This window comes from Falco peregrinus, chromosome 7 (genome assembly GCF_023634155.1).
Source record: "Falco peregrinus isolate bFalPer1 chromosome 7, bFalPer1.pri, whole genome shotgun sequence".
NCBI classification, from domain to species: Eukaryota; Metazoa; Chordata; class Aves; order Falconiformes; family Falconidae; genus Falco; species Falco peregrinus.
In genome coordinates, this window is record NC_073727.1 from 36,143,662 (window position 1) to 36,364,470 (window position 220,809).

The window sequence follows — 220,809 nt, forward strand, 5'->3', positions numbered from 1 at the left end:
GGTTGTCAGCCATAAACTGGTATAAGCAGGAAATAAACAATGAGAGACTCCACAGTACCAGTCCAGAGGCATTTGTGGGCAGCACTCAGAAATCCCAAGCACTTGCAAGGCTTAAGGGTTGAAGTGTGAGTTATGGGAACTGTGTGCCTATATGTTGGACTCCAGCCTCCACCTACCTGTAGCACTTGTATCCAAATTGGTCCCTAAAATTGAAGAATGAGTCCCAGTTTCAAAGAACAGGGATTTTACATGTTTCATGCTATTCTTCCTCTCTGTGGGCTGTGTTTGATACGTATAATTGTTCTTTAGTGAGGCTGCTACAAATCACAAAAGGCAGAAAGCTGTGTCTAAGCCTGACCATTAATGAAACCAGTTCATTGATTTCTGGTGGTACACAGTGTTCCTGAATGCAATTAATTTATATGAACAGTACAATGGATTTTGTTCTCTAATCTTATTCTGTTGTTTCATGAAAGGCTAATGTGATAGAATAGATGAGACCAGTGTTAGCTCAAGGAAGAATACTTCAATTTCTGAGTATTTTAGGTCATCATCAGACTTGATGTAGGTTTTAATAAATGGAAGAAGTTAGGATCCATTTAAAATGCTTCTTCAGTTCCTGCATCTAAAACAGTTGCTCAACTAACAGATAGCTGTTGTTTCTGCTAGTAATACTCACCAAGGTTCCTGTTCCAGCCGTACTGAACTGGAAAGGTTGTTCTTTTAACTTAGCTCACATACTCAACTGGGGCAGCTCCTGGGAACTGCTTTGCATCTAATGGCAGTGATGTGACAGTGATGGAGGCTTAATTAAGACATAGGATGGATTCCACTTAAACAGTATCTCTTCAGATGCTGTTACCACCATAACTGATGCTTCAGCAGGTTTGAACACTAAGCTTCAGTCTACACTGCCAAATAAAGTTTTAGACCTGCCTAGACTAAGAAGATTGCTAAACAAATGATGATTGTAATTAATGCTTTTTTTCCTGCTTTTTTATTTCTTTAATCCTCATTTTTGGCATATTAAGACTTTTCATGTTCTGTTTAAACAATCTCCTTCTTAGGAGATTTGGCACAATAGAAGGCTTTAGAACAACTAACCATTGGCTAAGGTGACAACAAAATGCTCATGTTGCTGTAGTAAACTGAGACACCTGAGTTCATCATTAAGGGCAGGATTTCACTGTGATTGACTATGAAGGAAACTCACTTGTGCGAGTTTTGGTTTTATTTTGTTAAGGTTCTACATAGCAATGTGTCTAAAGAAACTGCAGCTAATCCCGTTGTAAGATGTTACACATTTCCACTGTACAGGGAACCCCTCTCAAATATGAGTACTCCAGCATGCATGCACAAACAGGCACATTCCCAAATCTGTAGCTTACTTTTTCATTCTTGCTATCAGTATAAGAATGGGCTGCATGAAAAAAATGTGTGCCTGGCATGATGTTTGTTGCCACTGCAGAAAATTGCTTCTACCCTATGATCCTAATTGGTCTGCAGTACTCCCTCCAACCATGCACTGCCTGATATCACATTGAAGTGGGAGGGTTTTTTCTGCCTCTGCATTTGGGGATGCACTCACAACCTCTGCAGGCTCTGCGGACTAGATGGATGCCTTTTTTCCAACCACTCAGCTAGCAGCCTCCTTGCATTGGGCTGCATGGGGATCTTTCTGCTGCGAGTCCTGCTCCAGCCTGTATGAGCCCACCTGCAGACACAGTCCTCCTGTGGGAGCAGATCCTGCATGAAACATACTGCACCAAAAGCAACACCTCTCTGGAAATCTCCCTGGGCCATATCAAAAGGGATGAATTAAATTCCCTGTGCCTATTCCCCATGGAGCTCTCTCCTCTAGCATGATCGCAGGCTAAAAAGATCTCAGAAAGACGTTGCAACTAGCACCTCCCTTCCTTTTTCACACAACAGACATAAATACCGTGTGAAAAGGGAACCAAAGACGCATATAATGATCAAGAGTTTGCAGTCCTCATCCAAATGTAGGATGGGATCATTTGTTTTCTGATTCATCTCCCTTCCTGAGTGCAAGCTGTCACACCCAAATCATTTTGACAATTGATCATCCAATCTATTTTTTTTCTAACCACCATTACTGGAGACTTTATAATTTCATTCAGTAAATTTCAGGGCTTCATTCTCCTAAAATGCAATTTAAGTTATAGATAATTACAGCTTTCTCATCATGCAATAAATTTTCTAATAACTGATCCCAGGCTGCAAACCCACCTGGAGAGCTTTCAGTGCAATGGGAATTTTACTTGGACAGCTCATGTAGAGTTTTCTTCTTTTATTGAGGTATTTTGCAATAGACTAATCTAAAATAATCCTCAGGAAAACTTTAATTTTTCTCTTTCCTCAGACATTACTCCAGAGATCTGAAATCTCACAAGCTTCATTCTATTGAGCAATTTTGCAGCCTAGGTGGGCAAAAGGATGGAAGGGAAAGAAAAGAAAAACTATGCTGACTTATAATGTACCTACCAAATAACTTCAAATGGAATTTAGAAGATAACACTAATTATTAAATTTTCTGACAGAAAAAAAATGAGAGAATTAATGAAAGAGGCATAGAAAAAGAAATGTATATCAAAAGGAAAGGAAAAAGGAGCATAAGGCTCCCTTATGAGACATAAAAAAGGAAAGAAGGGAGAAACAGAACATTGCCCCCCCCCAAAAATGAGAAAACAAGGGAGGAAAATCAGACTTTTCATGAAAAAATGAACATGGTCTCCACAATGAAGAGGAAAGGCAAGCACTGAAGGAAGATGGCAGGTTCATAAAACAGATGGAATTAACTTCTGTGCTGGTGGTATTCAAAAGTTTCTCTTACTACTCATGGAATACAAAATTCTTTAGAAAACAATTTAAGAACTAAGGATGGAAAAATATTCTAAAAATAGCACCTATGTGTTTTATATCTAAAATCTATATATTTTTATTATTGCTATAGAACGCAATGAAATTGAGGCAAAAAGGGATTTAATGGCTTCTCAGGAAATGCGTTGTAGAATTGTAAGCTTCTCAGTTCCCAATATTATGTTCCTTCTAAAAGACCAGAATGCTGTTCCTATTTAATCAGTAGGCATTCATCCATGAGCTTCAACATGAAAAGATGAGATCCTAGGAATAACACATGAAAACACAGGGTGTATCCCATGCACAGGTATTCCACCAGGTTAGACATTCAGTTAAATTACTATTAAATGGGAGCAAAACGCCATTGGCAATAGGACATTGCAGTGATCTTTGCAAGCATTACATGCATCTTTGTTGTGGTTTAACCCCAGCTGGCAACTAAGCACCACACAGCCACTTGCTCATCCCCTCACAGTGGGATCGGGGAGAGGATCAGAAGAGTAAAATTGAGAAAACTCATGGGTTGAGATAAAGACAGTTTAATAGGGAAAGCCAAAGGCGCATGCACAAGCAAAGCAAAACAAGGAATTCATTCACCACTTCCCATTGGCGGGCAGGTGTTCAGCCATCCCCAGGAAAGCAGGGCTCCATCATGCATAAGAGTTACTTAGTAAGACAAATGCCATCACTCTAAATGTCTCCCCCCCTCCTTCTTCCCTCAGCTTTGTGTACTTAGCATGACGTTATATGGTGTGGAATATCCCTTTGGCTAGTTCAGGTCAGCTGTCCTGGCTGTGTCCCCTCCCAGTTTCCTGTGCCCCTCCAGCCCTCTTGCTGGCAGGGCCTGAGAAACTGAAGAGTCCTTGAGTTTATATAAACATCACGCAGCAACAACCAAAAGCATCAGTGTGCTATCAACATTGTTCTTACACAAAATGCAAAACACAGCACTGCACCAGCTACTAAGAAGAAAATTACCTTTACCCCAGCTGAAACCAGGACAATCTTCTACCTCCTGATTTTCTCAGGCTGATTATAGGACTTGCATGCCAAACACTCAAGAGTCCTTTAATTCTCAGTGGGAGACTGTCATCTAAAAAATCAAATCATGAGCACCACATATTCTAATATAAAGTGCTGAAGGAAAATGTCGGCAGTGTCATCTTCTCAAAATGAATCACTTAAAGACATTTAAGAGTGTCCATATCTGGGATTAACTTTGGCTTCTAGTACTTATCAGTGATGAAATAAATGACAATTTGAAAATGAAAGAGGGAGAGAAACACAGGCAGAAGAAAGGAGTTACAGCACTACCATATGCAGCTCAGACACAAAAAGCAGTGATGGTGCCACACAGGGCAGTATGAAGAGGGTAGACAGATCAGATGTAAAACCAGATATGAAGAACTTTATATATTATTAAAACTTGGATGGTAAAAGCTTCTGCTTAGATTAATATGCCTTTGAAAGGGGGGTTATTAGTCACAGGAAATAGTTACTGAAGCAACTCCTGTTAGAGAAAAAAAAATACTAGGAGAGAAAGAGCATCCCTCCTGTCATTCTGCTCAACCCCAATGTTTCCCTGGGCACAAAGGCCCCATGGGGGCCAGGTCCCCTCTGATCCCTGTAGGATTTTTTAACTTATATTTTTAGCACTGAGGGTATGGCTCACAGTTTTTGCAGTTACCATCTGGTAATTTTTTCTTGTTTCCAGTGATGACATAGTCCCACCTTTCATTGAGCCCTCAGAAAAATGAGAAATAAAGATTCCAGTAGTGCAGTTCCAGTTATTACCTGTTAGTTGTTTCTGCGTTTCTTAATTTATAGTAGTTACCATTAAAGACTTTTTAATAGCCACCATTATCTTTATGTACACAATTAACTTTATTAGTTACAGAGAATCACTGTGCAGAATATAATAATGTAATGGACAGATGTTGTCACTTTCATAGCAACCACTGTATTGTTTTGGAGATTATAATGTGTGGATCCCAACAGAATTTTGTTCTAAAATATTTCACTATTTTTCCCCTCTTTTCTCATTCCTGGAGACACTCCTGTCTGTGTAGGTTATCTAACAACCAGAGGCATCCTGTTAAATACATTGTTTTCCTTACTGAGGAAACCAGGCTTTCTCCTGTTTTGATTTTCTTTAGGGTTTTTTGTGTGTGAGATAAATTGAGAGGAGTTCACATGGGAGCCAGAAGGTGTGATAGGCAAAGTCAAGGTGGGTAGGCAGTTGTCTGATTCCACCAAAAATGCCTTCAAGCTACTCCAACCATCACCTATTGGCAGAACTCCCATTCATCTCAAATTCAAAGTGTCTTGAAAAGCTATCATCGCTGGATGTTATTGGAGGCAGAACGTCTAGTACGTAAAACAAATCTCCAGAGCCAAAAAAGCTATTAACTTTTTAATTTTTAAGGGATTTTCACTGTGTCAGAATTGATGTAGTTTTGTTCGGTAGTTTTATAAACCAGCTGTAAAAAGAAAAACCAGAAAATCCTCCCCACTATAATGTGTCTACAATAAAATTTTCATGCTTTTGCCAGACATAGGGATTTGCTACAAAAGCAGTTTGGTGACTTCCTGCAGGTATCCTGCTCTGCCACAGTTCTGTGGCATGTACCCCACACCAAAGGGAATGGTGCAGAGGGATTCTCCACCTCCCTCTGCCATGTGCACACACTCACTGGTGGGATGGGCGAGCATGCCATAAGGGAGCACCAGTGAGGGGCCCAGGAATGGTGCCACTGGCACATGGTGAGGTCCTGACAGTCAGTATCTGGTCTCACATTAGGGTTGGTTGTTTTTTTTTATTTTTCTTTGTTGAATGTTATATATAAAATTAGACCCAGACGTCCACTAAAACCTGAGTCAACAAATAACTGAAGAAAATGCTTTCGTAATAAATGCTGAGACTAAATTTCTGGCATGGCTCTAAAGAGCTTAGCTTGAGTCTGCACCATCGTCAGTGACACAGGTCACTAGAAGCAAAGAGAATTGCTGAAATGGATCACTTGAGGTAGTCAAGGGAATAGGCTGCACAGAGTATATATATTACCCTCCTCCCAATCCTCGGCTCAGTCTTTGTCAGAATAGCTGATGCCTAGTTTGGAGAGGCTTGACTAAGTATTATGAAGAATGAAAAATCAATATTAGAATAGCAGATACTATTTATTTCCCAGGAAGTGGTGAACATAAGGCTCTCAGAGAACATTACCATTCTGCTGGAGACTGCTCAAGCATACTTTTTCTTTTATTTTGTAATATTTGCAAGCTTAAAAAATGTTTGATATCTTTGTCTCCTGGCATATATATGAGAAACAGATAATTTACCTGAATTAGGTCACTTCATTCTTCCACCCAAATATGTAAAATATAGAACTGCAGATGTAGGCCAGACAGAACAGTCATAAATCAGTATGATCTCACTAATATGAAGAACAATGCCCTTACATCAACTGATATAAATTATCTTGACTCAGCAGACGTCACTCCTTGGCCCTATTTCATATTTTCCCAGTATGCCAATACTTCAGCTTCCATGTTGGGGAATGCTCTGCTGGTTGCTATTTTTCCGTGCTAGCTGTTTTAGGCTGATGAATTTAGATCTAGGTCTCTGCAAGCCCACTGTATGCATTACTACGCACATTTGCTCTATTAAATGGATTTCTTTAATGGCTACAGTCACTGACTGTTTGTGCTTGTTTAGAATGGACGAATTTCATTTGCCTTTGCCTTTGCATAGAGGAGGCCTACCACCTGCCTGGCCGCAGGAGCTGTGCTGAAGCGTGGCTCAGAGAAGGTGCTAGTCTCCCTGGAGCACTGGTCCCAGTGCATCGGTCCCATGGAAGCTCTGCCAACTTGTTGACCCAGTTGTGCAGTTTTGTCAGAGTCATAAGCAAGGAAGACTGGAGCAGGCACAATGTGATCCAGATAAGGCTGGAATAAGAGAATTGAGGACAGTATAGCCTGTAAACAACAGTTCAGATGGAATGTAATATTCTGTGTTGTTTGATCCTACTGTAAAAGAGGACCAAGATGTGGCAGTGACCGCAGTGGGTTAAGGGAACACCGTTAGATGTTATGCAAACCATGCTGTCACAGGAACAGGGGCTTATTTCTTGACCTGATAATTATTAGGCTAAACATACTGATCTGGGTCTGATGACGTAATCCTGGTTAAAACTTTGCCACAGAACAAAGCCTGAGGCCATTTAGAGCAATCTAAATGTTGAGATCTCTTCATGTACATTTTCTAACACTATTCTTGATACCTCTACACTGAAGCCTGAGTGGCACCTGACAGGGACAACACCAAGAGTGATGTGGACCATAGTGATCTCTGTCCTTGGTGACCACTGATTGCCTATTACAGGTGAGTGTTCTCTTCTATGTAAATTGCACAGTAACACGATGGATATAGCTGTGGATGTATTTGAAGGAAATAATGAACTTGTCAGTAATATTCCAGTAGAAGACAAGAAGAACAAACTTGCAGATTATTTGTCCAGCTCTATTGTACAGCCATGAAAACAGCAATAAAATATTTGCTGACATAAACAAACTACTTTGCCTCAGCAGTACTCACAGTATTATTAAAGGCAAGAAGACATTTCCTTTATATCAGATATATTATATGGGGGTCATATTTTCATTTTTTAAGTACCTCTGAGACAAACATTTCCTTGTGCTGTCCCCTAAGAAAAAATATTGATTAGATATCCCATAAGCCTCACTTAGCCTAGCACTGTTCACGGCATTTAGCTGCTCATCTGTCCTGGGCTAACTGTGTGTGTTGTCAGCTGAATTGAATGCCATGGCAGCTTGCCCACTCAAGTCATGAAGGCCAGTCCTATACAGAAAAATATGTGCAACTCAAAAGGAACCCAAAGTATAGGTGAGGAAATACCTGAACCTGTTTCTTCCAAAACATTTTAAAGTATAAGCATACTCAGAGACACGGCAACGTTAAAATCAGCAGTGCTATAAAAGGAACATACATGCTAAGTGCTACTATTTTGATGTGTCTCCCCCAAAAACTGCAGACCAAAATAGCTTCTCATAGGTATGCTCATTTTGTGCTCTGTTACATTTTCCTCTTCACTGATTTGTTTTAATAATTATGTTTTGTTTTGACATTTTGAATCATTTCCATGACATTCAGCTTATCATCTGAATTAAAAACGCGTTAAAAGCTGTCACTGAAAATGTGCTCTGCAGTTAAAGTTAGATCTGAGGTGACAAGAACTGAGGGGTTTTTTTACCTATAAACTTCAGCTTTATGAAAACCTCATTTCTCACTGCGTAAAGCTCTTGACAACAGATTGCTGTTGTGAATGTATGGCAAACCTTTGAGTTTTCCCATGGCCTTAACGGTTATATAAAAAAAGCATTAGTCAGAGCCAGCTTTTACTTTCCACTAAACATCCAAGATCACCACTGGGTTTCCCTATCAGTTTTCAATTTGAAAATGTAAAGTGCAGAACTGTTAGCCCATTGTTTTGGTATGTAATGAACACTTAAATGCCTTGTTTTTTAGCGTTAACAGTGTACAAACTTTTTCTTGAGACACAAGGCTTGATTGAAAGCTCATTCAAATGGATGAAAAGCCTCATTACTTTCAGAGGGCTTTGGATTAGACTGTGGGATAACATTTGGGCAGCTGTGAGGCAGCTGTCAGTCTTTGATCATAAATCCAGCAATCAAGGTTTTATTTTCATATTTGACTATCAGGTGCCTTTCCTCTAAATAACATACATAATTGCCACAAGATAGTCTATCCACTTTTACTGCTCCTTTTGGGTTTCTTGGAGGGAAATGTCCATAATATGTTGTGTGGATTTTGTACAGACACAAGCCACCAGCATGTGGGTTCTATTCCATGCCCCTCACCACTCTTACCTCAGTTACCTTCTTGAAAGATCAGTTTAAATTTGCAAAGGGGAGGTTTAATACAATAAGAATATAGGTGGACAGGAGTTTTCACAGCTGTAAATTTTGCATTTGCAGTTTGTCAATTTGATTATTCTTATCTCATTTTTATAATCCTCATTTTTTCTGTTAACAATATACTGTATCTCTCTCAGAAAGTTTTGCACCTTGCTTGAAATACACTTTTTCACTTACAAAAAATTAACCCAAGCTTTCCTTCAATCATTTATTGAAATTTATTCGTTTACCTTTATTGTCTAGCACACTGAGCTCAATTTTCTATGTAATTACTTTCTGTGATTTAAACCTATCCCCTTGCACTTTTCCTATCTCTATTCCAAGGCGAGACTTTCCCAGTACAGTTATCTTTCCTTCAGACCAACAGACCTGACTACCCAAATCTTTTAACACATTTGTCTTTCCCCTGTCAGCCTGTGAACTTGTCATTCGTCAATCTACATGTCATTTAATAAAGCAGACACTTGGTTTTGGGCAGCTCATAATGAAAGAGCTGATTAAAGAATATAACTACATCAGACAGGAAACTTTTTCTGATGTTTTTGAGCTTAAAGGAAAAGAAGAAAAACCTGTTGTGAATCCAAAGGAAACCAAGGCCAACTAAAAAGCTAGGAAAAAGAGGTTACTTGATGTTCAAAGGACTTTGGAGGCATGTCTGTCTCACAGGAAGACTTTCCAAGGTAATTTCCTGAAACTTAGACTACCAGTCTTTGATCAGAATTTTACCAATTTTCCAAATAAAATAATCCAATACATTTTTGCAAAAACATCTTGACACTTTAGTATTAAAATAAGAACACAGCAACTGAGCTAGACTGCCTATAATGCTATTTTTCAGGTTATTTCTGTGAAATACCTACAGTTCTAATTCAAATAAAGATTATACGAAGAAAAAATATGATAACTTGTAAGGAAATTCCCTTTCATAGAGATGCCTTCCAAAACACAACTTTTGCCCTTATTTTCCATCTTGCAAGAGATTTAAGATGCTAGAAAAAGAGCTAGCTTGGCCTGTCTTGTTGCATTGCTGCAGGCAAGATGAAATGCAGCTGTTGAAGAAGCAGATTTGCCTAAAAAATTTGAAGTACCATATTTTGGCAGCTAGAGCTCAACAGCTGGCTGCAGCTGGCACAAGTAAGCTGGAGGGTTACAGAGGGGACAGTCCTCCCTCCTCCTTTCCCCTGTTCCTGCTACAAGCAGCAGCAGCAACTCTGCAGTCTGTGGTAGAAGGGCACATTCAAAGGCTGCTCTTAGTGAGGTTTCTACTGCCACAGGGATGATCATGTGTCCCTAGATCCTGCTGTTGTTGATGCTGAGCACAGCAGTGGTACCCTATAAATCTGTGTGCAGGTTTCTGCAACGAGGTGAACGTCATCCTTTATAGATCCTGTAGAGATTTTTCTTTTCAGTGTCCGGATGCCTGGATCTGTTTCTTCTTTATCTGTTCTGTACAGGATAAGATGAATTCTTAGTGGAAGAGTTTGTGCTCCAATTACTGTCCTACTGAAGAAATAAAATCTTATATTGATTTGATGAAAAAACTTAAGATCTTGTGTTAAGAAAAGTCTATTAACTGAGTCTTTCATTTCATGACAGTTAAGTTAAAGCATCAACAGGGCAGGGAAAAAAAGAGGAGAAAACATGAGAGAGAATCATCAAGAGACTGTGGAGCATCGCACTGCCCTGCAGAGCTAACTCATGAAATACAAGTAGCATACTTATCCAAGCAATGGCATTCTTCTGGTCTTTCCTAAATGGCAAAGAAGTTTGCCCTTTGTTCATCAGGCAATCTCCCAGAAAGAAAAAACAGCCAGGCTCCTCACAAGCAATGCTTATTTGAAATGGAACTGGTAGGTGGCAAAGTAGACCACAGCCATCACCCACAGAACGCCTGGGAGCGGGAGTGACTTCTATGTTCATTTAAACCCCAATTGCCCTCATTTCCCCCTCCTCCATGTCAATTGCTGCCACTACTGGCCTTTAACTCCAAATGTGAAACACCTGTCATAAGAAGAGTTTTTTGGAAAATAACAATAACACCTTAGCCTGATACTTGGATAAATGTGGCACATGAATGTCACCAATGTGAATATAATTGATGCATAAAAAGAAAAAAGAACAGTCATTACGCATTAAAAATATACCCTAAAGATTATCATGGAAAGTGATTTTATTTTAAGAACAGAATTTGCTTGTGATCTTCCTGAGTTATTATTAGGTTTAGCCCCAGAAAGAAAGTGTGGTTCAGAAGTGGTGTAATTTGGTACATATGCATAGCTACACAGTCAATAGCTGCAAAACTAAATCAGTCTTCTTAGTAACCCGAAGTAAATAGGGTAATTAGTACGTAATTGATTTATGAAAAAGGGATCCAAGATGGTTGTTCCTAGTAGGTTTTGAAGGAGAGATTGTAAATGAGAAGGAAATATCCCAGCTTAGACTCATAGCTAAATGTAATGCACTATATTAATTTTTATTTTTATTTGATTTCTTAAATCTGAGAAAAGATACTCTTGGAAAGAATGACAGAGGTAATATTTTCTGTAATCAAGAGAAATGCGATTGTTCTCATTAAGGTATCAATTATCCAGAAGAAATAAAAAAAATTGCTCCTGTTCTTTCACATGGTCTATCTTGTGATTGTATAATAGCCAAGATTATGTCAAGGCTGGACAAAAGCTGTACACTAGAAAGTTTTCCGTAAGGAAACTTGCATTGCTATTTTAATTAGCACAACATATGACACAGCTCTTTCTGGTGTAGAGTACTGACTTATCACAACTTTGCCTCTTTTTTTCCAGTTGCCAAAGAGCTTTATTTTCAGTTCAATAATAACTTTTATAATTGGCAACATCAGTGATTTCCACAGATTTCCCCCTCAGTAGAAACACAGAATCATTTAGGTTGGAAAAGACCTTTAAGATCACCAAGTCCAACTGTTAACCCAGGACTGTCAAATCCACCACTAAACCATGTCACTAAGCACCACATCTACACATTTTTTGAACACTTCCAGGGATGGTAATTCCACCAAGTCCCTGGGCAGCCTGTTCCAATGCTTGACCACCACTTCAGTGAAGAAATTTTTCCTAACATCCCATCTAAACTCCCTCTGATGCAGCTTGGTGCCATTTCCTCTTGTCCTATATTGCTTGTTACCTGGGAAAAAAGAGCTACCCCCCTCCCTGTGTCTACAAGCTCCTTTCAGGTACTCGCAGAGAGATATGAGGAGTCCCTCAGCCTCCTTTTCTCCAGACTAAACCACCCCAGTTCCCTCAGCTGCTACTCTTAAGACTTGTTCTCTAAACCCTTCACCAGCCAGTACATCCAGTTGCCCCACACAAAGGGATCAAACATGATTAAGAGAACAAGTTTCCAAGAAAAAACATTCCTATGAGCACATGGGGGTCAAACTAAAAATAAAATTAAGCATCCCTGTTTTAACACATTATAGGGATCAGATTGCATTGATTAAATTTTCAGAAATCCATATATATGGTTGACACATCAGTCCCTGGGGCTCTGACAAACTCCCTTGCTCTAGAAAGCAAAAATAATTAAATAATAGAAAATCTAAACAGCTTTTGTTTATTTATTTATCTTAGCAATGTTATGCAACTTCAGCAGAATTCACAGTTGGCTGGTGGAGAAGCACTGATTATCCTAGGTCACTGGGGATAATTTTTACTCCTAGTGAAACACCCCCTGATGAATCATCCTTCAGTTTATCACCTTTTTCAGACCAGGGTTTCCCTGAGCTTTTTGTGATTGTCTCTTTGGTTGCCTGCAATCCAGTCTGTCTGAGAAAGCCTGTAACCTTCTTGCCTATGCGTCCATTGGCAGGGCTGCAACCCCTTGAATGAAAAAGCTTGTATTCTTTTGGTTTTGAATCTGCTCCTGGCTGGAGTCATGTGATGGCCCCCAATTCTACTAGAAAAGACAGGAAACAATTGACCCCTATCTTTCTTCTCCATGGCACTCATAATTCTGCAGACCTCTCTCATTTCCTCCTGAAATTTGTTCTCCTTTTCTTCCTAAATGACTCAATCATTTCTCATGTGGAAAATGTTTAGTTCTTCTGATCATGCCTGTGGACTTTCTCTAAAATTTGTCTAGTTCTTTTTTATCTTTTCAGAGACAAGGTGACCAGAGCTGCCTACTTTATTCATGGTGTGAGGAAAACATTAATTTATGCAGTGGCAGAATGACACTTTGTTCTCTATTTCTTTCCCAATAATTCCTAATAATTGAGTAAATTTTCAGACTGCTGTTGAGCACTGACTCCATGTTGTCATTGATCAGTTGACCCTAAATACCGAAGTTTTCAACACAGAGCCCTTTTGATACCCCATGAAGTTATGCCCAAGGCCCTGCAAGGCTATACTAACTGTTTCTGGACAAATGCTAACCCTTTCCTTTCTGGCAGATATTGTCTGAGGTCTATTGCATTGGAGCGAAAGAGACTGAGAGTTTGCAATCATGTGAATATGAGTGGAAGTTTTTTGTATGGAATGGATTGTTCTGTCAGAAACTTGCATGTTCATGCTAAAACAGAAAACTGAATTCCATATTTTTCTCACTGTTCTTTGTGAATTGTTTCTTTTTCATCAGCTATAAAATCAGTTATAATTATATGACTTCTATTCTTATTCCACTTTTACCTGCAATTTGAGGAAATGCCAAAGGAGCTAAGGAAATATCCTATCATTTGTCTTGTATTACTCAGCCATCAGGACATGAAGATCTAAGTTCCTCACAAAAGGAAAATTTTCCCTCTAAAACACACAGGTTAAATCCTTATGAATACATCCTAGAGCACTATCAGCTGAAAGTATCTATATTGCCAAGAGTAGAAAGGGAAGGTACTGCTGTACTTGGCAGTCAGTTTTAGTTTCATCCTCCAAGCTGCTTTAAGGCATCCCTCTATCTTCTCCCTAGAGAAATTTCATAGTGGTTAATGCAGGTTAAAACCACTACTCCTCATTCGCAATCATTAATAAATATATTGAAGCTAAGTCAGTAATGGCATTTCGAGTTCATAATTTTTGTAAATTTCACTTACTTCACACTTCATGAGAATAGTTCCCTTTTAGAAAGATACAACGATTATTTATAGTCCTTAAAGAATTAAGGCAAGATTAACCCCCTTCAGCTTAAATATATATTTATACTAAACTATTGTCCCGTCGCGCTTCTCAGAAAAAGAATGGCAGCGGCATCACTAATCTATGTGGATAGTGTCTTCTAAACAGAATGCAATTTATGCTGTGCTCATCAACTCAATCGATAAACTAGTTAAAAACAAAGACATGCAATGTTTCCAACATCATCTATCAGCTGTGGCTACCTCAGATGTCCACTTTCAGCTGAAACACAGAGTAGACTCTGTGCTTGTTTTTGTACCTGTGATGAGATCTCCCACCCAAAATAAGTATATGTTGCTGGATCTGTTCATATCAATAAATTACAGCTATTTGTCAAAAAAATAAAGCTCTAAGAAGCTTTAGACATCAGCAGAAATGCCCTGAAACCTGAATTCCTGCTTTCAAATGAAACCCAGAACACTGTTGTGGGCAAACTGTGTCATTTATTACCACAGCATTCAGTTTGATCTTCCCAGCCTCTTTGAAGCCCTGAAGAGATGAACTGCCAAAATACCAGTTTTGGTATTTTCACTGCCAATGGAGATCCACAACTTCATTGTATCAAAAATAAACAGCATCATCTTTCAGATTACTCAAAATTTAGCAATGATTCATATGAAGGAACAGTACATCTAAGCTGGGCTTTTAACAGGCAAAATAGGAGAAATTCTGATAGGAAGGAAAACCTGTGGAATAATTTTTCTCTTTTATGATATCCCTTGTTATCAAAACTCTCTGTCTGCATGAATACAGGAGTTTCAAAGTTATCAAAATTTATAGCTTAGACCAATTTCTATGAGTCATGTAATTAATAATTTAAATCAAAATCTCCCTGATTTCACCAGAAATTTTAGATTTAGTCTTCTCAGAAATGAACAACTGCTTATCTCAGTTGTGTAATTATCTTCCCAAGATAACAGAAACAAACTGCATTTCTCAACAGGACATAAAAATTTTCAGCTACCGTATGCTGACACCCTGCTACAAGCGACCAAAGCAACAGTCCATATATTTTCACAGCACCTAAGAAACCAGAAGAAACCATTGTGTCATCTACTCTGGCCACCTCAGCATTAAATCTCATTACATTTGTGGTAGATTGACCCTGTCTGAATGTCAGGTGCCCACCAAAACAGCTCTATCACTCCCCTTCTCAGATGGACATGGGAGAGAAAATACAACAAAAAGCTCATGGGGCGAGCTAAGGGCAGCGCTGATCACTCAGAAATTACTGTCACGGGCAAAACAGAATCAAATTGGGAAAATTAGTTTAATTTATTACCATTCAAATCACAGTAGGATGATGAGAAATAAAACCAAACCTTAAAAACACCTTTGCCCCATACCTCCCCTCTTCCTGGGATCAACTTCACTCCCAATTTTCTCTCTGTCCTCCCCCCAAGCAGCACAGGGGGATGGGGAATGGGGGTTCTGGTCAGTTCATCACATGTTGTCTCTGCCGCTCCTTCCTCCTCACAGGGAGGACTCCTCACATTCTTCCCCTGCTCCAGCGTGGGGTCCTTCCCACTGGAGTCAGCTCTCCATGAACTTCTCCAACGTGAGACCTTCCCATGGGCTGCAATTCTTCATGAACTGGTTCAGTGTGCGTCCCTTCCATGGGGTACGGTCCTTCAGGACCAGACTGCTTCCAGCATGGGTCTCCTGCGGAGTCACAAATCCTGCCAGCAAACCCACTCCAGTATGGGATCCTCTCTCTACATGTCCACAGGTCCTGCCAGGAGCCTGCTCCAGCACGTGCTTCCCACGGGGTCACAGTGTCCTTTGGGCATTCACCTGCTCTGATGTGGGATCCTCCACAGGCTGCAGGTGGCTATCTGCTCCACCATGGACCTCCATGGGCTGAGGGGCACAGCCTGCCTCACCATGGCCTTCACCACAGGCTGCAGGGGCATCTCTGCTCTGGCACCTCGAGCACCTCCTGTCCCTCCTTCTTTACTGGCCTGGGTGCCTGCAGGGCTGTTGGGCTCACGTAGCCTCACTCCTCTTTGCTGCTGCAATTTCTTGAACAGGTTTTCCCCCCTCTCAAATACGTTATCCCAGAGGTGCTACCACCATTGCTGATGGGCTCAGCCTTGGCCAGTGGTGGGTCTGTCTTGGAGCCGTCTGGTATTGGTTTCATCAGACATGGGGGAAGCTTTTGGCATCTTCTCACAGAAGCCACCCCTGTAGCCCTCTGCTACCAAAATCTTGCTACACAAACCCAACACAGCACTTCACTTGGTCACCATTTTGCCAGACCTCATAATCAGTGTTTGTCTTAACGTCTCTACCCTGAGAGGCACTGAAACATCAATATAACTTCAGCTTCTGTCAAGTGGTTCTTATTAAGCTTTTTCTCAATGAATAACATAAACTTCTGGCACCTGCAATTTTCTCGCGAGACTAAGCTTCACTCTATTTAAATTAGGGGAGTTCTATGTATTTTATATTCAAATTCTTTTTCTCATAGCAGCCTTGATTGTCATTACAGGCTCTTGTAGCATGTTTTCTAGCTGCACAACAGCAAGTTGTCCTTAAATTTCCTGTCCTAAACCTCATACAAAACCAAAAGCTAAAAATATGTACTGCGGGGAAGGAACAGCAAGCCATACACTGCTTATCATGATTCTTTTCCCACGTAGTACGTAACTTTGCCATCCCAGCCACTGGAGGCATCTGAGGGACTGATGCATTGGGATGCATCCAGAGAGTCAACAGAGCCACTGGTGAAGCTCAGTGGAAGAAACCCCACAGTGTTTTATACAGAAGCTTGTGAATCACATAAAGTCATATTTTTCCACTGCAGCTCAATCATTATAAAACAGAATGGCACCTTTTCCTTGCAGTGAGGCTCCCTATCTGCCCATGTCACTGCCAATGTCACCTTCTGGCAAGATAACTGTCTGTAACAATAAGATTCAGAGAAAAACCTAGCTTTTAAGCACACTTCAGAATTAATGTGAGGCAAAATTGTCTCCTTCCACGTGGGTTTTCAGAGTGATATGCCGATTAGCATGAGCATGGCTTTCTTTTTAATGGGAAGCCTGATGTTTCCCTCATTCACAGAATTTGCATTAAATAGATGTGTCCAACAGGAGATAAAAAGGAGGGAGAACAGTCAGCTTAAGACATGTGCAAAATGTGGAACAAATACTTGGGAGATCCATTTGAAGGCATGGAAAGGCAGCTTTATAGATAAATTTATTTATGTGTTTAATTTTTGAAACAGGTTAGTGGGAAATATCATCATCTATAATTTATAATATTTCATTATGAAATATTTCTGAGTGCATAATGAGTATTTGCCATACCTAAATATCCTCAGAGTGTCACTCCACATTCCTCCCACACATACCATTTCAATTCAGGGCAATAACTTGGCAAAATTCCTGTCAGCTACAGAGGAAAAGTGACTTGCATAAGAATACAGGATTTGACCATTGGAGTGTGAGTACTGTAGAGACCCAAATGCACTCTCTCATATTCCTGGTGCAAGTAGTCTGTAAGGACAAATTCCCATTATTTGCACCAAGTCCGTTACCAAAGAGAGCAAAGTAAATGCTAGAGGTTATGTTCTGCCATGGTTTTCATCTTTTCTTTAGACACAATGAAGTGAATTTTGGTACAGGACTCCAGTTTTGAACTTTTTCCTCCATTTTGCAAAAGAGCCTCATGTTTTAATGGGATTCAGGATTTTTCTTTTTGGTCTCCTCCTGTCAACACACGTGCAAATTACTGCAGGCAAAATGCCTCTTTAGGCACCACTAGAGGTGGTAAAGGAAACAGGGATGAAGAAAAACAGGAGATGGGGAGATAGGAGTAAAAATGAGACTTTTTTTCTGAAGTGGGGTTGAGAGAAAGTCAGTGTTGTGACTCAGAATTTTTTCTTGTTTCTTCATCTGCGAAGATTGGGGAGATGAATCACATTTGCCTTGTACCTGAAGATAAAACATGTATGGTGGCGCATCCTGGGGAAACACATGACATTCAGATAAAAGAAGAAAAGGAAGATCCCAGGCTTCAAATCCCTTTGCCTACTTCTGCCTAGTTTTAGGGTATTCGGATTCAACAATTTTATCTGTTTTGCCGCAAGGTAAATTGAAAGTAGCCAGAAGGTCAGCACTCTTTGAACCTCCTGGTTTGGTTCTTGTTCCTTCCAGCACAGACACGCTGAAGACAAAAAAGCAAAGAACTTAAATATTGTTTTTGATAATACCCAGAAATAAAGGCTCACGTGTCAGCTGTAATGATCCATCAGTATGATACACACATGCACACAGATAACTGAAGGTGTCTTAGGCTAACAATTGCACTCTAACAGGGGATTTAGCATAATACAAGGCACAAAGACACAGATTGATTTAACCTGTTTGGAATATAACATACAAATCATGGGACGTGAATGTTATCTCCAGTCAGAGGGAAAACCCTTCCATAAATGGGGGGTGAATGCTAAATTTTCCAGTTGTCTAAAATGCAGGTTCCTCAAAGTATTTTAAATTCATAGCTGAAATCTACAGTGCCCTGTACCTTTAGTAACAGATATGCTAGTAACGTTATAAGCTACAAAAAGTTACAAAGAATAAAAATTGAACAGGTTTAGGCCCATCCTAGAACAACAGCAAGATTGTCTTGGGCACTATAAAAGAGATATAAAACTGTCAACTAGAATTTCAAGGGTTTAGCAGCAAAAAACATTGAAAACCACAGTCCTGGAAATGGCAGATACCTGAGCAGTAAGGCAGTAATTACAGAATAGTGTAACTCCCATTCCTGAAAATCCTTGGTGTGTGGTATCCTATTTAATGCAGCCTGAGATTATGAAAGATAAAAACAAATACAGGTTTCATTTCTTTCTAGCAAGGTTGCTTCTCTTACCACCTAGATGCATAACATTACTTAGAAAAACCCAACCAACCAAAAACAACCCCACCAAAACACCAAGAAATACCAATATGAAGTTTGATACGTCTGCTCACCCTGCAGTGAGCGGAAATGACCACAGGGTAAATGCAACCTGAAGATTTCCAAGATGAATAAACAGAAGTCAGGATTCTTGACTACCCTTAGTTTTGCAAAAAACTGTCATGTTCTTGGCTAAAATGTAGATTCAGGACCCTGTGAGTGTCCATACTGTTTCAGTTAAAGGTCTGCCTGTAGCCTGTTGTCAAAGGGAAGGTACTGAGGGAAGCAGCATATGGTTAGACCCTTAGAGAAAGACTACAATAGGCAGGATACATAGTAATGTATCCACCACTTCTAGACCCTTGCTAGCCCCTGTTCGGAGGCTTCCAGAGTTGGAGCATGTATCATGGTTATGAACAGCCTCTGATAAACTTCCTTCTGTGAATTTGACTAATCAGTTTTCTGAGTCCATTTAATCTTTCAGCCTCCAAAACCTCCTGTGCCAATGAGTTCAGCAATGGACTAATATTGGATGAAAAACATTTCCTTCTCCTTCTTTTAAATTTGCTTCCAAACTATTTAATTTAGTGTCTTTCTAACTTTGTGCTGTGGGGAAAGGTGTATGGTTTCCTGCTCACATTCTTTATACCAGTCTTGTTCTAATAAATATCTGACCTATTCTGTCTGAGAGAGAATCTTTCTAAGATGAAAGGATTTAAGTTCAGCATCCACAGAAGAAATTCCTTACCTCTAAACACTATTACGTTTTTTCTCTGTCTTAGAAGTGACAGTAACTAGAATTGTGTACAACACCCAAGGCATAAGAAATACATGGGATTTCTATACTGGCATAAAGGTAATTTCTATTTCTGCTTCTCATCTTTTCCTACCAATTAATCAGTCTGTGTTTGTCCTTTTGGCTACTGCTGAGTGATGAGCTGATGTTTTCAGAAGCTTTCACAACGATGACAAGATCTCTTTTCTGACTGGTAATAGCTAACAAAGTCTGTCATCACAAATGCATCATTTCTCCCTCCATCTGTATCACTTTATGTTTCATCTGGCATTTCTTTTTACCCAGTCATTCAGTATTGAGTGAATTTTCTGTAGCAGTTTACAATCAGTTTTAGTTTAGATTACTCTAATTTTTCCAGAGTAAAAAATGTCAGAATGTCTATCTCTATTCACTCCCTCTTCAAGAACATTTACAACATACGTTGCAGCATATACACATGGCAAACTCTTGAAGCAATTCTATTGTTCTTCTATGCCCCTGCAAAAATCTATTCTTTATATTATTATGGTTTCATCTAGCTTTGCTGGTATGTAAGTCAGACTTAGTGACCTTGGATTTGTTGTTGTTTTAAAGTATTGTCATACTTCTCACCTTCCATTCCTTTCATATTGAAGCTTCTGGTACCTTGGAACCAGTGGCATTGTGACACAGTTTTGGGTATGAGCAGGATCAGGATGTTAAGTTATTAATTTTTCATCTATTAATTGGATGCTCTGTAGAGAATGATGTGACGTATAATTGGCGTTTGTAAGTTCACAACAATTACCTATAGCATTTTCTGAGAGTTGATTTTAGCATTAACCTTTACATGACTGTCAATTAACTGGAAAAAAAATATATCTTTGTTAATGCATTTCCTATAGTACTTCTGTCTGGAGACTGCTCCATCTTTTCTGGTGGCCATTATAAAGAAGGGCTGTGCCTGTTCCCACATTTTGTTTGAGCAACTGTGATGGAGCAAGGGTGACTGTCCTTAGTTTCTGATGATGATACACTGGTGCCGAGATCTGTTGAGGATAATAATGGATTTTGGTTACAGCGGAGTGGATGTAATCTTGTAGTTTATCTTGTAATTCTTGAAATTTCCGTCATCAGTAACAAAAAGGAGGAAGGGAGTTTGCACAGCAAGCATCTTCTCTTTGGTGGTCTGCTTGCTATTTTTGTGTGGTCACGCAGTGACGTGAACCCCTCCAACATATAAAACTGTCTGTTTTGAAGTTTACACAAAGGCATGGTACACATTTGATTTCCGACGTAAATGAGACATAAATCAAATGTAAACGAGAAGCAAGTCACTGGAGAAAGTCACAGCCCAAGTATACAAGATGAAATTTCATGCTTAGTGAACATCAAATGTTAGAAAGTTTCAATTATTTTTTTTTTCCCCGTGGAAGATACTGCCAAATAACCATTGATTTGAATGGCTGTCTGCTTTAAAGAGGAATGTGTTGTTTTAATGAGACCCCTCCTGCTGTTTCACTGCTTTTGACTACTAAAGATAGTTTGTGCTACTAACATGGTGCTTGGCAAAGTGATTGCCTCAGCTTTTGTTTATGACCAAGTAAACCTGCTACTGCATGAGCATGGCAGAGGAATAACTTACAGCAATTCTGCTTTTGCTGCATGAATAATTCTAATGGATATTTTTCTCTGGCTTTTATTTCTAAAGTGTGATTTTTACAATGTGTTGGTTATTTTTCGTAGTGTCAGCAGTACATAGTAAATTTAACCTCTTAAAGGACCTTTTTTAAACGTCATTTTTCTTTTAGCTAATATTTGGTGCCAACAGTGATATAGCCTATTGTGGTAAAACTCAAAAAATGAGTTTTTAATAGTACTTAGCAGCCAGACACTGACACTCCAGAAACGTACCCAGGAGTCATAACTTCCTGTCTATATTTCATTTATATCACCATCTTTCTGACAAGATATTTGTTATTGGTATAGTCTGTTGTGGTGGGCTATGTAAAAGCCACTAATGAACAAATGAATGAAGTGACTAACCACTAAATCTCCCCAAGACTGCAGATCTTTTGCAAGAATGCTTTCACTCAGTTATTGCTTGTTAGAAGAATAACATGGATCTGATTGTTTTTATTTAGCCTCAAATGTCTATATCGTAAAAACTTTGAGCTGCCATGGGTGAGGTTCCAGCTTGCCAGGTGCTCTAAAAACCAAATGATGATGGCTGTTTCTGCAGAGACTCACTGGGGTCTCAGAGAGATTATTCTCATTACCTTTGAGTCATCCCTATTTTCAACTTCAGTGGTTCTGTACAGATACAGCTTTTCCTAGCCCGGCATTTACCTGTCAGGGTAAAGGTTCCCCCAACTTTCAAGCCAAGGGTGGCAAAAACTGATTTTTCTGGTTTAACATGCCATCCACCTTCTCAATCCCTACTTAACTGTGTTCACCTATCACCATGACTCCTGTCCCTGTCCTTCCTTGAGTCTGACAACTCTACAGTCTCATCTCTGGCTCTTCCAATTTCCAAATATTTTTCCAGGACATCCAAAACACAGAAATCTGCTTCCTAGCATGGGCTGGAGCACTGCCAGCAGCACTTGCTATGTATTACATGGGCACCATCCTCCCGGACCAGTTGTATTAACTCAGCCAGACACTCACTTATGTGCTGGCCTTAACTTCCAGTCACCACAGATAGGTTTAAATCATTGATGAAGAATAATTTCTGTCAGTAATAAACTCCCAGGCCAGCCTAGTTCATTATCCTCACTAATGTATTTTGCCAGCAGCAATTTGCCATTCCATTGCATCGCCCACAACCTGAGAGGCACGACAGGGAATTTGGCACTTGTCTCAGAGAACAGAAGCAGTTTTGTTTGGCTTGGGAGGCCACATCTGTGGCAAATGTCCCAGGGACCTTCACTTGCTGGCCTCCCATTCACGCCACTGAGCAGCACGGGAGGGCAGGGATTGGACTCCTCCTGAACCAAATCCACCTGAGAGGTGTGTTCCTTCCACAGGGCAGACCTGAGCTGCAGCTCACAGCCTCTGAAAGGTATGAGGGGTGCACACCAAGTCCTCAGCACCAACTCCTTTGCTCTATAAACATGCTCTGATTTGACCGTACTATTTAATAACATAGGCATAGCGTTAATTTTGGAAATAAAGGGAAATTAAATAAGGACAATGCTTTTCAGATGCCTGTTCCCTTTTTATTGCAAGAGTCTTTTCCACCCTGAAAACTTCTCCCTGTTTAAAAGGCTGGGACTAATTATTATTTTATTTTATTTTTAATAGGAACTTTAATAGGACTCAAAGACACACTACAAGGAGAACTGACAGAAGAAAAAAGAAATCAGCCAGAAAAACAGCTCTCAGTTCAGAGAATCACAGACTCGTAGGTGGTTTGGGTTGGAAGGGACCTTAACGATCATCTAGTTCCAACTCCCTGCCATGGGCAGGGACACCTTCCACCAGACCAGGTTGCCCGGAGCCCCATCCAGCCTGGCCTGGAACACTGCCAGGGATGGGTCATCCACAGCTCCTCTGGGCAGCCTGTGCCAGTGTCTCACCAAACTCATTGTGAAGAATTTCTTCCTAATGTCTAATCTAAATCTACCCTCTTTTATTTTAAAACCATTCCCTGCTGTTCTATCACTACATGCCCTTGTAAAAAGCTCTGAATAACTAACCACAGCAAGAAAAACCTTGGGCATGGGGAAAGAGAAAAACAATATTTCAGTTCAGATCTGAAAGAAGAGCTGCACCAAGCAGAGGGAATGTAACCACAAATGAAATCAGTTCCTAGGACACTTGACCTTTACTGGGTATTATCGACCAAGATGCAAAATAACATGGATAAATGCTGGGTCCAGTTTTTTTCATTTTCTGTACTAGCAGTGCTTCCAAGTCAGTCAAATCATACACAAACACACACACACACACACACACACAGAGATACACATACATCCTGGAGCAAGTTTATTCCTTACATGGCTTTGCTGTGCCTCCTCTAACCAAGCAGGCAATAATATTTACACTGGAAGGCTCCCTAGGGAGATTCATGCAAATCTCATTGTCCAAGAGGAACTCTCCAGCAATGCCTGAATTAAAGCACTGGAAACGAAGGCTTTGTGACTTCCTCCTCCTCAATATGCAGCAAACCCCCTCCTATTTAGGTAGAGCTACCTGAACTAGCAAATGGGAGAGGAGTACAGAACACCTGCCATCAGAGCCAAGAGCGAGGGAAGGGACTTGCTGTGCGCATCTAAGTGCAGAAGTAGCATCCCAGCGGGCATGCTCTGTGCTGAAAACCTACTAACATCTGCAGCAACCAAAACAGCTATAGGATTTCTGTTTACTTGATGTCTTCCCTTCCGAGGGCCACTGGGCTCCTTCATCATCAGCCACTTGGCCATGTTTGACAGCAGCGTTCTCAAGGACAGTTGTCTTATTTTTTAGTGCCACCAAGTGGCAAAATTTAATAGTACTGTCTTCGGTGGTCACTTCCAACCAATGAAGAAACGAGTAAACATTAGTGCCAGCAGGACAGCAAAAAAGCTTTCAAACAGGCTAAGGCGCCAAGATTTTGCAAATTAGAGTAAGAATGAGTGTTATCTGTTTCAAATGCTAAATGATCCAAGTAAGGGACGAGTTCACAACAGAGCAAAACTTTAAATGCATGTAAATCTGTAAGAGTCTATTCAGTGTAACATCATCAAGTGCATGCTAAAAACTACTGAATGGAGCAAGAGGACTTAAGCATATGTTTAATTTTAAGATCAATTATCTTCAATGCCTTGCTCAACAGGTGCTGCTTGCTGAGCTGGAGCCAACTATAATTAACTCCGAGAATCAATGTGGGGAAGCTGAAATTTCCCATAGGCTGATGGTAATTTCTGTTATATTTTAATGGGAGGAAAAAGATTCACCTCTTCCTGGTACAATGTAATTATGAAATAGTCTTAAACCATGGATGCAGTTTAATAAAGTACTGAATTCTTTTTTGTAAGCATATGAACTACACCAGTCCCCAAGAGGTCACCATGGGAGATATTGAAAAGCAACAGTACAATGTATCCATCTGAAACAAGCATTTTCCGAACTTTTAAAGGTTTCTTTTAGATTTGCCTGTAAATAAAGGGACAGTGGTACAGATCTTAGTGCTACATCAGCTTTCTCCTGGGCTGATTCTCCTTCAGTTTTCCTCTAGATATATGGAGAAATAAACACAGATACATTTCTGGAACATGAATTTATATTTGGAGTATTCTCCAGATGGAATTAGCTGGAGTATAAAACAATGACTTGCATTCTTAAAACAAACAAACAAACAAAAATGTTAGTGTTTTAGTGCAACACACTACATCCATCAAGCTAACTGAAAATGTTAGTATCAGAGGAGGAATCTCCTAGTATAAAAATTGAAGTGAAGTCTTATTGGAAGCGCCTAAGCAACCTTTAGGAACAGGAGGGCTTCTGTATAAAATGTTTTGAGAAAGAAAGAGCAATGCAGTCAGGCTGGCTGGAGCTGCAGTAAGGGCTGGGAACATGGGTGCAAACAGGTAGCCTTTTCTCAGTGGGAAAAAAGCTTTTGCTCATTTCAGAGGAATCTGGGTAACACAGTTTCCTTTCAAAGCCATTCTTCATGTAAAGCATTGGAAAATGGCACACTCAGTCCAACTGTTCATTCGGAGAGCTTGGGGGCAGCACACTCTTTGTAAATAGTGGTATAAAATGAAAGCTGAAAATAGGTTAAAAATCTTCCTGTTTACTAATATGACAATAAAATGTATCACTATATAAAACCAGCCCATAAGCACCATTTAAGGATAGGTCACGGGGCTGAGAGCAGCTTGAGCACTTATCCATCACTCCTGATGCATCTCAGGCTCCAAGTGTGATGCCTGTGGCTAACAGGTCCAGCGAGAGGGCACATTCATCCTGTCCACTTCAAAGGTCAGCAGCAAGTACTTCTGGCTCCCCTTGCTTCTCTGGGCCATTTTTCTTCTCCCATTCCTACAACACTATGCAAGATTTGTTCCCAAGGGATACCATAGCTCCACTGCCAAGCTAGATCACTGCGAAGGCATCAGCACTAAGAGACTCTTGTGCTAGGTATGGCCTTTTGAGCAGCCAGTTGTACTGGAGACCAGTGAACAGCTGAGACCTCTCAAACTGAAGGTCTGCATCAATGCTACCATTTTTATAAGGCTAGGTTTGCAGAGTGTTTAGATACCCACTACTAAATGATTAGACTATACAGTTATTACGATAACATGTTAAAGACGTGTCTGAGGGAGAAAAAAAATGTTTACTTTTAATTTAAATCAGGGCATATTAACATTAGGAGCAGTTCATTATCTTTTCTAGGAATTTAGTCAAGAATTGCAAGACTAACACTGTGTTTATACACTCAGTTTAGCATCAAATATTTTTTCAGTAAGTTGATCATAGAAACAAGCCTTCCCAGAACTGCAGCCATAACAGTGAGACATAACAGATGGAGAATGTATCTTCTTTTGCCCGTTATACCTCTGTTACTTCAGTGGTGACACAAGAAACCAATCAACTCCCCTGTCTAGAGTGCAGAAGGGCTAAAGAGGAGCTGAAACGTAAGATGAAAAAGAAACCACGAAAGCCACAATAATCTTCAGGGAATTAATCTATTTTGTATTTCATCCATTCTAGATTAAAAGATCCATTGTAGTTACATGGCAGCCTTACACATTTCCCACACAGGTATCTTCCTACCCTTTTCCTCATGCATTTATCATACGCCTTCATAAACTGTGCAAGTTTATCCTGAGGAAATTTTTCTACTGAAGTGCAATCTATTCAGCTAAATCTCCGTTAACCTGACAGCATCTTCCAATTAGTCCTTCCTATTCAAGCACATGCCCTGTGTGCTACTTCAGGCACATTCAATTAAGAGGAAGAAAAAAGTTCAGTAGACAAGCTTGACATTAATATAAACAAATTAGTGTAATTTCTTCATGCACAAAGATACCACAGTTCAGCTTTCAATATAGCTTTCAGTTCAAAGGGATTTAAATACAGATAAACTTGCATAGGTACAAGTTCAGGAAGTAGAAGAAAGGTGACGTTAACAAAAAAGTAAAAATGTCTCTGAAAATCATGGACCTTTATCTGGATCACTAGGATAATAAAATTAAGAGTGATTTCAGCGTCTTCTAATGACACTGAATTTTTTATACTGACAACACTGTAAAAAGAGACAACCAATTTAATAGCAAGTATGGATTGCATACTTGCTCAGAGAAACACAAAGCTATAGTGAGCTTGGTCTTCTGCAAGATCAGAGAGCTGTAGTCTGCTCTCCTCCCTGCCCAGAGAGCACTGCACACCATCAATCTGGCTCTGTGTAAAACAACAAAACCAGTTTTATACATAAAATTCTATTAGGACAGATTCTTCTTAGCCATCTACCATGAGTGCTTCTGCCATTTATTTCTCTCCATGCCAGTCTCTCACTCTGTTCCATTGCCTCAACTAGTTTCTCTCTCAAGCGGTCCAAGAGACAACATACTCAAGCTGAAGCTGCAGCAATTTGTCCTCAAAGAGTATTTAAACAATGATCACCTGTTTCCGTTCTGGGAAAGAGTTTCTCTTACTAGCAGCTTTTCTGGTCTTTAGTTTGATGAAATGATACAGCTGAGAAAAAAAAAAACAAACCAAAACAAAACAACAAACCAAAACGATTTTTCTTTCAAGCTTCAGCTGGGATGTCTTAAACACAAAAGACTATACCAAAGCACACAGAAATGTTAAAACCCATACTTTGTTATAGAGTAGATTATCTCTAATTGCATTTATTTGTCTGTTTAAAAAAGCACGGGTTTCCTCAGCTGAAGTAGTGCTTTCCAGTGCAAAGCATTTGCTTCATGTCAAAAACCTTGGTTGACTAGCACAGAGTTCAGCTGAGGGACCAATCCCTTCTGCAACAGTAATTATAACTATTTCCGAGAAGGCTAATTATGCTCCCTGTTAATTAGGATCTAGTCAGTGAGACACGCTTATAGGTGTTCCTCAAGGATAAGACACATAATACGAAACATTATTGCAATGATACTAATGGGCAACTACTAGACTATTAGGCTGTTCAGACCTCAGTTGAGAAAACTGTATTTCTACCTTAAGATCATCAGGAACTTTCAAGTTATTAGAAGCTGGCCATTCACTTCCACAGTTCACCATATATGATCAAGACAGGAAAATATTGGCTTTACATAAGCAAGAAAGAACATCCAACCCTCTTTACATGTCACTGTATCATAACCTAATGTATCAAAACCTGGAAAAATTGAAGATACATGTAACAAGCATTATGAATCTTGTAAACATAGAAGCCAAAAATTGTAAGTTGAAAGAGTCCCAGAAAAGGCATTTTAATAGTTTCAGAGCAAATCACGTGTGTCCTGATTTAAATCAAGCATTGACCTACTTTTTATAAACATACACATTAGTTATGCTTTTTGCCATATGCTTACTTAGCTAACTATATCAAAATCTAGTTATTTATAAAGAAATAGACTGTGGACTGTTGAGCGTCATGATAAAACAAAAAGCAAGAGTTTACCCACACAAGTAACAGAAAACATCTTGTAAATGGCAAAACCAGAATAAAATTTAATTTGAGCAAGAAAAAAATCCAGAAAACCAAGGACACAGAGAGGCTCACAAACTCTTCATGACTTGAAATACGCTAACATGGGGTTTGGAAGAATTTCCACCACACTGAAAAAGTAAAAAATTATGAGAAACAACTGCCCTTGAGCATTGGGAGCAGAAAGGGAAGACCTGTATTCATGGATGTAATTCATATTTTGAGTAATTTGCCTTGCTTTCAGCAAAAAAGGGAATTCAGCCAACGACATATGTTTGATCTCACTGCTAAGCACGTAGATAATCTGATTTTCATGCGGGTTGTGTTTTAAAAGGTCTCATGCGCCCATTGAGCGTTGGTAATGCCTGAAACACTGCTCCCTGTAAGAACAGTGGTGGTCACTGCAACAACCAGGTCAGGAGGTGGATAGCTAGAGCAAAGCACACTTCCCAGCTTTATCAAGCTTTCATTTTCTGGTGTCTTTCTTCACTCTGAGATGCCTCTGAATGTCAGAGATAAAATTCCCACTTTGAAAGCTGTCTCAAAACCCACAAAGTTAAACACTGCAAAACCAACCACAACCACCATCCCATCTCTTGACATTTTGGTATCTAGCACCTTAGTAGTGTTCAGGAGTTTAATACAGATGAAGTGTATTTGGACTTTGTCAAATTAGAGGTCATGCAAAAAAACCCCAAGAAAATGTGCGTGATTGTCATCTCAACTTTTTTGCTTTGCTGGCTAGGTAAACATGGACTGGAGTGCGCTAAAGGGAGGTGTGATTTAAAAATAGAATTAATATGTTAAGAATATGAATACTTTTCTTGGGAGAAAACTTGAGTATCACTTAGTTTGTGCAATGTTTGCTTTAAAACTTAAGGCTTATTCAAAACCAGCACACTGTGAGTGTAATTCACCTCTTGACAGTAAAGCCACTGCCTTGGGTGATTTCAGCTAGCCCATTTTACTTCCCAGCTGAGGCATACACAGCCTGATATCACAGTTCAGCTGATATTGGGGAGGCAATTCTAACTCAGTCATTTATGACCCCGAGAAAGCACTTGCCTCCTGCACTGGCTTAGACACACTGACGTCTGGGAAGATGGACTGGAGTGCAATCTGTGCTGCCCAGTCTGAGCAGCGCTGCAGGTCATTTGGGGGCAGAAGGCTGCAAATCACTGCAGATCTACTTCAAAGCATAATGCAAATCTGTTTAAAGCAAAATAACCAGGTTAGCTTCTTGGACAGCTGCAAATTCTAGCAGAATTACACCCTGGACATTTTAACTAATGCAAATGTCTCCTTGAGGATTTGAGCTTAGGAGCGTTGGGCATGGGGGCACTTACAACCTGGAGTTGGTTTCATGCATGGATCAGAGCTGAAATTGAGGAGACACATCAGTCTGCTTTACCTCTCATGCAGGACTTTAACTAGGGTAATGACAGGAGGAGTGAAACTGTTTTGGATGGTTGTGCTTGCCCGAGCAGCCTTCCCACAGTGGCCACCATGTTCATCTGCGTATAGGCCCATAACTTGAAGTTGCATTGGGAGCATTTTAGGCGGTTTTAAAAACAACTCAGAAAATATAAACTGTCTTGTTTGTGTTTTTCTCTGGCTGAGCTCCTGTCCAGACACCTGCATACACAGAGGTGGCCTAAATTACATTTTTCCTTATATTTAAATAATTCAGAAACACTGAGCAGAGGGAGTGAATATTAAGTATTTTGAAGGTCTTTCAAGGGTCCCTGAGAGAGAATTAAAGGATACTGCTTTCAGTCAAAGTGGAGATGGCACTTTCTCAAAACTGAGAGGAGGTAGAGCTTGAGAACAAACGTTCCAGTAACAAAATATTTAAAATAACTGCACTCTTCACTGAAAATGTATATCCTGTTCTCCAGAAGTAAAAAAAGAAAGACCATGTTTTCTTGGTCTTGTATAATAAGATGGTTTTATGTATTTCTTCTTGTATATCATTCATATATAAGACACTCCATGCTGTAGAGGTTTCTATAGCAACGGAATAAAATCTTTTACCATAGTAGCTGTTCTTTTCCCAGGTATACTTATCAGCTGGTTATAGTTCAGCCTTTGAAATTAAATTTCTTGTCTTTATGGAGCTGTACATCTCATATTAGAAACTATTATCCACTTAGCTTACATGAGTAAATACTGATGCCTCAACTCCAATTAACAAAGGCAGAAATGAATGCAGGAATTTGAGTGGCAGAGAACACATTGCTGTGTCTGAGTGCTTGTTGTAAGGTGCTGGTTTTCCAGGGCCTGGAAGGCTGAGTACAGACAAGCCCCAAAATCTGGCACACAACAAGCAGAACTGTCCAGCAGGAGGAAGACCTCCCTCCAGGGAGCCATGGCACTACCATTCTTCAGGAGGCTATCCTAAAGAAAGCACGACTGATAGGACCTACCCAGCCTGGCCCAGAGGCTTTAAACCAACCTTAAGTTCCAATTTTAACTGGCTTCTCTGTTTAAAAGTACTTTTTCCAAAGCTGTGATGCAACCTTGAGTGGAGATTGTTTCAAAGCAACCCACTCTGTGCCATGAAACATATTTGGTCTCTTAGCTGTAAGTCTCCAGGTTAGAGCTTCCCAGCCCCAGCCCAGTGGCTGAGCTGCAACCTCATTCACTTCCCTGAAAACCACAGCAAAATCAACCACAGACCCAGGAGGGGCATGATGAATCTGAAAGTATATTGATTTTGCTTTATGGGCTATCACAGCAGATACTTTCACATTACCATTCTTACCACAAATATTCACTCTAATTTAACTCAGTTTCTCTTCTGTAATTCAATAGAAGATCAATCACTCAGCAGAACAAGGCACTGAAGCAGCAAGTAAATAAAGGAGACAGGTTCTGCTGCTGCCACATTACTTCTGTTTCGTCATGCTGCATGTGTCACCAGGGAACAAGGATTACTTTAATTACCAACTGCTTTAATGTCAAATAGTTATTAAGGAAAATTGTGAATCACATTAATTTACTTTGGCAGCATGACAATGGGATCACTTTTAGTCCTTGGCAGCGGCTTGGGGAGGCCGGTGGGGATGGAGGAAGGGATGGAAGGAAGGCACTTCACAGATTTCAGAGGGGGTGTTCTCATTCAAAAGAAAGTATGCGATGGCTTTCAAACTGATGTTAAGCTGAGAATGAGCTGGGGCCACAACACAGTCTATCAGAACTTCTACACTGACGATCAGCAGTCCAGAAATGTTCATTATCTTCCATTTCAGCAGTTCATCATTGACGCAGCTGGCAATAAAGGTTTGTTCCTTTGACTTCTGCTTTTCCAAACGCGCCTGTGAACTTTCAAAATCCCTGATAGGTTAACATGGAAAGTGTACCCTGCCCTAGCCCAGACACTTGGGAACACCATTGGAGAGGTATAACTAGATATACTTAACGATGAGAATCTTTTTGAGACTTCTGAGTTTGAGACCTCTTGGTGACAAGATAGTGAGCCTAGACAAGCTTAAAAGGTGTGACGCAGTACTGCAGTGCTATTTTGTGTTGCATGCCTCTTTTCCCCTCTACCCTGGTGTCTCTCTTTAAAGGTCAAAGGAAGATCTAAATTCAGGCAGTTTTATGTACCTTCTCCTTGGCTGCAAAACGTCCTGCCTCCTCTCTGCTCCCTGCTGCCCAAAGCTAAACACTAATTGTTCCATCTCCACTATACAGAAAAAACCAATAAAACTCAGTTTTGACTTATTTCTTGGTTGGTTGGTTGGGGTTATTTTTCGTTTTGTTTTGTTTGTTTTTAAACTCAGATGATCTCAGCGATCCACTTTCCCGTTCAGTCTCATGGAGAGCTGAATCAGCTCAAGCAAGGAAACTGTTAATAAATGATAGAGGTCAAAAATTTCTTAACTGCATTTCTGTGCCCAGATAATGTACATACAGAGAGCTGTATGATAGACCATAAATTGCAAATTAATATCTCCTGAGATTACAGAGCATGCAGTGACTTTCTGCACTGGTACAAGTAGCATTTTTCAGGCTAAAAAAACCTCAAACAAGAGAAGTCACTAATAAGGATTTTTCTTACCTTTCAGACCTTGAAGAAACAAAGCAAGTCCATATTTCATCCCCTATAACTCCTCTGAGTTAATGGCTATTTCCAACTAATTTAAACTTACGCTGAATCTGTTGGGGACTGAGGGAAGGTCAGCCTCCAGAAGCGCTCTCAAGCTTTCTTTTTTATTCCTGGCTAGAAGTGGGAATACATGAGGGTACATGCTAATAGCTGTTCCAGGAGACCGTTGTCACAGCCTCTGAGATAAGACCAGGACACTGACTGTCATGTCCTCTTTGCCTGTGGCACCAAAACCACCTTTCTGTTCATCCAGGGCTCTGACAAAACCCATATAAAGTCCTGGTGGCAGATGGTGTGGACTTTGGTTGTGTGTTCCCAGCAATTTTGTTAGGAAGAGGAATGGTGTGATGTGGTGTGAAACCCCCTGAGGGTAAGGGGTTGACCTGAGCCATGCAGAGGAAGACCTGACAGTCCTGTGGAGAGGGTAGTGGTCAGGCAGTGAGAGACACAGGTTTAGCAGGGAGGTTGCTGAGAGAGACAGAGATAAGATGCCACCTCACAGGTGACAGGAACAACTTCCCTAGGGGCCACAAAGGACTCACAGAGTTTGCTACAATCAGAAATCCACTGAGCTGGCTGAAATGAGAGCAGAAGGCATCAGCGCTGCAGAGGGCAGAGAGACAGTGGCATATAAACCCTTTATTTATGTTATTTCCTCCCTAGCCCCAGCGTTTTCTCTAAACTAAATGTTACTGACCATGGCTTGTTTTCTAATAGCACCCGGCTTGTTAAAGCTTGAAACCTTTTTGGTCTTTTAGGGACGCTCACAGCACAGGGAAGCCCTGGCAGGTCCAGTGCAAAGCACTGGCCCAAACCCTCCCAGATCTGCTAAAAATTCAACTCCTTCAAGGGAATTATACCAGCAATAAGTACTGAATGCTGCCTTCACAACACTCAGCAGGTATTTTCACTTAAGTACTTCAGTAAGGCAAAGCTTGTTATCCTCTCAGTCTTCTGTCTCCCTGGGTGGATGCTCCAGGCATTTCGGGGGATGGTAGCTCAGTAGCCAGTCTGCATGGCCAAGGCTGGGCAGGGCACACTGCCTTGCAGAGCTCCAGGCCCATTTGTGCTTGGTGTGCTCTTGAAAAGGTGGTGCAATGCCACTGCGCATTTGATAATCTGGTCCACAGATCCAGTCCCTATCAGCTGGCCCTATTTTGGTATGGGAACTGCTGGGGTTTTACAGCATAGTTTCAAAAAGGTCCATATCTCTTAAAGTCCTACGAAATCTGCCGTTTCTGAAGAGCTGCTATGACAATCACTTCAATTCCACTGTCATAAAAAGGTTTCCTGGTTGGCTGGTTTGTTTCTTTCTTAAACCGTTGCTGTAATGGCAATGAGCATGTTTGTTTTCTGTAGTTTGGGGTTTTTTTTTCTTTTTCAAAGGAGAAATAAAAAAAATACCAGAAGTATTTCAGAAATGATAACAAAATGCATTTCAGAAAACACATTTACATTTTAAGGCACCACTTTGCAGGGAAAATGTTCCCCTGAGATTTCAAAACCAGAGGCAATGTAAGTTATATGACAAATGACACAAATGCAAGCCACAGGTATGCTTAACATTTTCTGTGTCATTTTTGAGACAGTTTTGAAGGCTGGCTATTCTTTTATTTGGATTCCTCAAAATAGCTTCAGGCAATCATAAATGTAAATTGAACCCTGCCTTCCAAGAAAACGAGTTGGAATCAATAACTTAAAATATTACTCTCGTTTCAAGCAAGGGTAGATTGCAAGGAAATGATGTGCCAAATATGCTGTCTTCATTCTCTACATCTATTGTCTTCTGAAGATTTTTCAAGATTATATTAACCAGAAATACATCCCTGGAAAACATTTGTGTTTTAATAAGCACTGCAATGTCTTAGCAGTGTTCATTTTCCCTTTTTTTTCTCCCAAGTATCCAGACGCTTTTGTATATAAGAGTCCTAGAAATAATTTAATTTCAAGAATGCCTTTTTTTGCTCAAACTGCCAGATACCACAAGGAAAACTGGATTACAACAGACTAAGCAGCTGTGTGTATTTAATCCAAAAGCAGCTTTTTTTTAACTCTGAGATTTATGCTAATTTAATAAGTTATTTTAAAAACTTGTTTAGAAGGTTGACATCTTCAGTTTGTTGAATAGCTGTGGCTGCACTGTGATATCTTGAAAATAAGCCTTGAAAAGAAGAAAAGCGGTTTGAGACACAGCTTTGTACGATGACTACGCCTGACATCGTTCCACTAAGAGAGGCAGCGATGGTAAGGTTACTGGACAGGCCACTTTAGGATCTGGGAACAGGACCTTCTCTACCTCTGCACATGGTTGTGCCTTGACCCAAACTTAGGGACCATCATTAGGGAATGTACATTCAGTCCTTCTTGTTGAGTCAACACACAAGACTACAGACACCTGCCTGGTTCACAATGGTTTTTGTAAGGGAGAGTCCTCTGTGGAAATGCTCCCTTCCAGAAAGCAGTACTATCATCTCCTGATCCAAGAAAAGGTTTTGCATTAGTTTGGGACTGCATTTGATCACATACACATGGTAAATTGTCTGACTTACCCCAGCACTAGGATGTCAAAGTGTTAATACTTCTCTAAGAATTTATTTAAAGCATAAGAACAACCATTAAATTTTGCTAAATTGCTCTAGATTTTATGACCTGTTTGCCTAGAAGCACTAAAAGAAAATTTGCGATGTGGTCATTGCAAGGAAACTATAACAGTATCTAATCCTTTTAGTATTTCCTATGCTCCTTAATGTTGACAAATCACATAACCCCCTGAAGCCACCATACCCAACAGCATGCCTGGAAGACGTATTACATGCAGTCATGGAAAAACTTGGCAAGTCAGAGCACAAACACACTGGAAATGCATAGCAGCTTTTTAAAGACAGGGCCCTACATTCCCTCTGGAAAAAGTTAGAGTTATTCTCAGCAGTTCAAGTGTCTGTTGCTATTTTTAGCACTCACTAGTGACAGCAGCAGAATAAATTCCCCTTCCTCAATCTTCAGAGCACAGTGTGAGACTCATCTTTTTGCTAAGACAATATCCTGATGGATTTGAAAGGTCACTCGGACTCCTCTCAGGGTCTGAGCCTTCTGAGCAAGAGCTTCTGAAAGAGACCAAAGTTGTTGCTCACATACTGCCCCCACACACACATACCATGCCATGCAGCATCTCTGGTTCATAAAGAGACCACAGAGATGGCAGGGATGGGCTGTCCCATTTTTTTGTGGCAGTAAACCTGTTGAGATCTGCTATCATCATGCATACAGCACAACTATCTGCTGTATGGGCTACAATTTATCTAGGGCTGACAAGCTTCAACTTTCATTGCAGTCATGAAAAAAACAAACGGATTATTCACTAATTCAGGAAGCATCTGTTTAATAGCAACTTATCAAGCAAAATAAATCTCCTTTATAAGACAAACTCTAGTCCTTTACTTAATTGTCTGTGAATAACCTTGCTTGCTCTTCAGGAGATATACCAGAAGAATGAGGTAAGCTAATAGTGTAATGGCTAACACCTGTCTGAGGCAAAGAGTATTAATTAATCACTGAAAATACTGGGTTTTTTCTTTACATGTAAAAAATACAAAGGTGATAGAGGTAAGAAAGGTTCTGCAGCAGTTACATTATTGCTAAAGACAGTTGTATTTCCCTTTAAATAGTGAACTATAAATAATATTTATACAGTGTCAGTGGCATGAATTTATTGTTTTATTAATTTAAAAGTACTTGTATTGCAGTAATTCATGGGTTTTGGACCACAGACCAAAAGAATTTAGCACCCCACAGCTCTGCACCCAGAAATATGAGTGTGAAGTAAATAAGATATTTTAGAGGCAATGAAAGGAGATCTTGGCATTCAAAGGACAGAAAAGGTAAGGAAGTTGTAGAAGGCATGATAAGGACAAAGGCATGAAACACTTTTCATGCAAGTCTTGATGTTAGTGTTAAGGCCAATTCCCTGTATTGGTAGTAAAGACAAAGCAACCATTAGAGCACATCTCAATTCTAGATCCTCAAAGGCTTTGTGGAGGAAGGTTCTTGTTCTGCAAATTTAGAAACTGTACCTGACAAAGGCAATTTTCCTAAGACAAGCCTACAAACAAAAAAACCTTCAGGGTTTCATCCCTACCCAGGAAACCACATAGCTTTCCACTAGCCATCACTATGATGTGAAAGTCAAACAGTGGTTGAAGAGGAAAAGAACTACAAGAACTGGAAAAAAAAACAGAAAAAGAAAGGAAAGTTTCGGGGCTAATGTTACCCAACAAGCAGGGATATCCAGTTCTTCCTGAAGTCTGGCAGTGAGAGAAAGAATGCAATGCTGTCATGTTACATCCCTTAGGGAAGTCCTGCCAGGAGCAGCTCAGATGAAAAGGATCAATAGGAATGGCAAATGAGTGGCTAATATTATGCAGTAGCCTTTCACGCCAGATGCTGCTCTCAAACATAGCAACTCATCAGTACATCTCCCTCATAACTGGCTTCTTGCCCTTTATCCTGTCCCTCTGGAAAAGCAGTCTGCCTTGGAATTACATTCCAGAACTTGCTATGGCATTTCTGATGACTAACAACAGAAGTGACGGTGTTTTGAGATAAAGCAGGAAAACTGAGCTGGAAACCTACCAATGAGCCAGGAGCTTTTGCTTCGTCATGGAACAGCACAAGTCAGGCTCAGCACGTAGCAGTCTCTGGTTTCTACGTCCTGCAGCAGGATCTGATTGCTAGCTCACGCTGGCCTGAAACTGAGACTCATTGGGATGAAATAACCTCTCCTCCCTCAAACCATCAGGATGTCTTGGACAAGAGCAGTCAGTACTTCTTTCTAAGCCAAGGAAGGCGACAGCTCACCAAAGAGGTTCTGGGCTAGGGGAAGTGCTCAAGATTTTGGCTGGGATGTCATCTCCTTTAGGGGAAAGGATTGGATGCTACTTGAGGACTGAAAAAGTTTCAAGAGGCAGAGCAGAGTCTCAATTTCTCTGTGCAGAGCCCTTTTTCTCTGCTTTGCCACTGCCTTGTGCTTGTTGCCACAGCTCTAGCCCTTGGAGGCCAACCCAGGAAAGGGGGGAGCTGGTAGCACAGAAACTCAGAGGTGACTAACATTTTAGTCCTTTCAAAAATTTCAAAATTATTAAAAGAATTTTTAAAAGTTACATCATAGAGCTAATTTTCCACAGAGCTTCAACAAAATTCTCCCCCCTTTTTTTACAAGGTGTCTGATATTGCTCTCTGACGCTGAATTCAGAAATCTAAGTTGTGGACAAGTGTTTGTCACCAGTTAGAAATCAGCAATCACTAACCACATGGAAGCACCCAAGACCCCGCCCACCCCAGCAACAGCTTTTCATTACAATATGTAACGATTATTATAAATATTTGATGCCATTTGACAAATAATCTCAATACCTTTTTTCAGAGGCACCTTGAACAATTCATTGCCTCAGATAAGTATAATGGTAATTTTCCTCATTTTCAGTTAAGTTTATAAGTGCAAAGAACTTGCACTTGCAGACTTCCAACAAGAGATTGTTGCAAGTACAAATGAAGCTATAACTAGTATCAAACCAACATATATTTAAGTTGAACCACACTAGATGTCAGTACCCAACAACAGCCCTATGTATACACACATAATACACACACGCAACTGGAAGGTTGTCAAAAATGAAGAGAGAATCTGGCTCTGCTGAAATTATGGACCTATGTTCTGCTCAGAATTGCTCTTGAATAAGTCCACTTTTAATCCACCTAAATAAATGGAACTCCTTTGGATGCCTATGAACTTAGCTCAGGAGCCAAATGGCTTAGATTGTTTTATCTCTATTAACTTTCCAGGGGAAGAGAAACACTTAAGCTCTATTTTATTGCAGGAGATAGCAGTTTTGGTTAATGACAGCAGTATAACAAACAATTTTGGGGGAAGGAACGCAGAGAGGAAACAGAAGCAGACAACTTACTCTAAATGAAAAGCATTGAGGATGAAGTTCTTGGCATGGTCTGAATTGTGATTTGCAGCTCTACTAAGAAAGTACTGGGAAAAGCTCTTGTGAATATAATTCCCTTAATCTTAGTTTGACAGTAAAATATTCTGCAGAATTAAAAAAATACAGTTGCAAAATCTTTTGTATCAGTAAAAATACTGCTTGAAAGTATGACAGTTTCCCTAGTAAAGCTAGTAAGGTACATTTAAATATCACATGCACTACAAAAGAATTATTTTCTAGCATGCTTGGACAGAGTAAAACTATTATTATTAATGTGGAAAGAATGCCTGAACTGGTTCACAGTAATAGAAGGATGCCAGAAGCCTTGAAAGCACCTGAAAACCCTGGCTAGTTCCCCCGTAAATTCCATTTAGTTCGGAAATTAGATTGGTCTGCAATATGGTCTAATTTACCACGTAAATAACATTTTATCCCAAATTTCATTACGTTTCAGGGTTTTTTCCCCACAGCTTTAAAATAATTATAAAGGTGTCCTTACCCTTGGCTATGAAGCATTTTGCATTAACATATTATGTATATAGGCTTGGCACATGAACCTACATTAAAAAACCAATGCATGTATATCACTATTGAAGTTCTCAAGCACAGCATGTTTTCCCCAAGAGAAATGCTGAAATTAGGAAGTACCTTTGTACAGTTTTTACCAAGCTCAGAAAGATTCAGAACTGTAGTAATTAATTATTATAATGGACACACAGGGATTAATTAAAATTCCATGGACCTCCTCATTCTTGCACATTGGATTTTGTAACTTTTATATTCTGTGTATGGGTTGTACATTCATATGGGGCAGACAAACGTTATCCCCAGTTTTACAAAACCTGAGTTATGGAGCTGCAATCTAACTTTCAAGTGGTCATCGTGTGGACAGGTCACCATGCACAGAACTCTTTCTGCTACTTGAGCTAATGGAGAGACTAATGAGAATAGACACTTAGCCTCTCAGAGGTATGCTAAGCCAGGTCATGGCTCAAATAGCTGTGGACTGGGAATCTCAGGTTTCATTCCAGCTGTGAAATAGGACAGCTCAGGTGGGCAGAGATTCTTCCGCTTATTCTTCAGAAGTCCAGCTTTTGCTGCCTGACCCTTCTCAGAGCTCTTGAAGGTTTTTATTCTCTCCATATCCTATTTCATTCAGGACTGGTATCTATGGCCCAAACCATTTCATGTTTGTGAAGTTTAAGCAAGTGAGAACAGGGTCTGTGTAATGGGAAGTTCTTAGTGTTGTTAGCATTGAATAGTAGCACCAGCCTGTTACAACTTATCACGGAGACAGGCTGTGAATACCTGCAATGAACCTCTAAGCATATCCAGTATAAATAAATCTTCCCAGAAGACAGAGCCAAATCAAACCGAACAAAGCCTCTGTGTTGCTAATGAAAGTGCTGTCTTTTCTACTGCCAAATCCGACCTCACTACTTATTAAACATTACACATGATTTACTATATCTATTATCATAAACATACCATTTTTAAATGTTTTTAATAACACATTCACAAACAAGCACTTTAGTCGTTTCAGAGATTACAGGAACTGGAGCTCTTTGCCAGCAGTTTTTTAGGCACACAGTCCATGCAAAACATCTCTTTTCTGATTGTTTCAATTCTAATGCACATGGAAGTAATTGAATTTGGGTTTTTTCCAGTGCAAGGGGAAGTGAAAAAGAGGAACCAGAGTGACTTGCACCAAAACCAGCCAGATCAAATCATATTGGGATTTGCAAGTTAATTTATTCGCTTGAAGTTATCTTTCATTTTCATCCCTCTTAGTGCTTGCTTCCAACAGGAATTTAAAATACAGAAACATATTAAAAAAAAGTTCTTGTAAGACATCCATTTTGCAGGCTCAGAGGAGTCATAGAGTTTGTGTTAGGCTGAGATAAGCACTCAGAAGAATGAGTGCTTATCTGAACCAAACTTTCTGAGGTTTGTCATGTTCTAAACAAGCATCCTATAGCTGCAATCAGGGATATACGAGAGCAGGGCTCGTCTTGGGACCAGCCATCATGCTTCTTTTTCTGACTCTAACAAAGTCCATCCACCTGACCTTTGGCCAGTCATTTAGCCTCCCTCCTCCAGTGCACTGCACATAAAGTGGAGATAGCAATACTTCCTTTTCCTTCAAATATTGGTCTCTGCTGTCTGTTCATAATGCAACCAGAATGGGAACAGCAGTTAACTGCTTAATATGGAGCATTCCTTAACTCTGTTGGACCCCAAGACATTGTTGTAACATTAAAAACATAATTAGTTCTTAGTGTGGGATACTGCAAACCCATTCTCTTCCTTGAGAATTTCCTTCATTTCCTTCTCAAGTTTGTTTACAAAATGCTTTAAAGTGACAAACTATATGTAATATTTAGAAAGACATATTTAATTAGAAGGCTTTGGTGGAAATAAATTGTTGATAATGTTAAGCACTGATGTTTTGCAAAGGAAAATATTGAATATGCTAGTGCATATATCTAGTGGTACTAGATTGTGTAGTATCTTTTCAATTCATCTGATCATTTCATATATGCAAGCTCATGTCTCAGTCAAAGCAGTGTTTGGCAAAAATTGAGAGAAGTCCAAAGATTGGCCTGAATGCCCGACTTGTAAGAACATCAATTAGACAAGATGTGTGTTGAATTTCCTTGCCACTGAATTCCTACCAAGTTTTACTGAAAATTTTGTCGTTATATCTTTTAAGTGCTTTGGAAGCCAACACAAATAACTAGCAATTTAAGCCAAATGGAGCTTAACAGCAAGTTTTCACACTGCCTTTTGATTAGACAGATGTTATGATATCATTAGAAGAAAGATTCATATTAAGCCCTTTAAGACTGATGCAACAATGATGGGAGTAGTTGTTCAAATTCACATACTCAAGATTTTGGGGTAGGGATTTTGTACTGTATCCAGGTCAATAATCTGAGACAGTATATGTATTCATTCAAAAATGCATAGCTGGAATAATTGTCAATGTAGACCTTCAGAGAGGTGTTTGTTTTAAGGCCAAGGCCTTGGAAAAAAGAAAGAAATAATTGGGGGGGGGGGGGGGGGGCGGGGGGGAGCAGCCTTTGTTACCAATTACATGTATCAATATGAATTTTGGTGTTAACTGTGGTGCATTTTCCACTTAGAGGTAGTAAAGTAGGTTGATGCCACTGGAATAAAGAAAAAAGCACTTTCTCAGAGATCTATAATTTACTGTCAGCTTCTTTGCATGGCAATGGAAAGTTCTGCTGGTGGTTGAAAGCAATATGCACATCATGTGGGAGCTGACAAAATTACCCAAATAAAACCAAGATAACAAGAATTTAAATAGAAGTTCTATTTAACAACAAATTTCCTTTAATTCTCAGGTTTTCATTCCAAAGCATTTTAAAAAGAGGTTGTTTTCACAGACTGGGCAGCTTCAGTGAGCAGAGAGGGAGTGCTCTGTTACAGCACGGTAGTTGGTGAATTTTCATGGACAAGTGCAATGAGGAATTAACCCTTCTCATTCCAGGGGGTGCCAAAACCCATCTTATCAGTAGACTTCATCCAGAAAACTTTGTGAGTTCTGAACTGTAAGTATGTGTGCAGGACTGGAGTGAAAGGCTTTCATCTCCATGCACCTGTTTCTGCAGCCTCCTCCCTGGCTCAGACAGGCGCAACCATGCTGTCTTCCCCACCTGCTCTCATTCATTCAGAGCACATCTGCAAAGAGTACTTTTCTAAACCATCAATTTGCTATCTCGCCTTGCAATCTACCCATACTGCTTCTTCCATATGCTATAGAGCATCCAGTCTTGGCTACTCCTTTTCTCTTCCAAGTATCCCATATTCTGTCCCACCTCCTTGACCTATTTTTCTGGACAATACCAAAAGACTGATAGGCTCATCACAGAATCACAGAACAGTCAGGGTTGGAAGGCACCTCTGGAGACCTTTTAATCCAACCACCTGCCAAAGCAGGTTCACCTACAGCAGGTTGCACAGGAACATGTCCAGGTGGATTTTGAATATCTTCAGAGAAGGAGAAGGAGAGGCAGAGAAGGAGACTCCACGGCCTCTCCGGGCAGCCTGTGCCAGGGCTCTGTCACCCTCAAGGTAAAGAAGTTTTTCCTCCGATTCAGGTGGAACTTCCTGTGCTGCAGTTTGTGCCCATTGCCCCTTGTCCTGTCACTGGGCACCACTGAAAAGAGCCTGGCCCTGTCATCTTGATACTCACCCTTAAGATATTTGTAGGCATTGATAAGGTCCCGTCCCCTTTCCCACCAGCTAAAAAGGCCTGGCTCTCTCAGCCTTTCCTCATAAGGGAGCTGCTCTGTTTCCTCAATCATCTCTGTAGCCCTCCGCTGGACCCTCTCCAGTAGTTCCCTGTGTCTCTTGAACTGGGGAGCACAGAAAGGGACACAGCACTCCAGATGCAGCCTCAGCAGGGCAGACCAGTGGGGCAGGATAACCTCTCTTGACCTGCTGGCCACGATCCTCCTAACGCACCTGTATCCTGGGATCCCATTGGCCTTTGCCACCAGGACACACTGCTGGCTCATGGGCAACTTGCTGTGCCCACCAGGACTCCCAGCTCCTTCTCCACAGAGCTGCCTCCCAGCAGGTCGGCCCCCAGCCTGTACTGGTGCGTGGGGCTGTCCCTCCCCAGGTGCAGGACCCTGCACGTGCCTTTATGGAACTTCCTGAGGTTCCTCACCCCCAGCTCTCCAGCCTGTCCAGGTCTCGCTGAATGGCAGCACAGCCTTCTAGTGTTAACAGCTGATCCTCCCAGTTTTGTTTCATCAACAAACTTGCTGAGGGTACACTCTGTCCCTCATCCAGGTCATTGAAGAACAAGTTGAACAAGTGCCAGTTTGCATCACATACCCATAGAGTTTCAAGTTACTACATTTTTATGTATGGAAGATGACCAAGAAGACAGCACCTTATAAATGGCCTTAGTAACTCCATTCAGACTATTTAAAACTTGCTGTGGCATCTACCAAAAGTCATGATTACGGTGCTAATTCTGTTGCTTATTACATTGACTACTGTGGTCTTTTGTTTCTTTGATAGATCTAATTGTTGGTTGTCTTGCTGTGTACTTGGGTTATACAGTCTCTGAGGCAGGCTTTTCTGTTTAGCTCTGTTTAAAACTTCCAGGACAACGTATGTATACTCCATGATGGGCAGTAGATTAACGCAACACATCAAAATGTTTTCAAGTAACATTGCATGCTGTGTTATAGGTGTTGGTGTCAAAAAGCAGCACGACACACCTATGAAGTTTTTAAAAATAAAGCTTTGCTCTTTCTTGGTAATTCTTCTCTTTGCGATACTAGAAAGGAAAACAAACTACTCCATTTTTCACAGTAGGTATTTCAAGAAGAGAGGAAAACAAGAACTGAGAAGGGAATCACTCCATACACAGAAAACAACCCAATAAAGAAAAATAAACAATAAAAAAATACTACATTATTGCTTGGAGTTTTTCCAGATGTTGGATATCGTGGCCATGATTCAGCTCAAAATTGTCTCGTACTTGGTTTTTAATAGAAGGCAACCATTTGTCTATATAGTGGTACCCAGCTGATTTTTTTTATTTACAAGGAAAGGCAGGTTTCTACTCCAAGATTCAAATTTGCTGAACTTTGCAAGCTACATCACGTAGTTCCATTATTATGCTTTCAGGTTCTATTTTTTTGCACCTAGCGTATTAGGAAAAAAGCCTTCTGACTTCCTGATGATGCATTTAAATTAATAAAGGAAGACATGGAGGATAGCTGAGGCCTAAAAACTAGTGCACACTCCATGCTTTTGTGAATACTTTAATTAAAGAGCACCATATGCCATCAAAAGTATTGTTGGCTGGGTAATGTCCCTTCTAACAGATGTGATTACAGACAAAAGGTAAATATTTTGCAGGAAGACATACTAGTAGCTCAACCTATTGGGAAAGGAGAAACCCAGCAACAGGAAAGCTACTCCAAGGAGCAGTGTGCTATTTGGCAAGAGTATAGGCTTGCTCTGGAACATACCTATCTTTCAGCCTTGTGTAGAAAAGTTCATGAGCTATCCAAGCTTCATCCCTTAAGCTTATGTTGAAAATACACAGTGATCCCCTCCAAAGCACACAAACACACTGTGGGCCTTATATTTTACTTCAGAATGAGGTTGGGTAGAAGTACAATCGACTTTTAGTGCAAAATTACATGTATCAAATACTTCCAGTCCACTCACTCACCCTTGCAACACAGACCCCTGCCCAGCTGGCTCTCATGTCCACCAGGAATGAGAAAGCCCCTGCTAGGAACCAGTCTCTGCACCAGGAATAGGCAGAAAAAGTTTTACCAGGCAGTCACCAGCTTCTTCAGAGCTGTGTGCATCCCAACACCACGTAAAAGAGCATTTGGGCTCTTCCATACTCCGCTGGGTATAGTATAAAACTTGCTACCTTACTGTCTGGCTCCTGGTACTTCCTTCCTTTCACTGTGCCAGGCTGGCAATGGACCACAGCCAAACTATTTAACTGAAAAGCAAGAGGATGAGAAAATAGCAGAAGGGAAGCAAAACAAAACAAACAAAAATACCCACGGAGAGGGAAAAAAAAAAAAAGGTGAATGGAAGAGAAATGAGAAAGGAAGCATACTGGGAAATTATTTAACAGCTGACTGAGCTTTAATGTTACGTCTTGCCATGCAAACTGGACAGCAAGTGCTGTTTTTTGTATGTGCTAATTGAAAACAGGAAAGGTGTGTAAAGATGCTTCAATTCCTTGATTACTTGTTTTTATTGCTAGAATATCTATACTATAAAAAATAAAGTTTTGTCTCATTTGTATTATTTATGCAGTTTAATATCAAGGACAAAATAGCCTTATAACGACCTTAATTACTGCAATATAAAATAACTGCTAACTGGACCGGTATAGTCTAAAATAGACTTGAGCTACAGGGTTCAGACGCTGTCAGCTGCAACTGCCAGGATGTAATATTTGCTGCATGTAATTATTCTTTCCTGCTGGCACAGAAACATGCTTTCAACTGGTTTTGGCTGCAGTTCGTTAGGGCCCTGGCCAATTAAGGCAATAGAAAATCCCCCATTAACGTCAATGGGATAGCTAACATATTCAGAAGATGGATTTAGTTCAGCTAGTATACACATACGACAAGAAATTAAGCTGAAAAAGGATGTCAAAACCACATCTGTGCAAAGATATGGGTGGAAAAAAGCTACCGACTACCAAGAAAGCTGATGCTCCACCATTTTGACTGATGTCATTGCAGAGTTTCCAACCCTGAAAGCAGGTCCTTCCTCAACAACACTATACTTGTCAGGAACAAGCTGTAAGAAATCTTTTCATCTCTCTCTGAAAAGATGACTAGCGTCATGTAGGGGAAGAAACTACTGATGCAGCACATCTTGATGTTAGTAAGCCTTTGATACAGTCCCACTTCTGTTCTCAGAAAAGAGTTTGAAAGAAAGCCTAGAAGGTAAATGCACATTAATATGTCAGCCTACCTGCTTCAAATGAGAAAGTCATTCAAGTCAGGTCACGTAGTTTGTCCCAAGACTAATCTACTTCATCTCTTTATCAATGATGTAGATGATAGGTTAGCATGTAGGTCCTGCCAAGATGAAAAGATTAACATTTAAAATTAATTTGGACAACTGGAGGAATAGTCTGCAAATGATAAAATTCAAAGCACAAAGGGCAATGCTAGAAGCAAAAAAAGGCACACATACAGAATGGGGAAAAGTCAAGAGATGTCTCAGCATTGTGGGGGGTTGTAGCTTAAAAACTGAAAGCGAAGAGATAGTGTTGCACAGTGTTATCTACTGAAAGTCACCAGCACCACCTTTCCTTCTCTCAGATATGGGGGCAGTGACTGTGCTTGTCTGTTCTTCCACACTTTCCTGCCTGTTATTTCTTCTCCAACCCACTCTATAGCTACAACTTGTCAGTTTTGATCAGGAAAAAAAAACCCAACTGTTCCTCTCCATAGGAATTCTTCTAGAAGAGCTCCTTTTCCAAGAGTTGTAGGGAAACCCAGACCTACTACTAATCCCAGCAAGACTCCTCCCACAAATTTAAACAAGTCTGGCTTTCTGTAAAACTCGCACCACTTCCTTAGACTTTCTCCTACTTAACCTGTTCCTGAAAGTAATGTCTTTCTATTTGTTCTCTTTCCATTTTGCATGGAATGATCCCAGTTACTAAGACATTTTCCCTTTCTGAGCTTTCAAGATCTCCATTTCTGAAGACAGAGCCACCCCCTTTTGCCGCTCCATAACTTACTTCCCAGATAGTTTAAGGTCCCTTAGCACTTCCTTAATATCCAGGCCACTTCCCTCTTCTAGGGTCCTTGTTGATCTGCCTTGTGGAATCAACCTAAATGTTCTGCTCCTTAGCCTGTTTTCTGCTACCAGGCTCATTCTTTTTGATGGCCAACACTTGGCAGACGTGGCAGGCACACCTAAACAAACAGTTGTGGCCAGGCTAAGGCATATATGAGCGAAAAAAATTGCAATACAGAGAAAATTATTATACTCTAGAGTGTACTTGAAGCCTCCAGCTGGAGTTTGAGCAGTTCATTCTCAAAAAGTTATAGAAAGGCTGAATATAATTCAATGAATAGCCACAATTATAAAGTTTCCAAAAAGGAGGTATACAAACAGACAAAAGAATTCCTGGCTTATTCTAAAACTGGAATGAAAGGATGCATAAAGCAGACTGCAAAATCATGGAGTGTGTCAAACAAGGATGGCAATCGACTGTTGCTGATAGAACAATAATACAATTAATTTGCAACAAGAGACGTTTAGGTTAGATAGTAGGGAAGTCCCAGCATACTACTCATTACATGGTACCCAGGGAGGCACTACCTCAGGAGGTTACTGGAACCTGTCTCAGAGGGCATTAAGGATAGGTTATTTTGACATGTTCAAGAAACACAGATGCTCCCGACCCTGTCTCAGAGGAGAGATATTGGTTAGATAGTTTCTTCAAAACTTTTCCAGTGCCATTTCTTTGATTTCTTAATATAACTCTCAAAGACTGGCAACAATACTTAGGATGAGAGTTATAGCTGTCCAGAAATCATACCTATGTGATAATCAATGTACAATGACAGTGAGTGACATAGGCCATAAGGCCTTGGGGGGGCATAGGGGGAGGAGTTAAAGGAAGAAATTTTTTTAGGCAGAGAAAAAGAATAATTCACCAAATAAAAAGAGCAGACCTCCACCTGGTAACCAGAGAAACTGAATGTCCATCTCAGCCCCCCTTCAGCAGTTACTTGCATAAAATGGTTGATGCCATAGGGGAAGGAGTCCATCTTCTTCACTTCAGCACAAAAAATGAATTCATAAACAGAGAAGAGTATTTCATATTCACTGGGACAAGCCAGCAAGAAGGTCATAGTATCAACTTCTAAGAGTATTTTAAAATAAGCCTAACTTTTCTGAGTAAAATTTTCCTAGAAGGTATGCTTTTACCCTGAAAGCTTCTCAATACACTGTGAACTTTTATAAAGGCACAGAAAATTATTCAATTAAGTCTTTTTTTAGCCTCGCAATCCTAACTTGGTTTCATTAAACACAATCAACAGTGACAGAAGACTTGGTATGTAGGTAAATTCCCCTGAATTGTGCTGGAATACTGTTAATATCTGAGATAGAGTAGTCCACCTGCATTATTTTTAGTATCACTTCTCCCAGTCAGATATATCCGAAGCAGTAAGCTGAGTGTTTAAGATTTGCTTTCACAATTACCTCCTTGTAAATTTGACTAAAAGTGTTTAAACTTAGTTTTCTTACTCCCAGTAATCAGAGAGTTAGCTTAATGGAAGCAGCATATGCACTCCTCCCCCTCTTTTACCACAGTAGGCTCTAGGAGCCATTCTTTTCCTCCTTTTCCACTTCAGCTGGTAGTGAATCATCTAACCTACATTATTATTTAGAGAAGTGAAATAGGGAGAGGAGTGCCTGTTTGTTTCTGAGAAATATGACTTTATAGTAATCAAAAGATAGGACACTTCTTAGCTTTTCTGGCTTCTCAGTAGCCAGCTGTGCCATGAACACAATTTCTCTTAGGCCTGAGCCACCAAGACTTCTTCCACTCCATCTCCCTGACTGTCTTGTGTATTCCACTTTTGCTTCTTCCTTGCTCCGACACAGGCCCATTAAACTACAGCCATTGCCTTCCCTTGTGTTCAGAGTCCAGAGAAAGCCCCTCTAATCTTCTCTCAGTGTGTCATCCCACTCTTTCCACACCGATTTGTGACATGGGAGATGTTTCTTAGTTCTTCGGGTATGACCAAATAAAGATACACTGTTACTCTGCCACTCTGATTAAATGAGATTCATCTCTGCTTCCTACCAGCTCCAGGAAAATCTGCCAGATGCAGCCACCCTGTGTGCCCTCCATCAAGGGAACCTCAGGAAATGCTTAGAGTATAAAGAAGTTTTTTCTTACTATAAATTTGTTAAGACAAGGTAAAATCCTAGTTTTGTTGCTGTAAAATAGGAATTGCAAACCCCAGCGCTCTCAGGAGGTGCTGAAGTCCCCGGTACATCTGAGGGAGCAAATCCATCAGTGCTTTGCACAGTACTTGGGGACCTTTAAATAGAAAGCCCTATTACAACTTCAAATGTTGGTATTATGACTCTCTGCCAAATGCAGAAATAAGCACTACAGAAAGATAGGAGAACATGTCTCTGTAATGTCACTGACTGTAACCCATTAGCGCACCATGCTCCTGTGATGCACCGATTGAAGAAGAGTGCTAGATAACAAATGCTGTTGGAAGCCACTGAAAACTCAGCAGGTTGCTGTCACACGACTAACTATAAGTGAAAACAGATAACGTTACCAAGATAAAAACAGCACAAATGGAAGAAACAGTGTGGGGGAGAGAGATTTGTATAGGTGCTGGGGGAAGAAAATTAATGAGAAGACTTAAAAATGTGTATTTTCACTGATTTCTCCCCAGCCTTTTACTCTACCAGAGGAGAAGCATGCTGCAATAATAATTATAGATGATTGTAGCTCTGCAGATGCCATGTTGTTTCTGGTTTTGTTAAACAATAAAAATGCTCACACACTCAAGACTGAAAAATCAGTCTTCAGATCCATGCATGCATACACACATACACAGAAATAGGTCACCAGGTACAGCAGCCCACGAATTCACAGCTACTCCCCGATTACCACCCAGCCACACACTCACAAGAAGAGTGATTAATCACCACATATTGACAGGACAGGTAAAAATCTGCCTGGGGGCACATATCCACCGAGTAGCCAGAGTGTTGCTCTGCATTCATACCCTTTCCAATCCATATGAACTACATTTTGCTTGATAGCACATGGTGAGCTGGAGTCCTCGCTGTGTTTAGTACATTAAACATATCTGCAGCTCTTCCTTCTCATCCTTCTTGTTTGATTTTCTTGACATTTGTGACTTCTATTCCTCTGAGGAGTCAAAGTACTTAAGGTATTTTTTGAATAAAGATCAGACATCTCTACGAGGGCAGCCCCTGGACAAGTCACTGCAGGGAAGCTAAATGAATCACTTTTTAAGTACCCACTCTGGAAGAAACTGGAAAGACTCCTGTGCTGGAACTCCTTGGTGGAGAATAAGGGGGCAGCAAATATCTGAAATTGTAAGCGGCTGTAGAACAACTTCCTGACCAAACTGTGAAAATGAACACTAGTACATCCCCGTTATTCCCTGAGAAGTTCTAAGAGAAGTCAAGGATGAAATAGGTGAGGTACCAACAGTCGTGTGTAACTGACTAAAATTGCCTTGCTATCTCAGGGCTTGGTGGTGCAAAAAAGACATTTAGTTTTAAGAGAGACCTTGGGAACTCCAGGGTAAAGAACTGGTAAAGCTGATGTCTGTATTAGGAAAATTAGTAGAATCTAAGGAGTAAGGAATAAAAAGACAGGATTCTCAATTCTCAGGTAAATACAGCCTGATTTGGAAGAGCCTGCATGGCTTCTGCAAAGGCGCGTATTCTCTTACAGCCTTCTGAGGTGGCCAAACAAACATGGGAAGAGTTTTTGTGGTTTCTGCTTGACCTGCAAGTCAATGTCTCTGAACATCTGGCTTGGCAACAGTAAGAGATCATTAAGGGAATGAAGGACCGAAATAGGGGTGGACTGCATTTTTTTAGTCACAACCAAGCCAATTGCAATTCAATGTAAGGTTTTTACAGTAGGTTCGGAAGCCCCATAGGCTGAGTTTCTGGTGCGTCAAAATTCATCACTATTTTGTCACAAATTAATGCTCATATCATCACCAGGTTACTGCTAAGTTCTAGTCTAAAAGTAACATTAAAAAGAGTGGAAAAAAGTACATTCATGACCTTCAGATTTTACAAGATAAGAAAACTATGTCCTCACCATCCCCTAGTCCTGAGTCATTAAGTATTTTACTGCAATTTAAAGCAAAAGAGATCTCATTTCCCTTCACTGTCGTTGTTCAGAATCAACTATTCAATCAGTGTCTTGAAGCACCTGTACAAATCAGGTAAATAGTCTTGCCCCCTGTTACAGCTATATTTGCTGTTATATTGATCAGGTCTTACAGGGCCTATCAGCATTTTCCATATAAATTGGACCCACAATCTGGAAAGTCAGCAAGATAGGGCAATAGATCCTTAAAGCAGCGTACCTTTTACAAACAGAAAGCGTTTGTCTCAGTTATTTCCCCTTTCTATTTTATCAGTTCGCAGTTCCTGCGTCCTACTGCCACAGCTCTATGTGGTTTAATATTCATGCTAGAGAAGCGGCTGCCTATATCGCAGTTTTCTGATGAGGATGGAGTACATTTACCTTATCACTCTAATGAGTAAAAGACCTTAGAGTGCATTCATCATTCAAAGAAAAAATGCAGATGTAGCCCTCTTAAAACACCACATGAAACTTCCCCAAGGCAAACCATTCACAGTAACCATTTTAAATTATCGAACAATGTAGGGTTAAAAGCTCTTTCCTTGGTCTTACATAGTTGCATGTGTAAATTAGCATTTGTTGATGCCACTGTCAGGGTTAAGCATAAGGTTTTCTGGGTATGTTACAGTATAAGGAAAAACACGAAGGGCCATCTGCCTTTCTCCTTTCTGGGGAGAGGAGAAAAAAAAAAAAAAGATCAATTCATGCCAGCAGATGGCTACAACTCATTACTGTGTAAATGTACAGCATGGAAAGTGAAACGAGAAATTAATTAACATTCACCAGGAATACATAACATAGAATGATATGTGCTTATGCCATTTTATTTCATGTCACACTAATCGAGTACTAGATAACTGACAAAATACATTAAACTAACCATAGCTTTCCCTAGCAGTAGCAGATAAGCTGAAAATTTCTCTCACGCAGAGGTTTTGTTTCCTTGCAGACACTGTAACAGAGGAGGTAGCTGTGCACACACACGCACCTCTCCAGCATTACTTACTAACTTACTGTGCTGTTCATTTCACTGTAAATTATTTTCACCCAAGGTTACATTAGGCCTTCACTCAGTAAGTTTCTGATGCAAGTGCAGCTGAGCCCTGTGGCCCATCAGCTTGCTTCCCCGGGACCTGGCTGCAGCCGGAGTCTCCTCTTCCTCCAGGGAGACAGTCCGTGCAGCAGGAGGGGGCCACGGTTCGGCTAGCCATGTGGGAATCTCACAGGGAAAACCTACATAAAATGTCTGCTGCCCTTTTGATGAATAACTAAAAGACAAGTTACTGGCAACAGTGACACAGGCACTTTTAATGTGGATCTTGTGTTTTCTACAGCTCTATCACCTCTATGAAAACCTGGACTTCTTTTCAGGTATGTTTAAGGGTGTTGAAACTGAGACACTGCAAAATTCTCAGCCGCCCTGAAAAGCAGCTGAGGCATCATGGCTCAAGTCACTTTTATGGCACAGAAGTAAGCACAAGTAAGCTAACATGTCTCAAAAAGCGCTCTGATTTGCCACTTTTTTCCCTTTGCAGAGCTGTGCCTCAAACCTAATACAGCTGCATCACTGTGCATGTTTAGCCATTGCACAAAATGCAGCTTTTGCATTAGTGCCACCCAGCGTAGCTTTTTCACAGGGGTTAAAATCAAGCTGTGGCACTGGGCAGCCTTCCTCGCCACCCGTGCTGTGGCTGTCCCAGCCAGGTACCACTGCAGCAGCTCAGTCCTGTGCTGGATTAGCCAGGGCTGGGGCCAGGCTGCATGAGGAGAGGTGCAGGAGATGGCTGGGGCATATCCAGTTCAGCCTCTTGAGCCAGCAGGGCACAACTGTAAGTCTTGCCCCTGTAGCCCAGTCCCCATCCTCTTTTATTGGGGGAAGTGGGAAGAGAAAATGTGCATTGCACTACAGCTATATGGTGACTCAACACTGTCTGAGGTACGGTAGGGTAGCAACACTAGGGTAGCAGTGGTGTTGCACAGTAATGCCAAGAAGTATTAGCTAACCAAGAGGCAATAAATGGCATAACACATCTGAAAGCAGGCCAGCTAAAAAAAAAAAAAAAAAAAAAAAAAAATCAGCTTAGTTTTTATAATTGCTTAGAACACTCCTGTGAACCTTTACACAGCGGTTTCAGGATCAGTTACAAATTGGGGCACCAGATGAATGTTGAATCTGTCCCAGTTTCTAGAAGCACATCTTGTTGCTTTGCTGCTAGGTGAAAAATGACCTGTCAGTAAGCAAATGCTAATACAGCAAACTGCAATCGTAGCCCGAGCCGTGGGTTATGGGTGAGACAGAAAGACAGCACTGTGCTATCGCTGCACAGATATTCCCAGTTCAACTTTGCTCTGCCTTTCTGGGGTACCAGAGCATCAGTTTTTCACCACTCATCTACACTGTCTAAATGTTACATTGATTTCCTTTTTACTAATCAAGGAGTAAAGCACACAGAGGCAGCTGTGAGCCATCCAAGAGGTGGAATGAGATTTGGGTTGTTTTGCTGTGTTTAAAAAGATAAAGGTAACCTTCCATTTAGTACACTGCTGCTTCAAGTTTCACGCAGAGACCATTCGTCACGTGGATTCTAAAGGTCTACAATCTTCCAACAGAAATGGGATTCAGTTGTAGGGAAGGACCTTGCAGGACTGGGTTATGCTGAGGTACAGGTGAAATAACCCCTGCGCCGGGACTGGTGAAGAGCAGCTGTTTACAGAGCAGTCACTGGATTTCTAATCAGCAGTCTTACTCGATACAGGTCAACAGTGGGTAACTAACAAGAAACTACATACACACCCTAAAATGGGTATTAGAAATCAACATATTTCCTAAATTTTTAGCAAAATTCCTTGATGCAAAAGAATAAATATTTATTAACTTTAATAAAAAATCCATCATACTTAATAAATATGTCTTTAAAAGAAATACAAATAAGAACTCTTAAAGAAACATTTACTGACTCTTTGTGGGGTCATATTTCTAGCCAAGGACAAGCTTGACTTCGAATAAAATTCCCTATCGGTTAAACAGGAAAGGCAGGAGCTAGAAATGTTTTCCCCACGAGAAGCAGAAGTAGTAAAGCCTAGTTTCCTATGAGCTTGTACCTTCTGCTACTATTCCTTTTGTCATTGTAATAACTCTGCTGCTGGCCCCATGCCCCTTGTGATACCATTATGGGGGGAGTGGCCATGCATACTGGTGTGGTGTGGCCGATGGGTACAGAGGGTTGGTGTTCTGCTCCCAAACTGAAAACGAGGGAGCTGACCCTTCCATTTTGGCCCTAACAGCAAGTTTTATTGTTTTCTTCTACTGAGCCATTTATTTTCACAGTACTGATAAATAACTTGCTTTGAGTTTTCTATGCCTCAACTTATTTTTGGTGTTGGCTTAGAGTTATTAGGAAGGACAAACATTGTGATTCCATAAACTTATTTTCTTGGGGAAAAGAAAAAAAAAAAAAAAGGCAGGCAACGAACACATCTGAAGCTACGACTACAGAAAGTGGACACTATCAGCTCCTTCACCATGGAAAATGCTGTGGTCAAAGAACTAGGAACAATCAGATTTTATTTTTTCATTCTTTTAAAATAATACTCGCAGCAAAAGCGATGTTCGCGGCAGCCCATATCAAGATGGTTTAAAAAATAATGTGCAGGAAGTATTCCTGCTCAATAAATACTTTGGTTTGTATTTGAAAAGAAGGCTTATCCACTGGTACCACTGCCATGTGCTTCTGCACAAGTAGATTAATATTGACCTGTACAGGTGATTAATAACAAAGCTGAAATTTAAATAACCTGTACTTCTTGAAAATCAAGAAGACTGGAAGAGGGTTAGAAGTTGGCCAAGCACGTTTTTACTACATTTATGCTAATTTTTTATAAAACTTAAGCATGATATCAAGGAGATTAGAAACCCCTTATTTTCATGCCAACACTCAAATGATTTGGCCTAGTTATAGGTAAGAAAAATAAAAGTAAGGCAGGAAAAATGCAGATTGTTTAAACAGATAGAGAATTGGAAAATAAATAATCTACCTAGCATGGTTTATGCAAAATAGCTGTTACTTTTTTAAAGAGATTACAAGTCTGTTTGATAAAGGCAAGCACAGCTTCAATACACTTAGATGTCCTAAGGCACTTGAATTAGTAGAACACAATGTGTTCATTAAAAACATAATCACTTTTCTAGATCAATAAAACACATTGAGTAACGAATTAGGAGTTGCTGCAAGGATCTTAAAAGCCATATCCACGGGGGAGTGAACAGCAGAGTAGCAAGTGGGAATAAAACACAATTTTACCTTTAGGAGTGTCACAGGTGACACTGTTACGAGACTGCACCCTTTGGTATGCTCACGTTTCAAAAGGTATCTTTAAAAATTAGAGAACACAGAAAACCTGCAAGGATATTTCACAGATAGGGAAAAAAGATGTCCTGCTCCAAAGAATTAAAAGGCTGGTGTGTGTAGTTTAAAACAGGAAAGAGACTGAAAAGTGACATTGCAAAAGTAAGTACTTTCACATGGAAAAAATACTAGGTCCACAAATTCTTCCTGACCCACCAAGGAAGGGGCAAGCAGAACGAGCAGCAAGAAGCAGAAGCATGGCAAGCCCTAAACCAGACACGAGGTGAGTGGTTTACACCATGAACAAGCCATGGAAAGGGACAGATGATTCTCCATCTCCTCATGTTTTCAAATGAAGGCTAAATGTTTTTCAGGAAAACAAGCCCTAAACAATCAATTTATTGGATTCTACAAAGGACATGGAAGGAAATGAAATTCCCTGTAATAATAAAGATATTAAACTACCTGGTCTAATAGCCTTTATCGGATTTAGGGTAAACAGGAAAATAAAGGATTTTGGTGTTCTAGCAGAACATCCAGGAGAAAGACGAGACCTAAATACTCATTTAGCATTTAAAATCAACAAAATTGATACACTTTTCAGGAAGCCTTTTAGCTTGGTAGCCCAGGAAACTAAAGCCCTTTTTCCATTCAAAATGTGTCTCCTGAGCAGTGGACCCAGCCTACCATCACCCCTCCTGGGCCCGGGGAGACCTCTGGGAATACCCAGCCCCATGGGGCCAGTTTCAAGCCTGGCCCAGGGAGAAAAAGGGCTCTGCACCTGACCTGCTGGTCTGTGCTGGAAGGCTCCATCCTTACTGAGCCCAGACGAAACCACCACCTCCTCTTTCCACCATAATTACAGAAATACTGGGTTTTTTTAAAAAAAGTTTCAGTTTTGCAGCAACCTTTTCAGTGTTTTCCCTGAGGAAGAGCAACCTCAGCTCTGCCGGTTCAGCTGCCATGCACGTTGGCAATTTGCCTTTACGGAATATGTGCTTCTTGGGTACTGCCCGAAAGGCTCTCAAACAGCTGCAATAGCTAGGGGTTACTTGTATTTATTGTGGTTGAGCCTTCACAAGCAGATCTCACTCGTTCCTCTCAGCTCCAATAGGCATTTCTTTGCCTTTTTATATTCCCTAGTAAAAAAAAAAAAAAAAAAAATCTAGAAATTTTAAGAGAAAATTTTCCTTTAGAAACTGTGATTGAATCAAAATATTAAACAAGAATGTGTTGCTTAACACACATACACACACACCCCCCACAAAGATGAGAAGTTAAAGTAATTCCTTCCAACAAGGTAGGCGTGATGTGGGCCATTTCTAATGTCAGTTGGCAGGCTTTGAAAATAGAAGTATTTTAAAGTTTGAATCAATTCATTTGTATTCATTTTTTGTGTAAATAATCAAAATTCTACCGCTGAAATAAGAGTTCTATTGGCTCTAAAAGTAATGTTCCTTAAATTCCATTTCACAGGAAATCAGGTTTCTGATTCAAGCCAAAAGGAAAATTTTGAAATGGCTGAATTTGCTGTGAACCAGAAAGTGAGCTTTGGGCAGGTCCACCCTGTACCGCCGGGGGCTGATGTGCTAGCAGTTGCTTCTTTCCAACTGGTAAGAAGTCAGTGAATTTTCACAAAGCTCAGGAATCCATCTGTTTTCCCAAATACACCCAAGCTTCACAGATCATCCAGGAAACCATATGTTCCTGTGTTACTAATCCATGCCTGGCCCACATTTCCCAGTTTTCCTTTGGCTGTGGTAGCTGTGATCGCACTGCACAGACACGCAAGGCATTGCCACTGTGGGCTGGGGCTTGCCGGGGTGTGGATCCCTGCTCTGCCAGATGCTGCTGCCCGTGTGGCAGCAGAGCTCCCCTCAGCTTTCTGCACACCCGCCGCCATCCCAGTCAACTCAGGCAGAAAATGAAGTCCCTTCATGGTAAAAATATGTTTAACCTTGTTTCTACCTGCATTTGTCCTGCTTCAGTATGGAAACTTGCTTTACGTGTGGAAACTTGCTGCTGCGCTGAACAGCCAATAGCCAAGTTTTGTTCCTTGTGTAACTGCTGTGATCAGAGCTGACACCTGCCACCTCACAAGGAGGTTGTACAAATGTGGAGGGTTGAGAATTTTCTTATTTTTTCTGGGCAGAAACTAACTAACCACTTCCAAGCTGTCTGCTCTGCATCCATCAGCTGTCTGGCCCCACAACAGTCAGGTGTGACAAGCAAGGCAGCTACATACTCCATCATCTCCCCTGACTCACATTTGACAGAAAGAACTAATATCTCAGGCACAGAAGGAAAACCAATTAAAAAATCCAAATGACTGTTTTTCCCCTGTATGCAGGTAGCTAGTTCCCATTAGTGTCACCGTGAGCCGTGCACAGGTATCAAAGAGAAATGCCCCCTTGGCCCATTTTGTAACATCACAGAGTTTGGAATTGAGTCACAGACCATTTTCACAGATTGAGCTCTCCAATTGCTCAAGTTTGGTGGTTTTTTTTTTGAAAAAAAAAAACCAGTTAGAAAGGAATTTTTAAAAAGATCCAGAAAAGGGCTCATTAAAATACTGTGACTGTTTTGTAGACCTGAACACTAACATTCGTGATAGCCTAAAAAAAAATCGGAATTAAATATTTATGTGCAAAAAAAAGAAAAGCTTTAAGGAATTTATTGATCACAGCTGACAGGTATCCATGCAAGGAAGGAATTATCTGGCAACAGATGGGCCTATAATAATATTAATATCCTCACCACCTGGCTTTTAATCCATGCTTTTCATCAGCAGATCATAAAGCACATTACGAATGAGGTCAAACATCTAGTGGGAAAAGGCAGAATAAGACGTAATGGTTAGAAACTGAAGCCAAACAAATATAAGCAATAAATGAGGCATGCTCCATTTGTTCTTTTATTAACCACAACAGCAGGTGATTAACAAAACCGGGAATTTGTCTGCAAACCTGATATTCTCCATCATTTGTCACAAAGGGAGGTTCTCAAATATGTTACCGTTCCAAAAAAATTACAAACTTAAAATAATTGTTAGGTGAAGTTGTTTGCCTTTTGAATACAGTAGGTGAAGAAAACAAGGTGAACACAGAAATATCTCTTTGCCCTGAAAATCCTCAAATCTACTGTGTTTCCCATTAGCTCCAGCCTACCCACCTACCAATTAGTCAAACAAATCTTGTACATCCTTTCTAGATGCTCAGACAGAACTGCTCTCAAAATGGTTGTTTTCACCTTGAGGTGAAAGCTCAAGCTTTCAGATTTTTGTTCAGCTTGGTAGGTATTAAGAAAAAATCCTTACCATCTCTCAAATGCACATTAAATGAGCCAGATTTTCTTTTTCGTGTCATAACGAGCTGCTGGAGCCACAAAGCCACAATGCCTAATGTAACCTGAGGCCTTCATTAGGCATCAGATTTGATAAGCCAAAGACTGAACGTTCAGGTAGACTAACCTGATCTCCAACAACCTGAAGCATGTCCCTGCTGGAACACAAGTACACGGGCAGGTCAAACAGTGAGATTCTGCATTGCCCCCAAGTGAAGTCAATGCAGCCTGCATGCAATAGCACTTCGGAGGTGTCAGGTCTACTGACCAGATGTTTTTACAAACCTGAAGGTGGAGGGGAGGGCTATAAAATGACTAATCGTCTTTTCAAACCGTTCAGTGCTTCCTAGACTCAGTTCTGCCATAGGCTGGTGGCCAGGTGGGAAAAACTGAAAATACTGAACACCTCAAGCCCAGTTATTTGAATGTTTAAAGGGTTCTTGAATTCTTTGGCACATCTTGCCCCCCCCGCCCCCCCCCCCCCCCCCGACCACATATTTTCAACTTTGCTAAAAAAAGAAACCTTCCTGAATGTCACTGTTCCGCAGCTGCTCTTAGGAAAAACTGCTGTTGGTACAGCAGCCACTCGGTCACTTGCTGCTTGCCTCAATGGTCTGGTCTGAAAATTCTTCAGAGCAGAGACCACGTGTGCCTGTGTGGTATGTGTAACAGGGTCTTGACCCTCAGAGAGCATGTGAGGTCTACTGTAAAATTAATAATGTATCTAGGAGGAGGATGCTTATTGTTCAGAATGGCCTGTACAACATTAGCAGATGACAGAACCCATATTGCTCTTAAGGCAGCAGCCTTATGTGTATTGAGCCCTGCCCGGCCCAGCATACCCAAAGGTTTCAAAGTCCTACATTACTTCAATATACACTTTTAAACTTTGTGGTTGAGTAACTTTGCAAGTGAACTCCAGTCCTACTGGGAATCACAGGCCTACACAAACAAACCAAAGTCCAAAAAGAGATAACGGTCTGAGCAAAGGGCAGAACGTGGACACAGGGGGAAAAAGGAAGAAAGCAGGGTAAGTAAGATCCACACTTGGAGATCTTAAGGATCTTGCTTAGCACGGTTGTTGCTGAGGAAAATGAGCATGAGTTACATCTTTTCGGTGTTTGTGAGGGAGCTGCCTGGCTACATTATCTTTGCTTGGATCTTTATGCCCGTGACTTTACTCCTGCTGCTGCTAATTGCCTACTTCAGGATCAAACTATTAGAAGGTGAGTCAGGATGTGGGGGCAATGAGTGGGTAGGCAGGCAAAAATTCTCGTTCCACAGGCTACTGCTAGGCTTGTATCAGTAAGTACACTGAAGAGAACTATAACCATAAACAATTTTATGAAGTTGCACTACATTTTAGACCATTTTCAATTTGAAAAATGTTAGAGGAATTTGTTTAGAACTTGGATTGAACCCTCACTTAAAACTCCATAGTTTTACATACCACACTATGGAATATTTTACTATACTACATTATAGAAGGGGCAACTAAGATGGAGAAAAAGAATAGGGTAGTTAAAGTATGGATCATTTTCTTCTGTGCTTTTACTGTGCAAGTCTTCGGTGAGACAGGTAACAGCGGTTACACCCTATAAGCAGTTGCTTATTGAGTACATGTCTGTGTTCTTTCAAAGGTATGTGTTTGCTTTTACTTTGTACCTAAATGTACATTTGTCATGTTGCCTTTTCTACTTTAAAAGCAATTTATGCTCACTTCAAAAATCTGTCTTCAGAGTAATACCAAAACAAGCAACGCCTCCACCTAACTAAATGCACGGTGAGTGCAATGCACTGGGGTACTGCAAACTGAGGATGCTCGCAGACCCTGACTGGTCCTGCCCAGAGAAGACACTGGGATACAACTGTAACAAAAGGGAGTTTCCTTTAGAGGAGAAACCCCTGTATGTCAGACCATCCAGTTTTAATGGGATGATCTTCATGCCTTCCATGTTTGGGTGCCAGCTGCAGCAGGAGATTCACACGTGCTCTGCTGTTGTTTTAGGCTCCCAGCTGCCAAGGCCAGCCCTGGTGCACATTGAGAGTCCTTGGCCTGTCTTTTCCTCAGCCCTTCCAAAACACATTTTAAACAGATGCTGGGCTAAGCTTGTTCCTCAAATTAGCTGCCTTTTGAACCTCTTCTCCACAGGGAGTGTTGGGGGAGCTAAGATGACATCCTGGATTTCCTGTGTAAACTTCAGATGCTTCTCGGTACAGCTTGGTGAGGACCGTCTGGGACAATGGTCCACAATGCACACACTACAGGTTTCAGCTCCAGCAGCTCACCCATGATGTCAAAAGCAGACACTTGGCTGGGGCAGGCAGGACAGTCCTGACCACAGGGCTCAGCAGGTGGCAGAGCTCACCCCAAGCTGGCCCGAGGTGCACAGCCCAACAGCAGAAGGCTGGGTTTTCCCACCCCGGTGCGAGGCTAAGGAAGAACCCTTACCTGGATACCTAGATGCCAGATCAAGCACTGCAATGTGTACATTCGTTAGGTTTGCTGTATCCTGCAGTCTTCTGAAATCCTGAAAACTGGCCAACTTAACACAGTTCTAAAAGTAAGAAAAGCCACACATACCCAGAAACATAGAATGAGTTCACTTGCTATTTTGTATAACATCCAGACATTTAGACCCGAGGCTTTGACAGAGAGGGTGTTTGTTTCCTTACAAGTGTACACCACAAGTTACCTTCAGGCTGCTAAAACTCAAACATTTCCTGTTCAAGATGCTTCTAGATGCTGAATTAATCAGCGAGGGAAGCCTGTTCCGCATGCCTAACCCAGCTCTGCCTTCAGTTATAAATTATCCTTAAGGCAAGGTGTTGACAGTTTTTCACACACTAATAAACAACCACCAAAAAACAGTGTGGTGCCAAAGCATTGTACAATTCAGTATCTGTGAGAGGACAGGAAGGCTAGAGTACTGAGAGCGCTCTCTTGAAAACAGTTGAAATGGAAACTAATGAAATTATTGCACTAGACTTTGGATAGAAGCAGGGATTTTCCCTTTCAGGAAATAATCATGTGGTACTTAGACCATTAGTTTATTACAAAATAATACTGAGATGCTACTGAACTCATTCTTACCTGGCAATGCTCTTCCTTTCCTATTCCAGCTAGGATCAAGCAAAGCAGGAAAAGCAGGAGGGTTACAGATCCCATCAGATCAGGTATTTTGCTGGGGCTCAGACAGTAATTTCATTAAGCCAAAAGAGCCCACCTGAAAAAAACCACAGATGTTGGCATTCCTCCTGCAGGATCAACTGCTGAAACAAACTGGCCTGCTCCCTTCTGCAGTGCCCATCTCCTCCTTAGCTGCGCTTTTTGCAGGCCTGTAAATAATCTGCAGAACAAGATGCTAAATACTGCTTCTCTTAAAGCGTGGAATTTTTAGCTTTGATTTATAGTGAAGTGTAAGTAACGATTTCCTAAATTTTCTGAGATTAGCAATCAAGGCTCTAAGAGAGGTGAATGAAGTAGTTGGCAGACTAATTTGCAAAACAAATATTTCTTCTGTGCTTCTCATAACTAAGAAGGATGCTTGCAGGGACTCATCTGGCTGTTTAGTGCCTCAGGGAAGGAGATTCTCAGTCTGCAGATCACAGGTGTTTTGGCTGGAACTCTCAAGAGGATGTGAGATGAATTTCTGTCTGTTTAATACTTTGGGCATCACAGTCCCAGCTCTCCCTCCAAGCCCTTCTTTTGCTTGATCTGAAACTGCTACAGTCCAGCCTAGCACTTAGGCCTCCAGCCAACTAACACAAATCCTGAGCAGCTCTCCCTGTACAGGCAAGCAGAGACAGCTTCAGCTTGACCATCAGGTGAGCAAAGCAACTAAGAGAAAGGAGTCTGAGAACAGACTCCTTTAAACACCAACCTTCCCTCTGACAGAACTCAGCAATTCAGCAGGCTTTAGGTGCCTATTTCCTTAGATGTCTTTTAAAAAAATTTTTAAAAATAAATATCAAATTTGCATTACTAAAAGCAAGGCTGCTTTCTTTCATCGTCAAATAAGAATTTGATTTTCCTCTGTGCATCGAGACTCCATGTAAATATATCAAAACTCATTTTAGTATCAGCCCTTCAAGATTCCTTAAAAACAAAACTAAACCAAATAAACAAAACAGCACACATTTCTCCTGAACAGCTAATGATGACAAGGGAAGCTAATACCCTGTGACAAACTGTTTTATTCTAACTGGGCTTCTTTTTTATTTTTTATTATTATTTTCAAGTACAAGCTAACTGCTCTCCTTGCTTTTGTTTAAGGATTTTATTCTGATTGAAAGCTGGTGGAGGAAAATGAGAATAGAGTATTTCTGTTGACGTCAATAGTTTGTGTCAGTACTTCGCTGGGCACGGGCACAGTCCCCATCTCACACTCGGAAGACTTTCTCCTAGGAACGTGGGCAAACTGATACTAACGTGCTGTTGAGGCACCTTCAATTTAGTAAGATTAGTTCTTACTAATATATGCCAGCTCTTTTTCTTTGTGAAAATTCACCACAGGAAATTAGCATGTTCTTATGGATTTTTGTGTTGTTTGGTCTATTTTTCAGTTAATGAGGAACTGGCCAAGGCACAAGACCCTGGCAATGTCCTCCTGAATTACCATGGCCGGTGGCAGAAACCCAGGAGATCTGGACAAAAAGAGAACAAATGCAAGAACCAAAGGACATTTAAGGGAGTCTCGTGTCTCAGGAAGCAAACTTAAAGCCAGTACTCAGCTCTGCAGATTTAAAAATCACCACCTGTAGGTAAATACCACAGAGAAAAGCAAAACAAAGAGAAGAAATTAGTTCTGTGCCATACAAATGAAACAGCTGCTGCCTTCAAAAAGGTCTTGTAACAGTCTGACTTTCTCACATGAGGCCAAGTAAGCCGTACTTTATGCAACTCATCGGACACCAGAGACCTCCTGCAACATACTGGATTAGTTCCCTTACATGACACAGGATTTGTGGGGAGGGAAAGCACTTTGCTCACTAGCCCTCCCCTAGCCTAGAGAAGAAAGCTATACGACAAGCTCCTGAGAGAGATGAGCTGGTGTATACAAGGCAGGCAGTCTTACTAAATTGAAGATGCATAAACAGCAAATTCATATTGAGCACTGACATCTAGGAAATTGAGAAGGGCGGTGAAGGGAAACTGCCTTTTTTATTTGCTTGTACACTTTGGGAAATATTATAGGTTTTGTAAAGTATGCTTTCCACAGAATTTGGAAGCAAAATATAAGAGTGATGGGAAACAAAAGGACTTCTCTGCTGACTTGACCATGTCAAATTTTGAAACCATGAAAAGATTGTCAGTATTCTGTAAACCAGTTATTATTCTAGTTTATAGGACAAATGGATCATTTTTCAAATAAAAAAAAAAACCCATAAGTATGGAGTTTTCTTTTTTTTGTGTGTCATTTGTCACACATTAAAAAAATCTACACACACACACACCCGCCCCCATTAGCTGTAGATGTACAATTTTTAGTTCATCTCAGATTGGCTGTGGCAGATGGCCTACAAAAAAGCAACTCAAACTGTTTGAAAGTATTATTGCCTTTTGGCTTCTCTGTTTCTGGCTCTCAAGGTTAAACCCAAACTGAGGAAGAATGAGAAGTGACTATCATTGCTGTCCCCGATATTTACTGTCCCTAACTGCCAGCAATTGCTGTCTGCAATTACCTTTCATTATAGCTGTTTGTCATTACCCACCCTGCAAGAACAGAGTGGATAATGCCTTGTCTGAGATTATGTGTGGTTTTGCAAAATTTCAGTTCTCATAGACTTTTAAGAACTCTTTTGAATCATTTTATAAAACACAAATAAGGCCATGACCACAGGTTTAAGGAACACTGTAATTTATCAAAATCTATGAGAGGAAAACAGGAGTCAAACCAGCAAGTACCTTTACTATATGTAACAGTCCTCTCTCACATTTTAATACTATCCGATTTTTAAAAATAGGTGATTCATCACAGTGGTTTACATTTATGCAAATCACATAGAATAATACATTGTACTGAAGAGGTGAAGAGCCAGTTGTTTGTTACCTGGAAAGAGCTGCCTCTACACTTGTGTAATAAAAGTAAAGGTTAGGATGTTTAAATGCAAATACCTCTAATTAGATCTAGTAGTCTCTATTTAGGTTCCCAAAAGAATTACCTATGCCTGAAACTGCAAAGTACTTTGTAGTTCCATTTGAAATCAGCAGAAGGTGCTGAGTGGGAAAAGCCAGGGATTAGAAATCTCAGCACTAACATAAACAGCAAAAGCTAAATACAAGATATACATGCAGACTTTGACTTCAAAGGTTTGCTGTAAGAGAACCACAGCAAAACCCAGACGAGCAAAGATAGTAAAAACAAGTTTATCTCAGCCAGCTGGCAGGGCAATTTGCAGATCAATTGCAGGGCTCTCTGCCTCCAGCTGGCAATTCACTCCAGATGCCCATTAACGTGTTCTCTGTGTGTTTCAGGATGTCCCATCTGCAATGGTGCCAGAAGTGCTTTTCCAATATTTTGCAATCAAAAGGCTGAAAACACTTCTGATTTTACTTCATATAAACTTGTTCTTCCCAGTAAGAGAAAAGCGTGCAGTCCTTTAGCTCTTCAACTGCACACCAGAAATGTCATTTGACTAGCAACAAGCCTGATGTGTTTCAGACAGCAAAAGGAATGAAGCACTCCAGAGGCAGCTCTCAGGTCGGCACTCACCACAGCTCCCTGCCACCCGGCTGCTGAGTGGCTACTCGGGACACTGGGGAGCCCCTGCTCCCCGAGCTCCTCTCATACCTGGGCTTCTACATTGCCTGGCACGCCTAGTACAGCACAGTCCAAAGCAGTACACACTTTCTTTACATCTAGTACAGCCAGAGCTAACTGTAAAGTCTCAAAAGGTCTTAATATTGGCCTGCTCCTACCTCTACTCAACTCTGTTTTTCTACTCTAAGCGCTGGCACTAAGCAAACAAAATACAGCTGCTCTCATTGAAAGATCCATTATGATCCCATGAAAGCAGTGATGATGGGAAAGAATGTGATGCTTTGTTTCATTTTTAATGCTTCTAAGCTTAGATCTATGCCATTATATAAAGAATTCAAGGTTTACTGAAAAAATAATAAGACAGTTATTATGCAGTGTCAGAAGTGTATTTATGAATACTTACGTGACACAGCAACTGACACACCAAGATGTAACACATGAAGATTGTTAAGAAAAATGGTCTCATGTAGCTATTATTAACAGACATAAAGTTCTGTTCTTCTGGTTACACAGTTTCTTCAATGTCAATGTTCCTGTAGGCTGTGATGTTAAAGATCAAAACCACCGCAGACAGTAGAGATCCAAAAGTTAAAGCCAGGTATAACATGGTATCTAAGGAAAGAGATCTGAAAGTTTGATTTTAATGATCCAACCCTGCTTACAGCTGCCCAGCCTAGAAAAAACGTCGTACAGAATCAGTGAGCCTGACCTACTGGCTTCCTGCCACGACTCTGCTCCGTACCTCGCCAGAGGTAGGTTATTTCATCATTTGCTGTGTAAGTGTCCAACAGCTTCCTCAGAAGCAGCTGGTATAGAACCTTGCAACACACAGGACTGACTGCCAAATGATCTGGTATCCTGTGCTATGGAACAGTTCATGTTTTCCCACATATTTCTTAGAGAACAAATTTTTGCTTTCTAAACAGACCAGCAGCTTTGAAGAGAAAGTGTGTGTTCTTCAGCCACACCGTTGAAATTATTGTTTACCTGAGTACATGAACTTCTGTGATATTGATATCTTTTAAGAAAACTTTTAAATACTTTCTGTAATATATTCTTTCCTCTTCTTTTATTAACTACAATCTACACAATCCTTTGCAGGGAAGTTAGATAGCTGCTGCTGAGATTTGACTTTTTACATTTAAGGAAGTGCTGCCAACAGAAAAGTGGTGATCTTGGATACTGTCAGAATTGTAACACCTTCTGACATCCTCCCCCCTCAGTTCCAAACACCCATTGCACCACCACCCAAGAAAAGATTGGCCTGGGCCACATGTAAAGATAGAGAACTGAAGTTCAGCAAGGCTTACCACAGCATAAAACTGATTTTGTTGATTTCACAAAATGACTGAGAATAGAGAGATTTAAAATGTTGAAAGGTGATACCATTCTTTAACAGCACTTTACTGTAAAATGGTGGTATGGATTCCAAAGATGACACTATATAGATACTCTGGACGCCTTTCACACAACTACTTACTGAGCCGTACTTGCCAAGATGTAGGAGGATCTGATGTTCAAGACTCAGTAACAGGTAATGAAAACCCTCAGGCCTTGCTGTTTTCAGTTCTGTTAATGAATAATGTCAAGGAATACCTCTGTTTTCATGCCATTAGCATGAATTATACCATGGTATCTTGCATAATTCCTTCACAAAGCAAAAAATATATATTTAAATAACACCATAGAACTAAGCCTTTGTCTAGATAAATTTTAAAAACTCTTTCTAAATATATATGAAAACAGTGATTGCAAGGAAATAACTTGTCTTCAATTATTGTTATCACTAAGGAGTCATCTGTCTTCCTGTCACCAGCAATAAATAATACCAAGCCAGGGTTCCAATCCATCTACAACCAGGAAACCTGTTTAAAACCTTCCTGCCTATCTATGATTGCTTCCTTCTCACTTTCCAGAACAGAATATAAAGTCTCAACACTTAAGTAGGAAAGGTGCAGAGAAAGATGATAAGAATGATAAAGAATTGTGGAACAGCTTTTGGCTGGGGAATGACTTAAGAGAATTACTGTTAGGTCTCTTCTAATATCTGCACTGGTGCTATCAAATGAAGCTTGCAGACGCAGGTAAAAGAAAAGAAAGGTGTTTTTTCCTTAAGACACATGGAATAGTGAAAATGCCTGCCAGATGGATTTTTTAAAAAGGAGTTAGCCAAAAATCCATAGAGGCCAATAAATATGAAAGACTGATAGATCAGTACGTCTTTGAAAATTGCTGAAAACTGGAAGAATATTTGGGCAAGTACTACTTTCCAGACAGCACTTATTCTTGCACACCCCTCTAGGCAACTACCAGTGGCTTCAGAGGCATGAATCTGGGAGCGTTAGTCACTGAGCCTGGCCCACTATGGCCACTCATAGATACTTACCTCCAAAAACGCTTGTAGGATTTGCTTCATGCCAGAGTAATTTAACACTTACAGGTATCAGCAGTATTTCTAATGCTTGTAATTCATACTAATATCACTAACCCAAGTGCAGTATATAAAAACCCCAAACAACTGAGCAGCCTGAAAGTCAAAATAGTTTCAAACCTTCCAGAAGTATAGTCAGGTTAACCAGTGCAGGATACCAACTGCTCCAAGAGGCCCACTTCCATGGTTAACGTGCCTAAAAGCAAGAAAGCTTCCACTGCATCCTGGCCAAGGGTACAGTTAGTTGTTGTTCTGGTCACTATTAAATCTCTCAAACTCTGACCTCTGTCATAGTATTTCGTTTATTTTATTCCATCTATTTCAGTTCTACTGTGGCCAAACCAAAAGCTGCCACTTAGCCTGAGTCGTCAAATAGAATACTTCAAGAAACATTTTGCATTGTAGTTGCTCATTACTTTGAAAAAGAAATTATTTTTTTTTTTTAAGTCTGTCACCAGAGTTGCTTTTTTGTCCTTTATGAAACCTTAATCTAGGAAACAATCTGTAAAACAATTCCAACATTATTATGAATCCTTAGGTAATCATGATTAAAAAGAAAGACGTATTAAGTATTTTTGTGTAGGATCCACATCACTCACTTTTCTAATCATTTAAGCAGAATTAATTACTGGAATATCTTCTTATTAAATGAGATTGTAATTGTATTTGAAATTGCCTATTTATTATAAAGCCAGCTTGTGAAGTGCCTTGAGAACAACTGCTGCATGTTGCAGTTTTTGTTACAGATACATAATGTAAAAAAAAAAAAAGTAACAATGAAAACTCATCAGAATTGCACAATATTACAGAACGTTTGAATAATTACATACAACCAGAATCTGTAAAAACTTGCCTGGTTTTAGGACTGATCACACTTAGGGCTTATGTTTTTCTGCATGACAATGTTTGTTTAATTAGCACATGTGTAATCAATGGAAGTGATAGTTATGCACAAGCTATGCTAACCTGAAAGCACTATTTTTCCCTGACAAAAGGTTCTGACTAGTATTTGAAGAAATACAGCTCTCAGCAGAAGTAATATTATTTTCAAGAACATTATATTTGCAGTTTTTAGAATTAAATACAATTGCAATAAAACCCAATATTGATCTAGTGTCTAACATATCAGAAACATCCAAATCAGTAAGGAATTGAAGCAACACTCTTTCCCCCACCCCATCAAACAAGTTCTGCAACTAATACTACACCCATATCAGAAATACCTAAAAGATTTTATAGAGCTGCTTCTTACACACTTTTGCATGAAATACCTATTAAGACATCTCCCTAAATGCATGTACCTCTATTTTGACCTCCACTAACATATCCCAAACTTGCCACTTCCTTGACAACCTCCTTACTCATGCACAGTGTTGTGGCAGTGTTCTTAAGTTATTAAGCTGGGTGAGGTCCTCTATCCCCTTTTGAAAGGCAGAATGTCTCTGTTTTTGAAGATAAGCAAGTAAGATTTTTATCTGGTATCTTTCTGGGTAACACGGGATGGAGTTGAGAATGCCTATATGCACACAGAAATCAGTATCTTGGTTACTGTTGTCTTGTGTTACCCAAATTCTATGAAGCCGAAACTAATATGAATTTCTGTTAAGCAAGCATGCTGACAGATGGCAGCAATCTAAACTGAGAATAGCACCAAAAATATATCACTCAGAAGTGAAAAAGAACGTCGTGATTTGTTAAGTTACTTGAAGACCATAGCACATCCTAACTCCATGACTACTTCCAGACTGAGGGGCATTTTAACTTGCGCTGTGCTGTCCAAATCTTGTCTATTTTGGCATCTGAAGATTTGCTCTCTGAACCAGGATGCTTTGGAAGATGTCTAAAAAACACTGATACTTTAGTATCAGTATTAGGAGCCAGGCAATTGGGCCACCCTTCTGGTAACCCTGGAGACTACTTGTATTAATCCCTGCTTTTCAAGGTCCTGTGGCCTCTAGAACTGCACTTCTCATAAGTGATTTGCTCACTTTAAGTATCTTCCAAGTTCATGTCTGAGTGCCAAAAGTCATACAGAGAATAAACAACTTTATTTTATAACAGAATTACAGAAAGCAAAATATCACTTAATACAACTTCAAGCTGCTATAAATCTAATTTGGCTTTTTAACTATACACAGAGTTGACAGCAAAAAAAACCCCACAAACATACAACCCCCCCCGTGAGAACAAAATAAAAATAAAATCCAAAATAATTAACAGGTTTTTTCAATGGCAGTCTCAAATGATGGTACTGTCTTATTACTTCATGAATGGAGTCCATTGAACACTTTCACTCAGTATCCTAAAAACCTGCGATAACCATTAGATGAAGCATCTGAAACATATACCTTCTCAATAACAGAAAAGTCAGTTTTAACATGGAGACAGTGAGGTTTAATAGAAAGCAAGCATCCTACATGTGTTCAAATTATGGAAGTGTTGAAGTTGGGACACAGTAAGAAAAAAAGCACTAAGGTTTTAAGCTGCCTAGATCATCTCTTGTTGGAAGACGAGAAAGACATTTTGTTCTTCCTTCTTTCCTTATCTGGAATGCTGCAGACAGCAAAACGTCTGCAAAAAGTTGAGCATTGGCACCAAAGTGCATAAAGAACACAGTGCTCAGTCAGAAGAAATGTGTCTGCAACTCCTTCTCCTCTATAGACTGCTACACCATCTCTGCTCCACAGAGAGGAGACCCTTAGAACAGAAGGAGTTTCAGAGATATCAGTATAAAATGTATCCAAAGAAATATATTTTTTCAAATTTTAGGAAATGTTGTATATTTATAAAAATCTTTGTTATGTGATACCATATATTTACCTGAATAATCTGAAAAAAATAATCTGTAAATTACTCCTGTAAGAGATTTCACTTGAGATATTTTGAAAAAACTATATCTAAATTAGTAAAGATCTCCCTTTCTGCACAATTACCACCAGTTCCAGTGAACAATACTTTCCAGACTTTTTTTGTCCACTTTCATACAATTAAGAATCAGCTTCAGAAGTACAAGTATTTGTGCAAAAGAAGATCACACCCTCTAAAACTTCATGTAAAAAAAAAAATATCTAAGATTGTTAAGAAGTGGTTATAAAAATAAACAAGAAAGATTGTAAGGGAATATAGACCAAAGATGTTAAAATGGAGTTTGGTATTGGCATGTAAGTCTTGAACATCTGGTCATCATTGCTAGTCTTGGTGAATTCAGTAAAGTAGTGATGACTTGGAATGATTACAGTTCTTCATGGTCACGATCACGGTCAGTATCACTTTTACTTCTGGAAGAAAAAGGAGGGGGAAGATTACATAAGCTTTCATAATGGATACTATGTGACTGTCACATCAGAGTCAAGAAGTCTTTTTTTCCATATAGGTATTTTGGGGGAAGGTTATTTCCTAAAAACATGTTCCATTAACTGAAGCCCCCTTCGATCACGAGGTAAATAGTAATTCAGTGTCTGTCAGTGTTTTCCTTGTTTTAGTGTATTTATTCCCTCCCCAAAATTATCACTGTATTTTAAAAGTCAACTCTTGCACAGTTTACTGAAAATTTTAATCCACAATCTAGTGCATAAATAAAAAAATAAGTTCAATTGTTCAATTAATCCTTCAGAATCAGAGTGTAATGTGTCTCACTTTAATTTAGAGAAAAAAAGTCTGCAAAAACAATGCTACCATAGTCATCAGGGCAGAGCTTTCATCACCTTAGAAACAACTAATCAAAATCCATGGCATGAATCCATTGCCCAGACACAACTGCCTAGAGCTGTTTCTGCAGCCCCACCTGCCCCTCGCTGATACAGGAGGGCATAGGGCCCTAGATCAGGGGTCCTCAAACTTTTTAACCAGGGGCCGGCGTGCGGATGCAGTGGCAGGCAGCCATCTGCGGCTGCTTGGTTTCCCCCCCAACCCCCGGCGGGGGGGGGCAGGGGGGTCTGTAAATACCGGGGGCCGGACTGAGGACCCTGGGGGCCGTATCCAGCCTGTGGGCTGTAGTTTGAGGACCCCTGCCTTTGATGGTCCAAGCTGCAGACAGATATTCAAGGCACTTCAGGTGGCCCGTGTATAGACAGCTAAACTTTTTCCTTCACGTTTAACTATAAGGCATTATCAAAGTCACCAGATCTCAAATACAAGAGCAGCGTGGTGAAATGCCTTCATATTAGTCCTCTTTAACTCTCTCACAAGCATTTCAGACCAAGAGCTATAAAGCAATCGGCAAACTCACATAACATCTGACACTCCGATATATTGCAAACAACATTCCACAATGTACATATTTCTCAGAAAAAACACCCTCAGCAGAATTATTTGATTGTTTTTTCTGAATAAAATCTTTACATAGTTAAACATTTGATGAAGGAACAGAATCAACTTTACAGCTGGTCACTAATACAGAAATGTGGTGCAAACCTGCTAAGATTGTTTCTTCCTCCCATGACACAGTCCCTTTATGAAAGATGGAATTATATGTATGGGATAGATTATGTTGAAGATCAATTTGAAAGATATTTTTCTGGATTAAGGTAGCATGAAGAAACTGGCACACTCTGCACAAATATAACAGAAGAGGCAATCCCTGCTCCCAAGACCTTTAAATTCATACTGATTAATAATAAATGAAAAATGTGATGGTAGCGCATATTATAATAGCAAATCCTTGCAAATCAAAATGATCTGTTCTGCTGTCACAGTGTATCTTTCTGCCCTAGATTCTGCTATGTAAATGCTGAAAATACAAGAAGGATGGTTTGAGCGTACGTGTTTAACGTTGTTGTGTACCAAGGGACCAGAGAAATTACTGAAACCGCAGGCATTCTCCTTGCTACAAACTAAGAGCTCTCTCAAAAGAGATGTGGATCTTTCCAAGCCCTTCTGGAGCATTTATGCGATGTAAGGACTCATCCACGCTTCCCTACCTCACAATTCAGTAGAATTCCATGTCCTCTTTTGTGATTTAAAAACAAAGCTGAAGCATATATGCTATACCCATTTTCAGTGTCACTAAGCAACAAAGCTACAAAACAAATCCAATGGAACAGTGAAATAAAGGTACAGTGAAAAAACATACTGAGATTTGTGCAGAGTCCCTAATTTTCGTTACATTTCCTCAATCCACCCTCATAAACAATCTCCCCTTTGTTATTTCTACAGTTTATAACATTACATGTTAAATAAATTTAAAAAGTATTAGTTATTAATATCCAGGTGAGTGTTGACCTAGCACTTCCAAAATTGATCCATGTTGTTTTCCTGGTTTGTACAGTTGTAAGCAAAAGTTATTCATTCCACTTTCAAACATACAATAATCTGACCAAAACTGAAGACTTTTTCAGGGGGCAGCTCAAACTTAGCTCCACTGTGATGTAAGACTTCCAGCATTAGTTTCTCAGCAATCTCAGAGGAAACTGGCTAAAAGGTAATTTATAAACTTCCATAACTAGGAAGAAATTCTTCACTGTGAGGCTGGTGAGGCACTGGAAGGGGTTTCCCAGAGGAGCTGTGGGATGCCCCATCCCTGGCAGTGTTCCAGGCCAGGCTGGATGGGGCTGTGAGCAACCTGCTCTAGTGGAAGGTGTCCCTGCCCATGGCAGGTGGGTTGGAACTAGATGATCTTTAAGGTCCCTTCCAACCCAAACCATTCTGTGGTTGTATGATTCTATAATATCTAGAAGCCTCCTGAAGCTGCAGGATGAAGTTTATGACAGGTATCTTACCTTTGGTAAAAAACTTCATTGATACTAAGGGAATGCATGCCTGTACAGGACCTAGAAGTCTTTTTTACATGGGCTGCAACCACCGTTGTATAAATTACTGAACCAAGGAAATAAGAATCATGACAACTCTAATTTCTTTAAAAAATAGAAAATGTGTTTCTTTTACCTTTTCTCCCCCTACATTAACATTGATCAAAATGCATATTAAAAGCTTAAATTTGTAGTAAAACCAGTTCTCCCTCTCAAAATGCGCCAGTAGCACCTCTGCTCTTTAGCCAAATACACTCATCAGCAGAAACTAAGATGTCTCCCAACAAAGACTTGAAACATTGCTTTTTAAACTATTTATTTTTAATCTCTCCCATTGTTAATTAACCATTCCAAATGAAGCCTTTTCCTTCAATATGAATCTACAGTTAAAAAAACCATCAAGTTTGAAAAATCTGAAGTTTCAGTTTCATGACATCAATCAGTGTGACAAGCAAAAGAAATCTGAAGCTTTATACATCCGAATAGTTATTGAGCTTTAAGACATAAGCCTATAACCAGTGCAACAGCAAATTTATTCAGTGTTCATTCTGATCTATCTATTGAATACATCAAGTAAAGCGTGTGTGTGTGTGTTTGTTTTTAGTTTTTTTATTTCTAGAAATGAGGGCCTGAAACTGACATTCCTTCAAATACCGCTTTCAACTGCTAAGAGGCTTTAAAACTTGAGTTTGCAGTGCATTTACCTCCTTGCCTGGGAATATGATAAAAGGTTAATTATTTCATTGTGCTTAGGATCAAGAATTAGCTGACTAAGTTAAAATGCCCAAGTGTGCCCTTTTCGCTACTGAGAACTTCACATAGTCTTCCCACTAAACAAGCAAGATTTAAGGCAAGGACTGTAATTGTACATGTAAACACAAAAATGTGACACATTCTTCACATTTTGCAGAAAATGCCCAAACTCACATCAATATAAACAACTTGACCAAACATGGTAGGAAATGCCAAGAGAGCACTGTGACAAAACTGGGAGACATATACAGGAAAATTTGCAATTAAAATTAATGTCAGATTGGACTTAAGATAAGCATTCTTACACTAACAGCCTACTGTTAGCACCTCTTTCAACTCACCATTTTGTGACAGTACATATCAAAGACACTCCATATTTTTTCAAGCCTTTTATTACAGTATGCAACAGAAAACTGATGCTTCATTTTCCTACATTAATTATATACATAAGCTTACCTGAAGTATTTGCTTCAGGGCATTTTTGATTTTACTTTTCATCTTCCTCAGCAAGTTCAGTTTCTTTGTGCACCACCACTCTTGTGACAGACATGTCAGGGTGCTGTTCTTTGGCTTCTTTGATTGCCTGTGCCAGGGCCTGCAAATGTATTCGAAATATGTAACTCAACACCAGCAAAAGGACATTCATGTGGGGTCAAGAGAATGAGAGAGTAGTATTGGAAATTTTGGTTATAATTGTTCAGAACTTTAAAGTCTTGAACTTCAGAGGGCTCAGGGGTAAAAAACCCCACAACCAAACACCCAATAAAAACCCAAAACCAATCAACCCCCAAACCACAAAAAAACAACCAAAAAAGAAGAAAGAATCCACTATGCTAAAAATTAACCTAAATTTCCAGGAAGTAACAAATAACCATAAAGTTATTCTGTAACTTTTCTAGCTCATTCCAGGATACAGTAAGTTTTCTTACATCGCAGAAGTTTTTGAGCTTCTGCAACAGATCTAGCAAATAAAGACTTCACAAAAAAGACTTCAGAAAAATAACAGTTCCCTTCTGTTTCCAGAGTAAAATGGAAAGATAATTTGGAACATATAATTATGGTACTGAAACTCTGAAAGAAGGTCATAACAGAAATTTCTTCCTTAGCCCCAGAATCTCCATTTTCTCCTTTTACTAGTTTAAGAGAACCTTCTCTAGCTTAACTCAGGGAAGCGTAAATGCAAGTATTATTAAGTCTCTCATAATCGCTCTTCCACATTTTATGAAATTTTATCTTCTTAAGAGACGTACCAATATACACAGCTGGCAGTTGCACTAGATGATTGTTGTAACTCCCTTCCAACTTAAATGTTCTGTTCTATTCTGTTCTACACAAGGCTTTACAGTCAACCACAGAAGAGCACTCTCTGAGGCAGAACGGGAGAAAGAGCACCTGGGACCTTCTGTTCCTTCCCCTGATCTAAATCTTATTTCACAGAGCTATTTACTGTTGGAACCCAACACAAGAAAAAAATAGAAGAAACTGGAAGGCATTCTGAGACAACAGTAATCTCAGTGTTCACCTTAATATCAACCAGAACTGAAAACCCCTGAATATACTATAAGGAGCCAGAAAAATATAATGCAACAAAAAAGATTATCTTAATTTAGAAAACTGACAATTTCCCGAGCCACAGGTGGTAAGTGGGAGAAGAAATAACTAACTCTGAAGAGAGACTGGAAACACCAACATTAGCCACCTTATATATTACATGATAATGAGTTTGAAATCCTATTAAGAAAATAGGTGCAGAAGAACACACAGTGTGCATTGGTACAATACTGATGTTTGTTGATGTATTAATCCTGAAAATTCTTTATTAGTTTGTCTTTTACAATATGCCAAGTGCAATCTCTGTAGTAAAATGAGGATTTAAAAGAAAGTGGCTGTTGAGATTTAAGAATTAGCGTTTATAATCAAACCATAAACGATGAAAAACCTTAAGTCTCTAACTGTTAAATTACAAGTAATACAAGCATTTGTATTCTGAAACTCAAAAATAAAATACTATTTTCCTGTTCAAAACTGTTCTAGTGATGTAGAGAGCTAAAAGAATAAACATCCAGCATGTAGTTTGTGCATTTAAAGCGCTCCACACCCACTGAAGAAAAAGTGGTAGAGATTTCTTTAAATCTCTTAAAAGCTGCTCACTGCTGCTTTAAACGTCAGTGATTGAAATAATATTTTGTACTTCCTTTTTTATAATTTCATTTTTTTACTTCACTACCCACTTATAACAAAGAAGGGCTTAGAGAATTGTCTGGTATACTAAAAGTATCGTGTGACCTTTCCAGATGTCAGAAGTGCACTGAACGTGTGACAAGGCAAACAAGAGCCATTCCTGATGATGAACAGCCCTGTCATTTAATTATGAGTTTCGAGAAGAGATTCAAGTTGTCAAGAGCCACTTTCTGGAGGTAAATCAAAATGTGAGATTAAATTCCCCGAGAGCTCTCAGTATATTACAATTAAGAAGTTAAATTAAATCTTGTTATGTTGATTTGTCTAACTTTTATAAAGTTAGAATTAGATTCAATGCAACTTTATGTAGAAGGTAGGCTTTTCTATTTGAATTACCCAGTGACTGTTGATCAACTTTGTTACTGTAGTTTCTTAGATGAAAAACAAAAAAAATTGTGTAATCATCACTGCAAAAAATAGATAATTACAATTTCTCAATTATTTTCCCATGTACTGCTTAAATTCAGCCTTCTTAATTGGGCAAATAGAAGTGATTTTAACCTCAGTTTCTGAGACATCGTAAAATACTGCTTTGGTATTGATAGAGGTGAAAGGTACTTACATAAGATTCCACAGATCAGCAATTACTTCTGTTATACATAATTCAATAAATACAAGTAAAAAACTATTTTTTAAATTTAAGCAGCTGATGCTTTAATGTATTTCAAAGCTTTCAGTCAAAATGAGTGCTGTATTCGATGTTGCTGACACAACACAGTAGAGACTCCCATCTATCCAGATTAATGTATCAAAATAAGATTATTTTAGTAATGCTTTTCCTTCCAAATGGCAAAAGCGGCACTAAATAAACTGTGTCTTCCAAAAAAAGCAATCCCTTTAAAAATAATAAGAAATCCATTCACATGATCTATGCTGCAAAGTTACAAATGCTGGTTTTCTTTCAGTTATATTCTAAATGCTCCTTACTCACAAAACACAACTGCTTAACAATTTTGCCACAATTAACAGTCTCAGGGTCCTTCTATGTCCTCTTATTCGACTTCTCTATGTTTCTCTTATTTCAGGTTTCTGAAACACTGCCTAGATCTCACTGAACTACAAAAAGCACATGGTATTAACAGCTTACATACCTCATCATGGTCAATATCTGCATCTCCAGTAATGACAATGCGCTTCTCAATTCTTGTTTCTGATACTCCACCTTTTACCATCTAGAGATGGTACAAAAAAGGGAAGAAACATTCTTGTAATTAATCCATATAGCCAGAAAGCACTCATTTCTATTGCACTGAAGCACATAAATTTCTATGACTGAGTTGCAATTAGTAGTAAATATTCTCAGTGCTAAATCACCCTTGCATTTTTCAGTTATGCAGTTAGTCACATTCTAGAAATTGCTAAACTTGGTAAAACCAAGCAATAGAGAATTCATTCTGTTACTGGAGCCCAAGTTTGAACAGATCTAGATATGCAGACAAACTGGAATTCCAGCTTCTTCCGACATATAAATCTGACAACAAGGACATTCCAGGAAGCTTTTCTTTGATTTCAACCCATCCATCATGGGCCTCTTCTCAGTCTCTGAAGAATTATAAGCCATTAAATAAAAAGATGATCTGGTTTTCAGTTCCGTTGTTCATAGGCATTAGTGAGATATTTTCAACATATTTCAAACTGCTGATGGAAATAATTTTGTGCTTTGTTTCTTCGTTTCTTACTGTAATGATTAAAACAGTTTAGCTTACAGAAAAAGTCTCACAGAAATAACATTATATGCTTTTTTTTTTTTTAATCAGCCTGTAAAAGATAAAAGAACAAGCTTCTACTGAAGACACACTAACCATATTAGAAAAGATCCAAGATGACTCTGCTAAGAACACCACTAGAATATTCAAACTATCTTGGCAGGTCTCTTTATCAATAATGAACAGTTTGGGATGTAAAATAGAAAGTTTAGAAAATTCAGAGTCTTTTGAATTGACAATAAGCAGTCAGTAAGAAAATATAAGGATCTGCTGCATTATGGTAATTCCAGAATTTTCTAGTAGCAGACAAGACTGAAACCATTTTCTTTAATGGTTCCTTCTAAAAAGCAGCACTATTTGACATCTGAACTTGACAAGTAAATGTACACTATCCACCCCACCCCCCTGCCCAGCTGTGGTAGCACAATTTATTGAATAAAGACTTTTTTCTAAAATGGTGGTTGCTTAATGATTCCAAAAGGGAACAGGAAACTGAAAAGGACCTGTTGACTACTCTGTATAACAAAGCATGCAGACTTTAAATTCTGAACTTTATTTTGTGTGACTTTCATCTGACAACTTTCCAACATCATCCTTCCACTGTCATTCTGTGAAAACAACTTTCAATCATAAAAGTATTTTAATTTTTAGAATATATATATTGAATATATATCCAGTGAACAGTGAATTACTGTTCCATTCTGCAATGACGTGAAACTTCTTGGGGAGGAAAAAAAAAAATCTCAGACTCACACCTTACTCTTCGCTCTTCCCTTTTGCTTTACCCTAAATAATGCTTTCTGTAATTTTCTTGGAAACTATGTGAAGAGTTCAAAGACAAGAGTTCAAAACTGTGTTGTTAGGGCACATCTAAAATTTTATGAATATTTACATAAAGTAATAATAACAACAACCATCATCATCACACTTCGGCAGTTCTAACATACTCTGGCATGAAACATTACATGAGAGTGAAACAGGCGTGAGGTCCTGTTAACATCAACTTTTCCTTTTCTTTTCAAGCATGGAATGGAGAACAAATAATTCAGTTCCAAAATATGCTTGTAATCTAGTGGTATGATACGTTTTTCATATGCTCTAAACCTAGCAGCACAAGGTTCATCAACACAAAGGTTGAGTAAACATTGCTTCAGTTCACGCTTATAACTGATGCCATTAGCAGGGCTCCCGTGGACCTCAGACAAATCAGTTATATTAACTGTAATGTAATAACAGAAAAGATTCTCTAAGATATCACTGACTGAAGACAGGATGTAAACTGTAAAAATTTAGGTACATACTCATTTGTCAAACACAGAAATAAGACCTATATGAAGTACTAAAAAACCTAATCATATTTTTCTCCCTTTCCCTGTCCTGATCCCATACATTCCTGCTTATTCATTAGGACTTCTCTGTTCAGAATCTGTGTACAGAAAGATTAACTCTCACACATGCCCGAAATGAATCCAATCCATTTCAAGTCAAGTCTTCTTCAATAAATTAGCAGATATGTGAGAAACTTCATATCAGACTATTTTGAGGGCTTGTTTTGTTTTGTTTTTATTTGAGAGAGACATTATTATATTTCACCTTTGTGATGTGTGTAGTTGTGGTAGTAGAAATTGACTCTGATGTAATTGTCTGTGCACTCAGCAGCACACCAGCATTGCCACCAGCACTGCCATCAAACTGTAAGGAAAAAAAAAAATTAATATTTTTGTATTTTGGCATTTAAAAGCTTTGTTTTCACAGAAGAAAAGCATTTTTCTTTACTAAACACGTTATTGAGTTCAGTTAGAATTGAAATCTAAATAGAAACCATCAAAGTTTACCAAGTCATGTAAGACCATTGTTATGGCTCATTCTTGTGGAAAATTTATGATCAAAGTTACATGTTCCTTTCAGGAGCAATGAGATATTTTAATCAAGTTTCCAAAATAAAAAATGAGTTATACCTTTGCAGACAGCAACTAAGTCCTTATATAAAAAAACCAAACACTTAGAACTTCAGAAGTAATACTGCTTTGTCTACAAACATTTCACTTACCTAATTCATAGCCAAAGTATCATCTTAGATGCTAGAAAAACGTATAGGTTTTTGAAAAGCATTTTTTGGACATTATCTATTTTGATCTGCAAGTAAATGGAATAAAATCAACTTGCAAATAATGTAATAACCCAGCCACTGTACCTGTGGAGATTCATAGGTGATAGTTTTAGTTTCTGTTTGAACAATTGGAACTTCTTTAGTGGAGATTTCAGTTCTCTGTGTGGCATCTGAAATGGTTACCATCTCTGTTTTCACTACTGGAGGCTGTGGTGCAAGAAATAACCAATCAATTTGAAAGAAGAAGGTTTGTAAAGTGGACCAAGAAAATGCAACCAAAAGCTCAAGAAAACCATAACAGTAAGATATCCATTTGACTGTCTCTCCAATCAAAAAGCATGCAATAAATAAGCAGAGTAAAATAAAGACTAATACAGTAGTCCTCTAGTATCTACATAACATGGTACAAAAATTTAACCTCCTGATAACCTCGCCAAAGTTGTGTATTTCAGCCAACAGTACATACCACAGAAGGCAACTGCTAAAACCAAGCTGCAACACATCCATTGAAAATGTGTAAAAGAGAATTGATAGCAAGGAAAAAAACACAACAAAGTCTTAGTTTGCACAAAGCTGATAGCTAGTTCAGATGGATAAGCTTCATATTAGAATTAACCTGGGAAAATACTTATCATTGCTCAATTAAACTGCAAATATGGACTAGAAATTCCAAGGAAATGGCATAAAAGTTCAATGTCTTACTATGTAGTACTTCCGGAATGGAAAATCGACTTTGACAACTGGATGTTAAACAGTATATATTCAATGTAATATTTCTGGAAGTCAATGGATTCTTTTGACAACAATCCTCAAAAAAAACATTTAGAGTTAGCCAGTGGCATCCTCTCCAATATCACAAAGAAAATAATTAACCAGGGGCCTGTAAACCAGTGAACTTGTAACTTATCTTATTGGAGCAGATTTTCGATATATTTAAGCACTTCAAACCCAAAATCTAGTAAAGCCTTTTGACATTTTTCTAGATGCATCAGTTGCTATCTCCCACTGATTTTGGATGCACATGGAGGAAATCCAAGGAAAAAAAAAAAATCTTTTCTTTCCCTCACGCACACTTGCACACACAGCAGCCTTTCTTCCCTTCCTCCAAACCAGCTATGTTTTAAGGAAGTGTGGGTGTCTGCAACTTCTAAAGGTCTTATAAACTAATTCTTTCACATCATTAATCAGAACACCTGTGTATGCAAAAGACAACAAAAGAAAGAAGGTAATTTGTTTGGATTTAAGTGCAAATAATAATTAAAACCAAAATGCCACCATTACAAGAACAAACAGGTATATAACTAGGAAAAAAACCACCCAACCTTTGATAAACTGCAGATCATGCCAACTTTACAAAGAGATGCATCCCTGTGCTTCATTTTTGCCCCTTTCTGCTTCTTTATAAAGTTTGCCTAGTAATGAGCTCTTCAGTCTTGTTTGGCTTAAAACAACTGATTGTGACTGGAACCCAAGCATGCCCCCCTAAATAGCTTTTTCACTAAAAGACTTCATAGTAAGATTGTGATAAATGTCTTATCCCTTTACAATGCAGTGCTCTCACTGATGCAACTTCTAGCCATACTTACTCTAGTCTAGAAATCCATAAAATTTATATTAAAAAAAAATGGGGGGGGGGGGGCAAGAAAAGCAGTGAGTAATAAAGGGGGAAAAAGGAACAAAAATTTGTGATGGGTGTTTTCTAATTTAAATTGCCAATAGCTTTCCAATCACAATTACATGTCATGGACGTGTCAAAAACAATTGACAAATAGACAAGACAAGACTTAAAAACACCGGAAACATGTAAATAATATATATATATATATTATGTATATGCATATAAAATAAGGGGGAGACAAAAAGGCGATGTCAGTCTTCGGAAGGTTTGCCTTACTGGTGATTCTCACTCAGCTCTAGCAAAAAGTCAGAAACCATAACTGAAGGAGACAGAATTTCACTGCTCATCAATGGTTTCCCCTTCCAAATGATCTGAATCTTGTTGGTGCCTGAAGAGCTGGAGGAATAGGAGAAGAAGAAAGGCGGGTATATTTTCACCCCATGAAATATCTCTGCTTAATCTAGTTGTCAAACTGTTCTACCATTTACCTCAGAACAACAAATTATTTGTGGTGCAACATCAATGTCAACATGAGACACATCTCCATTGAGTTTGAGCTGTTCTTCCTCTTTTTCTTCACCTACATCTTGCTTAATTTCCTCTGACAAATTCTTCTCTTCTGTAGCTATGGTAACTGCATTTTCCTGGACCAAATTTTCAGCTGTAACTTGTGTGTGCTCAACTGGTACTTTTAGTTTACTGCCTTCTGGTATGGCTTCCACACGCTGTGTTTTTTCTTCATGTTCTTTCCTTTTCATGTCATCATCTTCTTCCTGTTCTTCCCTGATGACTTCCTCAATTGCCCTGTGATGTGGCTGGTATTCTCCCACCTCTTCATCCTCACTCTCACTACTACTGCTGCTGCTGCTACTATCTGGTGGCAATGATGAAGAGTCCTTTTTTGAGAGATGCTCCACCTTACATGTTTCCCCAGCATCAGTGGCAACTTGCATTTTCCCTTTGTTGGTTTCGTCTACGACTAGTGTGTCTTCTATCTCAACCTCTGCCTGCTTCTTCTCCTCCACTATGTTCAGAGTCTCATGTGAACTCTGCACAAAAACATGGATGAGGAAAAAAAAAGTAGAGTATATGAATAAATTAAAATGATGGAAACAAAATTAGCTGATGGCTGGCTCATGTCATGTAGAGACAAAAGATGGTTGTGATGGTTAACTGAAAAAGGAAGGAAAGAAGAATGAGGATGGATTGGAAGAGTTAGAGCCAAATTTAACTATGGAAAAAATCAGTAGAACCTTAGCAGCATCGCTGACTCCAGTACAAGGCCCTTCTGCTCTGGAAGCATGTCTCTGTGAAACAAAAAGCAATCAGAGGATACAAATCAATGCATAACCCTTTTCAACAGCGCAACACCCTCCAAACAAGCTTTTAAGAATCTATGTACATCACGCTAGACAGGTACTGTATATTCACTGCAAGATGCACAAAGAACTATGCTCATTTCCTTCTACTTCATTGAAAAATTCCATTCAAAAGTAAGTAAGAATTATGGACATTATTAATTGGGATAAGAATTTAATTATGAAAGACTGAAAATAAAAGTATGAATGCACTGGCCAGTGATGCTACTGCAGCAGTTATTTCTCTCAGTTAAATCAGGAATTAAGAATAAATATTAAGGGAAAAGCAAAAAAAAACCACAAACAAAAAAAAAAAAAAAACCCCACACCAACCTATTTAGCATTTTACTATCAGATTATCATAATACAAAAGAAAAAAAAAAAAGACTTTATTAGTTGTTTGTCTTTGGCCAGTTACTTCATGAAACTTAATAGATAACAAGACAACGACTGTTCAGGGTGGTATGTTGTCAGAACAGCAATACATGATTAGCCAGATGATCCCATTAGGATCCAGTCCGGAGCCCAAATGATGAGATTAAAGCAGTTATATTAGTATTTGTTCTGTAACAAAATGATCTGTGATGGATGTTCCAGAAAGCTCACAGTAAATTATGTATGGAGTAGTTTTCATTATCTAATGTAGGTTTAGTGAAGTTAGCAGCAAAATTTGAGTTTGAATGATACAAATACAAAAATTCACACATCATCTGTGACTTAATCCTAGCTTTTACTGCTGTTTACCGAGCAAAGCACTATAGAGTGTAAGGCTGCATTCCTGGTGATGCTTGAACAAGCACCAATTGGTATTTCTTTGGCGCTGCAAATACAGAACTGAGCTCTCTAGCCGGATTGCGCTCCCCTCTGATACAAGCAACCAGCTTACCGGCTCCGGTAGCAAGCCTCAGGCCACCTTTCAGGCATTTCTAAGGCCTCGGGGTCGGAGGGGATGGCAGCCTAAGCCCCGCGCCCACGCAGCCCGCCCGGCCCGTACCGTTGCGCGGCGGGGGCAGCACCTGGGGCGGCGGCGCGGCCGAGGCGGCGGTCTCTTCCCCCGCAGCGCCCTCTGCTGGCCACACGCTGGCGGCGGCGGCGAAGGGCCCTCTCGTGCCCGCGCAAAAGCCCTCCTTACTAAATAAAATGGACGTTATCTCCTCTTCTAGGCTCTAGACGAGTTAGAAAAGGGAAAGGAAAGAATTAAACAGTGACGGACGGAGAGGCAGCGGCCTACAAAGGAGAGGTCTGGCAGGAGAAAACGTGGCAAAGTGCAGGGCTCGGCACCGGCTGCCGCCGGGTGAAATGAGGACAGACAGGACAACATCTGCGGGCACCACACACAGTCGTACAATGCATACTGCATCTCCCCACCATGCATGTCACGTTATAAAAGTTTGAAACATTAACATTTCCGTGGATTTTCCAAACAGAACAGTTTACTTTGGCAGTAATTCCGCATTTACTATTGGGATCCTTGCCTTTTAAAAATCCATTTTTAACACCTTCTAATGCCTGATGAGCTCAGAGCTTCAGGGTACCGGTCAGATACATTTGCTTTGAACAATACATACCCACAACACTGAAACGAGGTTTTCTTTATATGTTATATATATGTTTTTCAAAGGCTTAAATAACCTAAGGAAATTAGTTTCTATTAAAGAACCTGTTTTTAAAAAGCCTTGACCATCTGACCGGGCAACTTGTTTTATTCAGACATACATAAAAGGGCACATTGCTTTAAAGCATAAATTACGTTCATAGTCTGGTCTATTTTCTGTATTACTGTATTATAAATCTGTATGGTAAAGCAAACTTTTAAAATTCATGTGCGTACAAGCCTCTGGAAAAGGCTAAAATTATTCCAGTTTTCCTTCCACGAGCACTGGTATTAAGTTAGAAGTAAAACCAGTTAACATAAAAAGCCAATAATGAAACAAATACGTAACACGGACATAACACACATTTTGACAACATTCAGTACATTTCTGTCTTAGAAAATGGTGCTACAGAGAATCATGGCAGAAGCACATGCCAGAGGAAAGCCAAGGTGCCATGCAGATGACTACAGTTTGTGTGGACTCACCGTGTAAGCAACAACGTAGAATCTGAACTGACTTAAAGTTATACCATGCTACTGTGCATATACTACAACACATATGGCATGCAGAAGAACACAGAAGGAAAAGGAAAAGAACCCCTATAGTTTTTTTTTCCCTACAATAAATCTAAAGTATATTTCAAAGGTGGCTAAGAAAGGTTAACATGGATGCAAGTTATTAAATCTGTCCTCATGCAGCATCCACCAGGGAAACGTGTTCCTCACCCCCACTCTCTTTCCCTAGTTTATTGCACCAAATAAATGTTCATCTATTAATAGATTACATCAAAAGGCAAAGATGTTCATGACACTCCTACTGTACTCTGGCACCACATGTTTTCTAACCACTCAAAGCAGTAAAAAAAGAAAAAAGTGGGTGAAAAACTATCTTTATGTAGTATGTGGTCAGACTGTGTGCACATCTCTCTCTCTCCTCACATATGTGTATAATTAAAGACTGGCACATCTTTTTGCCTTTTACCACCTTCAAATTTTTAGGTCTTCTGATCTTTTAAAAGGAAAACTCCAATCACACAATTTGTTTCATAATACAACCCCTGTTCCCTGAGGAGGCATTTAGTAAAAACGATTACATGTACAGAGAAAATTGGTGTTTTTCATCAAATTACTGTGGTTACAACAATGTATCAACCTGTGAAGGTGTTTAAATTCCTGGCAAATCCCTACTGGTACATAGTCCCATACATTAACATGAAATTGTATTTACAAGTAGAAAGGAGGTTGGGCTGTGGATTAAAAAAAACCAACAAAACCAAACAGTGGGTATCCATAACATAACAACATTTCATATAGTTATTTGTGACATACATATCAATGTGTCATAATTTCTATTATAATTAAGTCACAGATGCTGTGTATTTGTAGGAGTAGAGGGACACAGAAGTATAGTGGCACAAATGAGATGTACCCAAAATAACATTTTTCAAACACAGAAAATGACTTATTTGCAAATATTTTCACAGGAGCAAAGGAAGGAGGAAAAGAAAGAATATTAGCAGTGGTACCTTGCTTGTCCAACTGTCCTAAAAGACAGGCAAGGAAACATACAGTCCAGGAACAGGACTGAGCAATGTGTTAGTCTATTAATACCAGCAAGTATATAAATTGGCGGTAACAAAACACTTGAACACAAACTTCTCTACATCCATCAACAAATAATTCAGGATGGAAATACACTGTTTCCCAAATGTTGTATTTTTATCTGTTACTGAAATAGGACTGATAGCTTCACATTAACCTACTTATGCCCCAGTTCCTAGGTGGTAGAAAATAGTCCAAAAGTAACGTAAAAAAGCAACATCACAATTGCTACCCATTATCACTATCACGGTGCCAGCAGTCCCTCTAGTTATATAGTGCTTTTCACTGCACAGATGTTAAGCTAGCTTACTGGGGAGAAACCCCCTCTCTTTTGGTGGATAAAAATTGAGGAACAGAAGCATGGAGGTACTCAGAATCAGGCTGCCATTGAAATTATGCTGCTTCTTCACCATTACGGACTTGAATAATAATTACATACATGTAGAGCAAAAGTTCTTGTGTTAAGTGTCAAATAACTGCAGAAAATTATTTCCATATAGACTGGAAATAATATGTTTAGATGTCATCCTAGTCACATCAGATACAGTAATTTTCTGGTGAAAATCTGGTTTTCTTTTCAAATAATAGCCATTCAGAACTTCACAGCTAGTTTGGTGTTTAAGCAAAATGTTACTGGCATTCATATATGTGTGTGTATATATATATACACACACACAGATCCTGCTTTACAACTCAACCTTTTCACTTCAGTACTGCCTTAAAAGAAGTTATTTCCATCAGGGAAAAAAAAAAAAAAAAGAAAAAGAAAGAAGTCTCAAGCTAGCCCACAGCAGATACAGCAAAAAAGCAGTAGGTTTCAGGGCGGCCACCTTATTGGTTTCCTCTGGTTTTGCTCCAGCAATCCATGGCATTGTAGTCCATTGCTTCTCCTTCCCAGGCAGCGTTTTCACTTGGAAAATGTGGTCTCCTTTTTTCTATTTGGTTTTCATTTTATAAAACCAGTGTAAATCAACAAGCAATGAGACAGACACATACTATACATAAACATAAACCCAAACCATCTGAAAGTGACAGAACATACTAGATGAGGAAAAAAAAAAAAACAACCCAGAGATAAAATAACTTGGAGGGGCCTCAACTTCAATACAAAGAAATCAACACAGAAAATACACACAACCACATAATAAAAGGTAAGTTACACTTTTCCATAAATGTCTTTTTTGACCAAAAAGATATTTATAGCTATTAAATGAACCAATGGGTTGTCAACATTTGAAAATTTGACCAACATTTGCACCTACGCATATACCACCATGTGTAGAAATATACAGATACTACTCAGAAATTGGAGGAATAATTTCTTGGCAGTAACCATAAATTAACAAAATAGTCATTAAAGAAGCGATCCATACAGTCAGTGCCTAGATTACCTCTATGCACATATTCACAGTTCAGATTACTTAAGTATCTTGCTGAAATAATGTCCTATTAACAAAAATAATTTGGTAGCATCAAGCAAACTTAATTGAAAAGTTCACCTCTCTGGAGACTGAAGAGAACACTTAAGAATTTAATGGGATAGGATAAGAATACATTTAGGAGGGAAGGTTAGGAACAATGATGAAAGAAAAGGATAACAATAGGAGAGAAACTGATTGCTTTTGAAGACTGATTTGCTCTTCTACTCTATGAAAGAAGTAGCAAATACCTCCACATAAAACTAAAATTTTTACAACAGGAAGAGAAATTTATTTGGGTAGCTTTTTTGCTACAAGCATTCAGGATGATATTTGTAGAAAATCGCTTTCCAAACTGCTGTTTTAAGGTTCAGTCAGGAAGGAGGTATACAGAAAAAGTAGACAAATTCACATTACAGACTTTTGGAGATTGAGTAAATTGTAACTATATTAAATACATCCTGAAGAGGTCAACAGTGTAAATTAACTGATCACGTAAGGTCATTCTGAAACAGCGCACAGGCTGTGTGTGTATGCACAAGCTGTCCGTGAAGAGTTAAAGAGAGGGAAAAGGAGGGACATGTTCTGCTGTCACTGAAAAGCTATCTTCATCAATCTGTGTAAATCAAGAGTGAAATTTAAGCTGTCCTTAACACACAGGAAAATACTGCCATCACCTCCATTTTTTTCTAATGATTCTAATTCAGTTTTCTTGTTGAAGAATAAAATTCCACACATCATTTAAAGTCAGGTCTAATGTTAAAAGGTGAAAAGTTAATGTATACTTAGTATCAACGAATACTACATTAGCCAAAGAAAGTGTTAATCTAAAGGACAAACTGTATTTACTGTATTACATACAGGGCTGTATGGAAACGCATGCAGACAAGTGTCTGCAGTGACATACCCCTTGTGTCTGTAGGGACAGAGGTGTGATACGCCGCTTTTCCCACTCATTTGGGCGTGGTTCAGGTGTGGATTCCATGAAATTGCGCTTGAGCTCACTAATGCTAGCCTGGTGTTTCAGTAAGTCGTCCTGGGTCTTATCCAGGTCCTAGCAACCCACAACGTAAAACAAAGAGGACAAAACACGACAACAAAAGCAAACTTAACTAGAAAAAAAAAAAAAAAGAAAGAAAGAAAAAGGGAAAGAAAAGAAACCAAACCAAGGAAAGTGCCTTGTGTCTGAAGGGCTACTCTTCTTTGGGGTGCCTTGAAATAAAAGAGTTTAAGGCTATAAGAGAACCAAGAATTTTTGGGTTTTAATTTTGTAATGTAGGGCCACTCATATAGTGTTTCTTCCATATTTTAAGGCAAAGGAAAAATAATGCTGTGCAAAGTTATTTAAGAGAGAGCTATTTTTATCCAAACATGAAACTACTATCCCTACGAAACAGTAACAATTTCCAGTAGTTGCTTGCTTTCATCTAAAATTTGCTAGCATAAAAGCAAACATAACATTACTGAAGGCAATGAAAGAACAGTCTAACCCAAGAAGCATTATAAACCTGCATCTTTCTTGATACTACAAGCTTCATGAAAAATACTTATTTCTGTGAAGAAAATACTACAGGGCCAAATATGCAAGCAACTAACACCTGCTTAACTTCAGAGAGACTACTCATTGTGTCTGTCATGTAGGCTTAAACTTACTGGAAGAATCAAGACGTAAAGCCTTAAAGCCTGGTATCTATCAATTTTACATTTAAGAACCTGATAGCAGACAGCATGCAGCTAGGGATACTTTTTGTGCATGCCAATACTAAAGAGATGCTCTTTCTAAATTGCACCTACATAAGCAAGTGCCAACGAGGACACCTCAGAGTGAATATTGAATGAGGTCTTGTGATGACACATTGAGGCTAAGCTGCAGCACCTTGGATCAAATAACTAACTACATGCTAGTCTTTCACTTTATACTGGATACAGGAACAGGCATAAGGATCAGGAGTTATATTTCTGCATAACTGCTCTGGTAAGCAGGCAAAAATCTATCTGCTTAGATCTCTTGGAAATTCATTAACCTTTAAATACAATGCTGGCCTTTGGTGGGAAGAGCAGTTTTCACTCTGCTTTCATAATCTGTCCTCCTTCCAGTATGTCAGGTCTTGAGAAAAGCCTATGTTGGTTATGTACATTCTAACACAAGAATATTTTTTTCAGTATATTATGGTGAAATTCAAGTTTAAACTTCAGATCCATTTTTAGTACTGAATTAAAAGACTGAAGATTAAAATGGAACAGTATAAATTTAGACATTATTATTAACCAAGTTTTATCAAAAGAATGTAAATCAGATACAAGAATTCAGGTAAAGCATCTGAGTTTTGTACAAAGATTTTATGTACTTTGTAACAGAACATTTTTAAGTTGTACTTTAACATTTTGGTTAGGATTTTTACAGTCAGTGCTCACAATGCAAAGACTGTCAATGACAGTAATGAAAAATCTAAACCCAATACAAACTCATTAGTTTCTAATTTCTTTTCACTTGCATGTTCAGCCCCAGTAATAGTCCGGTGCTGTACATCTATTTCCTAATTCTGCAAATATTCACACATGCACTTTGACCACTAAGAACCTATCCCCTCTGCAACTCAGTAGGTTCATATTGTCACAGGACCAGTACTTCACTTTTAATCTAGGACTAACAAATGAGACATTAAATTTGTCCCCCTAAAGTATGTTTTTTCTAAGTGAAGGAAAACCTCATGCCAAAGGCATTCTATTACACAACTGAAGCTCGTAACAATCATGTTATTATTTTAAAACCTGTCTTGGCTTGACATAAGGCACGTTTCTTGGACTTGATCAAAGCACAGTTACGCAATGCACGCTTTCAGTGCTTTAGTAAGTTATACACAAGCAAAGTTTCAATAGTGGTCAAAAGCTGCAAAAAGCCAAAAAACATATTAGTTGGGTTAATGTGAGCCATACATCACCTTATTATTGAACAAAACCTATGATTTTTAGAAAGACAGTTTTTGTGACAAATGGAATTATTTATAGCCCCATCTGGATGAATAAAAAAATTTTAAAGATAGCAGTAGGGTTTTTAAAATTTCTTCAGTTACTAGCTTACGTTATTAACCACAAGTTAAATGATATTGATTATAAATACAGACAGTCTTTGATAAAACAATCCAGATTAACAGACTATATGGAAATTTTTACAATAAAAACCCCCTCTACTTCAGTGACAAAGCATTATGCATTAACATACTGTTCAAAGCTCGTTTCTGTTGCTCATCTTCAATGAAGACCAACCTTTAGGAAGCAAGAATTACTTCCATTTGAAAAGAAAAAAAATATCAAAGATTTCAGAAGCATTGTCTAAACATTCCCTTTAAAAACCCAATCCTCACATACATTTCTCAAAGCTCCCAAAATCAGCGAGCATCAGAACCAGAATTAGTTTTTCCTACCAACTTTTCTACCACTGCTTGTGCCTTACTAACTCCATTTTTTCAGATAATGTATTTAATAGAGATTGATTAAACTGCCTAAAACTAGAAACCCTACTCAACAGAAGATGCACATATTGATAAGCAAAATATAAAAATCCCATTTAGGATTATGAATTGGACCCATCTGTTTGCTTTATCTAAATAGGGCTATTATTCCCAATTGCCACCTTGAAAACATGTAGCAAAAATATACAAAATATACAGTCAACATTCAGGCTGAGGAGTTTTGGTTTTGTTTGTTTGGATCTTTTTTGTGGTTCTGTGGGTTTTTTTGTTTTGTTTTGGGTTTTGTTTTAATTTAAACAATGATAACATGCAACATTTTCAAGCTGTTTTTCCCCCATGCACTTCATGCACTGTGCCTGTAACAGCCTGCAAGTGACCTCCCATCCCATGCAGCCTGGCAGCCCGTGAGAAGAGAAAGTGTTTCTTATATTATATACAAACCTCCAACATTAAATTGCTATGTCTGACATAAATATTTTCCCCGTCTACTCTCAAGGAATTGGTCTGTGAAATTAAGCCACACACACACACACAAATTAAAAAAAAATAATAAAAATCAAAACGAACATAAAATGTACCAGCAAGTAAATAAAAAACCACCCTTACAATGAGGCAGTTAAATAAAGGAAATAAAATGGTAAGGTGAAAAGCCACTATTCAGACTAAATCCACTAAACTAAAGAAAGTTTAGGGTGCTAACAAGGCAGGCAGCTACATCCAGATTAAATTGTAAAAAAACAATCATGCACCTTCTGCTGTGCTTCCTCCTCTTCATATTCGACCTACGTAAGCACACGGCAAATTACCAAGAAAAGGCACTGTTGACATACACTTACATACTAAGAGAGGTTCATCTTTTTGTAAATGCTGCAAAGCTTGCTATATTTACAGACCTTTACTGTTTCGGCCCCAGATGTTGAAATTATTAAGCGACTTTGGTCTTCCTTCACCTACATTGTTGTAGAATGGCTGAAGTAATATTGGCATAAGTGGCATGAAAAATGGAAGTTTCACACTGTGTCCCTTTCTTGCTGTACATTTCAGTGTTTTCCCAGATGAAAATTTAAGAATGAGTAAAGAAAAAAAAATGATGTGAAATTTCTATGGTAAGCACCTTGAACTCTGCAACAAGTTGATGGGAAAATGGAATCTAATGCATGAGTTCTTCTGGTAGGAGAATCTAGGATTCAAGTCAAACACCTACATACTTTATTTACAAACTGTCTGAACTATTTTAAGAATAATGTTGCTGTCTTGGGATGAGTTATTTGCACCCTTTTTAGGTGAATATAATCTTCCTGAAACTGCAATGCACTCTGTTGGAAATGATAGCTAATCTTCCTATCTTACCTACAAGTGCACTGAATGCCTTTAAAGGAACAGCATTCTTTAAAAAGCTAACCACTTCCTAGTGTTTCCACAGGTACAAATATCAACTGCTAATCTCAGGAAAAGATGCATTTAGAAGTCCACACTGTGCAAGTACATAAATTTGAAGATGGGTTTACTTACTGCACATACTGTTGCATTTTGGATTCTGTGTGAATGCACACATAATGTGGTACACAACACATTTTTATTCATTTCTCGGTTATCTGGGGTTCTACTTTCTGCAACTTTATGTTACAAATGACGGACTGAATTAGGTTACAGAGAAATTGAGAAATTCTTTAAAGTCACGTTTTTCATTATTTTAAACTTAGATTGGTGTTTTTAATGACGTCATATTCAGCATGTTTTTAATATGTACGTTGTATTGATTTTATCAGTTTAACAATCTTTGTTAAATGTATTGAACAGGCCCTCCCCCTTTTTGAGTCTATAAAATTTGGTTTAGTATTTCCTTTGAAGATCAAAATAAACCACCTTTTTCTAGTGGTGTTGCTGTAATGTACACAGCAGACATAAGGAAAGAAGGCATTTTGTCAACCACTCCAAATGATCAGAGCAACGTATTAGCATGACTAAGGCTTCTGTACTGAATTTCAGCAGTGCATTTCAAAGAATGTTCAGACTTCAGTGATTAAAGTCTGATACAACCTGCGATCCCAGCTAATGAATGAAATCAGTCTCCACCTTAACTGTTGCTAGAGATTAATCAAAGTAGTTTACAAACGAAAAAAAGTGCCTTGGACAGACTCAGCTTTGCACACAGCCTTGTAGAGCAGAACCATCTGGAATAACAAAAAAGCTGATTTTAAAGCATTCACAGCTTTCTGAATTCAGCTTTTAGGAATTTTACTTCTCAGATCTAAATGGAACTTTGGAGATGTGCACTCCAGTCAATGCACACAAGAGACATGCATTTTAACAAAAACTGATAGTGCAAGTAGCACAATTTGTAAATAGTATCAAGTAATAATATATCTATTATTACACAGCACTTTCAGTATTCAGATTTATGTGCTCGTAAACATTTTGAACTACAAAAAACCTCTACCTGCAGCTCCGTATCTGTGGAATCTAATGAAATTATGCATGCTGTAGGAATTCAGGCAGAAAAACCACCAGCTATCTATTGACTAAAAATACTGCAATGGAAATTTTTCATAAATGAGAAAGGTTAGAAAGATACAGATATATATGTGTGTGTGTGTGTATTTATATATGTCTACAGGCACGTACATACACATTTTCCTATACTAGGAAGTGTGCAAAATTGAGCAAGCCTCTGGGAGAACAAGCATAGAAGCTATGTGCAAGTATCAACGTTTAAGCAACAAAATTACACACCTCCTCTTCCTCTGCTTTGTCATTCAGGTCATTGTCATTAGAAGCACTAAAGGAAGTCACCTTAGGCTCCAGGTAGCAGAGGGACAGAGCAAGAGGAAGGGAAAATGTGAGTGAAAAAGGAATAGACTGGAAAGCAGACAGAAGCAGCACAAAGATAAGGAGAAAAGAGGGGATGAAGGAAGGAGAGGTAATAGGAATATAGTGCTGAAGGCCAGGCGGCAGGAAAGAGATGCAAACATCAGGAAGGCTTGGAAAAGTAATATAACCATTGTAATCAAGCAGCGAACGGAAACTAAAAGAAAAGCATCTGATAAAGCCAAATGAGACACAAAACTCAGTGCTTTTGTAGTCATTTGTATGGACTTTTCCCTCCACAGCAGGGGAGCCTCGACTAGCTATGGGTCTCATAGATTCAAAGATACTATTCGGTGAAGCTATTTTATTATGATCTGGTGTTTCTTTCATGGAATTGCACTCTGAGATGTCTGAGATGGTAAGAAGGGGCTCCCCAAAGGGATCTTCCTCTGAAATATCTGAAAGCATGTCCATCTCAGGGATGGGTGACAGGCCTGTGAGATGGCATGACACAGAATGGATGGGTAGTGATGATGGGTGTATGTGAGTGAGCTGAAAAAAATTCTGTGCACAGTGGAAAATGAAAGCACAACAAAATGCAAGTTTGAAGGCACAAGAAGAGGGAAAAAAGAGAAATTATTAGTTAGTGAAATTTTTTTCTTAGAAGCAGGGATAGCTCTACTAACGCAATAGAAATGCCAAATAAAAATAGAAATCCCCTTGTGTTTTACAAGCAGCCAACTTGTTTAGTTTTGTGGATTATGAAAGGATCCCATTACGAATGTTTTGTTCTCAGGCTGTAAAGAACTGTGCACTTTTGAACCATAATAGTCACAACAGATGGAAGTAGACAGACATTCAAAGCTTTGGCAGAAAGGTCAGGGGACAGTGCAGTACACGAAAGACAGGCTGGCACTTTGATTCTTGGGTTTATAACCATTTCCTCTAAGGCTTAAAGACAGCCAGAAAGGAAAAGAAGTATCTGCGCTAGGGGGGATAGAAAGCTGTTCACACAATTGGCATGTATAACAAAACCTTACTGAACAGCTTCCTGGAACGACTTCCCACAATACTGCTTTTTTCCCCCCTTCTTTTGGTTAAAGCATTGAAAGAGACTGCCACTTTGAAAACAAAGGAATATCACCATTTTACCAAGCCCAAAGTAAAAACATAGTAATTTTACCATTTTTTCTCCCATAAAGAAACTCTGTATGTGCCTTTTTGCTAGGCTAATTCAAAATTATTTCAACTTGCCAGCAAACAAACAAACAAAAAAAGCAACCGTTGGTATTTCTTCCCTTCCTGCACTTGAATGTAGTCAGAACATGTGAACCACACAGAGAAACTCAGTGGTCCCCCTAGGAATCAAATGGATAGCTAACTTGCAAAAATGTTTGAAAACAAAATAACTCTTTAAATACAAAAGAAAGTTCTGGACAACTGCCCAAAAAAGAAATATCTCCAAGAGAGAAAAGCAGCAAATTTTAGCTGACACTTTGAAAGGAAATTTTAACATCAAATCACACAAGACCTAAATTTATTTTTTTGACCTATTGCTCCAGTAGCTCAAACAAACAAGACAAGTAAATGGTTGTTTGCAACAGAAACAGACTAAAGTACTCAAGTTTTCACAGAAATCTACACCTCAGTCAACATACAGATTTTTAAAGGATGAAATAATTCTGGAAATGCTACTAACACAATACTGTTAACTATGGTAATTAAACGCAGTCATAATAGACCCAGCTTTGTAGATTGTACACAAATGTGCATATACTAACAATTTTTTTAAAAGTCTACACAAACTAAGGAAATTAATGAAACATTATTTACCCTTTTAAGCTTTTTTTCCAAGAACTCATGCAAGCTTACTGAGAATTCAAATTAAATTTACATCAAAAGAAGAAACCCTAGGTCAAAGCCATTCAGTATTCTCCTTTGCTTACATACACTTACATTAATTTAAACCTACAGAAAACACTTGACAATTTTCCTTTAATATTTTACTATGGTGTTCTGTATGATGCTTAGAAGTGAGAAGAACTAAATAACTACACATGGACACACATCACATGAACAAATAATTGTGGTGTGAAAGTCAGCCATACCTTTCCATCCTGAGTCAATTCTAATTGTGGAGTTTTGACTGGGCTTCCGTCATCTTCTCTGCCACCTTCTTTTAACTTGGCCTGACCAGCAGCTTCAATGTCAATGATTTTATCTCCAGCAGTCTGCCCTCCAGTAGCAGGGAAGTCTCTTAGAAGACCTTGGTCTGAGATACCCATGGGAGCTATTCGAGAACAAAGTAATTTTGGTTAATTGGGGTAAGTCAGAACGTATTAATACTTTTTAACAGAATGAATTTATGTTGATGTCAGCAATGAGCAATACAGGCTAGTTACTGAGTGATACAATATTTTTCAGCTTCTTGGCTTTGCAAAAAGTCTATGGTTCTCATTGCATTGGTATGAACAGCTATGTACCCTTGCCATATAATATGCACTTACTATGCAAGGGAAGAAACCTCACAGTATCAGGTAGGTATGTAATTATTAACTTTCTAATTAGTCTTGGAAGACAAATTGAAGCTACTGTTCTTGTGACTGCGTAAGTCACCATAACAAAAGAGAGAAGTAGGCAACAGTGTTCTGTGGAAATTCAATGTTTTCAGAGGGCTGTTTTAATGCAATATAGAAATAGCTATGCATGTAACTGTCACAGTATTTTTATTCTGAAACCTTACCAAACTACAGAAACAACAGCTCACTGAAAGTAAGACTTTTCCTCCCTAAATGCTTGCAAAAAATGTAAGGGGGGAAAATACTGAATATGTATACTTGAATATAGTCAAAGCACAAGAGAGTGAAAGGCCTTAAATTAATGTTTTTTTTCAAATCAGGATGACTGGCTCAGTCAAAATAGTAGTAATGAAATATAGGAGAATTCATTAAATTAGCCAGCTTTAATAAACACAACTTTGATATAAACTTATATTCATTATAGTAGTCTTCTGTAGTACCTCCATATGACTTTGCTTTACAAAGCCAAGGTGCAGAAAGTTGACAGGAAGATGTTTCTTGGAGTACCTTTGAGGGATATCCTCTTCTGAAAACAGTCTCAGCTCCACATCAGAGACTCCCTTAAGCTGCCTCAGCAGCCAAGGCCAGCTAATGGCAAATGCCGGATTTGTGATGTTAGTCTTTCAGGGCCTCTCTAAGTAGTAAGTTTTTGCAACTTAAGCTTCTGATCCTTTCTTGGGTGACAAATAGAGCATTTCTTGGGTATACATCCCTCAAGTTCTACAAGTCACTTTTGAGAAATCACAGAACAATTTAGGTTGGAAGGATCATCTGGAGGTCAGCTAGTCCAGCCCCTTGCTCAGGCAGGTCCCATTACACCAGGCTGCTCAGGAACCCGTCTAGTTTAGTTTTGAACATATCCAAGGACACTTAAAACAAGCAAACAACAAGTTTTCTTATTTCTACTGAATTTTGCTGTGTCTCAACTTGCAGGCACTCCCCAATTGCCTTATCACTGGGCATCTCTGAGAAAAGTGTGGCTCTGTCTGTTCTGTCCCTCCTCTCTGGGTAGCTGTAGACAGCAATATCTCACTACAAGCCTTTTCTTCTTAAATAAAGCTGAAGGACCACAGTTCCCTCATCCTCTCCTCATATATTATATAGGCTCCCAGACCTCTGGTCAGCTTGGTGGCCCTTACGGGGCTCACTGCAATATATCAATGCCCATCTAATACTGGGGAGCCCAAAGACACAGTATTCCAGATATGGTCTTCACAGAGTACTGCATAGAGGGGAATAATAATTTCTCCTAATGTGCTGGTTATGCTCTTGCTCATACAGCCCAGGATACAGTTGGCCTTCTTAGCTGTAAGGGCACACTGTTGGCGCATGTTCAGCAGGAGTCCCCAGACCCTTTTCTGCAAGCCTGCTTTCACTGCAGGTGGTCCCCCAGCATGTACTGGTGTATGGTGTTACTCCTCCTCAGATGCAGGACTTTGCATTTATTTTTGTTGAATTTCATATGGTTCTTTTCAGCTCGTTCCTGCAGCATGCTGCAGTCCCTCTAGTAAGGGTGTGGTGGGAGTTGAGCAAGAGTACCTTTACGAAGATGAGAACACAACTCTAGGTATTTGGGAGGAGCAATGGCACTGGACACGCTGTTCACAAAGGAGATGCAGAGTGCAAGCGCACCCTCTACAGAATTTCTGGTTTCCAGTGTACACTCACAGTATGAACCTACATCGGGACTACTGCCTCAAGAAAGAACAATATTAAGTTTGACTTTCAATGAACACAGTTTAAAACTATTTCAGCCTGCAAGATGCCTTAAATGCTGCCAGGAATTGCTGGTTTCATTTGAGAGGAAACCAAAGATGTTTAAGGGAGAAAAACAAAACCCAAGAGCAATGTTTTATCATGCTCAAAATTTTGAATGTAATGGTTCTTTAAGAGTGAAAGTTTGGGCCTGAACACACATGCATACACACCTGTATTCTGCAGATGATGCACTAGAAGAAACAACTTGTTCTGCCTTTTCTGTTGTACAGAGACACAACCAGGCAAACCCAGAGCCCAACTTTTTTTTTTTTTTGGTTTGCTGACCAAACAATTCTAATCAACAGCATATAGCACATGCCTATACTGTAAAACAGGTATCACTAGTCAACGCAGATGCTACATGTTCAATACAGAAACCTCCATATAATCACAGCAGTGTCATACAATTTAGACAGTGACTTAACTTACTGTTTAGGTCACTTAAATTCGACAAGTAACTAAAGTGGCTACTCCTTACATTACACGTCAGAAACTGAAATTAAAAAAATTTGTCAGTTGACATTCTGCCATTCATAATGTCAACATTTTTGAATGTTTGTTGGATCAGAGTGACAACACATAATGTAATCATTACACTGAAGAAATAAGTTAAACTTCATACCTCCATCAAGGCTTCTGGAAACACGTTTGCTTGAAGTGCGTTCAAAGTACGGAGCTGGTCTGTCTATGAGGTTGCTAGCTTGTCGTGTCTGTGCTTGCGTACGTCCACTGTAGCGGAACTTGGAACCCAAGGTTAGAAACTTTGCTTTTGGAGGCTGTTCTGGTGATACAAGCCTAAAAAGTAAATATGAGGGAAGTCAGTTAAAAATAAATATTTTATATATTTAATGAGGTACTTTAAAGCTACTTATTATATTTCAACTTCAGTTCACCATGCGTGATTTGTGCACTCCAAAAAAGTATTCTACCATAAGCTCTCAGAACTTCTAAAACAATGCAAATTGTTTATTATTTGCAGTTGGAGTTGAAGCGATGCTGATAACCATCACATTTTCCACAGCATGATTAAGCATGTGTGATCCTTATATTGTGGTGCTACTTTGGTTAAATTTTATTTTTTGTAGAAAGCTGAGGCCGTTATAAGTCCAGGTAGAATACCTCCCACATCTCCCTCCTTAGAATGTTACTTGTAGTAGAAATTATATATCTCCCACTTCCACTGTTTCTCCTATATTCTGAGGTACCAATACAGCAGCTGCCATTCTTCAAAGTTAGGGAATGGCATCTCAAAACGGCGCAGAAGGATGTATGAAATGAAAAAAAGACAGAGATAGCTGGAGAGTTGTGACCCAACAGTGACAAGTTTAACAAGCTAGATTCAGACTCAAGTTTCTTTACAGTCATTTATAGATTTATATGAGTTTATGTTTGCTGGATATAAGGAGGAGAAAAAAACATATCATGACAAGGATAAAGAGATTCAGTTACGAGTACTATTAATGCTGGGTTCTGTGCTGGGTATGTACATTTGTACCTCAGTGTTGGCATCAATGTCAGAAAGTCTAAGGAACAATGTGGTAGAATTTGCTATGAGGGATTCTGCTTTGTTTCCCCAGTTTTTTGGTATCACATGAGTTTAAAGAGACAGATCTTCTATACCTCCCTGAATTTCCTTCAATGAGGACTTCTTGAGCCACCAGCTTAATTACTGAGGGTACTGTTTGTTCCAGTGCCATACTCGCTGATAGGATAAACAGTCATCACTGCAGGAACTCTTCCCAGTCTCTGCTTCTCTAGAAAGGTCTTTGATGTTACTTCCTGGATCAACGTAGCGCTGCAAATACACGCACATCCAGCATACCAGTCTCCATGGCCTACTCTCCCTCCACGTAAAACCCATCAGGCTATTCCAAACATAGCTTTTTGATTTGTAGATCTTCAAAGAGAAACCCACCGAACACCGGTTTCTTTCCCGCAGAAGCAGCAACTACTGTGCCCTTTGTACTTAGGATGGCACACATAGGCAAGCGAGACTTAAGAGTATGCTGACTTTGTTTTCCTCTTCTGAAGCATTTACACAGGGAATATCTGTGTCAGTGGAATCCAAACCAACATACATTAAGGCAGTACCCAGTGGTGGGTTCTGAAAACTGACAGTCATTCTAAAGATATTTCAGCAAAACTGAAGAATTTTCAGATACTTAGCAAAAAGAATGGTGAGCTAATGTGGTGGGTTGACCTTGGCTGGATGCCAGGTGCCCACCAAAGCTATTCTATCACTCCCCTCAGCTGGACAGGGCAGAGAAGAAAATATAATGAAAAGCTCGTGGGTTGAGGGACAGGGAGAGATCATTCACCAATTACCCATCACGGGCAAAACAGACTCAACGTGGGGAAAAAAATAATTTATTACCAGTCAAATCAGAGTAGGATAATGATACCTAAACCCAAAACTTAAAAACACATTCCCCCCCACCCCTCCCTTCTTCTTGAGCTCAACTTCTCTCTTGAATTCCCTACTGCCTCCCATGGAGCAGCAATGGGGGACATGGAATGGGGGTTTGTGGTCAGTTCATCACACATTTCTGCCACTCCTTTCTTCTCTGTGGGAGGCCTCCTCACACTCTTCCCCTGCTCCAGCATGGGGTCCCTCTCATGTGAGACAGTCTTCCATGAACTTCTCCAATGTGAGTCCTTCCCACAGGCTACGGTTCTTCAGCAACCGCTCCAGCGTGGGTCCCCCGTGGAGTCACAAGTCCTGCCACCAAACATGCTCCAGCATGGGATCCTCTGTTTACAAGTTCACAGCTCCTTCCAGGAGCCTGCTACAGCCTGGACTTCCCATGGAGTCACAGCCTCCTTTGGGCATCCATCTGCTCCAGCATGGGATCCTCCACAGGCTGCAGGTGGCTATCTGCTCCAGCGTTACCCTCCATGGGCTGAGGGGCACAGCCTGCCTCACCATGGCCTTCACCACAGGCTGCAAGGGCATCTCTTCACCGGTGCCTGGAGCATCTCCTGTCCCTCCTTCTTCACTGACCTTGATGTCTGCAGAACTGTTGCTCTCACATAGTCTCAACTCCTCTCGCCGGCTGTTGTTGCACAGAACTCCTTTCCCTTCTTAAATACATTATCCCAGAGGTGCTACCACTGTCACTGATGGGCTTGGCCTTGGTCAGTGGTGGGTCTGTCTTGGAGCTGGCTGCCATTGGCTCTATTGGATGTGCGGGAAGCTTCTCACAGAAGCCACCTCTATAGCCCTCCACTTACCAAAACCTTGCCTGCAAACCCAATACAGCTAGATAGAAAGTCACCATTTTCACTAACAGAGGATGTTTATGGCTTTGACAGAGCACTAGCCAGGAGGATCCAATCCTGCATGCCTAAGAGGCATAAGCACACACCTGAATCTTAATCTGTTGCAACATATTTTTAAAGAAAATAAAATTCAAGACAGACTAATTCACCCTTCTGTGCTAAGGACACTTATGCAATAAAATCACAAGTATCTGGAGCTTCACTTCCATTGCTTCTATAAAACAGCCTTATGCAATCTTTGTGACAATTTATTTCTCCACATTTATTTCCAAGAGAGAGTGCATTATGCACTAAGAGGAAGAAGGCTAAGAGGGTTTTTCCAAGGTTCTTCCTGTTTATTTTCCAGTCTTGGCAAGGCTACAGCATTAACTGCCATTTTTATCTTCCAACCTGCTGAGACAAACTTTTAATCTTTTAATGTGGAAAAAACAAGAGAACTAATTACTTCCCGATTAAGGGCATTTGAATGGATTTTTTTGTATTACAAGCTTAATTACACAAAATAACTGAAGATTATGCTTTTACCATTTTAAAACATTCTGGGGAGATGCTGATTCAATCATTAAAATTTCAAATAAAACATCATAAAGCAGAATTGTAAGCAGTTTTCTGCAGCCATTGGTTAACATCCAGAGTTGCAGACTAAGTTTACCTCAAAAGATTAATGTAGATATAATCTGACAGTATTTCTTAAAGTAGATTGTTGCTCTTCGGAAATGGTACTGGAATCCTATAAGGTTGAGCTGATACAAGCGAATCTAATGCCTCTTGGTTGTCATTTTCAATATAGCTCATTACAAGTTTTTATAAATAACTTCATATACTGGCTCAATTTCCCATACGTTGTAAGAAGATGGATCTTCATGTTACAATTTGAGAAAAACAAACATTGCAAGAGACAACACAAGGAATCTTACAATGTTATATAGGGCATGCTAAGGGGTCTGGAAACTAAAAACGTACACCTAGACTGAATACTATTTACTGTGGTATCATACACAAGCTTTACACATTCTTTGAAAGAGTACAGTCTTTTGGACTGTAGCATTGCTTTTCTGCTTTTTATCTTTGGAGAAAAATAGAGCTGGACTTATTTTACTGTTTTTAAATCAGGATAAGAGGTTCTAAGGATTTTCTGTCTGATGACATCAGTGGAGTACGTGGAATTTACAGTATAGTTCAAGTATTTGTTACATAATACTCATTATAATACCATTCCTGGTTAGGAAAAGCCACTTCTGAGTGGAATAAAATCCAATTATTTTTATTAGGTCAGAATTTTTGCAGTAAGATCATCTAATATGCATTAATGCTCCTGAAAGCTTTCATATTTGCACATGGTAGTTTCTCAGTTTAGGATTTTTGACTTCCATAAGGTTTGTTTTTTCACTATTCGGGTCCATTTTATTACTATAATATTAGGAAATACAGTTTCCCAGCAAAGCAAATCACTTCATAATTTATTTGAAGAGTGTTGATAAACCTCTCATTGCAGACGGAACTGCATGCTGTTTCTGGTAACGGACATCACCCCCCAGAGCAGACTTTACATTTTAGAGAGGAATAGAATGGTGGATGATATATTTTAGTAAATTTGTCTAATGAATTCTATCAAAAATGAAAAAAAAATAATCTTTGATCAGATTTTTAAAAATATGTGCTTCTCAATGAAACATTTTGAGAGTGACTGCCGATCTCAGCACAAATTCTAACATTGCATTCAAAAATATTCTACATTAAATGAAAATCTGAATACTGAAAAGCATCCAATAAGACAGTTCCAGTAATGAACTGCTTAGGTCTCATGGTCCTCAAGTTCTCTGAGGGTCTCAGTCTAGCAAGTACATTCAGCTACAGGATCGCATCTACCTTAGAACACAACTGATTTTTAAAAATAAAACACAGGTTACTGAAGGAGAAAGCTTACCTTCTACATATCCTAGTTACTGAGCTCATTTGAAGCAAGAAACTTTGATTCAACGCCTATTCAATGCATAAGAGATTTGACTTAAATCTGTGACTTTCAGACTGCATGGGGCACAGGGACTCCCTCATGGAGTTTGAAAAATCTTCATTTGATTTTTATAATAGCAGAAACTCCTTTTCAGTGGAGGAAGCAGAAAGAGAAATAACTCTGTGGCCTATCGTTAAAGTGCTCATTTACAAAAAGACCATAGGTTCAATGACCAATTCAGAATTTTATGTTTGTCAGTTGCTGGGGAAAAAATGCAGAGAAAGTTACAGATTATTATGTAAACAAATAGTAGCCTGTTTTTAAAGTGATTCTCTGATTTTTAAAGAATGACTGTAAACTCAGCCCAGTTGATAAATAAGGAAAAAATCAGCTGTAAACTATGAAAGTTTAAATAAAGCAGTTAACTGTACTTGAGACCCAGAACTAGTAATTTGGGCTCAATGATTGTTAGGGTGTCTTCTAAGAGGTATTAGTGGACTGAGAAATTAGGGGCAAAAAAGGGGTGAAATCCTCTTTACTTTCCTCATATCCTTTAAAAGAAAGATATGAGCATACCTGGCAAAGTGGAAGAAGCACAGAATTATCATTTACCTGAAGAAAGTATGGTGCTCCACACAAACCTTCCATAACCTTTTAGCAGCCCGATGGTTTGGCAGTTTGAACCCAATAGTGCTCTCAAACTGTTCCAGCTGGAAAGAATCCACAAATTAACCCATTTCATTAAGCTGGCTATTAACTAGCAAGCAGTTTAGATAGTACTATTACTGTAACAAGCTGTAATTCTCCTCTCGTATGACTTCATAAGATTTTTAAAAAAAATATTAAAAAAATCAGAATTTCCAGCCTTTTAATAAAATCATACTTGTCAGGCTAGTGATGATGGGCAATAACCATAGTATCACTTCCTATCTATATTAATGGCTCTTTTGAGAAATCCAATAATACTGTAGTGTTCCTTGCTGATTTTCTGACTAGCTGCCCGAAGTATTTATTTTTAAACTGCATGAAGTAATTGTACTGCAAGTTGTGCTGCACACTTTCCTTGGATTTAATAATAGTCTGATATCCATACTGCAGTGTTAAGCTTACCTGATCTGTTTCACTATATAATAGTTTCTTAGCAAAAATATTACGTCTATGCACCATCAACACCTGCAAGAACAATACACGTGTGTTCCAAAACTTACAAAACCACAATGTTGGTATTGCGCTACTGGTATTTAGACTTCTCTTTTGTTTTATTTATCTACACAGTAAAAGCTACCTTAAACATTTTTCAGTGTAATCTAAAAAAGCATTACAATTTTGACATTTTGGTTTTTGTTAAATTTCCAGTTACAATGTGTTCAAAATGTACACACACACACCACACCCCTTCAGAAACTCCCACAAACTTATATTGGCATCAAGCAAGAAAGTTGAATCTATTATTTTCAGAGCAGCTAACAGAAAGAGTTATAATGTTCTACAGGGCAAATCAAGCCTTTGGCAACAGCCATAAACTAGATGCATGGCACATTTAGTGAACAATTACACTCAAAGAGGAAGAGAAGCTGGCTCTCTCCCAGAACTGCAAGTCTCTATAGACAGTTAAGAACATGGCCAGTATAACTAGCTTTCCCTGTGAAGAAAAAAAAAAAGATGGCATCTATTAACAAAAGAAAATAGATTTTCTTCTTGGTTTGCATGTACTGATCAAGAGGAGTGTTTAATGCAATCAGTAAAATCTGAAGAGGAAAACAAAATGCTCTTAAGTGCTACTTAAATCTAGGATAAGCCTGTGAGGACATATGGGAAAAAAACGATGGTGTTTTCATGTTACTGGATAGAAATGATTTCACAAAAGAAACAAAGACAGCAAGGTGCTACTCACTTCTGCCGGCCTGACTTTGATGTAGAAATTACTTCGCTTATAGGAAATCTTCAGAATTTTTGGCCAAGCAAAGCGGTTGATCCGGAGTCTATCTTTGTAAATGAGCAGTCCATTAGCACATACACCCAGCATGATATCCACACCTTCAGAATCCTATCATGTGTGAGATAATTTCATAAAAATCAGTTTAATAACATTCCAAACAAGTAATTATCGCTAGCGTACCTTGGGGGAATAATGCAGCTGAGACCTTTCTCATATTCAAACCTACAAGACCCTGATAATAAGATTCTTAAAGCAGAAATGGCCAAGTATATTGATTTTATAGGAAAGGCCTTGGACTATTTGTAATAGTTTTGGCACTCATATGCCATTGCATATGCCACAGTTCTGGGAAATTAGTCCCTATTGCCAGAATATTGAAGAAGTCAACAACTTACAAGTAAGGAAAGGTATGGTGGGTGTGCTACCATTAATTTCAATATTAAAAGAAGAAAATTTTAAAACAGGCCTTTCCAACTTAAAACAGTTGGTGAAAGTCTCAACAAGTTGGTGATCTTTTACAGTCTCCTACTATTCCAATAAAGATATAGGAAGTAATGGAAAGCTGGCTGGAAATGTCAACATAACATTTCAAGAGTGCTGGTGGGCTGGGTTTCTGAGCATTCTGTTCCACTGACAGCAATTGATGCAAGTTTTACAGGCTACAAAATTAATCACTTACTGACAAGGCTTTGATACACTGTACCACTATATAGTACAGTAGAATCACATGCCCTCCCTAACAATAAATAACTACATCAAATTCCCACACTGTCATTAAAAGTTGCTTCACTGGCATAAATAACAGGCTGCAAGCAGAGCTTGTCAAACAGCAGCAGTTCTAATGCTTGCAGTTACTTTAGTGCAGCAAAAGAAAGCTCCAATAACACTAAAAAACCCTAACTTCCTTAAAACACTACAGACTAAGTGAACTGCCATGCTGTATTGTATTGAAAAAGTAACAAATGATACATAGTTAATATATGTGAATAAAAATTTCAGTATATTTCTTTCATGTTCTAACAGAACACAGGCAAAAGTTTATGGAAAACTGCAAAAACAAGCGTACATTGTTTCCATATGAAACAGAACTAAACAATGTTTCTCCAGTACTTGAAAGACTTAGTTAACTTTTTAAAATATAGGACTGATATGCTTACAATGCATTGATTTTCCTATTGATTTGAGACTGGATTTGTGCAAGCTGTGGGAGGGGTTGGTTAGGTGATTTGTTGGGTTTTTTAACTAAAAGCAGCCCACTAGAAATGCAAATCTGATTTGATCTATCCAGAGGAGTTTAAAAAGCACCAAAACCCACCCTCCCCCAAGACCCCCACACCGTTCAATTTTTAACTCTCATGTTATTAACAATAACATGTTCTTTTAGGCTTTACTTTATGGCCCCACATTTTCTTGGCATCAAAAATCTGTCATTTAAAAAAACATTTAGCCATTTTTATGAATAAAGCATTATTTCCAAGCTGCATGTATGTCTATGCTTTAAATAAACTTAGATTTAAAGTAAATTCTAAGGATGTTAGAGCTGTAAACTGAGTAATTATCGTGACCAAGAGATAAAAGGCTTATACCTAAGAACTGAGGGCATGACTTTTACAATAAAACACATATATGCTGTGTTCTTCAATACTAAGCATGTCTATAATTTTGGTTATGCTTAAAACAAAAGGAAAACCAAACCAATCCCCAATACCTTGGCATGATGTAAATCCACTCCATACATGGAGAGTCTCTTAGCATTTTCTAGGAACTGGGAATCCGCCTGTGCTGGAGTCAAGCCCCTAAAACCATTGAATAAGCCTTGAGTTTATTGACAAAAGAACTGAGTATCAAAACTGAGTGGAATCCTGGAATTCAGACACAGAAAAAGCTCAGTTTGTAAGGTATCAACAATATTTTTGCCCTAAAGGGAAAGTGTTTTTTCAGAGCATATTATATGCTTTTAGTAGAGATTTCCACCTCCACTCTTTCAAAATATTCTAGCTGTATGTTGCTTAAACTAATTCATATGCTTAGATACAAATATTTTCTCCAAAAGTTCTCTTCTGAAATCTTAGTGAAACTACAATTTTCAAATTGAATTTTTTAAACACATGGAAGTAAGAGGTTCTAGTTGCATAGCAAAAGATTTCCGAAGTAATAGTAACTTCAGCTTAGCAGTTTGACACCTCATCTTAAAAGAATTGACATAAATGTGACAAAGCATGATGATTTTATTTAATCCTACTGTATTTAGACACACCTGTGTGTTTTGTGTAGCTCAGCTACTTTCTCTTCCATTTCTTGAGTTTGATTGGGTGCAAATTGGAATTCACTGATATAATCACTGCGGTGCTCCTCTGGGTCATGATCACCCAGCTCAGCCTGGAGGGTATATGAACCAAGGAGGGCGTGAGTCACAAAAGAACATGGTAGTCGACCAGAAGCAATATCCTGACGAAGCTGTAGGCACAAGAAATATCTGCAAGACAACGGAAAGGGGAAAAAGCCGAACAATCAAACAAAAATAACAACAGAGAAACTATTACCAATGGCAAGTTTATAAGAGGTATGGCAGAATTTATCGAGATGTATATAATCATATAATCACACTCTAAAATAAATCAATGTATTAATAATTTGTTAACATCTTACATTATTAGAGCATTATTGTCACACAGTAAATTCCACTTCCATTTTTAAGAGTTGATTTTGCTTCCATAAATAATGTAAAGAGCAGGAAAAATTCTGATTTCCAATATAAATGAATGAAAAACTGTATCTAGTTTGTGACAAAAGCTGACTCGGGAACTACTTCATTTCATATTGTAGCCTGCAGGTATCTAAGGTTTACAAATAAAAGCTCATGCACTTCCTTTGACATTTCCTTTTGGGTTTAAAATTCTAACTTTTACATTTCTTGCAGTTACTGAGCTAATTAAGTCATGTAATAAACAAAAGAAATTTAGTTTACTATTGAACTCATAATTGCCTTCCTTAGATTGTGTATGTAGAATTTAATATTTCAGGTACTGCATACAGCCTTCTACCAAATTTAATGTTAACAATCAGTAGACATCCTACCCTAGCACAGATTTTTAATGTAAATTTTAAAAAAAGTTTTACAAGTGAAGCTTAAATTTTAAGGAATTTAGCTTTAAGCTATAACCATAAAAATGCTTTATCAGTTGAACACACAATTGAAAAGCCAATCAACTCACTGAAAATTTTCAAAGAAAACACAGACAGCTTCTCTTAAATACACTACAGAATAAATGTCTTAGATTATTTGTAGTAATATATCGGCTACACACTTGTGTAGCTGTCTTATTTTGTGCAGAAGACCGACCTGATATGACATGAAGCAACATATATCCTGCCTCAGCAGAGTCAGCCAACTCCAAACCAAAAATAAGTGTTTAGGTTTTCCATAACTCCTGAAGAAATGAGTATTAATTCCCCATACTCTATCTACTATGTTAGTCTTGCAATGCTACCTTTTAGGTTCCTAATATCCAATGCATTCCATGTATTTTCTAAGAACTTTGGAAGAGAATTATGTTCAGGCTTTATTATGTTTTATGGTACGCACATGTATAAAACTACATTTTCACCAACTTAGCCTAGCTTATTGCTGAGTACCTTGGAGCCCTAGAGTTTTGCTCTTAATATCAATACCCTCACATCCTCATTTGCTATATAATAAATCAGTAGCCCTAAAATAAAGCACTGTCTCCTTTGAAATATAATCATTTGCATCTTACTTCCTACCCAAATCATATCCCCACTTATCATTACTTTCTTTCTCAGGTTTCTTCCTTAAGTTTTCACTTTGCGTTTTCGACCTTGTTCCAAAAAGCACTGGATGTAAGAACATCTACAGTGTCTACAGTAACAGCCAAACGTTACAGCATCCAGGAACTGAAGAAGAATTTTTACATGCTCTTCAAATTAAACTAACAGTAATTTTCAAGTTTAAAATAAGGAACTATGCATACCTCGTGATGTCTTCAGTCAACTGTGAAGGATCAGGTGGATAAAACTTCACATTAAAGGTGAATATCCAAGGTAAACCTAAATGTGGGAAATGTCCAGTTGTTAACCTCAAACAAGTTGAGGCAAGCAAAGGAAGAACCTTACTAAAAGTGAAATGTCATGCAGTCATATAAATCTTAGATCACTGAAAACAAGAAGGTTTTTTCCCCTTTTTTTTTTTTCATTACTAAAAAGCATACATTATTTTCATTATCAGGTAGTAACTTATATATACATACAGTGAAAGACCAGCATGTAAAATTATTTCTACAGAACGTTTTACAGTGAGTAACGTAAGTATCAGAAGACATCTAATTTGAAAACTACCAAATATATTTGAAAACTACCAAATATATTAACACTTTTAAGATAGTCTGTGTTCAAAGACATTTGCACTTGTGTTTATTTCCAACTCCTCCAAGTTTGAGAGACCGTATTGCTATGAATGTGAGATGTCAAAATGAGGTCTGCATTGCATACAACAGAAAGATAATATGCCAATTACTCATATTCATACAGAATGCATGTAAGACAAAAAAAATATTAGCCATTCCTCCTTTAAAATATTATTTTGAGAAACAATATCTTTAGCAACTCTAATATCAATGGTATTTTAAATTCCTATATGTTAGAATTGTTAAGACCACATGCATTTTTTTGAGCAAAAGCATGCTGGAAACCAGATTAATAATTTGACAGAGCATAAAGTGTTGCCTTTAGTCATAGTTCTAGTTTTAAATTTAATAACTTGACAAAATGTAGAACTTGCCTAATTCAAACAGATTTTATTAAGTACATTGCAAACATACATATGTAATAGAAAATCCCAAAATAGAAGTCTAGAAAAAGAATTTAATACTTGGTTTTGCATGCTGCTTGAAAGTAAATGCAGTTGAGCTTTATCATATCTTGCCAAACATAAACACTACAATGCAGATCTGTTAGAAATTATGAAGAAAGACAAAAATAAAAATATCAAAACAATTCAGTAGCCATTTATGTCTGTCTCTTGACCCTATTCTCCTAAGGCAAATAATATTTTGGTGAAAGACCTAGCAGAAAAAATATTCGGTAAAAAAAGGTAATCATTTTATAAAGCTTATTAATGAAGAATTTTGGAACGTAAACAATTTTAAATCTCTGTCATACACAGATAACTCATACTTTGAAAAACTTGTATTTTAACAACAAAAAAGACTGAAATGCTGTTTTCAGCATAATGCTAGAAAACTGACTTCTTTTTTAGGGTTATTTTCTTAAAAAAAATCCTGTTTTAAAATTTCACAGCTATTAAAGGCGAAGGGGTGCTTTGTGTAAAAATTTCTAATGTCTTTCAACATTTCAAAATTAATTCAGGTTTTCAGACATGACTATTCATTGGAGCACTTCAAGTTCTGCTTAAGTGTGAACCTCATTCTTCACCTGGCTGCTATGTCACTGTTTCCTTTTGAGAGTTCAGAGTTTTAGTGTACCTCTGTGTTCCCAGTTATCAATTATTTGCTAGAACAATAACTTTGCTTATAAAATAAGGCAGGACTCCTTAAATGAAAAGCCTAAAATACCTTTAAAAAATGTCTAACACTAATTAATATATATAGCATGACAAACAGAATTAAAGCTGGAATAGATAAGCCCACTTCTACCATTTATCTCCCAGGGAATTAGCATCATTTAATGAAAAGCTGCTGATAATGAGTAAGCCAAACTGATGATGAGAAGCAATTGGGTCAAAATATCTAGGCAAACTGTGTTCAGGGAGAGTGGTTATGTTACCAGGGTTGTGGAACAGGGAGAAATGGATGAAGTATGTGTCCTTCCACACAGGTAAACCAAAAATAAATCAGTCTTCAAGTTTTCCTGGAAGTATGCGATTTTTCCTGGTATGAAGCAATTTTTCCTCATCTAAAACTGCAGTTAAACTAGTCACAGATGAATTCCTTTCTCCTTCTTGTCAGCATTTCTACAGTTAGCTTTCAGAAAGCACTGTAGCCAGAAGACCAAGACAGCATGTGAAAAAAAAAAAAAAAAGAAAGGAAAAAACCCTATATTCTCTATAAAAACCTAAAAAGAGCAAAAATACTCCAAACGTATCAACTGTGAAAAATTTCACATGTCTCCTCATACTAATTCCATAGCTAATCTATTGAAAGAATGTTGCAGTTGACTTCACTAAGTATTTTCTGGACAGTTGGTGACCTTATATTTTGCCCAATTACTGAAAGTACATTTATCCCCTGAATGTCGACTAGCAGGTATATTACAGTGTGCACAGTCTATATACTTCTCACTGCAGCATACTGTTTATAGCTGCATAACAGAGGCATACAAACATAACTGTCTTCACACAATAATGCACACTATTACTGGTGCTTTAAACTGGTGGTCAAGACAAAAAAACCCCAGTAAATCTGATATTTAAAATTATATTTAACATTCTGTCCCTGATAAGGCTCTCTGTTTCGATGCTTAATAATATGGGCTACAGAAATGTCAAAATTTTTTCTAGCCAGCTTGTTACCTCAAAAATGCTTTTGTGGAAACTTTAAGCACATTCTTAGAAAAAAAGAATGCAATGTAGCCAACCAGCTAACAGCATACAATTAACATGATTCATCCCATTTAAACTAGGAAATCAGTGAGGGTTTTTTTTCCAGTAACTGCTTTTTCTGGCTTTCACTCACGAGATCTTTTGTGTCTTAGCTAGGATTTTTATGGCACTGTGTGACAAGGACAGTTACACTAGTCACAGGTAGATGTAAAAGAGCCCCATAAAATTAAGAAAATTACTTCTATAATTTTTCTTAAATTATTGTCAGGAAAATCAAAGAAATAAGGAAGATCTATATCCAGTCCACATTTTCAAAAATGCATAAAAAGCAGACTATAGACAGTCCTGGCTGGACTGACAAGATTCAGCTCACAAACTCAGGCATCTCCAAACTGTAAAATCATTCCTCATAATTAGTAGACATACAGAAGCAGTCCTGCAGGATAACTCTTCCCTTGTCACAGGTACTTAGCTCTCTTCACCAAGTACAAGCTCAACTTTAGTGTGATTAGTTTAGACCAAAATTAGCTACAGCCTTTACAGATATATGGTTATTTACATAAAGTGACCCCCATATTTTGATGCCTGAGCATAATTTTGTTAGCATTAATATCAGACAGCCAGAACTGTACATTCAAAATGCAAGCTTTTTCATAAATTAATTCTAACCTTCCTTAGCACTTTAAATACAAACTTTGGATTGCTCAAATATTTTAGAACGCTGTGCTGCAAAATTCTCACAGAACTATATTTGTGTATTTATCATATTTTTGTCTACTGTGTAATTGGAAAATATACCTATTTAACCATATAATTATTCTTCTGTATCATCCTCTTTCCTGAGCAGTTTAGGCTGTGTTGCAGAATATCCCACAGAACCAAGAATGTAAAAAACTCCATTTCAACTACATGACATTCCTAGAACTACTCTAATTGCTAGCTAAATATGCCTCAAAGACTAGGCTAGTATTGGATTTGGCTGTTTCTGAATTCCCCAATCTGAATGAGTGGATGCCCATTAACATAAGGATACTGAGAACAGTCTTCAGCATGAATAAGAATAAAGGTTTAAACTTACAGCCCAAGATTTATCACCTGCTACCTTACCTATTGTACAATTTCATCTGTTCTAATGCACTTCCATAGAATTACAGATGATTTCCCTCAAACCCCTCAATAGTTAATGTCTTCTGTCCTCAGTCCTTCAGATACTCATTCCTTTCTAAAAAGAAAACAACTTTTCTAGCACCATAACCATTAACTCCTTGGATGCCAGGGGACATAGTTTCTTTCAGCCCTAGACTGCTGAGATTTAATTATATGCATGACACCACTGACACCCTTCAGAGCCAATGGAAGGAAAAGGACATTTGGTTTGGTTTCCCTCTCAGGCACCTGTTTCAGAATGCACTCACTCACCTCCTGAAAGTGCCGGTTCCTTCAAAAAAGAAGTGCATTTACTTTAGGTGGACACAGTAAACCTAAATTAGATCAGATTAGTCATATCTTGGATATAGGGATGAGTTTCTAGAATCTCTCTGGCTAAATAAGAATTCTCTTGACAAAAGACAGTAACACAATTTACAGCTAATTTCAAGAACAAAACCAGTTAAATGTATCCTTTATCAGGTGAGAATGCACAAAAAACCCTATAGCAGTCTATTCTGCCCTCAGAATATCCAAATCCTCTCCATGTCTTATAAGACACACAACACAGGATATGCAATGTGGAAGTATTTTTTTGCAATAAAAATACTAATTGTGCTGCAGACTAGAAATAGATTTAATTGACATAACATTGCCTTGGATTTAAACTATTCTGCACAGCATACAAACTTAATTTCTGTTAGGAAGAGAATTAATTACATCCACACTAAAACCAGGTTATATCCCAAAAATAGTTTCAGAATTTGTGTGAAGAGAAAGATAACCAGGTTTATAGCTCAGTTTCATAACCTTTCATTACAAAAACAACAAAAGCAAGTAATTAGGTTTCCCAAAACAGAGGGTTTATACATTGACATCTCTGATATTCATCCATAACTGTGAACATTTAAATTGCAGGTAAAAGGCTGATCTTCAGTTGCACTAAACCCTATGACGAAACCAGGTTGACGTAGCTTACTCATTCAATTACTTTACACTGAGAATGAGAGTTAAGAAAATACCTGTAGACAAAACTGAGTAGAATATCATGTGTTCTAGACTAACTGCATGTACATCTCATGCAGATAAATCCTCAAATTACATTTTATACAAGAGTGAATGAATGTACCCTTTGTAAAGTCTGGGATTTGACTATTCCAAGGTCAGTTGCTACTGATCGTATCATCACAATTTTCAAACTAAAGTTCTCAATTTTGCAAATGCCTGAATCTACTAGATGTAGCAATTTTCAAGAATATAGTGACAGAAATGTTATTAACCCACCTGTCCCTGACTGAATTAATTAGAGGTTTTAACACATGCCAGTAGATGTCCAATTACAGAGTTTAAAAAAGTATTAATCTTCCTGAAGATCAGGCTGGCTGAAAGCAAACAAGGTTTTTGCCACCTTTGCAGCCCTGAGTACAGAATAATCTGTGGATCATGTTCGTTAGCCAAAGTAACATCCGTAATTGCTGGCATCCAACATAACTGCCCTGCCAAAAGCCAACCTGAACAAATAAGAGATCACACAGAAGGCCTGAGGACCCTGATTTAGCAACAGCCAGCCTGATGCAGAACACAGCTTGGGGGAAACTACAGGATTCTCACTTTATCTTCCCCACTCACAGGTGGTACATACATGCCCAATGTTTAGAGTATTGGTATTGCTCACATGTAAGGGAGAGACAGAGATTGTTATACATATTAACTTGCAACTGACATTCTGAACTCCACTTCCAAATTTGTCACTTTTGTGTGTTCAGACGAACGTATTTGTCCAGATATGCTTATCTAGCATGCTAGTGCTTCATTTTGTGCTGTACAAGAGAAAAAGAAATTATTTTCTTCATTTTGAATGTTCAAATGGACCAGTAGGTTTTACAGATACCTTAAATTTATTATAATTTACTATTTTTGTACACAAGATTTCCACTCTTGATTCAAAATATATTTAGAACAAAGAAAAGCCTCATTACTTGATACTTATGTAGCCAGGGGATAAAATCTGTCTTTGCAGTAAGACAGTAAAAATAAGTATCAATGTCCTCAATCTTTTGTCAAATATTAAAACCAAACAGCCCTTAGCCCACATATTTGGACAACTAATAGGTTTTTACTGAAGACCTGAAAAATAAGAAGTTACAATACCAGTAACTTTTCCTTTAATTAAAAGGATGGCCTCTAATTGCATAAGTATATTAGTATATTCGCCATTTTAATAGCTCTAGTTTGCTTATACAAGAGCATGTGAGACAAAAAAAAAAAGTTTCCAAGGAAGTTTCTGTGACTGTCATTTCTTTACTGAAAATATAAACCACACTTTCTTAGTAAGAGATCTCATCAATTGGGAAAGGTCTAAAGAAAACTAACTTAACACCACTATGATTTCTGGAAAATGTGAGTATTGCCTTAAAAAAGGGAAGTTAATAGTAAAGAAACGACCCATTTATCATTGTAAATAACACACTGCTGTTGTTAATTACAAGTTAGAATCAGTTTCTTAAATAACTTAAATTCCTGTTGTGCTGGAAGTGTAGACATGTAGATCTTATTTTCATCATCTCCTCCCCGCTTGTATTTCCTATCAGGTGCTACCAAAAGAAGGTTTCCATCAAAAACAAAACAACAACAAAAAAACCCTGCATTGGCCACATATGAGTAAAGCAATGACAAGAATTTCAGGAAAGGTGAGGGCTGTCTAGCACTTCTTAGTGGTTACTTATTTTGCGTCACGTAGACTCAGGACAAGTATCTTCTAAATTTACTCTCCATTCACTCCCCTATCTGCTACAAAAGCTACCTGGCTAGTGAAGAGTTTTGGCAAGTTTTATGCAAACAGAGTAAAATAAATTATTCTGTGTATTGAGATTTTTCTCATATAATATATAAAGATTTTTCACACAGATTCAGTCTGAAAACCACTGTAGTGAGACGTTCCAAGATTATGCTCTCTATTCCATTTCCATTCTGGAAACTATGGACACATCAAAAAAAGCCAATGCTTTGATCAATCCTGATCAGTATGGAAAAATACCAATGTTCTGTATTGATTCTCTTTTTATAGTTTCATGTTCTTCAGGTGAGTTTTTGAAGTTATAAAGCCCTGTAGCAACAACCATGACCAGATGCAAGATGACATTCTCCATCCCATAACCCAAATATCAGCACAAAGTTGAAAAACATCTACTGTTTCAGGATGCAAAAAGGTCAACTATTAGTCAGATAAATCAGAGGAAAATTTTGGGGCAGCAGCCAGTATAATAATTAACTTCTACAGCACACGGCTGAGTGATTCTTTCTCCCCTTCTTGGACAGTGGACAGAAATAGAAGCTTAGCTTTCCGTTCTAAGGCTGAATATGTCTTTATCAGATACAAGTTATTTTAATGTTGTAAGTATACAATTTAGTCAACATCCAGGCTACTGAGTTTATGAAGAATATTTCTGTGAGGAAATAAAAGGAGCATAATATCTGAATACAGTACTTACTTCGAATTTGTCTCTTAATTTCCTTCGAAGAATCTAGCCAGTTCTGAAAAAAACCCACAACCAGCATTTAAAATCACTTCAGACTGAAGACGGTGAAGTAATTTCATACAATGCAGTTAAAGTTTGTATTGTTCAGACATCTGTTCCATTTTAAAATAACCCAGAGAATTCTAAGATTGAACTTGTGACTTGCTAGCAGGTCTCCCCACCCATGCACATAGATGAAACTGTGTAATGCCACTCCCTTCATGGTTGTCTTATTACTTTAGACTATTAACGCCCTGTAATTTTAAAAAGTCTTCAAGTGAAGGTGGTCTAGCAATTTACGTTTGACAAATACAATTTTCTCTTGTATTCCTCTTATTGACATAAGCAGACTTCTCAGAAATGGCTATGTAGCCTCTACATGTCTGTGCTTAAACACCCACGTAGAGCTACTTAAGGCAACATTTCTCGTGAACTCCAGAGACTTATTATTCCCATCACTTCCCTTAAGGCATATATATTTTAGTTCTGATAACGTTCAAAGGTGCTTGGAAAAACTTAATCAATTTTCATGCTTTTTACCTGAGATTCCCCAAAGCAAAGTTCTCTATGAACATGTATTACGTTAATACTGATACGCTGGTAACATTCAAATCTAGATACTCAGCTCTATTTTAGGCAGTGCAAATAAAGTCACTTTTTCATATTCAGAAGCCTCAACATTAAATGTGCTCTATCCCCAATACCAAAAATATTTTGATATAATCTGTTCAACCTGTTAAATAGCTCATAGCATTTCAGTTACTATTGATATGTGCAATGAGACTTTTTTGTGACTGATCATCCAAAAATATAATTTCGGGAAGTGAGACTAAGAAATCAGTGATGTATATTCATCAGTAACTCAGACAATTCAGTTTACTAATGTCACCCATAGATGTTAGACTGAATGAGACACTAGCAACACAAGCCTTTTAACTGCAGTTACTGAGAATTTACTTTATACAGTGTTTGAACCTTTATTTCCCATGGCCAGACACACATACACAAGCATATTGATAGAAGAAACACATGCACACAACCAGCCTGCCAGCAGGACCTAACACATTTCAAAGACAAAGATGTTCAAAGTAGGGAAGAATTAGCAACTGACTTGTAAGGTCAAGGACAACCTTTGTATTTCCACAAATTACTGCACCTATTAGCAGCTTTAAACTCAGAGGGGACCTCAGCGCCAGCAGAAACATTACTTAGAGACATACCTGTACCAATTTTTCTTGCCTAACCTAGGCAAGCAGTGGATATTGGGTATGATGTGACTCACCTTTCAGTCTACACTACCAAACTCCAAATGCAACAATTATTTTCCAATACCATCTCCCTCAGTCTTTATTACAGGCTTTTCAACGCAAAGTTAAATTTATTTCAAGGAGGCAAAACATGCCAGGCTGGGTCTGTATAGATTAGGAAAATGTGGAACTACATGTTTCTGCACTAGTGCAAATCCTTAATGTAGGTGACCTTTGCTGATAAAGGATGTGGCTTGTATGAATATGACCCAAAATACTAAGTTCCCTGTTGTAAAAAAACCTTGGTGCAATTTGATTTCATCACAAATGCAGGATCTGTATATGTCCTGGTTTGGGCTGGGATAGAGTTATTTTTAATTCCCAGTAGCTGGTATAGTGCTGTGTTTTGGATTTAGTATGAGAATAATGTTGATCACACACTGATGTTTTAAGTTGTTGCTAAGTAATGTTTATGCTAGGTCAAGGAGTTTTCAGTTTATTAGGCCCTGCCAGCAAAAAGGCTGGGGGGGGCACAAGAGTTGCAAGGGGACACAGCCAGGACAGCTGACCTGAAGTAGCCAAAGCGATACTGCATACCATAGAACATCATGTTTAATATATAAACTGCAGGGATTCACCCAGGGCCTGCCGATCGCTGCTCGGGGCCTTGCTGGGCATCGGTCAGGGAGTGGTGAGCAATTGTGTTGTGCATCATTTGTTTTTTCCCTTCCCTTTGGATTTTTATTTTTCTCTGCTTCTCCTTCCTTTTCATCATCATCATCATTATTATTATGAATGATTTTATCTCAACCCTAGAGTTCTACCTTTTTCATGATTCTCTTCCCCAGCCCACTAGGGGTGGCAGGGGAGAGTGAGCGAGTGACTGCGTGGTACTTAATTGACAGCTGAGGTTAAACCATGACAAGGTATTAGACAAATACTGCTTACAAAATAAAGGCAAAGTCCACTTTTTATCATTTTTACAGATGTAACTTAAAAAGAACAATTTCACATTTCTTGCTTTAAGGAATCTGTGATCTCTACATTTCATAGCTACTATAATTCTTCCAGAGATGTACAGTCCATAACATTGTTACGAAGGAAGAGATATAAAACACCTCTCCAAAAAATCTGTATTACCACTTATTCTGCTTAAATCAGAAATACTGTTATCTGCTGGAAGACCTTTGACATGGAAATGCCTTGGAAGACAACAGAAGTCTTCACATAATTTTGGCTCAGACTCAGGTCAGCTACAGTTATCATCCTAGGTTTTCAGTTTTGGCATGACTTCCATTCCAAAATGATACACAGCCATATTCATCCAATTACAAAGGTAACTAGAAGTAGCTTAAACTCTTAGATTTTATACAAAGTATAGTACAAAGTAAGTCTAGAATAGAGCATGGCATAACTGCAGCAGAAAACGAGGATTCTTGAGTATGTTTCTTTCAGTGCTTTATCTTCTATCACTATAAAGTAGGAGAAAAGAACTTACAGTACAGAATATGCTGCAAGATTAGAAGACTAATCCTTTCTTTAAAGAAGTTGTACAGTTCATTTTCTGATTTTCCAAACCTGGAGTAAGCTTACTGGAAGCAGACTTTGCTACCAACTTTCATTACCATTCTGTCAAATAAAATCAGATGCTTATATTCTATTTATAGGCATAATTACAGGGGTGGTTTTTTTTTTTTTTTTTGCATCTGTGCCTTTTGTTATGGATAAAGCAAACACTAATGAAAGAATCTACCCTGAAACAGACCTCAATGCAGAATAGACAGGTCTGTCTCTCAAAACAAAAGACAAAGTGTATACATGCTACTTTGCTCCAGTAGGCAGAAATCTATTTGTTTGATTTGTGAATGGTAAGGTTATAGATGAGACAAAGTAATGAATTGTCACAGAACAACAAAATGTTCTCTACCAGTACAAAAGTATTTTGTACAGATCCAGAAAAGCAGCATTTCCAGCTGGTGCCCAGAATATAAGAGCAGAAGCTTTCTAACACTTCTGCAGACCAATTACAGTGTGAATGGAGCATTCATGAACTTTTGAGGGTGTAATGCAGTGAAATCGCTAACTAAATTTTAGACTAATAAAATTAACATTTGCAAAACAAGAAGTCATTAATGAGTAATTTGACCTAAATAGCTTTAAAATGTGTATTAAAGCTAACAAAAATCAGTCTGACCTGAAGACCTAACATCTCTCCCAGCTGCACAGAATACTCCTAGATAAAAGTTAATGGGACTCCTCCTCCAATGGTACCCCGATGGTGCATTAGGGAGCAGCTCTAATTCACAAGAGTGCCTGGCATTCAGTTTCCACACCCCACAGCTGCCATTGAGTTCAACAGCTGGCTCATAAATGGGTAGCTGTGATGGGTGCACAAGAATGAGAAAAACACATAATAATTCAGCATTTACTACTGACTAGTCTGGACGTCAGAGATTTATGGCATTTTAATCTGAAGAGGCAACAGTCATAACAGGAGAAAAAAGTGCATCAGAATGAACTGGTACTGAGCTAAAAAAAGAATTCAAACTTATTACAGAGGTGAACAAAAGAGAGGGAGCTTTTCCTGGTTTTAGGGCCAAGTCCCCAAGCTTTCTTTGGCAGCTATTGCTGAACACAGCTGTTCAGCACCACCCACTTCCATCTATTGATTAAATTAAAACATAAAACATTAAATGTTTTCTTCTTTTTTTTTAAAGAATGAAAAAAGTTCAGACACTTTAAAGTCCTAAAACAGAAGCATTCATTAAAAACATACCACAAATATTTAACATGCTGAAGACAATTTAAATGGTCTTCATCCATGTATTAAAAAATTCCCTTTAACAACAAAAATCAGTGCTACAGTCTTACTGAGCACATTCTGTGAAGCTATATGATTTCAAACTTACCAGCACGAAAGAAAAGGCAGTTGGGGAGGGGGAAACTTTCTCAGAACACAACTAATAATTCTGCCATATTAAGACACTGCAGTAGCTACCCTTCACGTTACCAGGATAAGTTTGTAACATAACCGGTGTAAGAACTTCCAAACGTCATGTTATACAACTGCAGTAGCTTTGAATTATGTAACTTGAGTAACAATAGCAGAAAAAAAAAATAAGCAAGCCTATAGAAATATGCACGTTGCAGTACAGCCTGTCCAACCCATAAAAGACCATAAACATTTAGCCAAGTGACTAGATTCATGCCAAAGCCCACATTTCCAAATTCTTTGAAAACCTAGGTATTCTCACTCACCTAGTAATCACAACTCGGAGTTGAACCAGAGGCATAGCACCATCCATGTAATGGCACTTTGGGTACAATCTAGAGCAAATGGGCTATCCAGCCAGCAAATATCTAAAAAAAAAACCCTCCTTCACTGTTACTCACTGGCATTCAAAATCTTGTAGTTCCTGCAGTTCACCAGAAATTAGGATTAATTCTGCAATAGGAAGCGGGAGGTAGGAAATGCAAATATGCTAGGGAAGACTCCTCTTTAAGTTTCTCCAGATAACACTGAACTTTCTTGTATGAAGATGTCAAAATCCAGCAACTGTGGTTTTTTAGCCTTCATAGAAAATTGGACCAGACCCCTCCAGAAATTTTAAAATAAAAGCCTGCTGCTGTCCATAATTCAGGTGACAAGTGATCTACTCTTCCGAATAGAGTGCTACACTTAGCCTGCCTGTATAAATTATCAAACCACAGGGACGCTATTACCCAGATATTTCTCATTTAATTTTTGTAAATTCCTCATTTATGAGTGTTGCTACAGTAGCACCTCCATAGTCAATAAATAGGGAGCTCAAGGACCCATTCAGGCTGTAATGGACTTCTGGAGATAACTGGTCCAACTTTGATTCAAAGCAGAGACAGCTCTGAATTACATGAGGTTGCCCAGGTTCACATCCAGTTAAGTTTTTGTATCTCCGTGGAGAAAGATATATGAAAAAACAGATGGACTCTTTTTAAAGTATGGTGCTCTGTTCCTCCATTCACATGACTGAGGAATGCCATGAAATCCTAGTCTGACTAGAAGCACATTAAAAAAGACAAAAAAAAAAAAAAAAAAAGAAGAAGAAGAGGACCTAAATACACCAGTCCAGACTTTCCTGCTCTACTTTCAGAAGCCAAAGACTCCCTATTCCACCTCCTAGGATCTACTCAGCTGGGCTATTTCCTGGTATAGTTCAAGCATACCAGGTCTGCTATTAGACGTTTTCTCTCTTGCCAGAGATCAGACTGCTCTTTTATGGTTATTTTGCTGTGCGTGTACAGTACAGATTTTCAATAGTGAGAAGCACAAGTAAAGGGACAACATGCAATAATAACAAATAACAATTAAGATTACAATATTACTCAGAAGATCAACTGAGATGCTCTTCATTCTTACACCAAAGAAGTTCTCATTTCTACATATGCTTTGGAAATTAAGAACAAAAATAAAATATCAAAGTAAAAATACCTCAAATCCATTTTATATATGAGGATCTTTAACACAGAGTGACTCAGCATTTTGCTTGATGCTGCACAGAAGGTCTTGCAACAAGGCAAATAACTCTAGAAAACAATTGTACTTGAATGGAAGTTGACAGAAATTCAGATTTACTGAGACCCTAAATTAGATGAGAAAGATGACAGAAAAAAAGCAAAAGCTTCTAGACTATGTATAGTACTTGTGTAATGATGTTCCCTGCTACAAATACAGAGATTTAAAAGGAACATAATTTTTTCCACTTCAATATGCAATTATTAGTCTGGGTTTTTTATGAAGGAAAAGATGACTGCAGGTATATCTTTAGTTCATGGACAAAGCAACAGCCAGCAGCCACCTGGTCAGCTGCCAGCAATACCCAACTGTAAATGTTTAGATGCTGGGAAAAGCTAGATTTGCTTTTGGTAATTAGTTGAATGTATGCCACTGACTGATTTAAGATTTGTCTTAGCTCAGCAGCCTAGATGTACTTGACCATCTAACATGTAAGCATGGCGTACTGTTTTACAATACTATTCTACTGTTTTACTACAAAGCCTAGTAATTAATCAGTTTTCTCAAAAATGCAGATATTTTAAATATTCCCTTACTCTAAATAAAATGGGCACTTTCTTAGGTATCAACATGTACATCAGTATCCTGCATGTTGCAAGTCTACAGCAGACTAAAATTGACGTTTTGCAAGTTTCCTCAAATGTTTGTAATGGTATACATCTAATACAATATGCCTCACTAAACTACTTATGTCAGTAGTAATATAGCAAAACAAAGAAACAAAACTTCGATACAGGTTTACCTTCTGTTCTGAATTCTCATAAAACAACAGCCCAAAATAGTCCTTTTCCAGTAAATTGAGATGTTCACACACTTTGTCAAACAGCACTTGACCTTTTGCTCTTTTCTGGGGGAAAAAAAAAAAAAGAAAAAGAAAAAAGAGAAAAGTACTATCAGTAAATTGGTAAAATCCTTAATTACAGATATGGCTATTTGATGGTATTAGTCAGGAAAATTTATAATCAATAAAATAGATTATAAATCTGTAGCTTTCTTACGATATACTGTTCACCATATATATTCATCACATACGTTCATCATAAGCTTTACATATCACTGACAAAAATAAAGACATTTCAATACTTTTCAATTCACCAAAAAAATTTACTTGGCTTCACAATGAAAATTCAGTACCTAAATTGATTTATTAAATGTTTTGCACCATGAAGTTTCACTAAATAGTTCTTAGTTTTTCTGGATCTTTACTTTTAAAATAATTGAAGACTACTTCATGCAAACCAACTTTTTCTGTATTATTATCTTCTAAAAATGAATATACTTCCTATAGTGTTAATGTCTGTTAACTTCTGCATTTCTAGCATTTTAGCACACATCTCAACGACTTATGAATCACGAGATGAACTCCCAAGAAAAATAAAGCACATTATCATCTGCAAGAGACAAACAGAACAAGCAGGCCACTACAATTCAGCAAACAGACAAGTAGAAGTAGCACACAAGTGTAAGCAGAACATAAGCAACATGTCTAGCTGTCTAAACTGTAGAGGTTTTGAGGGGCAGAAAATAAGAGGGCTGCCTTCTATCTGTAGATTTACAAACTCTCTCAGTATCCAACCAGCCTTAAAGAAGTTTAATCTTCCTAAAAATAATATCTGTGGAAGTCAGTAAAAACAACAACATTTCACTTTTTTAATTTAAGGTTAGTTTCAATGTCATAGTCTGGTACTTTATAATAGTAATCAAAGAGTGATCATCATTTTAATACACTCTTAAAAAAGGCTGCTTCCTGTGGCTCAGTATTACTGCAGCTTAAGCAAATGGCAATTAGTCCTGAAGTTTTATCTGTTCTTGTATCTGGAACTGGGAATGTAAATAAGGGCATCCCATATCTTCCAAGCACTGGCAATAAAAGCAGGCCGAGACCCTGCTTCTGTGGACCAGGTTTTAGGGAAAAGATTTGTTGTACAGGAGATGGCAGCTGACAGGAGACAAAGTTTTAGAGCAGACAGCTCACAAAATGTACTCGGGGTGAAGATGAGATTTTTTTTTTTCCATAGTTAAAATCTGAACATGAATGGCATGCAGTCTCCCCGTTTTAACCAACTCCTTCATGACTGTTCTGCTATTTGTGGCATTTCTCAATGAAGCCACAACATGGCATTTTCAGAGGCCTGGCAGCTTAATGGAATTTTTGCATTTGCCTATCCTACAGATTTCAGCAGATGCCACACACCACTGCAATTCCACAAAATGCCATCAACTGCCCCTGTGTAGGCCCTTGCGACACTGCAGCCATTGTCCCCCACAGACAGTGGCAGAGCATTCACAATATGCCCCAGCACGGCATTTGCCTGCAGCTCAGCTCCATGGCACAAAACATTAAGTCTGGGAGGGAAGGGAAGGGGGAGAAAAGAAGGTATGCACTGAGCAAACAGTGAAGGCATTGTTGGTTTATTCCCAAAGAATCCAAAGCTTTATTTATTCAAGATCCCATTGTTCAGCACACACTACAGTCCCGACGACCAGAACATTTTCAAAGAGATACACCTCTAAAATGAGCACATTTAGTAGTACAAGCATCAGAGAGGCAGTGGAACTTAGAAGTCAGGGTCACTATTGAAAAGGGGAGCTGGGAATCTCAAGTCTGTTTGGTACTTTCAAAAAATTTACTCTTCAGAAAGACAAATGAGTATTTCCCCTCAGAGTCTGAAGTAACCACTTAGTTTTCTTGACAGCCTTACCTTCAGCTTCATAAAAAAATTGGCAATATAGAGAAAAGCTAAATCAAAAGCAGAAAAAGTATAAGCAAGAGATGGTCTGAAGAATCTTAGGCTGGTTAGATGCATGTAATAGTTATCATTTTTCTCCCTAAATCATTGTGCACATCAACGATCAGACCTTGCAAAGGCAGGTTCCAGGTATACGTATTTCAGTAAAGGAAATTTACAGATTAGTGCAGAAATAATATATGCTATCATTAAATCCATATCTGGAGTCAATTGCTAATTACACAGCTTTTTATAAAGTTCATAAACTGAAAACCAGAGTTAATATTAAGTCTTTGACATAGAGAAACATAAAGCAGCCAAACTTCCAGGAAATATGTTGCAACTGTAACAGTAAAACATTGCACAGCTTCCTCTTAGGAAGTCATAGTGAACACAGAACTTGGATATACTACTAATCTCCGCTGTATCTTTAAAGATCTTTTTGGAAGTCTATAGCTTTTCCACATGAGGAAAAACATCCCATTGCCATGAAGGACAAGTTATGTTAGTCTACATTCTAGACAGCAACATGAAACAAAGAAGTTACAGCATCAGAAAGTGACATTTATAGAGCTCTGCTGGGGATTCAAAAAGCATAAGCAGTCTCTCAGTATCAGCAACAGTTCTCATTTTAAAATTCGACTTGTAAAATTGAAGACTTCTAGTTCTTTAATACTGTTTCTTTACATTGTGATATAGTTTTAAAAATCTGCAAAAGTATTTAATTTCCAAAACTAAACTTTTCAAGTGCAATTTCTTTGTAATCCTTTGGGGACAGGCATTACTACACAGATTTAAATTACATGATAATTTACAAGTTTTCTGGAAAACACCATGTTCCTAGGAGAATGTCTCTAAACAAGCACTTAAGTTACACAGCGAAGACAACTACTGTGATCCAGTCATTTCAGAAGTTAGAAAGTTTTTAGTGGAAGAACAGGGGACTCTAAGAAGACAGCATCATGGTTTGCACAGTTCAACATTACTCTTTAAACGGGATTCTATTTCTTTTTCTATGAGTTGGTTGAGGTCTCAAGTGATAGTTACAACCAACATGTAAAAATATAACTGTTAACCTTATATATATGTGTGTGTGTGTGTCTATATACCTATACATGCATATCTATCTATACATATATATATATGTATAAAGCACAGCAAACATTAGCACTGAAAACAAGGAAATCTTATTCCAGATTCTAATGCTGAAATAGCTGTAAAAGTGTAAGTCCATTCTTATGCCCCACAAGAAGGCCTAGCTGTACAAAGAGGCTGAGAAGTAAGGACAGGCTAAAGCCATAGTTTAAAACACAACAGTACTCAGAACAGCAGTATTCTGTATAGCCCCCAAGTTATGTGTTTGGTTTGTTGTTGGTTTTTTTTAAGTGAGAACATCGAACGAACGTACATAGCGAGGGTTACTCCAGTACCAAGTCTGTGATGACACTTCATAACCACTTCACAAAACCAGGGGTAACAAGGTTTCTGCCCTTTACCTCCTTCCACACAAGAGCAGCAAAGCAGAGCAAAGCAATTGCAGTAGACACACAGAATGGAAACTTCTGAATTAGAATAGGATATTATGGATCTGTTTGGCTATAAAAGAGTTGCCAGCTACAAATGCAATATATACACTACTGATGTTCCTCACAGCTACCAGTTCTGCTCAATATTTTTATCAATGATCTGTATGCAGGAGTTGAATGAACCATTAGCAAGTTTGCTGATGATACTAAACTGGGAGGTGCTGTTGACTCTCTCAAAGGACAAGTTCTCTTGCGGAGGGATCTAGATTGACTGCACCACTGAGCAATCATCAGTGGCATGAAATTTAACAAAAACAAGTGCCAGATCCTGCACCTAGGACAGAGTAATGCCAGGCACAAGTATAAATCAAGAGAGGAGAGGCTGGAGAGCAGCCCTGCAGAAAGGGAACTGGGGATGCTGGTCAACAGCAGGCTCAGTGTGAGTCAGCAGTGTGCCCTGGCACCCAAGAGGACAAACCACATCCTGGGGTGCATCAAACACAACCAGACAGTCAAAAGAGGTGATTATCCCACTGCATTCAGCATTGACACCTCATCTTAAGTGAGTTTTGAGTCCCACAATTTAAAATGGATGTGAAGGTCCCTGAATGGTATGTACATTCAGACTATATAAATAACGGCATTTATACTATACAAATTCATTTTTTTGTGATGATGCCAGAGGGGAAAGAAAGGGTTTTGATGGTTCCTTCTGTATGAACTTGGCCGAGAGATAGAGGGCATCTCTTGGACTTGAGATGACTTCACACATAAACATTACTTTCAGTGGTTTCTGTTGAATCTAGACTGGTATTTTAAAAATACATCAGATTTAATGCCATCCCTATATTATTATTTTTTTTTTTAAATAAAAGATATCATACTTTAAACAGCCTCCTTAGGTTTACTCAAACACTAGTCTACACATCAGAGCAGTCAGGAAATAAAAATTTGCAAATCAAAACTCAACTACAATAAACAAATTATCAAGTTCATCCAGACTTTTCCTATTTCAGGGCAAAAAACCTGATCTAAATCGTACATTAAGCAAACATATTTTGACTTTGTACTAGTAAACTGTAAGTAACCATAATAACTTATGTCAACTCCAATATATTTCACTTGTTCATACGTGCATACAATATGGTCAGTGTTGGCATCCTTTAAATGCCTTTTGTTACAAATATTTAATTAGACCACTAACTGAATCCAGTAAACAAACCCAATAGGATCTTCATTTGCTTCTAACTAGTAATCATTACGCAGTTAGCACTGCTTTTTGTTTGTTTAAACTGTGTTATCCCCTACGAAAACCCAGATTACCCTTAGAGAAGAAAATGTGAACAAGTCTTTATGGCAGATCCCAAATTTCATGACAAAATTTCCTCTTGACTACCTAAGAAACTATGGAAACAATAGGGGAAAAAAACCCCAAGTTGATTTCCCCACCTGCCTCACGAAAACCAGAGGCACAGGTAGATCACCCTACAAGATAAACAACTTACACCTTCTCGCAGAGATGTCAATTATCAGGAAAGAAGCAGGTCAAAATTGTGTTATTTGCTCTGTGATAAAAAATTAAAATTGCTTGTTGAAATTAAATCTCAAACATTCCAACAGTCTGCTCACTCAAGGTATTAAAACTCAACTGCCATTACATCTCATAAATGTTATACTATTGAATCACAAACCTAAGTAATTTTATCCTTTAATATGGTTCTCTCATTTCAAGTAAGCACAAAGATTCAGTCATTTACAATTTTTGGCAAATACCACTCAATACCTTGCGTCCTCACATACCTTGACAAGTCTCTCTGATACATTTACATGTTGTTACCCCATAAGTGAACTGAACTCTATTTAAAGCAATAAAAGGTAACTGAAAGTTTGTAACAGTTCACAGCTTGTGAAAGTTGTTCTAAGTCATGCTCTTCCAAAACTATTTAAATAGTTTCTTCCTCTTTCCTGCTCTCCAGGCATTCATACATTACTCTGAAGAGTCTGAGGCTATGTGGACATAATCTCTATGAGTATTTTTAAGGTTAAAATAAATTGAGTTAATTGCTCATGTTCTGTGTATGCACATATTGTGTACACATACCTCATCTTCTTTAGTATAATACTTCCCACACAATATTATTTTGTAATATATTTCAGAAGTTTCCTAGAGATAAGCTTTGGACATTTTTACTTTAAAGCTATGGAACGCAGAAAATCAATCTATTTTGTTAATATGGAATCTCTGGACTTAAGGAACTTTATATATTTTGACTAAAAGTTAAAAGGGCTTAAATACAACATTTCAAAGAAGGTTATTTTGCTTCCTTACGAAACTTTCCAGGCTCCTGAAACACATACACACACACACACAAATTCGAAGAATGGCAAGTATCAAAGTTTAAAACACTACTCAAACTTGAAGTTTTTAATTCCTCAGAGCAAGTAGCCAAGATATAGAGTAATCATTTACAGACCACAAAGGCATATTTTATGAACTATCCAAGATACCAATGTAGATATGTCGATGGCAGAATTCACTACAGTTAATTCCTGGGAAAAACAAATCACTACAGTAAGATATTCAAATTACAATGAAGTGAGGCATATTTCATGTGGTAACAAGGCTTAGCTTCATTATGCTGACAGGTCATAGACTTTTCTGGGCAATAGCAGAGTACCTTAAATATATTTAACACTGGCATTCAGACAAGCATATTTGGAGAAGCTATACTCAGGAAAAAGACTAAACCAGATCCTTCAAATTTGCCTCTACAAAAGAGAAGTAACAAAAGTACAAAGATAGATGAGAATAAAACTGAAGGAAATCATTACAAAAGAAACTGAAATACTTGTTTCAACAGCTCTGTAGAAAAAAATTATTGACTTAAAAGTTCAAACTGGCAAGTTGACACCAGTCAGAACATCTATTAAGGCAAAATATAGAGTTCTAAGGGCAAAAGAACAGACAGATTACTCTCAGAGGTGATAAATTAATTTACAAAGTAACTTTCAAAAAAGAGAAATATCTGACTTGTGCTTTATGTTGAAAGCCAAACATCAACCATGCCAGGCATGCCCTGGGCAACAGGAAAGACATGCAAAAACAAGCCAGAAGAAATAATTCCATGGTCAAACAACACTATGTTGCTTCAAAAAAAAAAAAGCTTAAAGTAATTACCAATATACAAAGCATCCAAGTGGCAAAGAAACAAAAAGGGTACAAATGTACCTGTACTCCTACAGCAACATTTGATGACAAATTCTGAACTATGAGAGAACAGCATCAAATCATAGTCAGTTGCAAAGATGTCTCTATATCACAATAAAAACATGCTGATTCACCATTAGTGAACCGGTGGTTGTTTTTTTTCCCCACAAACTATTTCATATATAAGCTTGCTATCTCAACTTGTTAAAACTATTTTTCACTAACTGAGCATCTATCAGTTTTTATTCTGTGGCACTGACCAACAAACGACACAACATGTCAGAGAGAAGACACCCGCAGGAATTAACTTTCAGAAACATTTTGTCACAGAAACCAATTTCTGTTTACCCTGAAATATCTCTCAATGCATTCTGCATATCACATAAAAATATACTCTTTTTTTCAAAAAAGTGCTTTGACTCAATATAGTTTCTAAGATAATGTCTTGTTATGCAGAAGTTACATCAATTTGATTTTAACTAGACTTAAAATTGTAATAAATCCCAACTGTTTTCATACAATACAGGCTAAGATTGCACATTCAGAAGCAACTGAAATAATTCCAGTAAGAACAAAGTGAATATCCATGCAAATTTTGTACTGATATAACTAAGTTTGTAATTGCATTGCAACTTGTGCTGGATTATCTATTTATTATTTTTTTTTGATAGTACACATATTCATCGGGGTTCCTTGTAAATATTTGTTCCCAAAATTCAACACCTTTATGAAGATTCTAGGAAGGGGGGTGCAATGTGATGTGTGTGGGAGAAGTGACAAGATATATCAAGTCCATTATGCAAAACCTACTTTACCTTTTCAGTTGACAATAATATAGAATTAAACCTTAGTTACAGGGAATAGGGATAAGAAGCCCTAGAGCACTGCTATTTTTCCTGTATAAACAGAAAAAAGTTTTACATTGGTAAATGTAACCCTGCTTTACACAGCCAACAAACATTTGCTAAAGATTATCATTTTCTCAATCTTGCCTTGAAAATTCTTTTTCCTCACTCCCTCAGTTAAAAACAAAGCCACTGCCACACACATAATCACACAGCTCTCAACTACCAAGACAAGATCTTTGAGCAACATCAGGATTATTACAAAAACCAGTGTGTGGTAACCAGGACAGAAAACAGATATCTCAACATAAACAAAGTGACCTCAGTTATAACACAATTACAGGACTTCACATATTCATTTAAATTAATCCCTCTACCTGTCTCAGCTTCATAATAAAGAATTCAAGTGCTTAAGAGTATAGCTGAACTCAATTTCCAGCATGTTAGGATATCTAGTTGTCACATGATAAATACTAAATTTATTAAAATGTTTAGTGAAGCATGGTGAGCCCAGTCCAGGCCAACCTCTATAGAGCTTTTCCTGCTTAGTCTAAATATCAAAGATACACTTTTAAAAACTAATGCCAGATGAACTTCTTTTGGTATAAACCAACTTAACCAAGAACTGAAGCCTCCTTTCCAATTATTTTATGTATTCCATGAAGGTTACTAGCATCTTATTGAATTGAAATGTCCACTTATTTTGAGTTTGAAGAAAAATCTTTCTATATCCAGTCAAATTTGTTTGAAAAATTAATCTAATTTACTTTGTACCAAACATGTCACTTTTCAAAATAAAGAACAAACCAGCTTCAACAGTTGTGGGGGAAGGAAAAAACTGTCTTTTGTAAAAGATGTTATATGAAACAAGGTTCAACTCTTTTTATATGCAAAATCCATGTTATAAAAAATAAAGTATATTGAAGTATTTCAAAGCACTGGAGCTGAAGAAATGTAGCCACAAATATGCCTAGAACTGAATTAAGATCACAAAGCAAAGAGGAATATAAGCAGGATAGAAATCTAACTACCACGTGGACAGCAGCTTAGAAAGCAGTTTCTGGTCTACTGAAATTGCATTTCTTCCTAAGCATACAGACTATTGTCAGTGGATATTCTGTTCTTTCAGGAAAACTGAAAAACAAGATGAACAGAAAAAAAAGAATGGAAATTAAAGGAAAAAACCTGTCAGAACTGTGGCACAGGAAGACAGGTAGCCCCTGAATCTATGCTAAGATTACTTTTTAAAATAAAGAAAATAGAGGGAAATAAAAAGATAGGCATCAGAGCAAACAACTGGCCTAGAACATGGAATTCACAGAGCATTAACAAAAGAGCACTGCTGTTTTAGAAGCGGTTTAATAGGGATTGCTAGGGATATTATGCCTGAACTCATCTGTACTCCCAGACAGTGCAAAGTCTCCAAGTGTAGTCTTCCAATTGTACAAGTGTTGAACAAGCCTACCATTATTCTTCATTATTTAGAGATTTATTGTCTTGCTTAAAAAAAGCTGAAGAAAAACAGGCACTTGGACAGCAGTGATAAAACTGATGAGAATTTATAGAACTGCTTTTTCCTGCAAGTGAAAAAAATGTGAGAAGTGACCATCTTGCTAAGAGGACCACATATGAAACCATTAATTTTGAGAACCTAAGAAAACATAAAAAAAAGAAAAAAGTTCCCCTTCATACTTTAAATTAAAAAAGAAAAATATTTTATAAAGAATTATGTTGTTTCTCCATTTACACTTTCTCAGTAAACTCCAAATTATTACAACGGTATGTTTTTAAAGTAAAAACTGTAGAGCACAGCTAAGTATTGCTGTCACAAGGATTAATATTTCACCAAGTGCCCAGGTCAGAATCATCATTTCATCTCAGTGATATGCCACACCACAACAGGTAATAGGTGCTAATCCTCCAACATAATAAAGACTCAATTCACCAAGACTAGGTATGGGAAGAACGGTTACCAGACTAGCTCATTCATTAGACAGCTCCTTGAAAATGTTGAGATGAGGATCATTGCAATGTCTTTGGAGGCAGTTTGCATATAGGCACTGCAATTGTTAAGTTATTAGTCAACTTCATGGATTTACAGCTATGCCATTGGTTTTATTCCTTTAATAAAAACTGTATGTTCATACTATCCATCCTACCATCAGTTTTTAGAGAATCATAGAATCGTTTAGGTGGAAGATGACCTTTGAGATCATCAAGTCCAACCATTAACCCAGGACTGCCAAGTCCACATCTAAACCATGCCCCTAAAAGAAGCATCTACTAGTTTTTTGAACACTGCCAGGGATGGTGATTCCACCACCCCCATGGGCAGCCCATTCAAATGTTTGACAACCCTTTCCACAAGGAAATTTCTCCTAATACCCAACGTAAACCTCCCCTGGCACAACTTGAAGCAGTTTCCTCTTGTCCTGTCACTTGTTATCTGGGAGAAGAGACCTACTCTCATCTGCTACGACCTTTCAGGTAGCTGTAGAAAGCAGTAAGATACACCCCGAGCCTCCTTTTCTCCAGACCAAACAGCCCCAGTTTCTCAGCTGCTCCTCGTAAGACTTGCTCTCCAGACCCTTCACCAGCTCTGTTGCCCTTCTCTGGACACGCTCCAGCACCTCAATGTCTGTCTTGCAAAACTGAACACAGTGTTTGAGGTGTGGCCCCACTAGTCCCAAGCACAAGGGGACAAACACTTCCCTTGTCCTGCTGATCACACTGTTTCTGATACAAGCCAAGATGCTGTTGGCCTTGGCCACCTGGGCATGCTGCTGGCTCATGTTCAGACAGCTGTCAACCAGCACCCCCAGGTCTTTTTCCACTGAGCAGCTTTCCAGCCTGTAGCATGCAAAGCTGCTTTCCTCGAGCCTGTAGCATTGCGTGGGGTTGTTGTGACCCAAGTGTAGGACCTGGCATTTATTTTAATTGACAGAGTATGTGTGTAATGTTCATTATATAGTCTAAATTAAATTATTAACACAGCTAACATGTTTAGAGTAATTCCTGGATTACACTCCTCCAAGGGTGAAATATATAGCAATAATTATGTAAATTAGCTGATGTTTGAAAGGACCTCTAGCGGTCACCTAGTCTATCACCCCTGCTCACAACAGGTTGAGTCAAGGCCTTGTTTAGTCAGATTTTGAATATTTCAAAGGGTGGTGACTCCACAATCTATCTAGACAATCTGTTCTGGTGTTTGATCCACCCTCAATGGATATACCCTCACACTGATGTTTCAGTGGAGTTCCCTGTATTTCAGTTTGGGCTCATCTCATTCTATCACTGAGCACCACTGAAAAGAGCCTGGCTCCATCTTCTTCACTTACGCCCCAGGCAAGTATTTGTACACAGTGCTATAATGTCCCTAAGCCGCCTCCTCTCCAGGCTGAACACCTCCACCTGTCAGTCCCTCCTCCTACATCAGGCACTTGAGACCTTTAATGAATATTGTAGTCCTTTGCTGGACTCTCTCCAGTACTTGGCAGCTGAGAACTTGACCCAGCACTCTAACTACTGAGCAGAGGGGAAGGACCATCTCTCTCGAACTGCTGCCAACATCCTACTGCAGGCCAGGTAGCTGTTGTCCTCCTTTGCTGCAAGGGCCCACTGCTGGTTCATGGTCCCCTTGTCCATTAGGACACCCCACCCCACCCCAGTTCTTTCCATGCAAAGCTGCTTTCCAGCTAACCACTCCAGCCTGTATTTCTCTTTGTGAAACTTCATGAGATTCTTGTCTGCCCAACTGTCCAGGTCCCTCTGACGTATCAGCCACTCTTCCCAGTTTCATCATCTACAAAATTGCTGAGGCTGCACTCTGTGCCATCATCCAGGTTGATTGCCTTGGCATGAATGCCTTTAGTATAGCATTAGTGACCAGCCTCCAGCTACACTTCAGGCTGCTGAATGTAGCAGTTGAGCCAGTTTCTGGTCCACATCACTGTCCACTTACCTAGCCTATACATCACCTGTTGTCTAGAACAACCACGGGAAAACATCAAAAGCCTTGCTAAAGCTGAGATTACATCCACAGCTTGCCACTTATCCAGAGAGCCGGTCACCACATTACAGAAGGTACAGCTTCCCCTTTGTGAATCCATGCTGACTACTCCCCAAACACCTTGTCCTGAAGAAGTTTAGGAAGGATTATTTGTACTATAACCTTCCCAAGGATTGAGGTGAGGCAGATCAAGCTGACATTTCTCACATCTTCCTCTTGAAAACAGGAATTACATATTCCCCCATCCCTACCCGCCCCCACCCACCCCCCCAAATCCCAGGAACTTCCCCTGACTTCTGGGACCTTTCAAAGATGATCAAGAACAGCCTTGCAGTAATACCAGCCAGCTCATTTAACGCTCATCAGTGCATCCCAAAAGGTCCCATGGGACTTGCATCTCTAGTTAACATGACCCTCCCTTCTTTCATTAATTTCCAAATTCCATCTTCAGGCTTTTGCCATTCACTGATAAGATGATTAAGTTGGAAAAATAAACTTTTTCTGACTAAAACAGCTTATGGACTAAGAACAGTGCACCAATACTTTTTATCTTTTTTTTTTTTTTTTTTTTTTTTTTTTTCAGAAACAGGGCATTACTATCCAAAATTATCTATTAAGTTTCTACTGAATCTAAGGTATATAAGGGTATATAATATCTTAATTCAAAAATATGAAGTCCACTTATATTACAATTACACCAGTGTTACAAATTAATTGTATAGTATTGTATGAACTAATTGGACATAAAAGTTTCAGTATTTAGTTACTGTTGAGAATTTGATCAGCTTATACTAACTACAGCATTGACCTGCATGATGACACTGAAGCTACTGCATCATAGCTTTATCTCCTTTTATGCTATTGCCAGATATTGTCTTTATGTGGACACATGAAATAGGAATGAACAATTACAATATTTTAACACACAATAAGTTGCTGCGTCATATTTTGTTTTCTTTCACGGTCCTTTTAAGTTATGTGCATACAAATCGATGCAATTCTACAACAAAAAAGGAAAGTTATTGTAAACTCAAACAGAAACAACCCCAAGAAACAATGTATTATCTCAGATTTTATTACTGATTTATCATGAATGTTTAAGGAGGCAATTAGAAAGAGACAGGGTTCTACCAAAAGCTGTCTGTAAAATAACAGTAATGAGAACAAGTTATTTTTTATTTTTACTTCCTTATTGGCAAGTATATATATTTAAAGAAGTCTCTAATGTAAATAAAATATAATGATGTTGGACTACTGTGCAGAGTAAAATCTAGAAGCAGCATCAGGAATGTCTCAACCATGGAAATTCCTCCAAATGAAAACCCAATTTACTAGAAAGTCAACCAAGGTAAACTGTGCTTTGCAAGTTGTGCTTAGACTGCAGATTCTTTGTTTATTTCCTTTTTAAATCTTGTATAATTTCTGTTACTTTGTAACGCAGAAATAAGCCAACATTTACTCAAACACTAAAGGAAGACTGAAGAAAAGGCCAGTGTCAGAAATTGATGTACTAGGATCCACTGCAGTGAGCACAAACTGAAATTTCAGTTATCAGTTGAAGCAGCCTTCTGAGGCTTAATATTTTGGTACAGTAGTAAAGCATAAAAAAGGTCTACCTGTATTGAAGAACATTAATTAATTTAGAAAATTGCAGTCAGCAGTGCTTATGTCCTATGAATGATTCAAATGAACATATAAAACAGATTGATTCTATTCCACTTTGTCCCCCTCCTTAATTTTTGTTCTCCTGTTCTTACAGCAAACTCTTGCTTATTTCAAATAATTAGAAAGCATATTTCCTGCCAAACAACTTAACTCAATCATAATAGACTTAAAGTACTGCAGAATAGAATTTTTCAGTGGCAAATACAAGATGGTATCTTTTTAAATCTGTAGAAAGCCACAAATTCATTTTAAGTCTTATTTTTGGATGACAAAAAAGCCCAGGAAGATAAAATTCATGTAGCCTTCAATTAATACAGATACCATTCATATTTAAACATCCTGATTTATGTGAAAAATCAAAAAAGAACTCCAGGGTTACTACACTGTTTATGTTTTGGTTTAATTGTGTCTAATTTTTTGTTTATATATATTTTCTATATATATTTCTCCATACATACTGATGCATGATACAATAATATATAAATAAAAATACTTTTCAAGAACTTTTAGGTGACAAAATTCCTGCAACTTTAGACAGTGATTATGCACAGCCCTATGCAATGTGTTCTGGAGAGCAATTATTTTGTAGTATATTTTCCATGTTCTTGTTTTGTTTATTCTGATAAATCTTTTTCTTCTGTAAACACAGCATAAAAAGTAAGCAGATTTAACTAATATTAACAAAGGTTTCACTATTGCTTTTTGCAGTTGACTTAATTTACAGTGAAGTGGTCTACATCTGACATCATTGGGGAAAGATCCCTGTAGGACTAAAATATTGTAAAGAAACATACACTGAAATTGTTCAGTTTTAACATCAAAAATAGGAATTATTTAGCAAATGGAGGCTTCAGAAAGCTAGTATTACTAACCACTATAAATCACAAACTTTAGAAATTCCAGAAAACTGCAACAAAACATTCCCAAGGAGTATATCATATTGGTAACAAATACAAATTTCTTAGCTGATAGGAAGAGTTTTATTAAGAGAACAGGTTCGAAGCAAGCTGCACTACTCATGCATAAAGAAAGACTTAAATTGTGATGGAACTTCTCAAAGTCTTAAGAACAGGTAGGGTTTTTTTACTTTTCTCTAACTATTAGTTCTGCAAGACATTGAAGAACAAGTGAGCAGTATACATCCAGTATTATATTACAGTACACAACAAGACTTATGCATAATAAGCAATTAAACTACTAGGAAGTCTAACGCAATTCACAATCAAACGGTGGAGGGACTGACTGACACACTGGAAAATGAAAGAACACAAGAGAAGACAAAGAAGCCTGCACTACCGCATGATTTGTAGTGTGTGTACTATGCCAAAATCAAACAATTTGCATTAGACAAAAATAGGAATATTTTCAAAAATCAGATGGGTCTAGGAAATGCTGTAACATTGTCACTGTTCTGTCCTTAGGATATATCTAGATGTCTAGGTTTAGAAAAGGTGCAAATTTTAACCACTCTTCATAACTCAGTCTAGGCATCACAGCTAATCAGTTAATTACATCACATAAAATTTACTTTCACAAGTGTAGTCCAGAACAACTGTTTTTCCCCCATTCCAAACAAACGGGTATTCTAGGGCCAAGCTTAAGACAGAAATGTAAGAGAGTTGACTTTAGTGATGAAACCTATCACCTTTATAACAAATATTAATTCTCCACATAACTACCAATGCATTGTGGTTCTAATACTCAAAGGTCTACTTGCTGTGGGTGTCCTACTAGCTATCATTAGGTATCAGCAGAACATGCTGAATCATATCATGTTGCCTGGCCACATCTTTAGCTTATGGGACCCATAAATGACAATTGTGATATTCTGAACTAGCAGCTTATATGGCTATAGAAACTTCTCATTAACTTACAGCCATCTCGTATGACTAGAATAGCAATGAGACAAATTTCATGAAAAGGAATGACTATGACTGGAAGCCACAAGTAGAAGTGAAGCATCAGAAAGCCAAATAGACTTAATCAGCTGTTTAATGTACTGGATTCCTTTTTTCACAGAAGTTTACAAATAATTGAACACAGGGATTTCTAGGATTAGAAGGCAGCTGTGCAAGGGAACCAAGAACTTTCAAAAATATCACCTGCACAACCTTTGCAATACAAAGCTAAAGTCTTCAGGTACTATGAACACAGTTGCCAAGTGTTTACAAAGTTTATTGGAATTACAAAATAGAACTAAGCAAATTTTAATGTGTGTTACAACTGACTGGCTAGAAGTATGGTTTCCAAATATAAACTGTTCTACAAGGAACACTGTCTTCTTTCCAAGGGGACACCATATCCCAGTATTAAATAAATGAGCTTATTTATGCGGTATCCATCAATCCAGCATGAAATAGGGAGTTTCTAGTTAAAAAAATTCCCAACCCTTCAGAAAGTGTGCCTAAAGAAGTCATGCAGTTTATAATGGTGTTGCATCTTCTACTGGCAAAAGTGATTGCAATTGAACTTTCCAATAGAGAACAGCCTCTCACACTTCTGTACCGAAGTGACGGGTATCTTTTGGGAGACAGTACTAGCTTGAAGCAATCTGCTGATAAGATCTACTTACAACCTTACTCATATAAAAACTCTCATAATAAATCAAACCAAAGGTTATTTCACTGAAATTAAGACTTGGAATGCAACTTTTTTCACCCCCTTTCATGTAATTACATGTTTCATAATTCAATCTTGATCTACAACATTAAGCAACCACTATTTGACTTCAAACTTGGACACTATGGTCAGACTGAAAGAGTGTGTGTGTATGTATACGGAAAGGATATTAAAGCCAGAAAAACCAAGTAGCTATTTCCCATTTAGCTCACAATCTCTATTTCTGTTAGTGATCTTAAGTCAGACTTAACAGACAAATATACACAATATTTAACCCAGCAATTTATAGTTGTAAACAAGCAATCCATGCAACCATGAAAATTTGGAACTAGAACTTAACTTTAAATACAAATAAGTATTTTATACCTGCACCAAATTTTTTCTTTGAAGCAAACTTTTTTTAAACTTTAGTTCTCCAGCTGAGATAACTTAAAAAACCAATAACTTAATGAACTCAAGACAACTTCATTAGTACATGTGACACTACCTTCAAGAAAACCTTAATCTTTTTTTTTGCAGGGGGGTGGGGAGAATCAAGTTTGAGCTGTCAAACAATCACCATTGAAAGGATTTGTATACTGCATTTTACCTTATTTGCTAGTGTACCTCAGAGAACATTTTTAAAGATAAACTGATAAGGTCTTAACATTCCATTTTAAAACTCCATCTTTAACTGGCCCCTAATGATATTGTCCTGGTTCCAGCTGGGACAGAGTTCTTTTTTTTCCTGGTAGCCAGTACAGTGCTGTGGTCTGGATTTAGGATGAGAGTAACATTGATAACAAACTGATGTTCTAGTTGTTGCCAAGCAGTGCTTACATTAATCAAGGACTCTTCAGCTTCTCATACCACCCTACGAGTGAGGAGGCCGGGGGGGCACACAAGAAGCTGGGAAGAGACACAGCAAGGACAGTTACCCAAACTGGCCAAAGGGATATTCCACACCATATGATGTCATGCTCAGTATATAAACTAGGGGGAAAGCTGGCCAGGGGCTGCTGCTTGGGAACAGCTGGGCATCAGTCAGTGGGTGGTGAGCAACTGCATTGTACATCACTTGTTTTGTATATTCTAATATTTTAGTAGTAGTAGTAGTAATATGTTCCTTTCCCTTTCTGTTCTGTTAAACTGTCTTTACTTCAGTCTATGCATTTTACTTTTTCTTCCTATTCTCTCCCCTATCCCACTGGGGCACAGGGAGTAAACAAGCAGCTGTATGGTGTTTAGCTGCCTGCTGGGTTAAACCATGACAGATAGGAATGTGAATGTAACATTGTAACGAGCTCACTAGATATAGAAAAATTTATTTGTTAACCTCTCAGTGCAATGAAAACAAATTTTCTTTCTCTCCATAGAAAAAAAGCTCTTTATACAGAGACTTGATGCCTTACCTCTAGGTCACAGGTGTATTCCGTGCCATCAAGAAGCATCACTTTACACTGCACAGTTTTAATTTTCTTGGGAGACTTCTGAGGAATGATTTCTGTTTTAATTTCAGCTGTTTGCACTTCTTTTGTCTCCCTTTTTTCTTTTTCTTCTTGTGTTTCTTCCTTTCCTGTTGCAACTTTCTCTACTTCCATTTCTTTACCATCTTCTTTGGCAGGCTATATAAAATACAGTTAAACAATGATAAAAACTCAGCGAGATGAATGCTTTTAACTTGTTCATTTCTTTTATAAGCTACTAATAAATAAGACATTAAGTTATGTATATTACATGCACATTCATTAAAGTCATGCACAATAAAGAAGCACAATAACCAGTGTAAGCATTAAGATCTTCCTTTAGGGACCAGATATTTTTGCTTTTAAACCACAAAAGTTACTTTTCTTTTTTCTCCTTTCCTTGAAATGAGATAATTTTTGAATGTTTTATTGGCTTTTTTTTTTTTTTCCCCTAACAGAAACAAATTTAACAAGAAGCTCCAGGAATTATACAAAACTAAAAAAACAGTGTTTACAAAAGTCAAGTTATAAAGAATCACAGAACAGTTGAGATTGGAAGGGATCTCTAGAGATCATCTAGTCCAATGCCCCTAGGGCCCCTCTAGGGCCACCTACACCAGCTTGCCCAGGAATATATGTCCAGTTGGGTTTTTAATATCTTCACAGATGGGACTCCACAACCTCTCTGGGCAACCTGTTTCAATGTTTGACCCACCATCACAGTACAATCTTTTATTTGTGATTTGAGATGAAATTTCATATTTTTTAATTTGTGCTCATTGCCTTTTGTCATTTAACTGTATGACACTGAGAAGCATCTGGCTCCTTTTCATTCTCTCCCTTCAGGTATTTATATACATTGATTAGATTCCACTTAACCTTTCTCTTCTCCAGGCTGAACAGCACCAACTCTCTTCACCCTTCCTTATATGAAAGATTCTCCACACCCTTAATCAGCTTCCCCATGCTAGATTGTGAGACTTGAGTGTTAAGAAGTGATATGTAACTTTTCAAAAAGCAAGACCAGAGCACTGCTGAAGGTGCCTTGGAACTTAGCACCAGCCTCCTGGAATGAATCAATAAGGACCATGACCGCAAGCATGGTTTCTAGAGAAAGGATAACAAATGTTGAGATTGTAAGGACTCAGAGATAATCCATTTGTTATTTGTTGTGGTTAAGTCACTAAGGAGGTATTCGTGCAATCCAATGACTTCAGAGTCAAAGCTGACTTAAGAAGCTTCTACTCTTATCCCTGCTCATTTCTAGCATGATACAGTTCAATGTTCCTTTGAACTATGCCAAAGTGTGAGATTACACTAAAATTAGACATCTAAAACGACCGGCACAAAAAATGGTCTGCCACAAGAGCAGGAACCTTTAAACCCAGCTATGCTACTTGTAACTATATCAACTCAACTGTACAAGAGGCCAGAAAGTAGCTGTCATTTTTCCCCCCTATATGATCCTAACAAAGTCTTAACATGAACTACATAAATCTTGAATCAGGTCTCATTAAAATGACTCCAAAGCATCTATTAGCCTTCTCACACATACCTGTGTTTCAGGACTAGGAACAGAGTGTTTTTCTTTGTCATCTGCTTTAGCATTATGCTGATTTTCAGCCCCTGCTTCTTCTAAGCTCTTTTTTGGCTGAGCCACACCCTCTGGTGTTTGGCATTCACTTTCTTCAACTACTTGTTCTTCCTCTGTGGTCCTTTTCTTGGTCTCATCTTTGGGCTCTGCCAAGGTGTATGATTTTTGTTTCTTAAGCCAGGGGGGAAGGAAACGAGAAATACCCTTGCTTTCAGGTGAAGCTTTTTCCTTCTTCTGGCTACTTGGACTACTTTGGCTAGTTGGTGCTGGGGCAGAGGAAGAATCTTGAGCTTCTTCAGAGGATGCTTCCCTGGACTTCTGATTTTCTGGAGTCTCTGATGCTTCTTCAGGCTTGTCCTTGCCTTTGTCTGGTCCCAGCTGCTCAGAATCTTTCTTTACTTCAGTCTCTGAGCCAACTTCAGTTGTCATTGTCACAACTTACACTAAAAGAAGCAACAATAAAAATAGTTTTGTTGTGTAGTATCGCTACTTTTATTGACTCTCACATTATTTGCAGTAATAATCTACAAGTTTCTAAATTAAATTTGTTGGGGTTAAAAAACCAGTTATTTTAAAATTCTCAGCTCACAAGTAAAATCAGTAAACCAAAACTTAGTGCTCTGCAGATAAAGATTTTTCAAAAACACTACGCCCTAGGGAGATAAATTTTTATCAAGAAAGAAACTATTGGTAGATCTAAGTGTGCTCACTGAAATTAATTTTTCTTATCATAAGCTACTCCTAATGTTATTGGTCAAGATTATTTCATGAGTAACTTCAGTTCTTTTTCTACTGGGCTCCTTGGTTGACTCACGAGCTTAAATTTCAGAAGAGCATGCACTTAGTTAAATTGGTAGATACAACCCCCTTACTATTCAGTGACACTTACCAATATAATACCAGTTTTATACAGAAAGTCTTTTTAAAATCAAGAAAGAGTGCATGCTTCTAGTTGTTCCTTTTTACATTAAGAAACACCATTCTTGCCTTAAAAGAGACTCAGGTGAAATATCTGTACTCTTACACTTTATATAACTCTTCCATCCTCCTTATCAACCATATCTTTTCAGCAAAGAAGCAACCAGTAGGCTTACAGTTGTTAGTACCAGAAGACGACACTGATTTTTAGATGGGAAGTCACAGCTTTAGTATTTAAATTCTAGTTTATAGTCTAATCTGTTGCATTTAAAGTTAAGAGTATTTTCACAATTCCCTTATCTCAGTCCACAGTGAGCCAGTAATGGGGATGGAGGAAAATGAAAGAGCAAGCTTACCAAAGAATAGGAAAAAAGAATGGTGAGCATGACGCCGAGTATAAAAAAAAAAATAATTAGAAATTGTACTGTTGAAATTAATAATAACACTAGGAAGAATACATTTTTAGTTTTTTAAAAAGTAAGATTGGGTTCTTAATCACAAGTTCACACCAATCAACAAAACCATATATAACTCTCAGCACTTCTACCTGCTCTTGCTTCAGTGAAATTAAAGACAAATCATAATACTACAACAACAAGGTATGCAATAACAATCTTTAATCTTAATATTATTGGTATTTCTTGAAAAAAATAACTAGAATAAACAAATTTTGTTAGCTGTGCCACACTAGATTTTGCTGCACTACTCTGCAAATGTAACATAATTATTTTTTCTGATTTATTGAAGTGAGCCAACAAAAGTAAGCATAACAGGCTCCAACAAAGTTTAAAATGGTTAGATGCCATTAGAAGTCACTGGTATTTATTTACAGCCTTCTTAGAACAATTAGTTTTAAACTGATAGTGTGTCTGGCCTAAAGGTTAGTAGGTTAGTTACTATCACATTTAGAGCTTTAAAACATTGGGCCCTCTCCATTAAAATTGATTGTCATCAGTGTCTGCCATTAGAGTCAGTAGGCTATTAGTTCAGGACTCCTGCTGAACTCAACAGCTTCTGCGCCCACCCCTGCCCAAAAAAGTATCAAGGAGAAGCTTATCTAGCTCAGGCTTGATGCAGTTAGCTTGCACAACACTTAAACAGCACTTGACACCAACTGGAAACTAGTGTATATCACAAGGCGGCAGCAATGCCTTGCCTCCAGGTTTCCAAAGCACATTCATAAGTAGTCAGAAATTAAGTTAAACTAAGTCATTCCCAAGGAGAAAAAGAAGTAGGGGGAGTGGGGGTCGGGGGGGCACTAATTGATGTTCAAATATACGAGAAGCCCTTCCAGTAAAAGAAGTTGACAGTATTGAGCCAAAGGAAACAAACTTGATAGTTATCTTAAGAAGCTTAGACATAGGAGCCTTGAATTATCTACAGGCAATTTCATATTAAGCAAGCATCTTGAGATCAAAAGTAACTACATGTTGTAGGTGTTTCTTTGTTACTTCAAACTTCACTATCTAAACCAAAACATTCACCAATGGGACAATTAAAGGAAAAGTTGGTATCTTTACTGCTATACTAGAGACTATTGAATACACTTCAAGCTTCAATATTACTGTTATGTAGCCATTTATTTCACTTTTATGAAATCCTTCAAGTTTTAATACTATTAATAAAGCTATTTAAGATAGAATATTAATATTTCTATAATTATTATTTACCTCAGAGGTAATAGGCCCCTGAAAGGCAGGTTTCTATTTGACTAGCTGTTGACATTAAAATATTTGCTATTTAAAGCCACATATTAGTGTGCTAGTTTTAAAGCTGCTACTAGTCAAATTACATTTTGCTATCACCTTCATATCTTACACAGAATTGCTGCTGTTCTTACCTAATTGTAGGTATGAAACTTATACATTTATTAGGATTATTATCAAAATGAACAGTATATATAAACCCAAAAACAGCTTTCCTCAAGAGGAAAGTCCAAACTTCTGCTAATATGAGAATACCAATGCACTCTGCTTAATAAAAGTAAAAATGCAGGTTTCATTATTAACAGATGGTGGTGATTTTTGCTCATGCATCTTTAAGAATGAACTAATTTCTTCTCTGAAAGTAGCTAAGAAATTTTAGAGGACTTGATAAACAAATCTTCAAAGCAGCTACAGGAAAAGGAAAATCACTATATTTCCTGCATGCTTTTTTTACTTTTCAAAATATGCAGAAATGCATGCAATACATGTACACACTAACTAAAATCATTATATACCACTCTCAAAATTAAGATAATATTTTTCTTATACAGTCAAATAGGAGGAACCTACAGAAAATTCCTTAGAACTGAGCAAAATAGATTACCCTCTAAGCATGTTCTTATGATACTGTTCTAACAATAAAAGGAACTGAGGATACCAAGTTACACATCTTAACTGACTAAATTTAGGCAGGATAGCAGTGGGTGGTACAAACTTGCTCAGTGTGAAATAAGAGAGGTTCTGCATCTCCAGGAGTACAGTTTTTCATAATCAAAGTTATAGTTAAAAGGAGAATTTGGCTTTATACTGCAGAAGAAAGGGAAACTTGTTACAGCCCCTGTCTGAATAGATCTGTCCATGTTCATTTAATGCCTTCATTTGATGCCCTCAGCAGGAGATGATTCCTTTCATGAGCTCAATTTCCTATAAGCTTGTAACTTCAGTGCATTTTCGGCGGGGGGGGGGGGGAAGTGGAATAGAGGGGGAAAACCACAAAACAAAACCCACCTCTTAGCTAAGCCTACAGATTTCTTTATATTCCCAGTAGTCTTTGAATGAGCTGTTGAGAGGTGGATGAATTTACTGAACAAGGGCATTGACAAAGAGCATAAGGGATAGATAGCCTTCCCAAAGTATCTACCTTCTCTACCACATGAGCCTAATACATTTCTTTTTTCTGAAGCTTCATTTTGGCACAAGAATTAGGCACCCCTTGAGAAAGAGAAAGTCAGGTCTACCTGCCCCCTTCCCTGCACTCCCTTCCCTTGTTTTCAGTATTTCAATGCTCTGTCAGATCCCCCAGTGCTGTAGTTCACAGGAAAAACAGATGTACTGGGGGACAAAACACCAGAGTTCTGCAATCAAAGTCTACTGCTGCACATTGTAAAGTCTCTGATGTTACCTTCATTACAGCCAAGCAGATAAGTAGCCAGGTTACCTGGAAATGGCTTTTTCCTGATCCCCTTCTGCACTGACAGGGAAGACCTTGCACTGACAGGAGGACCTGCTCAGTCCTGCATCTTAACAGTCAAGGTGTCAGAAAGAAAAAGAAATAAGAAGCAGACAGCATTTGTCTCAAAGTGAGACTGGGAAGAAATAAACCAAATCAGGTTGAAAATTTACATTTCTAAACTTTTAGCTGCATCTTTTCTTCCCCTCCTGTCTCCAAGTAAACTCTCATTTGCTCGCACTACATAGCATAAGCACACTATGTATTTTTGCCCCTTTAAGTTTTGTTTTAAGCTCTGTAACAGCTGCAGCAGGATAGGGTTCTTCTTATGTCTCTTCTTTCATATTGCAAGGTAACATTACATCTATATTTCATTTTGAAATGAGAAAGGTCAATAGGAGTAAGAACCTTGCAGCAAGAATAGATAACAGAGAGGGAGATGCTCAAATGGAAGGATTACCAAGGTCTGAGCAAAGAAAAAAAAAATCTTGCTAGATTTTGCAGTTGGCTTAAACCCATGCACATTAAACTACCACTGATAACATCTGTATCTTTTGTAATCCTGCTGAAAACTTGTCTCATTCAGATTCAATGTGTACCCAATCTGCAGGGACAAAGGTGGGGGCAGAAAGGCAGCAAGTATTGAAAACAACCTTGCAATTTCTGAAGAGGAATTAAATTTGTTAAAACAGGTCCCACTTACAAGGAGAGGATGTCTTGCCCTAATCCTAATTCTACCAACTTCTCCAAGCAAGGGTGCTGGCCAGGAAGCAACTGAAGACAACAGGTATTCTCTACCCTCTCCATTCACCCCTTCTCCCTTTTTATTTCACTGAGGGGAAACTAATGGTGGCCAGAGTTCACACCTGAAAGCAGGGCAGAACACTGTATTCTTTCCTAACCACTCTCTTCTCAAATAAAGATTTGTAAGTTGGTTAATACCTTACTTCCAGCTCCCAGCATAAATTCTTGAAATGTAGTTGTCTGCCAAGAGGAATTCCTGCCACCATAGAGCATGAAGTTAATTAACAAAAAAAAAACCAACAACAAGAAAAAGTGGCTCAAAGATCAACGACAACATTACAACATTGAACTAATACCATAGAACGCTTTTCACTGAAATTCACTGCCATCTTAATTCACTGTTTCTGTTATGGTGTTTCTTATTCATCAGCACAGATTAACAATTCAAAAATCACAGAATCATAGAATCATTTCGGTTGGAAATTACCTTTGAGCTCAAGTCCAACCATTAGCCCAGGACTGCCAAGTCCACATCTAAACCATATCACCAAGAGATGTTTTTTTTGAACACTGCCAGGGATGGTGACTCCACCACCATGCCTCTGGGCAGCCTGTTCCAATGTTTGACAACACTTTCCATAAGGAAATTTCTCCTAATATCCAATCTAGACCTCCCCTGGCACAACTTGAAGCAGTTTCCTCTTGTCCTGTCACTTGTTATCTGGGAGAAGAGACCTACTCTCATCTGCTACGACCTTTCAGGTAGCTGTAGAAAGCAGTAAGATACACCCCGAGCCTCCTTTTCTCCAGACCAAACAGCCCCAGTTCCCTCAGCTGCTCCTCATAAGACTTGCTCTCCAGACCCTTCACCAGCTCTGTTGCCCTTCTCTGGACACGCTCCAGCACCTCAATATCTTTCTTGCAGTGAGGGCCCCAAAACTGAACACAGTATTCAAGGTGAGGCTTCACCAGTGCTGGGTAGAGGGGGACAATCCCTTCAATCATCCTGCTGGCCACACTGTTTCTGATACAGGCCACAATGCTGTTGGCCTTTTGGCCACCTGGGCATGCAGCTGACTGCCAGCCAGCACCCCCAGGTCCTTTCCCACCAGGCAGCTTTCCAGCCACTCTTCTTACTCTACACTCAACCCCTGTAGTGCTGTGTGGGGTTGTTGCAAACCGAGTGCAGGACCTGGCACTTCTTGTTGAACCTCACACAGCTGGCCTCAGCCCATCGGTCCAGCCCGTCCAGATCCCTCTGCAGAGCCTTCCTGCCCTCCAGCAGATCAACACTCCCACCCAACTTGGTGTCATTTGGAAATTTACTGAGGGTGCACTCAATCCCCTTGTCCAGACTGTTGGTACAGATATTAAATAGAACTGGCCCCAGCACTGAGCTCTGGGGAACACCACTTGTGACTGGCCACCAGCTGGATGTAATTCCATTTGCTACCACTCTTTGGGCCTGGCCATCCGGCCAGCTTTTAACGCAGCGTAGATCCTTCTTCTATATATTTCTGGATGTCATGTTACTAATTTCCTTAGTACATAAAATTAGGAAAAGGCAGTCCTAAACTTGGGGTTTTTTTTTCAGTTTGTCACTGAAATTCATAGCAAACTGAAGAAATCAGAGTCGGTTTAATAGTTTTATCTCTACCAGTCTACCAGGATTCACAGAGAAACTATCCTGTTGTAGAAGCAAAACCATAAAATAAAATAAAAAAATTACAACTCAGTTCACTAAAAGCCAACATGGGTGTCTATGCAAGTCATGCAATTTTCTGGATCATAAAAAAAAAAATCATTAAAATTATTACAATTCATAAAAATTAACTAATTTCACACTTGCAGTTCCAAATATTAATGCTCACATAGGCTACACATAAAACTAGAAAAGGAAAGCAAAGAAAATTTATGTCTAAAAAATATACATGAAAACCTGAAACAAGCTCGTGTGTATGTCAACTGCTTATTTGGGAGTTATTTTTGTTTTGTTTTAAAGGAACTGTTTTATGTCTTGTCATACTGATTTGAAGCACAGCAGAAGGCTGCTCTGCATTTCACAGTTGATTAGGGCAGGTCATTTAAGAACAACATGCTTGCTGGTTTCGACACATAAAATTTGTTGACATAAAAAGCATAAAGAAGTTAAATTCTAGTTGGAACAGTCATTCAAATTTTACATAGTGTAAAGGGGTCTTGTTTAACTAGTAGGTAATACCTGAGGAACCTGGTACTACACCAAGGGTTTTTTTAAAAGCATATATCAATTATTTTCTGTAGAATAATATAAATTATATTCCAAATCAGTACTAACGAAGAAACCCCCAAACTTTCTTTTACATTTCTGTTAAAGCTTGCATTTTATCATTGGCATGTAAGCAAGTAAACTCACGGCATAACATGGTTCTGTACAGTATTATTTTGCTGCAGGAGCCAATATAACTTGAACACATGCTATTAGCAGATGAAAGAAAAAGTAAATCTGATTTCACCTTTTAGTCATTATTTAGGTGGATTACTACAAAGACATGGAGCTCTCTGAATGCAAAGGAATAAATTAACAACTAAAGAATACAGTTTTCAACTTTGAGATCCTTAAGGAAGCAAAAACATCTGTAAAATTGGCTTAGTTACATCAATCTGCAACATTTACATTGTATGGCTTCCAACAAAATACTGATCTGCAGTCAAACTAACTCAAAGCACCAGTTCTCCCATAGGAACCTGCATCCTTTTCCATATTTATACATACACAGGACTGTATATACACACAAAGAGACATACTTTTGAATCTCATAGTTTGGATTAAGTTCATTGTTAAGCACACTCGTGAAAAAAAACAGATGAGACTAAAGTCAAAGATCAACAGTTTAGCACATTACTGAACATGTTTTAAAAAGTTACAGCATAGAATCCCCAGGAAAACATATTTTGTATGTATGAAATCTAAACACCTGTTTTCAAACGAGTAAGAGGACCCCTAGCAATTGAACCCAAACCTAAGTATTTACACACTGAATGCAACCAGGACTGTTTCAGTTTTCTCTTTTTCTGATCACTGTGCACAAAAATCAAGGTTAATTGCAGAGGCTGAAGAGATGACTGCAGACTCTGCTTTTTTGTGAGCCTCAGCAGTAGCCACAGGGCAGATGCCTGTCAGAGACCATCAGTTTCCCACGCTGTGACCAGACCACCAGAGCTGGGGTCTGAACTGATCTAGTGCTGCTACGGCTCATCTTTGTAGGCTTAGAAGGTAAGACATTGATAAACAGACTACCAAGAACAATCCTATGCCACATATAGCCAAAAAAGCATCCAAAATTATTTCTTTTAAAGCTTCACAGTTCATGGAGGAGCTTTATGCAATAATCCAGGTGACTAGTCAATTAAAGCTGTTATGGTTCAGACTTTTGCCATTGCAATAATATTTCCCACGAAAAATAATAATCCTAAACATAAGCCAAATAAAAATCACCCCTCTTCCTTATGATTTTGCTCCAACTGCCTCCTAAACTGGAAGTTTATTTGCAAGGACGTAACAAAGTGAGCAAACTGTCACTGCCAGCCTGTACATTGGTCAGCAGATGGTGCCATAATAGCTCTAAAATTCAGTGGCACATTTCAAAGGTCAAACTTTAAACGGCAACAATACTTCAATTTCAAGTGTAATTCCCAAATTCTGACAAGTAATTGAATGCTTTCACAGAAGCATGAACATAACATTTTAACAAACATCACTTCAGAGCCAGTTAATTATTATTCCATGACAATAAAAGTTATATGTGTACATGAAAACATGTGTGTTTAAGTAAGTATATACACATATTCACACAGCGTCTAAACTTACCTCCAAAAGGAGAAATGACACAAAATGGTGTCTTCCTAAAGCATCCTATGTCTATCAAATCCAGTTTCCAGAGAATTCCAGGCATGTCAAGGTGGCTAGCAGCCCTGTTAGTTCAGAGTTAATGGCAACCACACCCACAAAGCACCCAGACAGTGAAGTCACTATTCAAAATAGCAGCTGTTTTGTCAGCCTTCATGTTTACATACATGCCATCATACAGCTGTATAATTGCAAGCATCCAATGTTTCCCTCCCAAATACAGCAGCCTACCTGCACAAATAGCAAGACAGTTTTGTCCTTCTATAAATACTGAAATGTCATCAGGACTAATTCTATGTCATATTCTAAATCTAATGTCATCTAGAACTAATTCTTACAGTGCTACAAAATTATTGTGTCATCTTTCCCTGCAATACACAGAATACACAGGACTTGCCAGAAAATACACTGACAAGCCCCTACATAGGATGTTGTGAACTTAAAAGATACTTAAGTACTAGAATAATTCTGACGATAAATGTGAAGACCAAAAAAAAATTTTATATATATATATATATATATATATACACACAAAAAAAAAAAAAAAATCAAGGATACAGGCAGCAAGTGAAATGAGACAGAGAAAGCTATTTCTGTCTAAAATTGTGAAGGGAGTATCTGCAGTCTAGATAATTTTATTGTAGAAATATTCCATTATGCTGACAAATTTCCAAGGAAGTTACCTCAAGTCTTTGCAAAGTCAAAGTAGAATCCAGGAACTTTACTATTTCTCAAAATATTTTTCCTGTTAAAGCAGCACAACAACATATATCTATTCCCTATCACTCAAGTGCTCTCAACTTTTCATAAAACACCTGCTGCAGGCCACCTTTATTTTGTCTACTGAATAACTTGGTTACTGCAATCCATATACAACTTTAAAGGATTAGTTTTAAAGGGTAATTCAGTTGAAGGGATACAAATCTCCAGAAAGGAAAAGTAATACTATGAGACATGAAAACAAGTGAGAATTCTTTAAACACGATTTTGTTAAAATTAGTCTCCTGACACTAGGTAGCAGCCTAAAAATGTATAATGAAAAAAAAAAAAAAAGAAAATAATGTTAGAAAGTGCCTTTTCTCACACTAAATGAAACACGTTGAAAAATGCATCCATATTACAGCACCCATACAACACAGAGCTCATAACGAAAAAAAACACCACCAAAGCTTTCAGTAAAATCAGAACACAAATACCTTTCAAGCGCTACACATAGCCAAGTTGATGACCACATAAAAATTTCTTTGAGATTACATTTAAATAAACATACATCCTGCAGCATTTTCAGTGCTATCTATACCATATCCAGAGATAACAAGAATCTGTTCCTTTTGTATTTTCAATCTACAAATACTCTGATAAAGGCAAAAATCCCAAAGCTTACAAACACAAACTCAAAGAGCAACTTAATTCAAATCAAGAAATCTCTTTGCCAGAGTACATATGTACATATATAATTTGTTTATCAAGCTAGTTGTCTGCTGTTCCCCAGCACTAAAAAAAATATGTTGTAAGCTGATGAGAATCCAACAGTCTTTTTCAAAAGCTGTATTGAACAAGAGTGACCGCACCCAAGCCCTGACACTGCTAGAGAAGGGCATGCTCAGTGGAAAACTGGGATTTAGTTCCAAATTCATTCCAGCAGCCAGAACATGAACATGGGTCAAGAGACAGCTCTGTTTTCCTGTTATCTGTCCAACAAACTAATAACAACACAGTTTGAGAAAAATCTCTGCCCTATCTTTAAAAACAGTGTTGCAAGCTTACAGTAGGTTTTGACTGTTCACATCAAACACTCATGATAACCACAATTTTAGAGATTAAAAACAGTGAGCATTCATTTGTTCAGAACAATGCCCCTCCAGTCATCATTCCCTTCCTTCCACCCTGTCCTACCTCACTGAATGGCTGTTTCTAAAACATTGCCACAATTCCACAGAAGCACAGGTAAACATTTCATTTTTTCCAATTCCTATTTAAGAAAAGGGGGGGAGGGGGGAGGGGGAGAGCAGGGGGTGGCACAGGGAGAGCCTAGTTGGTTTCTGTAAATTTAGCTTGTTCTGATTTGGAGGTGATTGATTTCTAGATGCCACAAGTTTTCATTTCCAACTTTCACTCTTTCTACTTATAATGGCAAGATTAAAAATGGTTTCTTCTTATACTTACAACATTAATATTACTCTTGCATAAAGTATGCATCCAAGGCACTTACCATAATATGGTTAATCAAAACACTTTCTAACTCAAAGTGAAAAATAATGTGCTAGCACCCGAGAATTTTTTTTTACTGCAAACTGAGAGGCCCCAGTGTAACGAAGCTCCTGGATGCTGGAATCCCAGACACACATCATTGTTTTGACAAGCATCCATTTCCTCTTCAGTGGAAGTCATATAGACAATTATTACTAACTCACACATTTAGGAAATGTACAACAGCACGCAAAAGAGGGAAATAACCACAGTAGCAGGATTCAAGGTCAGAAAAAAGAAATGAGAGGCAACTAATCTGTGCTTTTGGTAGAACACCAGTGACAGACCCGTACAAGCAGAACACATTTGCAAGTAATTTTCATAAGCAGATACAACCATTAACCTTATTTCACCAGTATGTTGAAGCTGAATGTCATACAGATGCAGACACTACTGAGATCACATTCAAAATGCCTGTTAGCTTTTTATTTCAGCTATTCCAACTCAGGAACAATGGCCAGAAATCAACTAACATGCATTAAGAGTTTGCTCTGTCACATAAAAGAATAGAGTTCAATAGACAAATGCTGTTTACAAAGCTTCAGGGTGTAAACATAGCCATAGAAGTGTCTTTTCTGGCAGCAGCATCAGTTCTGTATTTCAACTTTACAGTACACTGCATTTCTGCTGTTGTCAAATATAAGCACTATAGAGAGAACAGTTCTCCTTGGCAAGCCACGTTATAAATACTGGTTGATGTTTACACATTACTGGGGGAAACAAAAACTTGGAAAAAGTGACATCAAAATTATAAATTATTTTATATAGGTGACAGATGCAGAATCTTCTCCTGCTACTATTTTTTTAAATGTATTTTTTTCCAAATCAGGATGCAAGTTGAAATAAAATAAAAGGATACTACCACCACTTCCTACCGATAATGAAGTCTGTTTTCAATACTTGGTTAAATAGCATCCCTAGCAATTAATCTTAGACAAGCTTAATCCAAATTCCAAATAAGTGCAAAGTTTCAAGCTATAAAGTGAAGCTTTCCTGGATTTCTGCAGGTAAGCTGCAGCTGTCTTTTTGCTGAGTATGTTGATACCAGTATGCAAATCAGCTTTTGAAGGACCTGCAGAGATCGTGACACACATGCAAGTAAACAAACCCAGGCTATTAATTGTCAGTATACTTTATTAAAAAAAAAAAAAACAAACAAAAGAATAGTGAAAAAGATGATAATTCCCAACTGCTGCTGTAATGAATAAATGCTATTCCATATTCCTGCCAGCTATTCCACATTCCCCAAATCTTCAAGGTTAGTTACCCGAGATGTCTTGTGTTGTGTTTTAATTTCTATGTTTGCAGCTAGCACAAAGATAACAGAGTCTTTCATGTGCTACTGGAACAGAAGTATTCTTTAGTGAGCAGAACCAATTTACTCAGTGGGTTGTTTATTTTTTTCCCCCTCTCCCTGAATAATTATAATGTACCTAAAACAATATACGTAAAGTATAACACTGCAAACATTATCCTACATTGTTATGTTTAGTGGAACATTTAATGAAACTAATGAAATATATATCAAAACTACAGATAATACTGCTCTTCGGGAAAATATGCATCTACAACTCCTGTGGGAGCATAACATTGCCAATCCGAAGCAACAGAAAGCAATGAAGGAGGGATGCTTCTTAGCTGAGCAAATAAAATTGGCAGCCAAAACTGCATCACTCCCATAGGCTCTTCGGAATACTGATACTTGATGAGAAGAGTGAAAATACCAACAACTTCTAGAAAGTTTCCCGCTTTTTCATGGCAATGGCTTCACTGCTAACAACATTTCAACCACTGCAACATCTCTGGGCTAGACAAATTAAAATGATGCCCTAGAGGTCCGAAACAAGTCTAATAATAAGAAGTGAAAGAATTTTATGCTAATAATGCTGGTTTTGTGCCTGGACTTCAGCACTTAACATGTTTGTTTGTCATCTGAGTGCTTTAGTTGTTTTGTGCTTTTGGGAAGAACATTCCCAGCATGAAAGATTGTAATATAAAACAGCTAACAGGATATGCATGAAAGTCCCAAGGGAGTAAGTATTTAAACAAAGTTTTCTTTGGAGAGTTAGGGAAAGACAACAGATAAGAAAGATTTAAAAGAACAATTTATTTATGAACACCAAGAACAAGGTGGGGGGGGGATACAGAACTGTTCTGCAGCAAGGCAAAAAGGGCAGTGATTTGCCAAACCATGAGTGCAATGACATTCCCATGTAAATATACATCACAAACTATAGTTTACCAAAGCAGCCTCACCCATTGCAGAAAAGACTTTTAATGACCACATACAAATGGGGATGGTGTGTTATTACAGTAAGATTTCAAGCCAAATTAAATAGACACTTTATTCTGCATTCTTGGGCCACATATTCAGTTCTTATTCTATATATCCAGAAAAGTTTCAAAGCTTTGAAACAGTCCTAGTCCTAACAGTCCTGCTAACAAATCCAAGTTAACAGCAATTTATCATCTAACAATTTTATTACACAAACACGTACAGCATGACATTATGAACTCCACATCAAAACTGTTTGAATGAAACTCCCAACCTGCATTGGTTTGGGGGTTTCTTTGCCTCTTTTTGGGCTCATCAGTTTAGCTGCTGATTGAACAAATGCTTGGAAGCTTATTTACCCCGCTGTTCTCTAACAGCGGGTACACTCCTCTTGCATTTAATCTTAAATCAAAGACCATGTTTGAGCACACAGTCGTGGATTTCCCTCATCCTATCTAAATTTTCCTTAACTCTGAAGTACTTTAAAATATGAAGCAAAGGAAAAATTGGTATAAGCATATAAACAGACCAAACTAATCTCAGATTTTTCTTGACCATAGTATACTGGTTAGCAACTGTTCTTTTTTTACATGAGCATATTCCTGTGTGGAAGCAATAGGAAGCATATACTAATAAAAAGGACAAAAGACTCTGACTCTTGTTTAAAATTACATTGTGTTCTCTCAGAAATCAAGATCGCTTGATCAATAGTTCCTGAAGTGAGATGTCAGAAACCAAGATTTGGTAATCTGGTCCAGATGAAGCCCGGGTCTGGGTCCCCCAGTGTAACGACATGGACCTGTTGCAGCAAGTCTACAGGAGGGGCACAAAAATGATCTGGAGCATTCCAGCACAAAAAGGCTGGAGAGGCTGAGAGAGCTGGGGTGGCTCAGTCTGGACAAGAGAAGGGTTCAGGGAGACCTTGTAGCAGCCTTCCAGTACCTAAAATGGACGTATAGGAAAGCTGCAGAGGGCCTTTTTACAAGGGCATGTAGTGATAGAACAAGGGGGAATGGCTTTAAACTGAAAGAGGGTAGATTTAATTTGATATTAGGAAGAAAATATTTACTGTGAGGGTGGTGAGGCACTGGAAGGGGTTGCCCAGAGGAGCTGTGGATACCCCATCCCTGGCAGTGTTCCAGGCCAGGCTGGATGGGGCTTTGTGCAACCTGCTCTAGTGGAAGGTGTCTCTGCCCACAGCAGGAGGTTGGAACTAGATGATCTTTAAGGTGCCTTCCAATGCAAACCATTCTATGATGTTTCTTTTAGTTTGGGGTGTGCTAGTCTAAGAAGTCTGCCTAAACATATGAGCCTCAATAAATAAAAGGCTGAAAACTTCTAGCACTTAGAAAACATGTACATCTGTGTGTCTGTGTGCAGATGGGAGAAACGCATCCATATGATAGACTTAAGTTTTGGGAAACAGTATGAATAACATGCAAATTAACATTCAGTAAGTTCAGTAACAAATGTGGATACAGAAATACAGTAAATGGGAAGGACTGATATAGCTCTCAATTCTCTCTTCCTTTCATTATGAACAAAAAGCTTGGGAAAAACAAGCTAACAGTGAAAGAAAGTAAAGACCACTGGAGAGAAAGTCAGGAGTAATAAAACGGAGTGAGGGATGGAAGGAGAAAACAGGAAACAGACATTGAAGACAAATCAGGAAAAAAAGGTTATGATTTGTCTAATAGCCAAAAAACTGCAGTGAGGCCAGAGAGGGGGGCAGGGTGGGAAGACACCAGAATCCCCATATGGATTAAGTTACATTATAGAGGCTACTGGACAGCCCACAACATCTCCAAGTGTTAGTCCTTCAAGGGTTAGGCTGCAGGACATCCAGCAACTATCATTTCACCCTCACATATAAAATCCTGCCCAGCAAAGTCACTTAACCACAAAACACTTTGTGCAAGAATGGGCAAATGCAAACCTATAGGACTGAGAAAAGCAAACCCCTTGTATTTGCTGCCCTTATGCCATACTGTTTCCACAGAATTTATTTAAGACCTTAAAATCTCCTTTCTATGCAATCAAATGCCTCGCAAGGGGCAATACTTTTAAGACTTTTCTAGTAGCTTCTTCATTTTTGTACATTAATTTCATGACCTGGACCTGTATTGCAAGATTTAAACAGAGTGTTCCTTCCTTTGCACCTGTAATTATATATGTATTTATTTTTAAGCAGCAAATGCTTGCCTTGGATTATCTAATGGATTAAGTGAAAATTTGTACTTCCTCGATAAAATAGGTTACTGTATCCCCAAATCCCTTAAATAACGATTAGTTCACTTTGTTTTTCAGGCATATCTACGCATCCAAAAGTGTTTCAGTTCCATTCAGTACCAGGATTTGAGGCACAATATTTCAACAATTTTACTGCATCTTTGGCTCACCACTGCCTACACAGTAAGCTTCCTGCTGGTTTTAAAACACGTCGTTAATTATATCCCATTTACTTTTTGTTGAAGAGCTCAAAGACCAAACACCTGTCTAAAATACCTATCTGAATACATGACTCAAGTGTTTTGTGGCAGTTATAAAATCAGCTAATCTATAAAAATACTTCTGATTTTGGCAGAAAGTAATTTTACAAATAGAGAAACTTTGACACTATGAGAAGAAAGTGACACATGGAACATTCTCACTAGGACAGTAGTTGAACCAACACAAAAATAGGTCTCAAGACCTCTTCTCTTACATACTGACATCAAGTAGCTCTAGATGTTTCATGAAAGAAGACTACTTCATAGTCTCTAACTTGTTTTCAGCTGAAACCCAGAGGTCACTGGGTATATTTCTCCCCCAAAATATAAGGGTGACAGTCCACAAGAGAAGTTTAGTTTTGCTTAGATAACAGCAATACTTCCAAACTTCACATAGAAAAGAGAATGGAGACAAGTCTTTTTAATCTGTTTACATTAGTAGATCCTCCAGACATGCACAAAAATTGTATTACATATATGGACTGTCAGTACTGTGTTACATGGGAGTTATGAAACCTACAAAAAGTTATGAAACAAGCATTTTTGCTTTAAAAATTATGACCCAGAACAGAAGTATTCCCAACTCAATTTCCACTGAAATAATTATTATACAAGTTAAAAGTTTGTTCCTGTCAAGTGATATAACATTTTCCTTTTGAACAATCCAAGCTAGTTCACAATTGTATGCATCACTAAAAATCTGACGTCAAATTAAAGTCTGGAGGAGACACCGTTAACTACACATTCCAGTTCAACAGAATTAGACTTCACCACAGTTATGCACAAGTGAACAAAATTCTCACCCACATCAGGTGAGAGAATTTTGTGTTGGCAGATTCCTTTTATGAGGTACTGCTGTCATCAAGTGATTCCCTGTAACTTCATTAATCACTGTGACCACATTTACACAGAAACAATTAAATACTTGAAGCAAAATGAATATGTGGTCTTTTTTCTGTGAAGAAAAATGGCAGCATTTCTCATGCATTACTTATGCCAATTAAAACAATGTTTCATTGCCTTCTTTAACAAAGGAGAATAGATTTTAGACTGCATGTATCTACAAAATATACAATTTGTATCTCAAGTGTTGCAGTAAAGATTAAAGTAAACTTAATGCAAAAGGGAAGCAGAGAAAACAATGAATTCTTTTTAAAACATACTGATAAATAATATAGCATGCTTGGTGTGACTTCCAAATAACAGTTTCAAGTTGTTTAAAAGACAACATAATTTTTCATCCCACAAAGATTATATGAACCAAAATATTGTACCATACTTCACAAAAAATGTAAAGTATGCTAAGCTATCCAAAAAGACTTCAAAGGAAGTTTTCTTTATATAATTCTTACTCTGAAAATGTATTACCAGCTTGTGTTACCCCATGCTAAGATACACAGATAAGCCTTTTAATATATTCATAGCCATACAATAAAGAGATATTTAGATGGAAATGGTGAAAAAAGAATTACATTGGAGCACAGTGTTCCATAATCCTGTAATGGGAAACAGATTCCCTAAAATTCCCAAGACAGCAACAAGGCTGTTTTCATCTGCGGTATGTGGGCTTCACCATTTGCAACACAGAGACACCCTTCTCACCTCCTATTAGTTTCATGTATAAACATCTCCTTCATCCTCTTTTCTCCCTCTCCTCTTGTACCTTCACTTAATCTTATTTGCTTTTTTTAGAATCTTCCTTATTATCAATTAAGTCCCATGCTTAATTCCATCACCATTGCTAGAAAGCCAGGATGCTAAACTGTGTCAAAAGCCCAGCTTACATTCAGACATTAGGATCTCACCTGGGCAAAAAGAACATAAGCAATTCAATATGTAAGCTAGATTTATCTTTCTGTTCATATCCACAGAAGAACAAGCAAAATAAGCTGCTCACAAAATTATGTGAATGCCATTATTTTCCAACTGATCAAAAACAACAAAAAAAATATCTAATGTAATACTTAAAAGCTGTTCAATTAATCACAAATTATGCCACAGGCAAACATAGAATATGAATGAAACTGCTTCAGAAATACAGAATGCATTTCTGCAACTAATTTTTTAGTAAGAACTATACTACTACCTATTACTGGGGATTTCTTTCTGCCCAAAGTAACTGGAAACCAGTATAGCCAGTGTATCACAAAGATATCCTTGGAGGCTGAAACAAAGGGGATTCAGTTCTTCCTTTTCTGTGCATGATAACATATGTTCCAGTTAGTGTTCTCAACATCCCCAATAATTGGGGAAATGACAGAAATCCTCTTAAAACAGAGATAATCAAATCTGAGAATGGTATAAATCACAAGATTTTTCTGCTCTAATCTCCTGAAGTATCTTGGTCTGAAAAACATGGATTGATTATGTTCTTGATCCATAGTCTACCAAGACCTCCACATTCCCTAACGGAAGGGATTACAGGCATCAAAACCCAACACTAGAGCGCCTTTCACAGGGAATCTCTTCCAGAACAGCCCCTGATTAATGAAGATGAAAGTGGAAGGCCTAAATACTTCTGAAAGAATCTGCCTGACAAAAAACCCAAGGCACAGCCTATCTAGAAGAAAAGGATTGTACACTCTGTTGACATTGTCAGTGACCTCCTTTAAACTGTCATGACTGGGATGAATAGCCTAAATCACCAATCCATTTTATGACTGCTCAATCTGAGCCAGGGTTTAAGCAGCATGCTGTGCTGCGCAAGCTACATTAATCTGTCTACAAGTTAAGATACATGGAGAGCTGCAATCTGCTCATGCTCAGCAGACAAAATATCCCTCATCTTCACTCTAATCTAAGACTGCATTTATTTAAGGAGTAAATTTCCAGTTCAAAGAATTAATATAAAGATTTCAGGAAAAATATATATCCTGCATTACTCAGTTCAGAGCAGGTTTTACTATTTGCAGACCTCATGCAGAGGTCATAGAATTATCCCATTCTTTTTCTTCTCAATTTTGACCATGACACTATCTTAAGAATTGGCTCTAGCTAATCCTTAGTATATCCTTTAGTAAATGAAAATAAACCCAGCAGGAACAAAAAATCAATTATCAAAATAAAAACTGTAAGAGGGAGACATGCCATTTGTCTTTTCACTACTTCCTAGCACTATGGGCCTGTAGAAAAAGAAAGAATACTGAAGTCTCTTGGAAGCGGTGCAATATTTCTTCTAGTTAGTGTTTAATCCCTTCAGGAAACACAGCAAGAATAAGAGGAATGCAAACAAATTTTAAGAAGCTGTGCTGGAGAAAGTTTTTATTCTTCTAGCTCTGAGCGCTTTATTGAGAGTGGTCCAAGAAAAGCCCTTAACATTTTAAAACAAAGTTGATGGGAAAAAGCTAATATTTATAAATGCTGTTTAGAAAGAAACCAGGTAATTTTGTAAAGAAATAGCTCTGTTTGTATTGCTATGTTTTTAAAATTATTTTTAGTTGCTTTAGTCACAGGTGCTTAAACAGATATAACAGCTAGTTTTAAAATGTTCAAATCTCCAAGTTCATTAATGAAATGACCATAAGACTCTGTAAAGCCACTTTCTAAAAATGTTCAGAGTTGTCATTTGAGACATCTGTGAAGCCATTCAAAAGTATTCAGTCTAATGTTTCAGAAATAAAGGGGTTTGGGGTTTTTTTTTCAGAAAGGGGTAACCAGGAACCATAAAGTTCTACATATGGCAAAGCAACAAAAAAAACTAAGTGTTAGAAGCCAACCTTGAGTTATGTTCTAGCCAGAGCTAGAACTGACTGCTTTATGGACTGAAACAGAATTTATTGTCATATTTCTTAACTTAAACAGGTAGACTAAGTATCTCAATATATTATACATCCTACTTCTAAATCAATTACCCTGTAGCCAGTATTCATTGATCAAGTCCATCAATAAGGGGGTGAAAAACTTGTTATCTCTAAGGTCAACACAGCCTGTGGAAGGCCATTATTTCTCAAGATTGCTTAAACCCACAGTTTGTACTAATTTGAGGATAAAGCCATCTCAAAATAATACATCCCCTGATTTCAACTGGTTGGCATTAATGCTCTATCAAATTGTGTGCATATGCCTGCACAGAGATATTTTCAGAATTTTTCAAGAAACATAAATTTCTTTTTGTTATTACTTGTTCAAACAGATTGATTTCAGGAGAATGCAATGCTAATATTACATTTGGCATTGCTTTTGTGATAATCAAACAATTACCCACACATTCAAGTTACTATTTACCTTAACGTACCCTTACATTTATTCTTAACTTCACGATGTTGAATAATGATTTTTTTTATTTGTGATTAATATATCATGCTGTTTAAAATTAAGTTGAAATTTGTTTTCAAAACATGGCATAAAACACTAAAACTACATCTGTGATATAAAAAGTTTGTGAAGATACCCCGTTTGATTAGACTTGGTGAGTAGAGAATGCATTGCTATCCTCAAACCTGATTGCAAAACCAGTCATGCTTGCTAAGAAATAGTGACCAGCTTTTTAATTTAAGTGTGTCAGGCCCAGCTTCTAAGAGGACTCTGAAAACAACATTCTGTTTCAGGAATTAGGCAGCCCATGGGTCCTCAACTGTTTTTCACCCTGTTAACGTACTTCTATATTAAACCATCTCACCTCACAATCTCTTATTAGTAAACTAGTTTTGATAAACTCAAGAGGTCAAAATCCTAATGCAAGAGCTTTACAATTAGTTCTCTTCTCTCTGCTTTTCAGCCTGATTTTGAAAATTATCATTACTGAAAGTGCTAATGGTGTTTTAATATATGGTCACTTACAGTATACAAAAAAGCAAGGTCTTTTCCCCACTCCTACTCCTTAGTTTGTTGCATACCTGTTTGACAATTCCATCGGTCCTTTACAGCTCTGGCACTGCACTAAGAGTTTGTCACCTTATTTTGAAGGGTAAGATGATGTATTAGATCCTACCTGGCTTGGTAGAAGCTTGACATGGATTAGTTTATTAGTACAGATGTATTCAACAGAACTTTGAGCTATCCCTCTTCTGAATTTAAGTTCTGTGCCCAAATATCTATACTCATGTTAATACTTAACAGGCAGCATTCGGTTCCCAAACAAAACTACACACAGCTGAAGACAGAATATGCTATATCACAATTCACAGTACTATTCTGAACACATACATTGGCACATTAACTTATATTTGGATTGGTACCTAATGAACAGCATCAATATTAAGACAGATTTTTTCTTGATCCAACCATATCTAAAAAAAAAAAAATGGTACTGCTGAAAGTGTCAGAACCACAGATTCCTTATCCAAAATTTCCCTTTTTAAAATCACTTACCTCTAGAAAAATGTGTGTTCTCACAGCTGCCTGTCTCCAATGTATCAAAGCAGCACATATGTGCCTGTATACACTCAAATTACTTCAGAAACTAACAATGGCTATGAAAGAAGAACTGTAATACTCAGATACAACTGTTATATTTTGGGGCCAGTAGCCCAAGTTGAAGCATTTTTGATATTTCAGCTAAGTCACCTAGCTACATCAATACAGCTGCAGTCACATTTTTGACTGTGCAATACACAGATTCGAAAACCATTTGAAAATAGTGGCCTTGACCACTTGGTTTTATCAGACCTCTTCCCCCTTACACAACTATATTCCTTAACCTTGTAAAACTACAACTTTGTAATCAGCAGACAGGCAATGAGACTAACTCGAAGCAGAAGTAAGAATATTTTGACTCAATATCTTGAGTAAAAAATGCTCTTAGTGATCCAATAGATTTGTTTCCCTTATTAACAAGCAGCATGATTACTGTATAGATAACACACCATCCCCAGCTTTAACCTAGATATCACCAATAGGAAATTACATATGCAAACAAAGACACAGCTACCAAAAAAATAAAAAGATCCAAAAAAAAAAAAGATTAAAAAAAAATAAAACCCAAAAGATATCCAAAATCAAATCTTCATATTGTTCTAACCCAAACTTTAACAGAACCAGGCTCTAATATGCATTATTCTATTGATATCTTAGAGAAGTTTAATAAATTGAACAAAACTGCAGATTTTTCCTTAAGTTTTTTTCATACTTGAAATCATGTATGTACTTTTGGTGGGCAAGATGTGAAATGAAAAAATAACTACCAGACCAGCACTGAACCAGATTCTCCATTCTGAAAATGTCCCAGTGAGCAAGGTGGCATTTCAACAGGACTTTTAACTCTTATTTCCCAGCTAGCGCCTTCCATGCAAATCCCACATGAAAATCCAATGTGTTTTGCTACTTCAGGATCCTAAGTCCTCCAAGAAAACTCTTCATGCAAATCCTGCAGCTGAATGGCATAGAAGTGAAACAAGAATGCTTTTGTCCACGAGCAAGTATGGTAGTTCTATCTTGCAAGAAGACTTCACAAACAAGCGACTCCCTTTGCATCGGACCTGTGTAACCATAGGACTGAACACCATCAACCCTTTATTTTAAGCTGGTATTTTCTCAGCCTCTCACCACTCATTAAGTAAGACTTCTTGGGTTTTTCTGAAGATCAGATAGGTACAGCTAAAAGAATCAACAACCTAGCTGTTCTAGTGCTCTGCACAGTACAGAAGACCAGACGGATTAGAACCTACTGCACATTGCTAGTGGACACAATTTAAATCTTTCCTAACAGTTGTATCAAAATATATTTCAAAATCACCAGATCTATCAATAACAGTAAACATTTCAGACAAAGTTAAAGGGTTCCTTTCCGCTTACTACACCTCCTCCTGCCATTCCTGTCACCTCAGAACCTTGACTCCAACACACCTGTCCACAAGGCTGGTAGCCCCTCTCCACACAGCAGAGCTCTGCTCCAGCACCTGGCTGGAGTGCCGCACACACGCTGCTGCTCAGGAACGTGCGAAAGGGGAAAGAGGGTGCTGGACAGCACAGCCCAGCTCTTGCTTCGTCACTTTTCTTGCCGGAACTGGAAAGTAAAGTGTCAGAAGGGGATGAAAGCTGACACACAGCACAAGGCAGCATATGCAGTGCTGTGCCAGACGTAGCAGGCTTACCCCAAGCAGCACCCAGGAGTGCTGTTTTGTATTGCATACTGTCCATATCATTGGGTGAACTCTGAACCAAATGCATACCATAAACTGGAACAGCCATTTTAGGTGGGACATCTTGTGACAGTCTGTACAAGATCCAGCACATGAAAATATTTATTTATGAAGTTCACTAAACACATTAAGCCTGACACTTAAACAGCATCTACAAAACAGCCACTAAAGATCTGTCAGAAAGCAGCTGCACATATTCTGCTAATTCACTGACAGAAAATATATTGGAAAAGTGATTCACCATGAAAAGAGTCCTTTTCATGTTTTAATCAATACCTGCATCATTTTTGCTTAGAAATGCATGCAAGCACTGCTCTGTTTCTCCCCATCTTCCAAGGTAAAAAACCAGACATGGTACTTACAAATGCTTACTGAGAAGACACAGTCCCATCTGTGCCACTACTCTGGGTATACCATATCAACCGACTTAGATGTCTACTCCCAAGGTCATGCAAGACTCTATACTAACAGACTACAGCATTTTCCTATTTTGTGCAGAACTCAGTTTGCCCTGTTTCTGTATGGGCAAAGAGAATAAAAACCTATAAAGGATGAATGGCAACTGTCATGTTATTTTTCCACTGGTGACCACAACAATAATTATTAATTACCAGATCATATCTTGTAGTGCCCAAAATAAAACACAATTCCATTTGTGCAAAGAAGAAAAAAAAAATAAATATCAAAGTAGCTCAAGAAGTTTAAGGTGATTAATGTTAACTCTGAATGAAGTCTCTAAATATGTTTGACTTATACAATATTCTGCATCATGTTACTTCTGAACAAAAGTGATACTACCAGAGAAGTAAGAACAGCATGTTATAAACACACACATGCACACATTACATTCATTCTTTTGTTGTAATGCAAAAGCTACAACAGCTTTCAGAGTTCCCCTACCATTGGATGAGGAAACCTGAACTATACAGTAACACTACACTGGAAAGAAATTGTAAACAATTTAATTGAGAAATTCTGATATAAGAATGAATGGATATAAATTTCTGGACTGGCTGTATTAAACACAAGTGAAGTGTTTTTTCATTCAACAAATGCATGAAATTTTGGGGCCACTTTCCCTAAAAAGTAGTGAGATGAAGAAACCAAATCAACTTGCCAATGGTGCATGCAAAGGTCTTAAAAGAGGTGATGTTTTCTTCCAATTCTTGACGATCCAGGGGATCTATTCCAAGTCTTTAATAGCTAACAATTCAAACATCCTAATACTCACCAAAACTGAAACCAGGACTTTGTCGACTTACACTGCTGTCATAGTGCTCAGCATCTCCTTTATGCACCACTTTACTCTTTCAGAGTAGGAACAGAGAAACAAAATGTACTTTCTCTACTGCTTTGAACAGACAACCCTCTTTGTAGCCACTGAAAGGATGTGTTCTGCAACCTCTCATAATTTAATCACTGTCAGTCATAACAGCCTATTGTGACAATTAATCCACTCATTTATTTTATCATCAGTGCACTCAAGCATAGTCAGTTTACAAGCAACATAGTCACATGCATCAGCCACAAGAAATCCGTTACAGAGCTGCTGGGAAGCTTGTGAACAAACAAATTGCTTTCCTCTGATTATCCATAGGCTAAATCTAGAAGTCTAAGTCTTTCATACTATTTTCAAATGAGAAACAAAGGAAAGACTTCAAGCAATAATTCTAGTTCAGCACATGCTCCTACAGACAGTAGGCTAATTACAGCTACTAATATCCCATTCAAATCAGGTGGCTGTGAAAGCAAATGTCATTTTAGTATCATCATATCATAAGCTCACAGGACATCTGATATAAGCAGCATAGCTTTTTGTGCTGAGAGACCAAAAGCACAGTTGCCATTGGAAGTGTAGGAGTTGTTTGGAGCTGCAGAAAGTACGCTAAGGCTTGGGAGCTATCAGGCAGTGCAACAGTTGGGAGTTGAAAAACAGCAGTCAGAACAATACATCTGGCGTGCATTTAACAAGCCCTACTCAAACAGTCAGGTAAATGAAGTCATGCAAGTAGTATCAGTACTAGCTATGAGCACTAAGAGGTCCAGACATTGCTCATTTAAGAATCAGCATTAATAGTTGCTAACATACTAAGGAGCTCCACAGAAGCTACACACACAAGAAACATGCATACACACTTTTTTTTTTTAAATGTTTGCACACACTTGTATTGTACATATACTATAGTCTTATCTCTCTCAATCAGCCAAGGATTCCTCAGGAAATATCCTCCTACAAAAAAAGTCATACAAATTTCTATTATAATAAAGAATAGTCAGAAAATCATTCAGGTGATTATAAATCCTAAAGCTTTGTAAGAATTTTCACCTGATAATTGTTGAAATTGAATGGTTGAAAAACCCCTAAAATTTCACATAGCATAACTCATCGAATCCTATCTTCTTCTGTGTCACCTGCACAATACCCTGCTCCTTAAAGTTCTCTTATCTTTTCCATTTTAAAAAGAGGATATAATTAAAAGCACAATGGTAAAAAATTGCCCAAATTTCCAGTGTTAATGTTGTAAATTTATCTGCATATCCTGACTGACAAGTGATCTACCACTAAGTTGTTTTTTTTTAAAAAAAAAAAACAAACACAAAAAAACCCAACAAAAAAAAACCATCACCGTGAGCACTCAGCCATTAAAGGTCCTTGGCAAACTACAGAAGCCTCACCCACCCATCCTTTTGGCAGTAGTGTGATGCTACAGGGTAACCTACGTGGGAGACATGGCAGACATCACTGTACATCCTGCCAAAGTTCAACATTTATCTGGAGAAAAACTGCAGAAGTACTGCAGATGCTGGCAATTTGGAACACTCTCTGCTTTGTACATTGTGGAACACAACATAATACCTGACTGAAACAGCAATGCAATTCTCACAATGTACAGAGATTAGGTAGTTCTCTAACCGTGCCAGAAAAGACTCCCAGACAACTCAGAAGTTTCTTGTTTATTGCAATAAGATTTGACTATGAGTCAGAGTATAATTAATCCTCCACATGGACAGTCAATAACTTAATACAATACACTCCAGTTAATTAATAGAGCCAACATACTAGGCAGTTGATTAGGTATTGCTTGCCTTGAAGTGAGTTTTTGGCTGCTAGAAGAAAGCCTGCTGTGAATGCATCTGCTTTTACAGTAAAAGTTAATAAGTGACTCCCATAAAAAATCCACAGTATATCAGAGATGTGTAAGAAAGTATATACAGACATCAAAATTGGTATCAAAAGCATCATGCCTCTTCCGCCATTTAAACAGATTTAATTTAACCTTCTAGAAGAGTTTGGTATAATGAAATACAACTTTTTCTAGTTAACTCAAAGTATATAATTTTCAGTTATTTCTTTATAAACAAAAAAAGAACCTTAACATAGCAAAACTCCTGATAACTTTCTCACTAAGCTACAAATCACTATACCGTTCAACTTTTAAGTGTCAAAACTAAAAAGCAATAGACCAGCACTGCAACTACTTGAAGGAACTGAAGTAACTTTAATTCAAGCCAATACTTTACAGAAAACCTTTTCAGCCTCCAAAGGTTACTATTGTTGAATTTTCCAAAGGCATCAATGAGAAGCAATTTTTCATGCTGTGTTCAGTCTTAAAGTCTTCCAAGCACTCAGAAAGAGTCTGAGAACAAAAGCTGGAATTTAATAACCAATTAGGTCAGACACACTAGCGCCTCAATAAGCAAACAGTAGCAAATACACCAAGTCTTTGCCACAGTTAGAATCTCTAGTTCAGAAACATTCATGTTTGGGACTCATGCACTGAAAAGGTAATTCCGCCACTTTTCAATTTGTAGATATAAATTCTGAACAAGACAAAGGAACACAAAAATCCACCTTAGAAACATCATCCACAAAATTAGGCTACATAAAAATCCACCCTAAAAATCTCATCCACAGAATTAGGCTATTGGGTTTCTCTTCAAAAAGAGATGTTTTGTTTGGTTGCTTGTTTAACTTTTTGTGCCCCTGCTACCTCCCTGATTTACAAGCTGATGGCAGCCAGACTATGTACCTCGCTATATACACCTTTTGCAGATACTTAATATAGATTATTTATGAACTCCCAGTTATCACTTCTACAGAAGACTTGAGTTTCAGAATTAAGTCTGAAATGTAATGTTTTTCAGAAATGCCTTTGTGGAATTAAGCATAAGATAACAGTTTTGGTGTGAACCCACAGGACACGGAAATTTACTGTCACTTCAACAGTGGTGCCACTTCAGGATGGCGCTAGACAACCATGAACAATTCAGTTTCCTACTGACTGTTACACCATATCTGTTTCAATGTCTATTTAAAATGATGGGAATTTCTGATATTTGAAAAATTAAAGGAATACTTACAGTAAGGGAAAAAAATAAGAATGTGACTAGACCTGTATTGAAAGTGAGATAGATTCTCCTAATCTACTTTTCAGAATTCTAATAGACTGTCATAATGCAACTGTTTCCATCAGATTTCACAGGACAATAGGAAACTTATTCCACAGAAATAATTTTCAAGGAATACTCATTTTACCCTGGAACACATAGCACCTTGCTTTGCAAAGACTGACTTTTCAATATTTCTAACCTGAGACTGCCTTTGGAATATAATATAGTTCAAGTACATAGCTCCAGTTTGAGATATATTGTATTGCTGAAACTGAGAAATACCTTTCTATGGCACTACATGCATAAAAAGTCACAGTGGATGCATTTGATCATTTCAGAACTCATTGTCAGGGCAACGCCAAGACTGACATCCAAGTAATATGGCAGGCACAACAAATCCTAATCATAAATTCTCTTTAAATGGATGTACTATAGAACAAGTAGAAAACTGCTTTAAAAGGTGAACATTTTGTACCTCTTAGAAATAGGAAGAAGCAAATGTGACAAGAGACATTTTTAGTAGTAAAAAGTTTTCTATTTCATGATACAACCATCTTTATTCCAGTATTAAACTAGTTATTCTGCATTGACTTTTTTCAAGAAACTAAAGACTTTCGTGCTAGTTAACATATTTCTTTGATATAAAGTATTTGTTGAAAGAGGTCTTTTTCCAGAATACTGTTTTCTACATAGTGGATTTACTGGTTTGGCTAGTTCATCCAATTCCAACAACAAGCTAGAGCAGTATCATAGGTCAAGCACTACAATTCTCAAATTACCTTAGCTTTAAGTTTTGTACACGTCGTTGAAACACTAAAGCTTTTCAAGGTTCCTTCAATGTTTTATCCTATTTCTAGCTTCTCAATAAGGCAAAGAATTAAAAAGAAACTTATTTTAAAGAAAAGAAAAGCTATCAGAGAAGATGCATGATATCACTTACTATGAATGCATTTTCAAAAGCAAATCACAAAGACACTTTTAAATGTAACTGATATTTAATTTTTCAGGATTTGTCTATTCTGTTAAAAGGCACCAGTCATGCGACTGAGTAAGGACATTAACTATTTAATTCATTTGAAATTTTAGGGACGGCGCCTCGCAAATTCAAGGTTTCTGAGCAGTACTGACGAGACTTACTTTTTCCAGTCCAATGAGTTTTTGCTCCAGCAACAGCACTAGCTCCCACTTCCATCCTTTCTCCCACAGTTTAGGAGCCCTAGTGACCTCCCCAGCTTCATTGCATAGCGACTCCAGTCCTGCTGCTCTCATGCTGTGCTCCTGGTTCCTCTCTGTCCAGATTTCCAACCTTTGACAGCTTCCCAGAAGTCTACCCAGTTTCAGCCAGGAGAACAGAAACAGAGCTAAGGATATTGCAAGAATTAAGTTTTGCTGTAGCTTGCCTCTGCCTCTCACAGCAGAGAGCTATTGCAAAGACATGCTGTTATCTTACCCTCCATCACCATAAATAAATGCCAGTATAGGATGGAGTAAGATGTACAGACCTCACTCAGTCTCAGTGCCTTGAGCCATTCAAGCAGTCCTTGTGCCACAAGCACAGAGCCTCCACCCAGAGAATCTCATCCTCTGGTTTTAGGCTGAGGTTTTGCTGCCCTTATCAGCCCCCCATGTTACATATCAATTTTGTGACAAACAACAGCTAAACAAAGCATATAACAAAGGCAATCTTGGTCTATATTTCCTTCCAAAAACATTAAAACTATTACTTTGCCCCCAGTGTTAACTTCTGCTTAAGAAAGAAAAAAAAAAAAAAAAAAAAGAAAAGCAGCAGCAACTGTTAGGCAAACTTCCCTATAATCATTCCTATCAGCTCTCATGGGGGTTTACTTTAAGCATTTCAGTTGAACTTCCATGTTTCAGGGGGTGAGGGTAAGTAGAAGAAGAAATCAAGGTAATAGTACTACTGAAACAAAACAAAAAGAAATGAGTTTGTTTCCAGCTACAGCTAAAAATCACTGTGAATTATTTCACTTGAACCTTCTGAAGTGCCTCAGGAGACATCCTGTGTTAAGCTTACAAGTACTTAACAAAGCTATACTATAAAATCGTCCATCCCTTTACAGTTGTCCCTCTGTTTACAGCTATACTTAACTGAACTGCTGCCACCAGCTACCTGCATTTGACACAGACTGAGGCCATATATATTTTAAAAACTATTGTATGACATCTGCATTTCCCATTCAATACTGCTTTTGGTATCTGCAATATCTGCAGCTTGCCAAGCACTTCTCAGCCATAGACTCAGTCTTAAGTGTTTAAAAATTATTCTCCACAATCTGCCCGTCAATAAAAGCTTTGCAATTCAGTCAGAATTATGTCATAGACATAAAGTATTTTCAATAGTAATTTCAGAGAGTTATTTTTGTGTCTTGTTAAAGTAAGAAGCATTGTTACTTCCATTCAGGAATACCAGACAGGTGCATGATTGCACTAGTAGGTAAGATTCACTATTTTTTAAACTATGATATCCCTCTAGTTAATCTTGTACCATCTGATACCTCAAAAAGAAAAAATAAAACAAAAACAACAAAACAAAAAAAACCCCACACACAACTAAATCTACAAGGCTCTTTCATTCAAGTTTTCATTGCAGTGCATATTTCTAACTGAGTTTAAATTTAACAAACTGAATGAACAGTAGTCCCATACCTGGAAGAAGGATGTTAGGTACCATCTAGGAAGGCTACAGTTACTCACTACAGTTTTGGTTTGAGATGTGTCTCCCCAGCTGATATCTAAAATGAACTATGTCACATACCTGATTTAGGGAGAAGCCACCTAAACAGTGAACTAAAATAAACATAGGACAATACCTCTGTCTTTGTAGACAGTGTGGAGAAAGTTGAAGCAGCAGTCTTATATGGTAAAGGAATGGGGGGATACAGGGAAAGTGTGTACCGTGGCAGAAGTTTCCTAAAGGAGAACTGCTGCCAAAGGAATTATAACAAGTAATCAAACCTTTCTGTTTGCTTCTATGCTAGAAAAACAATACAGATTTGATCTGCAAGATCAGCAATAACCCTTTTCTGCTAATTAATGCCAACTTAATGAATGAACTATATGATATAATCAAGGCAAACAGTAATAGTAATATATTTTGTCTTGCCTATGCCTACAATCTCTTGTGAAATACGAAGCCCTCGGAGATGAAATTCAAGATCCTTGAATCAAGATAGATATCTAGAGATTAAGATCTAACTTTACAACCTGTGGTACTGGCTGTGGGAATCCACTTTTTGAATGTGTGCAGAGAAATTTAGTATTGTTAATATCTTCAGAAAGCAGCATGGCATATCAGTGATGTCATGAATCCAATTTTCAGATTTAAAACTAGATAAAAAAACAACCCTCCTTTATCTTCATGACTAAGTCACATTCAGTACCTTGAATCTAATAAAATAAAAAACACTTTGCATGTGGCAGATATAATTGAAACTATGGAAGGCTGGAGTTATTTCAACAGTCCTTTTATTGGCAGCACTTCAGTGGTCCCTTGAAGAAAAACAAATACATTGTTGTGTTAATCCAATTCCTTTGAATTACAGAGAATAGCTTCTGTATGCACAGTAACCGAAGTTTTTACTCTTTTTAGCTTCAGCTTTCCTTGTTGCAGACTTAAAAAGCTACATTTGAGATCAAACCACAGACTAATAGATATGTGATAAAACTGAGCTAAGAGCACCAACAATTTGTTACTGTCAGACATTTAACATGACCAAATATGTAGATCGGGAATTTATGTGCCACAAAACCTACTGCAATACATAGCTTATATGAAGCTAAAAAGAATGTCAATAGGTAAGTTCCATTTCACGTTAAGATGCTATTCAAAACCTAAATACCTCCTCAGTATTTGACAATGCTGACTGACTTTAAATGTCTCTCTTAAAAAAAACACAAAATAAAACAATTACCACATTTTAACCAAACCAAATATGTATTTAACTGCTCCATAAAAGCAGTTTATGGTCGAACCAATTACTCAAAATTTTCCTTTGACATTTGTCTCCAGTCCCCCAAAGAAATAACTTAATATTAAAAGGGAGCATCTTAGATTTGAAGATGTAAGCTTTACATATTTTAAAGCAAGTTTTAAATACAATGTAGTTTGCTTGAAGACATAAGTTGGAAAGACATACGCAATTCCATGATTTGGTACTCTTCATATTCTTTCCACAGAATGATAAAATGTATTTGTAGATGGAATGTTCCCATAAAATAACAGAACTGTATTCTAGTCAAATTATTTACAAGAATAAGTTTACATAAAATACTCAAACTGTGTTTATCTAACACTTCAGCTTATTAAGCATACTTATACTAACGATTGGATTTTCTATAAAAAAAAATAAAACGCATAAAAAAGATACTAAACTCTTCTTGAAAAATCAAAGGATAACGGACATCCACCCTTTCCCTCAGAACCTTTCCCATACAAGTGCATTGACTCTCTTGATTTGCTTCCTTTCATACTTCGAAGTTTTACTTCATTTAAAATATCTAAGCTATTGTAATAGCATGGTTATCTCTATCACACAAAGTCTTAACAGTGCGAATGGGGAAGGCACTGTCACCTCAAATGGTACAAGTTATCAATACAGATCTGATCACTGACTGGGGACTAAAGTTCATGACGCTACATTTGGCCCCAGAAGAACTTTACAAAATATTTAGCCATATATTTAAAAACTGGAAATAATTATCAACTTTGCATTTGATAAGCAAGAAAAGACTGCGCACAAAATTTCTGGAATGCCTGTGTGGGCGATGCCATTTGTAATTCTGGGGGTTGCTGCACTCAAACAATGGTTTATAGAAGATCCTTCAGATACAATTAGATTGCAGACCATTGGTTCCATCACAACAAGCCTGGAATGTCCTCAAATTTAGGCAATATTCACAGGATATTTAACTAGGATGTAGAGGGGGTTACTATCAGCATGACTATCTTCTCGCCTTCTCCAGCTAACCCTTACCCTCTCTTTCCCCAGTATGCTAAGGGAAGGAAAAGGAGCCAAGATGACCAAATAGTACCCCATGCCCATGGAGCTTTCTGCCTCGCTCCAGGGACTGGGATTTATAATCAAAACTGTCTGGGACACAGACTGCAGTTAGTGTTGCCTGCAATGCTGGCAGGCTGTTACAAGTTACAAAGAGAGAAGTATGTGCCAAAAATATGTACTCCTGCTTGCCAAGCATATAATCCTGATGCATACTTCCTGATAGGAAAAGGATTTAATAAATATGAGACAATTTCCTTTTCCCTTTGCTTAGAAACTATCTTCTTTCCCATGTGCTTAAGGTCAGAGGAAAAAAAGACATGACAGCTTCCACACTTAAAAGCTCTATTAATTCTCTGCTTGGAATACTCAGCTTCATTTGATCAAGCTTATTCTGCATTTTCATAACAACTCAGATGACAACCACTAGGACAAGTTTTGGAATCTAACACAGAGTCTTTGTCTCCTGTTACTCATGGAACACTTCATAACATGTTGGAGGGTTAGATTTATTTGGTGAATATGGCTCCAGTTGTTGCCAGGCCCTGCTCTACTGTGTGGTCTACTAGTAGATTCTCTCCTGGCCTGAAACAGTAAAGGAATACCTGTGAAGGACTATGGGTTTCAGACCTGAGTCATGGCATGTCCTTGGTTAAAATCAGGAGAAGGGAAGTTTGTAGCAAACTTTCCATTGCCAGAGGTTTTAACTAAATAACAGGATACATACAGGTTGATGGATAGCTTCTGGTACTTAAAAAGGCAACAGAAAGATACTAAGTAGAAAAGCAAAATCCATGGATCGGGGAATCAGTAACAGACATCATTACAGTGCTGAGCACCCAGTTTGCTTCATTACTATAGCATGGCAATGTTATATGGTTAATTTCATATAAAGCCATGTAAGTGATACTAGTAAAATACTAGACAAACCAAGGCTAGGATTTCAAAAGAGTCCTCATTAAGGAAAAACTAAGGGTAGCTAACAATAGATTCAAAAGATTTTGTTGAAGAACAAATGTGTAGGAGGTATTAATGACTATGTTAAAACCTGTGTCAAAAATAATCTTACTGCATTTAAGAAAATTCTTACTTTAGTAACAAGGCTTCCAAAGAAGAATCAGTTGTCATTTAGGTCTAACAGAGAAGAGTTTCCCACATACTGAAAGATGACCAGCAAATGACTTAAGTGTTACTGAGGTAATGCTCATGACTATTTTCCCTAACTTGCAACATCCTTCTGCTAGTTAACATCTTTTCCTATTTGAAAAAAGGGAGGAAATAAGACCTTTCACTCATAACAAGCTGTCAGATATTTCAGTTGCTAAATAAGATATATTCAGCTGAGTGAACTTAAAAGCTTACAGACCATACAGCAAAACAATTGACATGGTTTTTGGAACAAAAGTCAACACCACACAGAGTGAGTTTATGTAGCAGCAAGATTTGCCTGACAGCAAAAGGCAGTCTACAAATACTCAGTTTTACAAGAAGTATTAACCATTTCTGAAGCAAAATGCAGGCAGAAAGGTAAAATATTTCAGAGGGGGAAAAGTCTGCTAAAATAAATCAGAAGTCTCAAATGTAATTGGAAACATTAACTTCTGCCTCCTAGTCATAAGATTTGCATAACTGCCAGAAGTCGAACTACTTTGCCTCACATACAGAGTTTAAGCCCTATCTGACATCTTCTCAAGACCTATCTGTACAAATAAATAATGATCAAAATGAAACAAAACAAATCTGTTGCCTTTGCTTTACAAGATGAATCATGTGACTTTTCATTTTTAACCATAAGTTTACAAATCACAAGCTAGGCAAACTTTCTATGTCTGTACGTAGGTACATACACACTTAAGTGTAAAACTTGTTCTCTGTAGTGATCCTTTTTTGACTAATCCTGTCCTACCCTATTAATACCATCTGAAACACCTTACACAAGCCTGGAAGCTGGTCTTCAGAATCAAATATGAACTCTATGCTCTTATAAGGAGTGCCAAGGTAATCACTGGTGAAATGTACACAGACCATATGTGACAGAGCATTACAAGACAAAACTAGCAGGACCCTCTCCCATATCGAACAGATGCCTAGGGATTCACAATAGACTGTTGTCTAGCACTATGTCCCTGCTGCACATTATGGTTTGCAGGTTCATCCAGTTTTAGGCCCCCCAGTACAATACAGCTGAGGACATACTGGTGCAAGTCCAGCAATGATGGTTAAAGGCTTGCAGCATCTACTGTATGAGGAAAAACTGAGAAAGCTGGAATTGTTTAGACTTGGAAAAAGAAGGCCTGGGGTCAGGGGATCTTATCACAGTGTATAAATATCTGATGGGGTAGTAAAGAAAAACAGAGCCAGTCTCTAGACAGTGGTAACTAGTGAAATGATACAAAGCAATGGGGACAAACCAAACAAAGAATATTCTACTTAAAATGTAAGGGGTGGGGTGAGGATATTTTCTTTACTCTGAGGGTCAAACAGTGGAACAGGTTGCCCAAAGAATTTGTAGAGTCTCCATCCCCAGAAGCATTCAAATCTGACTGGACAAGGTTCTGTGACCCTGCACTGAGCCGGAGAAGGGGTTGCACTGGACAGTCTCCAGAGGTCCCTTCAACCTCAACAATTCTGTACCTCCTGGCACAAATAATGTAACTAATTGTGTTCTCCAAAGGAGGCAGGGAAAAAAAAACCCAAACAAAAAACAAAGTAAAGACAAGAACGCCTTTATGTTCTTCTATAACAGACGCCAAGTACTTCACAAAAAACAAACCAGAATGCCTACCTCAAACCAGCTAACAATCTAACCAAACTGAGACCAAGAGATACCAGCCATCACCACATGCGTGAAGAATAGGATGACAAAGACTATTTTGACCTCCAACGAGAATGCTGTTTGAAACATTACAGTTGTTGACCAGGTTTCCTACCGAAGTAAGACCTATGCTATCATACGGCCTGTTCATCTCTGTTATCCTTCTCTAGTAATGTTTAAGTTCAATGGTCAATTTTAAGCAAATTTAGCAGTGACCCAGAGGTCTCAATACTACTTAATTTCTACAAGACTCACAAAATCAGGAAAAACTCACAAACCAGGTTTGGCAGGAAAGAAACCCAAATTAGTGAAATTAGTATGAACCCGTAAGTAGCCTATTCTATTTGGCTTACTAGCTTTACAGTCAGCACTTACCAGCCAGACAAAATACATACTTCCCTAGCAATATTTGGATGGTTCTGCACCAAGTATTATTTAGGCAACAACAGAATAAAACAAAGGAAAGAGGTACTGACAGCACAGAAACATTTCTTAGTCACAGGAAGAAAGCTGACATTTTATTATAAAGGAGAGCAAGACAAAGTCATAGAAAACAATGTTTCATGAGTTCTTCCACTAGAACTTAGTTTTCAGTATTTAAAGTCCTGATGCGTTCTGGTAAACTTGAAATTAATTCTGAGGAGGATTACAAGGAGGATAACAACGTATTTGTCACCACTAGCTAGGAGAGGCTAGTATTTCATCTAGAGAGGCATCAGAGCACAAGGAGAGGAAAAAGAAGAAAAAACATTAAGTGGAGCAATACTTCAAATGCATGAAAAAATGGTTAATACCTAAGAATACTACTGCTCATATCCTGCTTTTACCACACTACTACCACATTCATTAGAAAGTTTTGAAAGGAGCTGGCAGAAGCAAGTCCAGCAATGTAAGCCAATTTCAGCTGATAGTAGGTAGGTAGGATCTCTAAATTCAGTGTATTCAACTTGCAGGACTCATGATGAGAGTTTTGCATTCTGGGTTTCTTCCCTCCCCCCTTTTCCCACTCACCACCACTGCACTCAGAATGCAAACTAATTTGTGTCTTTAGCCCAAAGAATCTGCACTCAGAAACAAGTGGACAGTTAGTTGATCATAAAAGCACAAAGAGGGAGCTACAGAGCTCTGCCTGCTGCAGGTATTTGAACTGATAATGCAAAGAGAATGATGCAGATAAAAATAAGAAATAAATCTGTCTCCCAAATTGCTAGTTGATAATTTTGGTCAAATATTCATGATGGTTTTGCAAGTAATCCGACTGAGCTGGTTCACACTGATTACCAATGTACCTCAACTGCTGCAGATGACAAATCTGAGAAAACAAAAGTTCAGACAGTCATCCTAGAATTTTGGCAGCAGCAATTCCTCAGACTACAAATAACGCATGGCACCACTTCTGCACTCCTGCCACATGGACACAGAATTTGTTCCAGTTGACTTTACTGGGCATGGTGACCTCTTAGACTGAAAGCAGAGAGCACAACCACTATGTATGGAAACAGAAGTGTCATGTCCTGTATCAAAAGGTTACCCTTACAGCTGGGTAGTCCATCTACTTCCAATCTGAGCACTAATGGACAGTTGCAATGGTAGTTTAGACGTAAGCAATATATAAAGCACTTTGGTCTCACCCATGGAACTGATTATACCAACTTCCATATGTTTTTATTTTGAAGAACACACCATATTCAGTAGGCTGTGTTAGAGGTATCTATCATAAAATACATCAGAGAAGTTCATTTGCAGCCTGCATAGAGCTTAAGTTTCTTAATTAAGTTTCTTGACTTGGAGGAAGAGAAAACAAAAGTATAAATCAAGTTACAATACTCTTGAGAGTCTACAGGGAAGAGAAAAAAAAAAGTGAAGGGTCTTTGGCTTCTTATTACAAGAACTCAGCAGATCTGATTTAGAGCTCTCATAATGGCATCTCAACCTTTTCTGAAAGGTCAGGAGATACCTCCTTTAATAACACTCTAGTCTCCTAATGCTTATGTAAGCTACAGAACATAGATACAATAGTCATAAGACCACCAAAAATGAAATAATTTTTAAAAATTCATAAATCTCCTAATGCATCTATCTTTGCATTTTAGAGAGAAAATTCACTACAAAAAATTCCCTCCCAAAACCCGTATTTTCTGCCTGCCTATCAACTGCAACATTTCAACACCCTCTTCTTGTGCAAACTGCTCATAGTGATTTTAGAAAGTCACTCTAACTACCATTTTTGATGCAAGGACTTTTTTAACTGAGAAGTCACACGGTTTAAAAATACAGTATTACTGTAGGCAATGACAGTCTATCAGAATCAGAAGCAATTAGTTCTGCTAATACTCCTGTTATTTCTTATATATATTCTTTAAGGCAACAGCAACAACAGTCAGTGAAGTTGTTTTAGAAATATTTTAGCTTTATAAACTGAATTAAACATTTAAGTCAAAATTCCCTACAGAAGAGGAAATAAAACCATTCACAGGAAACAAGGCAGGATCTTACTGATAATACATTGCTATGCTGACTCAAATGTCTTGTGAGCACAAAACCACAATAATAGTCACTGCATTACATCAGACTACAAGTCTCTTCACTTCTTACTCTCTCTGCTTTATGCCATTCAAGAACTAGCTGCTAGTCAGGCCTTTAAATATCACCATTTGCACTATGATGCTAGAAGAACAGTCACAAAGCCCACTGCCTGTAAGAAGAAAAAGACTAGCAACATTTACCCATGAGGTGGAATATGCACAGCTTATCCTAAAAGGGTGGGTAAAAAAAGGCTGCAGAACAAAAAAAAAAAAAAAAAAAAAACAACCACCAAAAAACCACATAGGTGAATTTTAAACACAAAATAAAACAGAAAGAAAAATCGTGCAACTTTAGATTCCTCCTTTTCTCTTATTTCTCACCCCAAAAGTTATGCCCTCTTTAGCACATCAATCAGAAGTGGAAAGCTATTTGAAGTAAAAGCTCAGGTGCTTGTACCTATGTGTTAGTGATTTTTCTTTCGCTATCACTTCTCCCTGTGCAGCAGCAAGCAAAGAATTTAGTTTAATCTTTCTGCTCAGCTCCTCAAAACTTCTACACTAAAGTTTACAAGTATGTTTTGAAGCAAAACAACAAAGCATACACATGATTCAAAACCAACCAAATCAGTGGATCAAACTGGAAAACTGAATATAGTACACATGCTCTTTCAGCTGAAAAGCATTGAATTGCTGGCAAAACTCTTGCAGAATATTTTAGCCCTTTGTAGAATTACCAGCCCTTCAGGGTATCAGCATCAAAGACAGTTTTGTCACGTGAATGACTGCATACTCTTGAAAAGTAAGTGTAGCCTATGGCAGTGCTTTTCAAGCATACAGACATATTCATAAACTGAAAGGTTTTCCATGTGAAGGAAGTTACACCTCAAAAGATAACAAGGCATCTCCCTTAGTCTCACAGGGTGAAAGGAGCAACAACAGTTTTTAAAACAAAAGATTAGACATGGAGCATGGGAGCATATTCAGGTTAGTCTGATTTTGCAGGAAAAGAGTCTTTATATTGTAAGCATGTTGATGTAAGGTCTATGTTAATTATCTTGTTTGCAGCAATAGTTACATTGCCTAGTTTTAAATGAATAATTCTGAGGTGGCTGCTTCAATTTCAGCTAAAGCCCTGAATGTGATCACCTCCACAGAAGGCAAGAAGAAGCCTTCCATATTGATGTAGTGTGGCATTTAGAAGTGCCAGCTCTGGATCAGGTAACATTTTGCTGCTCACAGCAGAGACAAAAAGTTTTGCATACCTTTGGAATGTATCACCATCAGACCACTCATTACAAATGCTCCTTTAAGGATGGCTAGCAGAGCAAAAGCCATCTTCAGATCCTCAGTAGTACATGACTTTGTAAACCACAGTAGTGTTTACTTTAGAATTAATTCAAGGGGAGACAGAAAAAGACAGGAAAACAGAAAAAAATAAAGTGAGGAGGAGAGCTTACAAAAGTCTTGCCTGGAGGTGCAAGGATGAAAGGCAGAGAAAATACGTGGAACTACACCTTTAGAGGATAAACTGAAATGGACAGGAGGGAAAAGAAATCATACTCAAAACAGCACATCTACTGCTGAAAACTGAAGCCCAGTAAGCAAACAGTTGCTTAATGTAACCTACACACAGGATACTCAGCCTCCTACTTCAAAGGCATCTCCATGAGTACATTCTTGTTTTAAAAGGTCCCATGTTAGTAGCAATAGTTCAAAAGTACTATCTTTGAATGATCCATGGATACAGAGTTGCCAACTGATATCACTACTTTTATAAGCTCAGATTCAGTACTGAAGAAAATTTACAGTCTAGTTAGTGGCCAAATCTGCTGTTCAAATGTTCGCACATACAAGATACATATGATCAAAGATACAAAAGTCACATTCTACTCAAAGCTCACCAAACCAGACAAAGAAATTCAGTCAGAAATGTCTCAAGTATCTCCAGTTCCAATTAACTCCTACACAGTGGTACATGTTCCCTCCATGCTATCATAATTTACATACCACTTCAGACTATTAATGCTCTGCAAAAATATGTTTAAAGAAAATTTATTTCTGTAATTTTACCTTATGCTACTGAAAAGTAGAACTATTTATAATTTTAAGCTTGTAAAAATGTAGTGGCAAAACATGGTTTGTCTTCTACAAAAAAAAAATAAAAATATAACTGCTAATACCCTAACGGCTGCAAGCAAACAACTAGAAAAATGGTACAGATGGAACTCCCATTACAGCAGAATCTTGCTGTTCTAATAAGAATATTTAATACTCATTAAGTTTTGTTTTGACAGATGTCAGTTGTTATTTTACGATTGTTTCTCTTTTATAGAAGCAGTATACACTGCAAAACCTTCCAACTGTTTCTATACAGAAATCAAACTAACATTGTTCCATCATGTGAGAAAGTTACTCAAGCCTCTACAACACCAAGAAATTTCAGTAAGAGAATTTCCCCACAATTATCCAAGTATCAGTTACATTCTTGAACTATCAGAGAATAATATTATGCCTGAAAGCATCTGGGAAAGTAAAAAAACCTTAACTGCACAGATCAGATATTTTGCATCGATGTAACAAAATTAGATTAATCCAAGTCGTATTTGTCATGAAACACCGTTGCTTTGCATAGGTACACAAGAACCCTCATCCTCAAATCAGGAGATACTTTCAAGAATGTAACTGTCATCGGACAGCAGACCAAAGCCATCACAAGACAGACATGTCCTGCAGACTGTCCCCTCACACAGCAGCAACACATTTGGAGGTAAGTGATTGGCTCCAACACATTGGCAGGAGGCAGAACCTGAAGCTAGTCAGCAGAAGTTTCTCTTCTGTAAAAGAAATAAAAAAACTTTGTAAAAAAAAACAAACCACACCAAAACCAAAAAAAACCACGAACAACTTTGTTTCCAAAAAAAGAGGAATCATCTTTATTCCATTTTATACAAGAAGGAAAAAAAAAAAAAAAAAGGATGATTGAAGAACAAGCAAGAATTGACAAGTTACAGAAACAATGGGCAACACAGAAAAACCTGTGTAACTCAGAAGTGTTGATAAGGCAGGATATTCTTCTTCTAGAAGCTAGTAGTGCCTGCTGCACTACTAAGTTTCAGCTCAACTAATTGCATATTAAAAATCATCTAACCACTAAAATTAAAAAACAACTACCTTCTCTACTAAAAGTTACCTCAAAGAGGAAACTGCAAAATTTAATTAAAAATGGATTAAAATTTAAGAGAGAACATCATCCAACAATAAATAAAAGGTAGACCAAAAGAAAATAGCACTCAAGAAAAATACAGTCAATTCCTAATTAAAAAAAAAGACATATGTCTACAATAAGGTTAGACACATCCAAAAAAATACCATTACAACAGCAATGTATTTTAGAATACTGTCTTGCACTAGCTCCTGATGCTTAAAACTTAAAGCACTTTCCCTATTACAAGAACTAGGATAACTTCTTCATATTCATTGTAGTACAAGTTCTAACACACAAAATCCAAGTACTTCAGTCCAGCTTTGATTTTTATCATTGCTGAAAATACAACAATTTCAGCTCTGAAGTGGTAGTTGATCAAAAGCACAGTCCAACATCAGAGGAGTATGGTCAGAGCAAAGAATTCACCTTCAACATGAACATGCAAAGTTAAAAAAAAAAAAAAAAAAAAAAGCAACCAACCAAAAACCACAGCCATAGCCCAACAAAAACATTCAACAACAAAACTGTAAAATATTTCATGTATTCCTTTAAGATGTTTTTAATCAACCCCATTTTGATGTCAGCCAGCCTACCTTTAAGTTCTTAAATAAAAGTACTAGTTAACTACCTCTCCAAATGATGACCCATGAAATAAGGTATTGTAAATCTTTTGTATTGTCTAATTGACTTATTTTTGTTAGGTTTCTGTTCACTCTGAACTGCAGGAAAGTTGTTTGCCATACACCTCAATGACAATTTTTCCTCTACAATTTTTCTGAATCACCAAGAACTTCCTGAGACTTACCTCAAAATTTAAAAGCATTCCTCAAGAACAGTATCTCCTAGAAACTGATAGCCAGGAACAGCACTAACCATCACATAACTCTACTATGCTAACCTACCCATAGCTCTGGATGAAGCTAGTTTTGTTTTTGTTTTGTTTGTTGGGCTTTTTTTGTTTTGTTTTTAAGCAATGAATAAAGTTACATTGAATGGGATCTCTGAGAACATGAGCTTCGCTTTGATTTGACTTGCTACCTACATGATCAGTTTACCAAGACACACCTATGAACATACTGGTCTATCTGAAAAAAAAAAACAAAACTTCAGTGAGGAAGATTAAAAAAAAAAAAAGCACCACCAAAAACCCAATAAGAATCAGGAAGAAACTGCATTCTTCCAAAAGAAATACTTATGCTTTTACCTTCTTGACATAACCAAAGGTCTGAAAATATTTACAGAATATGAAATCATTTGTTGTGACTTGTGCAGTTAATTGAACTGTTTTTATATTGATCCTTCCTGCCATCATCATGTACTGTTGTTAACCTTGGGAACAATATAATATAAAAGCCCACTTAGAATTTGAAAACTAACACTTGCAGAAAAATCTCTTTAATGTAACTACTTACATGGAATCTTAAAACATTTAACCAAAAAAGTCAAAGAAAAGCTGGCTTGTTTTTAAAATGAGTAAAACAAGAATAGCCTTGTGATCTTCTGAAAGGATCCATGGATAGTAAGTACCTTTGCAAGCTAGTAACCATCATTCAGCAGTAAAAGAAAGAAGTAAGTTGACTAACTTCAGTAAGTTTAACATCTAAACTGCAACACAGTAGCTTTTTCCTACCCCCTCTCCTTTTTTGTAAATAACTTCACCAGGCAAATTAATCTTCCCACATCAATAAAGAGCTTATGGATACAAGAAATTTCAAACCAGAATATTAAGGCTCATGACAGTGACTAAACAGTTCATCCGATATAATAAAAACTAAAAACTGTTTTCATCTGGTCCCATTCCAAATGGTCCAAATGCTACATATGGTGTATGTCTCTTTATCTAAGGCATATGACATACTAAAACAGCACCAACAGCTGAGAAATTTTATGCTAAACCAATCATCTTCATAGTAGGTGTTGTCTTGGAATGCCAGTTAAGAAAATGAAAACAACAGCAGGAAAAAAAAATTAAAAGGTCTGAAACAATGAACAAAAGGTCTGAAAAATGCAGAGAAGCTGCATTTTTATAAAAGAAAAAAAATAATATGGCTGAAGCAAATCTGCTCCCAACATATCAGGAGCATGTTTTGCATTTTTCACATTAGCTTTTAAAAATCCAACTGCAGACAGCAAATAAAACCTTCCATTCTTAGCCCAGTACTTCAAGTCTCATGATTCCTCAAGATAAAGAGTTAAATTATTTAGACTTTCAAACAAGTCAGTGCAGTAAAATATACTTCAGTTAATGTATGGGTATTTTTATAAAGCTACATTATGCTTTCTGAAATAAAAGGAAAAGAAGTCCACAATACATAATGGAAACACAAAGTAATGCAGCTTCTAGCATCATCTTTGCATATGACAGCTGAAATTGCACCAACTTCTCCTCCAGAAAGAACCACCTCCCATTTAACACCTGGTCTTTAATTAAAACTGCAAATTCTGACAGTATTATTGAGCTTGTAATGGTCTAAGCATGAAAATAAAATGTAGGGTTATGTATCTTTTACTAAATTTGCTAAAACAAGTGTTTACAGGTGTGTATGGGGGAGCAGCAGCGAAGACGCTTGTCTTCAGTCCTTTCAGGTCTTCAAAAAGCAAGAATATCCAGTTAAATTTGTTATATATGGTTTCTTAAAACTTGGTTATTTTAATATATCACACTGGCACTCCCCCCCCCCCCCCCCCAAGTCAGAACGCTGTCATTCACTATTGTGTTCTGTAGTAAGATTTCATTTTGATTTCAGATGAGGTTTTTAAACACAGATCTCTCTGGCAATATAAGTCATTTTACAGAACATTTTTATGGAGAAAGCACCTTTTCTCCAAGGGTTTTCTACCCTGTATCATAGGACTGAACTATCCCCAAATTCTTTCTAGTTTAATTTCTGCCACCCCACAAGAACAATGTTCTGGTAATAGTGTAAACTGTTTCTACCCCAATACAGTAGAGACCAAATATTTGAGGTAAGTCATTATTCTATTCTGCAGTTATCCCATGGAACTTAAATAGCATCCTTATTTTCTGAAATGACACTGAGACTAAATTCAACTGTGACAAAGAAAAGCAATGTTTTAATATGCTATGCTTCACCTTTACTACTGGATGGAATTAAAAGATAAAGACTGAAAATACGGATTTCAGTCTTCAGAAATGTGTCTAACCCTTCTGTGTGAAAATGTTTCAATGTATTCCAAAAAAATTACAATGGCCTCATTTTGTAAGTAATTATCATACTCAAGGGCTGTGGGGCAGGATATAAATCTGTAAGTGCATAGATCTCATTAAACATTCATTGCTTTCTATGAGATACATTCTCAGGAACACAAAGAGCAGAGAAAGCTGTAAAAGTGAGCCCAAATATCCAACAGCCTTAATTAATTAACATGAGATAGAGGTCCAAAACAGGTTTAATACTAAAACGACTTGCAATTGGGGTTTGTAAAGAAGGAATAGTAGCAGCAGTCCCTGCCTTGATCTGAGCAGCTGCCTCTGACCATTATGTAGATAATCTCTCATCAAAGACCGCTGCATTACAACTTAAGGTTAAGTAACCTTAAGAGCAAACACAGAGTTAAGTAAGCAGTTTATGGGAGTTTTAGTTGTGGGTTCCCACTGCCTCTTTTCCACCAGATGTTGGATTTCTTTAGATTCATGGTCCAATACTGCAATATCCTATCAGAAAAAGTACCCGAAAACACATATAAGAAAAAGGATCCAGTCCTCTAAAAGATGATTAATGGTATACCAGCTTGCTATTTTGCCACATTTTTTTTAATTGATTGATGATAGAACAACAACAGCTACAGTATTATTATTATTATTTAAGTACAACTTCAAATGAAGTAATCCAAACAGAGTAAGACGGCTTCTTTCAGGTGAGGAAACAGCAAACAATTCATTTACAACTAGTGTCTACACAACACAAAAGACCGTATTTGGAAAATGAATAAGAACTTTCAGATCCAAAATGGAAGTGTTCTTTACTCAGGACATACTCAGTATATTCTAAAATTTTATATTAATTAAAGCTTTGGTTTTGTGAGTAACTGGAAGCAATCAAAATGTTTCAAAAAATGTGAAACCCATGTGCATATTTTTATCATCAAATTTTAGTTTTGGTTTGATTTTCAGAAATAGTAGGATACATGCTGAGTCAATCAGAATTTAAAGGTCGCCTAGTATGAGTTCAAAAGCTTGAAGTATGAATATATATTTTAAATCCCATATACAGGATAACTGAGCATTTCAAATTAGAAAAAGCTGTTCTAATTTTCCCTTGTGGTAAGAGAGCACTTCATGCATTTTAAATACGTACTGACGAATGTTATTAAAAATATAAAGTCTATGTTCTTAAAACATTGTAGTCAAATTCTTATCCAGGCCACTAAAAAGAACACCACAGTTACAGTCCATACTTCTCAAGCCACAGCAATGGGATAGCAGTAATTTACAGTAAAATCTCGTGTTACATTTAGCTGTACAACACTACTAATTACAGAGTAATTTCAACAATAAATATTTGGTTAAACTCTGCTTTGTCATCAGTGCAAGCAATTTAAGATGAAACTGATCTTTCAGAGAGTCCACACTTTTTTTTAGACTCTATTTTTATTTTCTGGTAACTGAACATCTTTTCCTACAGAACATTTCTCCAGAACTACCGCTTTGCAAACAGAAAACCGCATAGACAATGTTAGAAGCACAAGGGAAGATTCAAACCTAAAGCACCAAAGCAATCCACAGTTCCCTTTAAACTGTCCTTAGCTAACCCTGTTTCACTATTCAATGCCAAAGGCTCCTAGCAATGACCTTACAGAGCACACAGGCTGCATCACTTAGTAACAGCAAGGTAAGTTAAAAGACAGGCCATATCACACCCTTCAGAGAGAATCCAGGGAGGAGAAACCAAGACATAGACTATGAGCACCACGCTAGATAAAGTATCAAGGAAAACATCCAGTTAACCCCCTAGACACTGACAAAGAAGTCTCCAGTTTTAAAGAGAGTATCCTCCTGCAATGAACCTTCACAACAAGGTCTCTGAAAAGCCAAGCTACTATTAATAAAGCACTACATAGATGAATGGCAGTAGTACTTCATCTCTCTATTAGGAAAAAAAAAAACACAAACAAACAAAAAAACCCCAACAAAGCACTATTACCTGCATCTGAGAATATTCAGAGCCAGCCAGCCAATCATCAGTTTTTATACAAAAGGCCAACTTTACTGAAGTCAGCCCTTTAAAGCATCTCATACTTTGAGTCCAGTCTCGAAACATCATGTGATCTGAGGAAATTATAATGTGCACAGCAAAGGGTAGGCATCTGAAATTCTCCTTTATGAGGCCTCATAAACATTACCTATAGTTGAGTCCTCTGCTCTTGTAAGAAAGATAAGAGATCCATCCCCTGCTTTCCTCCAGAACTCAGGAAAAAAACCAGGGTATGGGAACATAGAAGGCAAGAAGGTAAAGAGAGTTATTTGAAAATGGAAATAGAATTTGAGTTTTGTTTTGTTGGGGTTTGAAGTTTTACATATCAAGCCCATAGATTTCTTCCAATTGTTTCTATTTTCATGGTAGTATATCAGATGTAAGGACCTACGCAAATATAAAATGGAGAAACCAAACCATGAGCTGTAAAGTGAAATTAGAGTGCACTATTCAGTATTATTGTCAGCAATACCTATACAGTTTGCTGGGCAGGTAGCAGAACTTGCAAAGTTGCTGTAATACAGTGCTTGCATAGTGTCACTAAAACATCAGACACTAATGCAATGGAAACAAACTGTTATCCTCCCTCCAAGTCTGTTAAAATAAACAAGCCGGTAATCTTGCTGAGCAGTCCCACTTGCATTACATACAAGTCTATAACCTCATACCATACACCAAACATACATTTCTCATTTCACTAGCCAAACAGAATGGCTATTTTTGGATTACCCAACAGTAATCAATCAATATTCTGTTGATACGGTCTTCACTTAGTCTGTAAATCTCTACAAAACACTCAAAGACATGGTGAAGTCTATGAAAGAAATGTTACTAGTATTATTAACTTTGCAGAAGAGTTTATATCACAAACTTTTTAATTAAGAATTTAAGACTTGCTAAAAGTCAAAATATTTACTGTATCATTAATATCTTTTCCTGTATAATATTATAAAACTGACAACTCACACCATGTAGATTTATCACATCAACGGCAAAAACATCTGAGAAGTTGAAACAGAACACAGAACTTCACCTATTCAGTAAATTCCTACAGTGAATTTTCTGATATTAAAAAAAAAAGACAAGTTACCTTTCACTCCAGTAGAAATCTTGAAGATTAGTAGAAAGCAACCAACTATGACAACTGGATAATAGTGCTGTATCTTCTTTACCTATAAGACAGAGTTAAATTTGGAGTCAAAACACACCAAAAGTTATCCCACCAACCGAGTGAATTAGAAAACCAGGTAAAATGGAGCTATGTTTATATTAGAAGTCTATTTTTTAAACATGAACACCCTTCCAAACAGGAAGGGAAAAAACATACAGTCATTTAACTTGCACATTGATTTTACCTAAAAAAAAAAAAAAAAAAAAGCATGGCAGTTTATAATAAATCTAACACTCCTAAAGTCAAGAGGAGCCTTTTCTTTCAATTTAGAAGGCCAGAAATAACCCCTTATGATGCAATTTGACTTCTTGTATAACCCAGACTATAACACAATGACACGCTCCCACACCCCCTTTTCTTGCTCCCATACTCCTTCTCGCATTCAGCCATTGTGTGAGTATACAATGAACAGTTTTCAAACACTGCTTTTCTTGGGTTAACGAGGAAGAAAGCCCACCTTCCCTCTTCCCCACCCCCCAACTTAAGTTCAGTTCCAGAATGAAACTGCCTTCTGTATCAGTACATCTTTCTCAGGAAAGCATTCAATCTTGCTTTAAAAACACCTAACAGCAAATATGCTGTACAGTACGACCTTTGGTAAAAGCATTTTTACCTTACTGAAATTTACATGTGGTAAAATAAAATGTACAAAACTTGTCCTCTTTCAGTAATGCTGTATACTACAGTCATAACTTAACTATGTAAATCATTCAGACTTTTTTCCTGCCATTGAACCCTTTCATAGCCACTATTATCTGCTCTCATCCACATTACAGGTAGATCGATCACCATTTTATTTCGTTTCATCCCTTTATAATCCTTAAATATACCGATCTTCTGTACTGAAACCTGCTTCCCAGTTCTTGTAACTTTTAAATTTTTTTCAGGTTATTACTATCAACTTTCTAAAGTTTAATGCCAAATGTGAACCCAGAATTCAAAAAGGATTGTACCAACTACAGAAAGATTTTATTACCTTGTCATATATTTTCTACATTGTTTATATACCTAGTTTGATTTTTTGAACAATGACTTAAAGAGAACTTATGTTCAAATTATTATTAATCACAACCCACAAAGTCTCCTTTAAATGTCTGTACTTTCCAGAACACTTTCCCATTCTCCACCTATGACCCACGTTCTTCATCCTTAAATATATGAGTCTGTAGTTGGCCACATGAAAAATGCATATTTTGCCTATATCCACACTCACCAAATGATTCAGATCATATTAAATACATTAAGCAATACAATTATTCTTCAGGTTACCCTCTCTAAATGAGAACTATATAGTGTTGTCACTGAAACCCCATTAACAGACCTCAACAAGTCAGAATGGCTTCAGAGAGTTGTCTTTGTTTGCTCATACTTTTTAAGTTATATCAAAAAGTGGTAATAAAATTAGAGATTTCTTATGATTTAACTGCAATTCCTGGAGACTTATCAAATAAGAAGTGGAACAAAAGGTATATTTCCAAAGGAATGAAGCCTGGAAGCCTATTCCATGTGACCCGGGCTGTTAAGTTTGAACTCTTCCCTCTTCTCCACTCTCAACATGTGTGCACACAGAATATGTACATATTTTAAAGTTTTGTGTAGACCATTCAAAATGACATTGTTCCAAGGCAAGCTCATCTGCCAAGGGTACAAACTGTTGATACAAACTTTAAGATCCATAACCTCTGAAAATGCAGAAGTGAAGGTCATATTCTAAGCCCAAAGGGAATCAAACTCAGCAGAATGCTGCAATTTAAGCAAGAGAAAGCAGCTCAACTTCCCACCATAGAGGTTAACACCAGACAAAAAAACAGCATGACAAGCAGAAATGGAAACTTGTTGGAAGGGAGGAGAGTAGCAGCTGAAGCAGAACACTTCAGCTGAATACCCTTTCAGGGCTGCTCCTGCGTAACCCAGGATGTCACGAAACTAGTTCTGAACTGTTCTATAATTGCTTGTCTCTGTAGCTTACGGACTGAATTTATCTGCTGTTTGAAACTTTAAAATATCCCATCAAAGGATACAGATTTACTTTTTAGATAGTTTCTATTAAAGAAGCACTTTGCCTTTTCAAACTCCCCAGGTCTGGAAACATGCAAGTTTATGAGAATTTGCTGAAGGCTAAGTTATGCAGAACTATGTGCTTATTGCATTTCACTAACACTCTGGAAGCACCCATGCTAGCAGACAGGAAAATGCAGCAGTAAAGCTAAGCAAAGCACTACATGTCAACGAAAAAGCCATAAATTACATGTTTTTAATTAAAAATGGGTCTTAGACAGTTTTACAAGAAGAAAAAAACATCCTAATTGAACTGTTTGCTAGTTGTTACTGGTATCAAAGCACCTTAACCTAAGTTTACTCCCTAGCTGGCTATTACTTGTTCCCTGGCAGTGATTTATTTCAGAAGCTGTTTCTGGAAATCATAATCAATAAGATTACAAATGGTCCGACTCCCTTTATGTCAATCAGTGATCATTCATACAGTAACCTCCTCTAAGCCCACTCTAGCCATGCACATTCATGCACAATACTATTAACATATAAAGGGATTAACTTCAACTCAGTGGGATATTCACCTGTGGAAAAATTTTGCACTAAAAATGTTACCACAGTGTTAATAGCGCTTTTGAGAGTATTCAGACTTCACAGCACTGTAATCAAAGTCTTACAAAAGAACAATAATAGGAAAGGAACTTTGGACTTAAATTCATAAATAACATCTCAAGTTTTTTTAAAGACCTCAGTGCATAATGTTCACGCAGGGGCTAGGTCATTAAATCTTGAAAGGTAGGCTGTTTTATTAAAAAATAGCAGCTAAAGAACATACAATATGATTCTACACTGACTCTTCCTGAGGAGAAAGGAAATTAGGAACGTACAGCCTTTCCCAATTTCATCCCCTACCTAATTATTGATAAACAGCTTCAGCGCAGGGTCCTACATTTTTCTGCAGTTGCTCACTTACAGCTGAAAGAAAGAAAGAGCCAAGATGCAAACTGATGAAGTTATCGGACCGAGGAAGGGTGCTCTAACAGGAAAAAAATGTGCAAGTCTCCTCTCCTCGCGCAGTATTCACACAAGGGGTACAGGACAGCAGCCGACAGAAATCCGGGCAGATTTTCGGGGGAAAACACCCCTCCCTCTCTCGCCCTGGACCAGGAGGTGGCAGACCCAAAAGCGCAGCTGATGCGGGGACGGCCACGACGCCGGGAGCCCGCCCAGCCCCGGCGCCCTGACGTGCCGCCCCCCGGCGGGGCGGGCCCGCGGGGGACAGGGAGCGGCGGCGGGCGGCGGGCACTGCCCGCGGGGCTGCCCCGCGAGGGAGATTTGAAACTGAGCGGCGAGGAGCGGCACCGCACGGCTCGCCTCGGCGCCCAAACCTCCGGGGGAAGGAGGGAGGGGTCAGCCCCCTCTGGGGCCCCTGCGCGCCCGCGGAGACGGGAAAAGGCCCCACCGCGCGGAGGGGCCGCGGCAGGGAAGCGATCGCCCCTGCCGCGACCACCGCTCTGGACACGCTTCCTCGGGGCCGCTGCCGCCCCCTGCCGTCCGCGGCTCTGACAGCCCCCGACCTCCCGCCCAGCAGCCGCTCGGGGCCGGGAGGGAGGGGGCAGCTCTGCCCGCAGGACGATCGCCCGGCCCGGCCCCGCCCGCGGCCCCCGCATCCCGCGGCGGACGGAGAGGACCAGGGAAAACGCCGACGGATCCGGGGCAGAGCGGCCCCCAGGCGCACGGCCTTCCCCCCGACCCCCCCGCAGCGCTGCGGCTACCGGGCGCCCTCCTCCCCGCCACTCCCCGCTCCCCATCGCCGGCGGAAGGCCTCGCCCCGAGCCACACTCCCCCAGGGCCCCCCTCCCGCTGGCCGCCGGTACCTGCCGCCCAAACGGCCGCCACCGCCGCTCACGCTCACACACGAAATCGAAGTTCCACAACCGCAGCCGTCAGCCCAGCCCGGGAGAAACCCCCGCCGGCCCCGCCCCCCAGCCAATCCGCGCCCCGGCCGCCCCCGCGCCCCGCCCCGCTCCCCGCCCCCTTCTCCTCCTCAGCCGGGCCTCCCCGGCGCCGGCCCGCCGGCTGCCCGCTCCGCCCCCGCCCTCCCCGCCGAGCCCCGCCCCGCCGCCATTGGCTGAGGCGGCCGTCAATCGGCAGAGCGGGCGTATCGCCCCCGCCCCCTCTTCCTGGGCCACCAGAAACGGCAACTGCCCGTCAGGCGCGCGGAGTTCCCGGCCCGGAGTCGGGCTGGGCTTACGGGAGCGCTGCGGGACCGCGGACACGGGACTGGCTGCACGGCAGCGCCGCGGCCGAGCTGGGGCCCCGGCGAGCGCCGCGCCGCGCCGTGCCGTGCCGTGCCGTGCCTCTCCCCTCCCGCGGCTCGTCGGGCACGGCGCCGGCCGGGCGGGCGGTGAGGTGCCGCTGTCCCGCACCTCAGTCTCCACAGACTCGCAACCCGCTGATGTTGCGCGGAACGAGCTCTCGCTGGGCTGCGGGCCGGCGGCGCGGCGGGCTGCGCGGGCGGGGGGCGCGGCAGCAGCCCCGCTCAGGCCCCGCGTAGGGGCTGCCGCCAGCCGCGCCCCGCGTGGGGTGGGCGCGTACGCACCGGACGGAGCTCGGCGGGGTCTGGGCAGGGCTGAGCCGGGTGACCGCCTCCCCTGGGCTGCCGAGCGATCGCACTGCGGGGCTGGCAGCAGCCCCTGGGCACCCGTGGGGAGGGAGGCGGTCGAGGAGACTCAACCAGCCTCTTCGCTGTGCTGCACGGTGGGCGGCAGAGGGGCAGCGGGTGTGGGTCGAAATGAGCGGTTCGGGCTGGGTGTAAGGAAAAGCTTTTCCGTGGCTGAGGACAGCCCGGCAGGACAGGGGCTCCTCGGGGGTTTTCACTCCCGGGTGGCTGCAGCCCTGAGCAGCCTGCCCTCGCTGTTGAGTAGGAGGTTGGACTAGAGACCTTACAACCTGAATTTTCTAGTGATCTACAGTCATGATGGGGGCTGTCCTCCACTTAGCCAAAGGTCTTTCAAATGGCTTTGTGGATGCTGGCTGCTGAAAGGCCTGGATATGAAAAAACCTGATGGAGTGTAATGGCAACTGCTGTGCTGCACAGGCTGCAGGCCCGGGGAGAACTCCAGGCAGCCTGCTCTTGTCACCTTCTCCACCTAAGGGCAAGTCTATTACCCTAGCCCTTTGAGCTCTCCTTTAAACCATATAGTAGCCTTTTCATTCTCTTTATTTCTTCCAGCATAGGAAAAGTGTGTCAAATCTTGGAGCTAGAGGTGATGCTCTGGCCTGCAATTTGTGCATGTATGTACAAGAAGGAAAGAAAAAGCTGGGAGTGAAATGCAGTGCTAACAGGTGTAAAAAACCAAACCCAAGAAAAAAGAAACAAAATGACTGCCTGGTTAAGAATGCAAGGCCTCTTTCAGCTTTAATCTTTTCCCATTGATAAAACTATTTATATTACATGCAGTCATACTGAATTTGCAAAATCCAGCACACAGTATACGTTGCTTGTACTTCATCCCTTTTATGCATTATAACTTAAAAGTTAACTACGGACTTCCCACCTTACTCTCATAGGCACACTGAGCAATGCCTTTTTTTTAGTGCACAGAATAGATTTTTCTACTTTGGAGCAGATCTGTGCAGTAAAATAAACTGTGTTATTTCTAGGAAAATTAGAAAGGAGGGCAGAGAGAGAAGAGCAGGATCATGAGGCTGCTGAGTGTTCTTTACAGAATTCTAAAGAAATTGTAAGATACTAAGTTTTATTTATCAAAATTTTCTGTGTGATGCCATGTGCCACATCGCTTGAATCTGATTTTGTGAAGGGGTTGAAGGATGTGTTTTCACAGTGCCAATCTTAAGGTGCTGGGGTCTCATTTAGAGTAGCTTACTACTGAAAATGGGGTTAACAGGCAATATACCGTAAATATTCTGGGTATTTCATAATGCGTAAGATCAAGAAATCAAATCCTATTAGACACTGATGAATATCTTTTCTTTAATCTTGGTGCTTCAGAAGTAAAAGCAGCCCTGCAGCTCATGGGAGTTCTGTTAAAGGAAATTAATGTAAGCACACAGCGAAGCAATGAGCCGGCAATGAATAGAGAGCAAGCAGTATCAGATATCTGTGCTTAATTCTGCATTGTTTATTCTGCATCCAGTGAAAGAGGTTATGGACCAATAATTAAAGAAGGCATTATAATGCATGAGCAGAAGCAGTTTTAATTCTTACTAGCTATATTGCTGGATGTTGCAATCTTCATGTTTAATTTATATTGTGTATAATCTAAATAAAGCTAATGAAGTATTTTCAGTATCTCTTGCTCCACATTCAAAAACAGCATTAAAAAAGCCTTCAACTCTTTCAAAGAAGAGATGGTGTATCATTTTTCTTTTTCAGCAAAACCAGTCACTGTGGTTTTTTTCTTTGATATAGCAGATGCTATAATTATCAGAGCACCAACTGGGTTAGGATTTTACCTCTAGATGCTTTTTATATGCAGAACAGACTGTAAAACTGTGTGTGACCTTCCCTGATTGGTTTCTCAGATGCTTTAACATCTCTAAGCATGAAGGAATGATAGCAGAATATGATCTGGTTTCTCAAGAAAACAATGCAGCAGCTTAACATGCCTGCCTAAAACCAGTAACTACTACTGTAAAAGACTTAATTTACAGACACGACGGGAGACACTTATTCTCTACAGCTTTCTGAGGCTACCTGAGTTCACACTATCCAAACTGCTTTTTCCTATTGCTAGTACTTGTGTGGATGCTAGTATTTACTACCATTGGCCTAAGCAAGTTTAATTGGCACAGTACTAAACCCAGCTGCACCTGCAACAATTTTATCTTCAGTTACTAAAACCACTGGAAACACCTGTAATGAAATTTCCCCAGATCAGAAAATTCAGGAAGACTTTAAAAGAAACTGCTTCGGACGCTTCTTTTTTTCTCTTTTCCTCTGAGAGACTCAGGCACCCCTGCTGAGAATCCCAGTTAGTGGTGCCTCCAAGTGGTACATTTATTTATGCAGATGTTTCTTCTCACAATGGTTTTAGGCTATTTGTTTCTGGAAAAATCTGTTGCCTTATGACAATCTTCCCTTCCTTTCTGATGCATGGGTTTGGAAAAATAAATAGCCTGGCAGTTTCATTGAATTAAGAAGATATGTTGCTTTTCTTTAAACAATATAAAATGTAATATAATTTTTGGTGTATGCTTTTTCCTTAACTCTCTTATTGTGGGACATACGTGACCTAAAGAGTAGCAGGACATAGACAATTTCCTAAGCAGAGTAATGAAACATTTGGGTAGCCAAATGAAATCTGTGTCATTCTGTCTATAGCATGTCACGTGGTGGTTTTCATAGTCTGACAGATTTTAGATGTGCTGCTGCACTAGCACTAGAGAAATGTCATTAATGCAGTTTCAGATATTCTCCTCCATTTCTTTTCCACTCTTCCAAGTTTATATCTAAATTTTGCATAGGTGCCACAGTGATAAGAACTTTTACTGATCTGTTGATGCACTCAATACACAAGATTTCTTGAAAGTGCTGGTACAGCCAACACAGTGTTTAACAGATAGAAAGATTGCAGCAATGTAATGGAGTGTAAACACAGCAAATTTTGAACCTCATATTAGAACTGCTGTCCGTACGTATTATAAATCTGTAGGCAAAATGGCTGTTTGCTCAACTCCTGTGCCAGCTGGCTTCTTGGCTTTACCTAAATGACACTGATGTAACTCCTCCTTTATAACGTTCATCCTGCAGTCGCCACATTAACCTGGCAGCACAGTGTCAGCAGTAACTATTGCAAAAGAAAATGAGGAAGAAATATTAGTTTCTCATTAGAAACTCTTTGACATTAAAAGAAAACAAGGCATAAAGAAAGATACTTACCCTGCCTTCTTGTATGTAAGTATTTCTCAATTTTAGATTCTGAAGAAAAAACAAGTAGAAAAAAAAGTTCCAAGAAGTGGCTGAAGTAAACACAATAAAACTCCATAGTCTATTCCTAGTACAATAATATAACTACTGTTAATTTGTAGTGACTTTAACTTTAGTTATTCAGCACTGGCACTGTAGTTTGTAACGAGTAAATTCCTGAGTGGTCTAGAAACTGGTCCTGAGAGAGTAACTCCTTCTGTAAAGTTTTCTTACAGATGGGAATAAGCTTCTAGAAGGCTACTTTCTGGAAAGGAAATGGATTTCCTTTTTTGTCCAGAGATCTGCCTGCTGGCAGGTCTGCTGGCATTCAGCAAGGTTCCAAGGCACTGGAAAAGTAAGTGAAAATATCTTCTGAAATTAATAGAAAATGTGCTCCCACATAAAAATGTGCACTAGGAAAAGAAGTTCATGGTACCTGAAATTTTACTGTGATAAAACTGCATTATCCATCAAGACACTTGTCCTGTTCAGTATTTTCAATCTATTGGCATATGAGGCTTCATGGGCCCAGTAATATGATTTGTATCCAGTGTCTCAGGGTTATGTGACTTATGCATATGCATGAAGTCATGTGAAAGGTAGCCTTTGGCATCACAGGAGTGGATGTTACTACATTTGCTGGCCAAGGAATGCCCCTTCCAACTTGATACTTCTTAATTTGTGATTCTGCTTTGTGTTTCTGGCAGTAGAACAGTGCAGTGGATTCCCTCTGGACTCAGATTTGACACATCAGATACAGCCCAAAACAAGAGACAAGTTATATTGCTTCACACTGCTGCAGTGTGAAGGAATGAGGTTTCTCACACCCCAGCTGTGGTGCTGGCAGGGGGGACAAATGCAGCAATCCCACTCCCACAGCTCTTACATGGTGATTATAAGCTGATAAATGTTAATTGTGGGGGTTTGGAATTACTAAGATTCCAATCCTGCAGACAACTACCAGTAAAAGGACTTTTTCCTGTGAGTGCACCTTCTGAATTGCTAAGATTCTTCTCGGTTACTGCTATACTGGCTTGAGGGTTGTCCTCAAGTTATGACATGTTGCCTCTGTAGAAGGAGATGTTGATTGTCAGACCATACCATTAAAGAAAAGAAGCTTGCTTTTATCTCTGGAAGAAAAGGCACACCTTAAGGGCCTTTGCGCCTTTTACAGTAATAGAAGTTGTAGTTAGGAGTGTTAAAAGCAAAACACAAAATAACAAAAAATCCATAAAATGAGCAGTGTGTGGTGTAAGGTGAACAATGAATTTAAACTCTTTAGTCAACTGCAGATAAGAGGTTGGGGAGAGAACTGCAGGGGAAGAATACCATGTTAGTCGTGAAATTGATACCCATAGGTGATATTTGTCTTTTATCTTTAGATTCCCCATTTGTTCGATTCTGCAGTGTTGTTAAGTGTCAAAATCAATGCCATAACATATTTCCCAAACAGCATAAAACCCCAATTAGTATTTCAAAGTGACTGCTGATGTGAAAATCCTGTATTCTCTTGATGTTGCTGCTTGGCACTGCTACCGACTGGGTAGTGAAGCGGCTAACAAATATTGGCATGGGTAAGTGGCAAGTGTCACTGAAGACCTAGATTTTGCTTGTAGAGCAAACATCCACAACAGATGGAAAGATCCAACCTGGCAGGCCAAGCAAGGCTTGAAATCAGTTATGCCAAAATAAATGTAGATGAAACATTATTGTGTGGAAATAAAGTAGAGGATGAAAGTAATTAAGAAAGAAAATAATTTACTTACTTCACAGCTGTACCTTACCAACCAATGGAGAGTCTAGGGGAAAATATTTTTAAGAAAAACAAAAGATCCATGTCTTTCTAACTTAGTATAAACATGACTGCTGCATATCTGGGATTTCAATTGCAAAGTTAATAATTTTCAATTCATATACAATCTCTGTTAACATCTCTCTAAAATGTTTCTGATCCTAATTTATTTAAGTACTGATGAAAGCTTCTGGACCCTGGTTGGAGAGAGCTTGTCTTCATCAAGTCAAAAGCTGCGATGGATAAATTTGGCACTTATACACTAGCTACAATTTTTAGGTGGAAGGCCATAAAGTAGAAAGCATTTGGGATGAGAGAATGAACACCTTGTAAAGAGGCCAAACCAGCCAGCTCAGCTGTACAGTGTAGATAAAAGAAGGTGAATATAAAAGAACTAGAAGAAAATGCTGTCTAAGATACCATTGTCAGTGTGGAAAGGATTAAATAAAATGGATACATGTGCATTTATCATCATCATCATCATCACCATCTAACTTGCAGAGGCACATCCTATAGCTATCCCTTTAAGTTAACTCAAGGAAGTAGCCTACATGTCCTTTGTGCAGGGATGTACGTAGGTGCTATTGCTTCATCAGGAGATTTCTGCATGCCTGTATAAGCTCTGATCTCTACTTCTGCTTGAAGGATTGTTACTACAAAAGGCCTGTGGACCACTGATCATGCTGGTTTGTTTTCCTCCTGAGGATAAAGACTTTCTTGTTTTGACTTTTAGTTTGAAATTTCAGAATGACCAAATGGGGCTGCGTGAGAGAGGGCTCTTAGCTGACAAAAACTATGGATAATTATCACATTTGAAAAGCATTTTCGTGGGGCTCATAAATAGAATCTTGGAAAAAACATAGGCTGGGAGGGATGTTTTTTATTTACATTGGAGTCCCATGAGAGTTGTGCCAGATAGGCTAAGGTCCCATCCTGGTCTCATTATCCTTAATGATAAAATGGTTAATTATGTCACCACTGACTGTGTCTATCATATTCCTAGAATCATCTGGATTCCTCTCATAATTTCATCTCAGATCCTGAGACCAAGCTGTGGGCAACCTTATCACTTGGCAAAGTTCAAAGAAACTGAGGCTGATTATAACTCAGTATAAATCATATAACACCTCACAGGAACAGACTCACCAGAATTATTTAAAGAAATTTTTGTATCACCGTGTCCTATGGTAGGAAGTCAAACCATTCACTAAGAATTCTTTGGAAAGAGCATATCGCAATGTGACAGACCACACAATGAGATAAGATGACATCAGTTAATTAGATGAGTTACATGTTAACCCCACAACTCTGCATTAAGAGTCTTGGCCTTGCTACTCTGACAAAGACAAATCAGAATATGTATCAGAATATTTGCAAAGGAATAAAGTCAAATCCCTGCAAGAGCTCTGAACAGAGTATTTCTTCACCTATTGGTTTCTAAAGTGTTTTAAGTTTCTACCACTCACTGACTTTATTTTCCTGCTAGGTTTTGAAACTTTCCAATGGCAAAAAGTTAAAAACAGGACTTCACACCACAGGCACAAAATCAAACCAGCAAGCCCCTGAAAAAACAACCACCAAAACCCCCAGGTAGCAATGGTACTTATCCATTTCTTCTCCTCACAATTTGAGTAGAGGGAAAAATACAAGTTTGATACCATATCCAACCACTTCAACCACTTACCTCTTTACTAAAAGCTAAAACTTCTTCAAAATAAAAAACATATCCAGCATCTGCTCTTCCTCTCTTCTTCAGGAGATGCGCTGAGCATCCTCTAAAGCAAGCTTCTCCAGGCCATACTGAGGACCACAGGATACTGGTGGTGTGGATAACCTCCCATTTCGTTTGTGGAACAAACAGGGGCAACCACAGCAACTTCTCCAATGGAAAAGTAATATTAAAAAAATATTTAGTCATTCCTAACTGTTCCAGCTGTGGTTCTGGCCTTCAGTTTCTCTGTGAGGACACTGAATACAAGAGGCAGTTAAGATACTTATTTCTGTCCTGTTCCAAGTGCTTACATAAGATTCCTGACTTTTCTTTTCCTGGCTATTCCTCCAAGTATCTGGGAGCAAGAAAGCAGCACTACGCATCCTACCAGCTGTATACAGACCATTAGAAAACTGCCTGCTGATCCCATCTTGGAGATCGCTGCTATGAAAAACACCAAAGCTCTGTGTCTGTAACTGTAATAATAAATCCACTTCATTTGTTCGTGACATAAAACTTATCCAATAGTTCAAGCTTATCGATAGCTTACCCCACTGCTATGAAGATCCAGATATTTACAGAAATAACTTTTTTCATAGCAGTACTTCTGTGACAACCTAACTCCTCCTCATGATGTGACTCCATTCCCACATTTGTGTAAGCCTTTCACAGAGCAAAGAAAATAAAATTAATAGGGAATGCTTTTAAAGAAGTTGAAGAAGAAAGAAATATTCAGGTTGGTGTTAGTATTTAAAAATAATGTAAAGTTCCCGCATAAGCAAGGGGTTTATTTTTATTCATAAAAATGTGTCACTGGAAGTGTAGCATGTTATGTGTGTTTTGTGACACTTCATCACAACTAAGAGATAATTTCTTCTTCCAAATAACTTTTTTTCTCAGTACAGTCCCACAGTTCCTCTCTTAGTTTATCCACATATTTTTCTACAATTATGTGTGTTTTTGTAAGCAGACATTCCCAGTATCTCTGAACTTGTTTCCCAGGGTATGACCCAATCATTAAGGCTGAACCGGTCAAAGCGATTTAACATACAAGGATTTCAGGTAGGGTGTAACCGGAGGAGGGAATGCAGCCCACCCAAGTCTGAGGCTGTGAATGCCAAGTTTAACTAAATCTACGAGTAGGCTTTTTCCCTTTAACACACACCCCCCACCCCCCCACCCCCACCAAAACATATAATCAAAAGGTGAAGAGTTCAGTTACGGAACAAACAGGACCTCTTTAAAAATATGTAGCTGGCTATAGCCAAAGACAAACTATGATGTCATTGGGTGGGAACTTCCCCTCACTGTATGCGAGCAGCACTGGAGTGATGTGATGCAAGATGTGAATAAAATCACAGGGGTAATTTTAATATAGTCTGGGATTTAGTTGTTACAACTAATCTGCAGTATCAGTGATTTTCTGTTTTATACCTTTGACTGCTGTTCATCTGCCATAAGTTGGGGGCCATGCAATTTTCCATTCCTAGCCATGCTACTCTCATACGCAGACTGAAAGCTAATCTGATTTGCAAAGCTGTCATTCACAGCATCGATTAGGTGGTAGATAATGGTATTAATGCAATCATTAAATGGCAAGCAGCTTTTGCAATGTTTTCTTTGGAGAGCTTGTGGGCCCCCATCTATATTACAGCCACGGCTGATTCGGGGAACTTGGCTATTGACAAGTTACCCTATAACTGAGGTTTAATGTTTGTATTGATGGGCCCAAGGTTGCTAAGACCTCAGTCCTGCAGACCTTTAGGTACACAGTTCATATTTTTTGTCTGTTTGCAGAGCTAGAAACTAGTTTTGCCCACAAGACATTTCCCAAGCATCCAGTTAGGCGTAGATACCTTTATAGCAAATTCCTTAAGAACAGGCCATGTGTGCTGCTGCCAGAAAATATGTCAGGAAAATTATTTGAAAGAAAAAGTTATACTTGCATTGATATTTCTGATTCTCACTATCCCATGCAAGACTTTAATGATGATAAGAGAAACAACAGCTAAATCCTCGCTTCACTGCATCGCTAAAAAACAACCCCTTTTGACAGGAATGGGGCCTGAATTTTACCCTGTATATTTTACACTAAAATAAGGCTAGCAGTGTGAATCAACTCTTTTACTTTTGAGAGCTTAGATCAAAATAAGTTGAAGATGCAAATTAGCTTGCTGGTTTTTTCTTACTACTATATGGGTATTTGTAACATTACACCTTCACACAGTGTTTTGTTATGGAAAGATCAGGATTGACTATTACAAGTTTTCTTGATCTGTGATGAATTACATTAGTGTATATGTCTGAGAGACATCCAGATAAAACATCCATCTCTTTTACATTTTGCCATTCCCAGGAAGAATGGAATGACTATTTCATTTTTAATCAATTTGAGTTTACAATTTCACTTACATGATTACTTTTTCTCTTATTAATCACACTCAAGAAAAAAACAGTGGATAACAGCTTCACAATTGGCATTGATTTTCAAAGAAATCTATTGCCAGTTTTCAAGTACTATGTTCACAGAGGTCAATAAACTCAAAATGTACAGACTCATTTTTTGAGACTACAGAGTGCTGAAGGGGAAAATGTGCATCTCAAAAAGCTAATCTCTTTAAAATCATCCATCTCAAGTGTTTGCCTCAGGTCTTTTTTTAGCATTAAAAAAGTGTACCGTGTATAGCCATGACATTGCCAAGACATTTGTGATGTTTTGTATCAAAAATAATGAATATCCTGATTTTCAGATAATTGAAAATTTGCCTGACCCAAAGCCAAAAGCTTCACACTCTTCTTATTTCCAATATGGATTATTCATTTTGTTTCTTGAAAGGAAGAATCAACAATGAATATCAATATTGGGTCCAGTTATTAAATTTCTTTGATATTGCATGTATTCATAAAATGTTTAATCGACATGGTCACTGTACTAATATTGTATCATTATACTAATTTTGATTATTATCCATATGGCTCAGCATTATTTCAGTTTTATACAAGTAAAAGCATCCTTCACTCTTAAAAACGTATGTGGCTGATTGTATTGTTAGTGAGAAACATGGTTATCATGTATGCAATTTTAGATTAATGTGAATTAGGTAGCAAGATTGTCCTTTTGGTTAGTGGTAATAGCCATTATATATATAAAATCAAAGACTAATAGCAACACAAAATATTTGTTTATGTCACTACTGTTTTGCTCAGAAAGTCTCAGAAACTTACTTTTGCATTCAAGGTCTGACTTGCACACACAGAGTAACATATATCCATGCAAGGTGTGCTCAGAGCAGGTTCGCGTTTCTTGCCAATTCCGCATGCACAAACTTCACTGTAAATTGATTTGATGTGTCTGCACAGCAGATGTGTGCTAAGTATTTAAACTGATTCCAGGGAGACCTCTAGTGCAATTCTCTGTTTGGAGTAGGCCTACTACAGCTTTTGATAAAGAAGCGGTAGCAACATCAGCATTGCTTGTAAAGTCCTTTGGAGCCAAGCAGAACAGTGGTGCCCCTTGCAGCTCCTTCCACTGACTCACCATGCTACCGAGATGGAGACATGGCTGACTTCCCCTCAAATGCCCTCCCAGTCCATAATCCACAAACCCCACTAAGCTGCACTGGGGCTTCCCTGCATTATTGTGGATTAGCGATGTTCTGTTGTATCATATAGCGTATTTATGCACTGTTTGCAGACCCTATACAATTTAACTCATGGCAAGCATTGGTCTGTAATCTCATGTACTGTCAAACTTGTTTAAGGCAGGTATAAAAAAAAAAAAAAACCTGTAAAAAATTACACATAAATAATGTTATGCTTACTCTACAGTAGAGTTTTATACAGCATACTGCATGTATACTTTATAGCCAAACATTTTTCACTGCCTTGGAAATGGAGATTAAATATCTGTTGGTGCTTTCAGCCATTCCTTTGCACAATGGCAGTCTCTCACAAATCTGTCAGGAGGCAGTGGTGTTCAGAGACTTCACCTGGATTCCCCTATACTCCACAACTCTTTTCTAGCAGCTTGGCTTACAGCCTAGCAGCATTACTTACTCTCCCTCTCTCAAATAAAATCACTAAGCCTCTATCCTACAGGAAGCCTGACAGTCAGCCTTCCCGCTTCTGCAGCCTTCAGTCACCCTGTTTTTGTAAGGTGTACTAGTAGCCTTCTGCCAGGTATGGCTCTGTTGAAAAGTGGTTCTGACATTCAAAAGGAGGAGCAATTTACAGGACCCACTGAGTTCCTTTAATCTCACCATCTGTTGGCTCTCTTTCCTACCCATCACTATCATATTGTCTCTTTTTCTTTACTTTCCTGTAGTGAGCCAGAGGGCAAGGTGCTGTAGGCAAGATCAGGGGAACTGGGAGAATCGGGAAGAGTCCTTTGCCAGGCTCCTCAAGGTTCTTCTTGTCTTAGTGTGCAAGATGGCCAGCACCCAGGGTATTGGTGGCCCCTTTCCCCTGGTTTCCACTCCAACAGTCCACAGTCTCACTGTGCATAGCTGCCACAGGAAGTAGCCATTGCAAATACAAAAATATACCCACAGGCCCTACAGAAGGACGGCAGCAGTGAACTGTTTCCTCTTGTTCAGTAAGAAGGGCTGGAGCAAGCAGTGGAGTGTGAAGAGCAAGACCCAGAGAGAAGTAATGGGGGGCTGCAGAAGGACAGGGCTGGGGGTGACTATGTAGGGAGAAAGGGTAACTTCCTAAGAGTCTGCTAACAGCACGTGGAGATGCACACTAACAGTTCTGCATACTTCCAAACACTCACATTGCAAATCCTCTTAAGTTCTTCTTTTCAGAATAGAAAAACTACAGCTGGAGTTGCTGGGTAAAGTCATGTCCGTTCATCGCCTCAGGGCTCAGCCAGGGCACCCCACATGAAACACTGTTCTTTTTAAAACTCGGACCTCACTCAGCATCACCTGTCATCTGCAGCATCTTCCCTTTCTTCCTTTTCCTGTATGACTTGCTGCAAGACCCTGTATTCAATCTCTACTCTCTGTTATAGCTTCAGCAGAGTGATAAAATGTGGCAGGGACAAGGGGTAGGGAAGGTTCTGATGCTACTGAGAAGGTGAAAGCCTGAGTTGTATGGAAGTCATATGTCCTAAGTCACATTTTTTGTGACAATGAACTACTGACTACTGCCGTAGTCTTCAGCTCTAACACTAATATCACTATGGACAAATTGCTGCTATTTCTATGTACTAGCTTATTTCCTTCTCTAGGTACTCTGGTGGCTTCCCATGCTTTATGTGCCATTTTTTACAAACAGACAATACAGAGCCAAAAAAAAAAAAAAGTCTTCTCTCCTAATGTGGATTAAATAGTGAGTTTCCTCTTCAGTCCACTTTATCCTTTTACTAGGATTGTAACTACTGTGAGGGCAGGAAAGTCACGTCAGATGAGTTTTGTGGTCTGTGAATCTCTGAACTACTTCCATCAGAGCATCTGGGGTTGTTACCTGACTCTCTCTTCTCCCTTTCCCACTCCATCAGGTGGCTTTTTTATGGTGCACAACTGTCATGGAAAGCTGGCCTCTCAAATAAAAACTGTATCCAGGACAACCTGCATACAGTAATGACAGCACTGAACTGTATTCTCTGCTCTCTGAAAAATGTAAAGGTTTAGTCAGGGGATGTGGAAGCAATGCCAGTAACACTGACTGAAATTATTATCCTTCTTGAACCATTTTTTTTTCCTGTTGACTTGAAGCAATCTTGGGGAGGCTTCTGTAACTTGCATTTCTGTTGAAATTGGTACTAGATGCAGCATTTATCAGTGTTTCTGAGGAAATTTCTAGGCAAACTGAACTGTAAATTGGCTATATGTATGACTGTGTCGTACTCTAAGAAATCACACACTTTAAAGAAGCAGTGGGAACACTCTTCACATGACACACAAAAAATCTCTTATGATTTAAATGTGAACAGACTATGTGTCTTTGCCATGTTAGCTCAATAATCCAAACTTCCCTGGGGCGAGTTGCCTGTGTGTCTAAACAACACACATCTGTTCTTTTTTACCACTTGTTTACATGTTCTTCCTCTCCATGTGCCTGCACCATCCTCATTTTAAAGACATTCTTTAATGCTTTGTTTGTTTCTTACATATATTTCATAACTGCATGCTGTAACAGCAGTATGTGTTGAGTGCTGGTTTTATACAATTTATGACCCAGCGTTTGTTTTTTTAATATACTAGTGTGCATTAAGAATAACTCCATGAAGTCATTCAAGGTTAAAATCAGGCTTTCTGGCTTCAGGCTGACTGTGCAGCATCGCAAAATACCACATAGCACGGTAATGTAACTAATGAATCTACAATAATACATACTATAATACATACTATAATACAGAGTAAGGGATTTAGGGTAGGAGAAAAAATGTAACTAAAATTTGCAATTTAATAGTGATATTCAAAACATTAATATATTTTTACTAAGCATAAGAGGAAAAATACACATTGAATTAAGAAAATACATTATTGTTTTTTAAATAATGACTTTTATCTGTTTTCTGTTCTCAGGTGTTAAACAGCCTGATTTTCAGAAATGCTGAGCAAATAATTATTCAGTAGTGATAAAAAATAGTGCTGAATAGGTAGATTCTATGAACTCCACCATCTTTGCAACATTAGTATAATGCTGTACAATTAATAGGACAATGAAGATGCTCATTTTACCCTAAGGATGGAGTAAAACATTGATGCTGTTTGAAAACTGTTGCTAGAGCAGCCCAGTTCTGAGAATTGGCTTACAAACCTTTTTGCTTAATATTATTTTGTGTTTTCTCTTTACTATTTAAAATGTTCTACAATTAATAAGCCAGATAAACAGGCTGAAGTGGGTTGTTTGTATCTTTACTGAAATGACAATTGGTGCTACCAAAACAAAGCACTCAGCACAGGACTTGTTTACATGTTTAGTCTGCTTGCTTATCATATTTGAGTGCTGATTACTGCTGCCTCAGTCTCTTTTTCCAGAGTCTCTGGTTGCAAGCCTGGAGTGCAGCCTACAGTGTGGGTTTTTATAAAAGGGTTAGAAATAAAAGTAAAATTCACAGAGAAATATTTTCCTGTTTCTATGTAGAAATTGCAGCAATGAAGCATACAAAAAAATCTATGACATTAGGAATGGGCACATCTGACATTTCATTCCTATAAAATGCACCCACAGATTAACAATGCATTATTCAGAAGGGAAGCCAAGGATTTTCAACGTATAAACGCAAACCAAAAAGTATTCCTGTACATAAATGGATATTGCTGTAGGAAAAAAAGGTTTCTGCTATTAATATGTTGGTATTACAGACTCTTAAAATTGGCAGAAGATCGGTGTAGAATTAAAAATCAAAACCTAAGGAACTCACTGAGATCATTATTCTGCTTCTTAGGCTTTTTTTTCTCTTTGTAAAGTAACTTAGCAATGCACATCTCTCTCCTATTTGTGATGGCTATAAAGAAACAAAAATATTTTTTAAATGTGTATAAATACTATTACATAATGCCACGTTGATCTCTGATTATTGTAAAAGCAATTATTTCCTTTGGACAAAACCCTCTGTTCATTAGCACTGAATGGTATTTATCAGTCTTTTTCCTGTTTAGATAATTTGTTCAGTGTTGATACATTTAAAAACATTCAATTGGTTGGAATAGTATCTGCAGCTTCCCATCAAAAGAGTGATGGCAGTAGCTGTGGGTCTAAATCTCAAAGCACCACTCTGTAGACTTCCTAAGTGATTAGTACAGAGTATTATCACTTTCCACCATCTGGCTATCTAGTATGGAAACAATATTAAAGGAATCAGAAGACGTATACAGGTTTCAACACTTTGGACATACAGTGTTTCACAGCAAAAATGTGGAAGCTGCGTTTAAAACAAGAGATATGTTCAAACATTTAAAAAAACCTATTTGCAGAGAATATGCCTGTCCTCCCTCATTTTAATTACTTGCAAGTATACAAAGCCATACATATGTGCACCAAGATAATACAGCTTAGCACATATACGCGGGCTGCATGTTTAGCATGCTAGGCGTGAAATCTGTTTAAATTAAGAGTCTCATTCTGGTTTTGATGTCACTACAATTAGTTGATGTGTTGGATGGATTCTGAGGCTTTCCTTCATCTAAGCTTTAAAGGTTTTGAAGTTAAATGCTTTGGATAAAGCTGAATTAAAGAATCATCAGAAATTTCTGTGTTAAAGCCTCACAATCCAATACATAAAAACTCTTGTAATTCAGTGTACTGTATATCTTTGTGTATAAAAATATCCCTTTATAAGGAAGAACAAAAGATACGCTTCTCCACTCCAGGAACATTACATGGAATAAAGAGCCTCTGAAAACCTCCAAAGCACAGAATGCAAGCTTGTGCTGCCAGACAAAAGTGAAAGCCTATCCTGTTTTCTCTCTCCCTGATGTAGTTGCTGTGTCAGATGAGGGCATCAGGGCAGATTCAAAAGTCAGAATGAAGAAAAGAGAAAGAAACAGTGCAGCGAGAAGTGTGGTAAATTCAGTCCTAGCAACACCTAGGTTTTCCCTGTGCAAGCCCAGCTTTAGGCTTTTTAATTTGTTTGTTTGTTTTGCAGAAGTGCAGATGAAGGTGGCAATTTAAAATGGGCTATCAGATTCCAGTCAATTCGTAGGTGTTACACTCCAGGGTACTGGGAGCCCTGTATCCGGTAAAGAGGAAAGCGGGAAAAAAAAAGAGGTCTTTTCTCCTGTTTCTGTTTAGGAAGTGATTTCTTTACTTCTTTTTTAATGGTTTTATTTTTACCTCATAATGAAAATCAGTTTCTTTGCATTGCTAGAGAATCCTGAGCTTGTGGGCTTTCAACTGCACACATGTCAGAAAAGTTCACTAGCCGTTAATGAGGAAACAACAAATGTTTTGCTGAGCAGCATAACTAGCAGAGTCTGTTTTGGTAAAGATCTGTGTCTTTTGAGCCTGAAATCTCCTTCCTCACTGCAGTGATCTTAGGTCCTCCTCTGTCTTCTGTGGCACCTGCCCTAGACAAGGGAGCGTGCGCTGCAGCTAACCTAGAGAAAGGACGGTAGTGGAGCTGAGCCTACCTTTCCCTCTGCTACAGAATTATTTTCCTTTCTCTTCTAGCCAACTGTGGGGTTTTTTTACAAAGCTTGTAAGATGTTAATTGTTTTTAAGATCACTGTCCTCTAGGACATATGCCTGAAATTGGTCAGTGACTTCAAAAGCTAAAGGGCAATGGCTGACAGCACAGTCGCATGTGCCTTAAGAAACCAGTCTACCAAATTGCTTCCAGTATGGGGTCTTACATTTTGTATTCTCAGTACTTTTGGCCACAGTTCTCAGAGAATTGGTTATGTTATCCATGATAGCCAAGGAGTGTAATAAGTAAAAACCTATCAAGCACCATCTTCTTACCCAAAATTTCAACTTCTCTTTCTTCTCCATGTATCATGAAAAGAACATGGCATCTTTTCACATTGTGTACAAGCTAACTTACACATGAAGGCTGCAGATCCATGCAGCACTGCTTTTGTAGCAAAGCCAGCTCAGGCCAAGTCAAGTTGATGGTCTCTCTTCTGCTGCTCCCAATCTGATCAAATCTGCATTGCACTTTGCATCCGTATCAATTGTGTGAACAGAGCTGTCTGTGGACGCTAGGGTAAGGTGGCTTGCTAAAATGACTGTGACTTTAAAAAAAAAAACCAAATGAATTTTTTTACGGTATTGTTAATCCAAATTTTTCCAATGTACTCATTCTCATCTCTTCCACTTTAGTGGTGCAGGGGCAAATGTGCACAGCTGCCGTGGGGAAAAGAGCTAGGAGATGAGTCTTAAAGTGGATCTGCTAACAAAGGGGAATTAATTTTGCGTTGCCCCTGAAGTGTGAAATTCCGTCCTAACTGAAGATTCTAGAAAGTTTGTCTTTTACTGCAGAGTGGATAGAATTTCATCTTGTGCAGCCACAGTACAAGGGCAAGAATCCAGGCCCTACCGACATCAGGAGTAAAATATCCCATGAATTCAACATCTTGGCACTGAATAAACTCCAATAGTTGTGACTGTACTAGGACAGCAGTAAAACCTGTGAAACATTATCTGTGGGTAGAATCTCCCCTGCCATTACGAATTCCAATCATTAACTATGGAAAAAGAATTGTTAAAGGACCAAAAGATAAAAGCAGTATTGCTCCAGACTTAACTGTCCTGATCTTTTCATAATTAGTTAGGTTACAAAAAACTTTTAATTTTACTGTGCCTACATTTACATTCATAGTTTAGACAAACATTTTATGCAAGTATTTAAACTTTCCTGGTGTGATTTTTTTTAAAGCAGTGTCAATTAATACAGATTGTGATCTGTTTCCCATAAAACTGTCATTAACAGTGCAGCCAGAGATATGAACACGAGAAACATAAACAGTTTGGCAGTATTAAACCTGTGATTTTCAGATATGAAAGAAAAAAATGTGGTGCTGATAGGATATACAAGGAGAGACAAAAAGAATTGTCAGCCTCTGTGCACAGGGTTCAGCCAGCTCCTAATGACCTTCCATGGGCTGGTTCATAATGTACAGGACCTGCTCATGAAGTCCTAATTCTGGCAATTTATTTTTTTTTTCCCTGAGTAAGGAGAGTAGAACAATCCTCACAGTAAACACTCATTGACAAGGTATATGACAACTAGCACAAGATAGCTTTTGGTAAGGAAAAATACATTAAATACATTTTCCAAACAACTTATTTAGATACTTTATCTTCTGGTTTATACCCAGATATTTCAATATAGTCAAGAAACTGTAATAAGCTAAATCAGTGAAAGGTATTTGCTCTCTACTTCTACTAATTGTTAGACATGTATAGTCTATGGCTGAAAGCAGGAACACAACAGCAACAGTGTTTTTTTCTGATCCTAAGGGGACAGTATTTTTGGCAGAAATTGCCCTGATATTCCAAACCCTACTGTCTCCTTTCAGTATGCTAGTAGTTTCATAGCAACTATTTAGCAAGAAGCAGAGGGATTTAACCATCCTTTGCCAGCAAGAGGAGAATCACACAAAAAAAAATATGTGTGCAGCATAATCACACTAAGTATATGCCCCTTTTTGTCTGCAAAAGGCTTAGTAAAGATTCAAGTGTCCTCATTGTAGAAAGGCACTATACACATTTCCTCTTTTATGGTGTAAATCAGGGAAAGAATATGAAAATGCCCCTTTCAAAAAAGCAGATTTAAATAAAATATAAAGGACATTATCATTCCTTAGATAATTCCTTCTGGTACAGATTTTATTACAGCTTTACATCCTGGATTTCCACCAACATAGATGTCATCTCATGTAATTAAACTGTCCAACAGTACTGGATGCAATGAGTCACTCAGAAATCAACATTAGGAAATATACTTGGATGAAAGTGAACTTTTCAAGTAATAGTACTTTAAAAGATTCAGGAATAGGTATTTGCAGGAAGATGTGCCTTTTGTGGCATACAATTTACTGGAATTCTTATGGGTTCTTTTTGAAGTGTTCTGCCAGTAATTTAAAATGAGATTTTTTTAAAAAAAAGGTTAACACAGGGATATCACACTTTTGTCAAGGCTTGAACTGATGGTACTTATCACACAAACAAGAAGTTTTCTTTTCCAGATTTCATTAGACAGATTTTTGTTGTTGGTTGGTTTTTTTTAGTTTTAAAGCAGACAAGCTCCATCTGAGATAGATAGACTGGGATATATACAAGCGAGCCATAAGACAAGCGTTAAACGGATTAGAAGATTGTCTTAGTGCATTACTAGCTCAGCAGTTGTAAGGATTGATGTTGTTTGGGATTTTCTTTTGCCAGTATCATAGTAAGTAACAGTTTAAAGAAGAACAGCAAAGTAGTTTTGCTGATGCTAACAGTAATATTTTTTTTTTCAAACAGGAGTGTAGAAAGAAACATGGATTCTCTGTCTGCACAGTACTAATGTAATGATGTGCATAGATATTTGAGCTGCTTCTGAATGAGTTAACATCACACTGGAAGCAGAACAAATTCATTAGTGCAGTATTCTCTTCGGGCTGTTTACCCGGCTAAGAAGTACAATATATTCATCCAGATGTACAGCCACAATAATACAGCCGTCCAGTTTCCAGTACCCAAGACTAGTTGTTAGGATCTGGACTGTTATCTTGAGCTATGCGGGCACAAGTGATAGCTCCTCTTTAGAAATTAAGTAACAAACCTTTCAGAAAAAGAAAGCAACCTTCTCAGTTTTAAACAAAAGATAGTTAAGGCAGGCATCAAAGATACCAATGAAAGTCACAACACCCAAGTTGTTTGCTAAAATACAGAAGCTGTGGAGGAAATTAAATGTAAGTGACATTGCTGAAGTTGAAGTTATAGAAAAATTATCTTTCTGAAGATTTTCCAAATTACGGCACAGGAGAAATAAATTGCATTTGCCAAGGCCACAAAGAAATATGTTTCAATTCTTGAGATGTAAGGTGAAGGTCCGGACAAGAATTTCAATAGTAAGCATTCTAGGCTATGTTGACAAGACTATATCAGATAAAAAGTTAACTTCTGGGTAACACATAACAGATTGAGAGAAACGCTTTGAGAGGTTTGAGAGGTGAAGGAGTAAGACAAATCCTCCAAAGGCAATGTTGAAAAATAGGAGAATCATAAATCAATATTGTCATAAAAAACGAAGTGAGACAAGATTTCAGTGAGAGAAATCTAATCATATGATTTGAAATATGTCAACTAGCCACTAAGAATAATGATGGAGTCTTGTTTTTGGGACTTGGGTCACGTGAGACTTGGGTGAGAATAGTTTCAGGTGTAAGGCAGAAACTGGACTGTAGAACATGCACTTTTAGAAAAATGTAGACAGCAAATGTAAACAGTGTATTGACTGAGGCCAGAGCTGAATGGGTAGGACATGCAACATCTAGAAAACAAAGTACGTACAGACTTACTATCAAAGGGACAAAGGCCCCTTAGGTTGCCTGTTATCATGGGAAGTCAGTGAGCACCATCTAATCACTCTCTCTTACTCTGAAATCTCCCCGATTATCATACATGGATAAGACAAGTCAGCTGTCAGTGGTACTTTCCATGAGTCTCTGGAGTCCTCCAAATATACGTAATTGGTAATGTCTGCTGTAGATCCACACACAGATTTGACAAAAGTACAGCTCAACATTTCCTTTGGCAGTTCAGTTTGCTTTTCTTCCCTCTTGTTCTTCTGCTGGTCCTGCTCATCTTCAATTAAGGGAACAGGTCCTGACCATATTACACCACTGCAGGGATCCTATTATTGCCTTCCTAACTGTCCAAAAAGTACAAAGCCACCTTTTTGCAGGTATGATTTCACCCTTTTTGAAGGTCTTCATGCAGCTTACCTGTCTCAGCCAGCTATGCTGTGAAGAAGGCTGTTCTTAGGATTGCAGGTACCATTGTGCCAAGACACAGCAGAAAGACAACTACATGTCCCATGGTACTATTTATCTACTAATTTCAATTTGCCTGTTACTTGCAATTTTGATGCTTATCTGTTTTGCTCAACATAATGAAGTTTTTAGGACCCAGTGCAAATTAGAAAGAAAGCAGTCATGTCACAATACTATGTTACATGAGAAGGTATCATACCATTTAGTCAAAACTGAATGCAAGCATATCTGACACTGAAATATTTTCAACCAAGTATGAATTATGTGTCAAAAAAATTCATTGATTCTCTGGCTGCCCACTGAATGTGCAGTTCTTGACAGAGTGTATTTTATGTACATCTGAGCTCATTCCTTTCAGTTTTTCACAACATGTAAGCCACCTTTCATGACTTTTAAGCTGCAGATTTAATTTCTTACACAGAAGCAAGTCTAGCAAATTATACTCTTAAAATGAGAATCACCCAGGAACTGATTAAAAATAAAGACTTTTTCTCTGCTACATGGGTACAAGTTCTTGTGGTAAGTCCAAATAGCTGTTGTGATCAGATCAAATTCTTCTGGAGCCATAGGGAGATGCTTTTTCCCACCCTCTCCTCACTTTATACTAACCGCATTAAACAGCTGTTCGTCCACTTTCGAAGAAACACGGTAATGGACATATGCTGGCTTATGGAGACAGACTGGATGCCTGACAAAATGGTCCAAATCTGATCCTTTCGATAGGAGTGCTAAAAACGCTGTTCTAACCTGGACTGAAAGTCAGATTTACCAGTGGAAATGTAAATGGTTTCCTCCCTTTCAGTTATTGCAGCGTATTTAGTGCTGCAATGTGAATTGAAAGAGGCTCAGCAAAAGCCTGCAGGATTGAAAAAGAACTGTGAGAGATCAACTGTTGAAGTACATAGCAATGTGCTAAGCTGGAGAATTAAAACTTGTCTCTTTCCCCATTAGCCAAAACATGTTTAGTTGTCTCTGTTTAGTTGTATTTGTTTCCTTGTTTATGTTTTGTCATAATACTAGAATATTTTACATTTGAAAAATACTAGAATTTGTCATAATACTAGAATATTTTACTTGATGTAAGTCAAAATGATGACTGTAAATAAGGGAGCTTTAAATTGGTTTATCCATGTGACTTGATACACTAAAACCTTGAGCCTCAAGAAGAGGATCAGGAAACTCCACCGTCAGCAAAGAGATGGCGAATACCCTCAGAGCACTACAAACAGCCTGATCCAATAACTTTAAGAGATTTTAGTGACAGAAACTGGATGCCAGATCACATTGCTTCAAGCGTGAGTGGTGGCTGAAACAATGTTAGAACTGAGATCTCTCATTTCTATTTAGGTCAGGTACCCTATTCTTCTTCAAACAATAAGCTGCTGTTTTCCTGAATAGCTCGTAGAAAAGGCATTTTGAACATCACTCTTTTTTTGGTTTACATTTTTGGTTAAATATGAACAGCCATCTTAAAAGACTGCTGATTGTGAAAGCAGTGGGTGGGATTTTTTGAGCACTTAGGCCCAGCAATACCAGGGGTAAATCAATTTCAAAATTCATGTGAAACATAAAACACTGCTTAATTATTTCTTCCTAGGTAAGCTCTAACTTGGCAGAGTCCCAAAACCTACACTGCGTGAAGTTTTCTGAGCACTTGAGCTTTGCAGCATTAGCCATAGCCATCATCAGGTTCTTCGAATTGGATGAGGGTTAGTATAACTTTTGAAAAAGGCTGGTTTGACACAAGTGATTCCAGTTAGAGAGTAGATATTCAATTTAATTTTCTGAGCTCCAAAAGGCTTTGCCAGAGTCTGAAATATTGGGCCAGAGCACAAAGCTTTTTTCCTAAGTCTGAACCAGGCAATCACAAAATTCAGGCCTTGATCCATTTCACCCAACTTGAGCCTTCTAATCAAAGTGCCTAAGCAGGACACAAGCCTAGTTGTCCTCGCCATCTCTGTTCGTGGAAAGAGAAGAGCAACTCTAAACCAATTCCTATTTATCAGGTGAATTACAGTTTCCTTCTGCAAAAGCCTCTGTCTTTATTGACTGGGGAAGAGTCCCAGAGCAGGTACATTCACATCTTAGGCTAAATGAACAACTGGCTGCAGCTCTGGTAGCGCTTGTGAACGAATGTCTCAGCTGCTCTCAGGAAGAAAGGCAGGCACACACCAGAAATGCGTGCAGAGGTAAGAGTGGTGACCTGAACTTCAGGAAGGACTATGCAGTAAGAAGCCTAGATTTGTTCCTTTTTAATTGGACTTTGTGCTCTGCAAACGTGCATGAAAGATACTGCCCATATTTAACAGACATCCTAACTTTAGAAAAAGTCCATAGATAAAAAAGAGGAGAAAAGATAGAAGGCCACACAAGAAACCTGCACAGCAGTGACAAACACATAGCATGTTTGTGCAGCACCTGGAGCTCGGGAAGGTGAGGAGGCCAGATCTAAAAAAGAAGCTTGCAGCTGAAGGGAGAGACAGACAGAAGAACAAGAGGGGAGAGGAGAGTAAGAAACACAACAGATAGGCAGCTGAGAATCAAGATTTTTCAGTTTAGTCAGTAAATACGTATTTCCCCCACCCACATCTGGAATAATATGAATTTTGGATTCAGAACTGCATTCTTTACTTGCCTAAGACTCCCAGTAAAGTGTCTTTCACTCAAGGAATGCAGGGTCTAGTGTCTCAGCTGCTGTATGACTTCCGCATGTAGTTGGCAATATTTACTGCATTCAAAATCAAACTGTTTTTAATTGCAGGCAGTGTCTTCTTTTTAAACTAAAGACTTTCCCTCCACTTTCCCCTACATATACTTTGTTAAAATCTCTGTTTCAGTCAGAAAATAAGAACAGCTCCAGGAAGCTGGAGATTCCGGATCAAACCAAACAACCTCTGGAGCTAAAAGGTCCAGTGGGTTTAGTAAAATTCCTAAAAAGAGAAATGTGCTTTTATTTCAGTGTACAGTCTCTCATGTTGCTGATCTGTGAGTTTCCTGGTGTCTTCACTTTGCAGACTGCCGTTCTTAATGGCCTCCAGAACATGCAACTTTTTGCTTAAATCAAAATTATATATATCAAGAATAAGAAAAACAAGATAGTGGTCCTTAAAATCAAGTTAATTTTCAATTTTATGGTTTCATTTGTGTGTGTATAAATATTTGGTAATAAGATAGCGATCTCCTCACATCACAAAATATGAAGTAGTAGAAGTATTCCATAATATTATTTTTATTCTAGTTACCCTGTATTTTGGAAACTGGAGTTATGTATATCACATTGTTTGATGGAATTTGTGCTGCTGAGATAAAGGTACATAAGTTAATAGCTGCTTTTAACCTGATGGTGGAGCAACATAGGGAAGACTGGTTTTGTTGACTATAGAAGGTCTATGTAACTGCTGCAGAATGAGGATTTACCTAGATGACTTCTGGTGGATTTTCTGTGCTGACAAGTGAAAGAAAAATTAGATTAGGAAAGCATATTCTAGCCCTGCTTCTTCAGGTATTTAAGAGGAAATATTAAAACTAGCCAATGAGATACAATTTGCAGGGCAAATGGGTAAAGGAACTTGCTCTAGTAATTGCTTTTTTCAGGGATCAAGGGCTGCAGGAGTTCAAGCTAGAGATTACACCCTGATAGTAATGCCCAGGGCAGAGTCCAAGTTCATAAAAAATGTCACTGACTGTAAGTTAGTGCAGATGTGCATTGAGCTGCTTTTGCCAAAACCCATCTGTCCTAGATAAAAGATTTTACATTTGTCTTTCTTGAACTTCATGTAGCAAGCATCTGTTGTTCCACTTCTCCAGCCCGCTGAGGTCCATCTAAATGCTAATCTGTGTGTAGGAACACGGGACGGGTCCCCAAGCATGCTGCTTGCTCAGGCAGGGAGGGACAGCCTCTGCCATCATGCTATCCCACATCTGCTTTCTCATTAACTACCACTGCCTGTCAGCACGTCTCTTATAGCTCTTCCAGTTCTTTTCCAGCTGATGGGACTGCTTCTCCATTCTTCAATAACCTAGTTTAAAAGCCCCCTTACGAGGCTGGCAAGCCTGTTGGCAAAGATATCCATACCCCACTTTGTCATAATGGTCCTAGTGGTCATCCTTCCTCAAAAAGCCAGGAGGAAACTGGAAGCGTCTGAAACAGTGCCTTGACATTAATAATATTTGAATATCTTTGCTGATCTTTAGCCAGCGTCCCTCATAACAGGTTGCTCTCCGGAGGGCAGCAAGTGAAGAACTACCACTCTGGGTAATGAGTTAATTTTTCAGCTGATTCCCACTGTTCTGTTCCTTCCTTTTGCAATGTAAATGCACTGCCTGTCATCAACAGATCATAAAAGTATCCATTTATGTTATTCCTTTGCACATTAATCTTCATATTCATGTTAAGATATCAATCAAACATAGTTCCTGTTCATAAAATACAACTGATAGCATTTTCATGTGGTTTCTTTTCTTCAGTTATTGTAGAAACCCTAGCCTATTTGCTTTTTGATCTTTGCACGAAATTACTTTATCCCAGGCACCCCTCTACCTCTCATTTTCCATTATCTGTAGTTCTGCAACTCACACCTTTCTCTAGCAAATTTCTTGTTACTACCAGATCACACAGTCTGTTCTCCACTTGTCAGAAAACAAGTGGCTGTATCAGCAGTGTCATTAATGAAGCCTTGTTTTGTATCAGTTATGTCTTCCCTTCTTATCACAATGACCCAAGCTTCCCCTGTAGTCTCTCTGCCCTCCCATTACAACACCTTTAACTCCCTCCCACTACCTACATAATATCCCAAAGTTTCCTTCCAATATTTAGGCCTCCCTGTAACACATCCCGTTCCTGCCCCTTTATTTCCTAACCTCCCACAGTGAGTCACATCCCAAATACTCATAGCTCTCCCGTATCTCTGGGTTGACTAAGATAAGATACAATATGTATTGATAATATGTACGGTGACCTATCATGTAACAGGCTGACCAGTACTCATGGCGAGCCACCGTTTCATGGAAAAACACAGGCACAGCATTGTTTCTTCTTGCCTTCATTTGAGAGCTAAATCGATCTCTGTTTTCTCCCAAACCACTCATTTTCAGGAAAGGTGTGGCAATATCATACCTCTGAATCCTCTTACTCTCTACTGAATTTGATTGAAGTTAGAGGGTGAATTAAGAGATGGTGAAGTGGGTAAGAGGCTAACAGGTATGGGCTAGGCAGTTGTGTAAGCAAATACATTTGTAGAGCTGACTCCGCTTCCTCTTTCTGTCAGTTTCATTCAGCTGTTACAGGATATATATTTTTTTCCCTAAAAGGGACAACTGTACTGCTGAGAAGTTAATCAGAAACTTTAATAAAGGCAAGGCCACAGAAAATTGATAAAGTGCTGGCTTTAGCTCAAATCTATGCTGTAATGAAAACCACTCTGCCAGGCACAAGGTCAGTGACCTCCTCTATGAAACTGGTGCAGTATTTGGGCAGGCAGAAAAATTGCAGCTTGTCACTTCAGCTTTCTAGTCCTCATTTGAACATTTCTCTCTAGCACCACTTTTAGGACTTGTAGGGACAATTCACAGTAATTGATATCAGCTGCAGCTAAGGTGCTTTCAGTTTCTCACTTCTCCTCATCCTGGAGATACTGCATTCAGGCACATCATGAACCCAAAGAATACATCTACATATTGGTGCTAAACTAGTGGGAATTGGTTAGATACAATTTTAGCTCCACTAAAAATGAATTGTGTTTTCAAGTGTTGAGAGGAATATTAAATGCTAACTTATCTAAACATTTGCTGAAGATTTCTGTGAAACACCTAATGAATTGATCTGGAGCAGTTTCAGATCCAAAACTGTTTTTTAAATGCATATTTTTAAAAAGACACTTGATACCAAAATATTTCCTCCCAGTTTTTGTTCTGTAACTCCACAGAATCAATTTTTTATGAAGGTATCACACTTATCAATTCTAACAGGGTAGGAGGAGGTGACCGCTTATGTATTTAGTTTCCTAACGATAGCTGGTATTCAGGTGAAATGTGTATATCCAGAAAAACTGACAACAGCCTCATCCTAAAGCTTCTCTTGAATCCCATAGAACTTGGACTTCTGTGTCACATCCAGCCTTTGGTCTCCTCACAGGACTATGCAGACCAAATGAAAATATTGTGCGAAACACAATGTAGGCAAACACAGCACAAAATGGGTCAAAACAATGGTAAAATATTTCCAAACAGATTTTATCAACCAGAAGGGAAAGGCACAGAGGAGCTAAATACAGAAACTGGCCTCGTTTTTGACTCGTCTCTCAGCTTCTAAGATCCAGCAGCCATGCAGTTTCCTCCCCTACGACTGCGATCCCATTTTATTTGCTTTTGCTATCCCTATGCTCTTAAAAAATGAAAGTAGGAATCTTTATATACATATAAACAATCGGCTCCCTCACACCAGGTCTACATGCACGGACCGATCTGCAAAAGCACCAGGCGACATTTGGTTT

The 220,809-nt window shown here is 38.4% G+C and overlaps 2 protein-coding genes and 1 non-coding gene across 27 annotated transcripts; 2 read left to right on the forward strand and 1 right to left on the reverse strand.

Annotated features, from left to right (window-relative positions):
- Nucleotides 1–59,363: 59,363 nt before the first annotated feature.
- LOC114013958 (uncharacterized) lies at nucleotides 59,364–77,538 on the forward strand. Of its 3 annotated transcripts, XR_008748018.1 has the most exons (6): nucleotides 59,364–59,531; nucleotides 65,930–66,017; nucleotides 66,665–66,799; nucleotides 72,409–72,589; nucleotides 75,533–76,613; nucleotides 77,463–77,538. It is a non-coding gene; the product is annotated as an uncharacterized LOC114013958 (transcript). The 3 variants fall into 3 exon arrangements; XR_008748016.1 differs by having other exon boundaries at nucleotides 75,533–77,521; XR_008748017.1 differs by lacking the exon at nucleotides 72,409–72,589 and having other exon boundaries at nucleotides 75,533–77,521.
- SMLR1 (small leucine rich protein 1) lies at nucleotides 59,502–63,887 on the forward strand. Of its 2 annotated transcripts, XM_027795836.2 has the most exons (3): nucleotides 59,502–59,727; nucleotides 60,654–60,725; nucleotides 63,068–63,887. In XM_027795836.2, the coding sequence occupies exons 1-3, from the start codon at nucleotides 59,595–59,597 to the stop codon at nucleotides 63,220–63,222; spliced, it is 360 nt and encodes a 119-aa protein (XP_027651637.1). In that variant the 5' UTR covers nucleotides 59,502–59,594; the 3' UTR covers nucleotides 63,223–63,887. The 2 variants fall into 2 exon arrangements, with proteins under 2 accessions (XP_027651637.1, XP_055665785.1); XM_055809810.1 differs by lacking the exon at nucleotides 60,654–60,725 and having other exon boundaries at nucleotides 59,508–59,727.
- EPB41L2 (erythrocyte membrane protein band 4.1 like 2) lies at nucleotides 69,726–193,431 on the reverse strand. Of its 22 annotated transcripts, XM_055809790.1 has the most exons (26): nucleotides 193,328–193,342; nucleotides 192,363–192,425; nucleotides 189,378–189,459; nucleotides 142,278–142,759; nucleotides 140,669–140,881; nucleotides 123,416–123,520; nucleotides 116,848–116,890; nucleotides 109,626–109,701; nucleotides 107,891–108,109; nucleotides 107,342–107,429; nucleotides 105,589–105,741; nucleotides 104,805–104,867; nucleotides 104,307–104,404; nucleotides 99,084–99,256; nucleotides 96,233–96,414; nucleotides 91,758–91,820; nucleotides 88,751–88,897; nucleotides 87,256–87,360; nucleotides 84,246–84,395; nucleotides 83,125–83,178; nucleotides 82,360–82,920; nucleotides 80,338–80,460; nucleotides 79,737–79,835; nucleotides 77,529–77,609; nucleotides 74,653–74,791; nucleotides 69,726–70,974 (listed from the first exon to the last, which is right to left on the reverse strand). In XM_055809790.1, the coding sequence occupies exons 4-25, from the start codon at nucleotides 142,743–142,745 to the stop codon at nucleotides 74,684–74,686; spliced, it is 3,372 nt and encodes a 1,123-aa protein (XP_055665765.1). In that variant the 5' UTR covers nucleotides 142,746–142,759; nucleotides 189,378–189,459; nucleotides 192,363–192,425; nucleotides 193,328–193,342; the 3' UTR covers nucleotides 69,726–70,974; nucleotides 74,653–74,683. The 22 variants fall into 22 exon arrangements, with proteins under 22 accessions (XP_055665765.1, XP_055665764.1, XP_055665767.1 ...); XM_055809789.1 differs by lacking the exon at nucleotides 192,363–192,425 and having other exon boundaries at nucleotides 193,328–193,431; XM_055809792.1 differs by lacking the exons at nucleotides 91,758–91,820; nucleotides 192,363–192,425 and having other exon boundaries at nucleotides 193,328–193,431.
- Nucleotides 193,432–220,809: the final 27,378 nt, after the last annotated feature.

Bases quoted from the DNA above. Each gene is read 5' to 3' on its own strand.
- SMLR1 (XM_027795836.2), top strand. From the start codon at position 59,595: ATGAGCATGAGTTACATCTTTTCGGTGTTTGTGAGGGAGCTGCCTGGC. The intron at 59,728-60,653 runs GTGAGTCAGGAT...TCTTCTCCACAG, and splicing joins CAGGATCAAACTATTAGAAG to GGAGTGTTGGGGGAGCTAAG. The intron at 60,726-63,067 runs GTGAGGACCGTC...TCTATTTTTCAG, and splicing joins ATGCTTCTCGGTACAGCTTG to TTAATGAGGAACTGGCCAAG.
- EPB41L2 (XM_055809789.1), bottom strand. From the start codon at position 142,745: ATGACAACTGAAGTTGGCTCAGAGACTGAAGTAAAGAAAGATTCTGAG. The intron at 79,836-80,337 runs GTACAGTGGCTG...TTTTCCTTACAG, and splicing joins TCACCTATGAATCTCCACAG to TTTGATGGCAGTGCTGGTGG. The intron at 74,792-77,528 runs GTATGTAAGCTG...ATACATTTGCAG, and splicing joins CAGATATTGACCATGATGAG to GCCCTGGCACAGGCAATCAA.